The sequence below is a fragment of the Myotis daubentonii genome, chromosome 2 (assembly GCF_963259705.1).
Source record: "Myotis daubentonii chromosome 2, mMyoDau2.1, whole genome shotgun sequence".
Taxonomy (NCBI): domain Eukaryota; kingdom Metazoa; phylum Chordata; class Mammalia; order Chiroptera; family Vespertilionidae; genus Myotis; species Myotis daubentonii.
The window spans coordinates 196,440,398-196,728,755 of NC_081841.1; the positions used below are offsets into that span (position 1 = coordinate 196,440,398).

Sequence of the window (288,358 nt, forward strand, 5' to 3'; positions counted from 1 at the left end):
CCGGGCCCTGCCCGTGCACCAGGCCTCTATTCTATATAGTAAAAGGGTAATATGCAAACTGACCCTAACAGCAGAAAGACTGGGAATGACTGGTCACTGTGACACACACTGACCACCAGGGGGTAGATGCTCAATGCAGGAGCTGCCCTCTGGTGGTCAGGGCGCTCTCATAGGGGGAGCTCTGCTCAGCCACAAGCCAGGCTGATGGCTGCCAGTACAGCGGTGGTGGTGGGAGCCTCTCCTGCCTCCTCAGCAGCGCTAAGGATGTCTGACTGCAGCTTAGGTCTGCTTCCCGCTTGCAAGTGGACATCCCCCAATGGCTGCCGGGCTGCCAGAGGGATGTCTGATTGCCAGCTTAGGCCCAATCCCCTGGGGAGCAGTCCTCAGCCAGCAGATGGTCATCCTCCGAGGGGTCCCAGACTGTGAGAGGGCACAGGCCGGGCTGAGGGACCTCCCCCCCACCTCCTGAGTGCACAAATTTTTGTGCACCAGGCCTCTAGTATATATATAAAAGGCTAATATGCAAATTGTCACCTTGGGAGTTCAACCAGGAGACCAGGAGTTTGATTGCTTGCTATGATGTGGACTGACCCTCAGGGAGCAGCGTAGAATGAAGGAAGGCCCCGACCGGTAGCCGGCAGCCAGGTAATGGAGACCCCGGCCAGCAGCCAGAAGGTCCTGATCGGCCCTGATCGCCAGCCAGGCCTAGGGACCCTACCCATGCACGAATTTCATGCACAATTACTTTCAGACACTAATATACTAATACACATATACACATTATATGGTATAATATATATGATGTACTCAAACTTATTCATAACAGAATGGAGAATACTCATAACCATCAAATACATGTTTTTGCAGCTGTTCACCTTTTCATAGCTGGTATGTATAGCTAACATCTTCCATTTCCCATTTCATATTCCCTTTGTCCTTATCAAGCACCTCAGCAGTTTGAGGTTCTTTGCCTAGTTGGGGGTTCTGAAGGGTCTGGGTCATTAGTCATACTGCCTGGATTGCTTTTTTTTTTTTTGTAGTTTTCCACTGACACTAATCACAGGGCATGGTGATATTAAGAAAGATGCTAAAGAATTTCCTGAGTTCCAGACATTGTCTTCCTAACCTCCATTGCAGAGTAGCAGAAGGAAGCCTGAGTCCAAGTAACATCAAGGCTATATATAAAGACTGTGCCTGCTTTGGATGTAAAGATGAATAAAACTCAGGGGGGGGAAAACATCTGGGAAAAACAATTAAGTCTTTCCCCACACCCACCCATACCTTTCTTTGCATTGAACCCAATTAGACAGTTCTAGCAGAGGCTGCCCAACAAGCAGCCCAAAGCATCGCAGGCATGAGGCAGGCTGTGCTGTCCTGCTTTGGGTGTGTGGGAATAGACCGCATGATCTCTACACAGAAGACCACGGCTGAAGATACCCAAGGGCTAAAAATTAAACTTACACTAATGCTACCCATTCACACATTTTTGGTGTGAGCTTCACCTCCTTAGTCATTCTCAGGAATGCTTTCTCTAAAGAGTATAATAATGATAATATTAAATAATGATAATATCAGAAATATTAAACTTAACAAGGAAGAAAAAAATTGCTAAGAACCTAATTTAAATACCCAGCCAAACTATCTGTCAAAGAGAGAGATAAAGACCTTTTCAGGCATACAGACAGTCTCAAAGTAACCTCCCACAGGCCTTCAGTAAAAGAACCAGTAAAGAATGTACATCAGGAAGAAGAAATGTAAGCCTAGAAAAATATAACATAAATAATGAGGAAAAGAAGAAAATTAGTGTAACTAAATTAGTATTACTCTTAATGAAAGACATTAAAACACATTCTAACTAAAATTTCAGATGATTACCACATGGGAGAATAGAGGAGAGAAGATTCAATTTAAAAATAACTCATTTTTAGGGAAGATATAAATACTATAGATACTCTATTATTGTTTAATTACTCTCAGGAAGTGATAAAGATGTCACACAAATTTAGTAATGATAAAGAGGATTTGATAATACAACATGCTTGATCAGGTAAATACACAAATAATTCCCAATAAGCAGTAGCTCATTGTTAGATCAACGATGCTGAAAACAGTCTCTCTTGATATTCTAATCTCCCAAATGGCATGTCAATCTTCATGAACTAAATTGAAAAACATATAAATCTAAAAAATGAAGGAAAGTCTGGTATTTCATTATATGCAACTCTCTAAGTTAATGTGCAACAAAGGACAGAAAAAATACAGACCTAGAAGAAGATATCCTATTTTAGAACATAAATATAAAAGCTCTTTAATAAAATACTATTTTGGAATCTACTGGAATATTACACAAAAAGGACAATCCATTCTGACTGGTAGGTTTTACTCTGTGACTGTGAGGGCAAAACACTAAATAATCCCATGACTTTGATAACTCTCTGTTGACGTTAAAATGCAAGTAAATAACACACATAGCAAAGGAAAATGAGAGTACAACATGAAAAGGAAAGATCTTTCTCTCTCCACCTGAAACCAAATCTCTCACCTCAAAAAGATTACTGTCTATATATCCTTGTGTCACATGAAGAAGTTTAATACAGAAACGCATTGGTATATTTTAAAGTTTTAAAAGCTCAAAGCAAGAAAACATTAGGGACACTGCAAAGAGACATTAACAACGTGTTGTTCTCCATTTCACCTGCACCGTCTTCTCTTTTTTTTCCTAGTGTTTTTCAGGATGTTCTTCTTGGTCCCTCACTTTCTCTGTCTCACTAGCGAGTCTGTCTGCAATTAACGCTCTCGCCAGTCTCTCTCTTGCCATCTTCATTTTCCTTTCCTGTTTCTTGATATCTTTCTCAGTTACCAGGAATTGTTTGCAGGGGAGTTGTGGGGTGCTCAGACCAGCTCCTGGAATCATCTCTGCCCCATGTGAGGACCTGGCAGGGTTGGACATGGAGCTGCCGTGAGGACCCCCTGTGAGAACACCAGGCAGGGACTCGCCTGTGCAACTAGGCACAAGTGTTTGCAGGGCTTTGGTAAGATCAAAAGGACTTAAGAGTTGTCCTGTGCTGCTGCAGGCTTGGAGTCCTTGAAGTCTCTTCTGCCAGCACACCTGTTGGGGCTTGTCCAAGGTTTCCTCCCACTGGTGATATCTGACCTCATTGCCTGGGTGGGATGTGATTCTCGTAACTGGACTCTTGAATATGTTACTGGACATCCTCAATGGGATGGAGATGCTTAAGTCAGGCTTTGGTTTGGATTGGTTCACCCAATCATGACACTTCCTCTGTGAAGTCTTGACCATCGTATCTCTTTTCCATTTATTCTATAAAAATAAATTGTGAAATTGGATCTACATGATAAATGAAGCTTGCCTTCTTAGGACAATTACTTTAGCTGTCTTATACTTCCACCCTCCCTCTGGGGATAGATCTCACCTGCATCATGGGAAATTATCAAGCAGATTTGTTAAGAACAGAAAGCTCAAGGTCAAAACCCAGAACCTAGTCCAGATCATTTATCCTCCAACATCTTATAAGACCCTCTTCTTTATGAGTATGATTTTATTCTCTTTTTGTCATTGTCACTTTCACTACACCTGATTTAGTCTTGGTATTCTCTCATGATACACAGTACCCAATCTTTTTCTAAGTCCAAATTCCTACCATTCTTTTTTTTTTTTTTTTTTTTAAAGAATGGCTTTTCTTTCTTTTTTTTCTTTTTTTATATTTTATTGATTTTTTACAGAGAGGAAGGGAGAGAGATAGATAGTTAGAAACATCGATGAGAGAGAAACATCGATCAGCCGCCTCCTGCACATCTCCTGCTGGGGATGTGCCCGCAACCCAGGTACATGCCCTTGACCGGAATCGAACCTGGGACCTTCCAGTCCGCAGGCCGACGCTCTATCCACTGAGCCAAACCGGTTTCGGCTATTCTTTTGTATTATGTGAGTATTCATTTGGTTAACCCATTGACCACTTGGATTTCAGAGCTAAAATCATTAGCGATATCACCAACCAACCCACTTTTAGTGACTCACTCCCATATCCCAGAAGTTTGGTCATGTTCAAAAATAAATTATTCAGAAAACATATTCACCTACTACAAATGTCTGATTTCTAATATTTTTAAACACTCATACAATAGATACCCATTCTTCTAGATTGCAAGTTATGCCAGATCACCAGATTCTTATCTTAATTTCCCCACTTTGTATTAATTAGAAGGCATGGTTCTTTGGAAAAGACAATAATCCTGGGAAAAATAGAAGGCAGCAGGGAAAGAGGAAGAATAAATAGGAGACGGACTGACTCCATAACAGAAGCCATAGGCATGAATCTACAGGAGCTGGACAGGGCTGTTGAGGACAGAACAGGGCTGTTGGACCTAACTCATTCATAGGGTTGCTGGGAGTCGGAGCTGACTCAATGGCACATAACACACACACATTCCTATTAATCCTGGATTCCATGGACTATGATCTCAATAATTCCCTGGAATAATCCAAAATTCTTTACCACTCATCATGTCTACCTTGTAAAACTTCAAATTTAAAGATCTGATTATCTGTCATGCTATAGCTACTGCTGGTCTTACGATAATTGCACGATATTTGGGTACCACTGTTAATACAACAAAATCACCTACATCTATCCTGAAGCACCCAGAATGCCTGAAAATTTTACTTTCTTTTTATGTGTTGACATATTTACTCCTCAATTTTTCCTAAAGCCTGTTTCAAAATTTCTCCACTTTTTTTCTTTCATATATATTTGATATCCCTTAATTGGTCTGCTATTTCACAGAAAACTTGTGAAAATACTACTAGATTGAAATTTTACCGACGTAGTTGCCAAATCTGCAAGTATCTCTGATAAGCTTCCATTGCTTCCCAATTTGCTCTAATAATACTTAAAGAAATTTCTTTTATCCTCCAGTGGTGATCTGGATCTCATCTCTTCTTCCTTCTTATTAAGTTCTTCCCACCAACATTTCCGTATTTCCCCTATACTTATTTTTGTTGTTTGTTAATCCTCACCCGAAGATATTTTTCCATTGACTTTTTTTTTTTTTTTACAGAGAATGGAAGAGATGGGGGAGAGAAACATCAACTGGGTGCCTCCCACATGCACCCTGACCAGGGCTGGGGATCGAGCCTGCAAACAAAGGTAGGTGCCCTTGACCAGAATCAAACCCGGGACCCTTCAGTCTAAGGGCGTTGCTCTATCCACTGAGCCAAACGACTAGGGCATCCCTATACTTTTAATCTCTCTTTATGAACTGAATCCTTCCCTCAGCATTACATAGCTGCAAGTCTTTCCTAACTACATGGAAATTTCTCACCTGGTCTCCCTGGACCCTTCTTCAACCACTGCTCTTTCTACTCCCACCCCTTAGTTGTGAACCATTGAGAAAGGTCATCTGCAGCATGTGTCTCTGTGGCCTCACCTCACCCACCTCCTCCGACCAGCCTCAGCCGCACTGCCACCTGCCCTTACCATTCTAGGCTAAGGTCACAATGACTCCTTTGTTACTAGACCCAACAGGAACTTTTCATTGTTCATCTGACATGATCTTTAAGTGGGGGACTTTTAAATATATTTGGATAACTTATTTATGTGAATATTATTTTATGGCTGTGAATCCTATGAAATCTAAAGCGAGAGTATGTTATAAATGGAATGTACAAACTGGACTTCTGGACTCAGCACAAAAAAATGTAAATGAACTTAATGTGTACACTGATGACATTTAGAAATCATAATAGCTTGGCTCTAATGGGTGAAAATATACAACTAAAATTACTTTCACCTGTTTTGACTTTATTTAATGTGGCTACTAAAAATTATATTTCATAATATGTAGATTGCTTAATCCTACTATTGGACAGAGCTGGTCAAGTCCTGAGGAAAAATAAAGCCTGCAGAAAGTGGTCAGGGAAAATTTTCCCAAGGTAAGAAGTATACCCTGGCCCCCACTGCAAGATGCACACACACACACACACACACACACACACACACACTCTCTCTCTCTCTCTCTCTCTCTCTCTCTCTCTCTCTCTCTCTCCCACACACATACATTAACAAAACCAAGCCAGTGCTGTCCCAGAGTGCCATCACTACTCAAATGCCATGAGATTGCATTCCTACATAGTCCTAACTGGACTAATCTCAAGTGAGAAGTCAGAAGTCAGTTAGGAAGAGCCAAAACCAGAGACTAAGGGTCAAGATTTGTATTAATTCCCCTCTCTCTGGCTTCTATTAAACATTCAATATGTTTGGAAAACTTTTTCAGGGAGTGTTGTTTTAAAAATCCCTTTACCGTTACTAGTGTAAATATCCAAGATATGTAAAGAGTAATTACTCTAGTCAATAAATGAGATGATAGAATATGAATATCATTATTACTAAATCACTATTGGATTAGTGAGCCAGTCAGGGGACAGGTGACACTGGGTTAATTTGGGCCTCAGTAAGCTGATTCTGATTAGAGTACTGTCATCTTGATTGCTCTATGCTGGGACCTTTGAAACGTGCCAGCCCCACCTACTGTTTAACTACCAAAGCCCACCAGGCAGGCAAGGCCTTACTGACAAATCCCCTGCTCCACTCCCCTGACAACACCTAGAGGGGTTTCCAAGACCCCACTTCGTTATGACACTCTTCTATCTGCCACAGGCCAGGAAAACATTTTCTGTGGTGCCCATTTCTGGGGGTGACACTTCTCCTGTGGGCAAAGGAAAGATCAGGGTGCAGACCTAGTGAATTGCAGGAATTAGCACAAAAACTGGGGTTTGCTGACAGAGAGAAGAGAACCTGTAGTGTGCACAGCTACCAGGGTCCACAAAGCCCCACGGGTCCCTAGGTAGCTAGCATTGAGGAGGAAGGTGCAGGACAGAGCAGGTACTTTTGGGTGTGATTGTGCTTGGTGATGCCTGTAGAATGACATATGTGATACTCGTAATGCATTCAACAATGTTGGTCAGCGACTTATTCATCTTCTGTTATGGAGTGCTTTCAACATACATTCAGGTGCTAGTACCTGCCCTTCAGAGTTTGTAGAGTTGGAAAATGTCTTACATTTTATTTATAATATGCAGATAAAGCACATTTGGAAGTAGTCAGCCAACAGACAGGAAGGAGATTTTCTTTGTTGGCTAGCATGTAAACAAATTTTCTTTAAAAAGGAAGTGTTTTCTCCACTTGAAGTATTCAAGTCTCCTATGATGATTGTTATTCTCAAATTCATATATTCTCTAACAGTTTATGCTTTATATTAGTGTAACACTGTTTTATTTGGTATGTGAAGGCTGACTACTATTATATTTTCTTGGTGATTTTTTCTTATATCAATAGATGGTAAACCTCTTTATCCTACTTAATCTTTTCGCCTTGAAGTCTATACTGATAATTCTAGTTACACTCCTATTTTGCTTTGTTGAGATCAGTCTGTTATAGTTGTGTTTATTTCTCTATTATCTACTTTTCTGTTATTTTACGTGTGCAGTTATTTTGGGGGGAACAGAATTTTTCTAGATTTCTCTCGTTCTTGGGACTTTCAATTAGTTCTAGGTTTTCAATTGACCTACATTGTGTAAAAGTTTGTTTTTCTCTATTTGCATTGGCTAAGGCCAAGCATCTAGCTCCGCGTGACCCTGGCACCACCGTCAAAGCGAACGTAGACTGAAAGAGTGATTTCTTCAGTCAATTATTTTGACCTTTTATCAGGATTGTGTGCATCTGTCCCACACACCTAAACCTGCCAAGTCTGTTAAACACACAGGTGCATGCACGCTTATGCAAACGTCTCAAAGATTCTAGAAGCTTTTCACCCACAAAGAGATCTTGAGTCAGAACATGTTCAACCAAAGTGAGAACTGGAAAAGATCTCCCACAAACTAAGCAGCCTTACCACTTAACACAGTTGGAAACTGGGCAGTTGGGCAGGCATTGCGTGTGTCCGTGCCATCTGAAGGGTTCAAGGCCAGAACATTTTTCTGCTTGACAAGCTGTGTGGGGTCAGGGAAAGAGAACCGATTTTCTGAGTTAGAAGTGGTAAGTTCCAGTCTTGGCCAAATCACTTCCTGGTGATCATGGGAAAGCTATGCTTCACCTGCCAATGGGAAAGTGGTACCTCTCTACATCAATGTATAGCAGACAAAGAGAATAATGAATTAACTATTTACATATGCAAAATATTTTCAAATTCTCTAAATCCTTTCAGACCTCATCTCACTTTTCCCTGGCAACAACCCTGTTACATTGGTATTATTATTATCCCTATTTTACAGAGAAGAAAGTAATTTCTCCAAGGTGTCCCAAGTTAATAAAAATGCAGATTCAGGACTCGAGCCTAGTTTTCTGATTCTAAATCCGGGGACCATTTCATTGTACCCTTCCCCTAGTCAAAACATTTGGAAAACAAAAAGCACATCGCAAATGTAAGGAACTGGTGTTAATTTTCTGAAAGAGACACATGTGAGACTTCTTGTCAACCTGCAAAAGACTGCTGGGCTGCAGGCAGATCAAAAACTGGAAGAAAATGCAAGAGATTTTCTGGTCCTGCCCTTTACATATGTTAGGCAAGCAAGTATTTAAACCTTTGCAAGACAGAAAAACATCTGTTACTTTTTTGGCATTTCTAAGACCTTAGCTTCCACAATCTTCTTTGATAGACCATTCCAGGGTTTTGTAATCTGAATGACAAAAAACAAAACAAAACAAAAAACCCCCCGCCTTTTCTTCATGATACAATATAGGTCTCTTTCCTCTTCATAAAAAGTTCTAGGTTTGGCCTTCTTCGTCACTTGTCACTTTTCTCTTTTGTTCTCCCTTCGTGTTCCCGAGTGTGCCAATTTCTGCTTTAGAAAAGCGGCTTGATTTTTATGAGACTCCCCGTTTCTTTTCCATTGCTTTCCTCCTACTAGTCATAATATTAGAAAAAATTTTGGTCTTTTAACATTCATTAAAAACAATACTTGTTTTAATTCCTTCCTTCTTCCTTTCAATTAAATAATTTCCTAACCATTTCTTCCTGAATTTTTTTTTTATCCCACAAGACTAATTTGTCTTTTGAAAACCAAGATCAAACTGGGTCATCAGATCTAGTCTGCCTCTAATTACCACATACAAACTGATGGATCATCATGTCCAGACCCCTGCCTGTTAGAGCTAATTCACTAAAATTAAGCAGTTTCATCTCAAAGGTCACTGAAGTCTAAGGCATCTTGGATGACTGTGAATGACAAGCGGTAAGGGATGCTCAGCTTCCCATCTGACAGAGGGTGTAGCTCCGCTACACCTTTCCCAGAGTCTCCCAGGGATGGAAATTCCACGGATCTCGACTGCTGTATTAGTTTGGGCCACTCTAACAAAATACCATAGATTGGGTGACTTGAAAAACAGACATTTGTTTTTCACGGTTCTGAAGACTGGATGTGTGAGATCTTGGTGCCAGCGCAGAGGGGTTCTGGTGAGAGCTCTCTTCCTGGTTGCAGATGGCTGCCTTCTTGCTTTTCACATGGTGGAAAGATGAGATGGCTTCGGTCGATTCCTCTTCATATGTAAGGGCACTAATCCCATTATTGAGGTCTCACCCTCATGGCCTCATCTCCAAAGACCCTGCCTCCAAATACCATCACATTTGGGGTTGGGGATACAAACATTTAGTCCATAACAACTACCTCATTCATTATTTTGGCTTCTAGGTAGTCCAGAGGCTTGCCTCATGTTCAGAGTACATTTCTTTGGACATAATTTTATTCTTGCTAGGTCTTTTTAAAAAATGAACTGCTGTTTAGCATTATTCTAAAAATTCTTTACTCTTAAGAGCATATTTTATTTTTCCTGTGCTCCCCTATTTAAGCTAAAGAATTCCGTCCTTTCCTCATTAGGCCTGTTTTCCATACATTTTATCATTTTGCTCAATCATTTAACTGTAACATCAAAAAGGAAGCATATACAACATTTTATTGGTGATTATTTTAGAATGGTGAGATTTTAATTTTTTTCCCTCAGCTTTTCTTTTCTTTCCAAACTATTTACAATGACATATATTTTAGCAATTTAAAACAAGTTAAAACTAAAAGATATTGTAATGAAAACAGTGTGGTTTTAGAACAAGAAAAAATTAATAGACTAATGAGGGAAAGAATGGACTATTCAATAAATGATACTGGGCCAAGTGGGCCACCCATATTGGAAAAAAATTATATTTCTACATTATACCATATCCCCAAATTAATTTTAGGTGAAAAACAAAAACTTTAAAGTTTTCAAAGAAAATACTGGAAAATATATTGATGTTGTTGGGATGAGGAAAGGTTCCTAAAGAATTACATAAGAAGCACAAACCATAAAGAAAATTGAGTATGTATTCAATTGACTACTTGTCATGATAAAGGACACAATAAGAAAAGCCAAAAGCACAGCACAGACTAGCAGAATGTATCTGCAAAGTACATAACCAACAGAGGATTAGCATGCACAATAGAGAAGGTACCACTACAACCCTACTTACCTTACAGATATCCCTACACACAATTAAATGACACAAACACAAGGCTATTCAATGCAACAGTGTTTGTAGTAGCAAAAATTTCAACTGTAAATGTGGTATGAAAATATCTCCTTTCTGTTGGTAAAAGAAAGTCACAAGTAGTTCTGCTAATATTACTGTGGCTTGTGGCCTAGATTCATAACAAAAGGAAAGTCTAAGCTTCATTTAGAGCAGCAGTTCTCAACCTGTGGGTCGCGACCCCTTTGGGGGTCGAACGACCCTTTCACAGGGGTCACCTAAGACCGTTGGAAAACACATATATAATTACATATTGTTTTTGTAATTAATCACTATGCTTTAATTATGTTCAATTTGTAACAATGAAAATACATCCTGCATATCAGATATTTACATTATGATTCATAACGGTAGCAAAATTACAGTTATGAAGTAGCAACGAAAATAATTTTATGGTTGGGGGTCACCACAACATGAGGAACTGTATTAAAGGGTCGCAGCATTAGGAAGGTTGAGAACCACTGGTTTAGAGGCTAGTGAAAAGGAAGATGTAATTTTTTTCTTAACCAGGTTCACAGACCCCTTGAATTGAACAGGCCGTGAACCCGAGATTTAGGATCAAAATGTATTTGGCTGTTGGAAATGTTGCTCAGTCTCTTGGCTACCACTTGGCTTGGGCAAATTCTGGACTTATCACCTCTTGGTCTGTCTTCTCCTAGATCTTGGTGCAGTAGTTCCTCACTTGCTCATCAGTTCTTTTATGTCTTTAGGAAAACGCTTTTTATATTTCATCCTATTTTTAAATTGTCTCCAGTATAAGAGTTGACCCACTTGCCTAGTCCACCATTACAGGAAACAGAGGTGCCTGCATTCGAGCTATCTCCACCTTTATGTACGCAAGGCCTTATGTCTTCTCACTTGGACTGCCAGCACAGCCATGGGTTTCTAACACTCCAGTATGGCCTCCATTCTCCAGTCACCAGAGAAATTTTTCTAGATGCAAATAAGATTTCTAAAATGTAAATCTGATCATATTAGGTCTTAGTTTAAAGTCATTCTGAGGCTCCCAAATATTTTTGTGTAAAATACAAATTCTTTAGTAAACCAAACTCCTGTTAAAACTTCTAAATTGTATAAGTCTCCTGTAAGACTTATATAAGGGGGAAATGGGGACATCTATAATAGCGTCAACAGTAAAAATACCAAAAGAGCCGGGCCCATGTGGCTCAGTTGGTTGAGTGTCATCCCATGTACCAACAGGTCACCGGTTAGATTCCTGGTCAGTGCACATGCCCAAGTTGTGGGTTCCATTCCCAGTAAGAGATGTGCAGGAGGCAGCCTATCGATGTTTCTCTGTCATCAGTTTCTATCTCTCTTTTTCCCTTCCTCTCTCTCAAATCAATAAAAACGTATGAAAAAATAAAGACGTATAAAAGACTCCTAACAGACAGGAAGTGGCTCTCTTCTCACACCCCAACTCTCATCCTATGCTCTTGCCAGGCCCAACTCCTTTGAGTACCCAGAATGCTATATGTGCCCGATAGCTTCTGCACCTTTACCCATGGTATGTCTGCCCCAGACAGCCATCCCCTCTTCCCTCGGACTGGCTAACTCCTCTAGTGTTTTAAGTCTCGGCTCAGGCACCACTCCTACTGGAAAGTTTTTGTGATTTGTCTTTGGAGTCCTTCCTAGGTTCTTTCACAATACTCAGGTCCATTCCTACTTTTATTAAAAGCATATTATTCTGTGATGTGTGTTCTTGTTGGTCTCCCTCATTAAACAATACACTGCTTCAAGTCAGGGGCTTTCTTCCTCTAAATGCGTGCGCAGCACACACCACAATGTCTGACCCTCCACGTTCATTTACCAGATTAAATGGAGAAATACTTGGCATACTATCTTTTGTAGTGGTTTACTTGAACTATTCACTCTTTTTTTTTTTTTAAATATATTTTATTGATTTTTTACAGAGAGGAAGGGAGAGAGATAGAGAGTTAGAAACATCGATGAGAGAGAAACATCGATCAGCTGCCTCCTGCACATCTCCCACTGGGGATATGCCCGCAACCCAGGTACATGCCCTTGACCGGAATCGAACCTGGGACCTTTCAGTCCGCAGGCCGACGCTCTATCCACTGAGCCAAACCGGTTTCGGCCACTCTTTTTTTTTTTTTTTTTAAATATATTTTATTGATTTTTCACAGAGAGGAAGGGAGAGAGATGGAAAGAGTTAGAAACATCGATGAGAAACATCGATCAGCTGCCTCTTGCACATCCCCCACCGGGGATGTGCCCGCAACCCAGGTACATGCCCTTGACCGGAATCGAACCCGGGACCTCTCAGTCCGCAGGCTGACGCTCTATCCACTGAGCCAAACCGGTTTCGGCACACTCTTTTTTTTTTTTAAGTGCTAGGGTGATAAGACACTATAACCCTTGCCTTCATCACCAGTTTTGTCTATGTGCCAGTTTTGTATGCTGTGAAATGGCTCATTCTTTTCTTTCCAAACTATTTACAATGACATATATTTTAGCAATTTAAAACATGTTTTAAAAACTGGGAACTCTAGGTTACATATGTCCACGTTAAAACTATGTACTTATTTACCCTTTACTGACTTATTCCCCAAATTTAGGTTAGCTTTTTAAAATTAAGACAAAGTAAAATGGTAAAAATTGTAGATATAAACAGGAGATCAGAGATTATTTAAGGAAAGATCCAGGGCAATGTTACAAGAAGCTGGGGTGAGAAAGTGAGCATAGTCATTGGCTCTGAGCTCTCTAGTAGGAGCTAAAAAGGGGAAGCAATAGGATTCATCTGATAAGAGGAGTCATAGAAGTTTGACTAAACTTTTACTTGCACTAAATTCTGAGAAAAGTTTATTACATAGATCCTCATAAAGAAACGTAGAGATGTTATTCACATGGCTGTTGTTTTTACTAAAAGCAAGGAACTAATATATGTCCAGGTATACTGCTCTCTGGGATCAAGTTTGATACAGAAATAAAACTTGGGGGAACAAGAGAAATGGACTGATGACACGCTCTTGTTTCATTTATTAAGCTGCTGACATGCTGTGGTTAGAAGCCTATTCATGATTGAGTTGACTACAGTGTAGACACGTAGTGTTATTGGTTGGAGACTAGAAAGCTTTAGATACAAGATGGCAAAGTCAATGATCTATTATACAAATGAAGGAGGAGATCTACAGTTTGAATTGTCTGGAGATTGAGGGTAGCCCCAAACCTTCAAATAGCTGAGTGAGCAGCATGCATGCTGTGTTTGTTAACAAATGAAGTTCAATAAGGCATATGGCATTTTAAATTGTTATTTTCATGATCTATCTTGGAAGTTAGATTGCAGTTATGCCCAAATCATCTAGTTTGCTCATGTTACAAATATGAAATTACTTAATTCCCCAAAGATTCTGGTGGGATTCTAGTAAAGAGAAAATACGAAAATTAAGTATAAAAAGGAGATGAGAACCCATTTAGGAAATGAGAAAGGCCTAAGTGGTGTGACTAGTGCTTAACTTACAGGGTTGTTGTGAGGACTAAACAAGGTAGTCTGCAGAGAGCAAGTTGCTCATTGTCCAGGACACAGATTCTCAATACTAATCTCCTTTCCCCCACTTCCTTTTCTGTAGGCAATGGGTAGGCACTAGAGATTTTTAAGAGGCAATTAAATGGTCAGAATTATACTTGAAGGAAATTATAGGTTCAGAGATAACAGGAACTGCAATTTGAAGTTTTAAAAAATTTACATTTGAGCTGGACAACTTTGGACCCCAAGGAGTACTCCATTTAAGAGGCTTAAAACATTCATATACAACCCAAGAAAATCATTTCCTTTCAACCTTAGTCCTGCTAAAAAAGCAATTTTTTTCCCCCTGAGCCAAACAATATCCTATTTTTAGATTTACACTTAGGGCGTCTTCTTAGGATTCATTGTAAATTCTTTGGGGACAGAAGTAGTTTTACTTTTGTTCTTCTCACAAAACCTAATAGCACTGGACAGGAAGGTAAACTTAAGTAATTGTGTGCAGAATTTATTTTTATTTTTTTGTCTTAACAAGTTAGGTGGCATTTGTAAGCACTGTGGTATATAGAACATGATCTGCTTAAAGCAGAAAAAACTGCAAGAAAATTGCCACTTGCTCTAAAGTAATGTGAATGGTAGTAGTTACTTCCTCTAGGAGTTTTTTTTTTAAAAGACTTAACCCTACTCCAGTGAAGCTATCATTGCACAAAACATGTTTGGGTCTTCTTTCCTTCTGTGGTATTTACTTGCAAAATACCACAAGGTAGTCAAGGAGATGAACTCTGGGATTTGCATCCCATCTCCTCTACCTAGTATCTATGTGGCCTTCAGTACCGTAGTCTGTTTCTCATCTATAAAACAAGGACACCAACATTACCTATGCTATAAATATATAAAGATTAAAATCTATGTGAACACTTACATGGTAGGAACTGTTGACTCTCATGCAGATATAAAATGAACATGTGCCAAAGATTTTATTGAACTTGCTCTTTAATGAGAGAACCAGGAAAATGCTAAAAGTGGTTTAAATGAGGATTTGATTTTATTATTCTTTACAGGACAAAATCACTTGCATTCCCTTGGACAGGAATCCTTTACATAGCACCAGTTAGGAAATATTCTCATTATTATCAGTTGTATATAAATTAACTTCTACCTCTATCGAAGTGTCAAATAGCCTATTCAAAGGCATGATCAAGCATCCCAATGAGAGGATAATCGAGTAATCCTTTTTACTCATTCCAACCCGTTAGTTTTTCCTTGCACAGGGTTGTTGTGAAGATTTACAAGTTTACCTAACAGTCTGATTCATAATAAATAGTTGGTAAGCCTTATTCATTATTATTATTGTCTTCAGAATGTACAGCACATTCCTTTGGATATCTGTGATAGTTGTTTTTCAGCCATGGAAGGAATATTCAATTTTTTTGGAAACAGCTAAGTTATTTGAAATGAAGTCTGTTAAATAAGTAAAAAATACTGATTTTTCTTTTTAAAAAAGTATTTTTCTTTTTTTACAAGATGAGACTATTTCCATTAGATACGCTAAATCAATTTTTAGAGGATTGTGGGAAGATGGTAGAGTAGGAAGCACCAGGAATCTCTTTCTCCACCTAGACAAGTGCACTGGCAGAATCTGTCTGATATAACTATTTTGGGACTCTGGAGTCTGTTGAAGGTTCCCAAATTCCAGGGAAGATCTGAACGGTAAACTGCAGCTAATTTTGGTCAGTTTCAGCTCTTAGCACAGTAGTAGCTACCCATCCTCCACCCCTGGCCAAAGACACAGGTGACAAAAGAACAAGTTGACAAACCAAACATTATGAAAATTTTAAATATTTTATACATAAAAAAAATACTATTCATGGAGTAAAAAGGCAACCCACAGAATGGGAGAAAATGTTTGCAAATCCTTTATCCGATATGGGATTAATACCTAGAATATATAGAGAACTCGTAAAACTCAAGAACAAAAAGGGACTTGAATAGACATTTCTTCAAAGATATAGGAATAACCAATAATCACGCGAAGAGATGCTCAACATCACTAAGCATTAGAAATGTATATCAAAACTACAATGACATAACACTGCACGCACAATAGGATGGCTACTATAAAAAGTAATAGGAGCCCTGACCGGTTTGGCTCAGTGGATGGAGCGTCGGCCTGCAGACTGAAGGGTCCCAGGTTCGATTCTGGTCAAGGGCATGTACCTTGGTTGCGAGCACATCCCTGGTGGGGAGTGTGCAGGAGGCAGCTGATCGATGTTTCTTACTCATCGATGTTTCTAACTCTCTATCCCTCTCCCTTCCTCTCTGTAAAAAAATCAATAAAATATATTTTAAAAAAAAAGTAATAGAAAACCAGTGTAGGTAAGGAATTTGAAAAACTGGAACCCATGTGTACTGTGGTGGGAATGTAAAATGGTATAGTTGTTGTGAAAAACAGTATGGTGGTTCCTCAAAGAATTAAAACTAGAATTACCATATGATCTAGCAATCCCACTTCCGGGCTTGCATGAAAAAGAATTGAAAACAGTTTGAAAAGACATTTGTATACCCATGTTTATAGCAGCACTATTCACACTAGACAAAGGGTGGAATCAATACACTGCCATTGACAGATGACTGGATACACAAAATGTGGTACATATAGACCATGATATATATCATTCAGCCTTAAAAAGGAAGAAAAGTCTGATGCATGTTACAACAGGGATGGGCCTTGAGGACTTTATGCTAGGGGAAATAAACCAGTCACAAAAAGAGAAATACAACATGATTCTACTTATATAAGGCATTTGGAGTAGTCAAGATTATAAAGACAGAAAGTAGAAGGGTGGTGTCCAGGGGCTGTGGGGAGAGGGGCCTGGGAAGTTATTGTTTAGTGGGTATAAAGTTTAAGATTTACAAGGTGAAAAGAGTTATGGAGATGGATGGTGGTGATGGTTGCATGAGGTAAATGTATTTAATAACACTGACCTGTACATTTAAAAATGGTTAAGGTGGCAATTGTTATGTTACGTGTATTTTACAACACACACCCACAAAAGGAAAAATCAATTCTTAAAGAATTCCAAATGTTTGGGATGTTCAGCCTCCCATGATAAATTACTTTAAAAAATTACATTTAGAATTGAAAAATAATGTGCTTGCTTAACAATTCACTCCAAAAGCTTTCTGGTTGACCTGGTGTACATCACAGACGGAAGTTCACTGCATAGGAGGATGGTGCTGAACTTGGTACCTGCTGGGACCGGGGCACAGAGCACACAGCACACGCAGCTGGGGTCCTGTGGGAAGGTCACAGCTGACGCATGGTTGCTGCGGCTGGGAAAACCCAGGCATGAACCTGCAAGCACTTCTTGCTGGTGACAAGCTCATGATAATGAAGTATGATGCAATTATTCGGAGAAAATGTTCCGTCATGCTTCCTGTGATGAGTTTTTAACAATAAAGCAAAACACCACAAACTGAAAAAGTTAAAGTCAATGACTGTCACATTAAGCCACATCATTTCCCTTTCGACTTGGTTTTGAAATTCAACTTCCCATTTATTTTAAAGCCAGTCTTCCTGTGAAGAGGTGACTAGGAAATGGAACAACTTACTATGTGGCTTCAGTAGAGACCTTAAACGCTTCCGTGCAGCCGGGCATGAATAAGACAGGAGCTGGAGACATGAAAATGTAGGGTCCTGCCACTCAAAATGTGGTCCCTGGGTCAGCAGCAACTGCACAGCCTAGGATGTCCTCTGAACCCTGGGCCCCACCCCAGAACTCCTGTATCAGAATCTAACATCTGAACAAGATCTCCAGGCCCTGTGTATATTAAAGCTTAGTAAGTACTTATCCTATCTAATAAAAGAGAAACATGGTAATTAGCGTACGACCGCTACCCTTCCCATTGGCTAATCAGGGCGATATGCAAATTAACTGCCAGCCAAGATGGCGGCCAGCAGCCAGGCAGCTTGAAACTAACATGAGGCTTGCTTGCTTCAGTGACGGAGGAAACCAACGTTCCCCGCCTGCCTTGCCGGCCTCTGAGCCTGCAGTTTGAAACATTGTAACAAATATAGAAGCTAAACAAACCCCCAGAAACCTGCTTTCAGCCAGCCGGGATCTCAGAGCTGGAGTTATACATTGTTTCGATTATAGAACCCAAACAAACCAGATACCTGCTTTCAGCAGCAGAGGCCTCAGAGCTGGAGCCAGAGCTAAAGCTGGCCCAGAATAAAAAAAAGAAAAAGAAAAAAAAGGAGCAGTTGGGAGCTTCAATCCTCAGCCCCTCACCCAGACTGGCCAGGCACCCCAGTGGGGACCCCCACCCTGATCCAGGACACCCTTCAGGGCAAACCAGCCAGCCCCACCCATGCACCAGGCCTCTATCCTACATAGTAAAAGGGTAATATGCCTCCCAGCACCAGGATCAGCGGAGCTGAGAGGCCTCCCAGCACCGGGATCAGCGTGACAGGGGGCAGCGCCCAAACCCCCTGATCGCCCTGCGGCTCTGTGTGTGACAGGGTGCGGCACCCCAACCCCCTGATCAGCCCTGCTCTGTGACAGGGTGTGGCGCCCCAATGCCCCCCCTCCCCCCCCCCACGGGCCCTGCTCTGTGTGTGACAGGGTAGAGCCATAACCTCCCCATCGGCCCTGCCCTGAGTATGAGAGTGGCGTCACCCCAACCCCCTGGTCGGCCCTGGTCTGTGGGTGATAGAGGGCGGCGCCCCAACCCCCTGATCCGCCCTGCTCTGTGTGTGACAGGGGGCGGTGCCCCAACTCCCCTATCGGCCCTACTCTGTGAGTGACAGGGGGGAGCTCCCCAACCCCCTGATGGGCCCTGCTCTGTGCGTGACAGGGGGGAGCTCCCCAACCCCCTGATCGACCCTGCTCTGTGCGTGACAGGGTAAAGAGCCCCAACTCCCCTGATGGGCCCTGCTCTGTGCATGACAGGGGGCGGCGCCCCAACTCCCCAATCAGCCCTGCTCTGAGCCCGACCAGGGGCTGCACCTAGGGATTGGGCCTGCCCTCTGCCACCCGGGAGCAGGCCTAAGCCAGCAGGGCGTTATCTCCTGAGGGGTCCCAGACTGCGAGAGGGCACAGGCCAGGCTGAGGGATGCCCCCCCTCCCCCCCGAGTGCACGAATTTTTGTGCACCGGGCCTCTAGTTCTACCTAATAAAAGGCTAATATGCAAATCAACTGAACAGCAGGGAGACACTCAGCACAGGAGCTGTCCCCTGGTGGTCAGTGTGCTCCCACAGGGTGAGCGCCACTCAGCCAGAAGCCGGACATCCCCAGAGGGGTCCCGGACTGCGAGAGGGCACAGGCTGGGCTGAGGAACCCCTCCCCTTCCTCCCCCCCACCGTCCCCTGCATGAATGTCATGTACTGGGCCTCTAGTAACAGCATAATAGTCCACGTTCCTCTCCTGGCTGCTTAGCACGATGGAGGCCATGGTGAGTGAGTGTGCATACTTGTGACTAGGAAGAAGGACCCTTAGGTTCTAGTCTCATGTTTATCACTGAACATCCCACTTTCCCACCTATTACACTCTACCAGCCCTGCCTACCTCACAGGACTGCTGGGAGGACCAAATGGGATCTCTGCTAACAAACCCATTAGTGATTTGGGCCCAGCCTGCCTCTTGGGTCTTATCCTGCACAATTTCACACATTGTGTTCTAGCCACACTGACTGCAAGCAGAGTCCATTTCTGCTTCAAGGCCTTGTCCAAGCTGCCTTCTCTGCCTGGCTCCTCCTTAGTGATTCAGATCTCAGCCTATTACAGTGAGATTCACTGAACTCAGTGAGAACCTCTCAGACCACCCAATTTAGTCACTCTCCCTGAGGCACCTTTTCTAATTCTCTGTAAGGCATTTACCACCATGTGAGCAGGGACAGTTCCTATCTTATTCTGGGTTGGAGCCTCAGTGCCTTGAACTGTGCCTGTCACACTAAATGCTCAATACACATTTGTTAAGATGACTAGAGAAGGTAAAAACATTCTGGAAAAAATAAGCTACTACATAAAATATAAAATGCTTTATTTGAGGATATGTTTTCATTGATTTTTAGAGAGGGAAAGAGACAGAAACATTGACTGGTTGCCTCCCATATGCACCTTGACCATAGATCGAACCCACAACCTAGCGAGGTATGCTCCTTGACCAGGAATCAAACCCACAATCTTTTGGTGTACGGAATGATACTCCAACTGAGCTGGGCTCAGGGCTACAAGGCTTTTATTAATGAAACCGTCCTGCTTTCATTTGGCAATTTCTCTTGGAAATCATAGCAATATTACATTGATTACTCTAACAGCCTATACGACGTAAATAAAAACCGCCTGCCTTTTCATTAAGCAAGAAAAGACTGGAATGCAGACTGCTTTTTATGTTTCGAGGGAAGACAATTCATTCACTGTTCACATCCCTTCTTCAGGCATCAGGGTGATAATCTCCATTCGCATCAATTTAATGTCATCTGTTTCCCCTGATAAAGTAAAGCTTAAAAAAGAAAATCTGCTACTGCAGTCACAATACAGGGTATTAATGCCATTCTGCTAACAGCGCCTTGGCCAAGGATGACCAGATGGCCTCGAGGCTGGCTTGGCGAAGCTGCCTGAGGTTCCGGGAAGGCTGCAGGTCAGCAGCAGGGAGAACATACTGTGTTAAACTACAAGCCGAGAACTGTCCCCAGGCTCCTTCTGCCACAAAACTGAAACTTAATGATTTATTGGTTTAGTTGTGACTCCCAGTTAAGCAAGACAGAAATTGGTTTGATGACCAATGTTAGAGGTTCCAAAGGTTTATACAATTTAGAGACATATCAGAGAAGAAGGTCACAGCTGTTTTCTTTCATCTATTTACACTCTTTCCACTAGGAAGGTTAAATGAATTCTCCTGCCACCACCAGGAGTCCCCATATCACAGGCAGTGATGCCTCTTTATGAACTACCTTTGCCTCACTTTCCTTAGTTCAAAAAATATCACAAAAGGCCTAGCTGGCAATGGCTCAGTGGTTGAGCGTCAACCTATAAACCAGAGGTTACGGTTCAGTTCCTGGTCAGGGCCCATGCCCTGGTTGTGGGCTTGATGCCCAGTCTGAGGTGTACAGGAGGCAGCCAATCAATGATTCTCTCTCATCATTGATATTTCTATCTCTCTCTCCCTCTCCCTTCCTCTCTTGAGATCAACAAAAATATATTTAAAGAAAAAAAAACACAACCCTCACATTTCTACAGTAAAAATATTTTTTAAAAAATGACCCAAAGGGAAAAGGTGCACAAAGTGAGTCAGTCATGTACTTGCCCAGTATAGACTGAACAGAGCGATGGCCCCACCTGCTGATTCTACATAAACCGGCAGGAAGTTAGGGCATGTGCAAGTTAGGAACCCTGCCTGAGTGCCTTCTCAATGCCCAAGTGACTCACAGCACTGCTGAGAAAAGCCTGTTGTCCTTAGACACAGAGTGATAAGTGAGGTTTCTAAATATTTTCTCTAAGGTTCCATGTCTTCATTCTTGTTTATTTATTTTTGGTTTTAAATTAGTTGTACAGCTCCAGAAGCAACCAGAGGTGCAATGGTTTTATATCGGATCAAGTGCTGCGAGCCTTCCTCCAAGTCAATCACATAGTCCCTAAAAAAGAAGGGAAAAAATATATGTGCAGAGCTCAGCTGGTGGTCTATCGGGAGAAATATTTCCCACCGTCAAAATCACACACATCACTCACCTCTGCTCATCTGTTTCTGGTTCTACCAGGATGTTTTCTTGTCTTTCTTTCACTCTCAGAAACACATATGAATCTAGATCTGGTTTGGGAACTGCCAAAAAAACAATAATGCAATCAGAAAATCCTCAGCAAACACAACCAATATGGGAAAAGTTGCTGGGATTAATTGTACTGAGCACTTAAGGACCCGTGATGTAAAAGCATTTCGGGGGCAGGATGGTTTGAGGAGAGATCCGGCTTCTAGAAACAGCACACTTCCCACCCAGGTTCCACAGAGCAACCATTCATTCAACAAATGATGAGGACTTCAGGCGTGCAGAAAATTCTCTACGCCTTGTGGAGGACACAGGCAGGCGGAACACATGGTCTCTGGACAAGGTGGTGATAGCAGCATTGGATGAAGCCGCACACGAGTGGCACACTTCCCCAGTGATGTGGGGAGGGAGAAGTTGATGTGCGCTTTAAAGGAAAGAGCAGGATTTAAAGAGGAAGCATGACCCTGGCAGGCAATGGCAAAGGCCACGGCAGAAATATGCATGACCTCCTGGGGGGACAGAGTGTGCAAATCTGGTTAGAAAATATTTCTAATATAAAGGAGTAGGAGGAGAGAGTACAGCAAGTCCCCACTTAATGTTGTTGATAGGTTCTGCGACTAAGTGAAATAATGTGTAACAAAACCAATTTTACCGTAGGCCAGTGGTCGGCAAACTCATTAGTCAACAGAGCCAAATATCAACAGTACAATGATTGAAATTTCTTTTGAGAGCCAAATTTTTTAAACTTAAACTATGTAGGTAAGTACACTGTTATTAACTTAATTAGGGTACTCCTAAGCTGGCCTTTGCTAAAAACTTCCTCAATCTGATTGAGGTATGTTCGCTGAGGTCGACCCCTTCCAACTCTCCCATCCACACTCGTCTTGTACACTTGTTTCGTATATCTCCTTTCCGAAAACTGAATTCTGCGCATGGGCCATGAAGTTTTAATCGCACTGTATGTGCGCGCCCGCACGTGGTATTTTGTGGAAGAGCCACACTCAAGGGGCCAAAGAGCTGCATGTGGCTCGTGAGCCGCGGTTTGCCGACCACTGCCATAGGCTAATGGATATAAACAAGAATTAAGTTCCTATGGCATTTCATCAATGTTATAATGAAGGGACATTGACTGAAATGTTATTCGGGGTCCTGCTATCTTAGAAACACTGGGATATAAAGTGATAGTCTTGAATGATAGCCTAAGTGGTCCCTCACTGGTTGATTATGGATAAAGAAGCTCATTTACAGGAGGGGGTTCAAGATAACTGGCTCCAAAGGTCTACGGAGGGCGCCTGACTGCTCCAGGGTTCTGGGCCTGCCAAAGAGACTCCAACTTCAGAGTGAATTAACCCCACTAGGAATCTACTGATTCCAGGAAACTCAGCTTAGATTTCAACATGCCTTCCCCCACCGTGCCATCGGGGTCTGCAGTGTTCCAGAGGCCTGAGGGGGACTCACAGTATCTGGGCTAACAAAGCAAGACTCCAGTTTCACCAGGACAGGCTGTCCCCCAGCTTCCAATTCCAAGACTGGCTCTAGTCCCTGTAAGGAATCCAGGACAGTGACATGTGTTTTAGGAGGTGTCCACCAGCATCAAGTAGAAGCTCTGGGACAACAGCGTAGGTCCAGGTCCAGGAGTTCAGATGCATCCCCATCAGTAGTCCTATGGCTGCTTTAATCAACTGGTCGCCATAGCAATGGGTAATGATTAGGGATGTGGTCCTTGCTGCATTCCTGCTCTTCTAAGGTGCAGACAAAAGTAGCTGAACTGGACATGGATTGGGCCTTCTGTTTCCCTCAGGCAGGTTCACCAAATGACCAATTCAGAGTTCTACAATGTGGTATGGGTTTGGCTTGTTCCTGGTGTGCACTGTGCCCCCCACCAAGTACATGTGCTGAAGCCTAACCCCTAGTACTTGAGAATGGAAATGTTTAGTATGGGGCCTTTAAAGAGGCATTTAAGTTGAAATGAGGCTATTAGGGTGGGGTCTAATCTAATCTGACTGGTGTCCTTATAAGAAGGGGAAGAGACACTCGGGGGTGGTGGGAGGTGCAATGGGGGGGGGGGGGGGGGACAGCCATGTGAAGAGGCTGGAAGTGGCCATCTGCAAGCCAAGGACTGAGGCCTCGGAGGAAACCAACCCTGCCAGCACCTTGATCATGGACTTCTGGCCTCCAGATGTGTAAGAAAATAAATGTCTGCTGTTTGAGACCCCCAGTCTGTGGTACATTGTCATCGTAGCCTGAGCTGACTAAGAAATCTGGGGAACACGTCTCCATGCATCCTGTCCAAGCTCTTCCACCTGCCACAGGGGTCAGTGTGGCCCAGCACAGGTTGGTAGGCGATAAACTGCCAGGGCTCAGTTGTACTTGAACTTGTGGCTTCAGCACACTAAGCTTAGTTTGTGAACAAGGTGGATTCCTGTCTCTGGAGCACTGTTGGATTTGGTTTGGCAATTTTGTCTGACAAGGTCCTGCTCAGATACGGTGAGCTGTGAAAGACAGATACGGACTTTAACCTATACGCTAGGGGTCTCCGGTTAGCTGATCCAAGGCTAGGAGTTACTACCATATGTCCCTCCCCTCAGCAGAATTTTAAGGGGATTCTGAAAAGAGGGCAAGAGGTGGCGGTGTTGGCCATGCTTCACGTCCTCCAGCGCCTCTTTCCCTACCACACTCAGTCCCGTTCCCCACCTTTTCCATAATCAGAGAAACTCTTCACAACGAAAAGATTAGGATCCTCTACTATGGCTAAGAAGGAATCACTGACGGTTTCCTTAGCCTCCCGTTTAAATCCTCCTTGGAAGCTGGACAGTCCCTGCAGTCTGGCATCTGTGAGGAAGACACTGCCAGCTCTTTGAGAGCAGAGACCCTGTATCATCAGTGCCCCGAAGGGCCAGCACAGTGCAGATGCCCACTAGACCACTGGATGACCGCCGAAGGAACAAGTGACTGAATGTGAGCGAGTCTACATCTATAATGGCAGCCAGAAGAATTTCATCCTAACCTTGAAGAACACCTGGCTACTCTTATACCTGCTTTAAACGATTTTCTGTTCTGAACTCAAGACCCTTCTTCTCCTTTCTTTCCAGCTTATCTACATACTTATTTTCATGTTTGAGAGAAAAAGAGTAAAAGTAAAGATCTTATTCTCAAGCACCTGAAGATACCTGGCATGTAAATGATGGCCCCTCCGGATGACTGAAAAGAGAATGTTCTTACCTGACCTTAAGAGGTCCACTTTCTGTAAATTAGGTGGCATATGCTTTAAGGCTACATTCTTTAGATAGGTCTCTATGTTCGCCATGTACCTGAAATACATAAATTAAAATCGCCATTACAACCCAACTGGTAGGAGCCACCAGGACTATCAGACAGACAATGGCTCTGAGATCAGTTTTGTGGACACAACCACCAAAACTCATGCTCACAGGCGAGGGAAAGAAAGGCAGTGCCCACAATCACTGCTCACTCACTCTTTGGCAAAGGCAAACTCTTCTGGAGAAAGGCTGGAAGGCTCCTCCTCATGGCGTGTTTTCTCCTTTTCAAGGACATGAGGAAAAAACTTCTCTATCTGTGGGATAAATGAAAATCATCATGAAAACACCTGTCAAAACTCAAGTGTCAAACATACTAGTTTTCTTTTTAAAAAAATCTATATTTTTATTGATTTCAGAGAGGAAGGGAGAGGGAAGGGGAGGGAGAGAAACATCAATGATGAGAGAGAATCATTGATTGGCTGCCTCCTGCACGCCCCACACTGGGGATCGAGCCCACAACCTGGGCATGTGCCCTGAATGGGAAATGAACCATGATCTCCTGGTTCAGAAGTTAACACTCAACCACTGAGCCACACCGGCCAGGCATTAGTTTCCTGAAATAGGTTGAAGTTAATACAAAAATTGACTTCAACAATGGGAAAATCTTCCTGTCAAGACTGTTTTTAAAAGTAAGACCTATATTCTAGACTGCAAGAAGGTAGGTTTCAAAGAATTCAGAGGAAACATAAGGGCTCTAAAACTAATTCGATGCTTTCTGTGAGAAGCCACATCCTGTGCGGCTTAGCGTTCGGTATCTGGAGAAGGACCGCGGGCAAATGATGAGATGAGATAATAATAATTTGAAAATTGGGGGCCAGGCGGAGAGTCCAACGCTAGGGTAAGGACTTCGCTGGTGCCCAGGCCCTAACAACCTTTATTCAATTTTGGATACACATATTGCCCTTAGTCAGGCAGGCAATTCCAGTAATAGACAGACTATCTTAAAGGTCAGTAAATATTAGTAAAGATTTACTTTGAGACTATTTTGCCAGGAAATCGCTTGAGCCACAATTGTCTCAACTAAACAATTGGTGCATAGCTTTGGCCCTTGCCAGAGCTCAAGGTTCACCAGCATTCCAGGATCCTTGTTTACACTTTTCTGATAGTGAAGACAATGGGTAGCTTCCAACAGCTTTTGTAAAAGATAATCTGAAAATACAATTGTAAATGATATTTAAGAGGAAGAAAAGGGTATATTATTTAACATCTTATGTAATTGTACAGGGTGTTCTATGAGATGAAACATATACAAAACCTAGAAAGATGCATACAGAATACAGAAGTAGATGGAACAGTGACACTTAATTATAAAAATGTAAACAGCAAGCATAAAGCCTACATTGAGGTAAGGCTTGGAAAAAAATAAGAACTACTAGGGGAAAAAATAGCTAAAAGCTACAAAAAGACATGAACCTGGAAGGTCAAAGACATGACCTGTTGTCTGAAGTCAGTGATGTAAGCAGGGCAAGGAGGAACTGAAGCCCAAGCTAAAGGAGCAGTTATTTATTTATTCTTTTAAAATATATACATATATTTGTATTGATTTCAGAGAGGAAGGGGGAGGGAGGGAGGGAGGGACGGAGAGAGAGAGAGAAAAAAACATCAATGATGAGAGAATCATTGATTTTCTGCCTCCTGCACAACTAGCACTGGGGATCGAGCCCACAACCCAGGCATCTACACTGACTGGGAATCGAACTGTGCACTCCTGGTTCATAATTCGATGCTGAACCACTAAGCCATGTCAGCTAGGCAAGCAGTTATTTATTTAAAGGAGTAGTAAGTCATTTGGCTTGGATCAATTATGTTCTAGGATAAATTATTTTAACATTTATATGGGGCTTAAGTGCACAAAGAACTTTCTCCTGTTATATGTAAATTGCTACTACTACTGTATCACTTAGTATACTAAAAATTTATGTAGTTTCCTAATCTCAGAAGAATTAGTTCTTTTGAAAATTTCCCAAATACAGAAGGTAGGGAATCTACACATACAGATTAGTGTCCTTAACCCTGCTATATGGCATTATATTAGAATAGATAATTTAAAAGATGGTTTATGAATTCAAAGAAAAGTAAGTAGTTAACACCAAGAGGGTTTATCCAAAAAACCACAGAAAAGGGAGTGGCCTGGTAGTTGAGGGTGTCTCAATATTTTCAAAACATGATAATGTCTTTATGACACCTTTGGGAACAAACTGTAAACCTGGGGCTGGGTGACAGTATAGAGTGGGAGACTCAAAAACAGTTGAACAAAAAATACTGATTCAACGGAGAGATGCCAGTGGGTAGGGAAAACCTCTGGTGGAATATCCTATCATTGGCCCAGACCTATTTAAGGAGTCAGGTAAGACGTTGGATGACATACTTGTCAAACTTTCGATAACATAAAGTGTTAAGAGAGAGTAATACATTAGGTGACAAGATCAGGATCTAGAGACCATGGAAATGGCCCAATTTAATAAGTTAAGCTTAAGAGGGATAAGTATCAAACCCTACATTCAGGAGTCAAAAATCCAGCCATACAAATACCAGACGGTGACAGGATAAGGTAACAATAACTTAAAAACATCAGATACAGTTAAAGTTAACAATGAGTGCATGTGAGCTCAGTGTGAGGAGTCTCATGCATACTAATGTAATACCAGGCAGTATTATTACCATTTTAATATCCAAAATAAGGGAAGTGACCATCCTGCATTTCACAAACATGACCAAACTACAACTGAAATATTGTATTCAGTTCAGGTGGTATAATTAAAGAAGGATACTGACCAACTAGAACTTTGTGGGGAAGAGACCAGGAGAGTAAATGGAAATAAATGGTTGAAACATTTAACTGAGAGGGTTTCAATGAGACTCGTGAACTGTTTTCAGATGTCTAAAGAATTCTTATGTAGGAGCATGTATTCATTCAGTGATAACTAAGGGGATAGGCAGAGCCAAAGAGAAGAAACTTCAAGAAGAACTTTCTAGAGTTAAAACAGATACCATACAAAATAGGAATGTTCTGCATTTTTACAAGTTAGATGGCTGCAGAGCTCTGGTTGACTGTCAAGGCAGCACTGCCAGGCTGTAAACTCCAGGGGACACAATTCACACAGCCAACAAGTTGGCTAAAAATGTGTTCCCAGAGGTGTGCAGCACATGTTCCCTCTATGCTCCAGAACCATCTCTTGTCCTCTTACTCTTTAGCTACCCTGATACTGGGCCTCAGCAGCATCTTCAGGGCCTGGACCCTCCCAGGCCCCAGCCCAAGTTTTCCCCAAGATGTTCTGTTTATATTATAGACTGCATTGCCTTAATGCCTACAGATATCTCCCCGTCAAACCTTCATGAGCCGACACCGCAAGTAGCTGCTAAGGACATAACGGATCCTCTCTATCTCCATTCGATGGATACTGATCTTCAGGTCCCCCTTCTTTGCTCTCCTGAGATTTTCTTCCTATTAAAAGGGAAAATGAAGTTTATAAAAAACATGATATTCAAAGACTAAGAACCTTCTTTGTTTAATCTACACAGAGCCCACAAGGACCATCATCATTGCCAATGTTGAGAGCTCGAACACTACATTTAGGTCAAAGGAGGACAAAATACTCCCAAGAGTTCTATTTCCTTTTAATTCCTTAATTACACAAATAATATATGACTTCAGTCTTATCACATAAAGTTCAAACAATACTCATTGACATACCTCAGATATATTGTGGGTTTTGTTCCAGACCACCCCAATAAAGCGAGACATAATCTTTTTGCTGGTGGGGGGTGGGAGGGTCTTGCCTTCAATTTGTAAAAAACTCAACATATGTGAAGTGCAATAAAACTAGATGTACCTGGCCTGGATTGTGTGGCTCAGTGGTTGAGCACTGGCCTATGAATCAAGAGGTCATGGCTGGATTCCTGGTTAGGGTACATGCCCAGGGAGAGGGCTCGATCCCCAGTGGGGGGCATGCAGGAGGCAGCCAATTGATATTTCTCTCTCACCGATTTTCTATCTCTATATCCTCTCCCTTGCTCCCTCTAAACTCAATAAAAATATATTAAAACACACATATAAACTAGGTGTACCTGTACGTTTAGAACAGTTAAATCGAATCTGAATATGATTGGTCAGAGGGCCTACAAGAACTCCCACCCAATTGTAAAGGAGATAATACAGCAGATAGAAGAAATGTCTAAAGTCTAAAAAGTAGTTAAAACATCAATTGAGAAACCATAAAATATCAATGTTTTAAAGCTACTCTGAGGTTGATAATGACTTAAGCCAAGCTCATCTAAGACAAGGGCCATAAACTCACATGTCTACTAGGAACAGGCAGGTAAGATATAGGAGAAAGGTGAGCAGTTAGGGACTATGGGGCACTGAGACTTCACTGAAAGGAGGAGGCCCTTACCTTGCCTTGGTCAGCTGTTTTCGTATAAAAACATGGGGCTGGTGATGATAGGTTTTTAGACTTCTCATGGGAAGCTGATATTCAGATATTCACAGGTACTTTCATGCTTTGTAAATGTAGATAACTAATTTAATACTTAAAAAACAAACTAGACTGGGCCAAACAAAACAGATTTGCTATCAGACCTCTCACTATACTGACAAACCCTTTTAATATTCTCCTCCTTTATAACCCTGGGATAAGCAGTTCTTACCATGTGGTCTAGCTGTTCCATGACACATTCCACAATTTCAGGCTTGCTTTCCAGAAGGTCAGGGGCAAACTTTTCATTCATCCAAGCCTAAAAAACAACACCCAAAAAAATTATACACACATACACACACACACTACTCAAAATGGAGCAAAACAACCCTGTAAGTCAGTACATACCCCAAGAAAATCACAGCTGCCTCAGGTAAAGAAAACTGCCTACCAGTTGGAAATACTGGAAATGTGTTGAAGGCAAGCTGTTTAATAACAGTTTTTCCATTTCTTTTAGTAGGAAATTGGGTTTGCAACCTTATATTTAACCAACATTACAAAAAAATCACTGTTCACTTCAAAAATGTTCTCAGAAAACCTGTTGCTGAGAGTAACACCACCTGGTGTTCAAACAGTACCTTTCACCAAGTAGCATCAACACATTCCCTTCACCTGCAGTTTCCACCAGGGGGCACTAGCACCTATCTATTTGGGGAGATGCAGTAACACTAATAAATCTATACATCTCTTCATTCTTGAAGCTCAAAGCACTTTGCAAATAGTTTTTGTTCATCATAATATCTGAGAGGAAAAAAATATAGTTAACCTCATCTTACTGATGAGAAAACACAGATTAAGTTATTTACTAATGTCCAAGAATATAAAGAATGGCAACAGAAGTGGATATTCATCTATTAAAAGCTTTGGAACAAGAGTTTAACTCCCTAATTTATGACTCAGGCACAGATGCTTATGGCATTTCAGAAATTACTATGAAAATGCCCACAGGTGACTGAGGAAATGTTTACTTATCTTTCAGATACAGAAATTTTAGTTTTAGCACAGCTCAGAATTACATGCCAATTAGGCTCAATTTATTTCTTTGACATCATTGAGTCTCTGCTTCTCCAATTATCACCATCAAGACACATTCTTAAGTACTGGGTATTGATACTATCATAAATTTTTTCTGGTGCTCAAGCTTCTGTACTAGTGTTGCAGAAGTTACCCAGAAAGAGCAAACTGTCATGGAAAACTTAGAAAGAAGTTTTTCTTTTTAACTGACTTTATTAAATATTAATAGTTACAAAATACTTATAAAATACATATGAACATGAAGAATAGTAATATAAATATCTGTGTACATTTAACTTCATTATCAAACATTGTCATTATTTTAAGTTTCTGTGTCCTTCCCTTCTCAGAGGTAATCATTAGCCTGAATTTGGTGTTTAATATTTTGTACAGTTTCCCTACATTTGTTTTTAACTCTTAGTAGTGCTTTCCAACCTTTACATGACAGCGCATGAAAAAAAACAGTTGTCATTAAAAAAAAAATGATAGTGCTGGTACCGTACACTGAGGTAAAATTGATTAGATTTGGGGATGAGATTTCTCATTTACATTATGAAATTATGATAAAATATAAAACAGGGGGAAAATATTAGTATAAAACTTTAAAATAAAATCTTTTCAAAATTTCATTAAGAAACTTCTGTTTAAATCCATGGTCATTTTTTAAAACTAATTAGGTTCTATATTTAAAATGGCAACATCTGGTTCTCTCTCTTTTTTTTTAATCCTCACCCGAGAATATTTTTCCATTGATTTTTAGAGAGCAGAAGGGAGGGGGAGAGACAGAGAAACACTGATGTGAAAGGGAGACATTGATTGGTTGCCTCCCACATGCGCCCCTAAATAGGGCTGAGGATTGAGCCTGCAACTGAGGTACGAGCCCTTGACCAGAATCGAACCTAGGACCTTTCAGTCCGCGGGCCAACGCTCTATCCACTGAGGAAAACTGGCTAGGGCTACATCTTGTTCTTGATCAAAATTTTTAATGATAATCTGTTCATGTTGTGGGCTAAAGTGTGTCTCCTACCCCTCATTCATAGGTCGAAGTCTTAACTCCTTGTACCTTAGAATGTGACTGTATTTGGAGACTGGGTCTTTAAGTTAAAATGAGGTCATTTACGTGGACCCTGATCCGATATGACTGGAGTCCTTTGAAGAGGGATACACTTGAACACAGACACACAGAGGGAAGCCATGTGAAGACACAGGGAGAAGACGACCATCTACAAGCCTCGGAGATAGGCCTCAAAAGAAATCAACCTGTTGACTGTATCAATCTATATGCTCACTGCAGTATACAGTGTGTACTTCCCAATCAGCAGCTCCTTGATTTTAGACTTCTTGCCTCAGTTGAGAAAATAAATTTCTGTTCTTTAAGCCACCGTCTGTGGTACTTTGACATGCAGTCTTAGCAAACTGATACAATCATTAAAATGAAAAACTATGCACTGTAGGTAATAACTTTTATGTCAGTTTTTACAGACATTCAGGAATACCCCATATATCAATGGTTCTCAACCTTCCTAATGCTGCGACCCTTTAATGCAGTTCCTCATGTTGTGACCCCCAACCATAACATTATTTTCGTTGCTACTTCATGACTGTAATTTTGCTACTGCTATGAATCGTAATGTAAATATCTGATATGCAGGATGTATTTTCATTGTTACAAATTGAACATAATTAAAGCATAGTGATTAATCACAAAAACAGTATGTAATTATATATGTGTTTTCCGATGGTCTTAGGCGACCCTGTGAAAGGGTCGTTCGACCCCCAAAGAGTCGCAACCCACAGGTTGAGAACCGCTGCCATATGTACTCCTGGAGCTGTGTTTATCAGTGGCCCTTGTCAGGGTGCTTCTTAGGCTATGCAGCCTCAGTCTGTGTCCAGCTGCAACAGCTGTCCAGGTGGTGGACCAGCTCCCTGGCTGCACTCAGGGCACTGCAGGAGAGCATCAGGCCAGAGGAACAAGCCATGCTCGCCCACTGCCAAGCTGAGGCTGTGCTGGCAGACGCCACTATCCTCAGGCTGCCTTCCAGGAGCCCTGATGACACCCAGCCTGGTGGCTCTGGCTGCCCGGGAGTGAAGGGTCAACATCACTGCGGCACCTGCAGCACACCAGTGTGTGCCCCATCACCCAAGCCGACAAGCTCTTCCTTCAATAATCGTTTTGAAGTATTTGAATTTAATCGTTTCTTCAGCAACGTATTTTTTGTTGTTCTATGTTTTGTTCCTGGGTGTTATCCATGCTGTAGCACGAGCTATCTTTTATTCGCTTTATTGTTGTTTGTTTTCTCACTGTGTGTATATGCCATAAATTTTTTATCCATTCTACTGTTCTATCCAATTCATTCTATTGTAGGATATTGGGGTGTTTACAGTATTATTGCAAGCAATGCTATGAACAGTTTGTGCATGCCTCCTGGAGTACACATGAAAGTTTTCTCAAGTTCAGCGGTTCTCAACCTGTGGGTCGCGACCGCTTTGGCGGTAAAACGACCCTTTCACAGGGGTCGCCTAACACCATCCTGCGTATCAGATATTTACATTATGATTCATAACAGTAGCAACATTACAGTTATGAAGTAGCAACGAAAATAATTTTATGGTTGGGTCACAACATGAGGAACTGTATGTATTTAAAGGGCCAGAAGGTTGAGAACCACTGCTCTAGGGTATATACCAGGGAGTAGAATGATTGGGCCACAACATACGTGGGCCTTCAACTTGACAATAACAAATTCTTTTCCAAAATGACGGTATCAATTTATATGCTCCCTGCAGTATACAAGTGCACTTCCCAGTATTTCATATTGTTCATTTTTTTTCATTTCTGCCAATCTGATGGGTCTGAAGTGATATTTCATTGGGATTTAAATTTTAATTTTCCTGACATTTGCACAGTTGGACTAAATAAAAAGGCCAAGATGGGAGCAAGGGGATTCTACTTGGGGTGCTCACCTGCTCCAGCCGTTCAATGAGCTCTGCGGGAGTTAGGACCACCTCCTCACTACCGCCATCAGAGTCCTGTCCCGGGAGACCCAGTTCCTCTGTCATCTTCCCCGGTACCTACTGAGAAGAAAAGAACCAATACTCTCCTAAGCGTTTTCCATTTATTTGCAAGAACAGGCAACTATGTATCTACAACTGGGCGTGTAGAGGCTCACTGGCAGTAGCTAGAGAATGCACTGGCTTTGCCTTTTCCATTCTTTGCCCCTTCCTTCACACCTTAGATCGGGTATCAGTTCCCCGAAGTGCTCCCACATACACCTGGAGCTGAGCGCCCAGCACACCATGCCATAGTTACTGTCTTCCCGGGACGCCCTCTCCGCAGGGGCTGTGCTCCGTTCGAATATGAATGACCCGACCGCTAGGTGCCTGGCGCCTCTGAGTCCCGAGGACACGGTGACCTGTGTCGTCCCTGAGCTTAAGGCGGGGCTTCACTCAGCAGGCGCTTCAAACTGTTGGGAGAACGAATCCGGGTCTGGTTTCCTGCTGTCGCAAGGCCCAGCCGTATCAGACCAGTGATTAAAGGCTCAGGAAGGAGAGTGGTGAGGCCGAGAGGACGCCCCAGGAGCCTCAGGGAAACTGAGGGCATATTCCCCTCACTCCTCTCCTCTCCGAGCACACACACACACACACACACACACACACACACACACACCCAGAGGTCCCCTCGGATGCTCACCTGGGCCCTTGGCAGGCAGCCGGCCAGGACGGGAAGCCCCTGGGGAAGCACCCCCGTGGGGCAGCACCCCGGCTTTCCCCAGGAGCACCTGGCAGCGGAGCAACCTTTCCTACGTCTTCCCGAGACCTTCCGGACCCTGCACGTCTCCGTTCCCGCGCTCCTCTTAGAAACGTTCCGCCCGGGCAAACGTCACCGCGCACGGGCGGCGCTGACCAATCACGGCCCGGCGTCCCGGTGGCCACGCCCACGGGGTGAGGATGTGCGTCTGGGGCGTGTCCCAACCTCACGTGGACGCGGCAGGCTGGTCCGGCTTAGCCCCGCCCACCTCGGCCGGCCGCACTTTTGTGCAGTCCCGGGTGGCACCACCTGGTGGTGGTCGGCAGGGGGCGCTCACCACCGCGGCTGAGGAGACACGGTGGTGCCTGCCTTCCACGCCCGCTCACCCCCTCACCGCTGGTGGCGGTTTGAACAGGGAACTGGGGCCTGTTAAAATCAGGCCACTGCACCTCTTGGGTCATCCTCTCCACCCACTGCTCTTGGGTCCCTTTGGTTCCTTCGTCTGCCGGGGCTTCAGCTACGGCCGCTGCTTCCAGAACTAAAAGCCTTTGGTTTTTAAAGCGCAGTACCAGCCCGCCAGCAAGAGAGAGCATTGGGAACCCACCGTGAGGAGTGCAGATTCTCAGGCTTCGCCCAGACCTGAGAAGGGTGGGCACCAGTTTGCTAAGATAGAGAGCGATGTCCAAGGAGCCCAGCAGCCCTAGCTGTTCTGTCCCCCAGGTGTCTGAATTCAAGGAGCCTTTAGACCAGCGGTTCTCAACCTGTGGGTCGCGACCCCTTTGGGGGTCGAACGACCCTTTCACAGGAGTCGCCTAAGACCATCGGAAAACACATATAATTACATATTGTTTTTGTGATTAATCACTATGCTTTAATTATGTTCAATTTGTAACAATGAAAATACATCCCGCATATCAGATATTTACATTACGATTCATAACAGTAGCAAAATGACAGTTATGAAGTAGCCACGAAAATAATTTTATGGTTGGGGGTCACCACAACATGAGGAACTGTATTAAAGGGTCCCGGCATTAGGAAGGTTGAGAACCACTGCTTTAGACGATTCTAACTCAGGTTCTGAGTTATCCCAGCTAACTTGGAGGAAGTAGAGCTGTCCCTGCAGAATTCTACCCAGACTGCAGATCTGTGAGCAAAATATTGTGTGAAGCCCCTAAGTTTCGGGATGCTTTGTTCTGCAGCATTAGGTGGCTGGAACATTAGACCCTTGGGCTATGTTTGAGCACAGTCCCGTTCTCCCATAGTTCTCACTACCTAGCTTTCCAATGATCTTTATTAGTATTCCTTAAGGATTTTAGATTTGAGTCCAAGTACCAATAATTTCTCCACACCATTACCAATTACCCAGTTTATTTACTCAGAGACTTCCCTTGCTAACTGCCTTCTCCAGCCTCCCACTGCAACTCTCTCGGGGAGGTGGAGCCCAGCTGCCGCTTGCTTACTTCACGAGGTGTGACCTCAAAAAGTCACTTCTCGGGGCTTCCGTTGCACTGCCTGGTAAGTGAGAACATGTGTCTTCCTGAAGGCAAGGGGATAGATCAAAAATTGGGGGGAAGAGAGCTTTCGCTTCTAAGATCTTTGATTTCAACTAACACTCATCGGACACAACCACTTCAGAGTAAAATGAGTTTGCAGAGAAAGAGTTCTGCTTTGTAAAGAAGGAGGCCTTCAGGAGACATCCAGAAAGAATACGTCGAGCTACCTGGGGAAGCCGCACAAACTTGTAGTGAAACTGTTGGGCAAGTGGCACTATAAAGTTCAGAAAGGTGCGGGGGGGGGGGGGGGGGGGGAACCAGGTTGTAAGTTACATTATGTAGAATGAAGAGAAAAATCAGGGACACCTGACGGATGTGCACCCACCCTCAAGACGTTTTAAAAGTAATTACACAACCATACAAGTGGAATGACATTCATTAAAATAGTCCCATAAAAAAGAGAAGTACATACATCATGAGAGCAGGATGATGAAGTTCGATGGTGATAAATGAAACTGCAGGACAGCATTTGCAGGCAAGTTGTGATGATTAAAAGTACAAAATGAACATGCTAACATGGATTCAGACAAGTAAAATGTGAAGCTACAAACATAGTGAAAGGAAAGTTACTGCTCCAAGTTGAAGAGGACATAGAAAGTAGGACCCTATGCATTTGAAGAAAGTGAAAAGTCAGTGCAATCCTATCTAATAAAAGAGTAATATGCGAATTAACTGTCACTTCGCAATAAAGATGGTGGCACCCACAGCCAATAAGGAGGGAATATGCCAATTGACGTGACAAAGATGGAGGCGCCTGCCAGAGCCATGGAGCTGGCCAGAAAGGCTTGGCTTCCTGGGTCTCTGGGGCCAAGCCAAACCTGGCCAGAGAGCAGGAGAGCGAGCAGGAAGGCTTGGCATCCTGGGTTGCCCCAGCGACCCAGGAATGGGGCTAGGGGTGATCAGGCCAGGAGGGGAGGGCAATTCGCAGTGGTCAGGCTGGCGGTGGGGGAAGTTGGGGGTGAGCAGGCAAGCAAGGGGGGGCAGTTGGGGGTGAGAAGGCTGTTGGGGGGGCAGTTGGGGGCAAGCAGGCTGGCAGGCAGGTGAGCTGTTAGGAGCCAGCGGTCCGAGATTGTGAGGGATGTCCGACTGCCGATTTAGGCCCGATCCCTGTAGGATTGGGCCTAAACCGGCAGTCGGACATCCCCCAAGGGGTCCCAGATTGGAGAGGGTGCAGGCTGGGCTGAAGGACACCCTTCCCCCCCCCCCCCCCCCGCACAAATTTTGTGCACTGGGCCACTAGTTTCCAGATATTGCTCAATGAAGAAATTAATTGCAGTTAAAGACACAGCAAATAGAAACAGCCAAAATATTTGTGGATAGCTATGGAAATATACATTAATAAGAATGAACCTAATTATTTTCCATCACCAAGGAGGAAAGATAAACTATACATAACCGTACAAAATTGCGAGCCTTTTTGCAGAAAGATGCTTTTGAAATACAAGGTAATATCATCATTATTGCTTTCATATCATCACTGCCCTTGCTCATTTGGTCAACAGCTGTTTCTCACTGTTCCCTTCCTTTGAATTTCATCATTTTTTTGGTCTCACTATCCTGAAACCAAAGCATTAAGTTTTAGGGAGTATACACTTAAACAAAGTTTAACCCCCAGTTGTTCTGAATAAATGAAAATTTGGACTAAAGACTGGAAAGTAAGAGGGCAGTTTGGATTTTTATAGAAGGCAAAAAAGTACTCTTAGAACATTTCCTTTTAGCCTCATAAGGAAAACTATTGCCTAATGAATTTGCAAGTATTTTTCTGGCCAGTGGTAAAACCTCATACTTGCTTGTATGGCCGGATGCTGAAAAACTCAGCAGGCTAGGGACAGACTTGGATCTCTCTGACAAATGTAAGATCTGGGCAATTCATGATATTCCTAATTCCTTTTCCCTTCAAACTTTAGCTCCTCATCCTTTTCTCAAACCCCATCTTGAGTTCAAGCACATTAAATTAACCCACACATGTCCCCAATGCAGATGTAAACTTCTCAGATCTAAGTTTTGCTATCACAGTTCCAGGTTTTAACAGGTAAAAGTGAATCGTGTGCATTCGTAATATTGTTTAACTTTAAAAAGCATGTCCAAAGCTTTAATGTTATGTTCTCTGTTTTTTCTACTCACTTTCTTGAAGGAGCATGGATGACTCCCCTTCCCTTAGTTTGGTCTTAATGTGCTTCTAGTTTCTGGCACAGACACGGAAACCCTACCTCCACCTCTGTACTGTGTCTCATCTGCTCATGGTTAATAGACGGTTAATAGGAGGATGCTTGTTTCTCTCGTTATCATGACTACAGAATCCGTATTGGAAATAACTAAAAAGAGTCAGCCTGCTATGATGGGGTACTTACATCTTCTGAAAAGAAAACTGACCCAGACAGCTGGCTTCAAATTCAGTTCTAAGAAAGGCTTCCCAAGCCTGGGCAAAGACCTGGAGATGCCATCTCTCCTCGTGGCCTTAACTTTGCCAATAAGGTTGCAGGGGCATTGGTACCTGTCAAAGGCTGCCACCTCCTTAAGCAAAGATGGTACCTTCTCATTCCAGCACGGCTGTTATATACTCTGGCATTTTCCTTGGCAGACCGCACACAGAACCCCTGGAGGCTGGCACCTCGTCGCCCTCTGGCTTGGACAGCTGCAATGAAGGGAAGGAGGATGGGGTAGATTCCCTTGAGAGAAGTACTAGTAGGGTGGGCATTAGGTGCTGGTGTGATTTTAGGGACTGAAACAGCGCTGCTGATTTTCTTGTAGTACAGGGTTTCCTCCCTTACACGCTGCTCCAGTCGTGTCCAACTACTTAAGGACGTGAGGTATTTTGTCTCCTTTCTTTGCACACGCTGTTCCTCTTTTCAGGCTTCTCTCTTTCCCTTTAACCGCCCGATGAACTCCCATGCATCCTTTAAGACTCAGCGAAGTAACTCTTCCTCTGGGAAACTGTCCCTAACATGCTACCCATTATTTAGGTCACCAGTATACCCTATACTATTCTGATGTAACGTTTATCATGCTATATGGCAGTTTTAACATGTCTGTTTCTCCTATTAGGTTGTGAGTTTCCCAAAGTGTCCCCCAAATCTATCAGAGTGCCTATCACTCATGCACACATTGATTTCTTTCTTTTTTTTCCTTTAAGAATATGTATTGAGTATGTTTTCTGAGCTAAATCCTGTGTTAGGTTCTAGAAATAGACATGAATAGACATAGTTCCTATCTCAAGAACTTACAGTGCAGTGAGGGAGAGACAAGCAAAAATACTAATAATCACACATTGATTTCTTCATTCAACAAATACTTCTTGAGCACCTAGTGATATTTGAGTATCTAGCGCCAGACCCTGTGGAGGTGCTAAAGATAAAGCAGTGAATAGGACACACAGACCTTGTGATGGGAGATGGACAATAAACAAATACCAATTATTTGTCAGGTGGTGATAAAATAAGGCTGGATAACAGATAGAGAGTGTTGAGGTGAGAGGGCATTTAAATGGCTGGGGTAGGCATCTGTCTTAGTCCCTTTGTGCTGCTATAACCAAGTACCATAGATTAGGTGACTTATAAACAACAGAAAAAATTTTTTTCAAATATATTTTTTATTGATTTCAGAGCAAAAGGGAGAGGGAGAGATAGAAACATCAATGATGAGAGAGAATCATTGCTTGCCTACCTCCTGCACGCCCACCACGGGTATCAAGGCCACTTCCTGGACATGTGCCCTGCCTGGGAATAGAACTGTGACCTCCTGGTTCATAGGTCCACACCCAATCACTGAGCCACTCCGGCCAGGCTAAACAACAGAAATTCATTCCTCTTTGTTCTAGAGGCTGGGATGTCCAAGGTCATGGAGCTGACGGAGTCAGTGTCCGGTGTGGGCCCATGTCCCAGATGGCCATCTTTCCACTTTAACATCACATGATGGGAGGGACAAGGGAGTTTTCTGGGCCACTTTTATAAGGGCAATAATCCTATTTATTTATTTATTTATTTATTTATTTATTTATTTATTTATTTATTTATTTTTAAATATTTTTATTGATTTCAGAGAGGAAGGAAGAGGGAGAGAGAGATAGAAACATCCATGATGAGAGAGAATCATGGATCGGCTGCCTCCTGCAAGACCCCCACTGGGGATCGAGCCCATAACCCGGGCATGTGCCCTTGACTGGAATCAAACCTGGGACCTTTCAGTTCACAGGCTAACGCTCTATCCACTGTGCCAAACTGGCTAGGGCAATAATCCCATTTATGAAGGCAGCCCTACCCTCATGAATGCCATCAACTTGGGAGGAGGTTAGGACTTTAATACTATATGAAATTGAGGGGAACAAAAATATTCATTCTATAGGGGCCTCCGTGAGGAAGTGACATGCGACATCACTTGTAAGAATAATGAGTAAGTTCCAGGAGAGGTGGATAAGAAACACAGAGGAGACACAAAAATTGTACTCTCATTTGCGCCTTGCAGAATATGTGACCAGGAATTTTGCTTTTTAAAAAATTAAATTTAGGGGGGTAGGGGAGGCTAGGGGACTGTCAAGGGCGGGGGGAAAAAAGGACACATATGTAATACCCTTTGTAATACTTTAAGCAATAAAAAAAAAATTAAATTTATCTTCTGAAAACCTACGGCCAATACAGCATTTAGCACATTAAGTAAAACAATTTTTTACATGATTTTTCTGGATAACAGTCAAAGAGAAATGTGACCTTTCCATCAAGATTCTTGTGCCTTTATTGCATGGGCATCTGATGAAAAGCGCACGTCTAAGTTCTGGGCAGGTTTTCATGTTTATTAGGGTCCATGTAATTTGCTCTGGGGAGCCGTCTTTAGGTCCAAGAGAAACCCAGGCCAAACTAAGTATTTCTACATGCTTTTGTTTTAAAATATAAGCTATAGGAAAAGGTTTGATTATAGTCACAGGAAACAAATAAAGGTCAGCCTTGCCCAAGAGTGTATATCAAAATTCTACTCATTGCTTTCATTTTAATGCCTTACCTGTCTTTGTATTAATAGATCATAAATATGGACACGTTTTGAGAATGTAACATAACTACTAAAATGAGTCATTCCACTTCAGACTAAAGTTTGTTGAAGTAATTTTTCTGCGTTGGGACAACCCTCAGATTACAATGGAGATTCACCTGTATATAGGTCATGGTTCCCTTGAGCTGATATACAATACAGTAAGATTTATTTAAAGATTTTAAGTTCCACCCGGCAGTATAGCTCAGTGTTTGAGCATCGACCTATGAACCAGGAGGTCAGGGTTCGATTCCCAGTCAGGGCACATGCCCGGGTTGTGGGCTCGATCCCCAGTGTGGGTCATACAGGAGACAGCCAAGAAAAGATTCTCTCTCATCATTGATGTTTTTATTTCTCTCTCCGTCTTCCTTCCTCTCTGAAATCAATAAAAATATATTTAAAAAATAAAATGTTCAGTTCAAAACTCCCTAGAGTACAGAGATGAAACTATAATTGTTACCATTTTATTTTCATTTCTACATGAAGCATCTATAAATTATACAACTCTTGAGGTATCAATATTTGATAACAAGAGACCCGGATTAATATAAAAATGTGAAATTTAAAACTTTTTGACATTTTAAGAACTTCTGGCATTACGTATGTCTAGATATCTTCATTCAAACACCTCTTACAGGTTTCTCACTGGTAAAACCAAACATATTAATTGACATTAATATTCACCCTCTAGCAGAAGGCTAAAGAATGGGATGATTAATTATATTCCATGTCACATGACATTACCTGGTTATTTTACTATTTATAATAATTCCATCTTTAGAGGATCCCAAAGTGTTAGAAACTACTAGGTTTATCAGTTTATGTTCTTTTCAGTTATAGAAATATTTCAGCTGAAATACTGAAAACTGGTCACAAAATTGGGTTGTCGGTATTTTTTGGACCAAGAACCAGATGCCTCGGGTCATTTTGTCTATCATAGCTGATCTTGCTGTGAGCAGCTGTCATTCTGAGCTGCTAACTCGTTGGAAATCAGTAAGAGTTGGATGTGACCCATGGAGCTCTGTGAAGGCTGAAATTACTTTGGACTTTCCCCTGCTTGTGGGGAAATGAGGTCATAAGTTTCCCACCCATCCTTGCTTTGTTTCATCTTAGACATGTTTACTCTAAGTGAAAAATTCAGCTTGACCCTGAACTTTACCCTTGGTTATGGGCTGCTTCTAGGCTGGAAGTTTATTCATTTACTAGAGGCCCGGTGCATGAAATTTGTGCACTTGGGGGGGGGGTGCCCTCAGCCCGGATTGCGAGAAGGCACAGGCCAGGCTGAGGGACCCCACGGGTGCATGAACAGGGCCAGGGAGGGCCGCAGGTTTGCCAGCTGGGGAGGGACCGCAGGAGGGCTCCAGGGCATGTCCAGCCCATCTTGCTCAGTCCTGATCGGCCAAACCCCAGCAGCAAGCTAACCTATGGGTCAGAGCATCGGCCCCCTGGTGGACAGTTCATGTCATAGAGACTAGTCAACCAGTCAACTGTCTGGCCCCTGGTGGTCAGTGCACATCATAGCGAGTGGTTGAATGGCTTTAGCATATCATTAGCATATTACACTTTGATTGGTTGAATGGCTGACCGGACGACCACACACTTAGCATATTAAGCTTTTATTATATAGGATTTTAAAGGTCTACTCACATACCTGTAAGCAGGAAAAGCCATTTGTCCACATTTTTCACTCCCCCCACCCTTTTTTGTATAATGAGAACAATCAATGAGACCAACTAGATGAATAGGCCTGAAGGCTTAGAGGAAATTGGAAATAGAGAGCCTTGTGAGATCCCAGGGTGTGGTGGGAATTGTGTCCAAATTATCAATGCTTGTCATGATACCAGAGATATTAAGTGATGTGCATCATATTTAGATATGGTTATTTTTATTGACAAACACATGTGGTTGTTTTTTAAATAAAATTTGGGGGACATTTCAATTATAATACTAAGCCACCTATTCACTCTAGCTCTGTTGCCTTGCACCTCCTTCTGACTCCATTCCTTTCCCCCTTTACAGGTAACCACCACTTGGTGTTTATTGTTCCCAGGCATGTTTATGTATCTTACCACATATGTATGTCAATAATATATGAATTGTGTATATATGTGCGTATATCATCAACTCGGCTAACTCATGGAATGCAATCATAAAGTAACTTTATTTTGTCCATTTTTACATGTACTTACTGAGTATAATTCTTCCCCTGTACTGGAATGACAACTGAGGAAGGCCCACGATTACTCTTGTCATTCTTTGGTTGGAAAAAAAACTTCTATGTTCTCTTTAAGTCACAAAACACAATCCCAATTCAGTAATTAAAATGCCCAGTTTTGTTATAATCAAAACCCCCCTCTGGAGAATGGTACCATATTGGTTGTCAATATGGTTGCTGTTGAGAATTCTGATTACTTATAACATGTAACCAGACTACTTCTATCCTGAAGTAGTCCCTCCATATCATTAGATATTAAGCACAGATCTCTGTCTGCAATATTAAAAATGCCCCAAACACGCTACTGGGCCTTTCCTTTCCCAATTGTTTAACTGAAGCACACTTCGTTTTAACATTAGGCAGTAACAGCTACACTAATGTTGCTTTTCAAGCACATAAACCTTCCAACATCTAAATGAGAAAATGGACTAAACAAAACATTTGTACTTTGTAGGAGATGTACAAAGATGTGCAAAAGTTGTGCACGCCCGGTTCTTTAATTGGTGAGAAAACGCTACATTGCATCTACATTTGAGCCCTGGTGTAATCACAGGACCCGACCTGCTGGTTATGTTGTTTGGCACTTAGTTGTTCCCAGAAGACTAATTGCTGAAACATTTTGAATACAAACTATTATGTTCATTTCCTGGCAATAAGCTGGTCTGTGAAAATGAGGTAGGAGAATAGATACATGAACAGGAACATCAGGATCAACAACAGATCCGGAGCCCTGGCGGGGTGGCTCAGTTGGTTGGAGCAAAAGGGGCTGTGTTTGATTCCTATCAGGGCGCATACCTAGGTTGCGGGTTTGGTCCCTGGTCAGGGCGCATACCAGAAGCAACAGATCAATGTTTGTTTCTCTTTCTCTCTCAAATCAATAAACATATCCTCCAGTGAAGATTAAAAAAAACAAACAAACATCTGGCAACCAATAGGTCAATCCTTAGCTTCCCTTCCACTTTTTTTTTTTTTTAAGAACTCTTAAGTGAAACAAAAAGAAAAAATTTAAAAGACAAGGTGATTTGTTAATGTGAAGATGAAAGATTTCACTACCAAGGTAGAAAGTGACAGCACAAAGTTAAATAAGTTCTGACAAGGTCAATACTTATATTGTTCAGATATTGTTTTTAAAAATCGGAAAATTCTGCTGGCATAAAGTTGTTTTAACTTGACAATGACACTTAACCAAAAATCTTTGGTTGTGCCTGATTTATAAAATTATTTCTCTACGCAAAATGGAGGCTTGAAAAAAGTTTTAAGGCTTTTTTAAAAAATTGAATTTATTGGGGTAGCATTTTAATAAAACCATAAAGTTTTCAAGTGTACAACTCAGTAACACATCATCCACGTCCTGCATCATGCACTTTTAGTGTAGATATTAAGCTCGTACAGGGCTTCCTACTTTTAAGCAGAATTTCACAGAACTTCACATTTGCACCATTTGAGGTGTATGGAAAGAACTTAGGGTACAATACAGCAAGCAACCTTTGTTGTACAATACAACCTTTATGTTGGTCTTGTAATTGTGTTTACTCATTCTGGAGCAAAATACACGTATCACTTCATTCCTAAAATGCCCTAGAACTTAGGTGGTCCTGAACCTACATTTTGGCATTCACAATTCATGGCAAATAAGACATTAATCAGACATTTTCTATCTTCTCCACATTTCCAAGTTTTGAGGGCTGTGGAGTAGTATTATTAAACCATGTACTCCAGGTCTTGTGGAAGAATGAAACACTCCAGTTTACACGTTTGCAGATTAAAGTTGGTCACTGTGTAATGGGCATATCTAACCAACCAAGCCCAGTGAGGATGGGGGTCACTTGGCTTATTTAAATTATCTGTACTACAAAATAGTCTCTGGTGATTAGATCACAAGACGAGTTCATTTTAGCTGCTAAATGAGTGACAAGTACGTTTTTCATAATTTCTTATAAATTTGTACATAGAGAAATCTAGTAGTAAGGGCTTAAATGAATACAAAGTATCATTCACATTTTATTAGGTCCTAGAGAAGTTTGAAAAGTGAAACTTTCTAAAAGTAAACTTTTATCTGAAGATTTAAAGAGTTAAGGAGCAATATACTTTAAAATGTTTCCTAGCTTTAATCATAGTTATATTTAACATCACTCACTGGCAATGTCAAGGATACACAGAATAATAAAAGGGCTAAGTATGAGTAGAAGGCTTATTTGTTATTTATATTACCTCTTTTCCTTTCCCTGGGATTTTCTCATCTAAAGAAAGGTCATTCGAATCCTCAACAGTAGTTATCTCTAGGCAAAAATCCACTCCACTGGAGTTTGAGCCACAGCTTTAGAACAAGACTTTAAAAGGGAAGTACACAGCCCTGGCTGGCGGCTCAGTGGATAGAGCGTCAGCCTGTGGACTGAGGGGTCCCGGGTTCGATTCCGGCTAAGGGCACATGCCTGGGTTGTGGGCTCTATCCCCAGTGGGGGTGTGCAGGAGGCAGCCAATCAATGATTCTCTCTTCATTGATGTTTCTCTCTCTCTCCTTCTCCCTTCCTCTCTGAAATCAATATATTTTTTTAAAAAAAGTTAAAAGAAAAGGGAAGTACACAAGTGACTCTTATCAAGTCAAACACCTTACTAACCAAGATGTAATAAAGTAATAGTTATTGACCTGTCAACTTAGGTCTCACCCATTTATTCCCTTTACAAATTTGTGAGTGCTAAGTGTATGTAGCACCATGTATGGTCACACTTGGTTAGGGATGGACGCAAGGATAAGTAGAAACAATCTCCGCTCTTATGGAATTTACAATCTCCATTGTTGGGATGGGGAGAGAAGCATGGCAAGGGGAAGGGGAGATAAATATATAAATCAAACACAGCACTAATACTCTGACCTTTCTTTTATATGAAATCAAAACAAATAAAACAAGAAACGAAGCATATTACACTTGAGAAACTATAACTAGCTTACGCTAGGAGCCAGGGCCAAGTGGAATATGGAAGGAACTTAATTTGCATCTAATGCTCTCTTATTTGACTACTGGTTACAGATGAGTATTATTTACTATTAATTTATTTGAGTAGGAAAAGAGAAGCTGAAAAATCTTACAAAGAAAAACATCTCACAAAAGAAAAATTGGATTATAGATAAAACCCTATTTTTTAAATTGTTAATCTCTACAAATGCAAGTGATCAGATTATTCAAAAAAGTAACAATAACTCTGATACTTTTTTCCTAATGAAACATTCCAATCTCTTATTTTTCAGTTGAATGCATTTTTTACTGTTAGGTACTATTTCTTGTTTTTTATCTATTTAGCTAACACATCTGCTCTTATGAGATAAAGCATGTCAAAAACTGAGAAGTGTGACAAACTATATAAATGTTAAGATGTCTTTTTAAAAATACAAAGCTATACTGTACTATCTGCCAAATTTAATGCCACATCATTTATCACATTACCAAATCACACCAAGCATGACACAGAGACAATTTGTTTAAGAAAAGTTTTACTAATGTGTTAATATTTCAGCAAAGTTATTGCATTGCAACGGGTTTAAAAGGCAGACAAACATTAATATAGCCTATAAAGTAACAAAGGTGTTTTATATAATTAAAATATAACACAGACCTGTGGGATTTATTCAGAAACTAACAGACCCATAAAAGAAATTAAATCTGAAAGAGTAAATCCAGTATTAGCACCTACAATATCTCTGAAACTAACTGTTGCTATGTCATTCTCTCCTAATACATTTAACTCTCTCCCAACTATGGTGCTCTCAAACCTCAAAGGTGGATGAAAGCCATGAGAAGCCCAATGCTAAAAACATACAGCCAAAAGAACTGGAAATATTGACTCAGACTTGAGAGTTTTAGTTGGAAATCACTTAACTTACTGTATCCTAAGATTTCTGTGCAATGAATACTGTATATAAGGAAAGTCTATGAATCATTAGATTTGCCAGTAGGGATAGTTAAAAATTAGTAATATACAGTATTATTCCTATCAAATTTTTTTTCTCATAAGTTATATTTATAACAAAACTATAATTAAAATATTTATTACACTTGCTTATTACACTTCCAGGAGCATTTATGTGTTTGATGGTTTAGCATCCACTGTATTGTGCTTACTTATTTATATAAGGAACAAGCAACACATCTTCCCAACATTCAATGTAATGTAACGATAACAAAATTCTTCAAAGAAAAATACTGGAAACTGTATTAAATACTGCTTTATTAGAAATAATTGCTATAATAAAACAAAGAACACATTATTTTTCCAATGAACTTCAGTTTGAGAAACTTAACAACAGAAATAGATCTTTAAGATTTGAGTCATGGCAAAACTGATAGTTCTTTGAAATCTGGGAGATGCATTAGCAACACCACAGACACAGCCTACCCTATACTAAAATCCTGAAGAAAAGCATTTTATTAATTTGGGGGAATGAGACTGAACACTGGCTAAGACATGACTTTGAGGTCTATAGCCACCTGGGAAGCTGGCCCAAGGGATGAAGAGAACCATTAGTACTGGTGGCAGATAAGAAATAAACTTAGCGTTGGGCTGACCACCTGCATATTTCATTAATGGCTCTGAATAAAAAAAGTGAAATGCTTCATTGTGTTTTCTCAGAAACTAATGAAAAGATTACAGAGTCCTACAGAATTTGGAGACAAAAAGTGGATGCTGAGCGACTAGCGGTCACTCCAGGTGTGGAATTTTAGAAAGTTAGTCCTTGGAGTAAATGGCACCGTGGCTCTGGCAGCAGATATAAAGGAATGACGCTCTGTAGAGGAGGTAGGGGACGCTCTGCGATCAGCCAGTGGAGAGATGAGGTTCCCAGCTGGAGCTGGGATCTATAATCAGAGGGAAAAAGTAAAGATTTTTAGAAAAGGATGCTAAACATAACCTCTAAAACATCTCTCTACACCAATTGATATGAATCCCTAATATGTGGGCTATCTAATACTTGAATCTGTACTATGTACTATGTTCAGAGCTCAACAGTATAGAAAGCCAAGCCCTGATTATTTTGAACTCTGACCAATCATGTCACGAGAGTAGAATAGCACAGGGTTAAGTGGCAAATCTGGGGCCAGGCTGCCTCGATCACTACCTACTAGTTTTTAACCTTGGACAACTAATTTAAGCTCTTTGTGCCCGAGTTTCCTCATCTGAAAAATTGGGATAACAGTATCTGGGTTGTGATGATTAAAATTAAGCATTTACAAATAGTGCAGGCGCATAATAAGTGCCAACAAATATTAGCTATGTTTATTATGAATTTACTGTGACAGAATTATTTGTCCTATTTTTTAAAATAAAGACAATCTTAATCCAAAGAGAGAAAACACCATTAATATATTTAACTAGAGTCCCGGTGCATGAAATTCATGCATTGGGGGTGGGGGGTGGGGGAGAGGTGAGGGTCCCTCAGCCCGACCTGCACCCTCTCGCAGTCCCGGACATCCCTCTCCCAGTCCGGGACTCCTCAGGGGATGTAGCAGTGTGCCAAGTGGCAGGTGGCCAGGGGGGAGCCCGAATCAGGGCTGAGAGCCACTTGTGCTCATCCTGGCCTGCTGTGCCTGCTGCTGCGGAATCAGGAGAGGCTGTCGCTGTGGCAGCTGTGCTCACCAACCATGAGCCTGGCTTCTGGCTGAGCGTCACTCCCCCCGTGGGAGCGCACTGACCACCAGGGGACAGCTCCTGCATCGAGCATTTGCCACCTGGTGGACAGTGCGCATCATAGCGACCAGTCGTTCTGGTCATTCCACAGCAATAGTCGCTTAGGCTTTTATTATATAGACTAGAGGCCCGATGCATGAAATTCATGCATGGCTGGGGTCCCTATGCCTGGCCGGCAATTGGGCTGATCTGCAGGGTGACCAGCAGGGTGATGAGGGCCCCCCCTACCTGCCAATCACCTCCCTCTGTGGGGCGATTGCCGCCCCCCTCCCCCCCCAGCTGGCACCCGCCTTGGCTGGCCTGGGGCCTGGGGGCAGCTCCTGCGTTAAGCATCTGCCCCCTGGTGGTCAGTGCATGTTATAGCGACCGGTCTTTCCACAGTTCAGTCAATTTGCGTATTAGGCTTTTATTATATAGGATAATAAAGATATTTTAAAAATTCAACTTAAAAATAACAAAATATTTTGGTTAAAGATCTATTTGTGTACTTCTTGTCAAGTCATTAATTCTCATATAATGCTTCAACCTGCAGACACCTTGTAGACTTAAGAAAAATAGCAGAATAGAATTATTCTTATAGTTTTTCCCCTCCTCCAAAGCTTTAGCCTACACTGGTTCCTGTGCTTGAGGAACACATAGCTCTAAAAACTAAATTGTGCTGAACAAAAATATTTGCATTCATGAAACTATCCAGAAGTTCCTAATGTAAATCTTACCCATTGCAAAATTTTACAGTTGTTTGAATATTGATAGATTAGTCTCTGGTGTGTAATTGCTCAAAACCCCACACCACTTCAGAAAAACATTATATTTAGCAATAATAGCTGCAAAATGAGTCATGACAAATGCATTGTGCCAAGTCAACGCAGCTGCAATTGATAAAACAAACTTATTTCAATGGCATGTAACAAAAACCACACATAAGGTTCCTGACTGCTCGTTTGAGAAGTATCAGTTTGGAAATTGTTCATGAGAAAGAGTAAGAACAAACACCACTAAGCGTTCCAAGGCAAAGCCATTTTAAAGAAATATAAGGTATGACAGATGATAACATCATTTAGGCCTTTGACTTTCAAGAATTCAGGTGACACATTCCCTAGTGCTAAAGGAAGGCAGTTTTGGAATGTTGGTTGGTGTGTAGGATTCTGTAAGTGGTATAAGAGCAGACAAAATGTATTTTTAAAAAGTACTGAAAAAGAAAAGGGGATACACACTTCGAATAATCTAATCAACTTTTTTTTCTCCGTATTCTTGCTACTGCAAGTACGAAGTATGGTATAAAAAAAACAGGTTTATGGCCAATCAGTGCGACTTTGAGAACATCATTTAATCTATTTGTACCTTGGTTTGTGCATCTGTATAATAGGGAAATTTGGCAGAATTCTTGTGAGATTTAGAAATACCATTTGTTTAATATCTGGCACATATGAGGTACCTCAGGATGGTAGCTATTATTATTGTTGTCCTGGGAAGGAGTATGTTTGCTTTGGTAGATTCTATTTCTATGCTGCCTGTTAGTTGGTGATAGATGCCGGTAAACAACGTTAATTAGGAAAACGCAGCAGCAGAACACTATCTGTAGGAAGAGTAAAAACTGAAATTGGCACAAACAGTGTAGTACAATTTTCTGTCACTTAGAAGACTGTGCTAATGTACTATGGCTTCTACATGATTTTGCCCATAGATTTCTATTAATACCACCTAATCTGTTTCTCACTTATTCAAGGTCATTTTATGGATATGTAAGGACATAAACATCTGAAACAAAAGAATTAAATTTATGGTTCTACCCACTGGTAGATAAAATACTCATCTGTGGGGCTATGAAATACTCATACTCTCCCCACTCCACTCTGAAATGTTTCTTTGGTTTTTAAAAGCCATTCATCATACAAGCAGGGGAACCTCTGACCTGATTCTTATATGCAAAACCTAACTACTTAAATGCCTAGAATAGTTTAAAATATTAAAATGAAACATGATTACCTTCCACCCCCAAAATCCCCAAAACCAAAGAAACAAAAACACTAGTCTGAGCCCTGACCGGTTTGGCTCAGTGGATAGAGCATCGGCCTGTGGACTGAAGGGTCCCGGGTTTGATTCTGGTCTAGGGCATGTACCTTGGTTGTGGGCACATCCCCAGTAGGGGCTGTGCAGGAGGCAGCTGATCGATGTTTCTCTCTCATCAATGTTTCTAACTCTCTATCCCTCTCCCTTCCTCTCTGTAAAAAAATCAATAAAATATATTTTAAAAAAGAAAAAGAAAAAAAAACTATTCTGAAAACAATACTGGGGGCAAAGGGGGGGGGGTAGAGATCAGTATTAAATTCTGTATCACCAAACAGACTTTGGGTTAAGTTCACATCTTAAATATGAAGTAATACAGAAAACATGCCACCATATAACAATTTACCATGCAGGTAAGAAAATTAATATATCCTACAAAATTACAAAAACCACATATACATTATATAATTTCGTATTTACCTTTAATTCCATGGTTTATCTTCCACTGCTCATCCCTCTGTCTTCATAAATGGTAATTTCGATCTAAACAGCATGGCTGTTAAGAAAACACACTATAGAATATAACATATAAAAGGGGGCTATAGCAAGATGATATGTATGGTCTGTACAGACTTTAATTTGCTTTGCTTACTTTTAAATTATGAAAACTTTCTTCTACTTAAATTAAATATGATGCTTTCTCCACCTCGTTGAAAAATTGAAGAAATATAATTGCTTGTAGTATTCTACATATAGTTCCTCCCCAAACACTGATTATTTATTGAGAGAAAAAAAACAGAAAAAGAATGCTTTATTGTAGAATAGGGTTTTTTTTTAACTGAGAATCCACAGAGGTAATGAATTCAGGGGTTCAAAATACCCTGAAATTATATGAAAACTTTTTCTTGGGTGAGGGTTCATGACCTCTAAAAATTTAAGAATCACTGCTGTAGACTATAATAAAACTACTGAACTTATTATCAGCAGGAAGGCCTGGGATTATCTGACCTAGGTTTTTTAAAGAAATTATTTTACCCATTACTCCAGTTATCAAGCTGTATTAGTTTTTTTTGCAATTTTATTTCCCAAATTCACTTAGTGATTTTCAAAGCTTACTGCCTCTAAAAATATGCAGAGTATGTCAAAGGTAATGAAATTATACATTTGGCAGCTGCAACTGATTTCAACTAGTCAGATGAACCCATGGAACTGCAATTCATTTGGATGACAAGTCTCACCACATTTATGAGTTTATGCATTTCAAAGGAGCTTTAGGTTCAGAGTTTCTGCAGATGAAATGCGTTACTCATACCACCCCCATTATTAGTACAAGATGCCCTCAGAACCACCAAAAAAGACAGTAACCAGAATACTAAACAATCCAGAGACCTGAACAACGCAAAGGAAGGAGAGGCATGCTTTAAGAAAAAATGCCGGAGATAGAGGGCTTATGGTAGGTATGCAATTCACAAAGACAATTCAGGAGTTAAATTCTCTTTGGCGAATGCCAAATAGTACCACTGACATTTTCTTTTTATAGACATTTAGATCTGGACTAAAAAGATACAACTCGAAGTCCTCTCTCAATGGGATCTGTCAGGAGGAGGCCTTGGGGAGCATATATCTTCTCATTCTGCTCCTGAATGTATTTGGAGACTTTCCTCAGAACCTGACAGAAAGAAATAGCAGTTTTTTACAAATTTCATCGGATTTCCCTTTAAGTATCAGCTGAATCTCAAAATTTTCAGGCAGTGGAATTAGTTTTCAAAGCAAGTCATGGATATTCCTATGGAAGGATACAGCTCTGATTACTTGGCTCACACCAGTTACATACAACATATAGCACAGCATGACGGACTCTTCAAGTCACAAATATCTTCAATGCAGTGTAAGTAGAAATGCACACAAAAGCATGAGACCCAATCCCCCTCCTCCTTACCTCCTAGTCACCTCAATCCTGGATTTAGAGAAACAGATGATTACATACACAATGGTTAGTTATGCTTTTCTCTCTCCCTACTCATAAAGTGTCGTTAATGTGACATATTCTAATATCAAGGGCACTTCTTGGCTTTCTCCTTTAACACTTAAGAATTGCTTCTTCTTTGTACATTTTCATCAACTTTGAGTAATGATACAAAGTTGGCCAATAATAAGAGGTAGCCCAGCTAGTTTAAACTGAACATTTTATTTCCTTTGTAAGGCATGTGGGCGTTAGCTGCCAGGGAGTTTCTGATGACTACAAGTGTCTTATATCATTTCCATGACCGCATGTAGTGCTACTCTGTAGTTGCTCCTGTGTCCTAGACGGGAACCTCAGTTTATAAGTTTAGTATTAAGGTTGTAAAAGTCAAAGCAAATGTAGACAAAAACCAGATAGGATACAAAGGAACTTCTGGAAATTGCCAAATCTCCAGCTTTCATAAGGGCAATTCCGAGACAGATAAGCTAAAAGAAAATAAATCTTAATAGCTATATACAAAATCAAAGAGTTACATGTTTTATTTCAGATTCAAAGCCATCAGAACCCTCTTCTGGCTCTCATGTTCAAAGGGACTTTGATCTAGTTCTTTAATTACTATATATTTTCTTAAATTCACACTATCAGTATATGATAAAGTCACAGATAAATCTGATCACAAAGGGAGAAAAAGAACTGTATGAAAATAAAGCTGGAAATTAAGAAATGACTGAAGAGTGGGGTCTATAATGTATCAGGCCAAACCAACAGTTTAGGATGCTACAATTTAGGTTTCAGTATACAATGATTTAGAATTTAAAACTCTATGTGGTTTGTATAACTAATTTTCTTATTGCAGGAAAATAATTTAAATGGTTTATTCAGGTTACATTTTTGGAAATAATATAAACTGTTTTATGCTTTTTAAAAAGAGCATGATTATACTAAAAGAGCAACCTTATGTGCTGTAAATTAAGAAATACTATTTCTAAAGAAAAGATTTTTTTTCACCTACTAGTAATTACCTGAAGTAATACACATATCATTCTCCTATTTTCAACTCTCAAAGAATTTGAGCAGTGCTCAGTCTTTATGGACAAAAAAAAAAAAAAAAAAAAAAAAAAGCCTTAGGCACTGTCTGTATATCAGTTTGTCAATCATGCTAAACAATGAATAGAAGGAAGTAGCCCCTAAAGGTACCCAACTCAGTACTCTCAATCTTCTCTCCGATTTCCCTCTCAGCCCACCTGACAGATTGGAAATTGGAGAGTCAGTCTCCCCTCTCTGAGGTCCATCAATACTAAGAGGGCACTCAGAAGAATGCTTGCATGGCTGGTTTCAAAGAAAGGATTCCTTCAGAACAGCTTTCCTCCCTCTCTCCTTGGGCACAGGTTGGTAGCAAGGAAATGGCATTCCTTTATTTGATTCAAGCACAACTCTGTTGTGCAGGTTTTTGTCTAAACTTTAATAACATTTATGAACACTTGGGTATCAGTTTAGAAAGAAAACAGTTTTTTTGGTATAAGCTCCAAATCCTCTTATACTATTTTGGTGAAGGCAGCACAGGATGCTTTTAAACTCTTAAGTCTCTTTAGCAATAGGAAAGCATTAATATGAGTAAACTCATACTGCATCCCATACTGAACAAAGCACCATTCTCACCTCTAAGAATCTTATGTTGACATTTATTCATATTTTATATCTGTTAACTTCAAACCCTCAACAAACCCCAATTTGCATAATATTTACAAAGCTAAACACAATCAAACCTCAGGAAAGACTGTTATGCTCCTGGAGAATAATAAATGGGAGAAAGCCTCCTAAACCCTTGAGAAAAAATATCTTAAGGGAGGCTAAGAGAGAACACCAAGATCACAGCTATTTTCAGAAAATATCTAAGTTCCTTCTAACTGTGTTCCTTTTACAGATTATAGCACATAGGCAGAAGGGATGTTTTATAGTTGATGAATAAGACAGACAGCTACTGAGGGAGCCTTTACAATCCCATTTGTTCCCTAATTATCATGGGCAGCAACAATAGAGAAATAACACTGAAGTCTTTATTTTCATTTTAAAGCAATAAAGAGCACATTATAGGAAAAACGCATGATTGTCCTAGTGAGTTTTCAAAGGCCTATTTATAATTTCAAAAATTTAACCCACACGACAAAGTGTAAGCACTATTATATTTGGCTTACTGTTTGTAAATTAGAAATTTTAGTGTTTAAAACAATAAAGACTAAATGATTCAATCCTGTCCTTTCATAAAGTAGAAAATAATACCACTAACATTCCTAAGAGATAAACTAGAGAGGGAAAGGATAGTTATTTTCATACTTTTATCATTTTATAAAAAATAAAAATATACATATGAAAAGTTTTCTTTTAAAAGTATTGGTACATTATATCTTAACTAGAGGCCCGGTGCACAGATTCGTGCACCGGTGGGGTCCCTTGGCCCGGCCTGCGGGGATCAGTGGACCACTGCTGCAGCCCAGCCTTACCCACCAGCTCGTTGGGCTCCAGCCCGCTGTCTGTGTCGATCCCGCACAGCACAAAGTAGTGTGGGAAGCGACAGATGGTAGGGGAGAAGCCCGAGCTGGTCTGGGCGCCAGTCCCGTTCATCCTGGCCCCGTTGGGCCTGCCGCCAGGGCCCCGCTCAGGCACGCAGGGTGAGTATCCACAGGAGAGGGTCGTGCTTCCATAGCAGCACTCGCCAGCTGTGAGCCCGGCGTCTGGCGCCCATTCGTCAGCTGAGCAGTGCTCCTGCTATGGGAGCACACTGACCACAAGGGGGCAGCTCCTAAGTTGAGCATCTGCCCACTGGTGGTCAATGAGCGTCATAGCTACCGGTTGGCCATCCGGTCGCTTAGGCTTTTATATATATATAGAGAGAGAGTATGACTGTTCTAGTTATTAACTTTCCATGATCTAGTTATTCTTGTCCAGTTTCTAAAATAAAATCACCTGTTTATATTGATTGATTGATTTTAGAGAGGGAGGTAGGAAGGGGGAGAGAGTGAGAGAAACATTGATGTGAGAGAGATACATCAATTGGTTGCCTCCCACACCCGCCCTGACTTAGGACTGAACCCACAACCTAGGTATGTGCCCTGACCAGATATCAATCCCATGACTTTCTGGTACACAGGAGGATGCTCCAACCAACTGAGCTACATCAGCTAGGGTTAAAATCCCCTATTTAAAAATGTGGCCATGCCTTAAACTTTTGGTTTCTTGACTAATTTTATTTGTCTATACTTGCTTTATAATAGTTACTTTGTAAAGGACCTTGATTAGACTTATAAAGTAGTACCTTATATATTGCCTATGAAACCAAATTAAAACATAATTAGGATCAATCAATTTCTACTATATTTTTGATACTGAGAACTGCCTCCCAAGATTAATAATCAAAATAATTTTAATTAAGAGCTGAAAAAAGATTATTTGTTCTTGAAATTTAAAAAATCATGTCACTTCACTAATATCTGATTAAAACATACATATATACTAACTTAAGTCTTAAATTTATCTTAAGAAAACACTTTCTAAGCATTTACCATATATGAGGGAATTTATTAATGCTAACACCCATTTTACAGAATGCGCTCTTAAAGAATAACCTCTCTTGTCTATAATCCCATAATTAGTAAATGACTTGGCTGTCACCCAATTACCAATTTCTTTTTACAACTGACTTCAGAAGGAGCTACCTGTATCTATTTCAGCCAATGCACATGGGTAAATAAGTTTAATTAAAATCTTAAATTTAAAAGCTGGAGTGAAATGACAACTCAAGCATCTAATATTCCACTAAGCATGAATAAAATAATCTGGAGGATGTATTTCTAATTTAAATTGGCAGTATTCTATACTTCTTTAAAAGACCATCCTGGATGACCAAGTTTTTATCCATGTGAATTCAGTCTTACCCTCCCGTTCTACATTCAGCTCTTCATCAAGTCTTGGTTCTATCACCAACATATCCCTTGAGTCTGCTTACCCACTTCCATCTCTATTGCTCTGTTCCTTGTCCAAGCTACCATCATCTTTTGTCTGGACTTCTAGAGCATCCTAACTGGTTTCCCTACTTTCACAACTTTTTTTCACAGAGCAGAGAGATTTCTTTACAATGAAAATCTGATCATATCCCTCTCCTGCTTAAAACCTTTGAGTAGCTTCCCCCTGCACTGATCTCTCTGTTTAAATGTCTCCAGGCTTTCATCCTTCATGTAGCAGTATAAATGTTACCTCCTCAGAGGCCTTTTCTGACCACAAAATTTAAATTAGGTCTCTCCTATTATTTTCTATCATAGGAGAGTTCGTTTTCTTCAAGGGACTTATCACATTTTACAATTTTGCTGGTTTTGTTTCCTTAGTATCAGCTGTTACCACTAAATTATAAACTCCACAAGGTTAGCAACCTCATTTGCCCTATTCAGTTATATCCCCTGCATACCGGTTAGCATATAGTAGGCTTTCAATAAATATTTATCGGATTTATACCCTTCACTCAGAAAATGTATTATTAAAGAGAAGCTGCTATGACAAAACAGATTGAAATTCTAAATGTTAACCAGGAATGAAAGTAAGCTGCTTCTCTATATGATACTAGAGGCCTGGTGCATGAAATTCATGCACTGGGGGGAGGTCCCCGCTCAGCCCAGCCTTCACCCTCTCCAATCCGGGACCCTTTGGGGGACATCCCTCTCATAATCCTGGACTGCTGGCTCCTAATCGCTCACCTGCCTACCTGCCTGGTTGTCCCTAACTGCGCTCCCCCTGCCGTCCTGATCACCCCTCACTGCCTCTGAGTGCCAGCCTGATCGCCCCCAACTGCCCCCTCCCAGCCGGTCTGGTCACTCCTAACTGCCCCCCCCCCCTGCTGGTCTGGTAACTCCCAACTGTCCCCCCCCTCCCCCCCGGCTTGGTTGCCCCTCACGTGCCCCCTGCTGGCCTGGTCACCACTCACTGCCCCCCTCTGCCGGCCTGGTCGTCCCATGCAGCCTGCAGCTCAGTCGTTTGGTCATCCCTCACTAACCCCCCTGCTGGCCTGGTCGCTCCATGCAGCCTGCTGTTCAGTCGTTTGGTCATCCCTCACTAACCCCCCTGATGGCCTGGTTGTAGGCAGCCATCTTGTGAGGGCATGAGGGTTAATTTGCATATTATCTCTTTATTATATAGGAGGATGGAGAAGAACATAAACTATGAAGTTATTATTTAAATACTAGAGGCCCAATGCACAAAATTTGTGCAAGAGTAGGCCTTCCTTCCCCCAGCTGCTGGCTCCAGCTTCCCTCTGGCACCCAGGCCTCGGGCTTCCCTCCAGCCGCCAGCACCTAGGACCTGGGCTTCCCTCGCAGCCCCAGCTTCATCCGGAAGGTTGTCCGGAAGGACGTCTGGTCTAATCAGCATATTAGTCTTTTATTATTATAGATACCCTTTTTGTAACACTAGCTCAAAATATTTTTTGCTACAATTGTATCTGCTCTCTACTGCATGGGGTACAAGACAATCACAGGGACATTTCTATAAGTGGGATATAAATATAGATATCAGAATTTAATAATAGGGGCTTACTGTGATTAACTTAAATACATTCATTTAACACACGTTCATGGAGTGTCTAATATACCCAAGGCATGGTGTCAGGCATGAAGAGGGATATATACTGGTTAAGGCACTGTCTTTGACCTCAAGAAAAATACATACTTGATGGGCAAATAAGAATGTAAACTTGCATTCCAAAGTAGAGTGTTAAGTGCCAAGAAACAGATACAAATAAAATATTGTGGGGATACCAAGGAGAGAAAGACTATGATTAGAAGAGTAAGGAAAATTTAGATGAAAGTGGGACCTAAGGGACTGGTGAGATTTGAACATGGGAAGAGTAGCATTCTAGGGTAGAGGAAAGCCTCTCTCTCCCACCTCCCCTCCCTCTTTTCCTTCCTCCTACTCTGTCGGAAAAGCAATGGGAAAAATAGCCTCAGGTGAGGATTAACAAAAAACAACAAATACACAAACAAAAGACTAAGGTGGGAGGACAGAACTTAAGACAGAAATTTGGGGAAATAGAGTAAAGGTAGCCTTACCTTCTCATAATGAGTTTCCATGCATAAGAAGATGGTGTATGCTGTTAAACAAGCCAAACAACCTTCAAGATATGACTGACCCCCAAGCTTCTCTGCTTCTGCATAAAGGTTATTTAGAGTTCGAACTGTTTCTTCAAACTGCTGCCTATCAATCTGTACAGGAAAGAATTTAAAAATAAGTTTTGGAAAAAAAGATTAGCTACTCACTAATGCTTTCTATCACTAACTTATTTTGCTTTTTTGTCAACATTCCTATCTAATAATCGGCATACAATTTTTAGGTGATTAAATCTGGACCTAAGTTACTAAAACTGCTTAGTATATTTGTTTAATTTTATCACTATTATGAACATTAGATATCTTCAATTCTCAATATAGTGTTTTTTTATTCTCTATACTGAATTTCAAGTTAATTAAATTATACAATTCTTTGATCTTTCAATTCAGTTATATTCACTTTTACTGAGCACCTACCATTACATATTATGACAGGCCTTAGAGAAAGATTAATAAGACAGACTCAATCTTCAAGGAGTTTATAGTAAAATGAGCAGCACAAACATGTAAATATAAAAATGCAATAAATTGACAGAGTACTATAACAGAGGCATAAAGTATGGTGGAAGAGACCTTCCCTGATCTGGAAAGAGCAGATAATCTTAAATTCAATAGCTAAACTGGCAGGGAAGGACATTATAAGCAGAAGAATCAAAGGGTGCAAAGTTCTGTTTTTTGTTTACTCAATATTTCATCAATATTAAAGTAACTATTTAGTATTAAAAGCTCATCATGAACAAGGCAAAATCTCAAACTACTGCACAACTCACACCAAGTCATTCCTATCACCTCCTTCTATTCAGTGACACTATCATTTTACATTTATACCAATACTATTGTCATTCACTTTTCACTCTATTCATCTGCTTTTACTTTCTTCTTCCAGTATCATTTTATTTTCTAACAGTGCTTTCTACATTTTAAAATCTTAATACTGTACTCTAGGACTTTCAAGGCCCATTAGTAGAGTATTTCATCTGATACTATCATTCTTGGTAACAAAAGTACAACTAATCTGTCCTTACTCTAGGCCTTCTTTATTCCTAAAACTAATACCTACACATGAATTCTTTTATGAAGTCTATATAAAAATAGAAGTCAAAGAACCTCAATATCACAGTTTGAGATAAATTATTCCCAAGAACATAATTTTTTAAAGTATAAAACTATGATCATCATCTTTAAGCTATTAAAACTTTAGGTTGCAGTGGTTCTCAACCTTGGCTGCACATTAGAATCACCTGGGAATCTTTTTAAAATCCTGATTTCTGGGCCTCATCCTCCGGAAATTCTGTTTCTTTGTAATGGGGTGAGGCCACAACATTAGTAACAAAGAAACAGAATTTCCGGAGGATGAGGCCCAGAAATCAGGATTTTAAAAAGATTCCCAGGTGATTCTAATGTGCAGCCAAGGTTGAGAACCACTGGGTTAGAGGCAGTTGTAATCATTGTTTTGTCCTGTGGGGAAACAATGAGCCAATAGCATGAAAAAGTTTAATATAAACTTTAAAATGGTGGTGGCTCTACCTGTTTTTCAAAAGGAGCTACTTTTACTTTCCAAGAATATTAGAGTTTCTGACAAGGTTTGGGTGGGTGGCAATGGTACTGAGCGCCAGGGCAGCAATCCTTCACTGAGTCAAACTATTTGAAGACATGGTTTGTCAAGAATGGTCATCTGCAGAATCTGTCAGAGTTCTCATTCCCTGAAAACAGACTTAGGAGAACAGCTCAGTGAACAAATATTAAAGGTAAACTGTTCACCTAATTATATCTAAGTTAATGCCTCCAGTTTGTCCATCAGTAAATCTGCAAAAGTCTAAACAATTTCAAACAATCATCTATGCTTTACCTACAATTCAATGATTGGATAAAAAAGTTCTTTGAATTATTTACATTTCTTTGGACATAATATGTTTCAAAACCATGGGATCTAAACCAGAAATGTTTTTCAGATCAGAATTACTAATCGCATCAGCAACACTAACTCTTAAAAGTGATTCCAAGATTGCAATGCTTTTGCAGGATGGAAGCAAATCATAGATCATTTTATTTTTATTTATTTATTTATTTATTTATTTATTTATTTATTTAATTGATTCTTTGCAGAGAGGAAGGGAGAGGGATAGAGAGTTAGAAACATCGATAAGCTGCCTCCTGCACACTCCCCACTGGGTATGTGCCTATAACCAAGGTACATGCCCTTGACCGGAATTGAACCTGGGACCCCCGAGTCCGCAGGCCGATGCTCTATCCAATGAGCCAAACCGGTTAGGGCAAATCATAGATCATTTTAAAAAAATTAAGTGAAGCCCTGACTGGTTTGGCTCAGTGGATAGAGCGTCAGCCTGCGGACCGAAAGGTCCCAGGTTCGATTCCGGTCAAGGGCATGTACCTTGGTCGTGGGCACATCCCCAGTAGGAGGTGTGCAGGAGGCAGTTGATTGATGTTTCTCTCTCATCGATGTTTCTAACTCTCTATCCCTCTCCCTTCCTCCATGTAAAAAATCAATAAAATATATTTTTAAAAAAATTAAGTGAAGGATTAAAAAAAAGGTTAAGAAAAAAGAAATAAAGATAAAAAAACAGTCAAGAATTTCTTTGGAAGGTTATTTTTTAAAGGGGGAAAGAAGTAAAAACCATGTAGCAGCAGTAAAGGCAAAGGACACACTTAACACGCAAGGCCTCAAATGTGGGCATTCCCCCTCTCTTTAGGCACTATGAAAAGCTGCCCGTGGTCTCCCCTAGTTACTTGGACACGGATAGAGAAGCTATATCAAAATCTGGAGATATGTGAAGTTGGAACCAAATACAAATTTGGATCAGTAAACACTGAAAGTCATAACGGAAACAGGAATCAGGCTCATCATTTGCCCAGAATTTTTGTTTCTTGAAGTATGTGGTAGACAGAAAGCACGGGACTGAAGCTTAAAACAATCACAAGTCACAGGTAATTTCTACTGATCAAATGTAGAGACATATTTTTAAAGGCATATAGGGGAACAAATGCTTCAATTATAGTTCACTCATTTCTCTTCTACCCAGACTAAAGATGTCTGTATTTTGGGTAAAGTGAGAATAAAGCCTCCTTTAAAGAACTGTCCTGGCAACAAAGCATTTAGGCATCAAAGTATTACATTCGAACAGGCAATGGATAAAGTAAACTTTTTAACAGACAGAATTTGTCCTCACTCCCAAATTAAAGAGCACAAATGTGTGTGTTTTTAATGCTCTAAAGTAACACAAAACCCTTGTGCATTAGTTTCTTCCTCTATTAAGTTGCCAAGTATGATGTTCTCACAAAAGGAAAATCGGCCTCAGTGGCAGAGCAACCAGCACAATTTCTAGGGTTAGTTGAGAAACAAAGAGAGAAACCTTTCAATTTTCCATCAAACAAGCAAGGAAAATTTAAGCCTGTAATTTAAATTTAATCTCAACACAGGAAAAAATAAAATCAAAGCTTTCCCAAGCAGTTTAAAAAGTATAAGCTAGTGTTCTAACCCAAACATTTAAAAAGAAAAAAAAAAAAAAGCACAATTGTACAGCACCATATAACATTCCATATACTGTAGTACTCAGAATCATAAGCAGTTCTGGGCTGTATGCAGTCCAAGAAATAAATGGACTCCAGAATTCAGAAACACCAACTTCCTGTAAGAAACAGTGCAATACTGTGACTATATTATGATTCTGTATTCCAACTATAAAGTACAGGCTCTACCACACACAGTGGAAGGCTAATGTCTGATTATGGTATATTGGACTCAACTCTGAGTTCCAAGTTTGACAAAGGAATCTTGTAACATCTAAAGTGTGGTGAAAAAAAAATAGTTTACATTCTGATTTGAAAGTACATAAATAGTATAAGTCAGAGTTTCCAAAACAGGCTTAAAAATAAAACGTTTGATCCATTTCACATTAAGTCCTAACATGTAAAACATGCGAACTGCAATGTTAAATTATTTTCAGAACAATATTCAGTAGTTTTAGCCAGTAGGCAACTGGCTCAATTTCCACTTTTTCAAACGACTAGTGTCAGGGTGAGTTAGCTCAGAACATCGTGACAAGAAAATGCAGCGTTCATATGGCATTTCACAAACAAGCTAACCTCATAATCTTTACGAGACATGTCTGATCTTTAATTTGTATTTAAAGAAACACATTTGGGCCACTAACCTGCCCAAGGTTATAAATCAAACTCAAGGACACTACACTTGACTATCGTTGATTTTCCAACCTTGGCAATCAGGTAAAACCACCTACCTTGCTCCAAGCTGGTTTTAAGTGACTGCTACACATTTCTCTACTGCAGACTCACCTACACCCACTGACTTCATGACCAGCATTTCTTAGCCCCACACCCACAGCATGTCTCATCACCTACCAGTCCCTGGCCCTTCTTGTCGAAGAGGAAAGCCACGAAACTTGCTCCCATCTAACCAGAACTTGACTTCAGAACTGAAAACTGATGTAACATGGCTCAAGACTCAAAGAGTTTGTTTCTCTCTGGGTGCGTGAACACATGTGGGCACAAGAAAACACACACATTCAGGTGGCTTCCCTCATTCTATCTTTAAAATAAGATACCATGACTTAAAAGTGTATTTTTGCTAATCCTGAAGAAAAGGGAAACACCCCCTTCTTGCCTTTCTGTATGCAGGGTTGCCCAAAGGACCGAGGTCCTCATGACAATTTTGACACGCAAGCCAGCCTCACACAGGTGGCTCCCAGTGGTAACGGGGAGCGGCGAGTTTAGGGCCTTGTTCTTGACAGTTCCCTGTCCAGCCCCTCTAGCGCTCTATGTTCTCCAGGTTCCAAGAAGGCCGGTCCGCACTGCCTGGCACAGCACTTCAAAATCCTTTCTGCCGAGCAGTTCGGCCAGCACCGTGGCCACAAACGCCCGTCACGAGGAGGAGGATGAAGATTCCTCCTGCGTGACGAGGGAGGACTACCTAGCTCACAACATGCTGAGTGAGGCGGCCTGGAGCCCGAGGAATGAGTTCCTCATCTCTGTGGTCAATAACCCGGGGCGGGGTGGTTGGCCCCGGGGAAGAAGACGGCTGGTACCGACTCCCGGCACCGGGCAGGGCAGCGCAGAGTTCTACAAGGTCATCACCCCCGGGGGCTTGGCCCGACTCCTCCTGCTCCGAACACCAGGTCCTGCCCCGGGACCCTCTTGGTACACCTGTGGCCAACGCCCCTTCTTTGACCGCCCCTACCCAGAGCCCCGGGGCACTCGGCCGCGGGGTTTCAGCCCAGACCCCCTTCCCTTCCTTTCCCTCCCCTTCCCCGGGCAGCCTCCCTCCCTGGCCTCAGCGTGGGTGCGGGGAGCCAGGCTGCATACCCGGTTTTCCAGCTCCGCGGGGAACTTGGTCTGGAACTGACAGCGTGTGCCACTGCTGTAGTCTCGCTGAATGAATACCTTCCCGAACACCGGCGCCTGCTGCGGCCTCATGGCGAGCACAAGACGGGCCGCGCTGTGGGTTCCGGGGACAGCAACCACGGGTCAGATCCCCGGCCTGGACCCAAGACGCCAGCCCGCCAGCCCCTCAGACCCACCCACCGCCCACAGCAGCCCGAGGCCTCCCCCGCCCCGCTCCCCTTCACCCATGCTGTCACTGCAGGCCTTCAGCTACGGCCCCGGCTCAGGCCCCGCGACCCCCACAGCCCGGTTCGGCCCGGGAAACACCAACCCGCCTCCTCCGCCCTCCAGCTGCTGTCGCGCCGCCTGGACCGTCACTTACGACCTGTCGCAAAAAGCATCTTTCCCCGCCCCTCGGCTCGGCCTCCTTCCGCAAGTCTGGGACCCACCCTCTTGTCCGGCCGTAAAGCGACTCTGCCGAGGCTGCGCGTGGCGGTGCCAGGACACACACCGTGGGCGGGGCCCCTGCGGACTCCGCCCCCCTCCCCGCCCCGCCCCGCCCCGAGGAGCCCAACCGGAAGAAAAGGAGGGGCGGGGGCGGAGGGCGGGGGCGGGCCGGGCCGGGCCGGGCCGGTAACCATTGTAGAGACTGGAGTCGGCCGTACAGTACTTTGCAGGAGTTTGAGGTCGGGATTTCCAGGGTGCGTCATTTCCGTGCTGGCCGCGGCGAGGTAATTTCTTACAATTACTGATCCGAAGGGTTTACTTTCACTGTGGATTGAGTGTCGCAGCTTGCACGTGGAACACCACCCGACTCTCTCTGTACATAACGAAGTGCTCACCTTTAGAAATAGCCGGCTACTGGGGATCCGTTTGACAAGGGGCGGGAAGGAGGACGAAGCACCTGCCAGGGCTTCGCAGTCAGGCCTCTCCAGCTTGTCTGAGGTGTTCTCCCGCCCCAGAGAGTGTCCTTCAGCACCCCCAGCCCACCGGAGAGGGCAAGCGGGTCTCCCCTCTGCCGGCCACTGCAGGCTCATCTACCGCAGCCTACACTAGCTTACCTTTATCTGATGAGGTCTGGTGATACACCTTGTTAGCACCTCTGTCTGATCCTGCCCTTTAGGTACTTTTAACATGTTCATTTATTGCATTTTAAAAACAGCTTTATGGAGGTATAAACAGCACACAGTAAACTGAACATATTTAAATTGGAAAAATGGATACGTTCTGACAGGTATACAACCATGAAACCATTTCAATCAAGATAGTGAACATTTACCACTTTCAAAAGGCTCCTCCTGCTCCTTTGTAATGTCTCCTTCCTGACCCTCCCCAGCCCCTTTCCTCAGGCACTGATCTGTTTTCTGTCATCATACATTAGTTTGCATTTCCGGGAATTTTATTAAAAAAAAAAAAAAGGAATCATACGGGATGTACTTTGGGGGGGGGGCGGTCTGGTGTCTTTCACATAGACTATTTTTGAGATTCATCTGTGGTTATCAAGAATTCATTCCTTTTTGCTGCTGGATAATATTTCTTTATATGAGTATTCCACAGTTTGCTTATCCATTCACTTGTTGATGGGCATTTGAGTTGCTTTGGGTTTGGGGCTATCTCTCTATATAAAAGACTAACATGCAAAGTGTCCCACTGTCTGGGTCATGACTTCACGTAGCAACGCCTGTCTTCCTCTCCCTAGCAACGACTAGCCTCCTTGCAGTTTCTTGAGCTCAGGAACACGACTTGCTTTATAGCCAGGTGCAAACATTTCACACTTTAACCAAAAGTCTGTGAAGCGTTTTCCCGTGCCTCATCTCATTTGATCCTCACAGAAGTCCTGGAGTAGGTAGAGAGGAGACTCAGTGGAATCCTATTTTCTTTTCATTAGCTGGAAAAATGGAAATTTGGAAAGCTTAGAAACTTGACCCGACTGAAAAGAAGTAAGAAATGGTGGACCTTGAAAATGACTTCAGGTTTTCTCACTGTGCAGAATATAATCAAACACTGCTGCAGTTAAATATTTTACCCTTTGTTCTCCCTGTGTGATCTACATTAATAATCTGCTTTGTGTTGACATTTACTGCTGTGTTGCTGACAATTACCTGAAAGAGAATTTTGGGTGCTTCACTGGGTTGGAAAAAGTTTAGCTAAATCAGAAAGCAGGTCTAATTAAGCAAGTTTATTCTGTATGTATAAAAGGCTAAGTTGACTCATTCATGTGTGATACATATAAAGCTCTCGCTGGCACCAGTTGCATGCATGTGTTTCGATCTGTCATTGTCAATCGTGAATTTGGTTGACACTTCTATTATAGAGAAAGGGTGAATAGTGATATTAAAATATTTCTTCTAATTAATTCCCTTTCAATGTGCACGAATTCATGCACCGGGCTACTAGTGACAAATAAAGCTGCTATTGGGCATTCATTGACAAGTCTTTGTATGGACATATGTTTTTATTTCTCTTGGGTAAATACCTAGGGATAGAATGGGTCATAGGATAAGTACATGTTTAACGTTTTTTTGTTTTTTTTTTAAATATATTTTTTATTGATTTTTTTTTTTTTTTTTACAGAGAGGAAGGGAGAGGGATAGTGAGTTAGAAACATCGATGATGAGAGAGAATCATCGATCAGCTGCCTCCTGCACATCTCCTACTGGGGATGTGCCCACAACCCAGATACATGCCCTTGACTGGAATCGAACCGGGACCTTTCAGTCTGCAGGCCGACGCTCTATCCACTGAGCCAAACCGGTTTCGGCCATGTTTAACGTTTTGGGAAACTGCCAAACTTTTCCACAGTGATTGGCAGTTTTACATTCCCATCAGCAGTGTATGAGAGTTCCAGTTGCTCCACATTTTTGTCATCCCTGTGGTTTTACCTTTCATATTTCTATGACTAATGATTTTGAACATCTTTTCATGAACTTATTTGTCATCCATACATCTTTGGTGAGGTGTCCAAACCTTTTGCCAATCTTTTGTTTGTGTCTGTTTTCCTGTTACTGAGTTTTAAGAGTTCTTTATATATTCTAGAGAAAAGTCCTGTATCAGGCATATATGATTTGCAAACATTTTTTTCCTAGTCGGTAACTTGTCTTTTTACTCGCTCTTTTTAAAGAATGTTTTTATTTGTTTGTTTGAATCTGGTTCCAAATAAGGTTCCAGACATTATAATAGTCTATTTTAAGTTGATAGCAACTTAACTTTGATCATATACAACACTCTACCCTGTTACTTCTCCCCCCATTGATGTCATAATTTTCATCCCTCTATTTTGTGTAGCCATTAACAAATTACTGTATCCATAGTTATTTTTAATACTTTAGTCCATTAATCTTTATACTCAAGTCAAGTGATTTATATACCATATTACAGTGTAAGAGTATTCTGAATTCGATTATATAGGTTACCAGTGTGTTTTCTATTTTAATATGATTTCAGGTTACTAATTAGCATCCTTTTCTTTTGGTTTGAAGAGCTCTTTTCAGCATTTCTTGTAAAGCAGGTATAGAAGTGCTGAACTCCCTTAGCTTTTGTTTGGCAAAGTCTTTGCTTGTCCTTCACTTCTGAAGGATAGCTTTGCAGTGAAGAACACCAAAAACAAATTTATAAAAATGTGGGATAAGTACTACAAGCAGAGCTGTAACCGGTTTGGCTCACTGGGTAGAGCGTCGGTCTGCGGACTGAAGGGTCCCGGGTTCGATTCCGGTCAAGGGCATGTACCTTGGTTGCGGGCACATCCCCAGTAGGGGGTGTTCAGGAGGCAGCTGATCGATGTTTTTCTCTCATTGATGTTTCTAACTCTCTATCCCTCTTCCTTACTCTCTGTAAAAAATCAATAAAATATATATTTTTTTAAAAAAGTACTACAAGCAGAAAAATCCTTTGTAACCAAACTCTACTTTATCAAGACCTTCCTTCTTTTGAATTCCCCTGAGACTTCTGAATACCACCTATGCTACGTAGTCAGGCACTCTCTTTCATGTCCCTTTGGGATTACTTTCTTTTTTCTTTTTTTCTGAATGATTATAGCAATTCATAATTGCTCAGCCTAGGAACAACTAAGATGTAAATGGATAAACAAATTGTGGTATATCTAACCTATATGATCCTATTAACCAATGTCACCCCAATAATTTAATTAAAAAATTGTGGTACATCCATACAATGGAATATGACTCAGCAATATAAAAGAACTAGCTACCGGCACACACACCACAACATGGAAGAATCTCAAAAGCATTATGTTAAGTGGAAAAAGCCAGCCTCAAAAGGTCACAGGATGTGTGGTTCTATTTGTATAATATCCTGGAAAAGGCACAACTATAGGGACAGAAATCAGATCAGTGATTTCTAGGGCCTGGGTTGGGGAGAAGACTGGCTGCGTAAAAGGCACTGTTACCAAATTCAAGGGGTTCACCGCTTGGGATGCTCCATTTAAGAACTAGTTGTGGTTGTCGTTAGGTATTTCTTTTTAAATATATTTATTTCTTAAGTGTGGGATGAGCACAGTTATAGAAATAATGAAATTCTAGAGCAGGAAAGGAAATGTTAGATGTTACTTGACCACCTCCCACTACGTGGAGAAATTTCTTCTACCACCTCTGTCTGAACACTAATTTTAGAGCCGGATGGACTACAACTTTATGACCTGAATCCCTTTACTTTGTTAGATCGATAACCATTTGCTGGCTGGAAATCTGCTTCCCGGTAACTTTTGTAATGGTATGTTAGAATGAAACTCCATCTTTCTCAGAATTCCGTAATAGCTGAAGCTGGGTGCTTGACTACCTGTGAGGACATAATAAAGAGATTGTAAAACCTGTCCTATCTGCATTAGCACATCACCCATCTCCCTCTGCAAGCCTTGAGAACCTTCCTTCTTTAAAAGATGATTGGAGTGCTGTGGCATTTCCTCTGAAACCAAATTAGAAGGGATTCAAGGAGACCTTTCTGAGAGCTTTCAGCGTGTCCCCTGGAGTTTGAGGAACTCAGGCTGAAATGTGTCAAGTATGGAGTCTGTGCCTACGGCTGCCTCCTCCTGGTAACCTAGTGAAGAGGCTGCACTGGAAGGGAGCTGTGCTTTCTCTAATGTTGCGGCACAGGTACGTGTTTTCCAGGAACCCAGTGATCACGCAGAAGGGCGCTGGTCTTGGTCTTCTTAAAAAGGATCCTATGAAAGAGGGTTTCTTAGAGGGGCAAGGGGACCCCAATAGACTAGTGGGTGGCCAGGGGAAAGCTGTTAAGCGGCAAACGGGAGAAAAGGCACTGCCTCAGTCAGGGGAGCCTGGAGGAAGCCCCATTGTCTTTCTGCCCCCAAGAGGGCACTACCACCTCATACAACCATTTCCGTGTCTTTGCTCTTTTATTCTAGTCTCCTCTCCCCTTGGGTTTGACCTTGAAAGAATCAAACATGATGACTGCCAATCTGGGGAAGGAGGTGGAGTAAGGAAGAGGCCCTAAGCCAGAGGTCCTCAAACTACAGCCCGCGGGCCACATGCAAATACAAATATTGTATTTGTTCCCGTTTTGTTTTTTTACTTCAAAATAAGATATGTGCAGTGTGCATAGGAATTTGTTCATAGTTTTTTTTTAAACTATAGTCCGGCCCTCCAACGGTCTGAGGGACAGTGAACTGGCCCCCTGTTTAAAAAGTTTGAGGACCCCTGCCCTAAGCCAACCATGCCTCCTCCCCAAACTTTCCCTGTATTGGTTGTCAAGCTGGAAGAAGAGAGAGGCCTTAAGTTTAAATGAGTTTGGAGAGTTGATGTTTCACTGGAGGCATATTTTAATTACTGAAATGAAACTGTTGATTAAAAGGCTCAGAACATTCTGGGAGGTGCTGGAGATTTCATTATGGGATAGGAAAGAACAAGTCCAGAGAGCAGGCTTAGAGGGGCAGTGGGAGAAAGATTAAAAGTATTTTTTCTTCCACCTAGTAAAGCTGTAACACTTCCAATCACTGATCCCTCTCTTCTCCCCAAAGTATCATAGAATCAGTCTACTTTCTCATCAACATTTTGGCAAATCTTTAGGTATTTTAAGAGCTCATAGACTCGTGCCCCTCCCCACCCCGGTCAGATTAAATATGCTTACTTTTTCATATAATAGGATTTTTGTGTAACGTTGTTATACTTCAGCTCATCAACATCCCTCTAATCATACCACATGCAGCAGCACTGTTGCTTCCTGGGGCTTTGGCACCAGACCCTCATTTATGCAGCATCCCATGATTGATTCTTACTCAGTTTCATTTCTTTAAAACCCCTCTTAATTTTTTACATGAGCTGCTTTTAAGTTAAGCCTCCCTGTTTTTCATTTGTATATTTTTAAAAACTCAGATGCAGGACTTTATATATTTTTTTTCCTGTGAAGTTTTATTTTACAGATCAATGGATTTTGGGTCATGCCTGTTGAGAGTATTCTGAATCTCAATTCTGTCGTCTGTGGTAATTAGTCATCCTTTCTGGCTTAATGTCATTGGCCAATCTTATAAGCAATCTTTCTGTGACTTTGTGGAAGTGATTGAGAGCAGGATCTTGTGGTGATCATGAGAATGGACTCTGGAGCCACATTCCTTAGCCCTTTGCGTGCCAACCAATATCCTAGGAACTATGCTAAAATTGCCAAGGCATTTTGAGTTAAGGTTTAAAAAATTTTTTTCCCACATAAAGAGTGAACTACTAGCATCTAATAGTGACACTGCAGGAGGAGCGCGATTGCGCTCCCGGCACGATCGCGCTCCCCAGCACTCTAGGGGTTAAGTTGAAGTCCTGGCCCTGACATTTCATAGTTATATAATATTGGCATATTACTAAACCTCTCTGTGTCTCAGTTTCTTCAGGTGTGAAATGAGAAACTAATAATACTATACTATTATTATTGTACCTACCTGTGTCCTTTAGCTAACAAACCACCTTGAAACTTAGTGGCTTAAGACAACCATCATTTATTTAGTTTATAATTCGTTGGTTAGCAATTTGAGTTATGCTCTACTGGTCAGTTTTTCTGGCCTGAGGTAGTCTCCTTCATTTGTCTGCTCAGCTGTGGGTGAAATAGGCAGCCCTGTTTCTGGGGGTAGGCTAGCCATCCGCTGAAAGGCATCAGCTCATTCTCCCGCAGGCCAGCTGGGCTTGTTTGATGGCCTGGAGAGGAAAAGCATGCAGGGCCTCTTGAGGCGGAGGCTCTCATTTGGTACAGTCACTTCCACTGCTCTACTGGCCAAAGAAAGTCAGAGGACCAGCTCAGATTCCAGGGGTGAGAAAGATGCTCCATCACTTCTTCATGGGCGGAGCTGCAAAGTCACATGGGGAGAGGTGAAGAATTGGGACCATTTTTGTAATGGATCTTCACATTGCCTCATATGGGGTTATTTGAGAAATGAAGGTGTTAAATACCTAATGTGCTTAAATCCTGCCTGGCATAGAGTAGGTGCTATATAAACATTAGCTGTTATTGATAATATTGATTAATAGGCAAACGGGTCTGGATAGGCCACATTCTCACCTTTATAAAAATGAATGAATGAATGATGAGTGAAAATCATTAGAGAACTCTTCAGGTTGACATCAATATATTGATTAGCATTCATGGATGGCAAAAGATAAGCCAGCTGTAAGTCTGTGTACTCGTTTACATGTTGAGAGCAGGGGCTTTGGAGTCAGACAGATCTGAGCTGGTATCTGTAATTTATTAGCTGTGTGTCCTTGCACAAGATGTGTCACCTCTCTACATCTCAGTTTCCTCTTTGTAAATAAATATAATACTGACTGTATTAGTTTCCTAGGGTTAGCATAAGAAATGTCCACAAAATGAGTGGCTTAAAACAACAAAAATTTATTCTTTTATAGTTCTGGATGTTAGAAGTCCAAAATCAAAGTGTGGGCAGGGCCATGCTGCCTTTGAAGGCCCTAGGGAAGAATCCTTCCTTGCCTCTTCCACAGTCTGATAATCGCCAACAATCCTTGTCATTCCATCTTCACATGGACTTCTTCCCTGTGTCTCCTCCACGCCTTCTAATCTCACTCTTCTTATAGACACCAGTTATTGGATTTAGGCATACCTTAATCCAGTATGACCTCATTTTACCTTGATTATATCTGCAAAGACCCTATTTACAAATAAAGACACAGTCTGAAGTTCCTGTGGACATGAATATTTAGGGACTCTATTTAATCCAGAACACTTACCTTATGGGGCTTCAATGTAATATTGTATGCTAAGCACTTAAGATGTGTTTGGCATATAATAAATACTCAATAAATGGTAGTAATTGTTTTTTGTTACTACTGTTATATCATCAGAGATAGTTGAATGTTCTGCTAAAGTTAACATAATAATACCAGTAGCTATAATTATTGAACTATTAGAGTCAGAGCTAGGCTAAGTGGTGTATATGTATTATCTCATATAATCCCTACTATGGCTATTAATCCAGTAACCCTGGTTAAACAATAGTGATAGTATGAATCAAACACAGTCTATGATCCATGAAACTATGCTAGCTCCAACAGATCATCTTATTCTTTTACGTGTTTTCAAAAAATCCTTTAATATTTTAAAGGGCTTAAGTGAAGCTACTTCCTGGGGCTGACCAGCAGCTCCTGAATGTCAGATAAACAAATTGCTCTGACACACTGTGAAAAGAGAGGACTAAGGGACTGCCTGGCCAAAGGGAACAGACAGCCTCGATTGCCTGCCTCATTAGCCTTTTATTGTAACAGCAGTTTGAGATAAAGTTTATCTTTTAGATACAATCAGTAAGGTAAATAATATTGGGATGTTTGTAGCATCCTTTAAGAAAGGACAGCCGGTGGGGCCGGAGCACCCAGGCTGCGCCTGCGCGAGAAGCAAAGGCCGGTGTCAGAGCGGGGCGTCCCCACGGACTGGCGTGGGGGCCCTCCGCGGGAGCAGGGCGGAGGCTCACACAGCTGCCAACTCCTGTCCTGGGCCAGTGCGGGGATCTGGGGGCCCGGGCTGGTGCCCCCATTCTCATCCATCACGGGCCTCCCGCGGGACGACCCCTCCTATCCCTGCCCTACCTTCCCGGTGGACCCGGCAGGTTTTCTATCAGATGTTCCACCGTAAGAATGCTGGAGTTAAGAAGTCTCTGTTCCTTTGCTCCAAACCAGAAGACTTCGTTGCATGCATATAGAGTAGGAGTAATGTTGGTTAGAAACGGGCTGGTGTTGGAAACTGAAGGTTGTCATGACTATTTAACTCTATGCTGAAGTACGATTAATTGTCTTGGAAATACTTAGTTGGGGTACCCTAAATCTGTTTTGGAACCATGAAAATTTTGCTGGTTTTTGACTTTGACAATACAATCATAGATGACAATAGTGACACCTGGATTGTACAATGTACCCCAGAGAAAAAGCTTCCTAATGAACTACAGGATTCTTACAAAAAAGGATTTTGGACAGAATTTATGGGCAGAGTCTTTAAGTATTTGGGAGAGGAAGGTGTAAGAGAAGATGAAATGAAAAGAACAATGACATCAATGCCATTCACTCCAGGGATGGTGGAGCTTTTAAACTTTATAAGAAAGAACAAGGACAAATTTGATTGCATCATTATTTCAGATTCAAATTCTGTCTTCATTGACTGGGTTTTAGAAGCTACCAATTTTCATGACATGTTTGATAAAGTGTTTACAAATCCAGCAGCTTTTGATGGCAGTGGTCATCTCACTGTGGAAAATTATCACGCTCATTCTTGCAATAGGTGCCCCAAAAACTTTGCAAAAATGTAGTTTTGGTAGAATTTGTAGATAAACAGTTACAACAAGGAGTGAATTATACACAGATAGTTTATATAGGTGATGGTGGGAATGATCTTTGCCCAATAACCTTTTTAAAGAAAAATGATGTTGCCATGCCACGGAAAGGATATACTTTACAGAAAACTCTTTCCAGAATGTCTCAAAATCTTGAGCCTATGGAATCTTGTGTTGTAGTTTGGTCTTCGGGTGTTGAAATAATTTCTCATTTGCAAATTCTAATAAAGGAGTAATATGCCAAAAAAAAAAAGAAAGGACACCCAAAGATTTAAGCATAAGGAGTCCAATAAGCACCTGGGGGTCAGCTTGTGCACAGACTTGATTGGAAAGGTCAAGGAATAATTAGGGTCACCACCTTCGGCACTTCCCTAAGTTAGAATTCCAATAAACGGGACAGGCGGCCTTCCACACACTTCCCTTTTATCAGAATGTCCTCCTTACAAACTTTCCAACCAAATCTCCTGTGCTCCCCAACAGTTACTGATCTATAGTCTTAAAAATTTATTCTTTCCTCCTTTTTGAAAATAGAGTCAAGTTTCTTTGAACCCTACATATTATCAATTATATTACTCTGTCTATGATAACTGTCTTAAGAAGTACTTTTAAAATGAATTAATTCAACAACATTTATTGAACCCTTAATCAAAAGAGGCATGGGTTAAGTCCTACCAAAGTTCACGTCCTTATGGGGGCTACGATGGTGGAAGGAGAGAGGTTATAGCCGATAAGTAAGCTTCAAACAGAAGAGGGATTTTAGCAGATGGAGAGATAATTGGATGTTTCAGCCTGTAGCCAGGGAATGATGAGTATACCTGGTGTGATGATTAATTTTGTGTCACCTTGACTGGGCCAATGGATTCCTAAAAACCAGTTAGACATTATTTCTGTTTATGCCTCAGAGGGTGTGTCTAGAGGAGATTAACATTATTTGGTAGACTGAATAAAGCAGATTTCCATCTGCAATGTGAGTGGGCAATACCCAACTCACTGAGAGCCTGAATAGGACAAAAACTTGGAAGAAGGTGGTATTTTTCTCTCTGCTTAACTGGTTGAGCTGGGACATTGATCTTGATCTCTTCTCAGTACTCCTGTTTTGCAGGCTTCAGATTCAGAATGGAATGGACATCATCTGCTCCCTGGCTCTTAGGCTTTCAAACTATATCACCAGCTTTCTTAGTTTGCAGACAGCAGATCCTGGAACTTCTCAACCTCCATAATTGTATGAGTCAATACCTTATGTTTGTACGGAAAATAATACAACAATTAATAGGTAATAATACAAGAATAAACTCTGTGTTTCATGTACTCACAACTGTAAGCCTACCTGTGTATGGAAGCTTACGTGTGTGTGTGTGTGTGTGTGTGTGTGTGTGTGTGTAGTATATGTGTATGTCTATGTCTGTGTCTGTGTCTGTGTCTGTGTCTGTGTCTGTGTCTGTGTCTGTGTCTATGTCTGTCTGCTTTGTTTCTCTGGAGAACTCTGATAAATATACATGGACTGACCAGAGTTTGGTATCTGTTTGGGTGGGGTTGTGAGTAAAACACTTTTAATAGAAAAGAGAGATAGTGATAAAAATCTTACACCTTTCCACACACACCCCTTTATTATTTCTTCTTCAAGGTAAATGAACCGCTTCCTTTTGTCTTGTATGGCAGGATCGTTTTTCCAAAGCTTCAGTCTTTTTGTGTGGCTCTTGGAACCCTATGATGTTTAAAACTAGGTACAGAACTCCAATAAGAACATTAATCTGTGCTGAATATTATCAGAGACTGGACTTTAGTCCTTTCATTTTAAACTCATTTTAATCAGAGCAAACTGAGCTTTTAAATACAGGGTCTTCTTCTGTATCACTGTATCATTTTCAACTTTTGACCCAGGGATCATTTTTTGCCCCATTACAAACAGGCTGCATTTTATTTCTTCTCTTCAGCTACTGCCCCTCCTGAGTTTTGTCCTATTTGTGTCCAATTACTTCCTCCCATGTCCTTCATAAGGATTTGAACTGAATTGAAAGATGTACTTATATTAAAGACATTTTATTTTATTTATTTAAAAAATATTTTTATTGATTTCAGAGAGGAAGGGAGAGGGGGAGAGAGATAGAAACATCAATAATGAGAGAGCATCATTAATCAGCTGCCTCCTGCACACCCCACACTGAGGATTGAGACCACAACCCAGGTATGTGCCCTGATGAGGATTCGAACCGTGACCTCCTGGTTCACAGGTCGCCTCTCAACTACTGAGCTATGCCTGCTGGGCATATTAAAGACATTTTAAACGGTCTTCTTGGCCATGCTTATGTTGCTCACCAAGCCCTATTTCATCTGACATTGCTTTTGGTTGTTGTCTCCTTCTAAAGCAGGGGTAGATGGGCAGATCAGATCCATTTTCTTAGTTTCTACTTCTTGTTTCTTGGGTGCACTCGAACAATGGACAGAACTCCAAGAGTCACTGTCTCTTTGTTTTCATGCATTTGTTGGTAATTTAAAGAGAACTTCTATTTCAGGAGCTTGTACGTCTTTATTGCATTTTGAGATAGCATTATTAACTTACCTGAGTTGACAGCATCTGTTCCTTCCCACTTAAAGCCCCGCCATCCAAGGCAACATGTGTCCCAGTTTTAGGAAACAGGCTGAACAGATGCCTAACAGTTGTACTAAACACTTTCTTCATGAAAGAGTTGTTCTTGACTGCATTTTAAAAAGTTTTCTTTTTTGTGAATCCTCACCAGAGGATATTTTTCCCATTACTTTTCACAAAGAGTGGAAGGGAGAATAGGAGGGAAGGAGAGAGGGAGAGGAAGAGGGAGAGGGAAGGGGAGGGGTAGGGGTAGGGGGAGGGAGATATGTAAGAGAGGCAGGGAGCAAACCTGCAACCCAGGTATGTGCCCTTGACCTGGGATGGAATCCGCGACCCTCTGGTGTGCAGGCCAACACTCTAACCATTGAGAGAGACACATTTACTGCCTTGCCTGCATTTTTGTTTCTTTCATGGTGGACATAAATAGTGGATTGAACAATGTCATTAATAGGGGTCCTTTGCCTTTATTGTTTGGGCTAGTATTGCAGACCTTTTATATCTGAAGTGGCTAGTGGTAGCAGAGGGTTTGGAGATTTCGGATTCTCTCTTCACCAGCAAGTGCACAATCATAGAGCTGGCAGCAAGGCTGACTTTGTGGGCCTGAGGCCTATGCAATTGCACTTACAAGGACCCCATGCTTGGCTTAATGCTCTGCTGTTGTCATCTTGAAATGCTTAAGTTTTGAACGTGGGAATCCACATTTTCATTTTGCACTCACATGTTATGTAACTGGTCATGGCTCGGAAGAATAAGAAGGCATCTGGTGGGGACACACCATCCCTCCACCACTATCTGGGATAGATGATTAAGCGTCCATATCTCTGTGGAGCCTGATTCAATGTGAGTTTTGACAAGTCAAGAAGAAAAATAATTTTCCTTAAAATTGTATGCATCTTTCTGGATTTGGAAGGGCCTGGCAAGTATCTGTTCCAAATGTCCTTCTTAGTGTAGTGCACTATTTAAACGATCTTTGTGACTTCTAGAGATAAAGATTTCACAACTCTCCCAGGAGATCCTTTCAAATCCATTCCAGGTCATGCCTGGTTTTCCTATAAAACACAAATATTGGCCAATCACACAGGATTAATCACTACGGTATCTTATAGTAATCTGCATTCAGGGCATTGGCAAAATGGGAATTAGGGCTGTCTGTATATAATTTAAGACTTTTCTTTCCTCTGGAAACTAGCATTGTTGAAGGAATGATGCAGACTAGATCTTTGCTTTCTGGGGAGTAAAATTACTCTCTTGACATTTGGCCATGGAGACTTATTTATAGAGAAGGGAGGAGTTGGACATCTCAGGGCTAGAAGAAAATCAAGAGGAATGAATGAAGTGAAGAAGAAGCTCCGGAAACATAAAAGAGAAGATGGAAGGATGCTTTTTTGAGGTTCCTTTAGTGGCCACAGACTCAGAACTCTGCTGACTATTTTAGAACTCTCTCCACTTTCTAAAATCCATCTACACACATTGTTGAACCCTGCTTCGTATAAAGCACTGCATGCTCAACTCGCCCTCAGAACCCCTCATATCTTCCCTGCTGGGTGATGCTGAATCATGTGATCTCCATATTGTTTGTGGTATGTTTTTTAGTTTTTTAATGTCAGACTTGCATAGTGTCCCTATTAAGCTCTGTCTTATCCTTGAAAATGTGACTCCCTTCATTTACCCAGCAGGGTTTCTACTCTCTCATTTAAGGAAGGGTCATTGAGTAATAGTGATAAAAAAAAAAATCACTATGTAATTGAAGAAATAACCCAAGGCTCTCTTACCAAAAATACATCTCCACTATTAGATTTGCTTCTTTGATCTCAGACTTCTTAACCAGGAAGCCACATTGATGAGATGCAAATTTCTTCTCCGGAGTCATATTTATATTTATGAACGTGTTAGCCTAGACTGAATCTCTCTTTTTCTTAGAAGCCTGGAGGGCCTTGGAGGTTACTACAGGATATGGATGAGTTTTCTTTCTATGGAGAACTCTGGAAGGAAATAGTTGGGGCACAGGGAATAACCCAAGAGGGCTCCCCGAGGGTTTCATTAGGGTCCCCAGGCTGCCCAGAGTTCCTAGGAAAGGGCAGGAATAGGTAGAAGTGGATGCTTATCTGGGGTGTCATCAGACATGCATATTTTTGCTAAGAACTTGTCCAGGACAAGACTTTGGCCCTATATTATGCAGCAACTGCAGAGAAGTTACATTCCTCCACTGTCCCGTAGTAGCTGTCAGATTAGTCAGTCACCAGGCAGGGTCAGGAAGAACAGGACAAAGGCCAGGTGAGCCTGGACTAGGCAGAGGAAGAAGGGAGAGGTCTGAAGGAGCGGGCTTTGGTGTGATGACCTCCAATAGGTAGATAGGGGGAGGACCGGGGAAGGGAAAATAGCAGGTGGGAGCCCTTAAGACAGATATTTCTTACTTTTATTGGCATGGTGCAGCTACAACTGATAGCATGTCTTTCAAAAGTGAGCAAACTGTCAGAACCACTGCTTCAGAATTTCATGGAATTGAAGAGGGCGGACAGGTTTGCAGGTGTTAAAAACCAAGTACAGTGGGGCCTTGACTTAAGAGTTTAATTTGTTCCGTGATGGAGCTCGTAACTCAAATTACTCGTATGTCAAATCTTAAAGTGAACAAGTGAGACACGTGATGCCGGGCTAATGTTTTGGCGTTCACTGTGACGTTCGCTGCGCCAACTAGCTGTGGGGTATCTGAAGCTGGCTCATTACCCGAATTTTAGCTCTCAACTCAAAGCAAAAAGTCGGCGGAGAGACGGCTCATATCTCAAAAAACTCGTTAGTCGGGACACTCGTAAGTCAAGGCCCCACTGTATTCTCTGATATGCCATACGGCCTGCCAGGTGAGATGTGTCCCTGAGGAAACTGGGCCCTTCATCCCACACTCCTGGCTTCTGTGGATGAGGAGAGTGCTTCCTGTAGTGTAAGCTCTACCTATCTTCTGAGATTTGTCTTTCTTTTTTTTTCTTTCCTATCTATCCAGCATGTTTCAATAAGCAAAAACTCTATACCCTTAATTTCCTTGTATGAAATCAGTGACAATTAAATTGCTGGCTTCACAGGTTGTAATGATATGAAATGAGATAACTCAGTAATTCACTACATGTTACTGTACTTCCCCTTCTAATGTTAGTCTTTATTTATTCATTCACTAGAGGCCCAGTGCACAAAATTCTGCACAGGTAGGGTCCCTAGGCCTGGCCAGCAATCAGGGCAGATCAGATTCCCTGCCTCCCTGTCTCCCTTCCTCATCTTTCCCTCACCCTCGAAGCACCCCGCTGCCGCTGCTGCCACCACCATCACCACCACTACCACCACTGCTGCCGTTTGTTGCCCGCCATGTTCCACGCTGCCCCCTGGTGGTCAGTGCATGTCATAGTGAGCAGTCGAACTCCCCAACTCCCCAAGGGGCACTGCATATTAGCCTTTTACATATATAGATAAATATTTGTGGAGTAGCTACTGCTTGTCAGGCACTGTTCTGAATTTCTTTAAATAATTATTGCCTTAAAAAAAAAACTAAAGTACTAGATTGCCTGTGAATATTACATGTCAATATTAATAATACAACCAATTAATAATACAATTATTAATCATGTTAATTAATAGTATTAATTAATAGTATGAGCAATAATTATACTGTGATTCTGTAAAATGGTAGCCTTTGAGAAAGCTAGGTGAAACATATATAAGACTTTTATTTATTATTATTATTATTTTTTATCCTCACCTGAGGATATTTTTCCATTGATTTTTAGAGAGAGTGGAAGAGAGAGGGAAGGACAGAGAGAAACATCAGTGTGAGAAAGACACATCAATTGGTTGCCTCCTGCATATGCCCTGACCAGGGCTTGGGCTGGGGAGGAGCCTGCAACCTTAGTACGTGGGCTTAACTGGAATCGGACCTGGGACCCTTTGGTCCGCAGGCTGATGCTCTATCCACTGAGCCAAACTGGCTATGGCACACATATAAGACTTTTAAAACAACTTTTTATATAACTATTTCAAGATAAAAAGTTAAAAAACTTCTAAAATACTAGGGTCTCTTTATTAAGTAGCAACTCATGTGTATTTATTGCTTTGTCTTTAGGTGTTGCTGCATGAGGGCATTGTAAATTCTCCTGCATTTCATTGACTGGCTTGAGATCTAGAGAGACAGATACTGGGGTGAAAGATACCTCAAACCCTGCAAGCTGAATATTCAGCTAATTTTTTTCTTCTTTTACCTGCTCCCCTTTCTGCAATTCTCTGAATTAGTAACAGGAATCCCCTCTTCAATTAGTCACCATCAGTTACTCATTGTGTCTTTGCCTTTCTATGTCCAAAATCCCTCTGAAATTATTCTTCATTTCCACCACTATTGCCTTTGTTTAGGGCTCATTACCTCTCTCCCCAGGACCTACTTCAGCTTCCTTCCATAATCTTGAATGCCTCTATTTCATCTTTCACACCTTTCCCAACTCCCCAAAATGCAAATTTGATTGTGTCACATTCTTTTTAAAGGGCCTATCTCCCTACAGGATAAATTTCAAAATCCCTAAATGGGTGTTATGGGTAGAATTGCGTCCTGTTTCTCCAAAAAGATATTTTGGAATTCTAACCCCCAGTACCTCAGAATGGGACATTATTTGGAGATGAGGTCTTTACAAAGGTAATTAAGTTAAAATGAGGTCATTAGGTTAGCTCTAATCCAATCAGACTGGTGCCCTTATAAAAGGGGGCATTGGGCACACACACACAATGCCAAGTGAGGACTGGAATTATGTTGCTACAAGCCAAGGAACTATTAGAAGCTAGGAGAGTCTTGGAACAAATTCTTCCCTAGCATCTTTAATGGGAGCATGGCCTGGAGAACCAAGATGGTGGCATAGGTAAACACCGGAGTTTGCTGCCGCGCACAACCACTTCAAAAATACAACTAAAAGATGAAACGGACATCACCCAGAACCACAGGAAGGCTGGCTGAGGGGAAATTCTTCAACTAGAAGGAAAGAGAACAGCATACTGAGACTCAGACGAGGCGCAGTGTGGAAAATACAAAGGTGCAGAGGTGCGCGTGAAGTGGGCTGGCGGTTGAGGGCGTGGTTGTCTGTTTCAATCAGGAGGGAGCCTCAGGCTCTGAGCTCCAGTTCTGGGCGAGTCTCTAGGGACCCAGACTCAAACGGGAGAAGCAGGACTGTCTGGCATTGGTCGGAACTCGAGGGCAGCTTTCTCTCCGAGGTTTGCTGCGGTTGCTGGGACTCTGAGAGGCAAAGCCTCTGGGGACGGGATTGAGAGCAGCCATAACTGCTTGCTCCGCCCACCCTGTTGATCCTGTGCAACCCGCCCCGCCCCGCCCAAGCCCTGCACAGAGGCATTTGCCGGATAGCCTCAGGCAAAGGCTAGATTAGCACCTCCCCAGAGGACAGAAGTTCTCTCACTGCAGACACAGCTGATTCTCACAGCCAGTTGGCCTGGAGGCCAAATCCCCCCCAGTAATACCTACAACAATCAAGGCTTAACTACAACAAGACTGCGCACAAAGACCACTAGGGGGTGCACCAAGAAAGCATAAAAAATGCCGAGACAAAGAAACAGGACAGAAATGACAGAAATGGAGGATATAGAGCTCAAAACCACACTTTTAAGGTCTCTCAAGAACTGTCTAGAAGCCGCTGATAAACTTAATGAGATCTACAAGAAATCTAATGAGACCCTCGATGTTGTGATAAAGAACAAACTAGAAATTAAGCATACACTGACTGAAATAAAGAATATTATACAGACTCCCAGCAGCAGACCAGAAGAGCGCAAGAATCAAGTCAAAGATTTGAAATGCGAAGAAGAAAAAAACACCCAACCGGAAAAGCAAAATGAAAAAAGAATCCGAAAATACGAAGATAGTGTAAGGAGCCTCTGTGACAGCTTCAAGCGTACCAACATCAGAATTATAGGGGTGCCAGAAGGTGAGAGAGAGCAAGATATTGAAAACCTATTTGAAGAAATAATGACAGAAAACTTCCCCCACCTGGTGAAAGAAATAGACTTAGAGGTCCAGGAAGCGCAGAGAACCCCAAACAAAAGGAATCCAAAGAGGACCACACCAAGACACATCATAATTAAAATGCCAAGAGCAAAATACAAAGAGAGAATCTTAATGGGAGCATGGGCCTGCTGACACCTTGATCTCAGACTTCTAGCTTCCAGAACTGTCAGACAATAAATTTCTGTTGTGTAAGCCTCCCAGTTTGTGGTACTTTGCTCTGGCAACCATAGCAGACTAATACCATGAATCTTTGTCTCATTTTTCAGTACTTACTTAGTTTATTCATGCAACAAATATTTGTTGAGAGTTTATAATATTCCAGGTACTGTACTAGATTTTGGAATGTAGCTGAAAATAAAACAGGTGGTTCCTATCTCATGGAACCTATGCTCTGTTGAGGGCTATGACAAGTGGCTAGGCCAGCGGTTCTCAACCTGTGGGTCGCGACCCCTTTGGCGGTCGAACAACGCTTTCACAGGGGTCGCCTAAGACCATCCTGCATATCAGATATTTACATTACGATTCATAACAGAAGCGACATTACAGTTATGAAGTAGCAACGAAAATAATTTTATGGTTGGGTCACAACATGAGGAACTGTATTTAAAGGGCCAGAAGGTTGAGAACCACTGGTCTAGGCCATCAGAATAAAGTGTGAGAAGTCTCTGATTAGCATAGTACAGAGTTCACAAAAACAGGGCATCAAATCAGTGCTTGGAAGGCTAGCTAAAGCTCCTGAAAGAAGCAACATTTAAACTTGGTGTCATAAGGACTCCTCCTTTCCTCCTGCAAAACTGTTTTAGATGAATTATGAAAAGAACAAGAAGAGGAGAGGAATGCAAATGGCACCAGTCATTACCAGCCACCCATCTGAAACTTCTGTATACTCTGTAAAATGAGTGTTCCTACATGGTGTGAGAAAGCTCTTTTAGTACTTTTACCCACACCTTGGGTATATATACTAGAACATTTATTCTGAGACAGGACTGTACTATACATTACTCTTCCCTCCTCCCCCTATTGGCCACCCTTCCATTGTGCTCCTTTCAGGGGGTATGGTTTGTGATTTATTTTCCTCTTCAAAGTTCCCCTCGTTCATTTTAACCAGATGTTGACTATTTTTAAAACATGGTCAAGAGAATGAGAAGACAGATTGGGAGAAAATATTTGCGAATAACACATCTGATAAAGGACTGTTACCCAAAATATACAAAGAACTCTTAAAACTCGACAGTAAGAAAACGGGCAAAAGATCTGAATAGATTAAGTCTCTAAAGAAGACATACAGATGGCAAGTGAGCATATGAAAAGATCTTCAGCATCATATATCATTAGGGAATTGTGAATTAAAACAAAATACCACTATATCCCAAAGAATGGCCCAAATCCAAAACACTGACAACACCAAATGCTGGTGAGGATGTGGAGCAACAGGATTCTCATTCGTTGCTGGTGGGAATGCAAACTGATATGGCCACCTTTGAAGACAGTTTAGAAGTTTCCTACCAAACTAAACACACTCTTACCATATGATCCAGCAGTCACACTTCTTGTTATTTACCCAAGTGAACTGAAAAACTTACGTTTATACAAAAACCTGCACATGGATATTTATAGCAGCTTTTTTCATAATTGCCCAAATTTGGAAGCAACTAGGATGTCCTTCAGTAGGCCAGTGGATAAGTAAACTGTGCTACATCCAGACAATGGAATAATATTCAGAGTTAAAATGAAATGAGTTATCAAGCCATGAAAAGACACTGAGGAAACTTAAATGCCCATTACTAAGTGAAAAAAAGAGCCCTTATGAAAAGGCTGCATACTATATGATTCCAAGTATGTGACATTTTGGAAAAGTTAAGCTATGGAAACAGTAAAAAGATCGGTGGTTGCCTGGGGTGAGTGGGAAGTTAGGGATGAACAGTCAGAGCAGAGAGGATTTTTAGGACATCCATTGTACAACACCAGGAATGCAAACTAATGTCATCTATATGAAGTGTCAATATAGGTTCATTATTTGTAACAAATTCACCATTCTGGTACAGATGTTGATAGGAGGTTGTGCTTGTGTGGGAACAGAGGACCGGTAGGAACTCTATTTTCTGTTCACCTTTGCTATGAACCTAAAACTACTCTAAAATAAGAAAGTTTATTGATTTAAAAAACAAAAATAAAAACACACACAAAATCCATGGGTAATTGTGAGTTGTGGGTAGAAACTGTCATTTGCTTCAGGGTTTGTGCCTCTTCCTTCCACTCCACATCCCCGTGGGTGACATTCCCAGCCATTTCTCCTACTTCACCTCTGGCTTCTGTTTTCTTATTTTTCTTACTTTCTTTTACTATGTTAGAGACCATGGAATATCAATTTCCTATAATGATGTGTTTTTGCTATATTTCCATTGAATATACTCTCTTACTGTTTTGATGCCCAGTGAACTTTAACTCCCTCCCCAAATCTCTGACAGCATAGGCTTCCCGGTTCTCACCCATCACTGGTTTAATTCTATATAATTGGGTCTGTCCTTTATATATTGCCATATGGCTTCAATATGTATGTTCTCAGTGTCTCCTAATATGTTATCTCCTAGACCCAGAGCATTTATAAAGATGTCTCGAATGGAATTTAATTAAAAACAGATGGATCCTCTTTGAACTGCTTCCTTATCAATTAACAATACCAGCTGTCTCACTAATGCAATCCCAGAGAAGGGAGAAGCCATCTAATCTAACTCCCTCCTTTTGTAGATGAAGACACTGGGCCCGGAGGTGCTTCTGTGACTTTGCAAAGGTCACACAGCTAGATAGTGACAACACCGTGATTTGAGTTGGAAGACCCGAGTTCTGGTCCCAGTTCAGCTTAGAATGCTCTCCTCTTGTGGTTAATGTGTGTCTGCAGGGACCCCATTGTCCAATGCTCCCCTCCTAGGGTGCTCCAGCCACTGAATGCTTGCATAAAGGAAAGTTCATTCATTTCCTGCTGGGTTCCTCCTCCCTCTTCCTCCTCCTTCATCTCTTCATTCTTCTTATGTCAGATAAGACTTGAATACATTTTCAAGAACTCATATCCTTTCCTTTAAAAAAACACAAATCATTGGGAAGACTTAAGAGGTCATTGAGTCTCACTCTGTGGTTTTGTAAATGGGAAAACAGGCCCAGAGAGCTGAATGAACTTATCCCAAATCACAGAGAAGGAGGTAAATCTGAAATTACAACTCATCTTTGCGGACTCCCAGTGGACTGGATCCTCACAGTGTCCTAGCACAGCCCAATCTTGCAGAACCCCTTTATTTAGCAAGCTGTGGTGGGAGTAGGATTGGGAGCATCAAGGAGGGGACACAGGGAAGATTTGAAAATACACCATTAATTAATTTTGTGTGAAGAGGATCCAATGCTTCTAAAAACATGTCCCTGGGTCAGAGATAGCACTGTTGCCCTTGACTGCTCAGAAGATGAAAAGCAGAAGTTTATATTGGCACAGTCATCTTCAGCCCACAAAAGAAGGAAAAATGTCTCTTTTTTTTGGTGTGCAAAGACTATACAGATTGTCAATTTCATTGTGTTTTCCTAGGAATTTGAGACAGTGAGAATAGATTGGCCTCTACTCACACATTATTTCTCAGTTTATTTTGCTGATAAATATATTATCATGTTCAGGCTAATTAACCTTTGACCTCCAGAATCCTGCCTTCACCAGACACAAGCAAGGTCAAAGGTTATTTTGTTCAATGAAAAATTAAGCTGGTTGTTATTCCATCAACTCAGCTGCTTTAAAATGTGGTGTTTTATTCCTTTTCCTGTGTCTATTTTTAGAAGTTTTCTTTTTTAAATCAAAACTCATCAGATTTTTATAAAGACAGGCAATGTTAATTATTTGTGAATTATAGCATTCTTTGATAATGAATTTTGACACAGATTAAGCCTTTGGGTTTAAAAATAGCATTTCTTAGAAACTTCATTGCATTTAAAACACGGGATATTTTGGACCTTAAAAGGCATTAAAAATAATTACTATTAAACTTGAAGGCTTAGATTTTATTTCCTAATTACCTTGATTTTAGTCTAAATCAAGTAGCAACTCAGTGCCTTGGAGTGGACTGAATTATGTCTCTCCCCCAAATTCATATGTTGAAATCCTAATCCCCACTGCCTTAGATGAGACTTGGAAATTGGGTCTTTAAAGTAGTAATTAAGTTAAATTAAGTTAAAATGAGGTCCAATATTACTGGTGGGTGTTCTTCCACGAAGAGGAGAATAGGACACAGCCACACACAGAGGAGGATACAGCAAGAAGTGGCCATTTACAAGCCAAGCAGAGCGGTCTCATTGGAAACTGGCATTGCCAACTCCTTGATCTTCTAGCCTGCAGGACTATGAGAGAATAAATTTCTTTGTTTAAGCTGTCCAGTTTGTGGCACTTTGTCTACTCTAGCAAACTAACATGAAGAGGTTGCTTCAAGGGTACAAAAGGCCCTTCTTTCTCTCCCATGAAGAGTAGGACATGCAATTTCTCACTCACCTGGTAGGACTGTAAGAGGACCCAGTGTGATAATGTGTGTGACTTGGATTAGAAAGCTATACATCACTGTCTAGCTGTGCGACCCTGGGCAAGTCTCTATTGTCTCTGGGAATCTGGTGTCCTGTCCTGGAAGATCCCTTGATACCCTCTGACAGTGGCCCCAAGCTGCTCTTAGTGCATCCCCTCCAGCTGCGGTCCAAGGAAACTAGCCAAAAATAGATTTTCAGGCTCACTTGCAATACTGCTGAACCAAAATCTCTCTAAGTGGTGTGCAGGAATTTTTATTTTTATTTTATTTTTTTAATTAATTTATTTTTTTTAAAATATATTTTATTGATTTTTTACAGAGAGGAAGGGAGAGAGATAGAGAGTTAGAAACATCGATGGGAGAGAAACATCAATCAGCCGCCTCCTGCACATCTCCTACTGGGGATGTGCCCGCAACCCAGGTACATGCCCTTGACCGGAATCGAACCTGGGACCTTTCAGTCCGCAGGCCGACGCTCTATCCACTGAGCCAAACTGGTTTCGGCAGGAATTTTTATTTTTAACAAACTTTTCAGCAGATTCCAATGGGAAGCCAGGTTTGGGAACCACTAGATTAGATAATCTCCAAGTTTTCTGCTTGATCTAGCATTCTGTGCTTCCACGCAAAAGGTTTTGATCCCCGTCCTTCAACAAGGAGGCTGGAGCTTAGAAGAAAATGAGCAATAGAATCTTGTCATCTCCATCACACACTGATGTTGGCTCCATTTTATTTATTTATTATTTATTTTTTGCCTGCACATGCCCTCACCTGTCTCTGGAAGTTTTAAAGCTTCCCAGGACAGACTGGGTCGTGAGGGGAGCTGGTGGCAGGCTGTTGATGGTGCACAGAGTGGGCTTGGCTTGGGGGTTAGGTACAGATCAGGCCCACATGTGATGAAGGCAGGAAGGCACACTGAGGCTCAGGGTCATGGTGGCACATAGCCCAATGGACTGAATTCTGTTCACAGCGTTGTAATGTTCTAGTTATGTGGCCTTGGCCAGGATAGGCTGAGCTTCCGTTTATGTACTTGCAAAATTCATTTATTTTTCTGCTCTGCCTATTGGGACAATCAACTGAGATGATGATGATAAAAATGTCTTGAAAAAATTAAAATCCTTTATACTAGTTTCTGGTTCTATAGTTGGTATATAGTAATAGTAATGTACTAGGGCTGGACAGGGCTGAAGTCAGGAGTTGCCTGAGGCAAACACGGGTCTTTAGAAAGCTAGAAAGATGAACTGGTTAATTGTAACCACATTTTCTGGTATATATATTTCATTAAACTATGCAGCTTTGGTTAATGCCCAGCCAAGACTTGTGATAAAACGAAACGACTTTGAATCTGACACAGGGAAAATGGGTTACTATTCCAGATACTGGTTCGAAGGCTCCAGGCCATAACTGTGGCAGAGTTAGAATGTCCATCCAGATCTTCTGATTCTGTAATTCGAGACTCCTTCCCACATCACGTGGCCTGTCTTTGAGACTAAATATTGTGCCCCTGGCAGGGGTCTCCCTCCCCAGTCATACCCTCCGAAGGGCAAGTTCCAAAGAGAACTTCACAAGAGCCACCGCTCGAATTAGGTCCTTTGAACACCCACTGCTTGATGTGTGGAAGACCCATCCTGGTTTCTCTGCATACCTCAGGCATGTGTGGATTTGCACATATGATTTTCATAATGCTTCTCAGCCTCACAGTATTTACAGATGCCAACTGGTGAAGCCTCAGAGCTCTGCAGTGAGGCTGGCGATTCTAATTTCAATTTTATGAAAAGGGCAGTTGAGAAATGATGGGACTTCCTCCAAGCTTCTGTTAAAAGGGAGACCCAATTCTGGAATAATGATTATGTTAGCTCAGACTACACCAACTTGTCACTCTCTGGCATATCATCTAATCCCTTCGTCACCTCTCAGGTGCCTTTGGATTGGTCAGAGAGATCAGTCGAAGTAGTCAGTTTATGCATTTTATATTATTTTTTCTTTCTGTGTGTATGTGTGTGTACATGTGTGTATGTCGATATACAGGGTGGGGCAAATAGGTTTACAGTTGTGATTACTCAAAACACAGAGTTTATTCTTGTATTATTATTTACTAACTAGAGGCCCAGTGCACGAAATTCATGCACTGGGGGCGGGGAGGTTCCTCAGCCCAGCCTGAGCCCTCTCACAATTTGGGACCCCTCGGGGGATGTCTGCCAGCTGGCTTAGGTGGATCCCCCAAAACTGGCTCTCCAACAACTCCTGAGGGGTCCCAGATTGCGAGAAGGTGCAGGCCAGGCCAAGGGACCCCACTGGTGCATGATCGGGTTAGAGGAGAGATGCAGGAGGTTGGCCAGCTGGGGAGGGACTGCAGGAGGGCTCCAGGGCTAGACCCCAGCAGCAAGCTAACCTACTGGTTGGAGGGTCTGTCCCCTGGTGGTCAGTGCACGTCATAGTGACTTGTCGACTGGTCAACTCTCTGCCCCCTGGTGGTCAGTGCACATCATTGCAAGCAGTTGAGCAGCCTTAGCATATCATTAGCATATTACGCTTTGATTGGTTGAACGGCTGACCGGTCAACTGGACACTTAGCATATTAGACTTTTATTATATAGGATTATTGTATTATTTTCTTTTTTTTTTAAGAAGGATTTAATTGATTTCTTCAGAGTATTTCTTTTTTCTTTCTTTCTTTATTAAGGTTTTACACATGTGTCCTTATCCTTTGCCTCCCCACCCCCCTCCCCCACTCATGCCCTCACCCCCTTGGTGTCTGTGTCCATTGGTTATGCTTATATGCATGCATACAAGTCCTTTGGTTGATCTCTCCCTCTTACCCCCAACCACTCCTACCTTCCCTCTGAGGTTTGACCATCTGATCGATGCTTCTCTGTCTCTGGATCTGTTTTTGTTCATCAGTTTATGTTGTTCATTATATTCCACAAATGAGTGAGATCATGTGATATTTATCTTTCTCTGACTGACTTACTTTGCTTAGCATAATGCTCTCCAGGTCCATTCATGCTGTTGCAAATGGTAAGAGTTCCTTCCTTTTTATAGCAGCATAGTATTCCATTGTGTAGATGTACCACAGTTTTTTAATCCATTCATCTGCTGATGGGCACTTACACTGTCTCCCAAATCTTAGCTATGGTGAATTGTGCTGCTATGAACATAGGGGTGCATATATCCTTTCTGATCAGTGTTTCTAGTTGTATTATTTTCTATACAGATAACTTTAAACTTATTTTTGCCCCACCCAGTATATATACACATACACACATCATATATATAAATAAAAATTTTATACAAACATATTTCCCCCCGACTATCCCAATGACATCTTTGGGTGATTATTTTTAAACCAGCATTTAATTGAGGTTAACAGATTACTTTTGCTTTTTTATGTCTCTTTAGTTACATCTAGAATCTGGTTAATCTAGAATAGACCCGCCTGGCCAGGTGGCTCAGTTGGTTGAGCATTGTCTCTATGCCAAAAAGGTTTTGAGTTCAATGCCTAGTCAGGTCATGGGTTTGGGAGGCAACTGATCAATGTGAACATTGATACTTTTTTCCTCTCTCTCTCTCTCTCTCTCTTCCTCTCTCTAAAATCAATAAAAACATTCTTGGGTGAGGATTAAAAATTTTTTTAAGAAAAAAATCGCTCTTTTTTCATGACATGACATTTTCAGGAATCCAGTTCAAGTATTTTATAGAATATGGTACATTTTAGATTTGTCTATCTTTTCATGGAGTTTTAAACCTGTTCCTCTATTCCCTGCACTTCCTGTAAAATGGGAATTAGGAACAAGGCTTGATTGGGTTTGGGTTAAACATTTTTGTAAGAATAAATCATGGGTGATGCTGTACTCATTTTGCACCACACCAAGCGACACACAGTAGCAGGTTGTCCCCTAGTAGTGATATTGTGCATGATCACTTGGTTAAAGGTGGTGCCTGAAAGATCTTGCAGTTGTGAGGTACATTGCCACCCTTGCAGTCTGAGGGGTGATACTTTGGCATCCTGTGCATTTCCTGCTCCCAACAGCATTTTACCGAATGGCTTTAACATCTTTTGATGAGTCTTGCCTGACTCACTGATTACTTGGGATGTTGCAGAGTGGTGATTTTCTAAATATATTTCTTCATTATTATCTGGCCTTCTATAAAGAAGAGTTTTCCTCTGAGGCCACCCTACCCCCTCTTCTCTCTCTTTCTTCAGGGATCACTGTGATCACATGCATTTTATTTATTTAACATGTTACAATAAATTACAGTAGCTATTGATGCTTAAACTTATCCAAATTTAGACAGTGGGAGTGCCTCTAGGTTGGCTCCTGGGCCCTGATCTGACCTGAATGGTCTTGGAGTGCTTTCATTGCTTTCTGGCACACCTCGATATCTCCCTTATTCTTTTCTTGCCCCGGACCTGAAACCAGCCATTTCTCAGAGAGCCCTGATTTCTTTTAATGCAGAATGGTATTAAAAATCAAGATCTGACATAACACTACTGGACTCTACACCTAAAAATGGTTAGAATGGTAAATGTCATGCTATGTGTATTTTACCACAGTTAAAATAAAAACCAACCAATATTCAGGTGCTAGGTAGGTATGTTCATCATTACTGTTGGAGTTTCTAGGGCCTTTCAGTGGACAGAGCTAGGAAAACTATTTCTAAGTATGAGTTTATGTTGATATTGCCTAATCTGATCTAACTGTAGATTTTCGACATGGAGAAAAAAATATACAGTTTTTTTCCTTCACTTCTTTTTTGTAGGTATCTCTGCTCTTATTCGGAAAAACCTTGGTTTATAGAATAACTTATTTTCTTTATCTTATAATACACATAAAATAGCTTCATGTCTCTTTAGTCTAATGTTTCATGATTATAATCACAATATTGCCATCACTTTTTCAAATGAAATTTACTATTTTCTTGTAGGACTTTTTATTCTCAGAATATAGTTGTACAGAGAAGATAGAGCCATTGAAGATGTGCAGAGTAAGATATTCAAAGTTACTCAAAATAATAAAGTCTCTTATAAGACTGTGATGTTAATTTAGTAACTAGTTAGATAATTTTGTTTTTGTTCCATTTAATGTTGTAGGCCTTTTTCCCCTTTTTGATTTAATTTTAGCTTTTGAATATGTAAAATACTTCTAAAGTTTAAAGGTCAAAATAATATAAAATTTATACTTGGAAAATCCTTAATCCCATCTCTACATCCCCATTCCACATTGTACCCCCTACCCTCCGAGAGGTAGTCATTTTCATTTGTTTTGGTTTATATTTACTTTGCTTCTTTTTGAAACAACAAAAATGCGTATATGTCCCCTTTCACAAAAAGAGGTATACTTTACTCTACTTTCCCCCACTTTTTTCTTTCAGAAAAGGAAGTATACTTTATGTACTAAGTATACCGTTCACATTATTCTTGATTTTTTTTCTTAATAATGACCTTGGAAATCATTCCATATCCATTCATTAGAGATATTCATTTCTTCAAGGTTGCATAAAACTACACTGGGTAGATGTACCATAGTTTAACCAATCTCCTTTAAAATTATATATATATATTTCAGAGAGGAAGGGAGAGGGAGAAAGAGAGAGAAGCATCAACGATGAGAGAGAATCATTGATTGGCTGCCTCCTGCATGCCCCCCACTGGGGACCAAGTCTGCAACCCTGAGCATGTGCCCCTGACCGAAATCAAACCTGGGACCCTTCAGTCCGCAGGCTGATGCCCTATCCACTGAGCCAAACCAGCCAGGGCTAACCAATCTCCTTTTGATGGATATTTGGGTTGTTTCCAACCTTTTGCTATTACAGATAATTTCATAGAGAATAAATATATATATTTGTTGAGCTGTATTTTCAGGGTAGATACTAGGAGCCCCAACTTCCTTCTCAAAGTCTTTTTTAAAAAATGGTTTTATGGATTTTTTAGAGAGAGAGGAAGTGGGAGGGAGGGAGATAGAAACATCAATAATTGAGACACATCCATCAGCTGCCTCCTGTACACCCCCTACCAGGGATCAAGACTGCAACCTAGGTATATGCCCTGACCAGGAATCAAACACTGACCTCCTGGTTCATAGGTCAAAACTCAACCACCTAGCCACACTGGCCAGGCTCTTCTCAAAGCCTTTTGCCACCCTTTAGCTAATATCTATTTGTTTCCTCCTTCAAGTGCTTAGTGTCTCAAAATCAAAGCACAGAGTAATGTGGGATATAATAAGTAAGAGGGTTTTGGATAATTGTCAGTGAACATAGTAACTGAACAAAGAATTTTTAATGTTAAACCTGCACAGAAAAATCACACTATCCAACACTATCATTTGTAGGCTTCATAAGTTAGGACTTATGATTTAAGTGATCTTAGACTACACAGGAATTACAGTCCACTGCTGTTTTAATTCATATCTTTTATTGTTGTGTTCTCTCCAAAAGCTTAGATCTTTACTATTCTGTGTTCCTGAATTCTGAACATATCCTAGACACTGGACTTTTGTGGTTATACTTCATGCAAGCACAGTTCTGCTGAATGGAGTATGAGTTTTTACTATTTGAGCAACTCCCTTATTGTCCAGGGTCACTGCTCAGGCTTTCAATCATCTACTCATGCTAACTCCCTGACCTCTTGGTAATTAAAATCCCTCTACTTAGATATGAGTTGATAGTGTATACAGTTGACTATTGAACAACATGGAGGTTCACTGACCCCTGTGCAGTTGAAAATCTACATATAACTTTTGATGTCCCCAAACTTAACTACAGTCAGCCCTTGGTGTCCCAGGGGCATTGGTTCCAGAACCCCAAGAGGGTACCAAAATCTGCAGATGCTAAAGTCCCTTATATATAAAATGGCACAGAACAATGCATATAGTTGGCCCTCCACATCTGTGGATTCTCAACTGCGGAGAAAATACTATTTTCAGCCCAGGGTTGGTTGAATTCACAGATGTGAAATACACAGATATGGAGGCGGACTGTATTTATTGAAAAAAATCTGCATATAAATAGACCCCTGCAGTTCAAATCCATGTTGTTCAAGTCAACTATAATTTCTTTACTCACATATATCAAGAATATTCGCCAAAACCGGTTTGGCTCAGTGGATAGAGCATCGGTCTGCAGACTGAGAGGTCCCAGGTTCGATTCCGGTCAGGGGCATGTACCTTGGTTGCAGGCATATCCCCAGTGGGAGATGTGCAGGAGGCAGCTGATCGATGTTTCTCTCTCATCGATGTTTCTAACTCTCTATCTCTCTCCCTTCCTCTCTGTAAAAAATCAATAAAATATATTTAAAAAAAAGAATATTCATGCCCTAACCCAGTAGCTCAATTGGGTAGAACATCATTCTAATATGCCATTTTGTGGGTTTGATCTCTGGTCAGGGCACATATAAAAATCAAACAATGAGTGCATAAGTAAATAGAACAACAAATAGATGTCTCTCTATCCCTCTCCCTCTCTCTAAAATCATCCTAACCAAGACCAAGGTTAGAAACCATTGAACTCTTACATTCTGAAATAAACTTGAACTCTGTGCCATATTACTGATCCAATCAATCTCTGAATCATGTAATTCTTCTATAATTTTTTATCTCCCATTTCCCTTCCCTTCCCTCTATGAACATTTGGTTTAGGGAAGAATGTGATTGATTCATCCATGGGGATCAAGTGAGTTGCTATTTCCTTTGTGCTTCCAAAGTGTTTTGTACTCATGATTTATAGCTCTTTTATAGCACTTAGACATGTGCACACAAAATGATGGCAGTGCACTATGAGATTTCCCCACTAGACTGTGAGCTCTTCAAGTGTACCTTGAGAGTAAAGTCTGCATCTTTATACTGTCACAGTTTGGGGCATAAATAAATGAGCAGTAATAACTTAAACTTATTCCTCCTGGGCCATTCATACTCATCCACTGAGGCAAACGGTAACATTTCAGGATCATTCCCACAGAGAAGAGGACGATCAGCAAGAATCCAATATACATATCTGTGAGGAAGTCGACTTTGGGGGAAAGAGCAAACTGTCATTTTGATAAATATGAGCTAAAGAAAGCAGTCTAATTCAAATCATTAAGGGGATGCTATGGAACCACAAGAAATGCAAAATGAAAGCTAGCTATCTCTATCCATTTTCTATCTTTATAGTCTAGCTCACAAGGGACCACAAATGAATTTTGCTTAGGTCATCCCAGATGTCCCCAGTTATTCTAGCTTTTCAAGGTCATCTTTTCCTTAACTACTCATTGAAATGATGTGGCCAACAAGAAATTCTTTGGCTCCTACAGGAACCAAGTATACTAATTAAGCAAATGCCTTCAGTGAAGCTATCTGGGCCATCTTTCCTTTTGAAGTTATGCAGAGATGGCGTGTCCATTCCAGGAGCCAGATGTCCTCCGTCTGGTTTGGAGACACAGAGCTGGCGGTGGTGGAGCCTCATCTCTCACCTCGTAGGCAGGAGAGATTTAGATTGTGTGTACGCTCGCATTTGGGATGCCCAGACCCCACCCTTTGGGGAGGTTCTAGATAGCTCTGGGATATGCAGATAGATACTGAAGTTTCCTTGCAGACCAAGATGCAAACTTTACCAAGAGAGCAATAGTGGAGAGAATAAGAAAATTACTGGCCTGACATGTGGGGGCCTGGGAATTACCATTTGGGCTGAGACTTTGGAATCATACAGATCTGGGAGAGGCAGAAATGAGAAGGTGACGGAGGTGCAGAGTGGGTCATATCCAAGAGATCTGTTGCTCTTGCCCTTTTCCCAATGCTTGGAGATTTGGAGAAACAAACTGGCCAATTATAGGGGAGATGACTATATAATAAGGTAATCCCAATATAAAGCAGAGAGTTTTGCAAGAGAAAGCTGTATTCCATTAGCTGGGTTGGGAGGAGGGTCAGGAATGCTATCTCAGCAAAACTGGCCTTGAACTAGGTTTTGTGGAAAGCAACACTTAGAGAAGCAGAGGACTGGCCAGGTGCAGATTAGAAACCAGGAGGCATGTAGCACATTCAGGGAGCATGAAGGGAAGGCTTGTGTGGGTGGCACGTGGGAGATGAGTTTGGAGAGATAGGTTGAGGCTGGGTTGCAGTGTGTTTTGACTATCCAGCTAAGGCAAGGAGAGATGCAAGTTTTGTTTTTTTTTTGAATCTTATATATTTGGGAGTCTCACTCTAAGACTAGAATATAAAATTATGAAAACAAAATTGCCAGGGCTCCTTGCAGGGACCTATGCAAATGACAGGGTAAAAAGCACTAATTTCTCCAGAAACAGGGAGCCCTTGAATGTTTTTGAGCAGTGGGTGTTCTCTGGGCTGCCATGCTTGTCAGGAACTGTTTGGTTCAGGGCTGGATGCAGACAGGTTTTTGGAGTGCCCATGTTGCGACTAGATGAGCTGGTAAGCTCGAGTGTATGAGTTTCCTAAGGCTGCTGGAAGGAATCACCACAAACTGAGCTGCTTAAAATGACAGAGCTTCATTCTCTCACAGTTCAGAATTCTGAAATCAAGGTGTCCCAGGGATGGTTCCTGCTGGAGGCGCTGAGGGAGAAACAGACCCATGCCTCTCTTCCAGTTTCTGGTGGTTGCTGGCAATCCTTGGTGTTCTTTGGCTTATAAACATTTTACTCCAGTCTCTGCCTCCACCTTCTCATTGCCTTCTTCTCTGTGTGTTCTTGTCTCATAAGGATGTTCATCTTTTGATTTAGGGCCCACTTTAAATCTAGGATCATTTCGAGATCTGCTAAGACCTGATTTCCAATTAAGGTCATGTACCAGCAGGTTAGGACTTGGACATATCTTTTTATGGGGACATTATTCAGCCCACTACAGACACTAACAAAAAATATTGCACAATTTAGTGGTTGTGCAATGGACCTCAGATCTACCATGGACCTCAGCTCTCCTGCTGTCATGCAATCAAACCCACTCTGAGTCTTGTCTGTGAGACCTTGGGTGAGTCACTTACCTCCCCAGGCTTTAGTTTGTTCAGCAGAAAGAGGTGATTGGCTGAGATGATCACATTTTGCTTTACATTAGAATTTTAAAATCTTGTTGCTCAGGCCACATCTTATTATCAATGAAACCATAATCTCTTGGAGTAGGGGGTTAGACATTGAAATTACAAAATATAAAACACTATTTAGGTGATGCCAATGCACTATGAATTTAAGACCAGTGATTCTCAGCTGTAAATGTGCTTATGGATCACCAGGGGGGGTTTATGAAAATTTGGATTCTGACTCAGCAGGTCCAGGGGGAGCCTGAGACTCTGCGTTTCTAATGAGTTCCCAGTGATATCCATGCTGCTGGTCTGAAGACCACACTGGATGTGAGGGGCCTGCATGCCACCACAGCACCTTCCCAGGCTCTCCCATGATCCTACCCACTCTGCTGCTGTGGGATGTTTCCAGTCTGTTTTGGAGTGAGGTGGAAACAACAACTGTAACAGGAAATAGCTTTTGCTGAGAGATGGTTCAGTTCGGAGATGGTTTATATATCAGGAAAATCCATATGCTACAGATAAATGGACTATGAATCTAATGACATTATTAAGAAACAGTTTCAATGAAAGTGAGCAGCCAGCTGTGTGTGTGCTTGCTCTGGACCCTGAAATGCTTCTGTTTAGCATAACAAGTGTCAATATAGCCTCCTTAAGACCTGAAAAGGGACAGTGCCCTTTTAGCAAAGTGGAATGCCAGAAAAACAGCAGGAGGCTGTTTCCAAATGGTGAATTGTGCTGCTATGAGCATAGGGGTGCATATATCCTTTCTAATTGGTGTTTCTAGTTTCTTGGGATATATTCCCAGAAGTGGGATCACTGGGTCAAATGGGAGTTCCATTATTAGTTTTTTGAGGAAACTCCATACTGTTCTCCATAGTGGCTGCACCAGTCTGCATTCCCACCAGCAGTGAAGGAGGGTTCCTTTTTCTCCACATCCTCACCAGCACTTGTCGTTTGTTGATTTGTTGATGATAGCCATTCTGACAGGTGTGAGATGGTACCTTATTGTCGTTTTGATTTGCATCTCTCGGATGATTAGTGACTTTGAGCATGTTTTCATATGTCTCTTGACCTTTCTTCTGTCTTCTTTCAAAAAATATCTATTTAGGTCTGTTGCCCATTTTTTGATTGGGTTGTTTATCTTCCTTTTGTTAAGTTGTATGAGTTCCCCGTAAATGTTGAAGATTAAACCCTTATTACATAAACTGATAAACAAAAACAGATCCAGAGACAGAGAAGCATCGATCAGACTGTCAAACCTCAGAGGGAAGGTAGGGGAGGATGGGGGTAAGGGGGAGAGATCAACCCAAGGACTTATATGCATATAAGCCTAACCAATGGACACAGACAACAAGGGGGTCAGGGGATCAGAGGGGGGGTATGGGGGGTAATGTGGGGATAAGGACACATATGTAATAACTTAATCAGTAAAGTAATTTAAAAAAAACACACAGCAGAAGGATGTAAATAGTCTCCAACTTCAGATTTTACTCTGCCAGATGTTGGTATTGTTAAAGCAAACCTCTCCTCCGCCTGGCCCTAGGGCCTGAGCTGCGTCACATTGGTCACTACACATCTACACATGTCACATAGGGTGAGTGAGGAAGGAAGAAGAGGTGCCCTCAAGGTTCAGGTTTTCTGCTCTGCACTGAGTCCACTTGACCAGACTAGAGAGATGATCATCTGCTCTGGGACTGATCCTGGATTGTCAACAGTGATTTTCACCTGTGGCATCTCAGACTCACCCAGAGAAATTCAGCTGGTACCTGTGCCCAGGTACACTCCAGGCCAGATTTTCTGGGTTGAGGCTTGGGCAAGGTTATGTTTTAAATCTCTTCCAAGGATTTCAGTGTATATCAGGGATGCTTCATATGTTCTCTGGATACCTAGCTTGTTCTAGTCTGTACAATTTATTCAGCACATATTTATTAGCTTCCTACCTATGTGTGAGGCACTGTGCTCAGTGCAGAGGCTATGGCAGAGAGCAAGATGGCTTCTACTCTAGCTGGGAGGGCAGATGGGAGACAAATTATGAAATTAATAAATAATAATTATGATCAAGAGCTATCAAGGTGAAGTACAAGATTCTACAAGAGCATATTATGGGAATCAACCCATATTGAGAAGGAGTCCTTGAAGAAGTGGCATTTGAACAGAGTTCTGGAAGACATGCCATAATTATCTAGGAAAAGAGATGGGGGTGGTGGTGGAAAGGATGTTCCAGATCAAGAAAGCAAAGTGTGCCCAAAGTCTGGGAAACGAAGGAGCATGGTGGGTGAGGAGTAGGGAGGAGGCCTGGGAAATGGGGGAGCATGGTGGGTGAGAGGAGCAGAGGGGAGGCCTGGGAAATGGGGGAGCATGGTGGGTGAGAGGAGCAGGGAGGAGGCCTGGGAGGGTGTGATGCAGGAGGAGGGAGAGGGCTGAGCCAGGTGAGCATGGCGGGGTCTGGGGCCTTGGAGGCTACATTGAGCATTCATTGTTTACTAGTTTGTAAATGCATACATGACTTTCAAGGTTTTAATGTTCACTCTTTGCCAAGAAAATCCCAGGTCAGAGCGTATGTGCTTTCTAATTTTTTTTAACTTGTTTTTTTTCTCCACCATCTCCCATCACCTTTAATTTGCACTATGACAAAGTTTACAAAATAGCTCTGACCTACGTATTAGTCATTAAATTTTTACAAGGAATAGGATTAAATAGTTGTTTATCGAAGTGGTAGATTAGATTTGGAAAAGATATGCTACTTGTTCAAGGTTACAGGGTGAGTGGGGATTCTTTTCCTTTTTTCTCTCTGTCCCTCTGGGTCCCTCCTTCCCTTTCTTCCTCCTTCTCTGTCTCTCTTCCTTTTTTCTTTTTCTTTTTTTTTTTTTTTTTAACAAAATGGAATCTGAGTATATATACTATTTTATAACCTGCCTTATTCTTGTAACACAATCTCTCAGTATTGTATTTGTTTTCTCTGATTTTTCTAAATGTTCATTGTTCTCTGCAATGAAGATCCTTATACACAAATCTTTAAGGCCATATTTGATCACTTAAGAAAAAATTTATAGATAGAATTGCTGGGTCAAAGGTAATGTAAAAGTTAAAAATTTCTTGTACGTATTGCTAAAGTGCCTTCCAGAACAATTGAGCAGATTTGAATTCTCAGCAGCAGTGGATGAGATTGCCCAGGGGAAACATTTCACTTACACAAGGCCAATTGATCTGTAGCACTTCGGTTGCTAAGAATATTTCAATCAAACCGAAACAAGCAAAGCCAAGTATTTCACAATGGAGCTCTTCATAACCTGGGCCCGTCAATTTCCCCTTTGTCGATGCTCATTTCTTCACCACATCTACCTTGGTTGGATCTTGAGGGTCCACGGTGGATTTGCTCATGTTTTTCTGGGTCTACTTTCTCCCTTGTCCTTTCCTTCCTCAATCCTTCTTATTTTTCTAGATGAGCTTGGGTCTTACTTTTATATACTTGTAAGACACATGAACAGAAGCTCACCATTGTCCCTCAAAAATTAGATTTGTTACTGTAAACCTTTTTCCAGTTTCAGGGATCCCAGGTTTATAGTCATAGAAATCAGGCTTTTCAGTGTTGAAAGGGTCCTTAGAGCTCATCTGTTTCATCACTCCATCCACAGGAACCAACTGGTAATGGTCAGATCAATAGGTGTCCATCAACTGATAAGGTGGTTGGTGCCACTTTTGGTCCTTCAAGTGGTATATTGAGAGCAAGTCGACTTCCACTAGAGATTTTTAAAATTGTGAAATATTCAAACATACAAAAATTCAAAAAATAATGTGATATTCATGTTCCTATTACATGTATTTAACAAATGTTAATAGCCTGTTATTATTAGTTCTAGAAATCTCTTTTAAAAAAAAGTTATAAATACAGCCAATACAGTTGCTCTTCTTCAAGATTATTATGACTATAGTAGGCCCTCTCACTTCCATACAAATTATAGAATAAAATTGTCCTCTAATTTTTAAAGCAAATCCCCATTTTTGGACATTTCCCTCAGAATTTCACTTTTGTGAACCATGCTTTGATAAATATTTTGTACACAAATATTTAGGCACATTCTTAATTTCTTAGTATAAACTTATAGGAATTGGCTTGTGTCAATAAAACTCAAGCATATTTAAAAGCTTTTCATACAGATTGTCAAACTTCCCATCTGAAATTTATGAGATGTTGCATTCTCGATAAAACTGGGTATTATCTTTAAATATTTTTTAACAATAGGATAGCTATAAAATACTATTTTTTATAGTTTTAATTTGTATTCTATTGAGTGTTACACTGAAAGTTTAAACTTATGTTTATTGACCCTTGAAAATGTTTTGTGAATAGCCAGCTAATATTCTTTGTTCACTTTTGTATGGGAATGTTAATATTTTGCTTTTGGTTTCTAAGTGCTCTTTATTGTTACGCACATTGCAAATATTATTTGCACTTAGTTGTTTACATTTCAATTTTATTTCTTCTTGTTTTAAAAGCAGAAGTGTGCCCTGGCTGGGTGGATCGATTGGTTAGAGCACTGTCATGTACACCAAAGGTTGTGGATTCGATTTCCAGTCAGGGCACATATGTAGGTTGGGTGCATGCCATGTTTCTCTCTCTCTCCCTTCTTCTCTCTAAAATCAATAAAAACATATCCTCGGGTGAGGATTAAAAACAACCCAGAAGTGTAAACATTTCTTAGTCAAATCTATTGGTCTTCCCCTTTGTGCTTTTGCTTTTGGTTTAAGCTTACAAAAACATTTTATCTTAAGATCACATAATCTATTACATAATATTAACATTATTTTATAATAGATTATGTAAATCTATTTATTCCCAGTCAGTTTTTTCTTCCAGTCATATTACATTTAACTTTTTAATATATTTGGAATTTTGGGTAAGTTATAAGGCAGAAATCTAACTTTCCTTTTTTCTGCCCTCATGCTTTACTCAGCCATCCTGATAATAGTATTGGTCATTTATTTTCCCAGATGACACCTGTATCTTATACCAAATGCTTACATATATTTTGATTTGTTTTGAGACTCACGGTCAGTAACACTGATCTGTTCATTTATAGCATATCATATTAATGAGCTAATTATTATAATGTTCTTATTATTTTAACTTTGTTATATATTTTAATAACTAATATGCCAATAATGTTTTAATTTTTAAAATTCTTATTGTATATTTTAAGTAGCTTTTTTTCTAGAAACCAATACATAAATATTTCATAATAAAAAAATAAAAGTAATTACATGTTCATGGCCATTAGTTTCAGTAACAAAGAAGAGTGTAAGATGAAAAGTAAAAGCTCAGAATTAAAATACATATATATATTCCTCTCCTGATTGAGAACCACTAATCCAGCTCTTTTCTGGGACCAAAGGAATTGGTCACTAAGGTAGCCATTGATTAATTGATTGCTAACATTTTTATTGTGTGTACTCATTATTTTGCACTGCGTGTGCTTTCAAAAAATTTTTTTGATAACTTTTTGGTTGTGAGCTTTGGCTTTTCTTTCTAGTTTGCATCAGAAAAATGGAGACCCCTCCCAAAATAAATCCCCATTCTTTATTCCCCTTTCTGTCTTGGGGCAGTCTGAAATGCTGGCAGATACCTCCCTTTGGCAGCTGAGAATCTGGGAGCCACTTAGGGCCCATTAGTGCACTGGCAGAAGAAAGTGGTCTAGCACGCTGGCCACAGCCGCATCTGTTTAATTGCATAGGTATCAGAGGGATCGTGCCCCCTCTGGTAATTGCTGTGGAAGGGGTCAGCAGGGCAGAGGCTCCATTCCCCTTGGGCCCCCTCCCCCACCAAATTCCCTTTTGGTGAAGGCAAGTTGGCTAATCCCATGACACCCCATCTGTCTGACTCATCCTTCCCTCCCTGCTCCCACACTGCTGCCCCATCCTGAGGGCATGGGCCCAATCAATCTCTCCTGACACCAGGGCCAGGCAGAGAGATGGAAATCAGACAGAGGGACTAATGGCTTAGCTCCCCACGCACCTGGTCTGCCTCCAGGGCTCTGGACACATTCCATGGTGGAGCTGTCCATCTCTTTCCCGGGTGCTTTTGCTAACCCAAATGTCGGAGCAAGATTCCTCTTACCTTACTCCAAAAGACACAGACTAGCTGGAGCACTCTTTCCACAGTGCCGCTTGGTAAAAGTTAACTAGGAGCTAATCACCAAGGGAAGACGTGGGTGCATAGGCTGCCGCAGAGAGGGAGTGAAGGAGTCTAATATTCTTGGAAATCTACTCTGTGTTGTCTGACACCCTGGCGAATCAATCAACGCACTTAGAGAAAGCCTACTTTAGCCTCAGAACTGTCCCCCCAACCCCAGATGTCCAATGTTTGCACCAAGCTCATTAAGTAGATACAACAAAGATACCATACTTTGGAGATAGAGGGAGGATGTTGGGAGGAATAGAGAGAGGCAGGTGGAACTTGGCCAATGGGATATAAGAGGAAGTATTATATATTACTTCTCCAAAGTGTTCTTAAAGGAAGGGAGGCAAGCCCTTTTTATGCCCTTCCTCTTTTATGCTGTTGGAATACAGACAAGATGGCTGGAGCCCAAGCAGCCACATGAGACTATGAATTAGAAGTCACCTATGGCAGATAGCAAAGCAACAAAAAGGACGCCTGGATTCCTGAAGGCTATGGAGCAATCATTCATTCCCGAACTGTTTACCTCTGGACTTTCTTGATATAAGAGAGAATAAACATCTCGCTTAAACAGTTGTCGTTTTGAGTTTCCTTTTATTTGGCAGGCTAACTATCGGAGAGCTATTAGGGAAGAGAACCACTGGACTTGTGAGATGAGACCCTGGGAGTTGAACCTTGCCACTGTACAGGAAGGGTTGCCTGAATGCTGCCGACGTATCAGGAAGCAGGGTCAGAGTCTAGAGCGCCTCAGTCCTGCTGATGTTGTTTAGATGTTGTATTTGGCTATACTAGAAGTGCATAGCCTTAGCTTTTTCTTTATTTTTTCCTAAATCTTTGTGTGTGTGTGTGTGTGTGTAAATTGGGGTTTCTGAGTTTTGCCATTAAAAGTGTCCTATCTGATACAAGCAGCAAAACCACTTCTTTAAACAAATCTTACTCAGAACCTCAGTCCTAGTTAATAGATGCAAGTGGAGCTACTTCAGCTAAAGCAAGTCCCGAGATCTCTCTGGAATTCCGTGTCCTCACAGCACAGTTTGGAAACCACTCAACTAGATGATGTGGAAGAACATGGCTAATTCTAGAACAAGTATCAGCCCCTTTTCCAGAATCACTGCAAAGCCAGTGATTGTATCACTGCTGCTTTTCAATACTTTCTCCATTGGTAGTAATGTTAATTCACAAGTGGACACTTTAGTGGAGACAAACAAGCTCAGTCCTCCCTCAGCTATTCCAGCACATTCAGTGTCCTAGTCTTGTGAGATCATTCGTGGTTTTTTTTTAAATATATATGTGTATATATATATGTGTGTGTGTATATATATGTGTGTGTGTATATATGTGTGTGTGTGTATATATATATATATATATATATATATATATATATATATATATATATTGATTTCAGAGAGGAAAGGAGAGAGAGAGAGAGAGAGAGAAACATCAATGATGAGAGAGAACCACTGATCAGCTGTGTCCTGCAGGCCCCGCACTGGGGATTGAGACCACAACCGGGCATGTGCCCTGATCAGGAATCGATCCTTGACCTCCTGGTTCATGGATTGACGTTCAACCACTGAGCCACGCTGGCCAGGCTTGTGAGCTCATTCTTAATCAAGATTTGGCGGTCAGGTCTGTTAGCCTGGAATCATTCATATATATTTTCACTTGAGGGTCTTGGGCTTATTAGGATTAATTAAACCCACAGGGACATTGGCCTCTCTCTAGTTGATTCTGCCATTATTCAGATCGTTGGCATTTGGGATTGGTCCAGTTGAGTGCCCTTTGGAACCGAGTTTAATTTGTGCTTGGTGAGATCTTGGAGGGAGGTCAGATGCCAAACTTAGATTCCACGTTTTCGTTGGAGAGACTCAGAATATGGAACCCAGACCTGCTGCCTCCTCTGAGGACCCCTATAGGAGAGAAGGCACTGTCTGCCTCAGCTTCCGTTCCCCATTCAGCCTCTTTGGAACAGCCATCCCTACTACCCACATTGGCTCTCTGGCTGGTCGGGGAAGGGAAGTTATGCTCGCTCTCTGCCCAGCGAAGGGCGCCTCAGACCACCATTGATCTATTGGAATGTTGAGCGGAACAGCCATTTTCCTCTTGATGTGAGCATTGTTGACATTTTCATCAGCAGCCCAGGCTCTGAAAGCCACATCTTGGCAAGAGAAGAGGTGAAATCTTTCTCAAGCCTTTGCTCCAGGCGATCACTCTGGGATTCAGGGTTGAGTCTTTTCATCAGAGGCATAGAAGCACATATATTCTTTCCAGGAATAAAGGCACATAATTCTTTCCAGCTTCAGGGAAATGGTTTTCTTCCTTTTCCCAGAGTTTATGTATGCCCTAGCTGCTGACCCAGGGAAATTTTAGAATTAGACTCTGGTATCAGGTCAGAGGCTCGGTCGAGTTTCCAGGTCTTCCAGTGAGAAAAGTGGCATCCGTGGAACCATCTTAAAAGCTGCCTTGGAGTGACCTTACCTGGTCACACTGCTGTTACTTTTGCAGGGGTTGATGTTACACAAAGATGGTGAGTGCCTCAGCCAAAACTGGCCAGTTTTAAAGGGGACGGAGTTACCAGTAGACCAGCACGAACGCTCCTCTACCCAAAGGGCAGAAAGATCAAGTTTGCTTGAGCTGGCAGGCGTAGGTACCCCTTTTATTGCTTGTAAGGTTCTTTAATCAGTAACCATTCACATCTTAATTGAGCACCTGTTTTGTGCCATAACCATGCATGGTACTAAGCAAGTGTGGAGAAAGATGTAGGGTGTGATCTCTGCCATCAGAGAGCCCATGGAATGGAATGCCTTTGCTATCTAAAATGGAGACACTGAGCTCTTGTGAGCCCCAGGCCACCATGGACATGGGAAAGAAGGCAGAGCATCTGGTTGGTTGAGGGGACAAGCAGTAAAGTGAGATTCACAGTATCTCAAAGTTTTTGTTGTTGTTGTTGTTGTTTTTAAAAATATATTTTATTGATTTTTTACGGAGAGTAAGGGAGAGAGATAGAGAGCTAGAAACATCAATGAGAGAGAAACATCGATCAGCCGCCTCCTGAACATCTCCTACCGGGGATGTGCCTGCAACCCAGGCACATGCCCTTGACCGGAATCTAACCTGGGACCCTTCAGTCCGCAGGCCGACCCTCTATCCATTGAGCCAAACCGGTTTCAGCTCAAAGTTTTATTCTAAATAGGCACACCCTAGATATCATCCCATCTCTGAATGAAAGCTTGCCAGACTTGCCAGCAGGAATTATGATTTTAGGAGAACAGGATCTTTATTGGGCTTGGGTACAGTTTTGTGTCCTGTGAAATGCCTGAGGAGCAAATGAAAATGAAAAAATTCCAAGAGACTGAGATGGACACTGGTACACACTCCCATGGACTGTCTTTGCATTTGTTTCTGAACAAGTTTTGGGGAGAGGATGACCTTTTTCTGCCATGTCTCTAGGAACTGGGTGTGGGCTCCAGGGATGAGTAAAACGTGTCACAGCATCTGGGAATGTATTGCCAGATACCCTTCTCTCAGATGCTCATCAGAGGGGCCTCCTGAGAGCTTTCCAGAAAACTTATTAGACAATCCAGCGTCCGCTTATCTCTGGGAGGCATACACATTCCCCTTTGCTGTCTGTAATGGCTATTATCTGAAAACTGTCTAGACTTTAGATTCTAAAAGGGTTAAGGAGAATGAAATATTTCTTCACTTGGGGGTGGGGATGGACACAGTGAAATATTCCCATTCCTGACCTCCGGGGCGGACTCCCTAGACGTTAGCTAGAGGCCCCACAACTTGGGGAATGGGATTTGTCAGTGTCTACGTGATGTCCCATCACAAGGGGACTATATGTTGCTTGGCTTGCACTAAGAGTTTTTGCAATAAACTTTTCCATTTGGGTGGAAAGGGAGCAGGAAAAACCTTTAATCTTGGCATTTACATGGTATCTGCGATGGGGTTAGGGTGATTGCTCCCAACTGCTTAGAGAGTATTTTAGTGGGATGGTGGGAGGTGGATTCCAGCCCCCTTTTGGATTCATGTCTAACTTTCTTTTTTTTAAAAATCCCCCTTTATCCCAAAGCTCATCATGCTAGCATCTAGGCAGAAGTACTTTTTTTTTTTTTTCAGTTTCTTAAACATGTTGATTTTAAATCTTATATTAAAATCTGCTTCCTTTCTGTAGGGGACATGGTAAAACCAGAAAAGTTGCCTTGTAATTTTTCCACTTTGATTCTGCTGTTTGCAGAGGGCGCCTCCAGTTCTCCAGTGCAGTGAGGAGCTGCTGTCCTGAGGAGGAAGGGAGTTAACTCCAGATTTGCTGCCCCCTCCTGAGAGTGGGGGTAGCCCTGGCTTTACCGCCTGAGTGATCCCGGCCCTCCTCGCCCTCAGCTTTGATGTGGCATCAGCAGAGTGAGTGAGGGGAGCACGTCTCTGGGAAAATGTAGTAAAATCTAACTTTTCTTTAATCGATTCCACAATCAAATAGAAACTACTACTATATGCTATTATAGATTCGAAGGGGATATCCCCTCTCTTTGAGGTCTCCCAGCCTTCGGTGATATCTCCTTGGGTTTCTTGGAGCATTTGTCTGATAGCAATGGATACTTCAAGGTCAGAAGGGACTTAATAATACCCTTCTGAGCCTGGACATTTTCCAACTCGCTTGCTCCTAAGACAGCCTGCCCCATTGCAGGCCTCCCTAATTGTTAAGATGTTCCTTCTTAAGTTGAGTTGAAGTTGGTCCTGCTCCCATGCACCGGGCTTTGCCCTGACAGCTGTGAATCCTGTTTAATCGAGATCAGTCTTCCATGAGGAAGAGTGGGGACAATGGCCTGGGACTTTAGGACGGGAGCTGTGAGCTCAAATGCTCTCGAGGACCTGGGTGGAGTAAGCTGGGTGGATGGTTAGTGACCAGACTTGGAGCTGGGGAGACACAAGAATGATACGTTCCATTTCCAAAATGGACATTCACCCCCTGACTCTGGCAACCACCAGTCTGTTCTCTGTATCTATGAGTTTGATTTTTCTTATTTTAGATTCCACATATAAGTAAGACAATACAGTATTTGTCTTTTTCTCTCTGGCTTATTTCACTTAGCATAATGCCCTCAAGGTCCATCCATATTATTGCAACTGGCAGGATTTCCTTCTTTTTAGGTTGTTTCCCATATAATTTTTTTAAAATATATTTTTTATAGATTTCAGAGAAGAAGGGAGAGGGGGAGAGAGAGAGAGAGAGAGAGAGAGAGAGAGAGAGAGAGAGAGAGAGAGAAAGAGAGAAAGAAACATTAATGATGAGAGAGAATCATTGATTGGCTGCCTCCTGCATGCTCCCCACTTAGGATGGAGCCTGCAACCCTGGCACGTGCCCTGACTGGGAATTGAACCGTGACCTCCTGGTTCATAGGTCAATGCTCAACCGCTGGTCGGGTCCATATAATTTTTTTATATGCTCATAAAAACCTTCATAAAATTGACCAAAATAAAAAACAGTGGGAGTTTATAGGACATAGACTCTACTCATGATCAACAAAATTAGAAATAAATAATAAAAGGGTACTAACAAATAATGACTATTTGGAAATAAAAAACAGTTCTAGGTAACACTAAAATTTAAAAGGAAATATAAAAGAATTTTCTATCTAGAAACAAAAAGAGAATTACTAAAATAAAAAACCAACCATAATAACAAAAAAGCAGAATAGCAAATAAACTCATAAGTAATTTAAAAGAGAAAAATCATCTCAACACAACAGTAAATGCCAAAAAGGCACTGAATTAAATTTTTCATTCTTAATATATGTAGGAATAGAAAAAAGGAAAGTTGAAATAAAAACCACCAAAAAAACAAGAGGAAATATTATCCTAAAGTGAAAGATGGTGCTAAAACAATGTCAGTTACAATAATAATAATAATAAAAAACTAGAGAGAAGGATGCCTACAATTACCATTATCATTTAATGTTATTTTAGAGTTTTTAGCAAATGTAATAAGGCAACAAAATTAAATAGCAGGCATAAATATTGCAAAAGAATAGGTAAAACCATCTCTTCTTGCTATTAATAACATTGTATATGTGAAATCCAAGGAATCTGGAAGAAAAAACCCTACTGAATTTAATAAATGAACTGGGATGCAAGATAATTATGTGAATATATTTTCACTGTTCTAACCGTAAGCATCTAGTAATGGAAATGGAAGTGTTATATCATTAAAAATATTGACAAAATAATTTAAAGTGAAGACCCATAATCTATATAAAAATACCTTACTACAAGACATAAGATCTAAATAAATAGACACATTATATTCTTAGATGGGAGGATAATATAATAAAAGTGACAATCATCCCAAATTGATATATAAATCTTTGCAGTTTAAAACTTTGATGGGTTTTCCTTAAAACTAGATGAAAATATTTTCAATTCATATAGAATATTCAAGAATATGAATATTTTGAGAGCTCTGGCCTGGTGGCTCAGTTAGTTGGAATGTTGTCTGGAATACCAAAAGGTTCCGGGTTCAATCCCTGGTCAGGGTGTGTATGGGAGGCAACCGATTGATATTTCTCTCCTCTCTCTCTCTCTCTCTCTCTCTCTCTCTCTCTCTCTCTCTCTCCCCCTCCCTCTCCCTCTCCCTCTCTCTCTTTCTCTCTCTCCCTCCCTCCCTCTCTCCCTCCCTCCCTCCCTCAAAATCATCAATAAAAACATATCCTCAAGAAAGTATTAAAAAAACCCCACAAAGAATATTATGAGAAAGGAGAACAATAAGGGATTACTTGTCTCATATGCAATATGTACTATAAAACCTCTATAATAAATCCAATATGGTATTTATGTAAGAATAGACAAGTAGGTCATTGGAACAGAATTAACAATTCAGAATTAAATGTCAGGATAAATGAGAATTTAATATAAGACAAGTGCGGTGGTTTAATTCAGAGGGAAAATAATGGACTCTTTAGTAAATGGTGCTAGCATAACTGGATATCCATCTGGAAGAAAAAAATGGACCCCATTCTTATATCAAATACAAAAATAAATTCCAGGTGGATTAAAGACAAATGTAAGACAAATGTAAAAAGAAAAACATTAAAATGGTGTAATAAAATATAGGGAGATCTTACCAATCAAGATTTGAAACACAGAAATAATAAAAGAAAAGTTAGTCTTATTTGGCTACATAAAATTTTTAAGTTTTTGTATAGGAAACATTTCTATATACAAAGTCTATAGATTAATAATAGATCTTGGAAAGTATTTGTAATGCAGATAAATATTTATAATGTCAAAGAATCAATTTCTTTAATATATAAAGAGCTCTAACAAATTGATAAAATACATACCAAGCAATAGAAAACTAGGCAGTGTGTTTGCATAGACAATTTCTAGAACAAATAGTAAAAGACTAAATGAAAAGATGCTTGAATTCATTAGTAATCAGGGAACTGCAAAGTAAAGCAACAATAAAGTATTAGTTTATACCTATAAGATTAGCAAAACTATGAAGAACTCAAACTCATTGTTAGGGGTACATGTATAAAACATTTATGCTTATGAAAATGAGAAATGTTATATCCTTTCTGGAAAGCAACTGGGAACATCTATTAAAATTTAAAATGTCATATACACTTTGAGAAACAGCATTATACTTCCAGGAATTTATTACATAAAAACAAATGTATACAATTTCATAAGGGCATATATGTTTATTGCAGCATTGTTTGTAGTGCCCCAGCACCGGAAAAAAATGAATTTCTTGTCAATGGGAAATGGCTGAATAAATAATAATACATTCACACCATGAAATATTGTGCAACCATTAAAAAAAACCCAGATTTAGAGCCATACCAGATGACTTGGAGTGATTTCCCTGAGGAAATGTCTGAGTGAGTAATGCAAGATGCAGAAAAGTGTGTATAAAACAAAGGATACCAGAAAAAAAGGTGTGTGTGTGTGTGTGTGTGTGTGTGTGTGTGTGTAGGTAGGATTATCTAATTATGGAAAAAATTGACCCTCTGACTTAATGAAACTCCCATTTAGGAGGTCTTTCTTATGAGATCTCTTCTTTTCCTTCATGACCTTTATCGCAGTCTGTTACTTCATTTAAAATGTTTACATATTATACTATGCATTATGTATTGTGTAATTTATAGATCTGTTTGTGGGATTATTTGTTTATATATGTCTCTTGTACTGAAGAAGATCTGGGCCATGCTTGTTTTTATCTTCCTTTCTGTGGGCTCTGCAGCCCAGCACCTGGTACCACCCCTGGCCCACAATAGGTCCTCAATGAATATTTGTTACACAAATGAGCATGACTCACCTGGGCCGGTGTGGCTCAGTGGTTGAGCATTGACCTATGAACCTGGAGGTCACGGCTCGACTCCTGGTCGGGGCACAGGCCCGGGTTGCGGGAGTCAGCCGATCAGTAATTCTCTCTCATCATTGATGTTAGTCTCTCCCTCTCCTTTCCTCTCTGAAATCAGTAAAAATACGTTTTAAACAATGAGCATGACTCTAAATTCTGACGTGCATGTAGGGAAGGGAAACAAATTTGACAGCTTCCTGGGTATCTTAAGTAGACACTGCAGTGTCTTTTCTTCTAGCTCAGGACTAATGGTGCAGCTGAAAGCCTCTGTCCTCATCACCAGATGTGATCACCTTGATGGCCTTTTTGTCATCTTCATATTTCTTCCCAGCGGCATATTACTCAGCCCAGAAATGAATAATAGATACCGGGTCATACTGATGTAAATGCTGTTCCGTTAGTTGTCAGAATTCACAGTTATCAAAGCATGGAAGAAATGGGTGTGGTTGCTGGGCTGATAGGCCAGCCCTGTTTGTCAAAGCCAAGTCAGAGTTACTTGACCAAAGGTGAAATGTGGATGAGCCAGGAGAGTGCTGATGCCCTTATAGTAGAAGGGTCAAGAGTCAACGAGAAAGACTGTTGAGAGGTGATGGAATGAGAATAGATGTTTATATTATTTAAAGATACAAAGGAAATAAATGAGGAATAAAAATCATAGCATAAATATCAAACATTGGGAGGAGATGATCAGGAGAGGATGAGAATAAGTGAGTTAAAGCTTCCTTGTTTAGATGGCTCCAAGTGGTGGTCAGTAGACTATAGTTAGCAGTTAATACATTAAAACATAGTGGTTGGATTTTTTTTTTTTTGGCATTATAAGGTAACCACCAGAAGGAAAAAACAGATACTTTTAAAGAAATTGTTTCCCAGGAGTGGCACCATGGGTAGTACAGGGTAGAAAGGGACAGTGTGACTTTTTATCATAAGCTTTTTTTTTTTAATTAAATCTTTATTGTTCAGATTATTACATTTGTTCCTCTTTTTTCCCCCCATAACTCCCCTCCTCCCAGTTCCTGCCCCACCCTCCGCCCTCACTCCCCACCCACTGTCCTCATCCATAGGTGCACGATTTTTGTCCAGTCTCTTCCCACATCTCCCACACCCCTATCCCCCCCAAGAATAGTCAGTCCATTCCCTTTCTATGTCCCTGATTCTATTATAATCAACAGTTCATTCTGTTCATCAGATTATTTATTCACTTGATTCTTAGATTCACTTGTTGATAGATGCATATTTGTTGTTCATAATTTGTATCTTTACCTTTTTCTTCCTCTTCCTCTTCTTAAAGGGTACCTTTCAGCATTTCATATAATCCTGGTTTGGTGGTGATGAACTCCTTTAGCTTTTCCTTATCTGTGAAGCTCTTTATCTGACCTTCAATTCTGAATGATAGCTTTGCTGGATAAAGTAATCTTGGTTGTAGGTTCTTGGTATTCATCACTTTGAATATTTCTTGCCACTCCCTTCTGGCCTGCAAAGTTTCTGTTGAGAAATCAGCTGACAGTCGTATGGGTATTCCCTTGTAGGTAACTGAGTTTCTTTCTCTTGCTGTTTTTAAGATTCTCTCTTTATCTTTTGCTCTTGGCATTTTAATTATGATGTGTCTTGGTGTGGTCCTCTTTGAATTCCTTTTGTTTGGGGTTGTCCGCGCTTCTTGGACCTGTAAGTCCATTTCTTTCACCAGGTGGGGGAAGTTTTCTGTCATTATTTCTTCAAATAGGTTTTCAATATCTTGCTCTCTCTCATCTTCTGGCACCCCTATAATTCTGATGTTGGTACCCTTGAAGCTGTCCCAGAGGCTCCTTACACTATCCTCGCATTTTTGGATTCTTTTTTCATTTTGCTTTTCTGGTTGGATGTTTTTTGCTTCCTCGCATTTCAAATCATTGACTTGATTCTTGCGCTCCTCTGGTCTGCTGTCGGGCGTCTGTATAATATTCGTTATTTCAGTCCGTGTGTGCTTAATTTCTAGTTGGTTCCCCAATATAAGATCGAGGGTCTTATTAGTTTTCGTGTAGATCTCATTAAGTTTATCGGCAGCTTCTAAACAGTTCTTGAGAGACCTTAAAAGTGTGGTTCTGAACTCTATATCTTCCATTGACAATTTTGTCCTGTTTCTTTGTCTCCGCATTTTGTTATGCTTCCTTGGTGCACCCCCTAGTGGTCTTTGTTCGCAGTCTTATAGTTAAATCTTGATTGTTGTAGCTAATTCCAGGGAGGGTTTGACCTCCAGGCCAAGTGGCTATGAGAATCAGCTGTGTCAGCAGTGAGAGAACTTCTGTCCTCTAGGGAGGTGCTAATCTAGCCTTTGCCTGAGGCTATCCGGCAAAGGCCTCTGTGCAGGGCTTGGGCGGGGCGGGTCGCACAGGATCAACAGGGTGGGCCGGAGAGAGCAGTTATGGCGGCTCTCAGTCCTGTCCCCAGGGGCTCTGCCTCTCTGAGTCCCAGCACCCGCTGCAAAGCTCGGAGAGAAAGCTGCACTCGCTCTGACCGAAGCCAGACAGTCCCGCTTCTCCCGTTTGAGTCTGGGTCCCTAAAGACTCGCCCGGATCTGGAGCTCAGAGTCTGCGACTCCCTCCCGATTGAAAACGCCAACCGCGCCCTCCGCCGCCAGCCCGCTCCAGGCACTCCGCACCTCAGAACTTGACCTCAGCACCGCGCCTCCTCTGAGTGTCTGTGTGCGTTTCTCTTTCCTCCTAGTTGTAGGACTTCCACTCAGCCAGCGTTCCTGTGGTTCTGGGTGATGTCCCTTCCGTTTTTTGGTTTCACTTTTGAAGTAGTTGTTCAAAGCAGCAAACTCCGGCGTTAACCTATGCCGCCATCTTGGTTCTCCCTATCATAAGCTTTTTTATCCTATTGATTATGTTAGCCATGTGCACATATTTTGATAAGAAAAAAAATTCCAACTCTGTTTTATTATAGTAAACCTCCAACTCTGCAGTCAATCCCACAGGGGAGTAGCCAGTGTTTTTGACTCTCCTCTCAGTGTCAGCTTCTCTCAGGGACCAAGAGTCATAGCATCGTCTCACAAGATCTCCTTTTTGTTTAATCTACCAGCTCTCATCCCCTCCTCAGAAAGAGTAACTGAACCCTTGTCCCACACCTCACATTCTCCATATCTGTTCTCAGGCTCTGGCAGAATGGCTCCAATGGGATCAAGTGGGAATATGGAAAGAAGGTCTTTCCTTCGTGAGTATCAGCCATCACCACCCATTGCTGTGGAACAGTTTGTCTAGCCGTTCCCAAATCCCTCCAAACACTGAGCAGTGGGCAATGGGAGGTGAAGGCCCTAGGGGACTGCTGAAGGTCAAATTCAGAATGCTCAGTCCTGCCAATCAGAGCCACAATTTTACAGAGCCTGTGAGATTTCGAACAGGCAAAGTGGAGTGTGTTGGAAAGAGCATCCCTTTAGGAGCAAGAGCATAAGGAGTTCCAGCTTGTTATTGGTGTTCACTTAATCAATTCAGTCCCCAATTGTAAAATGTACACATTATACCTGTCCAGTCACCTCATTATGAAGGTGGAAGGATGATAAGAGGCATGTGGAAGTGTTTTATAGATAAAACAAAATCTCTGCAAGTTAATATTATTCACTATGTAACCTGAGCTTCATAGTCATCATCTCTTATGCTTGTAGCAACTCTGATTCTCAGAGATATCAAATGACCATTCATTAATTCCTTCCTTCATCAAAAATTCATACAGCACTTTTCCTATGTGACATGCCTTCTTCTAGGTATTTAGTTTATTATTTAGTTTATTATTAACTCATACCTATGTTGTGATGAACTGTACTGGAACCTATGCTAAAAGGAAAAAAATCAGTAAAATTATCTTATTTTGTTCATCATAGATCTCTTTGCATTAATTTTTTAAAATAGTGCATTAAAATGTTATTTATCTTGATTTTTTAATTTTTCAGCATCTCTTTAAATTGTGTGCCTTAGGCAAATGCCTCACTTATCACATTCTGGTCTTAGCTCTGGTTATAATCCTATGAGGTAGGTATTCTCCTAATCATATTACAGAAAAAGAAATTTCCATTCAGAGATCTTAGCTAACTTGCCCAAACCAGTAAGTAGTAGAACAATAATATATATCTAAGGCTGTGTGACTTTATGTCATTGTATCATGCTATCTTTTAATTGAGGGAATATACAGAAAAATTCCTTTAAGATCTAGAAAGTGCTATTTAGTATTGCCATTTTTAAAATGCATTTTATTTTTCAATCTATTATTACCATTTTAAAGCTTCTTTTGTTTTGTTTTGGATTAAAAGGTTTTATAATTTAGAGACTCATTTTCTTTGTATGACACAGCATTATGTCCAGATAGGAGTTTGACTAGTAACAATCACATGAATTCATACATAGTGTGCTTTCACTTTTTATCTGTTTTTGCTTTACAAACCCAGGAAATAGAATAGATGGATAACTGCCTCCATTTCTTAGATGAGGAAACTGAAGTTTACAGAGAGGAAATGACTTTGAGGTGGTATAGTCTCCTCATGCTCTTTGTCTTTTATTTTTGATGCTAATAATGGTAGGAGTGTCCATAGTTTCCAGAGGGAAAAACATAGCACACTAAATCAACAATGAGATGAGCACTCTGGAATGGAGTGGGGGCAGGGACTTGAGATCCATGTCAACCTCTTATTCACAGACTAGAGGCCCAGTGCATGGATTCATGCACCGGTGGGGTCCCTCAGCCTGACCTGTGCCCTCTCACAATCCGAGACCCCTCGGGGGATGTTGGAGAGCCGGTTTCAGCCTGATCCCCGCAGGCCAGGCCAAGGGACCTCACTAGTGCATGAATCCGCGCACCCGGCCTCTAGTATGCATATAAGATCTTTGGTTAATCTCTTCCTGCCCTCCCCTCTCCCCCTTTCCTCTGAGAGTCATCAGTCTGTTCCAAGTCTCCATCCCTGTGCATTGAGCTTCTGGCCCCCTGGTGGTCAGTGTGTGTCATAGCTACCAGTCGAATGGTTGAACGGTCACTTAGGCTTTTATATAGAGAGAGACAATCACAGAAAACACTAAGGATCTTCCTGTGGAAACTTCTCGGAGGCATCTTGCAACTGGGAAATGGTGTGTTTATTCTCAGTTTGTATAGGATTATCATTGTTTACCCTTTTTCAAGAATCCCCCCACCAGAGAAGAGGAAAATTAATGTGTCTGCCTTCTTTTTCCCCACTTCTTTCAAGTTGTGTGGCGTGTGAATATCCCGACCAGTAGAGGGCGCTCTGGCTAGTTGGCAAGTCATTTAGTGGTTGATCTGCCCTGTGAATCAAAGAGAAGTTAGTTACCTTCTGAACACCAGTCCAATTCATGAAGATCAGCAATGTGACAGGGCCTTTGGATACAGATATCACTGGGGTTTGAGGAGAGAAATTACTACAACAACCTTCTCACTAGACTTTCTGTCTCTGTCTTGCTCTTCTCAAACCTAACCAAAGCTACAGTAATCTTAGGTTCCTTCAGTGATTTCCCTTTCCCTTATATAAAATCCAAAACCAGAATAGCTCTTAAAAATTTTTTTTAAAATTGATTTCAGAGAGGAAGGGAGAGGGAGAGAGATAGAAACATCAATGATGAGAGAGAATAATGGATTGGCTGCGTCCTGCACACCCCCTACTGGGAATCATGCCTGCAACCCAGGCATGTGCTCTGACTGGGAATCGAGTTGCGATCTTCTGGTTCATAGGGCTACGCTCAACTACTGAGCTACACCGGTCAGGCAGGAGAGCTCTTTACAAATATTTCCAGCCCCATTTCTCACAACCCCCATCCTCACATGTTATGGTCAATTCTGAGCCATTTAAAAATATATATATTTTATTGATTTTTAGAGAAAGGGAGAGAGCGAGAGAGAGAAACATCACTTGGCTGCCTCCTGCACAACCCCCACAACCTGGGCATGTGCCCTGACCAGGAATCGAACTGGTGACCTTTTGGTGTATGGGATGATGCTCAACCAACTGAGCCACACCAGCCAGGCCTTCTAAGCCATACCTTCTAAATTCACTGGCTGGTCTCTCACTTCTGTAGCTATGCATAAGTTGTATTTTCTGTCTAGGTTCTCTTTCCCCTTGGTGCTTCTTGCATGGCTAACTTTTTTTTTTTTTTTTTAACCTCCCAGTTTATTTTTTTTACTTTTTAAAGGATATTTTATTGATTTTTTACAGAGAGGAAGGGAGAGAGATAGAGAGCTAGAAACATCGATGAGAGAGATACATCGATCAGCTGCCTCCTGCACACCTCCTACTAGGGATGTGCCCGCAACCAAGGTACATGCCCTTGACCGGAATCGAACCTGGGACCCTTCAGTCCACAGGCCAACACTCTATCCATTGAGCCAAACCAGTTACGGGTACCTCCCAGTTTAGATGTTATGTTTCCTAGGGCCTTTGTTATGATGCAAATCCCTGTGCATACTCTCAGAGAGATTCTAGAGGTGGGGTGAGGCCTACCAGATTTCTGTGTGATTCTTATCATATTGAAAAAAACTAGGAGCTACTTGCTCTGTTTATCAATAATGGGAAAATACTTTTTATGTTTGTGTTGCCATGGACGCAGTCGAATGCCTGGTCCAATCATCTCTCAGGCTATGGATCTCCTTCCTTGGAGGGCGAATGGGACCCGGTGGCCTTCCCATGAGAGTTTCTCCACACTGTTTGATCCTCCCCGCCTGAGACCTCCCCTCTTCAGGCAGAAATCCTCTCTGCACTTGTTGTCAGTGCAGAGAAATAGCTTTGATTCTTCTAGGGCTGTGGCCTCCCTGGATGGGGGAGCCAACTTCTCACCCAACAGTCTCAACCCGACTCTCCGACTCTCTGTCTCCAGGTTATTTCTCCCTGTGTGTGCCAAGCACTTCGTAAATGTGATAATGAGGGGTCCAATTTGCTGTGCTAACAGATAAAACAGAGGAGCTGAGCGGCAGGGCTCCCCTGGAAAGCAAATGTCAGCTGTTGCCGGGATTGTTTCCTCATTTCCCCTGCCTCTGCTGACCCCCTCACTCAGCTCGAACTAATTAGGTGGCTCACACCTCATAATGAAGGCTAATAATCACCTCATGGGTAGCTCTGAGCAAACACGCTGGAAGGGCTGGAGCAAACCCGGTCTCCCTGTCCCCAGGCCCTTGGGAATTTGGCCAGACAGGTGAAATGACTCTCAGGGGCCTCAGGGGCCAGAATCTGGGCCGTGCGGACCACTCCACCATCCCCTTCTTTGCCCAGCCTGTTAGGAGATTTTCCATTATGTAGCCAAGGCTCCTGGATTGGCCAGGCTTTATTTTGGAGAGAGAGTCAGAAAGCAGCTGCCCCCAGTGGGACCTCCTCCTCCACACCCCCCCCTTGTCACCTGATAACAGGAGTTGGGAGAGGGCAGTGTCAAACCCCCCTGAGGCGCTCTTTTATGCTCTCAGAATAATCGAGTTTCAAAGAAGAGAACAGATGGATTTCATTTTCCTAACTTTTAGCTGGTTCCAATGTGCAAACAGTTAAGATCATAATGTTAACATTTTCTCAATGTTTTATGTGCATATAAAATATTTGTGAAGAATGTGCTTTTGAATGCAAAGTTTGATCCAATTACAATTTTATAGAGTTTATAAAAACATAAAAAGTATGTTTTCTGGGTGTCTGAGACCCTTTTGGCCTTTACAGTAAACTTGGAAGCTCGCAGGGAAACATAATTGCCACCATGTCAGAGAGGACCCTATGGAACTTAAAATGATGAGCCCATTATGTAAATATGGAAACATCCCATAGTCTCTTGGGGTGAAGGAGATACTGATGAATGGAATTAAAAACAATTCTGTGGGCTTGGATCAGATTGGAAATGGTTGTTACTTTCTGTCTTTGAAGAACCATAAGAAAAAAAAAGTAAGGGAAAGAATCTTGCAAACTTAACTTCTGTGGTTTAGAAAACATAAGGTGGCTCCATGCAAAATCAGGCAGCTTTATTAGTGGGGCAGAAGCAACAGCTCCATAGAAAAAGATGCCTTTTCAGCGTGAACTCTACAGTCAGCAGAACATGTGGGAAGCTTATATTTGAGGATGAAGTGGAATTTCCCAGGGGTGGAGAGGATTGGGTGGAGAATCTCTCTTCTAGCTCTTAAATGCCATAATAACCTACCATCCCTCCTGCCGTAAGCGAGTTTCAAGCTGTTGGAATACATGAGACAACCATCGGTAGCACGTCTAGAAGAGGTGCCATTCAATTAATTTGTCCAAAACCGAGTCCTCAATCAGAGGGCGTGGTTCTTGGAAAATATCGTGCATAAAAAGCCTGTTTCTGAGTCGATTGGCTTGCAGATTGCTGTATTTTCTGGTTCCATGTGTAAGTAGTTCATAACATTACCAGCCCATTCCCATTTGGGGATGTTGATTAGGAATAGCTCTTGATACCATAGTGAGAGTGTGCACAGGATTGTAAAGAATAGTTCTATTAAGCAAATGTGGACCGGATTTCTTTCCAGGGACTGGTCCAGCTCCAGCAGCTCCCCTGTGGCGTTCAGGTGCCTTACGAGGTGAGCATTTTTCCATTGCTCACATCTGGGGCAGGTCCCTTAGCTCTGGAGAAACCCAAGATGGTCTAATGAGAATTGCTCTCAGTGCAGCGATTTGAGTGTGTATCATTGACTAGGAGAATCCGGAGCTCTCAGAACTAGAGGAAATGTAGAGATTATCTTGTCTTAAACATAAGGAAACTGTGTGAAGCTCAGAAAGGTTAAGAGACTTGGGCAAAGTCACACAGTCTCACAGGGCAGGGCTCCTGCCATTTTGACATGATCCTGTTGCCATCTTCCATATCCACATGGAGAGTTTGAGGAAACCCATATGGCTGGAAGCGAATGAGGGAGGGAGAGTGTGAGTTTCTCAGGGCTGCCATAACAAACTGCCATAAACTTGGTGACTTAAAACAATGGAAATGTATTCTCTCACAGTTCTGGAGGCTAGAAGAATCAAGGTATCAGTGGGGCTACACTTCCTCTGAAGGCTTTACATTAAGAAGCCTTCCTTGCTTCTTCCTTCAGCAAGCGTGCCCCCAAGCATTCCTTGGTTTGTGACAATGTAATCCAACCGCTGCCCACCTCCATTTTTACCTGACTTTCTTCTCTGTGGATCTCTGTGGATCTACTTTTCTCAGAAGGACACTGGTCATTGGATTTAGGGACCACCCTAATCCAGTACGATCCCATCTCAATCCATAACTAATATATCTGCCTCCTATATTTTCAAAGAAGGTTACATTCTGAGGTTCTGAATAGGTGGGAATTTTGAGGAACACGACTCAACCCTATAATAGGTGGGTGGTAGGAGAGGACGTCAGAGAGCAGAGGAGGTGCTGTCTGTTCCTGAAACATGCTAGGCACATTCTCTCCTCATTGCTTTTTTTTTCTTTTAAATCCTCACCTGAGGATATGTTTTTTTGTTTTTGTTTGTTTTGTTTTTATTGATTTGAGGGGGGAGGGAGAGAAAGAGAGACAAACATCAGTTTGAGAGAGAAACATTGATAGGTTAGTTACCTCCAATACATGCTCCATCTGGGATTGAACCCTAGGTATGTGCCCCTACCAGGAATTGAACCCACAACCTTTGGTATACAGGATGATGCTCCAACCAACTGATCCACCTGGCCAAAGCCTCACTGTTTTTGCTCTGGATCAGGGGAGGGGAATGTCTGGCCTGTGGGCCGTATACAGCTCAAGAAATCATTTAGTCTGGCCCTGCCAAGGCATTAGGGGTGCGTTTATTAAATGTTTGACCAAATATAGCAGGCTAATTTTTAAGTTGATAATTTTGTATGGCTCATGAATGATGTTATAAATATCCAAATGGCCCTTGGCAAAGAAAAGTTTCCCCACCCCTGTCCTCGATGTTTTCCCCAGATATTTGTGTGGCATGCTCCCTCACTTCCTTCATGTGACCCCCTTCCTTGCTTCTTTAAGCCTTCTTGATTCTGTGGGGTCTTACGGGCCATTTGTAACAATTTTGGCTTTTATTCTATGTGAGAAGAAGCCATTGGAAGATTTTGAGTAAAAGAGCCATGTGATCTGACTTACGTTTTATAAGACTTATTCTTATAAAAGAGTTGCTGTAGGGAAATTGGCTGTAGGTGGTAAGGGTAAATAAAAGGAGAGAGTGGTGTGACTTTTGTGGTGTATTAGAGGAAAGACACTCAGAGTTGGAAGTGGTGCAAATGTAGATGTGATCAGATTCTGAATAGATTTGGAAGGTATAGCTGGAGTTTGCTCATTAAATCTTGAATGCCTATTAGACTCCCAAATGGAGATGTTGATTAAGCCGTCGGATTTATAAGTCTGGAATTAAGGGGAGAGGAACATGTTAGAGATAAATATTTGGGAGTCACAGCAATAAGATGGTATTTAAAGCCATATTACCTTACAGGTGAGCTCATCTGAGTAATAGAATGAAGAAAAAGGAAAGAGAGGTCTAGAGACTATGCCCTGGGACTCTGTATCATTTAGGGGATGGAAAGATAAGGAGGATCCAACAGAGGAAACTGAGATGAAATGGCCAATGAAAGAGGAAGAGAACAAGAGAGAGTGGTGACCTAGAAGGCAGGTGGAGAAAGGTTTCAAAGTGGAGGGACTGATCAACTGTGTCAAGATTGGCTGGTAGGTAAAAAAACAATGAGGCCTTAGGACAGTGGGGTTCCCTGGTGACCTTGATGAGAAATTGTGATGAAGATAAAGCATGATTAAATGACTTCCCTGTTAGAACTCTGTGGAAAAGAATTGTGATGGGACCACATAACCCAATGCTGGGCAATGAGACCAGAGGGGAGGTTGGCTGAAGGATTAGGAGAAAATGTATCCTTGTGCCCAGAAAGGAAAAGCTGGAAGAGATATGCTCTTCTTCTTTCTGTTGTCTCTGGAGATGACACATCGATGATCCAAATGCAGCTGAGCATAGGGAGGTCTACCATGTTCTGTCCTTTCACCTCCCAGGCTACTCTGAGGAAGGAGGCAAAGTGAAGTGGGTGACCCAGGCCTGATAATCTAATCTCTCAGGTTTGGGGCATCTCTGCATGACAACCTTCTCAAAATTGCAGCTTTCCTTCTGGCCCCTGTCCTCCAAGTGTCCTCTAGTCTCAGACACCACCCTCATCTCCTGTCCTAGTTCCTTTGCTTTCTGCCACTGTTTGGGTTACACCTCACAACCTCTTCACAGTTTAAAAACGTGGGGCTCCTGGAGTTACAAACATCTGTCTGGCCAAAACATTGAGAGTAGAATGGAAGATTCTTAGGTCTCAGGGTGGCCCCAGGAGACTCATTTCAGAGTGGAGGGGTTCACCCAGGGGCCTCACAAACAGAACATTGAGAGAGAGCCAGTCTTCATTTTCTTCAGGCCTTTCCTCTCCCAGGCAGACTCCCCAGGGGCTCTTTAGAGCAAAGCACTTCCCAGGAAGCTAGAAAAGGAGTCCTTGGAAACATACAGAGGCCAACTACGTGGGGGTGAGCAAGAGGTAAAGATTTTTGTTCCAAAGGAAGGAAGCATAATGAAGGATGCTTTCATTTAGCCTGTGATGACAAGATAAGGAATTAATAGGTTTAAGCTGCATTGAGGAATGCTGAGATAACAGCGGGTGATAAACCTCCCAACCAGATGGTGCTCTAGACAACATGGGAGGACCCCTGGGCTCCAGCCCAGCCTCCCTCAGAGTTCCAGGGATTTTAGGGTGTTGGCAAGGCCAGGCCTCTCCCTCTCGACCTCGAGAGTGAGTGGAAGTGGACAAAGCAACTTGTAGAGACCTGGAAAAGGAACACCTGTGGAGAAGTAGGTCTGTTCCAGCCTGGGGAAGGGCAGGAGTCAGCCCGGACTGGCCCTGTGCAGATTTGTTTATTCGCTGCAGAAGACAGAAACATCCCCAGGTTCCATCTCAGGAATCCTGGATTTCCCAAAGTGAATCTCCAAGGAAGTGACACATCCTATATAATAAAAGTGCAATATGCAAATACCACCGGGGGCAGGTGCTCAATGTAGGAGCTGCCCCCTAGTAGTCAGTGCACTCCCACAGGGGGAGCAGCGCTCAGCCAGAAGCCAGGCTCATGGCTGGCAAGCCCAATGGCGGTGGCAGGAGCCTCTCCCACCTCCAAGGCAGTACTAAGAAGCAGTGAGCCAGGCTCATGGCTGGCGAGTGCAGCAGTGGTGGTGGGAGCCTCTCGCTTCTGCTGCAGGCAGGCGGTAAGGAGTGCAGAATCCTGGACTATGAGAGCCCCAGACTGTGAGAGGGATGTCTGACTGCCAGCAGGCGGACATCCTCTGCGGGTCCTGGACTATGAGAGGGCATAGGCCGGGCTGAGGGACATCGCCCTCCCTCCCCCCGCCAGTGCATGAATCTCATGCACCGGGCCTCTAGTTCACTAGAAGTGTATGGAATTATGCTACCTACCTGATCTTGAGAGTTATGGGGCCAGTGGGAAAAAGGAAAGTGGAGAGAGTTACTCTTTCTGAAGTTGGACATGTGCAGCCTGCAGTTCAGCTGTCCTGTGAGCAGAACTTGTGAAAATGTGCATCTGCTCTCTCTAGCAAGGACATGGAGTCCATGTTTTTTTGGTAATTGTAGGAAATGAGTTCTGGCTACTTGTGGCACTCAATCTTTGATTTGTTTCTCCTACCTAGAATGGATCGTTTTGGCTAAAATCCTGTCTCTCTTTGCATCCCACCAAGAATGGGAAAGAAAAAGAAAAGAAAGAAAAAGCCAAACAAGTGAAGTCAGGGGATTTACAGGATGCATTTGGCAGCAGCCAGCATCTCAAGAAGCTGTCAAGGCAATGGCCTCATGGAGCAGTGCACACCCAGCTGGGCCAGAGCAACTCACCAGGGTTCTTTACCCCCAGAAGTTCGGGAGCGGGAAGCTCCCGACTCTGGCTGCTCTTTCTTAGTCTTTTGATCAGAGTCAGGCCCCATTCCCCTAACCATCACCCCCACCTGGGCTTCCTTCTTCATTGCTGCTCCTCCCTCCTCCCCGTGCATCACCCTGCATTTGCTGGGGAAAGCCGTGAGAAGGTTACCAGAGTCATCTTCTCCTCGGTCACACCATCCGGTAACTTTCTGAAGCACACCCCAAAGCCTCCCACGCTGAGCTCTGGAACCTTAGGGTAACTTGAACGCGCATCTGTGGATAACTTCGTCTGTGTTTACAGATAGAAGACAAGCTGCAAGAAACAGGACTGGATTTGTTTTTTGTAAGTCAAACCAGCTGCGATCTCCTGTCTATGGCTGCTTCCTTTGCAAGTGCCAAATGTCACTCGTGGTTGGAGACACTTTTCTTCTCTGAGAGTTGTTTTCCCTCACACAGCCAGCTCTCCTCCTGTGCTTCCTCCGCCACCAGCTGCTCCCCTGCAATGTGTCATTGTGCTGGGTCAGCCTGTGCACCGCCCTGGCCTGCCCCCTGAGAGAGTGCTCCCTCTCAGGAGTCACTGACCTCTGGGAAGGCTGCTTAGCTGGGATGGGCTGGGCTACCAGCCTAGACTAGCCAGCCCCTCCCCCGAGTCTTCCTTTTCCTGCATCTTTTAGATATCACCTCGAAGTTCATCTCCATGAGGGTCTAAGCCAGCCGTGGGCAAACTACGGCCCGCGGGCCGGATCCGGCCCGTTTGAAATGAATAAAACTAAGAAAAAAAAGACCGTACCCTTTTATGTAATGATGTTTACTTTGAATTTATATTAGTTCACACAAACACTCCATCCATGCTTTTGTTCCGGCCCTCTGGTCCAGTTTAAGAACCCATTGTGGCCCTTGAGTCAAAAAGTTTGCCCACCCCTGGTCTAAGCCAAGAATCACTTTGGGAAGAAAAAAAAGAGACACATGGCCTAATTATTACTCATTGGAGGGAGCATCAGGGTGACTATATGTATTTAGGGACAACTGCATTTCCGATTGGTAATATTTAAATTGTCATACAGCCTGGCCAGCATGCTCAGTGGTTGAGCATCAACGTATGAACCAGGAAGTCACAGGTTTGATTCCTGGTAAGGGCACATGCCCGGTTGCAGGTTCAATCCCCAGTAGGGTGTGTGCAGGAGGCAGCCAAGCAGTGATTCTCTCTCATCATTGATGTTTCTATTTTTCACTCCCTCTCCCTTCCTCTCTGAAATCAATATATATATACTAGGGGCCCGGTGCACGAAATTCGTGCACTGGGTGTGTGTGTGGGGGGGGGGGGGGTGGGAGTGTCCCTCAGCCCAGCCTGCCCCCTCTCACATACTGGGAGCCCTCAGGCGTTGACCCCCATCACCCTCCAATCGCAGGATCGGCCCCTTGCCCAGGCCTGACGCCTCTGACAGAGGCGTCAGGCCTGGGCAGGGGACCCTCATTTCCCCCCAACACTGGTTCTGCCCCCAGCCCAGGCCTGATGCCTCGGCCAGAGGAGTACACCCACGTCACCCTCCGATCGCCTGATCGGCCCCTTGCCCAGGCCTGACGCCTCCGCCAGAGGTGTCAGGCTTGGACAGGGGACCCCCATCTCCCCCCGATCACTGGCTCTGGCCCCTGCCCAGGCCTGAGGCCTCTGGCCCAGGAATCATGCCTGAGCAGGGGACCCCCATCTCCCTCTGATCGCTTGCTCCACCCCCTGCCCAAGCCTGACGCCTCTGACCCAGGCTTCAGGCCTAGGCAAGGGGACCATCATATCCCCCCAATCCCCGGCTCTGCCCCCCACCCAGGCCTGATGCCTCGGCCAGAGGAGTTGACCCTCATCACCCTCCGATCACCAATCACCGGATCGGCCCCTTGACCAGGCCTGAGGCCTCTGGCAGAGGTATCAGGCCTGGGCAGGGGACCCCCAGCTTCCCGTGGTTGCAGGCTCCACCCCTGCCCAGGCCTAACGCCACTGGCCTAGGCGTCCGGCCCGGGCAGCGGGGACCCGCAGCTGCAGCGGCCCCGCGATCGTGGGCTCCGCTTTAGGCCCAGGCAAGGGACCCCTAGCTCCCGGGACTGCCAGCTTCGACTGTGCCCAGCTCCCATCGCTGGCTCCACCCCTACTTCCTGCTATCACTGGCCAGGTCGGCAAAGGCACCTGATTCTCTGATCATGGCTGGGGGGAAGGGCAAAGGCGGCCCCAGGGCCGCCTTTGCCCTGCCCCCCAGCTCTTAGCTCCCCCCTGGGTTTCTGATCACTGTCAGTGGCAGGGGGCTTCTTCCTGCTTTCCCTTTCTCCTCCCTGCATTGTGCCTACATATGCAAATTAACCGCCATCTTGTTGGCAGTTAACTGCCAATCTTAGTTGGCAGTTAATTTGCATATAGCCCTGATTAGCCAATGAAAAGGGTATCGTTGTACGCCAATTACCATTTTTCTCTTTTATTAGATTATATATATATATATATATATATATATATATATATATATATATATAAAATAAATTGTCTTACGAAAAGGAATCTCTGTATTTAAGTAGGTCAGTATCCGTCTTCTCCTTTTTTCGATGAAAGTTCCTTGGGAACTGGGACATGGTCATGTTATGTAGGAAGTTCTATATGCAAATTTCCATTCAGCAAGTATTTGTTCAACACCTACTGTATACCAGATCTCAGCTTTCTATTGCGTTGCTATTGGTTGGTTGGGGAGTACCCTGTCAAAAAAGGAGAAAACTCACACGCTCACCCAGCACAGTTCTGTCTTTCAGGGATAAACTCCCCAAATTTCCACTGATCTGCCATCTCTAAATTCTTTCCTCTGACACTTTGAGTTAGCAAGAGTCATTAAAAAAAAATCCCCATAGTCATGAGAGTTGGGGAGTGCTTTGAGGCAAAACGAAAACAAAAGTAAAAACCCAAATCAAAACCATAAACTTGCAGTTCGTACCTGATACAGTTGTTACCAATTGCTTCAAATAGTTGATTATTTTTTAAAAAAAATTGGTTCCCATATTTTTATTATTGTCTAGGAAAGGTTTCACCAACTACTTTGAGCCATCATTACTGGAGGTTGGTTTTTTTTTTTTTTAAATTAAATCTTTATTGTTCAGATTATTACATTTGTTCCTCTTTCCCCCCCCCCCCCATAACTCCCCTCCTCCCAGTTCCCGCCCCACCCTCCGCCCTCACTCCCACCCACTGTCCTCATCCATAGGTGCACGATTTTTGTCCAGTCTCTTCCCACATCTCCCACACCCCTTTCCCCCCCAAGAATAGTCAGTCCATTCCCTTTCTATGTCCCTGATTCTATTATAATCAACAGTTCATTCTGTTCATCAGATTATTTATTCACTTGATTCTTAGATTCACTTGTTGATAGATGCATATTTGTTGTTCATAATTTGTATCTTTACCTTTTTCTTCCTCTTCCTCTTCTTAAAGGGTACCTTTCAGCATTTCATATAATCCTGGTTTGGTGGTGATGAACTCCTTTAGCTTTTCCTTATCTGTGAAGCTCTTTATCTGACCTTCAATTCTGAATGATAGCTTTGCTGGATAAAGTAATCTTGGTTGTAGGTTCTTGGTATTCATCACTTTGAATATTTCTTGCCACTCCCTTCTGGCCTGCAAAGTTTCTGTTGAGAAATCAGCTGACAGTCGTATGGGTACTCCCTTGTAGGTAACTGAGTTTCTTTCTCTTGCTGTTTTTAAGATTCTCTCTTTATCTTTTGCTCTTGGCATTTTAATTATGATGTGTCTTGGTGTGGTCCTCTTTGGATTCCTTTTGTTTGGGGTTGTCCGCGCTTCTTGGACCTGTAAGTCCATTTCTTTCACCAGGTGGGGGAAGTTTTCTGTCATTATTTCTTCAAATAGGTTTTCAATATCTTGCTCTCTCTCATCTTCTGGCACCCCTATAATTCTGATGTTGAAGCTGTCCCAGAGGCTCCTTACACTATCCTCGCATTTTTGGATTCTTTTTTCATTTTGCTTTTCTGGTTGGATGTTTTTTGCTTCCTCGCATTTCAAATCATTGACTTGATTCTTGCGCTCCTCTGGTCTGCTGTCGGGCGTCTGTATAATATTCGTTATTTCAGTCCGTGTGTGCTTAATTTCTAGTTGGTTCCCCAATATAAGATCGAGGGTCTTATTAGTTTTCGTGTAGATCTCATTAAGTTTATCGGCAGCTTCTAAACAGTTCTTGAGAGACCTTAAAAGTGTGGTTCTGAACTCTATTTCTTCCATTGACAATTTTGTCCTGTTTCTTTGTCTCCGCATTTTGTTATGCTTCCTTGGTGCACCCCCTAGTGGTCTTTGTTCGCAGTCTTATAGATAAATCTTGATTGTTGTAGCTAATTCCAGGGAGGGTTTGACCTCCAGGCCAAGTGGCTATGAGAATCAGCTGTGTCAGCAGTGAGAGAACTTCTGTCCTCTAGGGAGGTGCTAATCTAGCCTTTGCCTGAGGCTATCCGGCAAAGGCCTCTGTGCAGGGCTTGGGCGGGGCGGGTCGCACAGGATCAGCAGGGTGGGCCGGAGAGAGCAGTTATGGTGGCTCTCAGTCCTGTCCCCAGGGGCTCTGCCTCTCTGAGTCCCAGCACCCGCTGCAAAGCTCGGAGAGAAAGCTGCACTCGCTCTGACCGAAGCCAGACAGTCCCGCTTCTCCCGTTTGAGTCTGGGTCCCTAAAGACTCGCCCGGATCTGGAGCTCAGAGTCTGCGACTCCCTCCCGATTGAAAACGCCAACCGCGCCCTCCGCCGCCAGCCCGCTCCGCGCACTCCGCACCTCAGAATTTGACTTCACCACTGCGCCTCCTCTGAGTGTCCGTGTGGGTTTCTCTTTCCTCCTAGTTGTAGGACTTCCACTCAGCCAGCGTTCCTGTGGTTCTGGGTGATGTCCCTTCCGTTTTTTGGTTTCACTTTTGAAGTAGTTGTTCAAAGCAGCAAACTCCGGCGTTAACCTATGCCGCCATCTTGGTTCTCCATATATTACTCTTACCCTGGAGGTTGGTTTTTATGGTAGTACTGTGTTGGGGGCCAGATGTAAGCTGGCAAGGTCCTTGCACCTGATCTGGCCCCCAACAGTACTGCAACCTCTGTGACAATTTTCCTGTCAGCTCCGTGACTTTAAAAGTCTTTTGTGGTCTAAAAGGACTCTCCAGATCATATTCTTTAATCTTCCTCTGATCCCCTCCTCTTTCTCTCCTTCAGTCTCTGCTGGGTACTCACAGAACTCAGTGACTTGGTTTTTCATTGGCAAATATGTTTTCCCACACAGTGGGTTTTCTCTTTGTTTTGTTGATGGTTTCTTTTGCTGTGCAGAAGCTTTTTATTTTGATGTAGTCCCATTTGTTCATTTTCTCTTTAATTTCAAGTGCCCTAGGAGCTGTATCAGTGAAGAAATTGCTTCGGCATATGTCTGAGATTTTGTTGCCTTTGGATTCTTCTAGAATTTTTATTGTTTCCTGTCGTACATTTAAGTCCTTTATCCATTTTGAGTTTATTTTTGTGTATGATGTAAGTTGGTGGTCTAGTTTCATTTTCTTGCATATATCTGTCCAATTTTCCCAACACCATTTATTGAAGAGACTATCTTGGCTCCATTGTATGTTCTTGCCTCCTTTGTCAAATATTAATTGAGCATATTGGTTCGGGCTGATTTCTGGGCTCTCTATTCTATTCCATTGATCTATATGCCTATTCTTGTGCCAGTACCAGGCAGTTTTGAGAACAGTGGCTTTGTAATACATCTTGATATCTGGTATTGAGATCCCACCTACTTTGTTCTTTTTCAGGATTGCTGCAGCTATTCGGGGTCTTTTTTTATTCCAGATGAATTTTTGGAGAGTTCGTTCTAGATCTATGAAGTATGCCGTTGGTATTTTAATGGGAAGTGCGTTGAATTTATAGATTGCTCTGGGTAGTATGGACATTTTAATGATGTTGATTCTACCAATCCATGAACACGGTATGTTCTTCCATCTGTTTATGTCTTCCTCTATATCTGTTTCAAACGTCCTGTAGTTTTCTGAGTAGAGGTCTTTTACCTCTTTAGTTAAGTTTATTCCTAGGTAGCTTAATTTTTTTTTTTAAATATATTTTATTGATTTTTTACAGAGAGGAAGGGAGAGAGATAGAGAGTTGGAAACATCGATCAGCTGCCTCCTGCACATCTCCTACTGGGGATGTGCCCGCAACCCAGGTACATGCCCTTGACCGGAATCGAACCCGGGACCTTTCAGTCCGCAGGCCGACGCTCTATCCACTGAGCCAAACCAGTTTTGGCTAGTTTAATTTTTTTGGTGCAATGGTAAACGGGATTGTTTTTATAATCTCTCTTTCTGAAAGTTCACTATTGGTGTATAGAAATGCCTCAGATTTCTTGGGGTTAATTTTGTATCCTGCTACATTGCCAAATTCATGTATTAAGTCTAGTAGCTTTTTGATGGAGTCTCTAGGGTTTTGTATGTATAATATCATGTCGTCTGCAAATAAGGACAGTTTTACTTCCTCTTTTCCAATTTGGATGCCTTTTATTTCTTCTTCTTGCCTAATTGCAATGGCTAACACTTCCAGTACTATGTTGAACAGGAGTGGTGAGAGGGGGCATCCCTGTCTTGTTCCTGTTCTTAGGGGAAATGGTGTTAGTTTTTGTCCATTGAGTATGATGTTGGCTGTGGGCCTGTCATATATGGCTTTTATTATGTTGAGGTATGATCCTTCTACTCCCGCCTTACTGAGAGTTTTTATCAAAAATGGGTGTTGGATTTTGTCAAATGCTTTTTCTGCATCAATTGATATGACCATGTGGTTTTTTTCTTTCAATTTGTTTATGTGATGTATCACGTTTATTGATTTGCGGATATTGTACCATCCTTGCATTCCTGGGATAAATCCTACTTGGTCATGGTGTATGATCTTTCTGATGTACTGCTGGATCCGATTTGCTAAGATTTTGTTGAGGATTTTGGCATCTATGTTCATGAGGGATATTGGCCTGTAATTCTCTTTCATTGTGTTGTCTTTACCTGGTTTTGGTATTAGGGTGATGCTGGCTTCATAGAATGAGCTTGGAAGTGTTCCTTCCTCTTGAATTTTTTGTAGTAGTCTGAGGAGGATAGGTTTTAGTTCTTCCTTGAATGTTTGGTAAAACTCCCCTGTGAAGCCGTCTGGTCCGGGGCTTTTGTTTGATGGAAGCTTTTTGATGACTGCTTCAATTTCTTCCATAGTTATTGGCCTGTTGAGATTTTTAGATTCTTCCTGATTGAGTTTTGGAATGTTGTATTTTTCTAGGAATTTGTCCATTTCCTCCAGGTTGTCTAGTTTGTTGGAGTAGAGCTGTCCATAGTATTTTTTAACAATCGTTTGTATTTCTGTGGGGTCTGTTGTTATTTCGCCTCTATCGTTTCTGATTTTGTTTATTTGGGTCCTCTCTCTTTGCTTCTTGGTGAGTCTGGCTAGAGGTTTGTCAATCTTGTTTATCCTTTCAAAGAACCAGCTCTTGGTTTCATTGATTTTCTGTATTGTTTTTTTGGTCTCTATGTCATTTATTTCTGCTCTAATCTTTATTATCTCCTTCCTTCTGCTCACTCTGGGGCTTTCTTGTTGCTGTCTTTCTAATTCTTTGAGTTGTAGAGTTAGATGATTTACTACCATTTTTTCTTGTTTTTTTGAGATAGGCCTGTAGAGCTATAAACTTCCCTCTCAGGACTGCTTTCATTGTGTCCCATAGGTTTTGCATTGTTGTGTTTTCATTGTCATTAGTTTCCAGGATGTTTTTAATTTCTTCTTTGATCTCATTGGTAACCCAATCAATATTTAATAGCATGCTATTCAGCTTCCAGGTGTTTGAGTATTTTGGGTTGTTTTTATTGTAGTTTATTTCTAATATTATGCCATCGCGGTCTGCGAAGATGTTTTCTATGATTTTAATCTTCTTGAATTTGGGGATACTTTGCTTGTGACCCAATATATGGTCTATTTTTGAATATGTCTTATGAGCACGTGAGTAGAATGTATATTCCCTGGCTTTGGGGTGAAGTGTTCTGAAGATGTCAATTAAGTCCATCTGATCTAGTGAGTCATTTAGGATTGCTGTATCTTTGCTGATTGTTTGTCTAGAGGACTTATCCAGTGCTGTCAGTGGTGTATTAAAGTCCCCTACTATGATTGTATTGTTGTCGATCTCTCCTTTGATATCTTCCAGGAGTTTTTTTATGAATTTGGGTGCTCCTGCATTGGGTGCATATATGTTTACCGGGGTTATATCTTCTTGTTGTATTGATCCCTTTAGTATTATGAAGTGGCCTTCCTTATCTCTTGTTATGGCCTTCACTTTGAGGTCTATTTTGTCTGATATAAGTATTGCTACCCCAGCTTTCTTTTCCTTTCCATTTGCCTGAAAGATATTTTTCCATCCTTTCACTTTCAGTCTGTGTGAGTCCCTCCTAATGAGGTGGGTTTCTTGTAGACAGCAGATGTATGGGTCAAGTTTTTTTATCCATTCAGCCACTTGATGTCTTTTGGTTGGAGCATTTAGTCCGTTTACGTTTAAAGTTATTATTGAAACGTACTTGTTTGTAGCCATTTCTTTTTTTGTGTGGCTGTTTTCTTTCTGAGCTTTTTATTTCTTCTTTTTATACCAGTCCCTTTAGCATTCCTTGCATTGCTGGCTTGGTGGTGATAAACTCCCTTAGCCTTTTTTTGTCTGTGAAGCTTCTTATTTCCCCTTCAAGTTTGAATGATAGCCTTGCCGGATAGAGTATTCTTGGATTCAGTCCTTAGCTTTGCATCACTTTGTAAATTTCCGTCCATTCTTTTCTGGCCTGATGTGTTTCTGTTGAGAAATCATTTGATAATCTAATGGGAGATCCCTTGTATGTAACTTTCCGTCTCTCTCTTGCAGCCTGTAAGATTCTCTCTTTGTCCTGAACACTTGCCATGGTAATTATGATGTGTCTTGGTGTGGGTCTTTTTGGGTTCACCTTGTTTGGGACTCTCTGGGCTTGTGTGACTTTTTTCTTCCCCACCTCAGGGAAGTTTTCTGATATTATTTCTTCGAATAGTTTTTCTAATCCTTGTTCATCTTTCTGTTGTTCTGGCACCCCTATTATTCGTATGTTGTTTTGTTTCATGTTGTCCCAAAGCTCCCTTAGGCTCTCCTCCTGTCTTTTAATTTTTTTCTCCAATTGCAGTACATTTTGGGTGTGTTTTGCTTCCTTGTCTTCTAATTCACTAATTCGGTCCTCCGCTTCTCCTAGTCTACTGTTGATACTTTCAATGGTGTTTTTTACTGCAGCTATATCACTCTTCATTTCTTCTTGGGTCTTACTTAAGTTGTTGATTTTTTCATCTGTTTCTTCTAGCTTCTTCCATATGTTATTGATTTTTTCATCTGTTTCTTCTTGCTTCTTGCATAGGTAGTTGACTTTTTCATCTGTTTCTTCTTGCTTCTTGTAGAAGTTGTTGATTTTTTCCTCCATCCGGTTTATGCACTCTAGGACCCTTATTCTGAATTCTTTTTCTGTCATGTTGCATGCCTCTGTATTACTTAGCTGCTTTTCTGGAGAGTCCTCCTTCTCTTTCCTTTGGGGGTTTCTTTGTCTACCCATGTTTGATCTCACTGACATATCTAGACGTTGAGTCGTTCAGTGGCTGCTCCCTGGGTTGCAGTGACTCCTTGGTCTGTGGTTGTTCTTTGGGCGGTTGCTGTAGCAGTTGCTCCTCAGTTTGCAGCAGCTCCTCTGGTGGGTGCTGTTCACAGCTGTGGTGGCTCTTCTGGCTGGTGGGGGGAGGCTTCACGTACAGCTGCTGTTCCTCAGCAGAGGGTGTGGTGCTCAGGAGGCTGCTGTTGCTTGGATCTGCTGCGTTGATTTAAAGGCACACAATACAACACAACAAGGCACCACGTACCAGGCACTAAACACAAATATATTCACGATATTAATAACCCCAAATAAAGGTGACCACCCGAATTAAGAGAATTAGGGGATAAGGTAGTAGGAAGAGAAAAAGATAAAAGAGAAAAAAGAAAAGAAAAGTAGGGACCAAAAAAAGGAGTGCAAAAATGAAATTGGGAAAAAGGAGGGGGGAAAATAAAAGTGAGAAAAGAAAAGAAAAAAAAAAGAGCAAAAAGAGAGAATGAAGTGGAAGAGGGGAAGAGACTTTTTATATGAGGAGAATACTCCTATAGAACCGCCACTAATCCCAACAAATTCCAGCAACAGCTCCCTGGAGATGGATGCAAACTAGAAACAACTAATAATATAACGATGAAAATAGAATGGAGGACACTAATCCCAAAATAAAATAAAGAAAAAATAAAATGGCACTTTAAAAAATGGTAAAATGGTAACAGTAATAATACTGGTTAAAAATAAGAAGGTAGTAATTAAAAGGATAAAATCAGGTGATAGAAAAAGAAGGAAAAAAAAAAGAAAAAAAATTGGTTTCTTAGTTAAAAGGTGAAAAAAGAAAAAAAAAATTTGCAGTAGTGAAGGTCCTTCGGTTCGTCTATTCTTCAGTCTGGCTCGCCTTTAGTCCTGCCAGGTATTCAGGAGAGTGTTGAGTTTCCCTGCGATACACTGTTCCTCTGTGTTGTAAACCACAGTCCTTATTTTAAAGCAGGTCGTATTTGTTTCCCAGACTGCCTTATTTTGTGTTTAGCAAAGAGTCACTTTGTGGCTCAGCCTCTGGGTGGCAGTGTTCTGGGGTTGGCCTCTGAGGCTATACGGCTTCTCTATCGCATTTAAAACTGATTTGGAGAGGTCAACTATCCAGAGCTGGTTCCTTAATAGTTACCCACTCTGTGTTGTTTCTGGGTTTGAAAATCCCTCTATAGGCCAGACCCTGTTAACTCCCAGGGACCGATCAGATTATTTTAATCCTTGATCTCGTTCAGGGTGGAATCTGGGTGTGGCTGTGCTCCTTGCCTGGGGCGTGGGGGGAGGAGTCTCACTCTCCGGAGAGAATGGCTGCCCCAGTCCTGGGCTCAGGGGTGTCTCAGCGCTCAATTCGCTGCCACCTCTCCCGGCCCCCCTTCTCTCCTCAGTCTCTCCCCGGATTCCACTCCTCCGCATCCAATCCCTCTCTTCAGCACAGGTGAGTGTCTGTATCCGAAATATCTTATGAACAGGATTCAGTGAAAACAAACAAACAAACGCCGTCCGCGGAAATGGGGAAGGCTTGTTTTCTGTAAGCTTCTTCTCTTACCGGCACTGCATGGTCTGGTCAGCTCTTCAGGCTGCCCCCTTTAGGCTCAGTCCTCCGTGATCACAGAACCCAGCTCTCAAATCCCCCGGCGGCGCCAGGAATCCTGCAGATCTCCTTTCCCCAGTCAGGGGCTGTGCCTGTCCCAAGGGACGTGGCTGTCTGCCATGCGGTCTCCCTCCGACCCTCTGGGCTCAGAGGTCTGGCAAACTTTCCTGTCCAAATCCCTGTGTTTTTTTTTACCTTTCCAGGGGAGTTCTGCCCTTCCCGGCTGCAAACCGTCTCACCAGCTGAGCAATTTCGCCAATTTGGGGTGGGTGTTATTACTTTTAGCTGCTCACTCCATTTGCTCCGGGACACGACCTGGGTCGCGTCTGCCTATATCGCCGCCATCTTCAGAATCTCAGTTTTTAATAGTCACTAAAAGACAGGGACCCTGAGTCCATACCCTTTGGAAGAGACTGAACTTTTCTGAGGTTAAGATATGCTATTACTTCATATTCTACTGTCTTATATCAAGTCTGAAGCCTCCCACTCAGTTTGCTTCACATGTTTAGGTCCAATACATTTACTTCCTACCCCATTCCACTTTGAGTTCTTTTCAGATCCATGCTGTAAGCCAGGCCACACTTTGATAGCTGTTTAATGACACCCTGTCAAAGTCAGAATACACTTTCTGTTTGTTTTGAAATCCCAGGACTGAAGTCTTCCTCACGGAGGTAAAGAATATGTATATATAAAAGGCTAATATGCAAAGTGTCCCCTCGGGAGTTCTACTGGGAGAATGGGAGTTCACTTGCTTGCTATGATGTGCGCTCACCACCAGGGGGTGGCGCGGAACATGGCGGGCGACCATCGGTGGCAGTGGGGCACTGAGGGAGTGAGGGAAGGAGGAGGCAGGGAGACAGGGAACCTGATCGGCCCTGATTGCTGGCCAGGCCTAGGGACCCTACCCATGCACCAATTTCGTGCACTGGGCCGCTAGTCTATATATATATATATATATAATAGAGAAATATGCTAATTAACTGGGACGCTGTAACGGGTTAACCGGACAGGAGGTTGCGTGTGTGCAGCGTTGGGAGCAGGGCAGCAGGGGCCTCCGTGCACCTGTGCTGTGGGAGGTCCTGATCAGCAGTGGCTGCAGCTGCAACAAGGGCTGGAGAGGGAGGCAGGGCCAGACCAGAGGGTGGGCGGCACTGCACGATTTCAAATCGCATGCTGGGCTCCTAGTATTATATAAGCATCCATTGCTTCTCATCCAGCTTCATCAAATCTTAACATTTTGTTATCTTTGCTTCAGGTTTTCTAAAAGACTTCTGATGCAGTCAAAGCCTCCAATGACTTCATTTTCTTCCTCCCCAGAGGAACACTCTCCTAAATTTTATGTTTGTGAAACACAACATTTCCAAGTATCTTTTTATTCTATTATAACATGAGGGTGCTAAGAAACTGTATTGTTTTGCATGTTCTCAAATTTTACTTAGTAAATACTATTTCAAAACGTTATGTTTTTAAAAAGTAACTGAAAAACATAGTAGTGCAGTAAGTGGGAAACACAATAAAAGAACAGAACAAATACCTGTTTTAAGATTCAGTAGTTTATTTTGAGATCCAGGAATAAATGAATACTTGTTATAATAATTAGTTGGAAACACTTTAACATCATATAATAATTCAAACCAAAAATAAAATAATAAAAAAGCATTATGGTTTTGAGAATTACTAATGTTGATACATGTAGCTGCAGTTAATTTAACTGCTGTATACCAGGAATTATGAATAAATATATTTTTTTCTATTTATTTGGTGAATGGAATTTCCCCCCATTTTTTGCTATTACAAACATTGATGTAATTTATATTTTTGTATGTTTCTGTGTACACATATGTGTGTGATAGTTTTCTTCGACTACATATCTATAAACATAGGTTGAGTCCTACATTTTTTTTAAAATACATTTTATTGATTTTTACAGAGAGGAAGGGAGAGAGATAGTTAGAAGCATTGATGAGAGAGAAACATCGATCAGCTGCCTCCTGCACACCTCCTACTGGGGATGTGCCTGCAACCCAGGTACATGCCCCTGACCGGAATCGAACCCGGGACTCTTCAGTCCGCAGGCCGATGCTCTATCCACTGAGCCAAACCAGTTTTGGCGAGTCCTACATTTTTAACTTAATTATTTTCAAATTGCTATGTAATAGTTTATGAGAGTTCCCATTGCTCCCTTACTCTTGCCAACACTTGTTTGCAAACTTTTGCAATCTGATGAATGGGAATAATTTTTTTGCTGTTGTTTTAGTTTATAATTCCCTGGTTACTGGTGAGATTGAGCATTTTTCTTTCATCTGTTAACTTTCTTTTCTCTATATTGCCTGTTCAGATGTTTTACCCATTTTGCTACAGTCATTTTCCCCTCTTAATTGATTTATAAGCTCTTTATAAATACTGATTTAATCCTTTGTTATTTTTGTACATAAAAATACTAAGTTTTAATTTTTATCGGGGTCAAATTTATCAGTTATTTTATGATTTGTGTTTTTTTGTGAAGTCATAATGATTTCCTAAAATTGTTTTACATTAAAAAAATTTTAAATTTAAAGTTTAAAAATTTTCTTTTCACAGTTAGGCTTTAATGTATTTGGAATTGGTTATTTTGTGTGAGGGAATAAAGTAGTACCTAGTTTCCAAATGGGCATCACCCATTATTAAATGATTAATCTTTATTCATATGTCATGCCACCTCTGTCATATCAGGTTTCTATGTATGTTTGGGTCTTTTTGTGTGTGTGATTGTATAATCCCTCAAGTAGTATTACTCTATTTTAATTACTATAACTTTATATTTTTGTGACCTTTGCTAGTCATATAAATTTTAGATCTGTTTATGAAGTTCACAAAAATATGTTAAGGTTTTGGTTGGAGTTGTATTGCATTTACAGATTTACCTGGATAGAATTAGGATCTTAATTATATTGAGTCTTTTTATTCATAAGCTTGCTACTGATTCTAGTCTTTTATTCACTACATCCTTTATTAATGTTTTATAATTTTTTCAATAAATGTGTCATACATTTTTGCATATATGATTATATAACTGTATATTATAGCTATATTGATATAAACTATAAACATATTCTTTATAGTTTTCATTGCTGTTGTAAGTGGGATCTATTTTTAATTATAATCTCAAATTCATAATTACCAGTAGAGATGTAAATTATTAATTTTAAAATGTTATTAATGTAACTATTTTGAGTTACAATAGTTTGTAAAATCCTTAGGTTGATTCTCCATATAGAAAATCATCATCCAGGGAGAAAGACAATTTCAAATTTTCTTTTTCAATTATTGTTTGTCTTATTCTTCTGTCTTGCATTGGCCAGGACCTCCTGTATAATGTTGAATATAACCAGTGAGTCTAACTCTTGACTTTATTGTTAACTGAGGCCCGGTGCACAAACATTTGTGCACTTGGAGGGGTCCCTCAGCCCGGCCTGTGCCCTCTCACAGTCTGGGACCCCTCAGGGGATGTCCACCTGCTGGCTTAGGCCCACTCCCTGGGGGATTGGGCCTAAGCTGGCAGTCAGATATCCCTCTGGCAGCCCGGGTGCCCTCGGGGGATGTCCACTTGCCAGTGGGGAGCAGACCTAAGCTGCAGTCGGACATCCTTAGCGCTGCTGAGGAGGCAGGAGTGGCTCCCACCATCACCGCTGTGCTGGCAGCCATCAGCCTGGCTTGTGGCTGAGCAGAGCTCCCCCTGTGGGAGCAAACTGACCACCAGAGGGCAGCTCCTGCATTGAGCATCTGCCCCCTGGTGGTCAGTGTGTGTCATAGTGACGAGTCATTCCCAGTCTTTCTGCTGTTAGGGTCAGCTTGCATATTGCCCTTTTATTGTATAGGATAGAGGCCTGGTGCACGGGTGGGGGCCGGCTGGTTTGCCCTGAAGGGTATCCCAGATCAGGGTGGGGGTCCTGCTGGGGTGCCTGGCCAGCCTGGGTGAGGGCCTGAGAACTGTTTTCAGGCTGGTCACACCCCCTTCAGGGTGGGGGTGTCTGCAGGGGTGCCTGGCCAGCCTGGGTGAGGGGCTGATGGCTGTTTGCAGGCTTGTCAAGCCCCCCAGTGGGAACCCTCACCCCATGGGGGTGTGGCCAGCCTGGGAGAGGGGCTCAGGGCTGTTTTCAGGCTGGCCACACCCCCTTCAGGGTGGGGGTCTCTACTGGGGTGCCTAACCAGCCTGGGTGAGGGGCTGAGGGCCATTTTCAGGCTGGCCACATCCCGCGGTGACCCAAGCTTTCTGCCTCTCCTTTTTTTCTTTTTTTTTTGGGGGGGGGGGGGATTTATTTAACTTCTATAATTGAAACTTTGTAGCCTTGAGTGGAGCCGGGGGCAGCCAGGGCAGGCAGGAAGCTTGGCTTCCTCCATTGCCGGGAGCAACCCAAGCCTCCTGCTCGCTCCAGCTCTGTGGCCGTGGCCATCTTAGTTGGGTTAATTGCATACTCACTCCTGATTGGCTGGTGGGCATGGCTGGTGGGCAGGGCTTGAGTGTAGCAGAGGAACGGTTAATTTTCATGTTTCTCTTTTATTATATAGGATGCTTTTGAAATTGTATCATTAATTATGATGTTCAATAGTTTTTTTGTATCATGTTTAATAATATAGCTGATGAAATTAAGAAGTCATCTACTATTAGTAATTTTATAAGAATTTATTTTAGAACGATTGGGTATTGACTTTTGTCAAATATCTTTTCAGCATCTTTTGAATTGATCATATGTATTTTCTATTTTAATCTAATAAATCCTTTAATTGATAAATTAATTAAGATTAGTAATCTTCTGATGTCAAGTCATACTTTCATTCCACTTGGCATTATGGGTATTCTACACCAGAGTAAAAATACATTCGTTTTCTTTTCCTGTTGCTTTTTTTTTTTAACCTTGTTAAAGAGTGCCTTGAATGTTTTTGGAAAATCACCCATAAACACTCTGGCCTTGTGCTTCTTGTAGGGCAAAGCTGTTGATTATCAATTCAGTTTCTTTAAACGTTTTGTTTGTTTAATGAGGCTTTCTTTTTTTTTTTTTAAAAAAAATACATTTTATTGATTTTTTACAGAGAAGAAGGGAGAGAGATATAGAGTTAGAAACATCGATGAGAGAGAAACATCGATCAGCTGCCTACCGCACATCTCCTACTGGGGATGTGCTCGCAACCCTGGTACATGTCCCCGACCGGAATCGAACCTGGGACCTTTCAGTCCGCAGGCCGACCCTCCATCCACTGAGCCAAACTGGTTTCGGCGAGGCTTTCTTTTTAAATTTTTAAAATTGATTTTAGGGAGAGAGAGGAAGAGAGAGAGAAAGAGAGGGAGGTTGAGAGAGAAAGAGAGAGAGGTTGAGAGAGAGAGAAACATTGATGTGAGAGAGAAATATCAATTGGCTGCCTCCTGCATAGGCCCTGATAGGGGATTTAACTGGAAACCTGCGCATGTGCCCTTACTGGAAATTGAACTTGCCACCTTTTGGTGCATGGGACAATGGCCAGGGCTCTGTTTCTTTTTAAGCCAATTATTTAACTAACTAGAGGCCTGGTGCATGAATTCATGCACGGGTGGGGTCCCTTGGCCTGGCAGGCAATTGAGGCCAATCGGGGCCATCTTGCCCAGTCCTGATTGGGTCCAGCTGGCTGGGGATAGGGACCATGGGAGGTTTGCTGTGGGAGCACACTGACCACCAGGGGGCAGCTCCTGTGGTGAGTGTCTGCCCCCTGGTGGTCAGTGTGCATCATAGTTACCGGCCGGTCGGTCATGCAGTCGGTCATTTCATATATATAGATTAAGGTAACTAATTATTTTTTTAGAAATTGATCCAATTTATCTACATTTTCAAATCTATTAGCATTTAATTCATACTATTATCTTATGATTTAAAAAAAATTCTACTCTTCTGAGATGTTTTTATTTTAATATTGTTTATGTATGCCCTTTCCCTTTTTTCTTGATCAGCCTTACAGCAGATTTGTTCTATTGATGTTTATAAAGCCAATTTTTCAGTATTATTGACACTATGATTTCATCTCTATTTAATTAACTTTGGCTCTTAACTTTATTCTTTTTCCCCTTCCAATTTCTTTAATATATGATGTCCTGTCTTGCTTTGTGAGTTGAGTTTCTAATTATCTTTTTATCTTTTAAACATATTTTGCTGAGTTGCTTTAAAGTTATAATTTCAATATAACTGCATTCAACTAGTTTTCATATGTATTCCTTTTATTGTTATTCAGTTCTACTATTTGACATTTCTGTCTTTATTGCATGAGTTCATATTTAGGTGTTAATTATACAATTGACAAACATATATTTCTTCAAAACAATTTTGTTACTGTTTTCTAGTTTAATTGAACCAAGATCAGAGAACATGGTTTGTGTCACATTGATTTTTTAAAATCACTTCAAATTTTCTTTGAAATCTAAGGTATGTTAAAATTCTGTATGTTCAAGTGTAATTAAAAAATTATGTTCTCCCAGAGAGCCAGAGGGAAAGGAGCAAAGAGGGTTGAAATGGGGACAGAAGGAGACTTTGCTTGGGGCAATGGGTGCACGATACAGGTGCAGATGATGTTTTATTGTGCAAATAAAGAAAGGGTTCAAAAAAAGTCAAATTAAGTAAAGATTACAAATTTTATAATTACTGAAAATTGGGCTTATTTCTGCCATCTTAATTTTTCTTTTTATCATTTTTTTTGCTTGCATTTTTGCAACCTACATTTCCTTCATTTGATATATCAATAAAGGTTTCTAAATCCCCCTTCCTTTTTTTCCCAGATGATTTGGAAGCATTGGTGTGATATTTCTATTCTTTTGAAACACTCATACTTAAGTATATTTTTTTATAACAAAGTCTATAGTTTTTCACTTTATCAACCTTCTTGACAAAAAACTTATCAAATGTTGAGAACTCATTGGAATAACCCACTCTCTCCAGTCTTGCCACTCCATGATCTTGATTTATAACTTAGACCAGTATACTGAGTGCCACATTTTAAATTTTGTAGTAAACAATTTAAAAATTAAAAACAGTAAAAATAATTTTAATAATATATTTTCTTTAACTCATATCTAAAATATTATTACTTCAATTTGTAGTCAATACAAAAATCAATGGGATATTTTACATTCTTTTTTCATACTAAGGTTTTGAAATTCAGTGTGCATTTAAACTTCATCATATCCCAATTCAGATTAGCTACATTTCAAGTGCCCAGTGGTCACATTTAGCTAGTGCCTACCATATTGGACAGCTCAGGTCTAGAGTTTTCATTTTTACCTTATTTCAAGCATGAAAATTACCTATAATACATATAATTTCATATAGGTAATTATTACCTATAATATAGGTAATTTACATAAAAATTATCTATAATATAGGTTTATATAGTTAGTATATGTGTGTATGTATTATATAGTGTTTGTTATATATATCTTGCCTAATAATAGACAAACATGTAAATTGACCATACCTTCACTATGCTAACCAGCCAATCAGGAGAGTATGCAAATTAACCCAACAAAGATGGTGGTTAATTTGGATACATAGGCTCCAAGTGGCGAAGCGAAACCTGATGGCCCCAGGGCCAGAGCAGCGAAGCCTGATGGCTCCTGGGCCGGCTCCGGCCGTCCAGAGCGTAGGCCTGGGTCCCAGGTGCCAGAGGCAAACCGGTGCCCACAGCCAAGGGAAGGGAAGGCCCATATATATATACAGTATAGTTATATATTATATAGCTAGTGTTAATTTACCAACAAATCTATCCATTTTGGTGCTCCCTATTGTTTCTCTAAATTCCATGTCTTCCCTCTGGATTTGTTTTTCTTTTTGTTGAATTACATTATTTATACCAGTAGTTCTTTAGTTGCGGGACTGTTAAGTATAATTTAAAAATTTTGGGTAGGTCTGAAATGTTCTACTTTGCCCTCACTCTTGAATAAAGATTTAGCTGGTTACAATCCAATATTGACAATCATTTTCCCTTAGGGTTTTAAAGATATTACTCTGTTGTCTTTTGCCTTCATGCAGTGAGTCTGGCTTCTGTCCCTTCTTGGATAGAGCACTTTTAGTACTCTTTATTTATAAGGAGCTGAATTCTGTAGTATTACTTGTGCCTAGATGAAAGCCCAGCAGGTCATAGCTTCAACCTTATTCACCCTTTTGTATTTCTCCTCAGTTTCTGATCTTAGATAATGCTTATCTTAGTTTTGAATTAGCTATAACTGTCTAGTATTCTATTTTACACTAGAGGCCCAGTGCATGGAATTTGTGCACAGGTGTGGTCCCTAGGCCTGGCCAGAGATCAGGGCCGATCAGGTTCCCTGCCTTTCTGCCTCCTCCTTCCCTTGCTGCCTGAGTCAACTGCCACCCACCTCTGGGGCCTGGCCAGGAGGAGGGGCCAACCGCCACCGTGGTGGGCAGGTGGTGGGTTGATCGGGGCCTGTCAGGTGGGGAAGGGGGGGGACCCAGAAGATTGTCCACTGGCCCTGAGGAGGGAGCCAGCCCCCCACCCCCCGGGGGAAGGAGCCGTGTCTGCTGCCACCCACCCCCGGTTTCCCGTCCCAGCCCAGGGGCCTGGCCCTGATTGGGTGATTGGGACCTGCTGGCCGGGGGGAGGGACCAGTAGGTTGGCCGGCAGGCCTTATCGGCGATGGAGCCTGTGGACTGGGGCAGCTCCTGTGTTGAGCTCCTGCTCCCTGGTGGTCACTGTGTGTCATAGTGACCAAGTGTTCTGTTGTAATGGTCGCTTAGGCTTTTATATATATATTTTATCTTTTTAAAAAAATATATTTTATTGATTTTTTTACAGAGAGGAAGGGAGAGGGATAGAGAATTGGAAACATTGATGAGAGAAAAACATCGATCAGCTGCCTCCTGCACACCCCCTACTGGGGATGTGCCTGCAACCAAGGTACATGCCCTTGTCCAGAATTGAACCTGGGACCCTTCAGTCTGCAGGCTGATGCTCTATCCATTGAGCCAAACCGGTTAGGGCGATTTTATCTATTATTAACAAGGTATGTATCAAAGCATGAACTGATAGAACCATCTTGTCTAGAAATCAACAACTTTGTTACAGTCTTGGGTAATTTATTTATTGTTTTGGTGCATCTATATTATCTTTTCCTATATCATTTCTATCCTTTCCTTCATGGTATATAGGAAACATATTGACTTATATACACATATTTGTAATTACACACCTTCCTTTCTAATAATTCTCCTTACTTTTAAAGTTTATTTTGTAGGTAATAGGTAAAATGATTTGCAGATAATTTATTTTATCTTCCTCTGTGTAGATATGATTTATATAATTTTCTTTTTTTATTTTATTGCATAGGTTAGAATTTTCATGTTAACAGTGATAGCTAATATCCATATCTTGTCTCTAACTTTAAAGAAGATTTATCTATTGTCTCATCATGAAATATGATAGTGGAATCTGATCCAAAATAAATATTCTTTTTATTTTATTTATTATTTTTAAAAATCTTTATTGTGGAAAGTATTACATATGTCCCTTTTTTTCTCCCATCAACCCCCTCCAGCCCACCCCATCCCCCACCCCAGGTCCTCACCACTCCACTGCCTGTATCCATGGGTTATGCATATATGCATACAAGGTCTTTGGATGATTACCTCCCATCCACCCACCATCCTCCACCTTCCCTCTGCACTCTGTTCCATGCTTCCATGTCTTTGGATCCACTTGGTTCATCAGTTTACAAAATAAATATTCTTAATTAGGTTAAGGAAGTATCCTTTCATTTCTAGTTTATTGTTGTTAAAAGAAATTAGAAATAACTGTAAAGTCATTTTAATATCTTTTAGTTTCCCTCAAGTTATTCATATGCTTGGACTTATTGTGTTAATGTATATCTATAGATATAAAAGCCTAAGCGGCTGTTACAACAAGTCGACTGGTTGCTATGATGTGCACTGACCACCATGGGGCAGACGCTCAATGCAGGAGCTGCCCTCTAATGGTCAGTGTGCTCCCACAGCCAATCTCCCGTGGTCCCTCCCCTCAGCTGGCCAGCCCCGATCAGCCTGGATCACCAGGCTGGGGGACTCCACTTGTGCATGAATTCGTGCACTGGGCCTCTAGTTGATTTAATAAGATTGAATCATCCTTCATTTCTGGAATAAACTTTATTTGGTCATCAAATATTACTTTTAATATGCTGTTGGATTCCATTGCTAATACTTTAGATTTTTAGATTAAAATAACAAGTGAGATTAGCATTTAGTTTTCCTTTTTGGTTTCTTAGGTTTGATTTTAGAGTTATGCAGACTTTGTAAAATTAACTGGGAAGTTTTCCATTTTTTCATATGCTTTGAAAAGGTTTAAATAGCAGATAAAAGAGTTTTATCTGTTCATTGAAAGTTTGAAAGAATTCATTTGTGAAACCATCACATTATTGTTTCTAAATTGTTATTTTTACATTATGCATCTTCTGTTTTAGAAGTAATTTTAAAAACATTTGCAATTAGTTATTTAATCAGGCTTGCAACAGCTATTCATACTGAACCCTTTGTTTGTCTGCTGCAATCGCTCACTGTCACTTAATACCACAACTCCTCCAGCTCTCATTTAGTTCAGTGTTATTTTAAGACTCTTTAAGAAAAATTATATATATTCATATGTTTTGCTTATATGATCATATCTTTCCTTCATAATGGAGATACATTTCCTGGGAGTAATTCTTGGGCCACAACCTCTTCTTATCAAAACTGTGTAGACTTTTCATCTGACATTTAGTACTGCAGCATAGAATTTTAAAGCAGTCTAGTGTTTATTCCTTTGAAGATAATCTTTATATATATATATATATATATATATATATACATATATATATATATATATATATATAATTTTTGGATCTTAGAGAATTTTTATCTGCATCTGATAATTTAAATATCCTAAATTATATTTTAGGTTTGGGTCATTGTTTATTGATTTTTGCCTAAAATGTACTTTACTCCTTCAAAACCCCTTCTCCCATTTTTATTTGTCTTTTTAATATATTTTAGTTACATATATTTTATATACATATAAAGCTGTTGCTTCAGTTCCAGTTCTCATGAGAAATAATCCTTAGATTTGATTATTTATTTGTATTACAGATATTTGAGGGCTTACTCTGCAATGGACTCTGATCTAGACATATGTACATAACATACTTTTTCTCATAAATCTTTCAGATTTTCCCTCTATATTTTGGTTTAATTGATATATTTGAGTTTATTTGCAATTCTTATCTCAAGCACATTTATTTTCACCTCATATTGTTATCCTTTCATCTTTTCTTATTTTATTCTTAAGATGACTGCCTCTGCCTTTGTATTTTTTTTTGAGAATACCAAAATGTTTTATGAATTAATTTCCTGAATCTTGCATTAAATAATTTTAAGAAGTATGTTCTGTCCCTGAATTTTTGAAATGAGTTTCCTGTCATTCTGCTGTATATTTTTCATAGACGTCATTTTGTGTGTGTGTGTGTGTGTGTGTGTTTCCCCCTCTGGAATCTCTATGAATAATAGCTGTGTTGACTCAGAGCTTGCCAAAGGATTTTGAGATTTGCTTCTAGCATTCTCCCCATTCCCTCCTCAGGTCTGCTGTTCTGTTCTCAGTCTGTGGGCTATTGTTTTTCTTCTCACTGCCCCACTTCTTTTAGGAACTTCTCACCACTCTTCTGGGAGCTAACACTCCCCCACTCCACCAAAGTACCAGGTTCAGACCACATTCCCCCCTTCAGGCCACTGTTAGGGAACCTGGCAGAGACTAGGCCATTCACTCTTTCATAGGCATTTTGAAATTAGACAAGGAGAAATCTGTTTCTCTCTAGTTCACTGAATCTGTAATACACAGTTTAGGAACTGTTCACAGCCATGCTTTCTATCATGTGGATTGAAGAAGTAGAGAAAGCTGATCTAGAGAGAGAAAAAAAAGATGAATAAAGCAGACACACAGGGAGAAACAGAGACCAAAAGGGACTTACAGTATGGAAAGGGCGGAGGGGTGGCAAATAAAGAAGCCTGAGGTGTTGGATTGGAGTTTGGAAATATCAACATGACCTCGTGAACATAGTTTTGAATGTCCCTCAACTAGGATTTGTCTGATGTTTTCCTCATGGTTAGACAGAGGTTACTAGTATATGTTTTGGGGAGAAGGCCACAGAAGTAAATTTTCCTTCTCATCATATCATCTCCAGCATACATACTACTTATCAACATGACTTTGCACTGTTGATGTTAACCTTGATCACCTGAGATAGTGCTGGAGAGGTTTCTCCAAAGTAATGTTACTCTGATTACCTCCCCTTTCATAGTCTTTCTTCCTTGAAAGGAAGTTCCTATGTATATCCATCATGTTCCATCTTCTCAAGGGAATTCTCTACATGGATCCCTTTGTCTTTTTGGCCTATTTTGGAGGAAAAGTATCCAAGTTTGTATTTCAATTCTTACATTGAGTTTTTCATTTCTGGTATCATATTTTAAATTTCCAATATCTTCCTTTTTGTCCTTTCAATGTTGCTTTTTAAGATTACCTGTTCTGCCCAGCTGGTGTGGCTCAGTGTTTGAGCATCAACCTACGAACAGGTGGTCATGATTGGGTTACCAGTCAGGGCACATGCCCAGTTTATGGACTCGATCCCTAGTAGGGGGCATACAGGAGGCAGCCAACCAATGATTCTCTCTCATCATTGATGTTTCTATCTTTCTCTCCCTCTCCCTTCCTCTCTAAAATAAATAAAAATATATTTTAAAAAAGATTACCTGTTCTTATTTCATGGATGAAATATTTTCTTATTTCTTGTTCAGTTTTTGCCCTACAACTCTTTTGTTCAAGTTGCTTTCATCTGTTTGTTTTGGCACCTGCCTTTTATATTATAGGTCTTCCTCAGAGATCTCTTCATATTTGGCTGTCGCTTCATACTTGAGAATGGGTCATGGAAAGGCTACTGGAAGCCCTGGGTGAGAGGGAAGAGTTTATTTGCTGTGGGTTTTACTCTAAGGTGTTTTGGCTGTGTCGCTTCACTATGGAGCTTCCCAAATCAGTATGCTTAGGTCTTATCTCATGCTCTGAGTGGATTTCCCAGAGAAGGTTTTATCAATTTCCTTCCTGAAGAGTCATATGTCTGCTTGTCTGTGATCTCAATGCCAAAAGGGAGAATAAGGGTAAGGGCCTCAACACCGAGAACCTAAATTTTCATGTAACTCCCCGTTTTCATTATGGTACTTCCTCTTTCTCCCAATATGCAGTGATGTTCTATGCTGGGGTCCAGCCCCAACGGGCCCAGGGGTTCCCCAAAGGTGTGGACGGAGTCAGCGAAGAAGGAATGACACGGAGACAGCGTTCAGTTGATCAGCAGCCTAGCCAGGATCTCTAGCCAGGATCTCCAGCCAGGTTCTGTGTCCATGTTCTCTTGCTAGGTTCTCCAGCCAGGTTCTATAGCCATGTTCCCTCGCTAGGTTCTCCAGCCAGGTTCTGTCCAGGTTCTCCAGCCAGGTTCAGTCACCAGGTTCTAGTCAGGTTTTCTTGCCATGTTCTATCCAGGTTCTGTAGCCAGGTTCTGTCTCTAGGATCTTCAGCCAGGTTCTCTCGCTAGGTTTTGTTTCTAGGTTCTGTGGCCAGTTTCTGTCCAGGATCTTTTGCCATGTTCTCTCCCTAGGTTTTGTCTCTAGGTTCTGTGGCCAGTTCCTGTCCAGGATCTTTTGCCATGTTCTCTCCAGCGAAGTTCTTCTGTGTCTAGGTTCTGTGTAGGTTCTGTGTCTAGGTTCTGTCTTCTAAGTTCTGTGTCTAGGTTCTGTGTTCTGTTGTCTTGTTACATCTGTATTTATACCAGTTGATTCCAATCCTATCAATCTCTATTCCAAAGGTTAGGGGGTTTCTTATCTCCATTCCAGGGAGTAAAGATTATGTAGCTTAAGCATGATTGTTCATAGTTAAAGTGATTAATTACCCGCCTGGCACTTAGTTAAGGGGTTTTATTCCCTCCCTAACTTCAGGGGAAAATCCCTACCTGGGGATTCAACCTTTCTCAGAGAGGTGACCTTGGTTAAAACACATAGTGCCAAGAAGGTGAGCAAACATATTAAGGACAGTATGCCATATATGCCAGGTCCCTTGAAACAGCAAGGATGGACCGGCTCCCGGCAGTTCTATGGTCCTAAGAGCCTAACTTTTACCTTCTTTGGTTAACAAATCTCCAGTTTTCTGCCAGGGTAAAGGAAGGAGCAGTCATCAGTGGCATCTAGAGATCTCGAAATCTCTTAGACTTCTCTCCTGATTTTAGCTCCACCTTTACTTTCCCTCCCTGCCCCATTTCCAGAGGTATCTGGTGCTAACTGTTGGGTGTTTCATGATGTAAACTGGATTGTTCCTCTTATTTCTCCAGTTTTCTCTTAGTATTCATTATCTGCAGACTGCTTAGTCAGTGACACATTCATCCACCTGCTCTCCAGCTTCCAATGTTTTGTTGTGTCATTCCTTTCCAGAATATTTGTCTTATGGAATAGGAAGAAGAGAATAATATATATGTTCAGTCCTCCATATTTAACCAGACATCATTAAGATCTGTATTCTCACCCAGCTGGTGTGGCTCAGTGATTCAGTTCGACCTATAAACGAGGAGGTCACAGTTGGATTTCCCATCCTGGCACATGCCCAGGTTGTGGGCTCAGTCCCCAGTAGGGGGTGTGCAGGAGGCAGCAGATCAATGATTCTCTCTCATCACTGATGTTTCTATCTCTCTCTCTCCTTCCTCTCTGAAATCAAATACACACACACACACACACACACACACACACACACACACACACTAGTGGCCCGGTGCATGAAATTCGTGCACAGGGGGAGGGATTCCCTCAGCCCAGCCTGCACCCTCTCCAGTCGCGGACCCCTTGGGGGATGTCCGACTGCCGGTTTAGGCCCGATCCCTGGGGGGGCTTAAAGTGGCAGTTGGACATCCCTCTTGCAATCTGGGACCACTGGCTCCTAACCGCTCAGCTGCCTGCCAGCCTGATCTCCCTAACTGCTCTCTCCTGCTAGCCTGATCATCTTAACTGATCTCCCCTGCCAGCCTGATCCCCCTAACTGCTTTCCCCTGCCGGCCTGATTGCCCTTAACTGCCTCTGCCTCGGCCGCACCACCATGGCTTTGTCCAAAAGGACATCCGGAAAGTCATCCGGAAGTTGTTCGATCTAATTAGCATATTACCCTTTTATTAGTATAGATTGATTTCAGAGAGAGAGGGAAATAGAAACATTAATGATGAGAGAGAATCACTGATTGGCTGCACGCCCAACACTGGGGATCAAGCCCACAACCCAGGCATGTGCCCTGACTGGGAATTGAACTCTGGGCCCTTCAGTCCTCAGGTGGAGCCTCTATCCACTGAGCAACAACGGCTAGGGCTACACTTTCCCTTTCTGCTGGGACGTGTTCTGTCTGCTGGAGCTGAAACATTGAGGCTGTCTCACTGGGGCAGAGTGGGGTGCACTGGGCAGCTCAGGGCAGAGTGGGGTGCACTGGGTTGGAGCAGCCGGAGCCCCCTGAAAGCTGGAGAGGGGCCTCGTTTAACACCCGCACTGTTTCATGGCTGTGCTGCCTTGCAGTTGAGCGGCCACACTGTTGGGCTGTGCCACAGTCAGCAGGAGTTTACACAACTGAACTGTCTGCATGGATATCTTCCTCCTCACCACACCCCCAAGCTAGGGGTTCCTCTTATGGTTGAAGTGACACTGACCATCCTTGGTTGGTAGCCCAATCGGCCACCTTGGAAAGAGAAGTGGGGAATCCTGATTTTACGTGAATGCTCCAATTTCTTAAGTTGGCAACTAATGCGAACTTCAGATATTTGGGCCAAACCAGAGAGGTAGTCAGACCTGGTGTTCAGGCCACTGGGTGGCACTTGGCTCAGCCCAGCTGTAAAGGGATCCTAGGCGCCTGGGCAGGTGAAGGGGTTTGGGGCGTGCTTGGGTAATTCTGACATCACCACACTTGTTTTTTGTTTTTTTTCCACTGATCACAATCCTATCTAATAATAGACAAACATGGTAATTAACCATACCTCTGCTATGCTTCCCATTGGCTAATCAGGGTGATATGCAAATTAACTGCCAACCAAGATGGCGGCCGGCAGCCACGCAGCTGAAGCAAACAGGAGGCTTGGTTGCTCCAGTGATGGAGGAAGCCAAGGTTCCCCACCTGCCGCGGCCCAGCTCTGAGCTCTGGATGCAACAATGTTGCAATTATAGAAGCTAAACAAACCCAGATACCTGCTTTCAGCCAGCTGGCCTCAGAGCTGGAGCTGCAACAAAGTTTCAATTACAGAAGGTAAATAAATCCCAGAATTAAAACAAAACAAAACAAAACAAAACCAAAAAAAAACAGAAAAAAAGGAGAGACTGGGAGCTTCAGTTGCAGGCTTGGCCTGCCTGAAAACAGCCCTCAGCCCCTCATCCAGGCTGGCCAGGCACCCCAGTGGGACCCCCACCCTGAAGGGGGTGCAGGCAGCCTGAAAACAGCCATCAGCCCCTGATCCAGGCTGGTCAGGCACCCCGCAGGACCCCCACCCTGATCTGGGACACCATTCAGGGCAAACCAGCTGGCCCTCACCCGTGCACCAGGCCTCTATCCTATACAATAAAAGGGCAATATGCAAGCTGACCCTAACAGCAGAAAGACTGGGAATGACTGGTCACTGTGACACACACTGACCACCAGGGGGCAGATGCTCAATGCAGGAGCTGCCCTCTGGTGGTCAGTGCGCTCTCACAGCGGGGAGCTCTGCTCAGCCACAAGCCAGGCTGATGGCTGGCAGTACAGCGGTGGTGGTGGGAGCCTCTCCTGCCTCCTCAGCAGCGTTAAGGATGTCCGACTGCAGCTTAGGTCTGCTCCCCGCTGGCAAGTGGACATCCCCGAGGGCTGCCGGGCTGCCAGAGGAATGTCTGATTGCCAGCTTAGGCCCAATCTGCTGGGGAGCAGGCCTCAGCCAGCAGATGGTCATCCCCCAAGAGGTCCCAGTCTGCGAGAGGGCACAGGCTGGGCTGAGGGACCCCCCCCCACCAAGTGCACAAATTTTTGTGCACCGGGCCTCTAGTTTATTATAATCTGTTGGCAGCATAGATAGATATTAGTTACCAGAGCTATGTCTTCATAGAAATGGACAGTATGTAGCCATTCTATGAGGAACTGTGTGCACTTAATCATCAGCATGATCTTCCAGTTTCTTTCTTTTTTTGTTTTGTTAATGAAAATAAGCTTTATTACATCAAGTGATAAATACATACAAAGATGCAAACAGTATTAGTCACTTTCTTCCAGATGTTTGGATCCACTGATGGGAAAGGCAGAACTGAAATCTACATACATCCTTAGGAGAAATTTCAGGGGTCCTTGTCAGGCGAGGTTCAATAAGTTGCTCTTTCTTCTCTATTTATAACTTGTGCATTTTAAAGATTGACTTCAAATTACTTATGAGATGCAGTAGAGCACTTCCTAGGTTCTCAGACTCTTGCATTCCAGGCCTTGATGTCCCTCTGAATGGATATAGAACGTTTGGGAAGGAGGGTCAGAGTGGAGGGAAACAAGATCCAACCAAGTAATATAGACCACACTTGGAAGCTGGAGGATTGACTGTTTTATTTCTGGGTGGTAGTGAACAGGAGGAAGACAATGAAGGCCGAGATGAGGTTTTCCAACCTCTTCTTCAGGAGGCCCTTATTTTATAAAGCAAGTCTAGGATAGGGTTGTCAGAGGTCCTTGCAAAAAATACAGACCTTATCTCTCTGTGTGAAATACAGTTTCAGTCAAAATATTTATTGAAATGTTTCAAATGATTTCTTACTTTTAGAAAGAATTATGTCACTGCATGTGAACCTTATAGAAAAAAAGTTGAAAAATTATTTAGTTCATTTTACACAGATCCAACTCACATTCTGCTTTTCTCATCCACACATTATTATTTTTATTGAAAATTCTTTTTACACCTTCATTTGAGACAGGAACCTATACACAACACTGAAACAATTTCAACAAATGTCAACACAAAAGTCAAGAAGAAATACACCAGGTGTATTTTCTGAATCAATAAAAATGTTATTAATAATAAAAAAGACATTTGCAGTTTTTAAATTTTCATTTTGCTGGGCAGGAAGCCAACATTCTGGATAATCAGTTTAATATCAGACACTCAGAATCTGAGTTGAGAAGGAAGGTTTTCTTCATTCTTTGTCCTTGAACTTAAGGTTAGTGGCTATTCCTTCAGACTGTGATGGGGGCCTTCCTTGCACTCCTTTAGTGAGGTTTCTCAGGACTGAGCCTGTGAAGGGACTGGGGCATTAGCCCAGCTCTTTGCTGTCCCCTCAGAGACCAGGCTAAGAAAAGGTTCAGGAATTAGGGACTCTAACCTGTGGCTGAGTGTCAATGCAACCTTAAACTACAGCTCTCAGCTATTTATTCAGCTCAGGTGAATTTTAGAGGTTAAAAGGCCTTCCTACTTTTTTCAGGTTGTCAGATTCAGTTGTTTGAATATAGTATTTTTTTTTAAAGCATTTCATCAGTGAGACCAAATAATAGTTTTCTGCCTCTATGATTAATTGTTGAATCCTCGACCCAATTAACTAAGGCAAACTTCAAATTTGCATTATTACTGCCCTTTCAGAATCCAATGGCGCTTTTAAAAAAGCGCTCAATGGCTCATTTCAGCTCTACCTAAAAGTCCTTACAGTGCAAATGTTATTTTTGGCTGAGGGCATATGCTTTCGTCTATGTCCCCAAAGCTCCCCACTCCCCCCCCCCGCCCCCCGCCCCCCCAGCCCAGCCTGTGGAAATGCAGCTTTGCTGAGTCTATTCAGGCCCCTTCACATTTGCATGTCTATCAGCGGGCTTTCACAGCCCAGTGGCCCCAACAAGTACTTTCCAATGGCCGTATTGTTCTTCAGAACCTCCCCAGATCAGAACTTCAGCTTCCTTCTCCCTAGCTGTTTCAAATGTGGTTGAAACACCTGTTAGTTTTCTTGGAGTCCTTTGCTTCCTACGTATAGGAATTGTCCCCCTCCCCCCCCCCCGCCCCCCCACTTGCTGAGATGTCTGTTTGTGAGGAAATGCTTGAATTTGCTACTTGGCAAAGTCCTTAGAGTTTTATATGACACTCTTTGATCCTCCTTATTGCTTCTTTCCATTTCATTAAAAAAAGGCTGGACTGCCACATGGATGGGAGAATGAAAAATACTTGTTTGCTCCCCTCTCTCTATAAACTTAAAATTTCTCCAGAGTTAGAGTCTACATGAATGTAAAGTGATTATATCGATAATATTGTGAAGCAACATTTCAGATTAGACTATCACCATGTTCAGGGAGATGAAGTAAAGTCTACCACAAATTCTACATTTTGACAGGTCAGCCCAATGAGCCTTACAAAAGAGTTGGGCAAGACGCTGTCTGAGTAGATGTTTGTTCTGACTTGTGTGGTTATGAATGGGTGATATATGTGTCTCTGTGTGTGTATAAATATGCCCATATATATGCATACATTACACATATGTATTTATTATAAGTATGTGTATGTATTTAAGCATATACAAATTCATGAATACTTATGCATTGAAGACAAAAATAAAATCTTTCATGTGTTTTGTTCTTAAAATCTATACTTTTTTAAAATATATATTTTATTGATTTTTTTACAGAGAGGAAGGGAGAAGGATAGAGACTTAGAAACATCAATGAGAGAGAAACATCGATCAGCCGCCTCCTGCACACCTCCTACTGGGGATGTGCCCGAAACCAAGGTACATGCCCTTGACCGGAATCGAACCTGGGACCTTTCAGTCCGCAGGTCGACGCTCTATCCCCTGAGCCAAACCGGTTAGGACTTAAGATCTATACTTAAAGTCTGCACACGTGGTCAGCTCATCTGTAAATCTATGAAATGCTTTTGCATACATTAATCTGGTACATCAGACCTGAGAGTAAGACAGCCCACTATTTTTATTTTCATGCTATGAATTGATTATTATCTTTATCATTAATAACTACATTATCATTCAAATACTTGGAAGCAGACCCAGGCTTTGTGACTTCTGGCCTTTATGGCCCTTTCCTCCTTGTTCCCAGGTTGGTGACTACCTCCCCCCAAACTGCAATTACGTTATGTGATCGTCAATCACTTTCATTGAGTTAGAATTTTAATATAAGAAGCAAGTTATTAAATGAAGTTAGTGCAGGCAGTGCTTACTATCTTATGTGTAAAATAGCTTTAAGTGGTTTATACTCATTGCGTGCAGTGAAGTATTCTGTGTTTTAAAATTTTGCATCGCTGCTTTTTCAGCAATTTTGCTTCACAACCCAGAAAGCTTTACTCACTGTTTCTCAGAAGGGGGCAAATTGGTGTTTAGGCTGCTTTCAGTAAATCATCTTTGGGTTTCTGATTAAATTGTATATAAAATATGTATCCTGTGAAGTCACCCAAGAGAAATGCCATTTTTGGGCATTTTGTGATCATAACCAGAAAAAGCTAAAGGAGTAGAGTCTAAGGAAGCACGTAAAAGCCTTACCTGTCCAAATGAATGCCCCTGGTGTTTATTTAGGTATTCAGGCCGAGGTCCCCAGGTCCCCCCGCATCCCTGAGCCACTCGGATGACCCGAGGGACAGCAGTGCACGAATTCAAAGCGTGGCCTGGTTTCCTCTGGGGGCCCCTTTCCTTTCCTTCTGGATGGAAAGATTTTCTCCACGGATGGGCTCTAGTCCCTGAATTCACCGCCGTAGGCAGTTCTCATTCCTCCAAATAGATATTTTTCTTTCCTAGGTTTAGAGGGAGGTTGGCTGTGGGAAAGAAAAGTTGGGACTATCTAAAGGCAGGATGAGAGGATCAAAAAGTCTGCTGGAAAAATGATATTCCTAAGAGTCAGAGAATCGGCCACACTGCCAATGGCTTCGCTCCTTGGGAAACGCTTCTCAACTGTGCAGGGCCGGAGATGGGATTAGACACAGCCCCCGCCTGTGGCCGCACAGAATGCTCATTCAGCTCGGGGCTCTTTCTGCCCCTTTTCTCTGGGGAGTGACCAGGAGAGAGGGCAACCGTGTCACCGCGTTTCCCAAGGAGCAAACAGTGGAGGTTGCCAGGGGTCAAAGGTTAAACACTGGTGTCAATAAAGTGAAGGGGATTTTGGGGGGGGGGGAGGAGGAGTAGGTCAGTAGGGAGGTTGGGGAAAAGGTGGGGGAGGTGAGAGCCCTGCCTGTCCCTGAGTTGAGAGAAAACAGACTGGCCACTCCTCCCTCCCCCCTCACTTCGACCCTGCATTTGTGCATTGGTGGTTGTGAGCTGATCTTTCCCCTCCCTCACTTCCTTCAGCCTTGTGGTTTGGCATTTGCTCAGTGCTATATACCATTATACACAGGATGTTCACAGGAGATGCTTGTTAAATCGTCCTGATCCTGTCGAGACTTTGGCTCTTCTAGAAATTCTCTGCTTTGAGTATTGGGACATGGTTTTTTTTTTTATTGCCCCAACGGTTGCTAGTTTTTCTATACTAAATGTAGGACTGATATTTGGAAGAATCTCTAAATCCATCAGAATACTCTGAGAAAAGTAAAGAATGAAGTTAGGGCTTATTGAAAAATGAACTTTCTTGAAAACATGGGGTTTCTAGAAAATAATGCATATATATATATATATATATATATATATATATATATATATATATTTCCAGCCTGAAAACATTCCAAAATAATTTTGCTACATTTGGGATGAGTGGCTTTTCAAAGTCATTTTGTAGGACCCAGTTTACTTACAGAGAATCTGTTTAGAAAGAAAGGCTGTTTTCTTCCCTGTCCTCATGTCAGCCTTGATGGACCCTCCTCTGGAGCTGAAAAGAGGCTCCACTCAAGGCATAGGAGAAAAAGGACTCAGTTACCTCTTGAATCGCCTTCAGGGTTGTTGCCAGGATCGTTCTTAGAGGAATCTGCCACCTCCGTCAAGTGGAGAAAAGTACACTGTGTGTGTGTTCTGGTGGAGGGATGGAGGAGGGATCCCCATTAGGGTACCTGGCTGGGATTGGGTCTACCTGGAGGCGATATTGATTTATTTATTTGGCAGCTTCACCTCTGAGTTCCTGACTAAATTTAAGACCTTCCTACTTGGGCTTATATTTTCTTACCTACGATGTAGGAAAAGAAGAAGAAGAAGAAAAAAGGGTGATTTATCTCTGTGTACTACCCAGAGCTATGGGGATGGCTATGAAATTCTTAGGGTTCAGAGAGGAAAAAGAGAGAAGGAAACAGAACATCCTAAGGATAAGAGGAGAAAGCAATACAGAGAAAGGACTGGCAGGGAAAAAGTAGGATAGGAAATTCTTGGGCAAAGAGAGAATGAAAGAGAGGAGGAAAGTGAGAAGGAGGGATGAAGAAAGACAGAGCAAAGGAAAGAATGATTCCCATCAGACAAGTCAGGATAAGCCTGAAGATCTCACCTTGGGGAGACAGGGTGAGCTGTGGCTTAAAAATCTTCAGGGATCTATTTTCTTAGATGTCCTGGAGACAGAATTCCAATGCCTGGAACACACCAATATATGCTCTTTTTGTTGTGCAGGGTCCTAGGCCTGGAAGGAGTGAAAGTAATAGGTTTCAGCAACAGGCTTGTTATAGGAACACAACCCATGGGGCTGGGTGCGGAGAGGATAGATTCTCAGGTTGGGGAAAATCTGTGTCTGAAGTGGGACAAAACTTCAATGTATTTGAAATCTTACATTTTAAAACACATTATACTATTACTAGAGGTCCAGCTCGCTTCGGCTTGCCTCAGCTGGCCACCCCACCCATCGCCTCTGGTAGCTCTCTGCCCTGCCCTCCACTGCTCATAGCTCTCTGCCACTAGTAGCTCGCTGCCCAGCACCGCCCACCGTGAGAGCCGCTGCTCGTTTGGTCGTGATGGCGTTTTGGCATGACAGCCACGGGCCTTTTATATAAGAGATTTGCTATCAGACAATGTATGTAAAAAATCACTATAAAAACAATCCAGATAGAAGTCTCAACCTAACACTACCATGAATGAACTCATGTGTGACCACTCCCAGCTCCCACCTTAAAAACATGTTAGCCAATACTGTGTGTGTGTGTGTGTGTGTACGTGTGTGTGCGTCTTCGAGAGCCCTGAACAGTCCTTGGGCTTTGTTACTGGCACACCGTGTTATAATAATGTTATATTCCCTGCCCAAAATGGAGCTTCATACACAGTCTAACCCTGGGATGGATTATTTCAAATTAGACTATTCTGGGAAACCATGGAATCACGTAGGCCTCAGTGATTCAGCCACAGACCAAGTGCTCCCTCCAGGTCCCCGTACAGTGAAGGAAAAAGAGAGCAGGGAACAGAGAGGAAAAAGAGAGAAGGAGCTACTGATCTCAGGTCTAGGGATTTCCTTCTTCAAGTGAGAGTCTGAAGAACCCCAAGGGCTCTTCCCCCAAGGGGTTTCCTCTGTGTCTGCACAAGAGCCAAGGAAGGGAAAGGGGAAGTAGGGAGGGAAGCCCACTGGCTGGGAAGCCCTAACAAAATGCAAGCACCTTCCTGCCCCACCCCCTTTCTACCCCCCACCCCCACCCCATCCCCTCTCGCTACCCCCATCCTGATGCTAACGCAGGGTGTAATCTCACTTCTAAACACAGAATTACAGAAAACCAGGGGGGAAAAGCCCCGAGAGGAATAATTAATTTCTGCTTCCTCATGCAAATCCTTTGGCCAGTCATTTAAGGTTCAGAGCAGGACCAATTCAGCTCCTTGTGCAAATTCCAAACTGAAGGCATTTAGAAAAGAAGAGAGAGCGAGAGAAGAGAAATTGAATGGATTTACTTTTCTAAGAACCAGAATTAACAAAGGTTCCATTTTCCATGGTTATGGGTTTGGCTAGACAGCCCTTACTGACAAGCTCTCCAAACACATGTGCTGGCCTGTTGAAAAGGCCTCCGTGTTGACTGACAGATAATTGAAGTGACAAATTGTTTCATTGTATTTGGCAGGGAGAGTGCTGTATTAGATAATTATGGGGAACAGAGGAGCTCTGGGGTCTCAGGTCACAAGACATGCCTGACCCTATTTTCTGAAAACTCTGAATGGAGTTCTTGGTCCCAGAGGACCTGAGTGTGAGGCTCTCTCTTTTTTGTTGTTGTTGGTGTTGATTTTTTTTTTCTTCCCCTTTACCTCCCCCTCTGCCTTCATTCCCCTCCCCGCCCCCTTTTCTGATCTAATGATTAAGAGCTAAAGAATGCAGAGGTCCCCAGATCTGAGAGTACAGGCCTTACTCTCACCCCAACCCCAACCCCCATTCCGTGTCTTTTAGAAAAAGAGCATGTGGATTTTATCTCCGGTAGCAAGTTTGCAAACTCTTCTTACCAGCTGCCCACCAGGGCCTGAAATGGGGCTGGGACAAGTAAGCCAATTCAAATGGTGGCTGCTGGCTTGGGGTGCATCCTGCTTCTCTGTGCAGCCTAGTGACGTGGCATTTTCTGTGTCATCAATTCTTTCTGACCTTAGTTTTCCTGAGGGAAAATCTGGGGACAGAAGAGCCCTAAGAATTGTTTGGTAGTAGAACCATCTCATTTTCCAGCGGAGCCTGGAGAGTGGACCACACAGTTTGTTGGTAGAGAAATAGCATAAAGTAGATCTCAGGTTGTGTCCCCCACCCCCAATCCAGTGCATTTTCCCCCAAACCTTCTGGGAGAGAATGGAAAACATATATATGAGGGTAAAATACAAATAACCATGTCTGCCTCTGTTGTCTAGCCCCCCTTACTGCCACATGAGCCTACAAGAAACTGGAAGTGGCTTCACACAATATTTAACCGCATGTATGGATGGGGACCCAGGGAGTCATTCTTGGGGGTGGGGGACACCCTCAGAATAGAGCTAACCCTCAGAATAGAGACGTCCTTAGAAGGTTCAGCTGGGAGCCCAGAGCAGATCACACTTACTTTTTTTTTTTTTTTAATCCTCACTCAAGAATAAGTTTTCATTGATTTTTTTTTTCAGAACTAGAAAGAAAGGGAGAGGGAGAAAAACATCAATAATCAGTGACTTCATCCCAACTAAACCTGCAACCTGGGAACTTTTCGGTGTCCAGCATGATGCTTCAACCAACTGAGCCACACCAGTCAAGGTGAGCCTCCCATTCTCACAGGGGAAAGCGAACGGGTTAGTATCTCTGCTTCTGGCAGCCTTCCTTCCACCTGCAGCCTGCTTGTGGAAGGATAGGGGACATTAGTGAGATTGGGGTGTGAAGATTTTCAGTCACTGGTTCTCTATAGAGTCTTCATGCCTCGGAAGATTCCCTTTCCTTTCAAAGGGAAAGGTTTTAGAATTACACAAACTCTCAAGAATCATTATTTTCAGTTGAATTTTAACTTTTCCACAGAGTCTTTTTCCCCTTTCTTTTGATTTTCCACTCTTAAATATAAGTCCAAAGAACCTCAGAAGGTGGTTTGTTGTTTGGTTTCTAAACAAAGAAACAAAGAAACAAACAAACAAACCAAGTAAAGTATGGTGGGAACATCTGAAAATTTCTGTAGAGACCCATGGACTTTTTCTGATTATTTTTTTAAAAACCCAATAACTTAATAGCTTCCTAGTGGTTTTAAGGAAGCTATTCTCTGAATCAAAAGCCACTGTACTGAATTTAGGAGTGGCTTTACAAAGAAAGCTGTCAAACCCCTTTCAGTGACTTATAGGAGATAGGTTCCCAACAGAAAGCATTAATTGGGGGATCGTGAGTTTAAGGGGAAAGGGATAGAGGCAGCCTAGTGTCAGAAGTGAATAAAGTGGTTTTAGACTCTTGGAGTAAGAGAAGGCTATGGCACAGCTCTGTGGTCGAGTTTGCAAGCATGGCTGCAATCAAGCTCCTCCCTCTCCGTGCTTGCATACTTCTCATCCCTTCAAGAGGTGGAATAGAATTCCCCTCCTCTTGATTCTAGGCTTACCTTCATTCCTTGCCCGATCAATATAGGATGTGGTGGAAGTGACTTTCAGGGGCTTAGGCTACGTCATAAGCACCTTTACAGCTTCAATCTGCATCTCTTGGAATGGTAGCTTCTTGGGACACTTCTTCCCGGACCAGCCATCATACTGTGTGAAGCCATATGGAGAAGCCACATGAGGTGCTCTGGTCAACAACCACAGCTGACCTCCAGCTGACTATCAATTCTCAGCCATGTGAGTAAACCATATGAGATGTCCAGTCTAGCCAAGACTTTAGATGACGTTAGCCCTGGTCCCCTTCTATCAGATCACAATCCCATGGAGGATCCTAATGAGAACTGCCCAGCTGACCCAGGCAACAGATGCATGGGAGATAATAATACATTGTTGTTTTAAACCACTAAGTTTTAGAGTGGTTTGTTAAGTAACAGGTTAACCAGAATAAACAATGAGGCATTTGCCCCTAAATCCCTGTGTCTAGGAAGGTGCTAAAGAGAGAAAAAGGTCAAGTGATGTAGGACATGCAGCTGGCCCCAAATGCTTGGAAGTCCAAGGGGAAAGCCTACATTTCTCTCTCCTCATGAAATAGATCTGAAGGATTCACCCTGGTAGGAAGCCCTAACCCACCCCTCCCAGCACACACACATTACCTATGGGAATGAGTATTAACAGGCTTGAAGGGAAGGGAGGATAATTAATGGCCAGAGACTTGTAAGTGAAGGCTTGCATCCAGAAGCTGGGGAGGCTTGCAAAAATCCAAGGTCATCAGATAAACAAGCTGGGAACCCTGTCAGCTCTGTCCCTGGGCTTTTCAGTGTACCTGGCCCAACACAGAACTGGATGCAGGAGCAAGTATAAGCTAGTGACATCAAAGGCCCTCATTATGGCTTTTCAATCTCTCTTGCCCAATGGATTTATTATTTCCTGTTCTCTTTTCTGTTACTCCATCCTTTTGCATCCTCTAAAATTGACACTTCCTCATCATTTAATGACCTCTTTGGGGACTGATGATCTCAGCTCTTTTTCTCATACTAAACTTCACTTTTGGAGCTGGGATCTCATTTGTACCCACATGCAAATCTGGCTAATACTGTGGTCGGCAAACCACGGCTCGCGAGCCACATGCGGCTCTTTGGCCCCTTCAGTGTGGCCATGAAGTTTCAATCGCACTGTATGTGCGCGCCTGCACGTGGTATTTTGTGGAAGAGCCTATACTCAAGGGGCCGCAGTTTGCCGACCACTGGGCTAATAGATACGTGCCTTCATGGGGCCTCAGCCCTGGTCTCTATGTCTTAGGAAGGAGACTGTTTACAACCTACCTGCAGAGAATTGTCTTTTCTGAAAGGACAAAGAAGAGATGAATATTCCTTCAGAAAGCTCAATATGACAAAATTTATATTTGCTATTAGGTAAATTGGAGAGTTGTTCATATTGCAGGGGGTGTGTTTTTAAATGTCCACTAGTGCATTTAAATATAATTTGATTTAAAAAAATAAGCAAGATAACATTTCTTCAGGCCATATTTAGTATGTAAGTGAGAGGGACAGATGTTTATAGGAAGGGGATCTAGCAGAATGTGCCTCAGACTTAAACAAAGGCAGCCCTTGATTGATTTCTCACAGGGGGGGTGGGTATTTTTCTACCTTCTGAAGTTAAAAACAAACAGCCAAAGAGTTGAACAAGTCCGGCTTTCTGCAGTCAATTCACTTCACCAAGTACTTTTTCAAGAACCTATGTGTGCCCAGTGAAATACGCCAAATAAAGAGTTTCAAATTAGTAGAGCAGGCTCCGAAAAAAGCCATCTTCAAACTATAATAAGGCAATACAGATTTTACTATTTTAAAAGGTGTAAGATAAGGCAGTACTCTTTAATTCTTTATTCTACACCATTTATAGAATAGTAGGCTGATAGTCTTAGGTCTCAGGAATGGAAAATGAATTTTGCCAAATAACCTAGAGAGAAATGTAAAGATATGGAAAAACCTATATATTATACTTTAAACTTCTGCCTCAGGCAAATTCATTCTCAGGGTAAATCGAAATCAAACTCAAACAACTAGATAAATAAACTAACCAGAAAAAAAAATCTTGCTCGCACCCTCCCCCCGCCCCCCCCAAAAAAAACCCACACAAAAATCCAACAACACTAAAAGAAAATTGAAAACATAAAAGGCTTTGTGGAAGGAAGCTACAGTTAGAATGGAGGGGAAATGGGAACCCAATTTGATTTGAGTCAATTCCATTCAACACAACCCAATCCAGTCCAATCCAATCTATTCCAATCTAACCCAATTCAATAAATACTGAGTGCCTACTATGTGCCTGGCAGAGTGTTAGATTCTGTGGACTCAGTTGAGTGAGACACAGTCTCTGCTTCCAAGAAGCTACATGTGCAGCTTCTACATGAGGATCAGATGTGCATTCAAATGTTAGCAAAGGGCCCTGGCTAGCCCATTGCTTCCTGGCTGTCTGGGAAAGTCCTTGCCCTTATGACCCCACCTCTGTGCTGCCAGGTTCAGCATGATGCCCTCTCCTCTGCAAGGAGTAGATGCCACTGATCTGTGTGCGTGGTTGTGGGGGTACATGAGCAGTGGTGGCTGGTCAGGTATACCCCATCTTTCCCAGCACATCTGTTAGAACTTGAATTTCATTAAGATCCCCCCCCACTTTTTTTCTCTTCCTACTGTCAGAGTAGCACAAATAATAATTATTAAAGTCCCCTGCCCACTATTGAAATAAAATACAGCCAGAGAGCTAAAGCACAGCCAGTCCATTGAGAGGCGACTGAAGCTGGGTAAGACCAGTAATTCAAAACAGATGAACGGTACGGCAAGTACTATGGGCTCAATATCCCAGGCTGACCCGACCTTTGAAACTTGCTGAAAGTTATCCTTGAAACTCCCCAGAACTCCTTGAATAACTTCTGTAAAAGGCTTATTTATCACAAAGTCATAAATAATATTTGCTAGATATTTGCTCCATCTATCTAGAAAATGAATTAGGCTGGAAGACATGAGCTCAGTGGCTGAGCTGGGCTGGGGGGTGGGGTGGCCAGGGTGGTGGGGTGGCTGTTAACAATTCCAGTAGGAACAACAGAGAAGCTGCAGCTTTCCATCTTCCATAAGTGGGGGTGGGGTGGAGGGCTGGGGAGTAGGGTAAAGATAGGGCTGCTCAAGGAATTTGATTCAATACAGTAGATTTTAATTTCATTGCTTCTACACAGGTGGTTGTAGATGGCTGTCAAGAGACATAGCTCTGGCCCTAACCGGTTTGGCTCAGTGGATAGAGCATCGGCCTGCGGACTGAAAGGACCCAGGTTTGATTCCGGCCAAGGGCATGTATCTTGGTTGTGGGCACATCCCCAGTAGGAGGTGTGCAAGAGGCAGCTGATGGATGTTTCTAACTCTCTATCCCTCTCCCTTCCTCTCTGTAAAAAATCAATAATAATAATAATAATAATAATAATAATAATAATAATAAAAGAGACATAGCTCTGGTAAATAATTGAACTGATAACTTTTTACAATCACCAAATTGTTTTGAGGCAAGAATCCTAAAGACCCTGCCCAAGAAGCTATTGATGCTCTGTGACTGTCTTCTGTGAAAGCTGGGGGGTTCATTCATTCATTCACTCATTCGTTTATTCAATGGAAAAATCTATTCAAAGGCATCATCCTAGTTCTGTAGGAGATATAAAGATAGAAATGACTTAGTTACATCTTTCAAGGAATCTTTGTGTGAAGGGAGACAGGAAAATATATGAACACCTGGGACACAATGTAGAAAGTGATAGTATGTTAGGACAGGCACAGAGACAGAGCTATAGGAATTGAGAGGATATTGAGATGACTTCCGACTCATGGAGGGTGGGAGGGTAAGAGGGGGCAGGATAGTAGATGAAAGGATTTCTAGAGTAGGTCCCACTGAGCAGACTCTTGAAGGCTGGGTAGAATTTGGCAGGACAGAGGTGAATCCAGGCTTAAAGGAGTGTGAGAAGATCAAATATAGACATGTACAAGGATGGTCCCAAATAGGCTATAAATTAAAAAAGGTGGTGGTAGGGGGAGGTGGAGAAACTAGGGCCAGAAGACTCGACAATAGTCCTTGTAAGAGCTAAGGAAGATGATGTTCATAGGAATGAAGAGAAAGGTATGATCCTCAACTATTAGAAAGGGTAACAAATAGAAGTTGGCAACTAATGTGTGTGTGTATTCGGAATTAGAAGGAAGATGGAGGAATCCACAAGCAATAATGTTTAGGTCATTTCCTATTTTGAGCTATTAAAGACAAACCTCACTGTTTGAGCCTGCAAGCTGGGAATTGGGGAGGAGTAGGGAGGTTAGGAAGATAGTCTGCTTGGGAGAGAGTATCACTAAGGATCATCAATAGTATCTTATGATGCTGACAAATGGGGACCAGGAAAGGTGCTGGAATGTTTGCAGGTGAAGGGAAGGAGCTAGTGGGGAGAAAGGCTGAAGAGAAAGAATGGGGTTGACACACAGAGTTAGGGTGTAAGAAAAGAAGGGATATGAAAGCCTGCAGGAAGAAGAGATGAGAAATGATGAGTGGGTATCCAGAAAGATTTAGAGGGGACAGGGGAGTTGAGAGAATTCCTGTCCTCATCCTGATCAAGTCAGTAGGAAGAAAGGGCTCCTGTGAGATCTTGGGAGGTGACAGGTACAAGACACAGCTTGGCAGGGAGTGGAGTCAAGCTTTCTGCATGTTTGTCTCTGTTTTCATTCTGTATCTGAGGCCAAAAGGCTCCAATGGGGGCTTGTACCTCTGCCATTTGTTCCTTGGAGGATGGAGCTCTGCTCTTGACTTGTGATTGAGTTGTTTGTCTTTACTGGGGAAGCTGGGCTTTGTGATAGGATGATGGTTGAATAGATTGGCCAAGGAGCTCTCTCTTGGGGATGCTCTGAAGATCCTGTCTTGCTTTTCTGTTTTTCTTAGTAGCTTTCCTGTGTTGACTGGCAGTGGACATCTGCTTTCTGCATGGCATAGGATCATTTGGTTGTGATAAATGATATCACTCAGGTGCTTGTCATGGTTTCCATTCTTATCTTAGAGCATTCCAGGTGCAAAATCACTTGGAGGTCATATGGCCCAGGAGCTCCCAACCTGTCAATCCAGAAACCCAGATCTGGGCCTAGTCTCCCAGCAGCTTCCAGTCTGAGAAGCCCTCCAGGTTTAGGGAGGGAGCTGGTGGACTCCGGTGCAGACGGTGATGCTGTGACAGAGGAGCAGGGAATGTGCCTCAAAGCAGGTCTGGGAACCACGAATTTAGAACAACCTCCAACTGGCAACATAATGAGTATAGGGCCTAGTCCTGGCATAGAGTAGCAGATAATAAATATATGCTGAAATAAAAAAGTGAATAAACAAATTAATTACATTAGGATTATAGTTCAGTTTCCTGTCTTGCACCCATAAGACTTTTCTCTCCAAACATCATGTTCTTTAGGGATTTTTTACCTTAAGGAGTTGCTTCTTTCTTACACTTCTCATTATCCCATAATCTTCCCCCAGACCTGAGGATCTCAATATTCTTTAGGCACTTTGAGTTTTAGACCTATATTCACTCATTCTCTAAACTCACTCCGTATTCACTCACCCCTCGTTTTCTTTATTTCATTGTTTATTTATTTGCTTACACATCTGTTAAAATATTTATTGACCATCCTATATAATAAAAGCTTAATATGCAAATTGACCAAATGGTGGAATGACCAGTGAGTGGGGGTGGGGCCAGGTAGTGGGTAGGCAGCGCCAGGCCAGCCAAGGTGGGTCCCAGCGGGCAGAGGTAGGGGACAGCAATTGGGGGGGGGCAGCAGTGGGTGACTGGTGGCAGTAGAGGGGCGATTGGGGGGGCAGGGTCAGCCTGCCAGTCGCCTCCCGCAGAGGGAGGCCTAAGCTGTCAGTCGGACATCCCTCAAGGGCTCCCGGACTGCAAGAGGGCACAGGCCAGGCTAAGAGACTGCCACCCCCTCACCAGTGCATGAATTTTTGTGCACCAGGCCTCTAGTCTATTATAATGAGGCAAAAAAAGAGATATTTTAGATGATTTTGTAAGAGAAATGTATTAGTAAGAGACAGCCTGCCTGGTGGTTTATTTAACCCTTGTGGTAGATTGCAGAAATGGTCACACTCTCACCCCCTTCTTGGATTCACACCCTCTTATGCTCTAATTCTGACTGCCCTGCCACTCAGAGACTGGGCTTTGTCACATGACTTGCTTTGGCTGCTGTGAAATGAGCAGAGGCTGACCAGCACTCTGCAGTGGGATTTGTCCTCTCTTGCTATTTTTGGAACCCTGTGACTGCCAGCATTTGAAGAAGCCTGGGCTAGCTTCTGGTGATGAGAGACACATGGCCCAGTTGCCCCTGTCATCATGGCCAACAGCCTGCTAATGACCAGACATGTGAGTGACCCCATTATGTTTTGGAGTTGTTTGTTTTGGGGTAGTAACTACCTGATACAACACTCCTTCTCATTGTCCTTGAAGGGGTTGTGATAAAGGAGGATTCCATATCTTTCCATCCAAAAATTTATGACATGCCTCATGACATGCCCATATCTACAGCCCCAAATAATTCTGCTATAGATTTTTAAAATCATGTTCACACTTTCCTGAAAGCCACTTGCTCTCTTACAACCTCTGGGCATGAAATCAACAATAAATATTGATTGGATTCCCAGTCAGAGATAGGACAAGACTGCAAGGTGTGAGTAGTTACCACCAGATTCCGAGGTCTGATGGGAGTGGATACACCAGAGGCAGAAGTGAGCATTTGAGGGGGGCACCTACCGAGGCTCCCTCACAGGACACAGGAGACCTGTTGCTTCAACCAGGCAGCTTTGCAGACTTGAGTCCATTCTGGCCAGTTCAGAGCGCCACAGCCACCCCGACCCAGGAGGATCCTGTGTCTTTAAAGGGCCAGAGGTGGTTATCCTGCTGCAGGCCCCCAGGGGGCAATACCTCTGCTTGCCCATTTAAGAGTCCCTACTAGGCGAGGCAGGGTCTCAGTTTCCAGGGCATGAGTGTCCAGCTGAGGAGTCTGTGCTTTGTTACACTGAGGGGACAGTCCCAGACGGTCGGGCTGGAGCCTGCTTCTGGAGTGCTCTGTGACTCAGTGGTCCCTGCATCAGTGAAGGGAGAATTTTAGGGGTAGGATACGTGCTTGGTCCTTCAAAGAAGGCAAAGAGGATGAATAAGTGAAGCTGATAAGTAAATAAATGATATTGATAATGACTGTAGTAATACCATGATAATAGTAGCCACAGCTGGGATCAGGGCATGGCAAGCTCTGTGAGTGGAAGTGAGGGAACACAGCACTTTGAAGCTGGGTTTTTGCACGCCTGCCTTGGGCCAAGAAAATGCAGAATTTATATTTGGCATCTCTCTCTCTGACTCTCCCCCCTCCATCCATCAGGCTTCCCTCACCCCGCTCACCCTGACATTGAACACCCAACATCCCTCTCCCCAAATTAAAGTGTCCCCATCCTGTCTTAATCCTTTTGGGGTCTGTTCTCTACCAACAACAGTTAAGCCCAGATAACGGCAGCCCCACTAATCTGTCGGTTACCGCGAGTGTTCCCGTCCCAGATAACAGAACTCATTACTGCAGACACTTGGCAGGGCTTTCAGGAAGGCTCTGTAGCAGCAGGCCTGGGGCTGGAATTTAGTTTGTACCCGAAGGTCACGGAGCAGTGCTCAGACAGATGGGGTCTCATAACCTCTCAAACCAACCGGCTTGGAGGTGGCAGTTCAGCTTCCTCTGTGTGTCTGACGCTGACCTCTGGGGGCACACAGTCTGATCCGCTGCAGTGGAAAAGCCACAGGCTGTGGGGCCAAGTGAATCTGACTTGGCCTCTTCTAAGCTCTGTGACTTAACAGCTTGACTTGATGTCTCTGGACCTCAGTGTTTCTCATCTGCAAAATGGAAAAAATGATACTCACCTTGCAGGCTCACTGTGAGAATTAGAAAGAGTATATGGAAAATGTTTGCCCACTGTGGTCTCCCACGGCGGTGCTATGGGGGCTCCTCTTGGCTGCAGCCATGGGTGTGAGGATGCAGAGGGCCCCGAGGTGCAGGCCTGCGGGTCTTGGGTCTGGAGCCAGATCCTGTGGGGCTCAAATGCTGGTTCCACCCCTTATTAGATGTGTAACTTTGAGAAAGTTGCTTTTCTGGGCCCCACTTTCTTTATCTGTGGGAGACAGTAATAGTCCCTATATCACTGGGTTGTTATAAGGATTAAGTGAGGTATGTGATAGAGCTGGCACTGTGCCTAGGTGGCAGGAAGGTCAGATAGGACAGGCTAGGGAAGGACTTTGCAGGCTGACTGCTGTGGGCAGAGTGCTAAGGGCTGCAGGGGCCCGAGTTGCTGGGGGAGAGCAGGTGCCTGCCCCGCACTCCTTAGCTCCAGAGGGTCACGCAAGCTGGTCACAGGGTCTGAAGGCTCCAACCAGATTGCTGTAGGAGCCAGAGCACTGTGGCCTGCAGGGCTGCAAGAGAGCTCCCAGGAGTGATTGCCAGGGGTGGCAAGAGAGGTTTAGAATGAGAAGGAAGGAAAGGAAACTCAGCATTTGTTTGGCTCCTACTGTGTGTGGAGAGGGAACTAGACACTTTGATATACATTATCCCGTTTATCCTCAGGGCCACCCACCGGGTATATTATAATGAATGTCCCCTCTTTACAGATGAGGAACTTGGCTTGCAGAGGCCACAGGGAGAGTGGGTGATGGGACAGGCCTGTGCTGGACGCCAAAGCTCGCGCTCTGTCCGCCGCAGCAGAAAGAGCCCTTTCCTGGGCACCGTGGCTGAGTCATGGCCTCTGAGTGGCTTTAGTCACAGCACTGTTTATGGATCTTGCAGTTAGGAGGCACAGGAAAATAAGACTCATAAGACAGGTTACTGGGACCCTTTGAGGTAAACTTGTGAACTGGGTTCATCAATAACAGACACAGGTGGGGCCGCACCACCTGGCGTGGGCAGCCAGGCCGCTGCCCGTACTGACATGGCCACTGAAACCACAGATGCTAAGGCATCTCCCTCCTTTCCCCAGAGACTCTCCCTGACCACAATTCTGATCTCAGTTTGTTTTCTTACATGTTTCACTTTTTCCCCCAGAAAGGGTACAAAAATCTAAAAACAAAACAAAACCCCCAAACCTCAAAATAAAATAAACAACCAGGAACCTCAGTGAGATGGGAACTGCAGCACATGGCATTGTGGTTAACGGCAGCGTCATTGTTGAATGTGGCTTTTCTTGTCGCTCGGCATTGGCTTTTGTGTGCCTGTGCGGCATGGAGAATTTGTCACCGAGAGTGACAACCAGTGACTCGCTGGCTGAGGGGATCGTGTGTGTCTCCTGCTGTGTGTGGTCACAGTTAGCTTCCGGGGTGTCGGGGCCGTGGGATAAAGGGGCCCAGCAGGTTGGTCTGCCCCTCAGTGATTTCCTGTGGGGGCAGTGGCCCTTGAAGAAGAGGATTTCACGGGGCAGGGCCACCCCTGCTCTGTCTTTGCAAATTTCTTCCTCAATGAGCCCAGGCCTGTGTGATGAATGCAGCTCAAGGGAGGCCCCAGGCGGGGGTGGGGGGTGGGGGTAGGAGGGGGGCAGGAGGAAGCCATTCAGAGGAGGCCTCCACTTTTCCCATCCCATCTCCACTGAGCCAGGCCCTTCAGCGCTAACTAGGATGCTGGTAGATCCCCAGGGCAAAGAGCCTTTTGTTTACTCACTCATTTACATTTCTTCCTTCCTTCTTCCCACCTTCCTGCCCTCTCCTCCCTCCCTCTCTTCCTCCTCCATCCATCCATCCATCCATCATCCATCCATCCATCCATCATCCATCCATCCATCCATCATCCATCCATCCATCCATCCATCCATCCATCATCCATCCATCCATCCATCCATCATCCATCCATCCATCCATCCATCCATCCATCCATCCATGCATCCATCATCCATCCATCCATCATCCATCCATCCATCCATCCATCCATCATCCATCCATCCATCATCCATCCATCCATCCATCCATCATCCATCCATCCATCCATCCATCCATCATCCATCCATCCATCCATCCATCCATCCATCCATCCATGCATCCATGCATCCATCCATCCATCCATCCATCCATCCATCCATCATCCATCCATCCATCCATCATCCATCCATACATCCATCCATCCATCATCCATCCATCCATCCATCCATCATCCATCCATCCATCCATCCATCCATCATCCATCCATCCATCATCCATCCATCCATGCATCCATCCATCATCCATCCATCCATCATCCATCCATCCATCATCCATCCATCCATCCATCCATCCATCATCCATCCATACATCCATCCATCCATGCATCCATGCATCCATCCATCATCCATCCATCCATGCATCCATCCATCATCCATCCATCCATCCATCCATCCATCCATCATCCATCCATCCATGCATCCATCCATCATCCATCCATCCATCCATCATCCATCCATCCATCCATCCATGCATCCATCCATCCATCATCCATCCATCCATCCATCCATCCATCCATCCATCCATCCATGCATCCATGCATCCATCCATCCATCCATGCATCCATGCATCCATCCATCCATCCATCCATCCATCCATGCATCCATCCATCCATCCATCCATCATCCATCCATCCATCCATCCATGCATCCATCCATCCATCCATCCATCATCCATCCATCCATCCATCCATCCATCCATCCATCCATGTATGAAATTGTACACGAGTTGGGGGGGAATATACAAGACTAGGTCCCTGCCCTTTAGGAGCCTTCCATCTAGGAACACGGACGAGACCAATACACACATAAAGCAGGGCATGTAGCAGAGTATAAATTGCCACGAGCATTCAGAGACCAGATCTTGCCAATGTGGGTCAGGAAGGGAGGGACAGGTGAGGGGCTTTGAAATAATGAAGGAAACAGGGTGAGCCATTCGAGATACAGAAACAGCAGGGTAAAAGGTGGAAGGCGGAAGCCTGTGGCTGTTCAGGGCCAGGTGGGCTGTTTGGTTTGGCCACGGAGTGGGAGAGAGTGGGAGTGAGTGGGAGGGAAGGCTGGAGGGATGGCCCTGGAGTTAAGCTTTGCTGCAGGAGGAGTCAGGATCCACCCCAGGCTTCTGGGTAGGCGTGTGGCATGTCCAGAGCTGTGCTTTGGGATGACAAAGCTGGCAGAGACAATGGCATCGCGAGGGCGTCTTCATGGCTCTTCTCAGATGCCCCGTGGGTGAGTCCACACCCACTCTCACTCCTTGAGCCTTGAGGGGTCCTTGCTGGAGCCCTTGTGGCCAGGCTAGGCCAGCCAGCCATTCCCCTGCCAGCTGGCATCCTGCTCTTCCTGTCCCATATCTCTTGGCAGTGGCCAATCCATGCCACACACATTAAGGTGGAAAACCAGCGAGAAAGTACTGCCCGGTGTGGCCATAGGACTAAGGGATGGGTAAACCTTTATAGGAGAAAAACATTGGCCAGGAGAACTTCTCAAAGTCTCTGGGAAGCAAAGTTTGAGGCAATTAAACTTTGTCAGTGATAATGAGAGGGACCACTTGGTGGGTATAAATGTCCCAGTCAGGACTGTCCTTTAAAAAAAAAAATTTTTTTTTTATTGATTTTAGAGAGGAAGGGAGACGGGGGAGAGAGCTAGAAACATCAATGATGAGAGAGAATCATTGATTGGCTCCTCCTGCAAGCCCCCTATTGGGGATCAAGCCCACAACTCGGGCATGTGCCCTTGACCATAACCAAACCCAGGACCCTTCAGTCTGATGCTAGTGGGGAGGCTGATGCTCTATCCACTGAGCCAGACTGGCTAGGGCAGGACTGTCGTTTTTAATGAAAGGTCAGCTTACTTCTTAGGTACTATAATGAGCGTTGAAAGGAATTTTGTCCACAATAATTATCCCTCCCCCTTCGGTGCCTTAAGTGGGCACCATTAAGCATTCTTTTGGTTTAAGGAATATAAACTCCCAGCATGTAAATCCCGTCTCTAGGAAGAGTAACACATTGAGAACTGTTGAGTCCCTAACACCTCAGTTCAAATAGACTCCTTAGGTTAGCAAATTCTGAGGCTACTAGCTTCTGAGAGATCAGCGCCCAGCACTAGATGGATACAGAGCATTTTTTAACAGTTAGCAAGCATCTATTGTGTGCAAAGGTCTAAGCTGGAGCTGGAGCTGGGGGAATAAAGATGAATACATCCTAGTCACTGTGCTGTAGGCACTGAAAGGGTCCTGCCACCCAGCAAAGAAGAAAAAGCATTGCTACCATTTTGCAGGTGATGAGGGCCGAGTATTACTTGGCAGACATTGGTATGCTTTTAAATGCATTATGCCATTTAAAGGCATTAATACACCCTTATAAGATAGCTACTAGGATTATCACTACTTTAGGCTGAGGAAACATGCTCAGAAACATATGTAAATAGTGTTAAAAATCAAAAGAGGGGGTCTAGGGGGACACACGGGGGTTGGAGAGGGGCCGAGTGCAGTGTTTATATCGTAACTATGCAGTTAGGAAGTGGAAAGGCCATTCTAAACTGCTTCCTTGGTAGTGAGATCAGTAGGAGAAAAGCCAATCAGACTCTGAGGCAGTAGAGCCAAGCAGATGGGAATCAGGGCAGACCTGAGGGGGTCCTGGCAGGGTGGCTAGCCAGGGGAGGGGCTGTGCATTGTTCACCCCCGAAGCCCCACGCCAGCGTAGTGCTTGGCCATGGGAGGCACTGAGCCAGTGCTCACTGGGTTTGCTCTTCTTTTCTCATGAGTGGATTCGGAGAGCAGGACCCAAAGCAGCAGTTGTGGAGGCCTGTTAAATCTGTGGGGTTAACTCACACTGAGCCCAGGTCGCGTCCCAGATGGGGCCTGCCAGCCCTCACATATAAGAGAGGATCGACCTCATTCTTTCTCTCGGATGCCATGCTACGTTGTGAAGCAGCCCTAAAACCAGGTTGAGAATAAAAGCCTCCTCTGGTGGATCCTGGGAGGATGTGTATGCACATGTGTCTGTATGTGTGTGCAGGTGTGCATGTGTGCATGCAGCCAAGCTCTCTTGGTCCCATGCAAACATGGGGGCTTTCTTTCCTTGGAGGGCCGGTGACAGCCCGGCCTCCCATTCCCAGGTTGGAGAAAGAGCATTAATCTTCTTGACCTGGCACTGGTGGGGGAGGGGGACTGGGGACTGGGACCTCTCAAACCAGGTTGTCCCTGTGAGCAGAGATCCTTGTGTTCTTTGGCTGTTTGAATAAGCTTTAGCTCACAAGCCCAGGGCATAAAAATGTCAGGGAAGACTTGGAAGAAGGGTTACTTGAAGAAAATCAAGTAGTACTATAAAAAAGCAAATCTCATCTCTCCTTTTCCTTCTTGCTTTCTCTGCAGGGTGGCGGGGGAGGGACTCTGAGCCCGTGGAGGAACCTTGAAGTATTTTCTGAGAACAAACACCCATGTTCTTACTAGGAGGGTGCGAGGGTGGGGGTGGGGCGCTCCTGCAGCAGAGAGGGCAGGCCTAGTGAAGTCTAAACTTGCAAGCAATGGCTTAAAGAAACTTTTGGCAAGCTGGTGGGGCCTCCACTGCTCTCTATGGAGTCCTCCTTGATCTTGATGGTCTTACTTAGGTTATTCCTCTCCTTTAACCCGGCCTCTGCAGCCACAGTGTGGGGCTAGCCAAAAAGAGCTCAGATCCAGAGACCAGGCAGGCCCACAGGGGTCCTTCCTCCCGGACGAGGCCCCATTCACCTGGAATCAGAAAGGCAGGATTGGAGTGAGGAGAGGGGTCGGTGGTCAAGAAACCAGACACATTAGGTAGAGAGACTAGGGCAAAGAGGCAGTGGCTTCCATTGCCCTGGAGTTTTATCGGTGAAGATATTGCTATGACATATGTCTGAGATTTTGCTGCTTGTGGATTCCTCTAAGATTTTTATGGTTTCCCATCTTACATTTAAGTCCTTTATCTATTTGAGTTTATTTTTGTATATGGTATAATTTGGTGGTCTACTTTCATTTTTTTGCATGTATCTGTCCAATTTTCCCAACACCATTTATTGAAGAGACTGTCTTGACTCCATTGTATGCTCTTGGCTCCTTTGTCAAATATTAATTGACCATAGTGGCTTGGGTCGATTTCTGGGTTCTCTATCCTATTCCATTGGTCTATATGTCTGCTCTTGTGCCAGTACCAGGCAATTTTGAGAACAGTGGCTTTGTAATATAGGTTGATATCTGGTCTTGAGATCCCTCCTACTTTGTTCTTCTTTCTCAGGATTGCTGCAGCTACTCAGGGTCCTTTTTTTATTTTAGATGAATTTTTGGAGAGTTTGTTCTAGGTCTGTGAAATATGTCGTTGGTATTTTAATGGGGAGTGCATTGAATCTATAGATTGCTTTGGGTAGTATGGACATTTTAATGATGTTGATTTTACCAATCCATGAACACAGTATGTTCTTCCATCTGTTTATGTCTTCCTCTATCTCTTTTTTCAGTGTCCTATAGTTTTCTGAGCTAGGGCAATGGAAATTAAAGAGAAAATAAAGAAATGAGTCTACATCAAAATAAAAAGCTTCTGCACAGCAAAAGAAACCATCAACAAAACAAGAAAGCCCACTGCATGGAAGAACATATTTATCAATGTTATCTCTGCTAAGTGTTTAATCTCCAACATTTACAGGGAGCTCATACAACTTAACAAAAGGAAGATAAACAACCCTATCAAAAATGGGCAATGGACCTAAATAGATACTTTTCGAAAGAGGACATACAGAAGGCCAAGAGACATATGAAAACATGCTCAAAGTCACTAATCATCCGAGAGATGCAAATCAAAACACCAATGAGGTACCATCTCATACCTGTCAGAATGGCTACCTTTAACAAATTAACAAATGACAAGTGCTGGTGAGGATGCAGAGAAAAAGGAACCTTTGTGCACTGCTGGTAGGAATGCAGACTGGTGCAGCCACTGTGAACAGTATGGAGTTTTCTCAAAAAAACTAAAAATGGAACTTCCATTTGACCCATTGATCCCACTTCTAGGAATATATTCCAAGAAACTAAAACACCAATCAGAAAGGATATATGCACCCCTATGTTCATAGCAGCACAATTTACCATAGCTAAGATTTGGAAACTGCCTAAGTGCCCATCAGCAGATGAATGGATTAGAAAACTGTGTTACATCTACACAATGGAACACTACGCTGCTGTAAAAAGGAAGGAACTCCTACCATTTGCAACAACATGGATGGACCTAGAGAGCATTATGCTAAACAAAATCAGTCAGAGAAAGATAAATATCACATGATCCCATTCATTTGTGGAATATAATGAACAACATAAACTGATGAACAAAAATAGATCCAGAGACAGAGAAGCATCAATCAGATGGTCAAACCTCAGAGGGAAGGCAGGGGAGGGTGGGGGGAAGGAAGAGTGATCAACCAAAGGACTTGTATGCATGCATATACTAGTAAGCATAAACAATGGACACAGACACTAGGGGGGTGAGGGCACGAGTGGGGAGTGTGGGAGGCAATGGGAGGATAAGGACACATATGTAATACCTTAATCAATAAAGAAAAAAAAAGAGGCAGTGATTTCACACACCCTAGCTGCTCCCCTCACTGGTTCAAGAGCAGGCCACATCCTTTCTGCTCCTTGCCCCAGCTCTAGCTTTCCCCAACCTGGAGTACCAGGCAGCCTCTTCTCCAGCTAACCCAGATGTCACCCTACTTGGGCTCTCCCTTCTTCCTGAAACCTCCAGCTAAGTGTTCCTTAATTGTTTCTCTGATGGTCTTCCTGGCCCCTGAGTGCCTTGCCCTCTTGGGAGTTGCCACTGTCCTACACAATTCAGGTCTCAAGGGAAATGCCACTTCTTCACAGTCCTTCCCTGATCTAAGCCCTCAGATAGAAGCGTTCTGTTTGATTTTTGTCTGTAGCACTTCCTACTTTACTAACACCTGTTTGTTTTTTCTTATCTCTCTCCATTAGAAAGTAAGGCAAGAAGGGAACATGCCTGCCTGTTCCCTATGGTGGCTCCGAGCCTGGAACAGTGCCTGGCACATTGTAGACCCTCAAAAAATGTGTCGAATAAACTGATGAATGAATGAATCCTCCTTCCCCATAGCATAGTAACTAATGCATATTTGCTGGTGGGTTAGAAAAAGCGAATGGCAGCACTGTGAGGAGAGAAAAGGATGGAGCAGTGCAGAGAGGGCTGGGGCCGGCCCAGGATTAGGGTTTGGGTTCCTAACTCCACCTGGTGGGTGACTCCGGGCAGGTGGGCCAGTCTCCCTGTGGCTGTATAACACTCCAGGCCCTTCCTCCTAGGATTCTAGAGCTCTGGAGATGGGAGCATTTGGGACTCCCTGGCTTGGCCAATGGACCTGCCTTGGCAGCCGGTGCCCTGTGTGCAGGGGAGGTGTTCCAGCATGCCCTGGGGGCTGCAAGCCTCTTTATGGAGCCAGTGGAACAGGCATCGTTAGGAGAGGAAAGGGGAACAAAGAGCAACCTTCCCAATTATTAATAAGGCAGCAGCCCCATCCATCTTAATGAGACAAGGCGGAAAAAAACCAGCCGCCAGGCAGCCACACACAATAGGATACAATAGAGACCTTGCTTGCTTTTTCAAAAGGAGGAAAGAAAGAGAGACACACAGAAAAGAAAAAGCCACACAGATTGGAAAGTGGTTCCAAACCGTCCATCTCTGCCCCTTGAGGAAGGTGTCACCCTGCTCTGCAAACCACAGCTGTTTGAGAAATGCCGAGGGTGCATGGTCCTCTGCTGGGCCCCACAGTGGGGTGGGGGTGGGGGGGCGGGAGCCTTGGGGCAACTTTTATGGCAAGTGGTGGGGGAAGTGGCACCCATCCTAGCAAGAGATTGAGTCCTGGGTGCAGTGTGGCTCAGTGCGAACATGAAGATCTCTACAGCTTAGTTTAATTCTAGCTTAGTTAAATGGGGGCTCAAAATGATTTGTTAACTTTTCAATTAAAGCTCCTCTCCTCCACCCCCACCCCCACCCCACCTTCATGTTATGTTAAAATTTGTCTGAGCCCTGGATCTGGGTTCTTCTATTTGTTAGCTGTGAGCAAATCCCTTAATGAGTTACCCTCAGTTTCTTCAGAACAAACTTACCTTCTAGAGTCGATGATAAGTGATCACTGGCAGGAATCCTTGCTCTAATTGGGATCCAGGCTTGGCCCATTAAGATGGATGGGGCATGCTGGAACACCTAATCATGGATAAACAATCATCAAAGTGTCTGACACAGGAAGGCGTTCCGTAGTAAATCTTAGTTGAATCAGAGTCTGGACCTTATTTCAGCTGGACAGGCGATGAGGTGATCTCCAGGAGGCGGGGTATCTTGACTCTCTGATGTTCACCTTGATCCCCCTGGTCCAGCACAGGGCCCAGCGCAGAGTAGCTGAACGAATGACTAAGAGGCCAGATGCTGATACAGTGGTGGAGGACAAGGCTCAACACTCACAAGCTGATGCCCTCCGGGGGCCAAGCCTGGATCCCAATTAGAGCAAGGATTCCTGCCAGTGATCACTGCACTCTGCCAGGATCCTCATCAGTTTGGCGGGAAATCCTTGCAAGCTCTGCTGGATCCTGCACATGCCCAGACACACTCCCGGATGTCTGAACCACTAAGCTCTCTCAGGGATGACACAGCTTGTCCAGCATTTCCTCAGAGCCAACATCCCCAGGCCTGTGCAGGAACTCAGGTGCTCTCTGTGGCACTCAAGCAAGCATTTGCACCATCTCTCCAGTCCTGGGACAGGGTCCAGTCCATAGAGGAAAGGTGTGTTTTGTGTGGCAAGTTATTACAGGATGAATTCCTGCAGCCCTGAAAGAGCGGCTGCCGAGAACTCCCCTGGTACGACAGGTACATGACCTTCCAAATTTCCCCTCTTGGCATGGCCACCTTATGGATGGATTACCTCAGGAGGCATTTCTTCTGTGCCCAATGTGGCCAGGAGGGTGGAGGGGTCAGAGGTCAGTGTGCTTTCAGGGTGTTAGGGGCCTGGTGTGCACCAATGACCTACAGTAGGACCTGGAGCAGGCTGTTCAACTTCTCTGAATCTGTTTCAAACCCTTCTCTGCTCCTTGGTGGAAACAGCTCAGAATCTCTTCTCTTCGGGGGATGCATGATGTAATGTACTGAATAGATGCTTAGACTGGGCCTGTAATTCCCTGGAGAGGGCAGGAGGCCCAAACAAAGCACAGTGGGGTGGTGAGAGGTAACAGGGAGCGGCTGAGGAGGGCGTGTGTGTGAGGGAGAGCGAGGACACCCATCCTGTACAAAACCTTGCACGTAGTAGGAGCTCATTAAGTATTTGTTGACTGATTGCTGGCCTAAGAGCTCTCTCTCCATATTTCACTTCTGTGTGGTCTGGAAGGAAGATGTAGAACATGACTCCATAGGCAGCGTGACCTGGACAATGGGGGCAATTATCCAGAAAATGTGAGCCATCGCTCACCCCCCCTCCCACACTAAATCTTTTGCAATAATTACCTGACATTTCAAATGAAGCAGGATTTTTAAGAACCTAGGTAATTGAGGCGAATATTAGAGACTCACCCTGTTCCTTCTGCCTGAGAAAAACATTTATGCTGTTCCATTTGCCCATCTTCTTTCTTTAAAAATTAATAGTTATACTTTTATTTTTTTTTTAAAAAAGTGCTATATGGCCATTGTAAAAAATTTAGAAAATGAAGACGATACTAACAACCAGAGATACTTAACATCTCAGTGTACTTATTTGCAGATAATTTTTTAACCTTTTTCCTTCTTTCTTTCCTTCTCTCTCTCCTTCCTCCTTCTCTTTTTCTCTGAAAGTTGAATCACATTGTATATGTTTGTATTCTGTTTTCTCCATATGCCACTCATTTGTTCATTCACTTATTCATTCAGCAAGCCTTTATTTATTGAGTGTTTGACAGGTACCCGGGCACTGTACTTTGAGGTATAGTTGTGAATAAAACTGATACAAATCTCTGCCTTTGGGAAGCTTAGTACATTTTGGTTGTGTTGGTGATAGGGTGACAGAAAGTAAAATAAACGAACAAATATGTAGTGGGTTAGGAGATCATAAGAAGTAGGTAGGAAAATAATGTAGACAGGGATAGCAAGTGGTGGAGAGGTCTGGGTACAGTTTTAACTAGGAAAGATCTCACCAACTAGGTCAGTGGTTCTCAACCTTCTGGCCCTTTAAATACAGTTCCTCATGTTGTGACCCAACCATGAAATTATTTTCGTTGCTACTTCATAACTGTAATGTTGCTGCTGTTATGAATCGTAATGTAAATATCTGATATGCAGGATGGTCTTAGGCGATCCCTGTGAAAGGGTCGTTAGACCGCCAAAGGGGTCGCGACCCACAGGTTGAGAAACGCTGGTCTAGAGTCTATCTGGTCCAACTTCCTCACAGTTAAGGACTGAGGCTCAGAGAGGTAAAGAGATTGCGAATGCCACTCAGTTAGCTCAGCTTGGAAAACTAGACTCTAAGTCTAGTGCTCCATGCACAACAGCGGTGTCTCACACAGGTTGTAATTACAGCATCATTCACTTCCAGCACCCAACCTGGTTTTTCCCACATAAAATTCCAAACAATAAAAATTGTTCTGCAGTCAATTACTGGCACCAGATTTCTCAAATTAGTGACGACACCTGTCTTGCCTGTTTTCAGAGCAGTTACGTCTTCACCTGCCTCAGGATCTGTGTGGGCTCTGTCTAGGGATGGGCAGGTGGTTGGTGTCAGCCTCTTGGCGCTGCCATTCTTTGAGTGTGAGTTCCAGGAAGTAGCGTGGTGTTGGTACCTCTGTGCCCATTAGCCAGCCCCTCCTGAAGCTCTGAATATGGACTTTGTCTCAGGGGCTCCACTCTGCTCCGAGTGGACTAAAAGCAGTCATTTGGCAAAAATCAGCTCAGTTGCCACCATTGTTCTTAAAGAGGCAGAGCTGAATGGGCCTTGGGACTAATGTATTCTATTATGCCCCTCAGGCTGGCTTCTGAGTGTTGGGGAGAGGGCTGCATTCCACAGGCCTCCCTCCCCCATACTCCACTCTAGAGCCCTGCCCACTCTGGGCCCCAGAAAGGAGCTGTCCAGCCAGCCCAGGGGCCAATGGGTGTCTCACCTCCCAGGAAGAGCCCTTGCAAATGAGCCGTGGGGAAGGCACCCCATCTGGAACCCTTGGGTGGGAAGATGGTGTTGAGAGTGGCTGAGGGTCCAGTGAGGGAGCCAGGAATGGACATGGAGAGGCAGCCTTGGCTACCAGGAGGGGCAGGAATCTACGGGGATAGTCTGTGGACTTTGCTCATGCCCTGCCCTGCCCTGCCCCTCACATCTCCACTCTGCAGGGCGCGTTCACCAATCATGCCACGTGTGTCTGCCGCCCCTTCTCCTCTGTGAGCTGTTTCCCACCAGGAACATGCCTCCTCCAGAGGACAAGAAGGGTCACGGGATGTGATTTGAGCAGCCTGCAGACCTCTGGCTGCAGGGTCAGCGGTGCCGGCACCAAGAGAAATATGATGTGTGAAAGATAAGGGGAGAGGGGTTTGGAGACAGAGCGCCTGGTCGCACACATTTATCAGACATGCCCTTTCAAGCACAAAGAAGGGGTTTGTGTGAGTCTTGGGTCACTACCTCTGATTCTGGTGTTTGACAAGCTAGACCTCCATGCAAAACTTCCCCTTATCTTGGAGCACCTAAGGGAAGCTCAGCCAGGGCAGGGAGGAGAGGAGGCAGTGTGGCCCGGGGGGCTTAGCTGTCTTCCCTAGCTAGACAGAGGTTTGGAAATGGGACTTCCCGGCCCCAGGGCTCGGTGAGCTCATACTGCAGAGGTTTCTCTCCCTTTTGGATGTTATTAGTCCCTGTTGATTTTTTCTCCCCACCACCCCCTTTTATTGGTTAAAGTATACTTACTTTCTTTGACAGCTACACAACCTTTGGGAGAGATATCAGAAGGCTGAGAGCCTACTGCCTAGGATAGTTTGGGCGAGCCAGGGGTGGGCAAAGTGATAGAGAAACGGAGAGAGAGCTGTCCCTCAATCTGACAGAATTGTTTGACCTGAGGAAGATGGGGATGTCTGTGTGCCTGATGGCATGATGGGAGCAAGGTGGGTTTTGTGGGCTTGTTCTGGGGCGGTGTGCCTAGCACGTCTGGTGGTTTCTCAGAGTTGCTGGGCAGCCGGGGGGAAGGGGCGGGGGCGGCAGATGAATGCTTGAAGATGAATCACCGTGTCCTGACTAACTGTGACATCTCAGCCCAAGCCCTTCCCACATCCACTCTCCCCAACCCTCCCCTCTGTGCACGCTGCCCCTCGGACACCTTTGGTGTGCATCCTTCTTCTCCACCACTGGGATTTCAGGATTTTGGGAATCCGTCTTAGATATCCTCTCTTTCCCACATGACCCAGCCCAGACAAAGGTTATGTCAGGAGAAAAGAGAGGATAAAAGGAGACATGTAATACTCTTTGTAATACTTTAAGCAATAAAACAAAGTTTTTTTTTTTTTTAAAAAAAGAGAGGATAGAATGAAATTCCAATCTGAAATCCCCCCCTAATTGTGAGGAGGCCTTGTCCTTGGGGTGGGGATGGAAATAAAACAAAAAATTGGGGAACTTGGATGAGTTGAAATCATGCAGGATGTAGAGCATTTTATCCTCCAGAAAGAATATTTTCTTCTTCTGTCAAGGCGCCAAGGGTAATGGTAATAAAAGAAGATGTAAGTGATGGCGGTAAGGATTATATGGCCATTTAGGAAGCAGCCGCTTACATATTTATGGACCGAGATGGCTGCAAACCCCTTCACACGAGGAGTTAATGCAGAACTTGGAAAGCGCTCTCAGGCCGAGTGGCTGTACTCGGAAAGCTGTTATTTATGGAGCTTTCTACTGTGTACTAAGCAATTTGGTGGTCTAGACTCCAGTTAAAAATAAAGAAAGAACAAAAGGCTTTGATAGACAAATTATGCTTTCATTGGGGTGGGGGAGGCTTGTAACACTCTAAGTGTTAGAAGGATTTGAGAAAAGGCAATGTTTGTACGATGGCAGATATTAACTATGATAGAGTGTGAAACTGCTGGAAGATTACAGAAGCCTCCAGATCTACATACAGTTGCTTAGGTTACAGCCCGTGTGGAAGAAAGCGGGGTCTGTGGGCTCCCGGCTGCACAGTCAGCCTCCAGGGGCCAGGGGGCGGGGCTCCTTTGCTGCCTACCCTTCGGCTGTGTGACACTGCCCATTCCTTGTAACACTCCCCAGCATTGCTTCCTTAAGAGTTGCCTGTCCGCCCTTTCTGCCTGAGACCTTGATTTCATTGCTAAAGGATTGTCTGAATGCCCTGAACATGGGATACCCGAGGAACCTCTGACTGAGTTTCCTCTTCTGAAAAGTGGGGGTTCATAAGACCCTTCCAGTGGGATGCTCAGTCGGGTGATACGGAGCAATGCAGGTGCATGTGTGTGACAAATCCACTGACACTTAGAAATAGGGTGTTTCACAGCCATAGGACTCGAAACCGAAGGCAGACAGACACACGTCTAGGCCCGTGGAAGAGCTTCTTAGAATGTTGCTTCTTGGTCCGCAATATGCAAAGGATTTGCCTTGGAATCTGGTTAACATGCAAATTGATCTGGGGTGGGACCTGGGATTGTGCATTCTGACAAGTTCCCGGGAGACACTGATGCTGCCGCCTGGGGATCGCGCTTTACACAGCGCCAGGAGATGGTCACAATCAGAACTTTCAACCTTTGAGTTTCTTTTCCGCCGCGAGAGTCCCTACACTATAGACCCGCATCAGTTAGGTTTGTTTCTAGCTGCTGGAAAGAGAAAACTCAAATCACTTTGGATGTAAGCAAACGAGGGAGAGAGACGGTAGTTCTCACCTAACAAGAATTCCAGGGTAGGCCGCTCAGCTCATTCCTCAAGACCCAAGGTTCTTTCTATTTCTCTGTTCCTCCACCCTCGTTCACGGGCATTTACCCTCATGCTGTGGTCTCATAGTTGCAAGAAAGTGCCTCTTGGTATCACGTCTGAATTCCAGACAGGAAGAAGAGGGGAGGGACCTTTAAGGATGTCTGTGCCCCACTTACCAACCTGTACTTACTTCTCACTGCTCAGAGCTGGGTCATAGGACAATCTTATTCACTGACCCCAGGTATGTGTACCTACTATGTGGCAGGCACTGGGCTAAGCACTAGAGATACAAGGACCAAAATAGTTTTGGTCCTCAAGAAGCTTCTAGAAGAGCTCTAGACATACAAAGAAGCGAATAGTGAGGAGAGGTGCTCAGATAGCTGTGGTGCGTGGGGCAGACAGAAGACTGACTGTGCTGGCCACTTCCAGCTAGGAGACACGGGGGAGTGGCCAGCCTGGAGGAGGTGGAGGGCTGAGTCTTGGAAAAGGGCTGGGAGGACAGCCGGGCCTGTGGGGCAGCATGAGCTCAGCACAGAGGCGGGAGGCAGCCTGGTGCCTCCTGGGAACTGCATATCCACTCACAACTCTGTTGGCACTGCCCTAAGGCTGGGATCCAGCACTCACACCCCTGTAGATCAGCACAGGTGCTTTTCCTCTGTCATATAATCTGATTGGTCGTGCTGTACAGGTCTTAAATATTTTTAATATCACTCCTCAAAAGACCATGGAAGTCTCAACATGTCCAGATCCTAGAGAGGATCGTGACTAGCCCTCCTGCCTTACACCCTGGACCAATTCTTGTACCGTCCTCTCGCTCCCTCTCTCCTGGGTGTGGAGTGAGCCCTCCCTCTTTGCGTGGCTCTCAATGTTTTCTCCCTAGAAGGTTTCTTCTGGGCATCCATGTGATGGCAGCTCAGCGACACATGGTTTTTTGGCAGTTGCCAGCACAGAGTACTGTGGTCACCTCTGCAACCCAGGCCTGGCACCCCTCAGGTACTCCCGACTTCCTGCTACTCTTGTTCCCTCCCAGGACCCCACAGGAAGACCCCTCATGCACCGCCAGGACCTTCAGACCTCTCTCTCCATCCTCTTCCTCTTTCAGAACTGTCTCCTCCTTCTAGCTGACCTGTGGGAAGAGCGATAAATGAATTCACCATAGAAGTTAATGACAGCCAAAGCCTCTCTGGGTTTCTCTCCCGGGGCCTAGCATTTAACAAAGACAGCTAGGCCTAGTGCAGAGTGCACAGGACTGGAATCCAAAGCTCGGTGTTCTTGGCTGAGTGTGTCCCACCCCAGAGCACTGTTATGGCTGGACTGTGTCCCACCACTCCGAGCCTCTGTGTCTTCTCCTGTGAAATGGGAATAACAAACGTTGCTGCCAGCTCCGAGATGGTGAGGCCCCGGTGTGGTAATGCACATGGCGTGCAAACTGCAAAAGGCTGCGGGAAGGTGGCTTGCCCTTCCCCGGGGGCATTGTGCCTCAGCCCCGCTGAGCAGGGCCTTTCAGATGGGGACTGTGTTATGCGGGCGGAGGGAGACTGGGCCCAGATGGAGACCAGGGGGTGAGCGCTTTCACAGCCCAGGGTGAGGTCACCAGACCCAGAAGGGGAAGGAAAGGCTCTCCTGAAGGGCCTAGGAGTGTGATGATGGCCCTCTCGCACTCCTCCCCACAACACCTCATTTATATCCAAGTTGTTCTCAGCTCCAACCCTTGAGGAAGGCGGCGGAGCCGTCTGGCGCGCCTGCCATGAAGGGTTAGGTAAATAAGCACATGGCTCCTGGGGGAATGTGTCTGCTGCCACCGACCCCCACCCCCCTTCCCGCACAGCAATCTCAGCAGATTTACGGGCCTCCTGTCACCGAAGCATGTGCAACTTCACCTTCACTCCCCGATCACCGGGGCGAGGTCTCCTGCCCTGTGGCATCCCAGCGAAGCCTCAAGCTCTGAAACGAGGACATGGCACCAGGTATTACAGCCTTGTAGCTTCTCCGGCCCCCACTTCAATCCCAGGTGCTGTCAGAGGCTCCCAGAACCCCCAGCTTCTAGGCCCCAGCCCCTGTTTTTTACATAGGATTGCATCAGAGTCTGGGGTCAGTGTCATGTACGATTTATAGGGAGTTAAGTTCTCCTTTTGGAATTGGCCACTACATTCCCCAACCCATTCTTCACTGAGCAGTCTACTGGTGCCAGCCCTGGGGAGACAGGGAGTTGGATGTGGCATCTGCCCACAGGTGGCTCTGGGATGGGAGGAGAGCCAATACAAAAGTCTCAGACGCCGTCTTTGTAACAGGCTCCAATCATCCGCTCTCCTAGGAGTCAGATCTAGGTGGGGTTTTCCTTCCCTGCAGACAAAGAGAACTGTGTGAGTGCTTCATGCTTACTTATGGCCTTGCTTCTCAGGAAACTAGTGCAAAATCAATGCTCAAGTGGTGTCTCTCTTGGCCCGGATATTTCACACATCTCCTCCCTCTACTGCATGTTTATGCATTTTTGGGGGGAGGGGGTGGAGGGCCCTATTGAGCACCCACTGTATGCCTAGCGCCATGCTAGATGCTGGGATGCAGGGATAAACGAGATAAGACAAGATGCTGGCTCTCCAGGAGCTCACAGTCATGTAGTAGATGCCCCAAAGCAAGCAGTTTTAAAAGGTCGAGGCAAGTGCTGTAATGAAGGTGCTCTGGGTGCCAAATCAACTTTGAATTTTTATGAATCGTCCTAGACATTCCCAAACCCCAGACAGCAGGTCAGGACAGTTCTTGAGTCAGGGGAGGTCGGGATCAGTAAGGCGGGCATGATATTTGCACCTCCACAGAGGCTGCATGGAAAGAAGCTAGTCCAAGCAGGTGCATTCGTGTGCTTCATGATGTCATATATGGAATTTCACTTTAAACATTTCACAGTTTACTAACAGCCTATGTGCCTCACCGACACTAGCTATTGATAATTCACGTATTTTATTGCATGAGGTGGCAGGGCAGGCATTACACCGCTTATTTACAGATGAGAACTTGAAGGCCAGAGGGATGAAGTGCGAGTCACCTAGCCTGTAAGCAGAGCCGAGGCCACACTTCCTATTTGCTGACCTGGGCCAGGATGCTTTTATTTGCATTGCACCAAAGCCTCCACCACCCAGCCACAGGCAGGAGACCTCTCTGTACAACTCCTGATGGAGCGGATTCTGAGTATATCTGTGGAGAGTGCCATAAAATCAGTGATGATGTGATAATGGAACAGACTAAGAAGAACAGGGTGGAAAGGCTCCTCCTTCCCCCCAAGTTTTTCTAGGAGACGGCAGGAAGGAGCTCTGTGGGTGGGAAGAGGCCACCAGGTAGGCACCTGGGAGGCCCTTCAGTGACCCTGCCTGGCCTGATAGTCAGCTTTGGGTGCAGGGAGAATGAGGAATGCCTCCTTGAGCTGATGCTATGAAGCAACAGGCAACACACATATACGGGCATCTGGCCGTGTGGGAAAATCAGAACCTTTTTGCAATGAAAAACACAAGTTGAAAGTTGTATTTTGCCCCTGTTCTCATATTCAAGCACCCTGGTTCCTAGGCGCTCTGTCACATCAATAGCATGTTTAAAGAACCGTTGCCCTAGAATTTTCTCCTCTATACACACATATTTTTGCCATTAGAAAAAAGGAGACTGAGCTTTGATGTGCAAAGTTTTGACAATATGAAAAAGGACCCCCCCAAAAAAACAACAACAACAAAACACCACCACCAACAACAAAACACACAAAACTCTATGCAGTGCTAAAATACAAAATCTTCACCCGGCCGACGTGGCTCAGTGGTTGAGCGTTGACCTATGACCCAGGAGGTCACAGTTTGATTCCCAGTCAGGGCATATGCCCAGGTTGCAGGCTCAATTCCAAGTGTGAGGTGTGCAGGAGGCAGCTGATCAATGATTCTCTCTCATCATTGATGTTTCTATCTCTCTCTCCTCCCTTCCTCTCTGAAATCAATCAAAATATATTTTTAAAAAATACAAAATTTTCAGGCCCTTCTGCCTGGTGCCTTTGCACAGTATGTGAACTGACTGGTAATCATCCTCCAAAAGTCCAGGTGTGCGATAAAGTCTGCCAGTGGGACTGAGACCAAATCCTTCCTTTCCAGCTGGGCCTTGGAAGGAACCAGAAACTGGGTTTAGGGTTCTGGGGTCTTATTTACACCCACAGCCCCTGTTTGTCCTTGAGACAGTTGTGTCACCAGCATGGCCTACCAGGCTTCTAAGGCAGTAAGACCATGTGGGCGTGGGGTGGGGAGTTGGGGATTGTGGGTGATCATGTTATAATGTACCCCACGAATCACAGAAGGACGCCTCAAGAAGTCGAATTAAAGAGTCACATTTATTGCAATCCGGGACTCCGAGGGGGCATTTTGCTCTCCCAAATCTCGAAGTGATAACATGGCCGCAAAACCAGATTTATATAGGCAAAGATCACAAAGGTATTGATTACATCCCAGGGTTTGGAATGAGGAACCTGGTTCGCAACAAAGCAGTTTACAAAAGCAGAATTAAGCATGTTAATTATAGTTTTGGGTCTCCAGATCACTGAGTTGACAGAAGCACATTATCTAGAGCCCTCGGGTCTTGGGACCACTGAGTTACCAGGAACACATTATCTAGAGCCATCGAGGCAATTTAGAGTAATTGCGCTGTCCTGGTTCCCAGGTACAGAAGAATGTGCTTCGATAACCAGTAAGATCACAATCAATGGGCTATTCACATTACAGTCAATGAGGCATTCAATTGAATGGGATGCTTTATATAATTCAGAAAATCAAAATAACTTTTCTATTGTTAAGCCAAACAGCAGGGTTAGAGTTAAACTACAGTTTCTACCTGAGATGATTGCTACCATACTTTAATCAAAGTCAGTGGGGGTCAACCAGACATAGGGCCTCCCATTGGTGGGTTTGTGAGATTTACTCCTGACCTGAGACTCCAGGGCTGGTGGAGGTGCAGTCGCCTGGATGGATTTCAGAATTGTAATGGTGGACAGACTCAAGTCCTCACACCATCTGGGGAAACTGCAAACATGAGAGGTCAGCCAAGCCTGGATGCAGAGGTGAGAGGATGTTATTTACACACACAACTCTTTCCAAGGAGGGAGTAAACAGACACATTTGGCGTGGGACTGAGGGCCTGGCTGGAGGAGAGGGAAGGACCCCCTACCCAACAGCATTTTTCTCTAAATGCCCCTTGAGTTGAAACACAGTTGCCTGGTCTCCTGCAGTCTGTTCTCTGTGAGGAATGTCTTCCCCAGCTTCTCCGCTGAGCTCTACCAATTGTTTTAGGGATTAACCCTTTGCCATCCAAACTATTGCTTTATCTCTCTCCATCTCTGTCCCTCCATCTGCAACTCTGGGCTTTGGTGCACCTTTCATTAGCCTAGAAATGATGAGAGAAGTGGAATCTGCAGACGCGTTTTGCATGCACAGTGGAATCACAACCTCCGTATGGGCACGAGTGCTTTAAGAAAAGAGTCTCGCTTCTTCACAAACTCAAGTAGCTTTACTTGGAATCTGTCCATCAAAAATTTGGTCTGCAGAGTCCAACGCCAGCTTCCCTGGAGCCTTACAAACAAGCTGGCTGGCAAGGCAGCGCCTCCTACAGTGTCTGCCTTAAGCAATAGGATCTGTGGCCCATTTGCCCCTCAGATGCAGGGTTTTCAGCATCCGTTGCCTCCTTTCACCCACACATCAGGGCACACGCAGTTCAGACCCACGAACTTCCTAAACTGCTTGCTGATGTCTCCTGTCCCTGGGGTCAGTCATAGTCACACTCCCAACTCTCCCAATGTTTGAAACATACAAAGAATTCCCAGGAACTCTGAGGTGGAGGGTGGCAAGGAAACTTCTGTTCCTGGGGGGCCAGGTGAGCAGGCCCAGCTGTGTTTCTGCTAATACGCTCCCCTTGCTTTCTGCTGTAATGGGGACTCTTGGTTTTGACTTGAAGTTCGTTCCTGGGCCAACTCTGAATGTAGCATGTGTGCCTGAGTGATGGATTTGATATTTACACACGCCACCCTGATAAGTGCACATGTGTTTTTAATGTTTTGGCTTTCTACACCACAAACATGTCAATGTGGATATGCCTGCACACACAGACATGCTGTCTGGCTGGGGCTTGAGTAGTTTTTTTTCTCTCTTTTTTTCTTTTCCTTTTTTTTTTTTTTTTTTTAACTGCCCTCCCAAAGCTAACACCTTTGCAAACAATATTTCCCACCACGCTGAACAACATTTACTTAATGCCTCCGGTGTTGTTGGAGGGCCAACCTCCGGTTATCCTGCCCGGAAAAGTCCTGCATTTTAAAACCAGCAAACAGCCCCCACCACGCACCTTTCTCTGGTCTTTGCGGGAGCCCAGCTGGGCCCGCTGGGGATTTAAAAGCAGACCTCCGTGGCTTCTGCCTTCCTGAGCCCCGGTTTGTCCGGGAAACGACATGTCTTTGAATCGCAGCTACAGAGAACGAAACCGAAGAGGTGAGCTGCTTGTCTGGTAGGCTGTTGTTTGAAATGAGGAAAAGGTGTAAAAAAAAAAAAAGTCTTCATTATCTCATGGATTTGCAAGTACAGTTAAATTCCTCGCTTCTCTCCGACCCGACGCAAGTTAACTACAGCGTTAAACATTCTCTTCATGCACCCTACACTTCTATTGCCCCGTCCTATTTTTTTCCCTTTTTCCTCTCTTTGTTTCCCTTCTTTTATTTACTTATTTCTTATTTTGTGTCTTAAGGGGTGTTGACCTGTGTTTAGTTCTAGCAAACCGAACCCTGTTGCAAGTGAAGCGATTGGCTAATTGCGCGGGTGACTGACGTGCTAAATGAGTGCGGCTCGCCGCAGCCCCGAGCTGATTGGCTGCGCGGGAGGCTCAGAGGGCTTTGCAACGGGAGCACCGGACACTCGAGTCCTGCAGCCTCGGGAGTAGGTGCCGCGCTCCCGGGAGCCCGGGCAGCACTCAGGCCGCGCGCTCCCCTCCCCGCAGCAGGCCGAGGGCCGCCACCCGCCAGGGACTGGGCAGGAGCGCGCCGCGGAGCCCGGTCGGGGCGGGGACGGCGCCCTTTGTCGCCGGAGACTCCTGGAAGTTTGCGGCGGGACGCGCGCGGGGAGGCGGCCGAGGCAGCCCCGACGTCGCGGGAGCGAGTGCGCGGAGCCGGCATGGGCAGCGGGCGCGGCGCGGGGGGCCGGCGCGGGGCCGCCGGGGGCGTGCTGCTGGCGCTGGCGGCCGGGCTGCTGGCCGCGGGTTCGGCCAGCGAGTACGACTACGTGAGCTTCCAGTCGGACATCGGCTCGTACCAGAACGGGCGCTTCTACACCAAGGCGCCGCAGTGCGTGGACATCCCGGCGGACCTGCGGCTGTGCCACAACGTGGGCTACAAGAAGATGGTGCTGCCCAACCTGCTGGAGCACGAGACCATGGCCGAGGTGAAACAGCAGGCCAGCAGCTGGGTGCCCCTGCTCAACAAGAACTGCCACATCGGCACCCAAGTCTTCCTCTGCTCGCTCTTCGCGCCCGTCTGCCTGGACCGGCCCATCTTCCCGTGCCGCTGGCTCTGCGAGGCCGTGCGGGACTCCTGCGAGCCGGTCATGCAGTTCTTCGGCTTCTACTGGCCCGAGATGCTCAAGTGTGACAAGTTCCCCGAGGGGGACGTCTGCATCGCCATGACCCCACCCAATGCCACCGAAGCCTCCAAACCTCAAGGTAAGCCCTCCCCGCTCCGATGCCCGGGGCGGCTTGGGACCTCGGGATTCGCCCGGCTGCAGCGGAGGCTGCGGGGAAGCCCCTGCCACGGCCGACCCGCGGCTGCCGCTCCACCCCGGAGCTCGGACGTGCTCCCCAGAGATTGCTCTTCAGCTGTGCAGAATGATTTTTCACAGCTTGCAGTCCGCCCCAGGTGTTGCCTAGCGCCCCTCCCGATCCAGGTGCAAGGACCTCGGGGCTCGCCCGGCAGCGACGGCTGAGCCTCCCCCTTCCTTAAACGGGGTCCCGCTTCTGCAGCCGCTCTTCCTGGGGTCCGGTCTCTCCTTTCCACACCTGCAACAAAGCCTAAAGCTCCAAATAAAAGGGGAGCCCGTCTCTCCTCTGGGAGAGAACCGAGTCCCCATCGCAGCGCTTAACACCCCGGACAGGATGCGCCAGGAGGGAAAACCCAATACCGGCCGGGAACATGCTAAGGAGCAGCTGTATTTTCAGAGGTTCCACGAGGGTTTAAACAAACAAACAAACAAACAAACAAACAAACAAACAAACAAACAGCTTTTCCCTTAACTAGTCATTCAGCCCAGGAGGGCAAGCTGCAGTTCTGGCTGAGGAAGAAAGTTTAGAAACCGGGGATTTCTGTTTCTCCACCCCTTTCAGGTGACAGTTTGGGGAGGGTTGGGGGATGGAAAGTCTCTTCTTTCTCATTCTTGCATACCCGCTGCCTCTCTCATTTACACAAATCCCCAGGTAATTAGAAAGATAAAAATGTAATTAGTTCATTGTTCGTCTCTCCTTGGGGAGTGGGATTTCTGATACTTTCTTAACTGTCTCAGGGACCACCCGAGGTTCCTCGAAGTCCCTGCCGCTTTAAAGGGCAGTTCTTGAGTGGGGGGCGAGGGGGGAAATCTCAGAGAGGCAACCAAACCAAACCAGCAAAACCCCCAACTTGATGGCCTGACTTTTATAGGAGTGAATTCAACCCTGAATTCTTTGGAAGCAGAGCTGAGATTTAAGGATGTGGAGATAGTCTGAGATGTGGAGATAGTCTGAGATGGGGAGCCATACCCAGTGCGCTTAGCACAGGGGCGGGTGTCGGGAGGGCTTTTCGGGTGTGGGGCTGGCTGCTTGCTGACTTCACCCATCCTCTTGTCATGCCAAAAAGGCATGTTCCCTCAGAGTGAGGGTGGGGGTAGGTATGGGGCAAGGGGCACCCTGAACTTTGAATGCACTTATTCTAGGAAGGGAGAAGATCAGTCTGATGGAATTGATGTTGGGTGGCGTGGGTCCCGGCCGGTTGGAAAGGCAGCAGCCTGCCTGCAGTGGCAAAGTCTGGGCACCTCTGCTCTCCGCTTCCTGGGTGTCTGCACAGGGTTAACCTTTGGGAAGTGCAACCCTGAGAGCTGAGCAATCACCTGGAGCAAACAAAGCACTTTGTGTTCTGTGTGGAGCCATCCCCTGCAGCCCACAGCATTTTCCTCCTTCCCTTCCCCCGCCGAGGGCCACTGGGGGATTAGCCCAGCCCAACCCTGCTCCGCGAGGCTGTGGCCAGCTCTTTCTGGGACAGCTAGTTGGTGGACATGGAGATCTTTGGGGGAATACTTTCTGGGGGAAGATGGGAAGACTGGCTGGGGAGCCTACTGAGGAAGAGGAAAGAATCCTCCCAGCTGAACTCCAAAGTCTGGGTGTCTTCGTGAAGCCGTTCACGCTTTGGCTGCTGTTCCACTTGTCTGCTTCCCCTTGCCTGGGCCTTTTTGTACATCCTCCTCCCTCCTTCCTCCGTCCAAGCAGTCACCTTCCCAAGACCAGCTGCTGAACAGAGAGAGGCTGTGAGAGGTCCAGCCAGGTGTGGGACCAGGGAACTGGTTCTCCCTCGGCGTTTTTGGTGAGAGGCTCTGCTTTGAGAAGGAATCTGTTCCTCCCCAGCACTACAGCCACTCAGTGGGAGCCCCACAGGACTTCCTCTGAGGCAGGATGGCCACTGGAGGTGGAAAGGCTGTGTGTGTGTGTGTGTGTGTGTGTGTGTGTGTGTGTGTGTTGGGACAGGCTGAGATGGCTGCACTACTGGTCATTAAAACCTTATGGCTGGTAGCTCCCGAATAAGAACTGGTACTTTTGGATGGCAATAAGTACACATGCACTATTTTTATTGTTTTATTCTTAAAAATTAAAAGTTTTCAAAGCAGCATCAGATCTCTGCATGATTTAGCTGATTTCTGTTTACATACTTGGGGGTATTGGGCCTCCCTTTGTGGCCATGTGTTATTAAAGATAAACTTAGTTATGAGAAATGAGGCAAAAGACACCCCCTCCCCGCCCCAAAGAAAAGGGCCATGGCCTGAGCTGCATCAAGCATCTGTTATGGGAGAGGCGATGGTTCTTTCCCCAGGAAAGTTATTTCTAAGTCTTGCACTTACATTAGACCTGTGCACTCTGATAAGTTGTTCCTCCTCCCTGCCAGGTTTTACTGATTGAAGTTGTTTGAACAAGCAAATACTTTTAGTTTAGTTTTGTTGTTGTTTACGCATGTTGTGCATTAAATCAGCCTGGCTGTTGTAGTCACAGATCGCAGAGGCCGCATGTGATCATTATGACCAAGAGCCTTTCACAGAGCCCCTTCTCCATGTATCCAGGAGATGGCTGGGGAAGACCTGCTGTGTGTGCCTGTGTGTGCGCGCGTGTGCGTGTGCATGTGCGTGTGTGTGCATGTGTGCGTGTGTGTGTGTGAGAGAGAGAGAGAGAGGGAGAGGAAGAGGGAGAGAGAGGGGGGATGTGCTGTGTTTGAGAGGGGCGCAGAGAATGTGCGAGGTACATGTGTGTGTGCATTGATTTTAAAAAATTCACTTAATCCTGATTCCACTATGGGACTTTCTCTTCTACTTCCCTTTAAATATTAATAAAACACAAAAACGTTTTAGGTTTTGGTTCCCTTGCTTTAAACATTATTTTAAATACACTTTCAAAGGGGTTTTGTTCCACCTCTCAGACAGATGACTGGGTGGATTTCTCCTGCTGAGGCAGCCTGTGGGGCCCCAAGGACAATCGGAGGGGCACAGATTAATATTGCATTACACATTCCTCCCTTCTCTGGATCAAGCTGCTGCTGCTCCAGAGTCGGCTATAAGGAAAGCAAGATGGGGGGAAGCCACGCTGAGCTCACCTCAGCAAGATCCTGCAGCCCTGAGAGGCACTGACGGCCAAAGGTCACGGGTGGCACTGCGGGAAGTGCCCCTGTGGGGAACTCTGTGTCCACACCACACGATGTGAGTGTGTGGAGCCGATGGAGACCTGGTGTTTACATGCTGATGGCCCTGGTCCTGCTACTTGTTTAGTCAAGGTTGTATTCATAGAACCTTGCAATATGATAGCTTCCACTTTTTAAAAAAATAAGGAAACAAGGAAAATCCCACAGCAAAGTTGATGCTCCCTCTATCAGTAACAATGTCCTTCCCATATTGCGGGACTTCCTTTCCCTGCTTTTCTCCCCAGGGAAGCAGGAACCATATGTAAAACTCTGGCTAAGTTTTTCCCTTTGTTAGAAACACTACCAATTTCAAATTTGATTTTGTGTGAAAAGCAAATTTCCAACATCTGGGCCAAAAGACAGTCAGACAGTCTTCTGCTTGGAGTGTGGCTATGGTTCCTGCTGCACTGAGAATCTGGACGGTGTTTGGCTCTGGGTACAAAGACTAAGGCATGTGGTCTCTGCTAGGCCATGTAGGGACCCTGCTGGGAAGTGGGGGGTGGGTGGCCAGCCCTGGGCCAGTTATGTCCTGGGAACAGCATTGATCTGGGAGGGCTGTGCAGCTCCCTACCTAACCCCCATCTCCGGAGGCTTTGCTCATTTCACTGAGCCATAGGGGAGCTCGCTGAGGAGGACCGCTCTCCCAGAAGCCATGGAGAGGGAAGGGAGGGAGCAGGATGAAGAGCCTTATATTTGAGCAAAGGTCACTCAGTACACATCCTTCCTTGGGGTGACTTTCCTTTGCTCCTTAGCTCCAGCCTGGCATGGCCTCTAATGCTGTGCCAAGGATGGAGTACCCTTGGAACATGCTAATGCTTTCTTCCTAGATCATGGATAAAACTGCAGGTGGTTTGAGAGATGGTGATAGTGATGATGGTGGTGATGGTGGTGGTGGTGATGGTGGTGGTGAGGATGGTGGTGGTGAGAATGGTGATGGTGATGATAAGCCACTACGCCCTTCTGGGGATTCCACTGTACCACTTTCTCCCTGCCCTTCCACAGAGACAGTTTATCTCCCCAGGATCCCTCTAGCACCAGCAGCATTTTATCTTAGAGGAGGCCTCTAGCCCTGGCCTCAGATGCCTCTTCCCCTGGAGCTTAGCCACCTATCAGTGGCCCTCAGGTCAGCCATGCACACGTCTCTTCAAAGCACTTCACAGCGCTGTGAAAATGCCTCCAGAGACTCTCCCACCCAGCTCTCTCCTCCCATTTGGCAGCTCTTGCTAGCAATTGCCCTTTCAGAGAGGGGTGTTCTGGGCCTGGGGTTAGAGTTCATGAGTTGGCTGAGTTTTTATTTATTGGCTCCTGAAGAGCTGGTCAGATTGACCTGCTGTCTTGTTGGGAGTTTGGGAATGGGAAGGGGATGGGAATTGGATGGGGAATATTTAAAAGAGAGGGGGGAAAGAACAGGAAACCAACAACTGGAATAGATGTGTTTGGTTTATAAGTCAACTTTCCCCTGAGACCCACCATACCCCACAAAGCCACAAGTTACAGGACTGCTTCCACCCAGCCCGATATTGTTGCTTTAAATAGGTGTGCCATATTCAACAGCTCTAGCCCCGAAATTTTCAAGAAGCCGTATGTCTGCTTATAGCTTTAGGGTGTGGGCTTTAGGAGTCTTCTTTTTGATTTTCAGGTTGCCCTTCAGAAATTCCAGAAGACCTTTAACTACTTTCTTTCTGGTCATGGGTTGATGTCTTTCCCAGGGAAGGCTTCTCTCTGCACCTATTAACCCCATAACTCACAGCTCCTTTTTCTCCTCCTCTCCCTTCCTAGGCACAACTGTGTGTCCTCCATGTGACAACGAGTTGAAATCTGAAGCGATAATTGAGCATCTCTGTGCGAGCGAGTTTGGTAAGAAAGCGTCCCTGGCTGCCTTGGGGAGGTTTGGCATTCCCTGGTTCCTCCTGGCCCATATCCCTGCTGAACAGAGCCTGTTGATGCGTCTTTTTGGGGCGCTATGTTCTCTACTTCCAGCCTCCCTTGTGGCTACTTTTCTCAGGCAGATGGAAGACTAAGCAGGGTGGGGATCCGGGCGGTTGTTATTAAAGTCAAACTTTGCTTTTGTCCTTCTGTGTGGGAGGTCCCTGGAAAGGATTTTGGCGACCTTCTCTAGGAGTGAGGGAGGTAGACTTGGGGACAGGTGGACAGGAACTAGGGGGAAACACCACTCCTTGGAAACTACCAGGAGACACAGCGTGCAGCTAGGGCTGGTCTTCTCTCCGCACTGGCTCTTTCTCCATCCACCCCTAGGTGTCAGCACCACTCTACCCAGGATCTAAAATGGCTGGAGGCTGGGTGCCTTCCTAGGGAGGTGAGTCTCCTGTTAGGACACTCAGCGAAGGGGCCTCTATCAGGTCCTTCCAGGCAAAGAAAATTGACACCCCCACAGGATTGGGATTTAGCTTCCTTTTCCCCAAATCACTGTGGGTTAAAGGGGAATTTCGAATCAGCACTTAGAGCCCAGGAGAAGGGCTTGATGTGTCCCGGGGAGCTGATCTCAGGTGGCCTTTCAGGGATGGTCCCTGGTGGGGATGTGGTGGAAGACCCGTGCTCCAGACACCGTGGGCGTCTCTCCTCTGGGAGAAATAAACGTTCACCGCATCCATTTGAACAGCTGACTCCCTCGTGCCTGCCTCTGTTTTATGGTCTGGGCCAGGCCTGCTTTGCTGAAGGACAGTTTCAGCCTGACGCGAACAGGGGGTTTCTCATGATGCCTGCACCGTGTTCCCGAGGCTGGATTTTGTACAGAATTCTTACCAGGAAAAGCAGAACGGTAGGTAATGTGAGTGTGCCCTTTCAGAACCACCACCACACATCACCCAGTACACGAAAGGGCCTCGTACTGGCAAAGTGCCACGTCTGAATGAGCTGCACGCGTATGTGTGCGCACACGCAAGTTAAAGGACATTGTACATAGGACGGATGTGCTCTCAGGGTATTTGCCATTGTGACTGAAGACACGTTGGGGAATTGAGACCCTTTGCCATGGAGGGCCTCTTGAGGAGGGATGTGTTTTGTGTGCTTCATTTCTTTCTCTTTTTTAAAAAATATATTTTTATTGATTTCAGAGAGGAAGGGAGAGGGAGAGAGAGCTAGAAACATTAATGATGAGAGAGAATCATCGATTGGCTGCCTCCTGTACGCCCCACACTGGGGATTGAGCCCGCAACCTGGGCATGTGCCCTTGACCAGGATCGAACCTGGTATCCTTCAGTCCATAGGCCAATGCTTTATCCACTGAGCCAGACTGGCCAAGGCTGCATGCTTCATTTCTACACTAGGTGTCTCCGTCTGCCTCCTTCATCCTTGGGGAAGACAGCAGTACCTCAAGGATTTGGTCTGTTCTGCATTTTGCTGCTTGTGTTTGTCACACACTTTTCCTTGTTGTCATCTTAAATGAACTCAAATGAAATTGTTATAGAGGGCTCTGATTACCCTGCCATCTGGCCGTAGTGGCGTTTGCTTCTTGATGGTCACACTCTTGCTTCGTCAGAAGGTGTTCAATGCCAGGCTGAACCTGGTGGGTCTCCTGTGAGTAAGCCTGTGAGTGTGCAGCCCCTCACTGCCTTAGCAACAAGCTTTTCATCCACACATGGGTTTGGGATTTTTTCCCCAAAGAAATGGAGAAAAAGAACATAAAATCTCTCAGAAATCCTGATGGGAAGCCTTTTGCTGCGGGGCTGGGGCAGGAAGAATCTGCTCACGTATGGCTGTGTTCCTGAAGGATCCTTAGGAGGGATGACTTAGGGGCCACTCTTGTAGATTTCATTGATCCTCTTCCGCTATTGTAAATCACCACACTTACTTTCAGAAATTGGCCCCCTGGCAGTTCATCAAATCCAGGGAATTATATTAAACTCTGAAAGGTAATACGTTAGCTGATGTGAATGCTCATGTGACTTCTATCAGGCTCAGCTCCTGAGGGAAGAGTGATGGGAAACCCCTGGAACTGAGTGTGGAGGTGACTAGCAGGGGGTGTCTTCCTGGTATGGAGCTCAAATCCAGTGCATCTGCTTATTCATTGATTCACGTGTCTATTCATTGAATGTTTCTTGAGTGCAAAGCCCTGTGCTAGAGGCCATATAAAAAAATACTTACCTAGGATAAATTGAAATTTAACTTTAAGAAATTTAAAATCCTGACCAAACACTAATCAATGATTTTCTAGACACTATGGAGTCATTTTATAACTCACCAGCTGAAGAGAGGGGCTGTGGGGACTCAAGGCCAAAGTTAATTAATGCCAAGGAGGTGTGAGAAGAGAATCCATGCTTACACCCCGATTATAGTCTGGAACATACCAACCTGAACTTGTCATCAGGTCTCCTCTAATATCCCCCAATTACCTACCAAAATTCTGGTAACTAGGGGCTTTGTGGCAACTAGTGACACTGGAGACATTCCCTAGAGGGGAGCTGAGGAGTCAAGCCTTGGGAAATAATTTGAATGTGAAAGGCTGACCTTTTGGTGCAGGGTAAGAGTCTGGTGCTCAGGTAACTCACCTGGGGGTGGACATCTTTTCCCTAATATAGTAGGTGCCTACTACGTGAGCAAGCACCTGCTCACGGCTTCCAGGAGAGAGGGCTCTATCTTATTTTAATAACCAATCAGGTCTTGGTGAATCTGCGTGACTGTTTGGGACTGTTCTTTTAGCTCTGAGATTATTTTCTTCTTGGGTTCATAGAACTTTTGACTTCCTCCCGGAACGTACAGGTCATCTTATCAAGTTCACTTATTTCATAAATAAGGAAACTGACTTTCCCAACTGGAGTTCTTTGACTCTCTGTCACGTGCCTTCCTCTTTAAGAGGAGACGAAGGGCCATCGGACTTTGCCGCAGAGACGTTTATCTCTCCAGCATGGGTGTGGTATATGCGAGAACACTTTGATTTGGATGCAGAGAGACTTTTAGTTTTTTTATTTGTAATGTTCTTCTAAGACAATAAGTAGGGCTCCTCCCCTCCTCTCTGCAGGGGCTGAGCCTAGCTCTGCCCTTCTGAGCACCCTGAAGAATGCAGCCTTGTGGGGAACTTGTTCTGAGCTGAGTTCATTTCAAGTAAGTGAGGCAGTTAGCTTACACTGATGGGATTCAATTAGGAAACAAAGGCATTCGGCAATGTAAGATGACACACGACAGAAAAGGAAAAGAACATTTTACTCCCTACTCCAGGGATCAAACTTTGCAGTAAGTGGCCCTGACATCCCGGATGGGAAGACATCAGGTTGTTGGAAGGCTCTCTGTGAGCTTCAGGAACAAGGGGTGCATTCCTTCTGGGTCAGCACGCACACTTGCCCTCCTGCCAACTCCTCCTCGGACTCCCGCATGGCCTACCATCCCTCCTCCTCGGGCAGTGCACGCTTAGCTCTGCCTGGTGTGCTTGGCCACCAGTCTCTCCACCCCTGCGCCGGACCCCCTCGGTTCAGAACACATTTTTTCCTCCAACAGGGAAAAGCATCAGTAGAAACACCTGTGTGCTGATGCTCAGGCATGCAGTTGGATCAGGCTGGATCAAGCACCAGATGGGGTAGCCAGAAGTTAGGTGGTGCAGTTTCTGAATTCAAGTTGGTGGCCAGCCTGCGTGCAGTGCTCAATTTAGGACGTGCCGATCTGTGTTTTGTCCTCTCTGGTTCTCCTGCTACGTGACAACAGGCTGCTGCTCTCATCTCTTATGCAGGCCAGTGTAGCATTGCAAGTGGCCACACTGATGATCCTGCTGTTAGTAACCCAGTGCCCATGGCCGTCTTCAGGTCAGCTTGTCCCAGGGATGTGAGGGTCTGATTTATAATTGCTGCCAGGTTAGAACCCCACCTCTGGCCACTCACTCTAGCTTCTCCAGTATCTGCAAACACCCTTAAGCATTTCTGCTGGAAATGTGCATGTTGATGAGATAGTTCAGAGCTTTCTTTTACCGGCTTCCACAGTTTTCTTGAGCTTGAGAGTTCAGTTGACAACTGCTTTAGCCCGGTATTTTCTCACTGTGGAAGAAGATTTCTTTGCTCCCAGAAATTTTCCTTGCTTTCTGGAAGGATTTCCTCCCCCCACTCCACCCCCCATTTATATGTTTCCTCATAAAGAGTAAAAATATACTTTTGCAACACTAAAAATGAGTCAAATAGGAAAGCAAAAAATCAGCTCTCACAGTTAAGTGTTTGGGAGTATTTCCTACAAGAAGGATGCTTGAAGATTCCTGCACCTTCGCAAATCTGTTCTCACTCCTTTTCCAAGGTGTCTTGGCTGTGCTGCTGTTCGGAGACACAGTGTTTTACGCTGAAGGGCTGTTTGATCTCTTGCAAAGAGTAGGTCCAGCCTTTCCGAACTAAGCCCCGAGTTTCCTCTCACAGAGGAGGAACACTGGCTGCCAGCAAAATAATTGCAACATCTGTAAGCTGCTTGAGAGCAGGGTCTGTATCTTGTACCGTATTTTACTTAATATAAGATGCCCATTAATTGTGAGATGCACTATTGGTTTGGTACCACTAACAAAGAAAACATAGTTTGTGTTCAAATGTAACGCTAATCTGTGTCTTAGAATGAACAGAACAAGGTCTGCTTGTACTTAGAGCCTCTGGCAGGGTGTCTTAGACATGGAGGCACAATTAAATGTTTGTCAGATGAGAATATAAGTGACACAGGATGGCAGGGATTTGGGAACTGGACTTCCTTTTTTAATAAAAGGACGGAGGCTCCTTTCCAAGTGAATATGTGCCACTTGTTTATTAAGTCCAAGGAAAACCACATGCCCTGGTTGGGGTGACTGAGTGTATACGTAAAAGAAAAAGAAGCCCTAGCATTCAGAAATCTAGTTCAGTCAAAGTAAAATTAAATAGACATGAGAGAAGGGAAACAAAGGCTTAAGGGTGTTTGCAGATACTGGAGAAGCCAGAGGGAGAGGCTGGAAGCGGGGAGAAGGGTAATAGACAATCTCTAAAATACATAACCCATCCCCAGCTCTGTCTATAGTCAGAAGGAGTTGTGGCATCTCATGTGAGAGAAGAGGCAGGGTTGAGCACTTTAAGTGCCCTGGAAGTGTAATGCCCAGCTCACGGCCAGAGACCAGTCTATTCTTCCCAGGCACAAGGCGGGTTGGACAGTGCACAGACCTCACTGAACCAGAAGCCTTCCAGGCCTTGGAGTTGGCCGGGTGAGTTGTGATGTCATTCCTGGCTCACCCACCGTCTCAGATAGGAGAGTTCCTGAATAGATGCCAGACCTGGGGTCCTGGCCAGACGAAGCAGGTCTGGAGCAGTTTGGATTGAGGTCAGATCGGGAGCACCTTGCACTCGGAAGTCACGTTGAGGAACGGAGGAAAAGCTGGGGAAAGAGCCCTAGTTCCCCCACCGGTGAGGGTGGTGCATCCCATCTCCTCTCAGTCCTTCCTGTCTATACCTGTCGTGAGAGGACAGTTAGATAAAGCAAATTTCAATGAGAAGCACTTCTCTTTAGCATCTTTGAACCTGTGAAAGCGTATTTAAGTGTGAGAAAGTACACAGAAACCCAGGATCCATGGGTGGGCATGGCGTTCTCTGGGACTGAGTTCAGCCCTCCCTCTACCACTATATGGATACTCTGCAACACTGGGCAAATCTCTCAACCCCTCCAGCCCTCAGTTTCCCTCTAAGAAATGACAACTGATGGCCAGGTATGGGTTTTGGCAAGGAGCAGATGAGCTGGTGGGTAAGGAACCCAGTCCTGGGCCCCGCAAACAGGCTGGACTCACTGAACATTCGCTTTGGGGCTCTCCGCAGGAACAGCAGTAGCCCAGCGACTGTCCCTGGCACTGGAGGCCTCCCTCTGTGACTCTCACCAGAGAAGTGAACTCTGCTCTCGCCTTATTTGTCGGAATCTTTCCTGAACTGAATTCTGGTTTCAGCTCTCCCGCCTCCTTGCACCTTGCTGGAATGGTGGCTTTTCTTTGTACTAAGACATAGCTAGGTATGGACTTGGTTGGTTCAGGATTGGCTGACACGTGACTTTTCCCTCTTTGTGGTGAAGTCCAGGTCTGACCTGGGGATGGTCAGTTGCCAAACGGTGATGTACTCTCCAACCTGTGGTTCTATAATTCTCTGGGTGTGAGTCGCCCTGCCCAATTGCCTAGCCCTCATCTTTAAAAAAATTTAATGTGGTAAAATGTACATAATATAAAGTTTACCATTTTTAAGTATACAGTTTAGTGGCATGGAGTACATTCCCATTGTCAGTCATCACCCCCATTCGTCTTTGGTTATTTTTCATCATCCCAAATGGAAACTCTACCCAAACACTAACTCCCCATTCTTCTCTCCCCTCACTCCCTGAAACCACCATTCTACTTTCTGTCTCTATGACTTTGACTATTCTAGGTACCGAATATAAGTGGAATCCTACAGTATTTATCCTTTTGTGTCTGGCTTATTTCACTTAACAAATGTCCTCTTTATCATCTGATGTATACACAAACTATCCTGGAGAAGCGGGGAAGGAGGATTTGCCCTCCAATTCACCCCTGCTATCTGAAGCCTCTCTGAGACTGGCTGGAGGAAGAGCGGTAAAGGATGAGCTTGGATAGAGGGGCTGTTCGTAACCCACACAAGTGGCCCATTTCTTTGAGCATTGTCTTGCTCATCTGTACCCCGTTGTCATTAGATCTGCTGAGCATGATGGGGCCTCAAGATCAGCCAGTCCAGGGCTTTTATCCTAAAGGCTGAGGAAAGAAGGCTCAGATAGAGGAGTTAGCCAGTTGATTGCCCAAGGCCACTCCGCCTGGCATCCCTTACAGGTTTTGTTCCCACCAGCACGTACCTGGGTAGCCAGTCCAGATTCCATACCCTTCCGCCTTCATGTTCTCTCACGCCCATCACCTTTCCGTCCTGCCAGGAACGGTAGAGGAAGCTCCCTGGGAAGGGGGCACAGGGTGTTCCTTCACTCCTTCAGAGTTTGTGGGATATAAATGGGCTGATGTCTGTGCCTAACACCTAGAAAGGGCTCAGCAGTCGTTGATTTCTTTCTTTGTGGAGAGAAGCAGGTAGTATAGTAGGATATAAAGAACATATGCCTCTGGCCAGACGGGCTTGGATTAAATCCCAACCCGATAAGCTGAGCAACCTTGAGGAAGTCTCTCAACCTCCCCGAGCCTATCTCCTCACTTGTAAAATGTGGATGGTGATTCCTGTGTCACTGTGGGGAGCACTGAATGAATCAAGTGTGTATAGTTCTTGGAATATGGTGGCTGCTCCATCCCTCGCCATGTTCTCTTCTTATTCAAAAAGATTGTGTCCGGATGGAAATCAGCCCAGGTAAGAAGAGCCTGGCACTAATGAAATCTGGTTTGCCAAAAAAAAATAAAAAATAAAAAAAAATAAAAAAAATGTTAGGACATGGAATGGAATGTCCCGATTAATTCTCTGGTTAAAAGAGGATTATGCTGAAGAAGCCTTTTAAAAAGCCCAGAAACTCCAGTCTGTATTTGGAAAAGCTTTAAAAGTTTTATGCAACTTCAAGGTGCTGTAGTTAAAAAACCAAACCCAAACCCAAACCAAACCAAAGCAGACAAAATCAAACACACAAACCCTACCTACTAGCAGTTTTAGTTAGACACCCCCCTTACGTCATCGTAAGGCTGGATGTCATCAGACAGCCAAGCCTGCAGAACACAGAGAGCTCGGGCTGAGTGTAGACCAAGTCTAGGACATGCTGACCCACGCTTTTTCTTTGTGTTTTTGTGTGTTACTTAGAAATCATATTCCTTATATCAGCTTTTCTGCTCATAATTCATTGGGCCTGTTTAAGAGGGACTTAGACCTTGTATGTTGAACTTCCCTCCATCCTCCCCTTTTCTCAAGCAGTATCTGCAGGGCAGTTTTTAATTCCTTTTCCAACAACTGCCTTGTTGATGTTTGATAGGTGCTCCTTTGGACCGAAACACAGGCTGTTGAGAAGCAACTGAACATTTAAATATTGGTAAATTTTGTCCAATTTTGCAGAAATGAGCCAGGAACTCCAGTCTGTATTTTTTTTTTTTTTTTTTTTTAAGGAGAACAAATGGCCACAGAAATGTCAGGCCCTTGCCCTGCTCAGCCTGCTTAGAGCGGCCAATTAAACATGCATTAGCTTTGAAAGGCTTCTCAAAGGCCTATAGATTGCACTCGAAATCTTTGTTTAGTCTTTCAGGAACACTGTCACATGGATGATTTATCAAAGAAAGTTGTTTATCTGGCAGTAAAATAAACTCTGGGCCTGTTCAGGCTAAGGTTTCCCGTGAATTTCTACCAAGGTAAACACTGCTAACTGGCAGGTTGCAGATTCCGTGTGAAAGCCAGACACATACAATAAATATTTGAGCTACAGCTTTGCCGTGTAAGAGGACGGGCCTGTCACTAGCGCTGTCACTCTCTCTGTGCTGGGAGGACCTGGCGCTGCAGCCTGGCCGCTGGGCCGCTAGGAGCGAGAACTGGCAGCGCCTGTGTGTGCAGAGGCCGCCCCTACTGCGTGGGCCTCCCTGGGCTTGAGTGCCACTTAATGCTGGCACTGGGGACTTCCTGACTCAGAGGGGGACCGGCCTCAGACGGCTTCCCTCAGCATCGCATACACAGCCGGTGATGAGTTATGAGGGACGTGAACCAGAAGCGGCCGGCTTAGGTTTCTTTGAAAATAGACGTTTGTTGAACCAAATTGGCAGGGCGCTGGGGCGTGTTGAGTGATTTGGGAGCTGGGGCCAGGGCGCAGTGGGAGGGGAGAGCATTGTGAATTCTGCTGAGCTGGAATTCTAGTGCCAGAAGGGCCGAGGTGCTTCCCCGGGGTCCCCAGCTTTGCTCACTGGTGGTGGTCGCGAGAGATCACCTTGGGAGTAAAGAGGGCGCGTCCTGCTCTGTGGGTGCTGCAGCGAGTACCCAGGACCATCTGAGTGATGAGTGAATGAACAAACAAAAGGGGATGATGGAGAAGAGAGGCAATAAGCCTTCTCCATCTTGAATGGAAGCTGTGGTGGTCATTGTTCATCGTGGCTTTCTTGGGAGTGACTGCTGAGTTATAAACCGCTGCTTCTCAGTCCCAGAGGCTGGAGCTTCCAGACCACCGTGCTTGGTCAGGACTGAGTTTCACTTAGAGCAGGACCGAGTTTCATGGTGTCTGCGGGTACCTCCCATAACTTAGGCGCCACCCTGGGCCCCTGCCATGCCGACCTCCGTGCTGGGTCAGGGAGAGGAACCAGGACGCTGGAGAACAGGTGATGCCTGTGTCTGTTTGTGAGGACTTTTCAGGTTGGGCTCGTGTGCGGGGCATCTGTGCTCAGGGTGGAGTCCCAGAATAAACGGCCTTTCCAGGTTGAGGTTGCAAGGCCAGGCTGCCTGGCAGCTTAGAGATCGATGTGCAGGTGACAGATGCTTCCTGGCTTGCAGATATTTAGGGGGATAAAGGAGTGCTTTCTGCAGGGCAGGCATAGGGAAATCATTTACAAGTTCTGAAAGGCTGGCTGTGAGTTGTTCAGAGATGCCCACAATGTGCTTTGGCAGTGGGAGGCACTTGGGGACAGCTCCTGAGCGGTGTTCTGGCTCCGTCTGGCAGGATTCTGAGCAGGGTTTTGCCTTCCTTGTTTTTTCTAGCCCTTCCATCAGCGTCTACCCAGGACACTTCCTCTACCTCCAATGTGTTCTCCTCTGTGTGAGCCCTTTGAAACTGAGTTCACACTGGTGTGTCTTCCACAACAGATCCATTCAGCTCCTGGGGATGGCTTTGGGGCTGCAGGTGACCCCGAACTCTGGGTCTGGCAGCAGAGCTAGGAACGGGGGCCTGGAAGAAGCACTTTAGACCCTCAGAACAGCTGGCACCCGGGAGAGTCCTCTCACGCGCACTCCACGTGGGGCAGCGGTGCCAGCTGCCATGAACTCGTGGGCCTTGGATGCAGGCTCTTGAGTCTGTGGCTGAGGTGGCCCCACTTCCAGGCTTCCTGAGTTCTCATCTCTGAGCGGAGGGACCTGTCCTCCAAGAATTTAAGAATCCGGTGGATGAGGCCTTCCTTGGCAGTGCTTGTTTGTCTCTGTTCCTGGTGATTTCAGATGCTCTAGTGCAGTGGTCGCCAACCGGTGGTCCGTGAAAGGTTGGCGACTGCTGCTTTAGTGCATGGTCCCAGCTCCCCGGCTTTTGAAGAAGGAAGGGTTTTTTCCTTTTGGGGTGGAGGCTGGAGAAATTCAGACAAGTTTCCTCGAGGAGAAAAGTAACCTAACTCAGGCTCAAGATTAATGGAGAAAGTAAAGAAGGCATTCCTGGTGTCAGGAGACGGGGGCTAGAAAAGGGCGTGAAGATTCAAAACAGATAATAATTCTTAAAGTGACCAAACTTAACGCAGCTAAATGAATGCAGGCAAAGAGAGTCACATGTCCTTTCTGACTACCAACTCAGCATCCTGTGTAAGGGCTAGTCCCAGCCAGAAATGTGGGGTCTCGAAGGCTGACTGGAGGTGTGAAGAAGAAAAGTGGGCCCTCTGACCCACACCATTGCCTGTGTACCCTGCTGGCAGGGAGGCAGGGCCCCAGTGGCACCGGGACCACTTCCTATGAATGGGCAGCAGTTGGAATGAGCAGGTGTGGTTACCCATTTACTGTGACCATGGGCCTGAGTCAGAGACACCACCTGGCGGGGCAGGGCTACAGGAGGGAAGGAGGTCCATCGGTAAGAATTGTCTGCTTTGGGGAAGGTGCTGGGAAGTGGAAGGGCGACACTGGGCCAATGAGGGCAGCCTCTAACCTCCAGAGAACCCGCAGACCCCTCCACCCACAGGGATCAGGGCTAACTGGAGAGTTACAGTCTTTGTTCTGAGATTCAGAGGTGCAAGGTGCCAAATGCCAGCCACCCAGCCTCTCGGGTTACAGCTTCTTCACTCTAAGCACGTATTCATTTATAAACAGGTGTATGATGTGTGTGTGTGTGTGTGTGTGTGTGTGTGTGTGTGCGCACATGCATTTTCTGTTGCAAATCTATCTGCAGGAGGTGCTCATTTTTGCACAGATTTAATTCAACAGATGATTGTGGGGCTTCTACTGGGTACATGGCCCTGCTTATACTTTATACTTCATAGGCTGACTTGGCGATCAACACCCAAAGAGCTGTCAGTTGTGTGGGCGGGAATGTTTGTATCCTGCTCCCCAGGGCCTAGGAAGAGGGCCATCCCTAGTCAAAGCCAGAGAGCCGCCGCCTCCTCCCTCTAGGTGGTGCTCTGAACCCTGAGTTGAGCCCTTGGCAAGGAAGGTAAGACCTTAGTTGGCCAGAAGATGGGTCTTATCTGTATACAATTATCCTCACCCTCACCCTCAACCAAACATCTCTCCTGTTCCAAACATCTCACCCTGAAGCCTGAGGTTTTGCTGTTAGCACGTCCTTGCGGGATGAATGAGGACCTTCTCTTTCAGGTGTCCTCCTGCTCCCCACCCAAGGGCTTCTTTTAAGAGGCTGTGGCTACAGTATAGGACAAGGGGGAAAGAGGAGGCCCTCAAGTCACATCCCTGAAGGGCTCAGGGCAGCGCTGGTCACCCACTTGAAGGAGCTCCTGAAAGCGGGCCTGATGAGGTCAGCACACGGCCAGGGAAGGGGCCCATCTGCTGCGGTCGGGGCCCCCGAGAAACCTTTGTTCTGGGCGCGTGGAGCAGGAGCCAGAGCTTGTAATCAGCTCCGAGTTGGGTCACCGCAGAGCTGGTCATTACCAAGAGCAGTCGTCATTAGGGGCCGTCATAAACGGCCCTGACTTTTCTCCCCAGACCTTGTTAGTGGGGCAGGCAGGCAGCAAGCACAGCGCTTCTGGAGCCAGCCCTGTGATCGCTGGCCTGGTAATGGCATTAGTCAGGGCCCGAGGGGCTGGATCAGCTCAGGTGTCCGGGGTGTTCTGGAGGAGGGAGCCACGAGGCTGTGGCTACAATACAGGACGAGGGGAGAGGCCTCAGTGGTTTGTGTGTGTGTTTATGTCTGTGTAATGGGGAGGTCTGAGCTGTGGGTGTAGCCGGGTGATTATCTGTGTGCTCACAGCACATCCGCCTGGTAAGCACAACCATGGCAGCCAGCTGCTTGCACAGCGAATGGGAGAGCGCCTCTTACAGCTGGCCTGGCCTCGCAGGTGCTAAGTCTCCACGGGTGAGGTCAGAGGCTTGCTCCTTCCCCCATCGTTTCAGAGAGAGGCCCTCAGAACACGGCCCCGATTTCCCCGGGCTCAGGAAGGCTTAGAGAAGCCCATAAATATTTCTCTGCAGCACGGCTTTATGTAAAACCATCTCGTAAGTCTGGGGACACTGCTACAGCCTTGGTGCCTTGTTTGTTACTCCAAATACCAGCGTGGCCTAAATTTGTTTGGTGTTTGCAGCCAGTCCATTTAGAACTGCTGGTTCTCTGGGCAGGAGTCACTTCCTTAGCAGATTCCAGTGGTCGCAGGGATTGTCATAAAGGGCATGCTGTAATCCCATGGATTTGTAAAGTAGAGTGGAAAGAACAGGCATGGCTCAGGAGTCACATGGACCTAAAGTCAAGGCCTGGTTCGACCATGTGCTGTGTCAGCTCAGGCAAGCCACTTAACCTCTCCATGACTCAGTTACCCACCTGTCACAAAACAAAGGTAAAATCTTCTGTGCAAGGAGATGTGATGGACAATAACACAGATTCTGGAGTCCCGGGATCCGATTTCAGCACTGCCACTAAACGGCTTTGTGACTAGGGCCAGTGTTAACGTCTCTGAGCCTGTTTCCTTAAGCACATTGAAGGGGTCACCCGAGGGCAGCGGTTCTCAACCTGTGGGTCGCGACCCCTTTGGCGGTCGAACGACCCTTTCACAGGGGTCTCCTAAGACCATCCTGCATATCAGATATTTACATTACGATTCATAACAGTAGCAACATGACAGTTATGAAATAGCAACGAAAATAATTTTATGGTTGGGTCACAACATGAGGAACTGTATTTAAAGGGCCAGAAGGTTGAGAACCACTGCCCTAGGGGGACTCTAAAGCTCCTTCCAGCCCTGAAGTATATGGTTTTGTTCTGCAAAAACTCTGTGACGTGGTTTCTTGGTAGGATATCTTCGTGGGCCCCTCCCTGCTTCCCGGAAGTGTTCACTGGGAACGTCTGGCCTTTGTCGCAGGCACCTGTGGAGAAGTCAGTGTCTCAGAGTGGGTAGCAGAGGGCAGGGGAGTTTGGTGGAGTTGGGGTGCATTGTTACAATGCGATTGTAGATGAGCATTCGCCTACAGTGCCTGGGGGGCTGGACATCCTGGACAACCATCGTTCCTAGAACTCAGCTCCTTGGACTGGTCCCACATTTGGGGTCCCTCTCCTGACCTTGTCTCAGGTTCCAGCTCTTCCTGCGTTTACTGAGAAACCCACGGCTGGAGGGCATAGGCCCTTCTTTGCCTGCATGGGGAAGGCATGGCCTGATGGGAAAGCAGTTTGGAAGCATGGAGCAAGTGACTTCTGAGGAGCACTCTCTGAACCTCACAGTCACGTTTTAATTCCAGCTCCACAATTTGCCAACCATGAGAGTTTGGCCAAGTTCAGTTCTCTGAGCCTCAGTTTTCTCACCTGCCAAATAGGGATCATTGTGCATACTTCCCAGAACTGGGGTGTAGACTCCACGAGATCCTATCGAAGTGTTCTGGAAATGACAAAGTGCAAATGCACATCTAACAAGTCACCCTGTGGCAGCCAGTCACAGGTGCCACCTTCCAGCTTTGCTTGGCATTTCCAGGAATGGCTTTCTGTGCAAGCAGAGGCTGCCAGCATGCCCAGCAGGGCCACATCCCCCTAACGCATTTATAGCATAAGCACACACTTATATTTCCTTAAAAAGGAAAAATAAAAGTTTTACAGATATACTAAATCTGAACCAGGGTAGTAAGAGTGATGCTTCTCTCAGAGGAGCTCACAAAGAGTTTCATAGAGGGGATAAATGGTGATGGGAAAAATAAAATAAAGAAAAAAGTTTTAAAGGTTATTCAAATATAGGCTGATCTAACCCCTAAGCATCTCCAGGCTCACAGGGAGCACATATTACCTGAAGACTGAGGTCCAAAACCATGGGGCAGGAGAGGCCTGCATCTTTGTGCCAGCCTGGTCCCCAAAGAAGGGACAGTGGCCATGGCAGGCCCAGGTACAGGCGTGTCACATCTGGGAGTGACCTGGTGCTTCCGCTGCCACTGGTACCAGTGGTAAATGAGTGCTCAGCCTCCCTTTGGTGGCCGATGGCAGGTATTTTGTGTACAGGAGCTGTGAGGTGTCAGAAACTGAGCTGCCAACCATCGTTCCTAGACCTACACGTTGCACAGTCGGGTTGAATGTTTCCCACTTTCCAAGGGGCCTGGCGATTCTCCCGTGTCTTCCCTCAAATGGATAATGTGTGTCCGAAGCTGTCTGCCTCCCAGGACTACACGTGTTGGGAGGACAGTAGTCGAGAGAGCTGAGACTGTCTAGTCCAGCAAAGGGAAGACTTGTTCTGCTTGGCGCTGGTAGAACCTGGCTTGATGAGGAAATGAAACCTTGAGCTTGAGCAACAAAGTAGTAGGGTCCCTACCACAGGAGCTATTCAAAGGCTGGATGGGCTCTTGCCTGCCATACCTGAAAGGCCTAGAAATCACGGGCCCGTGGTCCTTTCCAACCCTGCAGATTCCATGGTGCAGTGATTTATGGAGCACCTGCCGTCTGCTTTCCACCGGGGAGGTGGCTGTGTTAGTGGGTGAACCTTCCTTCTCACGAGGATATCGGAGTATTTTCCCGAGGAAGGTCGAGGAATAATCTGGGGCCCCCAGCTCACTAGATCACCCGGCAGCATGGAATGCCACCTCTGAAATGTGTTTCTATTCACTTCCAATCTCACGTGTAGACCCACTCTTCAGCAAGGCAAGGGCCAGCTCCTGGGTGTGCAACAACAGAACCTCGAACGCATTCCTAATTGCATGTCTTCGCGATGCAGACCACATGGCTCGGAGCATTCTGGCGGGCATGACTCTTGGGGAATGGCCCTCCAGTTGCCAGAGAGGAGGTCCCACGGGCATGGAATGAGGTGCGGGCCGCAGGCTGGGCCTCCTCTCCTGCTTCCCTGTCCTGCCTTTTCCTTCACACAAGCAAGAGCATCTGGCCTACCCCCCACTCCCTGGTATCAGTTTTCTTGGTGACTTAAAAAAACCCTTTTTGCCTTCACGGTTGTATAACTGTGTGCGATGGGGGAGGGCGGTGAGAATGTTGACTATGAAGCTGCTCCTTCACTGGAAAAGGAGAAGAAGCAATAGATTGTGCTGATTTTTCTACGTGACTGACAGCTCTTCGCCTGCAGCCTTCTTTTCTTACAGACTTAATGTGTCTCCTGGCAGGTTTCCTTGTTTGAATGATTCCTCAAGTGAGGAACAGTCACGCCCAGCAAAGAGCTCAGCACTTGTCCTTTCTTTCGCGCATCGTCCCATCAGGTCCCCTGTCCTGGTGCTCTTCGGGAGCTGGTCTGTGAGCTGAATCTGGTCCGAGCCAGCGGAAAACTCTCTGTGCCCCTGCCTTGCCTTCTGGGTTCCTGAGAAAGAAAACCAGGTTGGAGTTGGGGAGCTGCTTGTTCTTTTCATGGAGCCCTCAGCAAGGGGGCTTCTGGGGGATCCACACCCCAAGACACTCCAGCAGAGGACACAACAGAGAGTCCTTCTGAAGTGGCCTGGGGCGATCATGGTCACTCCCCAGGTCCGATCGTCTGGTGGTGTGAGGTCTGAGAGCCCATTTCTCAGGCTGCTCTCTAACGAGTGAGCTCATGGGAGCACATCCATCTGTCCTAGTTCCTGCCTCACCCCAAATGCTCCTCAGAGGAAGGTAGGTCGGGGACTCACCTGCACAGGCCCCAGACTGCTCAGTAAGTTTCCTGAATCAGGGGGATTGAGCGTGGGGCTGCAGCCCGCTGTTTTATTTGTTCTGTGGTTCTGGGCTGGAGCCAGGGACCAGGGCCGGGCAGCACCTCCCAGGTTCTCTGTGAAGGGGATGGGGGCTGGCAGAGGGACCTCTGGTCCCAGGGACTTATGGGATAGTGAGCTGGGGTTGTACTTCTTCAGCCTGGATGGAGCTTAGTTTCCTCATTTTTGGTATTTTGTCCTGGTGTTGGAACAGGGAGGGAGTTGCCTGCATTGGAGAAGGAAGAAGGGAGCACATGGGGCTGGAGCCTTGGAGGCTGGGTGTCAGCTCTCTGAGTGTGTATGTGTGAAGTACAAAAACACGAGGGAACACTGGCCATGGGGACTCGGGGTCCTGGATCAGCTGCTGACAGCTCAAACCGTGGTCCTCATTTTCTCTGAAATGAGACTTTGGCTAGACGGTCTCTTAAACCACATTCCACTCTAAGAATCTGTGCTGCTGTGTCCTAACTTACTGATCTGTAAACACACACCGGCAATGAAGCAGAACCTTTCTTCAAAGAAAATTTTACCCCGAACTCCATTATAGGAAACTGGGGTTGGAAGAAGCGGGGACCTGGAGCTGGGTTGGCCTGGGGTACATCAGCCATCTTGTAAATTCCAGGGTATGTGACCTCAGGCAAGATGGGCTGGATTATCCATCCTTTCTGAATGGAACATTGGGGCCTTTGCCAAATGTCCCATGGCCTGGCCACCTGTGGGTACAAACGATGCCATTTCCATCCAAACTGTGTTAGCCAAGTAGCCCGCCTTTGTTGGAGTTCTTCCCTGCCTACCCCAGGCTTGGTGGCAGTCACTGCAGAAGGCTACTTGGGCTGGGCTCCCAGTGCTCAGAGGCCCACAGGAGTGCCCTGGGGGAGGGCCCTACACAAGGGTACCTGGGTCTTGAAGCATTACAGCCTCCAGTGAAGCAGCGGACTCTTTTCTGGAGAGAGGTATGGGGCTGATTCTCCCTCAGCCTCCAGGAGGAACAAGGAGAGAGGTATGGGACTGATTCTTCCAATTAAATATATTTTTATTGATTTCAGAGAGGAAGGGAAAGGGAGGGAGAGATAGTAACATCAATGATCAGAGAGAATCATGGATTGGCTGCCTCCTGCACGCCCACTACTGGGGATTGAGCTAGCAACCTAGGCATGAGCCCTGACCAGGAATGGAACTGTGACCTCCTGGTTCACAGGTCGATGCTCAACCACTGAGCCACAGTGGCCAGGCTGACATAGCTATTGAATGTCTTTCCACAGCACATGTTCTCTCCAGCATGGCTGGTCCGTGCAGTAGCCACTGTGTTGCACCTGGAGCCATGGTTCCCTCCTTCCCTCGGGTCCTGCTTCTGAGTCTGGGCTGATGAGCTCTCATTCCTCCTGGTGTCTCCCTGGCTTCATGTCCTCTCAGTGATGTGGCTCTCAGCAATTCCTCCAGGTGTTCCTGCATATGCATGGATCCCACTCACTGTAACCTTAGGGTTCTAGCTTTTCCAGAGAGTTCCTCCATGCTCATGCTAACAGGTAATCCTGGTGGTGTTGGAGGTCAGGTGGGTGCTGCTACCAGTTGTGATGTGGCCCGACTAGGACACCTGTGTCCAGGGATAGGCAGGGCAGAGCAGTCAATCTGAGCAAAAGAACAAATGCTCATCCACTCTATAAACTATTTGAACCAATCAATAGATAGAAAATTGGAGTAATGATTTCTTTTCCTTTCTAGAAAGATAGTGTTGACCTGGGAGGTTTTTACAAGCTCAGCTGCTGATTTTGGTCTGACCTTCTGATCCCTCCATTGGATTGCCTTTGAGTAAATCTTGAGAACAGCCGAGAAAGCCACCTGGTGCCTGCTCGCTGTCCTTCCAAGGACGATTTCACTGGGTTTCCTTTCCACCACCACGTCTGTCTGACATGGGGGACTTGCTATATTTCTAGGAAAAAGGCCATTCCATTCTCATTTTACTGGGAGAACCCACAAAAGTTGACGGGGGCCAGGAAGAGGAGATACAGGCAATTGCCACCCAGTAGTCTAATTCTAACACATGTCTGGGAAACATACTTTTTGTTAGAGCAAAGGAAAGAAGCAAAGATGTGGCTGTGTCCTGAAGCTCAAGAAATAAAGGTATTGAAATCTAAATGCAGAAAGAGAGGGAGAAGTGGCAGGGAGCACGGAGTTAAAGGTCACATAATGCAAAGCAAGGGTTGAAATTCAGCAGTGCTCTTCACTGTGAAATAGTGGGCACCTTCACTCTTTAGGGAGTAGGATGAAGAATAATGAGATCGTACATAGGTAGTCACGGAGAGTTTCTGGAAAGACCATGGGGAAATGAACCAACGTTCTAAAGCTAGAGTTATTTGGCCTAAACACAGTAGGAAACTATTTGTACTTTTCTACTTCTCCTGAAGGCAGAGGGGTCCATGAAAATCAGGCAGAAGTTTAGGTGAATAAAATAAATGAGTCCATGAATAAAGAGTAAATAAGAACACAAATCTGTACATATATGTTTACTTAATTTAGTTTTGAATATGTAATTTAGTTTTGAAAAGGCAGTATATTCACATGGTGTAAAATTTTAAAAAGTACTAAACAGTAGAGATTTAAAAGTAAGAGTAAGTTTGCCATTTGCAAAATGCTTTTCCATACATGAGTTTATTTTTATACTGAGCCTACCAATGACCCTGTGAGGTGTGGAAAGTATTATTACCCTCCTTTTTAGGTTGAGGAAAGTGAAGCTCAGAGAGGACAAGCGACTTGCCCAAGGTCACACAGCAGAGCTGGGAGTCGGACCCAGGGCAGCGTAGGCAGGCCTCCAGAATCAGGCATTCCAGCCAACCCTTCATCTTCCTCGTAGTTGACTGGCTACATCTGTGGAGAGACAATAACACAGTGGGGTTGAGTTTGGCGTGTGTTAGTTTCCTAGGGCCGCCATAACAAGTGACCGCACACCAGTTGGCTTATACAACAGAAGTTTAGTGTCTGACAGTTCAGGAGGGCCAGGAGTGCAAAACTTTGTTCCTCCTGGAGGCTCCGAGGGAGAATCAGTCCCAAACCTCTTTCCAGAAAAGAGTCCGCTCCCCTCAAAGCGATTCTGGATCCTGAGGCTGCCTCTATCCTGAAGGGACACATACATGAAATGCTTCAGACCGGAGATGCACCAGTTTCCTCCGAACATTGCACACAGCCCCGCAGGCTACCCGTTGCAATAAGCCACGATGTGCATGCTGTACTAGGGGTGGTTTCCCAGCAAACCCTCCATTTATGACAAATCGGCACCATGGCTGTTCTTCATCTGGTGCCTCTCTATGAACATCTGTCTACGAAAGACCTGAACTGGTACCAGTGCTTGTACAACACGTGCCCGTTGACAAGATGCCTCCCCGCTTACCAGCTTTTCTGAAACCCTCAGATGGTAGCCATGAGCTCAAGCATTTGGTGTTCTGAAGTGACTGTGCTGCTGCTCTAGCTATGGTCAAGGTGACATTCATCTTCCACCGTCCTCTGTATGTGGCTGTCACATCAACCCTCCTAGGCTGAGACAGTGAGGGATGCTGGGACTCCATGTCTTTAGCAAACCCAGGAAGGACCTGCCCAGCCCCTGGGACTTCTCCAGGTTGGTACGAGGGTGAAGCTTGCTGGTGAGGCTTATGTGGGGGTGTGTGATGAGTGCCCTCTGGCAATACCTGAGGTGTTGGAGGTGGGCTGCAGGAGGAGGGACACCCCTCGCTCCCTGAGTGGGGCAGAAACCCATGCACAAGGTGTAGGAGCCCTTGGCAGGTGGCACTGGGGAAAGGAACTGGGGAGTTGTGAGAAATGGACACACCCGCTGGGGAGCTGGGCACTGACAGGACGGTCCCATTGGAGCTCCATTGCCCGGGATTGTGATTCCAGGGATTGTGACTGTCTTTAGTAGGAATGGGGCTCCAAGGAGACCTGCCAGCTCTGGAGTCAGGAGCTGGGGAAACACACAGAAAGCATTTGTCACCGGAATGGTAGGAGTTGGGGGCAGGACCCCAGCATGTGGCTTGGATACCTGCTTTCTGCTAAGGTCTGTCTTGGTGGTGCCCCAAGTCTTGTTCATCCATCAGGCTTGATGTGACTCCCCTCTGGGCCTGGGGCTGTTTGTTCCTCCTCTGGGCCACCATGGCCTCCAGAGCCATGGGGAAGTTGGTTTGTTCATTGACTGATGTTTGTTTTTGTCTCTTCTTAATAAGTGACTTTCCTGAGAAGGAGGAGCACAGAGTGGGAGCGTATGTGTTCCCATTGCCTTCATTTCCCTTGCACCCACTGTCCCCTTAGGTCCCAGGACCTCTGCCTGTTACTTGTGTGTGAGGCTCCAAATGGGTGGAGAGAAAGACAAGGTCAGTGAAGGTCAGAGGACCTAGAGGCAGGAGTCGGGAAATCCAGCCCTAGGCTGATGCTGCCCAGCACCCCGAGCGGCCACCCTGGGCATGTGCCTGCTGAGCTCGGCAGAGGTGCAAACCCCAAGAAATCGAGAGGAGCCAGCTCAGAGTTAGGACTGGGGGCTGACTTCCATTCACTGTTTAGATTTTTGGCTTCAACCAAACCTACCTCAGGCCAAGACAGATGTCACCGTCGGGAGACCAGCCTCCCCTCCACCCTGTTTGGTGTCTGTTGTAATCCAACCGGATGCAGATCTGTTCCAGCAGGGCTTGGCGGGTGGGAGATAGGAGAACCGGATGTGCTCTGTCGTCCCTTCCTTGGGACTTTGTAATCAAGCCGGGCAGTGCCCCATGTCCTGGAGGCAGCGGGTGTTTGTTGTGGCCCAGGCTCGCACTGGACCGCAGTACCTGCCAAGCGCCAGAGACGGGCAGGCTGCCAGGGCGACTGGGTCTTCTGAGTCTCCCTGCTGTTTACACAAAGCCTAGAAAGGCTGAAAAATGAAATAGAAAATGAAAGTGCAGAAAAGTAGATAGATATGTAGGGTCGGAAACATGGATCAGTAGGAAGAACCTTAATGTCAGGGGTGGGGTGGGCCAAGGCCTATGGTGAAACCTGTTTCTGCTGCAGAGAGAATCCTGCCATGGGTGGAATGAAGGATTTGGGACATAGGCTTCTTTATTGTGTCCTTAGCTTGGTACTTTCCAGGAGTCCGTGATGACTCAGAGAGGCGAGACCCTCTCTGAATCCTGTTATACCAGAATGCCCTTTTCCCTGGCCATCGCGGGACTGGGCAGGGGAGGTTCCAAGGAGAAAGAAGATGGTCTGTGGCTTGGCTGGAAGGGTGGGTAGGAAAAGTATAAATTTAGTCGGAATGTACCTTCTGCCTTCAGACATACAAAAGGGAGAAGAGCCATGGCCAGTGATGTCCCACTCTAGCCAAGGGGTCAGGGCTCACCCCAGGCCTCTTCTCCCATCTGTCCATTGGGAACACACCTGACACTCCATCGTGCTTGGAGTGTGTCACATGCTTTTCAGGGCCTGTCTTTGAGTTTAGACAGCTTCACAGCCAGGACTGGACTCCTGTACCATTGTGTTCACTCTAGTCCTGGGCTGTGCTCCACGTAAGCAAGGTTCCCGGGCGGTGTGAGAAGACCGGGGTAGCTACCACCTGGGGTGGGGGGTGCTTTCACTTGAGTGAATTTCAAGACAGAAAGGAAATATGAAGATTTAGAAAGGTTGCCAGTGCTGGGATGGAAATTGAGATTAAGTGGTCCAAATGGCTACCCAGAGACTCAGGGAAGTAAAACGATTTACCCTGGTTTGCACAAAAAGCCCCAATTCTGCTGACTCTGGACTTAGGGTCCTTTCCTCTGAAATGTGCATCTCTTTGCTGCCAAAGCTTTTGTTTTCCCAACTTTGCGAATCCACCACTGAGGTTTAGGGGTCCACAGACCTGCAATTCTGAAAACACTGCTAGGCGGCTCCCTCGAAGTCCGCTGGGCCTTGGACATGCCCATGTTGGCCTTGCCCAACTCAAACTGAGTTTCTGTGAGGTTGGAGGGCTGTCCTGGCCGCCAGCATGCTCAAACACCACCCAACAGAGTCCTCACACTGGACCACTGTGAATAGCCACGGTGACAGATCAGAAAGCCCACCTTATCCCCACCCCTCAAACTCCGAACCAGTGGTGCTCAAGTGTGGTCCCCAGATCAACTGCATCAATATCACTTGGGGACTTGGTAGAAATGCTAATTCTTAGGCCCCCTCCCATTGCTTCCAATCAGAGCTCTGGGGGTGGCTCGTCCTGTAACAAGTGTCACCGGCAACAAGTCCTCCGGGTGGTTCTGATGACACTGAAGTCTGAGGACCCCTCCCAACAGTGAGCATCTCTCAGAGCCAGGGGGTAGCTCATGCTTTTCCTGTTCATTGGTTGCAAAGCCCCCTCCCCACGTTTTTCCTTCCAAGAGGCCATCATTCCACACTCCAGCTTGCCATTTGTGTGAACAGTAGGGGGTGGAATGGAGAGGAATGGAGAACAGTGACCCTGCGGCAGGAAAAGCTGTTTGCCTTGGCAGGTTGGCCCACGCTTGGAGCCAAGATTCAATCAATCCTAGTGATTGACTTTATTTAAGCGATTCTCCCATTCTCCTCTGCCTCCTGCTTGGGAGGGGCGGGGGGAGGGGGAGAGGGATACAGAGCTTACGGGCAAGAGGGGTCCAAAGCTCTTCTTTGTCCCACTCCGAGGCCCAGGCCCCTGCTGCCAGAGCTGCCAATGCACACGTCTTCCCAAATAAAACCACTCCGGGAGCTCTTTGCTCTTAAAGTGGGGTTTTCGTTTTGCACCATTAGCTTAAACCAGTGGGGACTTAACACAGTCCCTGAAATCATGCAGTGAGGCAGCGGCATCCTGGCTGGCTGACCTCAGTGCCGCTGTGTTGAGTGTGTGTGTGTTGGGGAGGAGCCTGTAAAGTTGCAAATTCCACTTTCCTGCCCCCCCCCCCAACACCTCCCCAAGATGTTGGGGGTCCAGAAAACAGAACAACATCAATTAATTTGCCCCAAGTAAGTACCCAAGGAGCCTTTTTTACATCTGCTGTTTTTGTCGGTGAGAGAAAAAGTAAGCTGCTTTCAGTCTTTTGGGGGTGGGGTGGGGTTTGTTTTTGCTTTCTTTTCTTTTCTTTTTTTTTTTTTGGTAACGCATGTCCTGCAGTCAGTAAATGCATGTAAGTATGCAGCGTGCGGTTTGTGGTCAGGGGAGAGGCTGAGTTATTGTGACCAAGTGCGAGCTCCTTTCTTTGCTAAAGGAGTTAATGGTGCCAAACACTGGCTCCTGCTGGGCAGAGAGGTCTGTTAAGCCTCCCTTGCGGGGCCTTTGTCAGTAAGACTCATTTGGCCCTAATGCCTCAAAGCCAGCGCGCCACTGTGCCCAGACCCTCTGCTGAGAGTTGGAAGGAGGCTGAGCTTTCTCACAGCCCAGCCCTTCCCCAGCGCTGTTACCCAATCTCATATGCTCAGTTGGGTTTGGGGTCGATGGTGCTTTCTGCCTCGGGGACGCCCACCCAGGAGATTTGTGAAAATGGGCCAGGAAGCAGAAAATCAGGCCCTCTCTGTTTTTAAGGCTCAGCAAGGTCTTGTTATCTGAACAGGCTTTTTCATCTGGAGGCTCTGTGGGATGAGGGGCGCGGGCCAAGGCCCCAGAGCTGATGCCCGTGTGCCCATCTGTGGGCTTCTCCTGGTCCAAGCGGCCGGTAACAGGCCACTCTGAACAGAGTTTGCCCGTCTCACCCGCCTGCTTCTCAAATCGTCTATTTGGGAACGGCAGCCCTCTCTGCGAGAGAAAGCAATTGAGGAAAAAAGCAAGTCACCAGGAATCCGGGTGTGTGCGGTTATCTGCTGTGGGATGGCTTTTCATGAGCAGCCAGTGGAGAAAATGGATCCACCTGCCTGTCCAGGTGTCCCCTGGATCTTCCTGGACTCATTCATCCGCTCTCGCTTTTCTGCTTGGAGGAACTATGGAATAAAGGGATGAGCTCTGCTGGAGAGGCCGGGGAGCAGGTTCTCACAGAGCTGTGGGAACCTCTCTCTGTATGATCTTGGGAAAGTTACTTTGAGCATCAGTTGAACTAGGTTTCACATCCCTCCCAGTTCAAAGGAAATAATTCAGATTCTAACATAATAGTTTTTTAAAAATATTTTTTATTGATTTCAGAGAGGAAGGGAGAGGGAGCGTTAGAAACATCAATGATGAGAGAGAACCACTGATTGGCTTCTCCTGCACGCTCCCCCCCCACCCCCCCAACATGGGGATGGAGCCCGCAACTCGGGCATATGCCCTTGACTGGAATCGAACCTGGGACCCTTAGTCCGCAGGCTGACACTCTATCCACTGAGCCAAACCAGCTAGGGCCGTAATTGTTTTTATTTTTTTATCTGAAAAATGATGGGGTTGGTTAGATTGATTAGGGCCAACCCCTTTGCCCCAAAAGCAATAGAAAAAGCAGAATTCTCACTCAAACATAAGCCTTAAAGAAGCCCTAGCTACTGCCAAGCTTCTCTAGTTGAAGGGACGGTGGAGGACCTGGAAATGTAATCTTTGTGTTTCTTTTAAGATCTCACATTTTATGATTCATGTATATTTTAAGTTATTTAGAGACTATACACTTTTTTTTACAATTTTAAGTTTTTTGCTTTACAATAAATACAGTTAAAAAAAAATCAAATAGTAATAAAAAAACCCCTGCAGAACCTTGCCCCAGGCCCTTCCTACCACTAATTCCCACAACCTACAGGTAAAACTTTAGTAATTTTTTTGTGATATTTAACATGGTTTTTCTTAATTTGATTTCTTAATTTTAATTTTTAGACATTATTTATTTCCTGGTATTGAAGATAAACATGTATCTGTTTTATAGTGTCTCCCCACTTCTCCTGAATATAGTTATATTATATTGTTGGTTAAGTTCATATTCAATGTTTAATTCATTCTAATTATGTGAATATTACCGGCAGCTGAGCCATGTAGCATACTGCATTTATATGTCCTGCACACCTTTGTGTTTTCCCTTGAGTTGCTAACTGCCTCATTTCATTTTCCCAGTTCTAACGTTTGTATTATGAATCTAGCTTCACACTTTTCTGCAGATAATCTGCAGGTCTCTTTCCTCCTGTTTCAGTCTGGACTGGCTGAGCTTTAGGCCTGCCACACAGCTGGTCTGGAAAAACCATTCTGACTTCCATTGCTTTTATTTTAAGTTATATCTTTGGTTTTTTGAATTCTGTGTCTTCTTGTTCTGCATTTTCTATAGACTACATCAGGGAGTGGTTTCCTGAGAGAAGACATGTGGGAGATAATTTTTCTTTAATCATTGAATGTCTGAAGATGTCTTTATTCTACTCTTACATGCTGATTGATAGGCTCCATATCTAATGTGGGGATTTTAAAGACATTGATCCATTATCTTCTAGCTTCTAGTGTTGCTATTGATAAATCCAATGCCATTCTGATGCCTGCTCCTTTGTATTCGAGGTACACTGTCTTTTTCTCTAGAGGATTTTAAAAATTCTTTTTATCCCTGGTGTTCCCAGATGTTGTGATTCATTGAGCTGGGGACTGTTTAATCTGAGAGCTCATGTTCCTCATTTCTGGGAAATTTTCTTGTATTATTTATTTTTTCTTTTTTAAAATTTCTTTATTGATTAAGTTATTACATATGTGTCCTTATTCCCACATTACCTCCCATCCCCCCCCCACTCATGCCCTCACCCCCCTGTTGTCTGTGTTCATTGGTTAGGCCTATATGCTTGCATGTAAGTCCTTTGGTTGATCTCTCCCCCTTACCCCCACCCTCCCCTACCTTCCCTCTGAGGTTTGACGGTCTGATTGATGCTTCTCTGTCTCTGGATCTGTTTTTGTTCATCAGTTTATGTTGTTCACTATATTCCATAAATGAGTGAGGTCATGTGATATTTATCTTTCTCTGTCTGGCTTATTGCACTTAGCATAATGCTCTCCAGTTCCATCCATGCTGTTGCAAATGGTAAGAATTCCTTCTTTTTTTACCACAACATAGTATTCCATTGTGTAGATGTACCACAGTTTTTTAATCCCCTCATCTACTGATGGGCACTTAGGCTGTTTCCAAATCTTAGCTATGGTGAATTGTGCTACTACGAACATAGGGATACATATCCTTTCTAATTGGTGTTTCTAGTTTCTTGGGATATATTCCTAGGAGTGGGATCAATGGGTTAAATGGAAGTTACATTTTTAATTTTTTGAGGAAACTCCATACTGTTCTCCACAGTGGCTGCACCAGTCTGCATTCCCACCAGCAGTGCACGAGGGTTCCTTTTTCTCCACATCCTTGCCAGCACTTGTCATTTGTTGATTTGTTGAAGATAGCCATTCTGACAGGTGTGAGATGGTACCACATTGTCATTTTGATTTGCATCTCTGGGATGATTAGAGACTTTGAGCATGTTTTCATATGTCTTTTGGCGTTTATTTTGTCTTCTTTCGAAAAGTATCTAGGTCCATTGCCCATTTTTTGATTGGGTTGTTTATCTTCTTTTTGTTAAGTTGTATGAGTTCCCTGTAAATGTTGGAGATTAAACCCTTATCGGAGATAACATTTGCAAATATGTGCAGTGGGCTTTTGTTGTTTTGTTGATGGTTTCCTTTGCTGTGCAGAAGCTTTTTATTTTGACATAGTCCCATTTGTTTATTATATTATTTCTTTGATATTTTTCCCATTCATTATCTTGGTTCTCTCTATAATGCCTTCTATTCAGATGTTAACTCCTGGATTGACCTTCTATCTTATCTTTCTTCTTTTGTTTCCCATCTCTGTGTCATTTTCTTTAGCTTTCTAGGGAATTTTTTCAGCCTTACCTTAAAGCACTTGTATTGCATTCTTTACTCTGCCCTTAGATTTTAAATTTCCAAGTGCTCTTTCTGTTCTCTAAACATGTCTTTTAATAGCTTTCTGTTTTGGTTTTATGACTACACTATCTTATCTAATATTATCTTTGTACAAGTTTTTTATTTTATTTTATGCTCCCTACATTGTCTCTGTTATCTCTGATTTATTTATTTTTCCTGATTTGTTTTGTATGTTTTGGTCTCCGTAGTTCACATTGAGAGGCTTCCTTCAATGTCCGCGGATCCTTGGCTGGCCATTTGAATTTAAGAGTGAAGTGCTAAGTTGGAAGCTCTTTGTGTAAATGCCTGTGATTTGTGGGGCCTCATTTTAGTTTCCCGTGGGAGCTCTAGGTCTTTCCTTGTGGGCTTCTAGCTTCTTTAGATGGGAACCCTTCAGGTCCCTGACTGGGGGATATAAACGCAGTGTTCTAAGATCTAAGGGTCTCACGACTCCTCATGCAGCACCTCACTACCCTGTCCTCCTCTCTGGTGTCTCCATGCCCACTGTCTTCTGGTTCAAACTTTCTGGAGAGAATCAAGCTCTTGGCTGCTGCCGGTGAAGGCCAGTCACCTGGCTTTATGGCCCAGGCCAATAGATCTGAGTGTCCTTACACAGACTTTTTACCAGTTCCTGTTCAATACAGCCTCTGTAATGGGGTGCAGAAGCACCCAGTGGCCCCGGTTCCTAAGCGTTTCTGGTTCCTGCAGTGAGGATCGACTTGTTTCTGACTGGCAGCTAGGTTTCAGCTTTCCCTCTCCCTGTCAAGCCAGGTTCCACCATGCATTTGCTTTCTATTACGCTGAATGTTGATATGTTCTTGCTTCCTTTACCGTTTTCCTCCATGTGTTTATAACTTTTTTCCCTATACTTTTAAACTGACTTCGGAAAGGAGTGGAAATGATTGCGTGTGCTTGGTCTGATATGTTTGGCTAGAAGTGGCCAGTGGTAAATCCACACAAACATTCCAGAAGCTTGGTGGTTGTCAGTGTGGCATACCTTTCCTTTCCACTTCCCACTGCTGCTTAGCTGTCTGGAATTCACTCTCGCCCTTTGGGATCCTGGCCTCCCACAGGTCTTCAGGGACCGCCTGATTGCCAAGGCGAGGCATCAAGTCTCACACTCGCTCTTAAACTCTGCAGCCTTTGGGTCAAGGAGCATTTTCTCCCTTCAAAACACCTTCCCCTGGTGCTTTCTGAGACACCGGGCTGCCTGGTTTTCCATCTGCCGGCGGTGACTTTTGTAATAACCCTTCTTTCTCTCCCCCTGTGAAGATGCTCCCAGGGGTCCCCCGTTCTCTCCTCTGTCCTTTACTCTTCATTGTAACTACTGTCTGTAACCAGATGAGTCACAAATCTGATTCCTAACTCAGCCCCATCCCCACCTTTCCCATCAGATTTTTCTTATATTCCGGCAGCAATTCCACGTCAGTGGTTGTGTAAACGACTAGCCCTTGGCTAAAAGTTGCCCTATATCCAAGTGCCCTGTCTAGGTAGTTGGAAGAATGGCGGCACCATTAGTATAAGCAGGTCAGGAGGAAGAGATGGTTTTGAAGATGGGTTTGCCTAGAGTGTAATGAGTTTGCTATTCTCATTTCAGCCTCAGAAATATGGCTAAGCCTCATGGGAAGTATTCCAAGGAAGTGTAATTTGGGAGAAAAAAAAATATGGCTTGGGTGACTGAAGTGGAATGAAGCTTTAAGAGCCTACCTGAATATAAAGGATTATTTGTTTTAAAATTTCTGAGAAAGCCCCTAATTGTAGCCTTAAATTTGGGGTTTTCTCAGTTTCTAGGTCTCTGGATTCTTGCTCGCAGTGACTGGTGAGCTGAAAGGTGGAGTCATATTCTACTCTTGAAGGATGCTAAGTTTTTGCTACAAATAAACAACAAAACCCCCAGAGAAGTGTTTTGTTTTGTTTTAGTTCAGAGTCCAGCTGATACAGGTAGCTGAGGTCATGGGCCTGAGGCCCTTATAGCATTCTCCCCCAGGTGAGTGGGCTCACCAGGAGGGCAGAGAAGAAAGAGCAGTGTGGGGATGCTGGAGATGATCTTTGCTGGCTCCCCCCACCCCCTGCCGCCTTCCTCCCGTCCCTCCAGTATGCCCAGCATGGTGCCTCTGGATGGTAGTGCTGCTAGGCCTGCAGACTTCACTCTACGCTTTGTAGATGGAGAACAGACCCTCAGAAAGCCCAAAACCAGATTTTTGTGGTCACACAGTTAGAACCCAGGACCCAAGACTCCATCACACCAGCTGCTGCCTCCTGGGCGTCTCCTCCCTGCCCACCACCACCAGGTGCATTGCAAACTGAGAACACAGTCCAGGGGCGTAGCCCCTGCGGGCCAGGCACTGTCAGCATTGGGGGCCTGGGAGGGGAGGAAGACGGGATCAGTCCCAGACTGCTCCTGGGCCAGCATCCACCCTTGTCCCAGCAGTCCCTGGATGGGGCATGGTGGGGGGTTGCCCACGTAACCACAGGCACAGGGAAATCAACCGCGGACGGCTAATCGCCTATCCAAACATTGCTGGTAATCTGCATCCCTAAAATAAACCCTTGAAAGATGGAAAGATGTTAGTAATTTCTGGCCAGATGTGCCTCCTCCTTCCCTACTTTCCCCACCTCAAAAAAAGAAAGTGAGCCAAATGGCAAGGAATAAAGAGCCTAATGCAGAACACATTTCCATCATTTGATTTCCCCTCTCCCCGTGCCGTCCCCCCACTTATGTAAACTAAATTCCTTTACACGGTCATGGCAAAGGACCATTAATTTTTGATTTGAGTTGTGATTAAAGGCAATACAGTCAAAAGAGTGAGATAATTTCCACTGAAGCAATGCCATTTGAAACCCAGTCATGGTAGAGTAGGAAAGAGCGGGGGTCTTTGGGGTTAGGCTGGATTCTACTTCTGATTCTCTCTCTTACAAATGGAGGCCACGTGTTTTATTACTTAACCCGAGTCCTCTCCCCGATTGTAAAAAATAATAATGCAGATTCTACGCATGGATGCTGTGAGCACTGTCAGGAGCCACACTGACAGCAGCTGTCCTGTGCTCCCAGGGCAGCATGTGGTGAGAACTTAAGAAAGGATGGCGCCCTAACTGGTTTGGCTCAGTGGATAGAGCGTCAGCCTGCAGACTGAAAGAAAGGATGGCTCACGTCTGTGTAGCAGAGAGGGCATGCATTGTCAGCGGGGCATGCATTCATCTCTCCTGGTGATGGAATTGATCACTCACTCCGATGGCAACGCTTGGTTCCCAGCCTTCGACATTGGGAAGTAGCTTGAGACTCCTCTAACGCATGGGGCCACCTTTTGAAGGAGAATAGTTCCGACTGCCTTGCCTCCCTGCAATATTCTTGGCTGCCTTTCTGTGTGGTTTCTCCTAGTCCCATTTACTCACTTTGACTTAGCCTGGGCCTGAGTAGTGTGTCTCCTCTGGCTGGTTCCTCACTCAACCCCTCTGAGAACCTTTCTGATTTAGCCAGCCACAGACTAGAACAGTCGAGGTCTTTTCTCAAGTGAGCCCCAGGTACAGGGGCTGTAAGTCTACAAGAGAAGCTTAGCCAGGTGTGGGCCTGTTCGGGCCTGTCTGGGGTGAGGTCCTGGAGGGAGGGTTTCTGCTGCTTTCTGTTCTGCACTCCCCCCTGCTGGTCCCACTACACTGTCCATGGTGCGGGTGGGCGTCACACATAATCGGTGGCCCTGGGCAATGGCTGGTTCAGGCTGAGGGGAGAGCTAAAGGAAGGAACTCCCTCCCATGTGTGTGGGGAAGCCTGGACCAGTCTGTGAGGTCGATGCTAATCCTCAGGGAGAGAGCATTCTGCTGCCGGGTGCCCAGTTCCTGAACCTTCTGCCACCCTTGGGAGTGAGGCATTTCATAAGCGACACCGGGTCTAGGGTATTGTATGGGGTTGAGTAGGCTGCAAGGTCTGGAACCCTTTTGTAAGAAAAAGAAAGCAGTGGGGCCATGTGTAATTTACTGACTTTGACTCATTCATATTAAAGATTGTTCCTAGGACAATTTCTTCTCTCCTCCTTATTCTTGGGTTAGGCCAAGGGTGTGCTTTCTAATCAACTAAATATTAACTTATAAAGCTGCCACGAATGCAGTGTTTCCTTTGCCACAACAGTCTCTTTCAACTGGGAGGAACCCTTACCATTTCTTAAGTAGGTTATTTTGAAATGTGGGTGAAACTGGAAAAGGAGTCTGAGTTGCTCCCCCTTATTTTCTTGGCCCATTTAATCAGTATCTAAGTTTTGGGTTCATTATGAAGAATTTTGCAACCATAGAGCCAGCATGGGCAGCACAGTGATTCAAAGTGCACATTCAGACATGGATTAAAATCTAGGATTAGTGACTGTGGGCAAGGTAACGCCTTATGCCTCATTTTTTCTCATCTGTTAGTTGGGGGAAATAATGGCACCTTCCTCATGGAGTTGTTAGGTTTAATTGAGGAAATGCATGGAAATGCTCAGCACACTCGTAGGCATGCCATATGCTTTCATAATTGTTAGCTATTGTTATTTAGTTCAGATTCTAGTCATTCCTCATGGCTTGTGGGTGGGAGCTTTGTGTTATTAAAAGGAGGGGGCTGAGTAATTTTGAACTCAGAAGAATTCAGAGGATGTACAAATTGTCTGGTGACTAGCATCTAGAAAATGATTTCCAGCTCCTTTGGGAATACCGGGGCTGGCTGGCCTCCGAGGGGAGTGGACTATAACAGCCATGCTGTGTTAACGCACTGACCGCTTAGAGCAGTGATGGCGAACCTTTTGAGCTCGGCGTGTCAGCATTTTGAAAAACCCTAACTTAACTCTGGTGCCATGTCACATATACAAATTTTTTGATATTTGCAACCATAGTTAAACAAAGACTTATATTTTTGATATTTATTTTATATATTTAAATGCCATTTAACAAAGAAAAATCAACCAAAAAAATGAGTTCGCGTGTCACCTCTGACACGCGTGTCATAGGTTCGCCATCACTGGCTTAGAGAATGCCGTCACACTGATTTGTCTTCATCCAGAGACCCTGTGCAGCCATCACTAAAGTATCTGGTCCACACGTTAGCATTAACATAGTGTTAACTCAGGGTCTATAATGACAAAGAAGAGAGAAGGCCAAGGTGATGGACTCTCCCTTTCTGCAGGGGGATGTGCTGAGAACAGAAGCAGCCCATGTAGCAGATTAGACTTGAGAGTATCATTACTTTGACTTATCTATGGGGACTCCACCAGGACTTGCTCTGCTCTACCAGGAGTTTGGTTCTGTGTGGGTCTACTCAATGGATAGATGCTGGAAGCTGATTAGTGGTTGACAAAACCTCAGCGGTACCTGCTGTCAAAACTTCTTCTTTTTTTTTTTTTTTTTAAATATTTTATTGATTTTTTACAGAGAGGAAGGGAGAGAGATAGAGAGAGCTAGAAACATCGATGAGAGAGAAACATCGATCAGCTGCCTCCCGCACATCTCCCACTGGAGATGTGCCCGCAACCCAGGTACATGCCCCCGACCGGAATCGAACCCAGGACCCCTCAGTCCGCAGGCCGACGCTCTATCCACTGAGCCAAACCGGCTTTGGCAGTCAAAACTTCTTAAAAGGCACGCTGGTGGTGGCCCTGATCTCCCCAGTGCTGAAGTTGGACATTGATGTTGAATGCACTTGAGCATGACAGGTTGAAGCACTTTTCCTTGTTGGGTGTGCACACATAGATTCTATCTGTCTTATTCAGAGGACACAACTTTTGAGGAATTTTATGACCCATGGATGTTTAAAAAAAACTAAATCAATAGCATAAAAACAACAACACAACCTCAGGGTTTCTCTTTAACTCCAGAGTCTAAAGCATTAGATTATATGGATTATATTGGATTACGTGATCCCCCCTCTTTCTCAAAGCTTTGTGTGATATTCTGAGTCACCGAGTTTTAAAAAAGAGAAATGTGTTTTGGTTTTGAAAATGTATTTGAGATTCATAACACCTTGCAGCAACTGGTAGGCACCACAAAACTAGGGGGACAGAATCAGTTCACTGAGCCGTTGGTACTTACTTATAAAACTGTCTCCTTCTGCCTGCTATTTGCCTTTCATTCCACCCTCCTCTTCAGCCATAGGTTTGGGTTATTGTTGTACATGAAAAGCTGTGTTCTAAAATTCTCTCTCCCCTTCTCTCCTCCCCCCTCCCTGCCCTCACCCACTCTAGCACTGAGGATGAAAATAAAAGAAGTAAAGAAAGAAAATGGCGACAAAAAAATCATCCCCAAGAAGAAGAAGCCCCTGAAGTTGGGGCCCATCAAGAAGAAGGAGCTGAAGAAGCTTGTCCTGTACCTGAAGAACGGGGCCGACTGCCCCTGCCACCAGCTGGACAACCTGAGCCACCACTTCCTCATCATGGGCCGCAAGGTGAAGAGCCAGTACCTGCTGACGGCCATCCACAAGTGGGACAAGAAAAACAAGGAGTTCAAAAACTTCATGAAGAAAATGAAAAATCACGAGTGTCCCACTTTCCAGTCGGTCTTTAAGTGAAGCTCACGGGCAGGGCGGGTTGGGGCGGGAGCCCTGGGTTGGGTGAGGGATGGGGCTGAGCAGGCAACGCTGAAACTCACTGCTTCTGTGGGTAGAGAACGTTGTAATCCCGTTGGCTTTCCTCTTGCAGCATCCCTACTCTTCCCTCCACACCCCCCTCCAGCCCCAGTATAGCCAGTATTTAAAGCCGCACGCCCAGGTAGGGAAACCCTGTTAGATTAGGAAGTCTTGTCTGATCTCCAGTCTGGAGCTGCATGTCACTGAGTATAAGGAGGTGCAAAACCATTCAACTAGAGACACAGTCCACCAGAGACACACTCACTAAAAAATGAAAAATTTCCACACCACAAAAGAGATTAGGCAAAACCTAAGAGACAGCAGCAAGCACTAAGCCCCACGACTTTCTTTGTGTCATCACAAATCACTTGTGAGTCAATCAGCTAATCGATTCCTTTGGAACTAGGAAATTCTAACTATTGGGAAGACATGTTGCTTTCTGTTCCAGGGGAATTTCTCTTGCTGTCTGGTTTAGGCAGACACAGACACCCACCACACGTACAACTTCAGATCAGTTCCAGGGAGCAGGAGGTGCAGGGAAGAGAAGCACAGCACAGTATGTAACAGTGAAAACAAAGGGAGGCCATGCCTGCCCTGCTTCCCCAAGGATTGCCTTTCGCTACGAATCAACCAGTCTCAGATGCCATGAGAGTGACAGCTGACATCCGCCTCAGTCAGGATCGAACCCTCACGCATGGGGAGGGCAGCACATGCCGGCCTTTGTGTGAGGAAGGGAAACACCGTGGCAGCAGGGATGATGATTTTCAGACCCCAGAGGCCTTGGTTAGTGGTTTTTAAAAAGCATACTTAGGAAGAGAAAAATTTAGAACAGTCCAGCAAATTGTAGTCCCGGTGACTGTAATTGGGTGAAGAGGTTAGTATTCTAATGTCATCTATTTGTTCATTTCACATTTTCTTAAAGAAGAACAACTAGAAAAACCCCACTTTTCAAGGATTATTTTTTTTTTTTTAAGTCTACACTGAGCATTTGAAAGGTATGCTAAGACCAGGGTCTCTTGTGGCTACTTTCCTGAGGCTGCTTTCCGGGGAAGCGGTGCTATGGCTCGGCATTTTGGGTGGGAGGTGGACGTAGCTGGTGCATAGCCGTGGGTCCTCCCTCCCAAGGAGTCCTGGATCGCTCTGGCCCCAACACAACGCAATTCAAAACTCACAGTGCTTCCCATTCCTTTCTTGCCTGTGAAGAAATGGATTCCTTTTAACAGGTCAAAGACACTCAGAACAGCCAGGCTGCCTGTGCTCCTGCATTAACAAATTTTTATTTTTATTTCTGCAGAGGGAGAGTTAGGCCACACGTGTCTCCCCACTCAAGGAGAGAGTTTCAAAGGCAACATACCTCTGCAGTTTTTTCTGACTCCCCTCGGTATTTCTCAGAGCCTTCTGTTTAATAAGTGATGTACATAAACCTGTTCACTTAAGCAACTTCATTCCCCTTGTTCAGTGTATAGGAAGCAATTCTAAACAATCAACGCTAATTTCTTCCCCAAGCCCGATTCCTAATTCTCTGTAACACCTCGGCGACTTTAGCAATTGTCCCTCTGGGCGAGTGGTTGCACCCAACGTGGGTGCTGAAGAGAGGCCGGCAAGTGTGGCCCTCGCCACACAGGAACAGTGGAACATGCTCTTAACGTCCGAAGACTCCAGACTGAAAAATCTGCCTGCCACCTTCGCTACCTACCTGAGGGTTGTCCTGATGTAATTAACCTCTCACAATTAGGGATCCCGTCATTTTGATACCTTTTTTTGGTTGTCTCCAAACTTTAATCGTCAAGTGTTGGGGGGGCATCTTAAATGATTTGCTTGTAATTGTGGATAGTTTTTAAAAATGTGTGTATATATATTAGTTAATTAGAAATATTCTACTTTCCTATTGTCAACTGAAATTCGGAGCAATTTCATGAGTGCATGGATCTGGGTCTTAGATTTGGTTGATTAGCTCAAGAGTTCATTGAACGTATGTATCTGACGTATCTGCTCGTTCTGACAGAGCATCATGCAACAGGCCCCTCATTCCGAGGCAGCGGCCTTGGGAGAGGGGTCTGTGTGGGGTATTAGCAGTTACAGCAGAGAGATTATGGAAGAATAATAGATGGCCGTTCTGTGCAACCCTCTAAATGGGAATTCTCAGGTAGAAGGTGATATTTTTAGAAAAAGTTCAAAGTAAATTGGAAATATGAATTGCAGCTGGATTTACCCCAACCACAGTGTCCTAGGACTTTGAGGTTTACTGTGGATTTGAGACACCCAGCAGCTCTGTGTACAACAGCGATTTCAGGACGCAAAGGGAGGCTGTGGGCCCAAGTCTGCATTGTTATCCCAAACCTTTGATTTGCTCAACAAAGGCCATAACAAAACCAATGTGCAGACTCATTGGCTTGGTCATCGGTTCCCAAAAGAGGAGGTGTGTGTGTGATTTGGTAATTATTGCTAATGCAAAGGTCCTGTTTTGTGAAGGTTTCAGATAATCATTCTGGGTAGAATCCTGTGAGGTCATTGGCAGAACTCAGCTCAATCTTTGAAAAATATTAGTAATTATCTTAGAGGATAGGAAGGGAGGTGAGAATTCCAGGAACATTTTGCTTTTAGAATATCGGGTAGGACACTTGGCTCTCAGTGCCACTGAATTAGCACCAAGGTGGAGTCCAATTAGAGCTCCGGTTTTCATTTCCATCTGTAAATTACAGAAGCACCTTTTCCCAAACCTAGAGGCCGCGCTTCTCCTCAGACTGCAGGTAACTGGTTGCCCTATTGTAACTGTCCAGGTGTGGTGGGCTCAGACGATCTGTTTAGAAGCACACCTTCGGAAACTCCCATGGAATAACGTACTGGCCGCCCCGACCTGTCACCTGCAGATACATAGGACACACAAAATTTGTTTCCTCTAGTTCCTTCCTGTAGCACTCCTCTTTTAGAGTCTAAATCTTTTACAAAAGCTTTGAATACTGTGAAAATGTTTTACATTCCATTTCATTTGTGTTGTGTTTTTTTTAAACTGCATTTTTACCAGATGTTTTGATGTTATCACTTATGTTAATAGTAATTCCCGTATGTGTTCATTTTATTTTCATGCTTTTCCTGCCATGTATCAATATTCACTTGACTAAAATCACTCAATTATCAGTGATCATGTGGGTTGTGACTTTTTCCCCCCAATAGTACACCACTCACCGTCTTCCACTGCACACTTACCACTCCTGATTTTTTCAGTGATGTTTTCTGGCCTCAGTGTAATGACTTGCAAGGAGTAGCTGGGAGTGGGTGGGCTGGAGAAGCTCCTGGGGGCACCGCGGGCCGCCCTCACCCCTGTTCCCCGTTTACCATCTGCTCCCATGAATAACTTCCAGGAGTGTTTCTCCTGGTTGTGTGTGTTTCAGATCAGAAAGAAGGTCAAATACTTGCTCTACTACAAGAATGTATTTTTCAGCCCTGCCTGAGTTTCTTTTTCTGGTTTCAGATGCTCTTGCCCCTCAGACCAATTCCCAATGTTAAAATTACCAACTAAAATTTGAAAACTCTGGTTATCTGGAATCTTGACCTTAGAGCAGTGGTTCTCAACTTTCTGGCCCTTTAAATACAGTTCCTCATGTTGTGACCCAACCATAAAATTATTTTCGTTGCTACTTCATAACTGTAATGTTGCTACTGTTATGAATCGTAATGTAAATATCTGATATGCAGGATGGTCTTAGGCGACCCCTGTGAAAGGGTCGTTTGACCGCCAAAGGGGTCGCGACCCACAGGTTGAGAACCGCTGCCTTAGAGGGACGATTTTAATGTATAGATGGAGAAGCTAAGATGAGACATGGCTAGGATTCCCTAAGAGTTTGGGCGTTGCTAGAATTAGAATCCAGGGCTCCCAAGTCCTAGTCCTGTGGGAACAACACTTGACTCACCACTGAACTTCCCTTTGGACCCACAGTATGGCCCTGGCCTGGCCCATGCTGTTTCATATTAGGTTATATGCTTCTTGCGTAAGGAGTTGTTCAGTGCAACTTCTTATTCTGTAAGCAATTACAATGACAGCTTCAGTTGATGTCATCCCCTGATTAACAAGACACTTCCAAACCTCAGACAGCTGGCAATTTTACCTACAAGTGAGCAAATACTCCACACAAAACCACACCTAAACACAGAGACACCATTTTCTGGGCATGGTATGGGGGCTTGTAAAAATTCCACTAAAGTTAAGCTCCAGTATGGAAAGATTTTATCATCTAGTGTACCTGACTGGTGAACTAGTGATACGCTAGCCCAGCCAAGGCAAATACTGGCATTTCCTTTCAGTTCCCCTGTGGTTAATAAGGAAAATGTCTTTTGGGCTGGGTGTGTATGGCCCATGGTTTCCCATTGCTGCTTGCATTTTTTTTTTGTAAAACAAATCAGCAAAAGAGTGAAGTTGCCCAGGAGTTTGGGGTGTCCAAGAGGTGCTGGAACCTTGTGTCTAAGATGCTGGACCCACCTAAACAGCAGCCTTACCCTCAATCTCTATAGCACCTACATCTCTTCAAGGAATCACACCGGTGCTCTCCTACTTAGGGGCAGAAAGAGGTGAAGGGCCAGTCACTATATTATCCAACTTAGGCTGGTCTCACTTCTAAAGCCATCTCCCCACCATGAATCCAGAGGTGCCAACATTTCACGTTTGTTCCTGAGAAAGGGAGATCCGTACCTATCATCCAATAGTAATCAAAGGACGTAGGGAGAATCATTCTTAAATCTTAGTATGTATCATCGAGGGGAACTTGCTAACATGCAATTTCTGGCTCCCACCCTCCAGATGTTCGGGTTTGAGGTTTGCCATGGGGCCCTGGACTCTGCACTTAGAACTAGCACTCTAGGTTATCCACGTGCCTGAAGTCCACTGGGTCTTACTTTGTAAAACATGCCAGTAGGACATAAGTGGCTGGGGATGAAAGATTTTTGGGGGGCATTTCCCTTTTCTTTATCTGCACACTTCATATTACTGCAGCCCATTCTGAAGTTTTCTGAGCTACTCTTACTAAGTATTAGTTAATAGAAATCAGATAGACAAGGGAGAGATTGAGCCTAAATCCTTTATCGCTGGGTATATCTGGCTCGCCAACGAGTGCTTCGCAAACTTTAATATGCATGTGAGTCCTCTGGAGACCTGGTTACAATGCAGGTTCCCCTCCATAGGTCTGAGGTGGGGCTGGAGTTCTGCATTTCTTTCTTTTTTTTAAAAAAAATATTTTTAATTGATTTCAGAGAGGAAGGGAGAGAGAGAGTAAGAGAGAGATAGAAACATCAATGATGAGAAAAAAAATCATTGATCAGCTGCCTCCTGCATGCCCCCTACTGGGGATTGAGCCCACAACCCTATCATGTGCCCTGATCGAGAATCGAACCATGACCTCAAACCGTGACATGCTCAGACACTGAGCCATGCCAGCCAGGCTGGAGTTCTGCATTTCAGATGGGCTCCTGCTGTGGGGAGAGGCTGACCCCACCAGGTTCATTCGAAGAGCACACTTTGAGTAGCAGTCTCTAAGGGACAAGCAAGAAGGGCTGCCAAGGCTCAGTAGTGTTCTTGCTCCCTGTTGTAATAAAGCCATTTCCAGAGTGCCCACATAGGGCCCATCTCCTAGGGAGTCAAAATATTCACCATGTTTTGGGTTGGAAAGAAGATCAAACTGTGGAAGAGTTACTGGAGAGATAAGCCCTCGGTTCTTGTCTTCTTGAAGGAAATATTTCAATCAAGAGACAAAGTGCAGGAAAGCAAGCAAGAACTTATTGGCCAACAAACATAGGAGAGTAAAACAAGGATGGGCTTAGCATAGAGGAAGCAACAGGTGAGCCTAGGCTGGGCAGCATTGGCTCACGAGGAAGTCAGAGAAAAGAGGGCCTTGGAAACAGGGTTAGTAGGTTAGCCTGGGACGAGCTGCCACTGCCCATTGCTCCCCTGGTTTCAAATCTCTTTGGGACCCTTCGATGGAAAAAGTGTGGAGAGGAAATGGCCCAGTGTGCTCCCCGGCAAGGAGAGCGTGCACTGGATCCTTTGCTTTGAGGGTATTTCTCTCTCTCTCTTGCAGGCGGGACTTTTAGGGGTTGTTCTCAATAGAATATTCATCAGCTCTCCAGGTGCGTTCTTTCAGGGTCGTGGTCTCACTGATTGGTTAGAGTCAGGGCACGGGATTATTAGTCAACGCAGCTGGTCCGGAGGCAGCCACGGCGTCATTTGTCTGGTTTTGTTGCTTTTCTGGGCCTGGGGCTGCAATACAACTGAGGCCTAGATGTTATCTTTAGGGAGGAAAAGGTCAGGAAGTCCAAACTGCATGACCAGCGATATGAAAGGTAAGGAAATCAAAACCGCATAACCAGCGTTATGCTAGGGGAGGAAATGTTACCCTGGGAGCAACATCCTTATTTTTCCAGTTTTGCCCCTTGCTTGGTGCCCGGGGCTTTTGGCCTTGGTGAGCTTCTGCGTTGGTCGTTGCTCTGCTCATGTGTCTCTAACTGCCCATTACAGAAGAGTCCTGGTTAGAGACCCAAAGCTGGGGTTCATCTTCTCAACCCACCCATTAGCTTTCACTTTTGTCCACGGCCAGGAGGGTTGGTTCTTTTTCCTCCGTTTATGTTGGAAACTCACAGATCCCTTCCATTTAGAATCAGGCCTGTGCCCTTTACCGAACTCTCCCAGCCCCCTGTCCTGGACCACCAGGGGTCTTTGGTGTTAACCAACTGGTGGTTTTTACCTCGACCGTTAAAGTAATATCAGACTTTGACAAGAGAATTGGGACTTTTCATGTTCCATTTGTTCACATCTGGGCAGTTTCAAGCTCAGGTTATGGGAGAGGCCGAGACAAGGGGGGTGGGGAACTGAAGTATTTGGAGGGGAAATCCCACCTCTTTGATAAATTGAGGACAGCCTGCCAAGCAAGGCTGATTTACCGGGGGAACAGGCGTCAGGAATTTCTGTCAGCGAAGGTGGGGAAGGCTGCCTTTTGGAGGCTTGGAGAAGATGGGTACCAGAACCGGCTCCAACGAGGAGCAGAAAGCTCCTGTGTCTTTATACATCTGTGGACTATTTAGATAAGCAGGGGCTGTACTTAATCATGGAGGGAGTTGTTTGCTTAAATGAAGGGAGGGAAAGTTGCATGTGTGTGCTTAAGAGGAGAGAAAGAGGAGGCGGGAGGAAGGAGAAAGGACCCAGCCATTTTCCACAGCTGAAACCCCACTGCGTGGTTTTAATTAGGGTGACTTTCCCATCACCTGGATACCAGAATTCGTGGGTGGGAGGCTGGGGGGAAGGATTTGGAATTCTCACGGTTCTGTCTGTGGGGCTCAGCTTGGCTCTGCTGTGGGCATCCGTGAGCTCCAAGGAAAGGGTCCTACTGGTTCTTACTTCCCTTCCCTGGCGTGCCTGCGTCCTGGGCTCTTGGACCACGCGCATGCGGGCGGCCTGTTCCTTGGCTAGCCAGGTGGGGGTCCTGGGCCAGTGCTTCTCTGAGATCCCATAGATGTTCAGACTTGAAGAGAAAGCAGTCGAAACCCAGAACTTCACATTAGATTTCCTTTAAAAAGATAAAACAGGACAAGGATTCCCTGCTGAAATGTGTGGGACATGATCCCATCTCTGTGGCACTGTTCACTAATTTTTCACCAGAATCACCTGTCACTGTTTGGACCTGCGGATGGATTGGTGGTGGGAGGTGGTTTAAGGGCCTCAGTTTCCACTTTCGCTGTCTAGTTCTCTGGAAAGTTCACGCAGAGCATGGCAATTTTGACTCTTTGCCTAGAAGACGAAGCCCATAATCGGAAGGAATAAAGGCGTAACAGGCCGAAACCCAAGTGCCTATTTCACAATGTGGCCCCGGGACAGCCAGGGTGGGTTCCGCAGAATTAACTGGATTCCTCTGGGGTCAGCATTGCCTCCCAAGGCTGGCAGCTCGGGCCACCTGGAACCTGAATTTGGCTGCTGGTCTTGGCCAGTGAAGCAGTGACTTTCAGCAGCAGTATGTCCCTCCAGCATGGCCAAGCCGGTCCTGACCAGGGCCAGGCCTGGGCAAGGCCCCCGTGCCCCTGCAGAGGAGAGGGAGGAGAGGGAGAGGAAGTGGAGGAGGGAAGGAGGGGGAGGAGGCAGCTTGTGGTTGGCTAGAGGAAAAATGAGCACCAGCCTGTAAACTGCAATTAATGTCAGCACGAATCCTTCCTAGCTCTGCCCCCGACTTGCCAACCAGCTCGTGTAAGCTCTGCGTCCTCTCACAGTTCTCTCCAGTTGTCTCCTCACTGCAGTGCCAGGACTGCCAGCTCCTGTGACATGGAGACTGGACTGGTGATGCAGGCATCCCAGGGTGGAGTCAAGGGAGGCACTGCTTAGATGTGCACCAGAACCCAGACTAGCATTAATTTTTATCCACGAGCTGGCAAGAAAGAGTCACCTTTAAAACCCTCGGAACTGGCTTGACCACGCCGTGCATCTTGACGATGGGAAAGGACAGCTGGTGTGTCCCGTTCAGCGTGGCTCCTAGCAAACGTCGCATCCGAGACCCTCCTCATTTCCATGCAAGCTCTCGCGCTGAGCTGGAGAGCACAGCAGCCCGCTGGGGACTGTTCTCCGTTCTCTGTGGGTCTGGACATTTCCCAGCAAGCTTCACACCGGGCCTTCAGCAGGCCTTGAGAAAATCCTCTCCTCTCTTCTGACTCACTGTTTCCTCCCCGCCTAGTGGATGGAAATGTGTTTGTTCAGGAGAAGTGGTTTCAACTGCAGGGGAAAGGGATCCAGCTTTCAATCAAGTCAAATGAAATTCATGTGTTTCATAAGGCACAGACACGCGTGTGCATGCGTACACACAAGGTCACATTCGTGCCCAGGCAGGGTCACGGCTCCGCCCCAGGAGGACTCTTTTGAGCAGACTACTCGCTCGGGGTCGGCACTGGTTGCTCTCGTCTTCACAATCACTGTTCTGTGTTCGGATGATTGTGAATGGCGTGGGGCATGTTTGTTCTCATGTAATTGCTTGTTTCCTACTGAAATTTCCATGTCAGACCCTCTCATTGTTCTCATTATCGCTTGCCTCATATCCCGCCTGCCAGGGAAGGCCCATCACAGCGCCTCTGGCACGGTTGGTATCGATTAGGGGGCCCAGGGCGGGTTCCCCTCGCAGGCGGGCCCTCGGGAGGCTGGGCTGTCAGGAGCCCGCCACAGGGATACGGGGCTGTGAGCTGCAGCTCCCTCTTGACCAGCTGGGGTTCCTGGTTGCTGGGCCAAATATCAGGACAAGGGAGACTTGACAAGGGCCTGGCCTGCCTCCTGATTCGGGATTAGGCTAAACGCGGACTGCATTTTGCATCCCCATTCCAAGTATTTCAGAGGAAATGTGACCCTTGTGTTTCTGATTCATGTGCACTCAGCTCACTAAAATGTTGATTTACAAAGGGCGAGTGATGTCCAAACAATCCTCCAGGGCCTCTATTCCGAGCCAGCCTTTCTTCTTCTTCTTTCTTATGGCTTGTTTGTGAGTAGGGTAGGTGGGAAGAAGAAGTCAATGATTTTGCCTTTGAACTGGGGAGTTGCATTCCGTCAGGAATAAAACTTGGACAGAGAGGACAGGAGCACAGACCTTTGGAATCAATTGGGTTCTATATTGGACAAGTCATGTGCTTCTAGACCTAATCAGAACCACCTGGACTTCCTCACGGCCCAGTCACTTTCCAGGCAGCACAAAGCATTTGAACTTGACCTGAGCTGAAAATGAGCCAGAGTACATAAAAAGAAAGACCATCGTCTGTTTACAGGAATAAACGTGTGTCTACACAGAGCTCTTGGAATTCTGGGATAAACACCCCATGTTGCCTTGTCGCTTCTTCACCGGAAATTCCAGTGACTGCCTCCCATGGACACTGTTACTCTTTCAAAAACTCAACCTTTCCAGGAACTTGGGGTGCATGCATTTTCTTATGGGCTGCACATAAAACCTGTTTGGAATCGGGCAAAAGGATGATGACATACTATAAATTAAGTCATAAGTGCCTTCATGGGCCACCAAACATTTTTAGGAAGCCCTGGTCTTTTGCCCATTTCTTATTTATTTCAGGAGAGAGACAAAAAAAATTGTATCCCTGGACTTGAGTGCCAGGACCACATCTTTTTCCAGGGTGTAGGTGTATGTCAGGGTCAGCGTGTGTAGGTGTTGGCATTGGGGTGTGTGTGTTTGAGTTTGTGTCAGTATCTGTGTGTGTAATCCGGCTCCAAAATTAGGCCCCTCTGCTGCAAGCACCCGCCATATGTGATGTACAGTGGGATGTTAAAATGTTAAATCATGTGGTGCCAAGTCTGTCTTGTATGGATCACTCTTTTTTCTGGGATGCTTTAATCACTTCAGCCTGTTTGTAGACACTATGAGATACATTATACATGAGAATACCTTATGCTAGTCCTGGCTGGTTTGACTCAGTGGATAGAGCATCGGCCTGTGGACTGAAGGATCGCAGGTTCAATCGGTGAAGGGTATATGCCCAGGTTGTGCGCTTGATCCCCGGTGGGGGGCATGCAGGAGGCAGCCAGTCAATGGATTCTCTCTCATCATTGATGTTTCCATCTCTTTCTTCCTCTCCCTTCCTCTCTCTGAAATCAATACAAAGATCTCTATATATAAAGAGTCAGGGGCCGTCACATCCGAAACAACCAAACGGATGACCTAACAGGCTGAGTGGGGTGACAAGGCCGGCAGGGGGGTTAGTGAGGGACAACCAAACAACTGAACACCAGGATGCATAGGGCGACCAGACTGGCAGGGGGGTTAGTGAGGGATGACCAAACGACTGAGCAGCAGGCTGCGTGGGGCGACCAGGCCAGCAGGGGGGGCTGTGAGGGGCAACCAAGCCGGCAGGGGGGGCAGTTGGGGGCGACCAGGCCAGCAGGGGGGGCAGTTGGGGGTGACCAGGCCAGCAGGCAGAGACAGGGGTGATCAGGCTGGCATGGGGGCCAGTTACGGGTGATCAGGCAGTCAGGCAGATGAGCAGTTAGGAGCCAGTGGTCCTGGATTGTGAGAGGGATGTCCCAGATTGGAGAGGGTGCAGGCTGGGCTGAGGGGACCCCCCCCCTCCCCCTGTGCACGAATTTCATGCACCGGGCCTCTAGTATTTAAATAAGCGGTTCTCAACCTGTGGGTTGCGATCCCTTTGGTGGTCGAACGACCCTTTCACAGGGGTCACCTAAGACCATCCTGCATATCAGATATTTACATTACGATTCATAACAGTAGCAACATTACAGTTATGAAGTAGCAACGAAAGTAATTTTATGGTTGGGTCACAACATGAGGAACTGTATTTAAAGGGCCAGAAGGTTGAGAACCACTGATTTAAATAAAAGAATAGGAACATTAAAAAATAGAATACTTCATGCTAATGTTATACCTGTGTACTGCTAGTTCTGTGTGTCACCCTGTCACCACTGCGATTGCCCTCAGCATTCTGCCTTGCAAGGGGCTTGTACTTGAGTAACTTGTGTTAGGAAAGGGATGGGTGGGAACAACTAGACTTCAAAGTCTTGCCTATCGGAGCCTCTGTAAGGCCCTCCAGGAGAAAGGAAAGTTACTCTGAAGGGTGAAGAGGTTGGGCAGCATTCCTGTAGCTTTGCTGTCCCTGCCGGGTGCCCCTTCCTCACCTCCTATTGGTACTGTCGGGTTGAAGGTGTCGTCAATGAAACAACCTTTGTTTTTTCCATTATAAGGGGAAAATGGTGAATTCATGCCAGTAGATTCGAATGTGTTAAAGGTTGGTCTGACTTCACAGACGGTGTCCATCAGCTGCTGACATACCAGGGAAATTAGGGAAAAGCTGGTTTTCCAGTATTTCTTTGGCAGAGGACCCAGCAACTGACAGTGGATCGGAACGAGGGCTCATAAAGCCCAGGGCCAGGACCCGGACGATGAGCTCTTTCTCATCAGACGCTTTCAACTCTTATCTTTCTGAACAGTTAAATGTCTGCATTTGGCTCACTCCCCTCAGCACCATTTATTGACTTTTTAGAATGATCCCTTCTGGTACAAGTAGTAAAGATCTGAGCTGGCCAGAAAATCTGGGACATTTTCCCCTGAATAAGTGGTTCATTTTGGTTCTTTTATGTGGTTCTTAACTCTTCAAGATTCCTTGTGTAGGACTTGAAAAAACATATTCAGAAGGCAGGAAAAAAACACTACCAGCATCAAAACAAAACCCAACCAGCACCAACAAAACAGTGAAGCTAAAAATAAAATTCTGCCCTGGCTGGTGTCACTCAGTGTTAGAGCATCAGCCCGTGCACCGAAGGGTCACAGGTTCAATTACCGGTCCAGGGCACGTACCTGGGTTGCAGGTTCCATCTCCCATCCTGGTCAAGGAGTGTGCGGGAGACAACCAGTCAATGTGTGCTTCTCACATTGATGTTTCTCTCTCTTCCCTTCCCTCCCTGCCTTTCACTCTCCCTAAAAACCAATGGAAAAAAATATTCTCGGGCGAGGATTAACAACAACAAAAAATCCTAAATTTAACTTGGCCTGCAAAGAGAGGATTTCTGATAACCTCCTACATAAACTCAGACACAGAAAGTAACAGAAAAAAAGGGTTCATTTAAGCTGGCCATGCCTGTTCCCAGTGCTGGTCTGAGAGACTGGGATGCACATTGTATTAATTGGTGTGGAGTTTTAACTATCACTTAATGGCCATCTGGAGAAGAGCCATAGTATTGACATTGGCTTAAAATACTGTTTCTTTCAGGAACCATTTAAAAAAGATAAATTAGACATCATCAAAATGAAAAACTTATGCATCAAATAATGCAATTAACAGACCTGAAAGGCAACCCATGAAATAGAATTTACAAATCATGTATGTGATAAAGGATTCATATCCGGAATGTATAAAGAATCCCTACAACTGAAAAAACCCCACCCAGAAACCAACAACCCTATTAAAAAGTGGGCAAAGGATTTGAGTAGACATTTATCCAAAGAAGATACAGAAATGGCCATGAAGCACATGAAATGACGCTCAGCATCAGTCATCATTAGGGAAATACAAATCAAAACTACAGTGAGATACCACCTCACACCCCTAGGATGGCTCCTATAAAAATACTCCCTGAAACAAAGCAACACCCCCAAAAGACCCCCAGAAAACAGTAATAGCTGGCAGAGATGTGGAGAAATTGGAAGCCCTGTGCACTATTGGTGGGAATGTTAAATAGTATAGCTGGTATGGAAAATAATATGATAGTTCCTCAAAAATTAAGAATAGAATTACCACCTGACCCAGGAATTCCACTTCTGGGTATATACTAAAAAGAATTGAGGGCAAGATCTTGAAGAGCTATTTGCACACCCATGTTCCTAGCAGCATTTTTCACAATAAACAAAAGCTAGATGAGTGGATAAACAAAGCATAGTCTATTCATAAAATAGAATGTTATTCAGCCTTAAAAAAGAGGGAAATCCTGACACATGTTACAACATGCATGAAAGCTGAGGACATTATACGAAGTGAAATAAGCCAGTCACCAAAAGACAAACACAGTATGATTATAGGAGGTACGTAGAGTAGTCAAATTTATAGAGACATAAAGTAGAGTGGTGGCTGCCAGGAGCTTGGGCAGGGGGAGTGGAGAATTGCTTAATGGTTATAGTTTCAAGGTTGGAAGATGAAAAGAGAACGAGAGATCGGTTGCACAGCTGTGCACTTAAAAATGGTTAAGATGGTAAATTTTGTTTTGTCTATTTACCACGATTATAAATATTGTCCCTTTTATCCTGGGCATTTCTGGGACAGAAGAGGTTTTCCAAAGTTCAGGAAGATGTGAGTTGGAAGCTCTGTGTGCAGCAGACCCTCATTTCTGAATTACTTCTGCAGCTTAGGCCTTCTAAATGGAAAAAACCCTCACGGAGTGCTTTTTCCACCCCCTTCAGCTCACCACACTGGGGAGCATGAGGGGAAAACAGCTACACCGAATCCACAGCCCAATCCACAGTGATCAGAACTCTTGCAGTGGCAAGATTTTCCAACCCCAGCAGGCAAGCTTCTCATCCCTCCCTCAACTAACTCTCTCTCTCTCTCTCTCTCTCTCTCTCTCTCTCTCTCTCTCTCTCTCTCTCTCTCTCTCTCTCTCTCTCTCATCACTGGGCAGTACGAGAGTTGAAAGGAACTGTCCTGCCTGACAGGAACAGGGACCATTTAGCAACCAACCATTTTTCCTTCGTGCTGTTGGGATTTCCCTGGTCCATCAGGACCTTTACCGTCCTGGCCCCTGAGGTAGGAAGAGCAGGTAAATAGCTGTTTACCTCTGCCCAGCCTGCTCCATACAGACTCAGGGGGTGGGTTCTGCTGCTTGTGAGCATTGGGAAAAGTTAGCTTTACTGGGCAGCCATGTGCCAGCTGTGATGAAGGCGGCAAAGAGCAAGTGGAAATAAATCCACCCCTAAGTCCTTTAGAATCTCACAGGGAAGGTAACACGGGCATCAGTGACCACAGCGCTGGGCAGGGAGTGACGTGTGCTGGAGAAGTACGATGACTCCCGAGAGGTCCTGGGAAGATTGCAGGTGGGAAACCTCCTGGGAATCACCGTACTTTCATCCAGGAGGATCAAACAGTGGGGCAGGTGGCACTGCAGTTGGGAGAATAGTTAGGCCTGGGTATGCCAAGGCACGGAGAGGGCATCCCCGGCTGAGGGAACGGCAGGAGCACTGAGGGAGTTCAGAGCTGGTGCTGGGTGCCCACTGAAGGTTGATGTTCAGGAGACCAACCAAATCAGAACTTGCTTCCAGGAGACTGGAGAGCCAGCAGGGACCACAGCCTGGGTCTTAAATGCCTGTGGGTTTTAATCACCGGCTACTTCGAAAGTGCAGCGGCTGCCGCTAATTGACCCCAGCTCATACTCCTCAGAGCATGATCCACAGCCCGGCTGCCACTGATACACAATGAAATAAGTACAGAAATTGCAATTTAATGGAATAACTTTGTCAAATCTAATAATACAAGTTTTGAGCTTGTTGCATGTTTTGCTTTTATTCAATATTTTCTAATAATTTGCTTTCATTGTATTTTATAAAATGCAGTAGTTTTGTGACAGATTGGAAAGAAAAAACAAAAAAACCCCCACACAGCTACAGTAGTTTTTCATGTCAGAGAGGTTGTCCCTGCTGTTCTTCCTGGGACAGGCTCCATGTCCCTCAGTGACACGTGTTTGAACCTCACAGGGTTTGCTGAGGTCCATGTGGGGTCTGGCGCCTCATCTGTTCCCTGTCCGCAGGGACCACAGCTAGCATGTGCCATGTCTGCACAGCTGTGTGGGAGTTCCACAAGGAAGGGCAGGGGTGCAGCTCTACGGTGTCTGTGGAAGCAGCGCTGACATTTCGGACCTCTCCCCCGTGGTGGGCGCTCATGGGTGGTGAGGCAGATCTGGACCGAAGACCTGCCATTAGCCTGCAGGAAAGGCCACCAGTGTGGACCCAGGGGAGGCCAGCAGCAGCCTGTTCTTTGTCTGAACCTCAGGAGTCCCATCTCTTTCCCATAAACTATCTCATAAGCTATCTTCATGTGATTATATATATATATATATATATATATATATATATATATATATATATATATATATTCAGAGAGAGAGAGAGAGAGAGAGAGAGAGAGAGAGAGAGAGAGAGAGAAACATCAATGATGAGAGAGAATCATTGGCTGTCTCATACACATCCCACACTGGGGATTTACTGTAGCCCATAACCCAGGCATGTGCCCTTGACCAGAATCAAACCCAGGACCCTTCCGTCCGCAGGCCGATGCTCTATCTACTGAGCCAAACTGGCCAGGGCTCATGTTTACTATTTGTAACTGGTTTAGTGAATGAACTGGACTTGGCCTGCAATACTAGAATAATGTTCTGTTTTCCACCATTGCCTTTCCCACCTGCTCCATTGAATCCCTATCCTAGGAACTCATCTAGATTCCTTAGCTTCCTGGTCCCTTGCAGATACTAAGGAATGGTATTATTTTCATGTACCAAATAGTCCAGACTAAGCTAAAAAATTTTAAGTTCTTGTTTTGTTGTTGCTAATCCTCACCCAAGGATATTTTTCCATTGATTTTTAGGGAGAGTAGAAGAGAGAGGGAAAGACAGAGAGAAACATTGATGTGAGAGAAACACATTGATTGGTTGCCTCTTGCACGAGCCCTGACTAGGGCCCGGGCCAGGGAGGAGCTTGGGACCAAGGTGTTTAACCTAACAGGAGTTGAACCTGGGACCCTTTGGCCTGCAGCCCAATGCTCTATCCACTGAGCCAAACTGACTAGGGCAAAACTTTTAAGTTCTTATTCAAGTTAACCTCCCCCTCCTCAAGCCACAGAAACCTACAGTGGGAAAAGGACAGGTGGTCTTTTCCTCTCCTGTTCTGCCTCCTCCCCTTGGTTCTCTTGGTTGTTGGAGAGTGGAGGGAGGTGGGGCAGAGAAGCCCCAAACGGGTGAGGTTCTTATCTTTGGCTAATGGGGAGTAGTCTGGAGTAGATGTCCTCTAATTTGGCTGATGCCCAAAGCGGGGCTCTTGCCCTCATGGGGACTTTTATGAATTATTGGAAACCCTCTCCTTTTCCCATGGAGACCTCTCATTGTCCAGCTGACAAGATCCCCCCATTTTTGGAGGTATGTCCCATAGCTGCCTGTCAGGGTCACTTCATCCTAGAGGGAAGTCTCATGAGGCTAGCCCTTTGGAGGGTGCAGCCCGGCCACCATTTCTGGCTCAGGAAAACCAATCTCTCACTATGACCCTGCCAGGCAGGTCCTGGAAGGCCACTCCCAGAGCAGCCTTCTTGTCATGCTGCTTTTCCTAATAACTACCCACCCTCCACCCTCAGCGGTCTCCTGCTGAGACCCAGCACCTGCCCTGGCACCTCCTAACTCCAGGGGACACTGTTTATGTTCCCCTAGGACTTTCCTACTGACCTCTGCTCCAGTCCTAGGGCGCTCTGCTGGAGGCAGGGAGGGAGGAGCACATCTGTATCTACTGGACCCACCACCAACCCTCTTCCAAGAAATGCATTCTCACCAGCCCTCTCCTTCTGTCTCTTTTCCTTACCCTTTTAAACTGAAGGAAGGTGATTACTCCTGGCAAGAGACAGAAAACACATTATTTTAATAGAGGGGATATAATATAAATAATTCTCAACAATACAATTCTATAATTGTATTGGAGAACTGAAAAGGCAGAACCAACTGCTAAGGTATTATTGAAGTTGTAACTTAGGGAAGAAATAGGAATTATGAAAATTTTGAAGCATTCCCCACGACACATGGTAAAAGGGCCTATCATAGCTAGAAAACTGGATGAAACGGGGGAAATGGCTATTGTCAGACACTGGGTAGCAGGGCTGTGATCTCTGAGAGAAGCAGAATGAAAGAGATAAGCTCTACAACAGCCCTGGCTCTCTGCTGGGGGTTAATTTTGGAGCCATGGTAGCGGGAGAGGGAACCCAAACAGAACCCAGAGTCCTGTAGAGTTCAGGAGACAGAGATTGGGGTTTAGGGAGGATGAGGTAGCTGGAATTTGTGAAGTAGAAAACCAGAAAGAGTTAGAAACTCCGGAAATGTGCTTGGGGATCCCCATTGTGTCTTTGGCTGAGCAGGATGACAATCCAAAAGACTGGGAGAGGAACAATGACTAAGGAAAGAAGAATTACTGGGGAGCTGTTGGCTGAAATATTCCCAGAGCTCACAGAGGACTAGGAGCATTCAGTTATACCAGACAAGGTGGAGAAACCTTGTTCAATACCACAGAAGGGATGTACCTTAATAATAGGATTTAGTTAATCTAGAATAAAGGTTTCTCTAGACCTGCCTGAAAAAAAGGTGTCATAAAAGCCCAAAAGATGAAAATGATATGCAAATAATTTATCTGACAGCCAGATTAAAGTCCAACACTCTCTTTAAAGAAATGTAACAAAATCCAGCATTCAGGAAGGTGAAATTCACAAAATCACTAGATTTGCACAGAAGCAGGGAAATGTAACCCATAACTAGGACACACACACAAAATTATCCAAAAGAAACAAACCCAGAAATAGACATGATGGAAATATCAAAAAATACTTAAATGTTCCCTGCCTCACCCCCATGAGTGTGGCTGAACTTAGTAACTCACTTCCAAAGAATAGAGTATGGACTAGGAAAAACAGTAATTTTATAGCAAGAGACCTGGCATATATTACCTTTATCAAGTCATCAAGGTTCATATCACCAGTGATATGTTAATATCTTTGACCTCCTGATATGATATCACGAACAGGGCACTTCATCTCTTCCAAAAAAAAAAAAAAAAACACCTCCATATAACCCCAGTCTAAACATAAGAAACACGAATGGAGGTACATTCTATAAAATATTTGACCAATACTCTTTAAAACTGTCCCAATCGTGACAGTGAAGAAAGAGTGAGAAATAGTCACAGCCCAGAGGAACTGAGGAGTGGTGGTGACTAAATGCAGTGTGATATCCTGCATTAGATTCTGGAATAGAAAAGGACATTAGTGGAAAAACTGGCAAAATCCAAGTAAAGTCTGGAGTTTAGTTCATAGTAATGTATCAATGTTAATCTTTAAGTTTTAACAAATGTGCCATAGTTATGTAAAATGTTAGTATTAGGGTAAACGGGGGTTAGGTATACAGGAACTTTTACGATCTTTTCAACTTTTCTATAAATGTAAACTTGTTCCAAAATTAAAAGTTAATTTAAATAAAACAGCTATTATAAATATGCTCAATATGCTCAAAGGTCTAGTAGAAGATAATGAGGAGAATAGAAAACATAGAAAAGAGCTAAATAGAACTAGAGTAGAAAAGTACAATATTTGAAATGACAAATTCACTGAAGGGTAGGGCAGCAGATTATATACTGCAGAAGAAAAGACCAGTGAACTCAAAGACACAGCAGTAGAAACAATCTCACTGTAGCACAAAGAGAAAAACGGGTGAGAAAATTGAACAGAATTTCAATGCTGTGTAGAACAATGAATATCAATTGGTCAACATACATGTAATTGGAGCCCCGGGAAGGGAGGAAGACCTTATTTGGAATTATACTGTTCATTGCCAGTATAATTAGTTAAGATGAGGTCCTACGGGCGTAGAATGGGCCTGTAATCCAATATGACTGGTGACCTATAAAAAGAATATCATGGGAACACACACGCACACATAGTTGAGACCTGAACATGAAGGCAGAGATGGAGGTGATGCAGCTACAAGCCAGGGAGGCTCAAAGATTCCCAGAAAACCACCAGAAGCCAGGAGGAAGGCCTAGAGCAGATTCTTCCTCACAGCCTTCAGAAGAAACCAAGCCTGCCCACACCTTGGTCTTGGACTTTCAGCCTCCAGAGCTGCAAGACAGTTTCTGTTGTTCTAAGCCACTCAGTCCATGGTACTTTGTTATATCAGCCCAAGCAAACCAGTAATACAATGGTGGTAGCTGGAGTGGTCCCAAGAGACCTAAGCATGTTCATGCCAATGAGGAAACTGGAGCCCAGAGAGGTTAAGTGGTTGTACAAGGTCACCCAGCTAGTTAATGGGAGAGCTGAGACTGAAACCCAGGTCTCTGACTTGCTGACAGATTCTGTTCACCAGACTGATGCTCAGTCCACTAAGCAGTCAGCAGCCTTGGGTGCACCTTTCAAACAGCCCTTCCCAGAGTCCTCCCAGAACCAGAAATTTATCTTCCTTGAGTGGATGTTTTGAATTTGAAAAGTTATGGCTGTGGCCTGCCGTTTCTGGGGGCTGAGCCAACAAGGGGCCAGAACGTTGGGAATTAACAGTGTTTAAGGAGGAGGGGTGTAGGCACTTGAGTTGAGTGAGAGGCAAGAGCACGTCGTAACTCTCACATCCATTCTTGTCCAGAGCTGGGGCGCCTATTATCTCTGCACAAAGCCCCTCAAACCATAGCCTTAAGGGGCTGTAGACCAAGTTCCTGCTGCGTTGCTAGGATGACAAGCTCCCTAGTGCCGATTTTGCACACTTATTCAGCGTGTATTTGCTGAACAAACTGCTGAGTGGATGGTTGTCACAACAAATTTGTGAGCTAACGAGAGGGAAGGGACCATGCTGTCCTTGGCAAGGCTCGGCTCTGCTGCAGAGCTCGGCCTAGAGTGGGAGCCCATTCTTTCTTGTCCTGTGTTCCCTGTTTCTATCAGGACACCACATCCTTCGTGTTGCCCAGATGCAAAACCCCATATTTATACTCGATGCAGTGCCTCTCCCAGGATTGTGCACATTTAACCAGCCTATGTGTTCTACCTGGGCGACCACCTCTTTACTCTCTCTCCACACCTTAAATCCGATGTTTATCATTCTCATACTATTTTACACACACACACGCTCATTAGCTGGCATCTGGACTACTAGGAAACAGGATCATCTTCCTCTTGTTGCCTAGAAAGCAACACAAATGCAAGTGACAGCAGGGGATTTTGTCTGGTCACTGATATGTCCAAAGCACCTGTAACAGTGCTTGACACATAACCGTCACTCAATAAATATGAAGTGAATGAACCTTCCCCCCATTACTGCTGTAAGATTATCTCTTAAACTGATGCTCTGATCAAGTAACTCATGTTTGAAAACTTTCAATTATTTTCTACAAATACAGTGTATTTATCTATAGAGTTTGACCTCCCACTAGGTGACCTCTATCTTGAATTTGGTGTTTATTATTCTCACATTATTTTATATACACACATACACAGATACACACACATGGACTGTTTCTACATAGTATGGATTCACACCATAATAATGATAATGGCATAATTTTGCAATTTTTAAAATAAATGGCATTATATATATATAATCTTCACAAAAAACCGAGGAAACAAGGCACTGAGAACTGAAGTAACTTGCCCAAGTTTCCACAGAAAATGGGAGAGCTAGAATTTAAACTTGACCTCCTAATGCCTGGATCTGTGAGGGAAAGTGTGGTCCAATGGCTTAGGGCATGGTTTTTCCAGTCAGATTGCAAACTCAAGCTTTAAAACATGTGCCTATCCAATGACGCAGCAATTCCATTCCCAAGTGAAATGAAATCCTATGTTTAAACAAATACTTTTACGAGAATATTCATATCAGCGATTCCAGCCCTGACTGGAAACAACCCAAATGCTCAGAAATAAGAGAATGGATAAACACACTACAGTATATTCATACAGTGAAATACTATTTAGAAATAAAAAGCATGAACTACTTATAGACCAATAACATAGTTGAATCTCAAACATTTTATACTTAGTTATGAAGGGAGTCATGAAAAACAAATACTCATTCTATGATTCCACTTTTATAAAATCCCAATATAATCAAATACAGTCTGTAGTAAAGCTATCAAATAGGAAATGTTCTGTATCTTGGATTTTGGATGGTGGTTACAAGAGTATATACAAGATCAAAACTTATCAAATTGAATACTTAAGATCTGTGGATTTTATTGTATGCTAATTATACTTTAATAAAAAATAAAATCTTGGCTACTTACTGGCTGTGTCATCTGGTTTTTGAGCTGCTTTATGTCTTAAACTTGTGTTTTCTCATTTATAAAGTAAAAAACACTGATAGCTTTTCTTTTTTAAAAATTTTCTCTATGTTTTTTAAAAAATATAGTTTTATTGATTTCAGAGAGGGAGAGAGAGATAGAAACATCAATGTTGAGAGAGAATCATTGATACGTTACCTACTGCATGCCCTCTACTGGGGATTGATTGAGCCTGCAACCGGGCATGTGCCCTTGACTGGAATTGAACCTGGGACCCTTCAGTATGCAGGCCAATGCTCTATCCACTGAGCCAAACCAGGTAGGGCAAGCTTTTCTAATTGTTATATGTTTTTACTTTATACATCTTCTTAATTATCTAAAAAAAAATACAAGAGAATATTGAACTGATCTTGGGATGGGCAGAGCTATCTATAATAATAAAAGGGTAATATGCTAATTAGACCGGACATCATTCCGGATGTCCTTCCAGATGAAGCCAGGGCTGGAGCAAAGCCCAGGTCCTGTGTGCCTGCCAACGGCCGGAGGAGGAAAACCTGGGTCCTGGGTGTCAGAGGGAAGCCAGTGCCGGCAGCTGGGGGAAGGAAGGACTAGTCTTGCACAAATTTTCATGTATCGGGCCTCTAGTATAAGTATAAAGTCCTAAGATGAATCACAAAGAAAATTGTTGTTAGACTTAACTACATAGACCCCCCCCCCCAAATTATCTATATTGAAAAAGAATCCCTCTATATAAAATTAAAAATAAAATTTAAAAATGGCAAAAATATTTGCAATGAATATGGCAAAGTATAAACAGCTTTAATTATATCAAGTCAATAAAAAGATACTAACACCCTGATTTAAAAATGACCAAAGAAAATGAACAAGCAACTCATAGAAGAAATCCAAATGGCCAACAAACCTAAGAATTGGTCAATAGAGCCGGCCGGTGTGGCTCAGTTGGTTAAGTATCATCCTCTGTACTGACAGGTTGCTGGTTTGATTCCTGGTTAGGGCACACACCTGGGTTGTGGGCTTGATTCCCTCAGGGCATGTATGGTACAGAAGGCAACTGATCAACGTTTCTCTCTCACATGGATGTTTCTCTCTCTCTTTCTCTCTCCTCCCCCCTTCCTTTTTTCCAAGCATGCCCTCGGGTAAGGATTATAAAATAAATAAATAAAAGTGAAAAAAGAATTGCTCAATCGAACCATTAATTAAAGAAATATGAATCAAAATAATGAGATACCATTTCCTCCCATTAGTCTGAAAAACATTGAGAAATACTGACTTGTTTTTGCAGTGCTTTTGTGCTGACATTGCTGATAGGATTATAAATTAGTACCTTTCTGGAAACATTTTGGCAGTAAGAATTTTCTTAAAAATGTTTTTGTCATTTGTCGGTTATCCCACTTTTAAGTATCTCCTAAGAAAAATAATCAGATATGTGATAAAAGACTTATGTATAAGGTTGCTCATCATAGTCCTATATATAATAGTAAACAATTATAAACAACCTGAATGTCTAAAAAATATTATTTTGCTATAAATATGGTGTTTTGAAAGAGTACTTAATGCCATAAAATAGAAAACATTAAGAGAACAAAGCAGAGTAATAAAACACACCATGAGATTCACTTCATTAAAAAATAGTTTATATTTATTATCCACAGAGAAAAACTTAAAAAGAAATGTTAGCATAGTTATCTTGGGGAGGAGAAGCGAGACCTTGGTGACAATTATTTTCTTCTTAAATTTCTCAGTATGTTTATGTCTCCCAATTTTCTATAATAAACATGTTACTCTTCTATTTATTTATTTTTAATGAAGGAGTATTATTATTATTTTTATAATTAGAGAACAAAACTTTTTTTTCCTTTGCCAGATTTGGAGGCACAGGCATGGCCAGGAGTGCCTCTGAGGGCATGGGGCAGTAAGGGGTGGCAGCCTGGTGCTTCCCTGGTGAGCAAGACTGGTTGCAGTTGGACGTACTGTTAACATCTCCAGTCATCAAGCCAGGTGAGTCCTTGGGGGAGCATCACCCTGATCCTGGGCCTGGAGGTTCCGCAGGCTGGCTATTGTGAGCAGAAGCTTGTGGCTTCCTTACACCCATGACTTGGGCCATTCTATTTGTAGCTGAGTTACATTCCCCTAATAATATCCTCTAACTTAAATACTGAGATATAAGGTTAACTACTATTAACACAGCTTAAATGGTAAAGAATTGGAAGAAGAGTATAAGAAAGAAAAAGATTGGTTGCTGTGTTACAGAAATGTATTCTTATCAAAATAAGAAAAATATTCATAACTATTACAGTCCTCATTCTTTAATTGTTCACATGGTTGTAGCTATGATTTATAAATATGTTCTTGCATTCCTCAATCCATATTTATTCCTTTTGTTGTTAGCAAGCAACTTGGCTGGTCATATTTTCCTCCCTGGTAGGGTAACCCACATCTTCATTCCTGAAGTGTCTGGGCCATTAATAGAACTGTCTGTAGTTTTCCATTACTTTATTCTCTTATAATTATAAGTCCATTATAATTAATTCTATTAATTTAATCACATGCCCCTGGAGTACTAAAGGTACTCTGTTATTGGTTGAATTGTGTCTTCCAAAAAAGATATGTAGAATTTCTAACCTTCAGTCCTCATGGATGTGACTTTATTTGGAAATAGGATCTTTCCAGATGTCATCAAGTCAAGATGAAGTCACTAGGTTGGGCCTTAATCCAATGTGACTGGTGGCCTTAGAGGGAGAGGGAATTTTGGACTCAGACATGTGCAAACAGAATACCATGTGAGACAAGACTCAGAAGGAAGATAGCAATGTGATGTGGAGATAAAGACTGGAATTATGCTATCACCATAGCATAGCTAAGGAGTGCCCGGGGCTACGGAAATTGGAAGAGGTAAGGAAGGCTCCTTCCTTGAAGGATTCAGAGTGAGCATCTTGGTTTTAGACTTCTGGCCTCCAGAACTGAGAGAAAACAAGTTCCAGTTGTTTCAAGCCACTCAGTTTGTGGTACTTTGATACAGCAGCCCTGGAAACCTAATACACACCCCCAGGGAACCTCCTGCATTCCGTTATAATCTTGCTTGCCCCCATTGTACAGTAATAATCTGATTTCCCACTAGTCATCAGGATCAGTCACCCCAGCCAGCAGAGTTACTCCTGCTTGGCCTGCTGATTTCCTGGCACAAGGAACTCAAAGTGTCCAAACAGCAGTATCAACTTCCATGTTAATGGAACCATTGCTTTGTCCCCTGTTGAAAGCAATTCCTCTCACAGGGACTAAGACTTCTAGACAAGCAGAGCCCAAAGTTGCAGGGTCAGAAAGCAAAACACTTCACTAGTGACTCAGTAGGAATAATAGAGGGAGGATCTATTTTCATGTCACTCCTTGGTTTCTGGACCTGTGAATCCTGATGATGCGAGAATCAGCATCATCTATTTAGAGCCTATCTTACACCGAGGAGGACATTATGCCCATCCTGCAAGGTGTTGCCCTCCAGCCGGTGCTGTAACTGAGCCTTTGAAGGCTGTTTCACCTTTATATCAGGCCAGCTGCTTCAGGGTGGTGGGAACATAGTAAGACCAGTGAATTTCATTAGCCCATTTGCTAGAAGACAAATTCGTCGGTAAAAAGTACAATGCAGTATTGTGTACCATGGCAGTGAATAAAGCAAAGTCTTCTTTTATTTTGGACTCCACTTAAAGCTGCAGCTTTTTGGGTTCCTCGGTAAATATTTAATAGTACCCAAATGAGGTATATGTTGCCTTAAAATCCAAAGACTCCACTAAGCACAGTGCCTCTTTCTTGGTGGTAGAGGGGGCTGGATTCAGCAACTTGTCCTTCAATTCGGAAGGGATATTTCAACATGCTCCAGACCACTGGAATCCAAGAAGTTTCACCAAGGTGGAAGGCCTCTGAATTTTTGTGGGGAATTTGTTTTCTATACTCTGGCATTCATGTGTCTTATCAATATGTCTAGTGCCATTGCTACTTGCTGTTCACCAGGCCCAATTAGCATAATGTCATCAATGTAATGGATCCACATGATATCTTATAGAATGGAGAGACTAATCAAAGTCCCTATGGCATAGTGATGATGACATAGGGCTGCAGGGTTGATTAGTGCTGAGATAGGACAGTGAAGGTGAATCGCTGGTCCTGCAAGCTGAAAGCAAACTGCTTCTGGTGGTCCTTAGTAACAGGTATTGCATTGCCCTGGGTTGAGTATTCCCTTCATACCTCCTACCAAATTCATGTCTACCACAATCTCAGACTGTGACCTGTTTTTGGAAATAGGGTCTTTGTGATATATTAAGGTGAGTTGGACCTTAAATTTAATAAGACTGGTATCTTTATAAGAAGAGAAGAGGAAACACAGGGGGTAATACCATGTGAAGGTGGAGGTAGAGATTGGAGTGATGCATCTACAAGTCAAGGAACCTCAAGAATGGCCAGCAACCACCAGAAGCTACTTCAGATATCTAGCTTCCAGATTGTGAAAGAATAAATTTCTGTTGTTTTCAGCTGCCCAATTTGTGGTACTCTGTTACCACCCAATTTGTAGTATTTTGTTATAGCAGCCCTAGGAAACAAATACAGGGTATACCAAAAAAAAAAAATTTACTATGTTAATAGCTGCATACAGATCCAACTGGATTTATTGATTTCCGCCATCGATTAAAAAGCCTCAGGTTTTTCAACAGCAGCTGAATTGGAATTGCCATCTAATTAGGTTTATGGTAATCCTCTGTCATTTCCATCTTTACTCCACATAGGTCAAATAACTGAGTTAAAAGGGATATCCTTACACCTTTCAAGGTAGTAGGTGTGGTATTATAATCTCTTTGGTCCCTCTAGAAATTGGTATTGTTTCTGGTTTAATATTTTAGTAGATAAAGGCAGTTGTGGTGACTTCTACTTGACTTTTTCTATCATAATAGCTCTCACTCTGTGGGTCTGGGAGGAATTCTGCCAGTTGCTAGAATAGGGAATTAACCTCAGAATGGGTTTGGGGTTTGAGGACCCATTGTGCGGTGGACATGAGCCAAAACTCCTTTGATTTTCCAACCACCATAAGCTTCTACACGGACTAGTAGACCCTTGTGGTGTTTTGGGTGTCTAGGAATTAGTGTTAGCTCAAAGTCACTGTCAAGTAATGTCCTCAAATTCTGATTATTTCCCTTTTCCTGAAGCCCAGTCACTCGGGCAAAGGGTGCCTTTGGAGGAGACTAAGAGGAAGATACACAATGCAGCTTTTTGGTTGTGTGGCAGGTCCCTCCTCAAGAACAGCTGGCGCGCTTCTCATTCAAGGGTCTCTGGGACTGTGAACTGACTTCAATAGGGAATGAACTCAGTGGCCATGACTGTCTACTGTGACTAAGTCAGACCTACAACTTTTAGCTTATAGAGATCAAGGAAGACTCTAGTAGGTTGCTCATCTTTTTTTTTTTTTAATATTTTTTATTGATTAAGATATTACATATGTGTACCCTCTACCCCCCCCCCCCCCCCGCTCATCCCCTCACCCCCCCGTTGTCCGTGTCCATTGGTTAGGCCTATATGCTTGCATATAAGTCCTTTGGTTGATCTTTCCCCCTTGCCCCCACCCTCCCCTACCTTCCCTCCAAGGCCCGACAGTCCAATCAATGCCTCTCCGTCTCTGGATCAGTCCTTGTTCATCAGTTTATGTTGTTCATTATATTCCACAAATGAGTGAGATCCTGTGGTATTTATCAGCTCTCCAGTTCCATCCATGCTGTGGCAAATGGTAAGAGTTCCTTTTTCTTCTTCCTCTTCTTAAAGAATACCTTTCAGCATTTCATATAATGCTGGTTTGGTGATGATGAACTCCTTTAGCTTTTTCTTATCCGTGAAGCTCTTTATCTGACCTTCCATTCTGAATGATAGCTTTGCTGGATAAAGTAATCTTGGTTGCAGGTTCTTGCTATTCATCTCTTTGAATATTTCTTGCCACTCTCTTCTGGCCTGCATGGTTTCTGTTGAGAAATCAGCTGACAGTCGAATGGGTACTCCCTTGTAGGTAACTGACTGTCTTTCTCTTGCTGCTTTTAAGATTCTCTCTTTATCTTTTGCTCTTGGCATTTTAATTATGATGTGTCTTGGTGTGGTCCTCTTTGGATTCCTTTTGTTTGGGGTTCTCTGCGCTTCCTGGACTTGTAAGTCCATTTCTTTCACCAGGTAGGGGAAGTTTTCTGTCATTATTTCTTCAAAAAGGTTTTCAATATCTTGCCCTCTCTCTCCTTCTGGTACCCCTATAATTCTGATGTTGGTACGCTTGAAGTTGTCCCAGAGGTTCCTTACACTATCTTCATATTTTTTGAATCTCTTTTCTTTTTTCTTTTTCGGTTGGGTATTTTTTGTTTCTTTGTATTTCAAATCTTTGACTTGATTCTTGGGATCCTCTTGTCTGCTGTTGGATCTCTGTAAATTATTCTTTATTTCAGACAGTGTATGCTTAATTTCTAGTTGGTCCTTTTTCATGTCCTCCATGGTCTCACTATACTCCTTGAGGGATTCATTAAATTTATCGGCGGTTTCCATAAAATTCTTGAACAACCTTATAAACGTGGCCTTGAACTCTATATCCAGTCGTTTGCTTTCCTCCGTTTCTGCCATTTGTGACCTTTTTCTTTGTCTCCGCATTTTGGCTGCTTCCCTGTGTTGATAGAGTGGCCCTGCGCGCCAGGTGTCCTGTAGGGCCCAGTGGCTCAGCCTCCCCAGTTACCTGGGGTAGACACTCTTGGTGCACTCTTGGTGCCTTGGTTGTTGTAGGATCACTGGGAGGAATTGACCTCCAGGCCAATTGGCTGTGGGAATCAGCTGTGTCTGAAGTGGGAGAATGGTCCCCCTCTGACCACTGGGTACAGTGGCTCCTGGATCTAAGGAGGTGCTAATTCAGCCCCTGCCTGAGGCCACACAGCAGGAGCCACGAAGAGGCTCAGCTGTGAAGCAATGCAAGCCGCTGCGGGGCCTTGGGCCTTCTCTTGGAAGTTCCGGGTCTGCCTGGCTGGGCTGCAGTTAGGTACATTCACATGCAAAAGCCTCTGCCGCAGCCTGGGTGGGGCGGGGTCTCAGGGAGTTGAAGGGCAGTGAAAGCAGCTATGGTGATTCTCCGCGCCCGGAGCCGCGCGTCTCAGTGTCCCGGTAACGGCTGCAAGCACCTCTGAGGGAAAGCCGCCCTCAAGTTCGCCTGCTGCCGCCTGACAGACCAGCCTCTCCCCGTATGAGCCCTGGGTCCCCAGAGACCCGCTGGAACCGGAGTTCAGAGCAGTCAGGAGCTTGTGATTCAAAAAGACAGCCGGGTCCTCAGGCGCCACCCCCTTCCCGCGCGCACGCGAGCCGCCGCTGTACCTCTGCACTTCACCTCCGCAGCTCCGCTGGCTCTCAGCGTGCCCCTGTTTTCTTCTAGTTGTAGAAATTACACTCAGCCAGCCTTCCTGTTGTTCTGGACGATGTTTGCTCTGACCCTTGCGGCATTCTTCAATTGTTGTGTGAGGCAACAATTTCCCGGTGTTTATCTATGCCGCCATCTTAGTTTCTCCCGGTTGCTCATCTTCATCACTTCTAGAGGCTCCAGGAGCTCTGGGGTTCCTAACAGCAACTGGGTCAGTTACCGTTCTCTACACTCTGCCAAGGAAATTTTGGCATTTTACCCACATTTATGTGGTCCACCTTTTGATCCAGGTTTCTGCCAACCAACCAAGTAAATTGTTAGAGTCACTACCAGCCCATTGAATCTGAAATCTCTGCTTAATGGCTCATATCAATAAGTTTGGCTTGATCCAACTTTATTTTTATTTTTTAAAATATATTTTATTGATTTTTAGAGAGAGGAAGAGAGAGGGAAAGAGAGATAGAAACATTGATTAGAGAGAAGTATTGCTTGGCTGTCTCCTGCATGCTCCCTAGTGGGGATCAAGCAACTCGGGCATGTGCCCTCCTTGTTCATGGCCCAACGCTCAATAACTGAGCCACACCGGCCAGGCGATCCAACTCTATTTTCCTTCCAGTTTGATCCCACACCATTAGGAGCCATTCCACACATGTTTCCCAGGCTTTTGTCCACATAAATTGGCAAAAGTATGCAATTCTTTTGGTGTACATCATACTTCCTCATGGATCGTACTTTGTACTTTATCCTCTGGGGCCTGTGGACGTGTGTCTGGCTATAAATCTAGAAGCATTGAGAGATGGTGAAAGGCAGCCGCTTCAGGTGAAGTCATTGTAGATTCTTTGGCCAAGGGAAGACTAACCTCCTCATTGATGGGTGGAAATACTAGCAAGGAGGTGCGGCCCAACTGAGGGGTTAGAACCTACCCGTATGTCTCTGCCCCAATTTTCAGGGTCTCACTCCTTCAAAATCAATGCCCTAACTAATGTAAGAAACTCTCTGAGGTTGATAATGCAATCTGTGGTGCAATTTAACTCCCCGCAGAGCTAGGCTTTGGGATTAGTTTTGGTGTTAGAAATCCCAACCTGGTGGCTCCAGGAGGTAGATAGATTTATTTTAGGGCCATAATTGAAGCTTTCAAATCCCTTTTATGAACATTGAGCTGGACATTGAAAACCTCGATCTCATCATTTTTTTCTCATGACTTCTCCAATGCATTTAGAAACAATTATCCAGTTCTACTGTATTTCTTAGTTTCACTAATTTTTTTAAAAAAATATATTTTATTGATTTTTTACAGAGAGGAAGGGAGAGGGGTAGAGAGTTAGAAACATCGATGAGAGAGAAACATCGATCAGCTGCCTCCTGAACACCCCCCACTGGGGATGTGCCCGCAACCAAGGTACATGCCCTTGACCGGAATCAAACCCAGGACCCCTCAGTCCGCAGGCTGATGCTCTATCCACAGCCAAACCAGTCAGGCTCACTAAAATTTGTACTGGCTGCCAATTCTTGGTTACTAAAAACCTTGCCTTCTATAGGCACTTGATTATAAGTATCTGCAAGTGACAATTTAGGTAACTATTTTGCCACTGAATACCATACACTACCAGTGTTCCTTTACCCCTAGAAATAGGATCACTAATACTTTAAATCTAAGTCAGATCAGAAAGTCAATTCCAGAAAAGCCAGACCCAATTCAGAGAACCCATTAAAAAAGTTTTATTTATTTTTAGCAAGAGAGAGAAAGAGAGGGATAGAGAGATAGAAACATCAATGATGAGAGAGAATCATTGATCAACTGCCTCCTGCACACCCCCTACTGGGGATCAAGCTCACAACCTGGGCATGTGCCCTGACCGGAATCCAACCGTGACCTCCTAGTTTATGAGTCTACACTCAACCACTGAGCCACGCCGGCTGGGCCAGAGAACCCATTTTTAAGGTCTGTTACTCTGGATCCTTCTGATCCCACATCTTGTCTCAGGCAAGGTTCTATCAGAGAAGAAGAACCATCCATGGATATTCACAAGGGATTTAGTATGGGAATTTGGCCTCAGGCTATTGTGGATGCTCCAGGAGAGGTGGCTGCTTCGGAAACTCATAGTGGATCCTGAAGCCAGCAGGGCAGGCTGTCTGGAAAGATGGTGGTGAATTGGGGGAATCAAGGATAAACTGGAACTTAGATCGACTAGAACCCACACTGGTCTCTCACCAGCCGAGCCTGTAACTTTGGTGACAGGTGTTCTGCAGGAGGAACTGGTGCCCTTGGTCACATAGCTAAAACACACCTGGCCAAACTGTGGAAGATGCTGGGGGAGGAGATCTGGCAGGATTTGAGTTGCCGAGGGCCTGGCTGCTTCCCCAAGTCGACAAGGTGAGCTGCAGGCAAGTGAGGATGTACACAAGCTGACAGGCAGCACTTGGTATGCTGTCCTGACCTCCTGCGTGTCAAAGGAATCTGACTTCTGCTTTACATCCAGTTTCATCAAGTCAAATCCACCGCCGTGGTGAAGCTTGGGAAAGTGCTCTTCCCGAGGCTCCACTGTTCTTTTAAACACTGACACCTTGAGAGGGAACTTCCTGGCCGTGTTTCGGAGACTGAAAACACGCTGCTTTGCTCTGGGCTGATGCTGGCATCCAGGAATCCAGCAGGAAAACTGCCCCCCGCCCCTGCTCTACTGTGTGAGGGGTGCTCTAGGTTCAGAGTCCAAAATAGTCAGGCCTGTTCTCCCTCTGTCTTCCCACACTGAGGTCTTTATAGCACTTTGTGGAGGGTTCTGGGCACCCAGACAAAAATCCCTAATATTCGCTCTAACTTTGAAAAGTGCTTTCACACATACATATTTTCTCCTTAGCTTCTCACAGAAACTGAAGTCAAAAGAGGTTGACTTGTCTCAGTCATCTGCAAAAGAGGCACGGTGACATGGGAGGCCTGCCTTACAGATTCAGGATCATTTTTACCTTCAGAGAATCTTCTTGTTCAGGGCGAAGAGCCATTATGCTGTTATTGATGATCTCCTGGGCAACGTGGACAGAAAATTTGCAGAACTGAGAACCAATCTTGTTAATTACTTACCACTTCAGCTGCTAGGAAAACAATCATGCTTTGACACAAATGCCGCGGGCCCTCCACAGGTGGCTGGGTCTCCTGAGGAGCTATTTGAAAATGCACATGCTGGGGAGAGGGGCTATCATCTTTTCAGAGGCCTGCTTGAGGTGGGAAGGTGTAGCATGCTCTGTGGGTTCCTGATACCCACTTCTCCAGTTGAGATCTACTCTTCTGTTCTTGACACTCAGCATAATGCCTGGAGATGATTATTCTAATTTATGTTGCCCAGCAAATGGGCCTATCTACTTACAACGATATGCAATTATTAGTTGAAGACCTTAGAAAATAGACTTAATTCTGAAGTTGACACTAATTCAGGAGATGGTATATCTAGGCGCTTACATAGGTCCTTTTGGACTCTGTACAACGAGACTAGGTCCATATTCAATCAGATGACTCAGAAAGAGTACTGCATTGTTGATCTTGTTATAGTAAATTCCCCTCAAAGAACAACTTGGGTCTTCTCCAAGAAAAAGTCATTTTGTATAATGGAAATACTGACGATGTGCTTGCACTGTGGTGTGCAAGAAGAGAGAGGTGAAGTGGCCAAGTCTTTTGGACTTCTCCCTGGTCTGCCATTACCTCTCTCTATTCCATTCTTTTGCATTGCTAACATGCCAAGAAACTAAATCAATGTCTCAAATTAAAAGCTAAGATCAAATGGCCTCTGAATTCCAAATCTTGGAGAAGAAATTTATTTATATAAATCATCCATGTCCTCTTTTGAATTCAGAAAACTTTTCCCCCCTGGTTAATTCATTTTCCAGCAAATGGACTCAGCTCTTTTCCATGGCCAACCCCTGCCAAATAGGTCAGCAGGGTGCAGAATGTCTTCAGCTGGACAATATTGTTTTATAACCAGTCCAATATGCATGCTGGTTTCCTAAAGGCAGCAACCTCTTCCTCTTGACATCGCCTATGATTAATATAGTGTCTAGCACATAGTAATTGCTCAATAAGTAGTTGTAGCTTAGGGTGATGAGGGATGTTACCCCAATCAGATAGGAGGCTTCCAATTCAATCATGGAATAGTATGGTATTCTTAGTTATTGGAACCTGCTGTAATATTAAAATAATTAATTTCTGAAAACAGAAAAATTTTTAAGGGTTAATACTGGTGTCTTGCCCCCCCCTACCCCTTTCTCCCACCCTACTCCCTGAAATGCAGTTTTCATCTTCTGTTGAAATCTATAATATTATGGAAAGGAGAATAGGTGAAAAATAAATTAATAGCAAGTTTTTTTTGAATACTTACTATTATCTTGAGTATCACACTTGAGCTCATGTCAGTAGTGAAAATAAGGCATGATCTATGCTCTCAAGGGACTTGTGGCCCATTTGGGGAGAGATTAACCTATAGAACCAATGGTTCTATAGAGTAAATGGCATGGTTCAAGTATATGGTGACTAAGGAGGTTAGCGTAGGCAGGGAAGGTATCTAGGGGAGCTGATTCCTGGACCAGGTCTTTGAATAATGGGTAGGATTTACATGAGGGCCACAGAGAGAGACTGAGAGTGAAGCAGGGTTCCCTGAGCTGGCATATCACTACTTCATAACTTTTAGGAGAGAACTGTGATGGTTGTGTCTGTGGAGTCCTTCTCATTTCTGGATTTTCCCTAAACAACAGGCCAACTTCAGTCCAGTGCCAGTATTAACCACAGTGGGCACATCTCATGACCCATCTCTGGTCCTTTCCAGCAAGTGGTCTTTCTGTCCTTAAGCCAGGGGTACTTCTGTGCTCAGTAGGTTTCTTCTCTCCCATCCTGTGTGCTCGGCCAATGTGTATGACTAGATTGTTGTGTTAATTCTGCAATATGTGGTCTCACTCACATGCTAAACATCCAAACACGCAGTCAAGTTCTTTCCTGGGAGCCAGATTGTGTTGCCTATAATCCCAGCAGCCTGCTGTAAACCAGAGGGACCACCAGATAACACACTGCAACTATTCACCTGCCCCCTTGCACACCACTTCCTGGGACTTAACTGAAGGGCCATGCCCCACTCCTGGCTCTTTAGGATCCATCTTTGTACAGCTCAAGTTTACCATGACTCAGTGGGTCCTAGATTATTATGCACATGGGACTAAAATTGTGCACCTGTGATTTTGCTGTGTTTTTAACCCCCAAAACACAGAGAGGCATAAATTATTTCCCCCTTATAGTGGGTTGAATTGTGTCTCCAAAAAGGTATGTTCAAATCCTAACTCCCTGTCAAAGTAGCCTTATTTGGAAATAGGGTGTTTGTTGATATAATCAAAGTAAGATGAAATCCTGCTGAGTTAGGGTGGGCTCTAGACCCAGTGCTGGTGTCTTTATATGAGAAAGGAGAGGGAGATTCAGATACAGAGACACAGGCATGAGAAAAAGGCCCTGTGATGATGGGAGCTCAGGTTACAGCGATGCAGCCACAAGCCAAGGATTGCCAGTGGTAACCAGAAACTAGGACTCCCCCCTAGAGCCTGCGAGTGAGAATGGCCCTGATGACACCTTGATTTTGGACTTCCAGCCTCCAGAACACATTTCTGTTGTTTGAAGTCACCCAGTTTGTGGTATTTTGTTATGGAAGCTCCTAGGAAACAGTGTGTGTGTGTGTGTGTGTGTGTGTGTGTGTGTGTTTACAGGTATGAAAACACTGAGAGAGTCAGTAATGTGCCCAAGTGCACACAGATGCAAGTGGCAGGACTAGATTTTGAGCCCACAGGCTCTCTCCTGCAGACCTTAGCCCAGGAGCTGCAGCCTCCCATTCACACACAGCGGGCCTCACTGCTAACCGGCTGCTCTCCCAACTCCCCTCTCCCAGTGATTTGTGGAGCTCAGTTCCTAACCTGGGAACTTCTTCAGTATTGTGGAAAACATGCATATGGAGAGGGCCTCACACATGAAATGTGTCATTGGATTAAAACAAAAAGAGTTAGAGATCCCAGCCCAGGGAAGCAAACGCACATGTTCTGGCTTCAGCGAGGCCCTGCCAGCAGTTGTAATCACACAAATGGTGTGTTCTTTGAGTCCCACTATACTACAAAAATAGCTTAGATTTGGAGAAGCTCAACCCTTGTTTGTGGAAGTTGGTAACTGATTCAATATGTCATGGCGAATGCTGTTTTAAAGTTCTTTTCCTTTTCTCGGTGTCACTGGGTTTAGTTCAACACAACAAAAATGAGGTCCAAGTTTGATTTCGGAGGTAAAAGTGGAAGCTGTTCCCCATCTGGACAGGCGCCGGGGTTTGGTGAAAGCTCCTGCCCCCCTGGGGCATGTTTGCTTAGTCTTTGGAAGGGGCCATCCAGCGAGAGCCAAGCCGAGCTGCCCGCACGGTGGCAGTGATCACCGCCTGCCTGGCTTAATCACGAAAGGACAGATGTTCCTTTCCTGACCAACGCACATGCTCTCGTGCGCCAGGTGGCAAAGAAACAGCAGCTGTGGTCTCTGGTTCCAAGGCTTTAGGATCTTAACGAAGAGTCAAGACTGATTTCCTCAGCACGGAGGGAGGCAGCCAACCTCCTGGCTTGAAAAGGCCAGAGAGATTCAGGGGGAGGTGTCCCTGTGGCCAACAGTGGGCAAGGGAGTCTTCATGAAGAGCAAGGTGGAGAGGGCCTTGAGGGAGGGCAGCAATGTGGGAAACCGGCGGAGGAGGAAGGGAAGTCTCCATGAGGTGAGCCAGAGCTGGGATGCTGCAAAAACTTGGAGCAGGGTGACAAGGGTGAGAGAGGGCAAAGAACAAGATGCTGGCTGACTTGTAAAGGCAGATGGAGGGGCAGCTTGGGCACTGGCAGCTACTTCTTTCCAACTACTGAATGGGGAGCCTCAGGGCAGCTTTGGAGATGGAGGTGGTAGGGGAGCTGGGGGCATGGGATGAGTCTATTAATCCAGAGAATGGCCTAGTCTGTCATTGAGGCACCGAGAAGGACGCTGCTAGATGCATCTGGTCTGTTGATGTTTCTCTTGCATTTATTGAATTATTATTCATTAACTTGCCTGACTTAGCTTTGCTATGTTAAGTTCTTAAGTACTCCAGTTACTAGATCTAGAAGGTACAGTTGAAGGCCCCTTGGTGGGAGGTGGGCCTGTGTGGTCTCTGGTGTTCAGCCATCCTAGCTGTTCATGGAGGGGTTAGTGTGTGTGTGTGTGTGTGTGTATGTGAGTGTTAGACACACTCACTAACCTTATGCCTATGTTTTCTGTTTGTGGGAAATAAGGAAATCTAAAAAGCAAGGAGAGTATTAGCCAACTTGAGCCCCCATGGCAGAAACAAGGGAAGACTTCCAAGTTCTCTGCTGATGGTGAGGTTACCAGAACTCACCCCTGCACCTGGTGGGCTGGCTACCCTTCCTCTGACTCAGCTTGCTCTCCACTGCCCTTTCCCTGGGTTGATTGAAGCCATGTGAGAAATTAATCCCCCGCAAATTAGCCACTGAGAACTCTCAGAGAGGCAAAGAGGACCAGCAGACACTGTTTGCCTGAAGCTGTCAAGGTCTGTGATATCTGCCATCAGAGTCCTCTTCACTCTAGTGATTGCTCCTGTCACTTTGGGCTTGGCTTTCCAATGCTCCTTCTCTCACAGTCTTCATTCTCCCTTGAGTTACCTTTGAGAGGGGCTGGTGTGAGCCTCTCATGGTACTTCATGGAAATGTAGAGTGGTGGTGTGGAAAGAGTGGGCTCTGAAGAAGCATGGATTGGGGTTTCAACTCTGGCTCTGCCACTCACTATGTGACTTTCATCTCTTTCAGCCTCAGTTTCCCCCTTTGTAAAAAGACTTAGGTCATAGGGATTGTTTTGAAGCTTAAATAAGGTGTTTGGCACTCAGTGGGGCCCATTGGGTCCAAATGCTGGTTTCTTTGTTGCTTATTCCAGTTGAGGTGTCTTGGCGGGTGAGGCCCTTAGGTGTGGTCCTGGGACCATTTCAGACCTAGGTGCTGCTTAGCATTGTAGGGCATGAATATCAGATTCAAACCTTTTGAGACAAAGAGAAATGATTCCTTTCCTTTGCATGCTTGATGACTGGTACTCCATCTTACAAAGGATAATTTAATTTTAAGCATCAGATAGCTTTACTCAGGCCACTCCTAGCACCCTCATAGCCTTATGATCAGATGAGGATGGAAGAAAGAGAAAGCCTTCCCCGCCCACAGAAAGTGTTTATACTTTCCTTTCCACTTTATATCCTGCCCTCTCAGTCATCCTAAATGTTTATTTAACGATGCTCAAAGACCTTTTAGGCTTCCTTGGTTTAATGTTTGCTAAACACCCTGTCACTTCCACTTCTACTGATAATTTCCTGCTTGCTGCAAAATGGCCCATGCTTACGCACTGTCTGGAAACTCTTAATAGGATGACTAAAGGCTTGGTCCCTCGGCAATGGGCTCCACAAGTGTGTGGGCAGCCCATGAGGTCAGGATGTTCTCTGGGCAGAGAAAATGAAGAGGGGCTGTGAAGTTGGGAACTCACTTGAAATTCAGGTGTTTCTAATATTTTTGGTTACATTTTCAAATAGATGGTGGCAATGATCAGAATCTGAGGCAAAAGCAATCTGGTTCATCTTAGGTGGCCCCTAGGTCCTTGGTTTGGCCTAAAGCCTTGCCCAGAGTTTCTTCATCATGAGGAGGGAGTGAAGGGTAGGACCAGATGGCAGGCGGTGGTTCAATGTGATTCCTGGCACATGGACCATGGATGAAGTGCCGAGGAGCAGAAACTGGCTCTTTCTCAGGCCCCAGGCTGAATGTTCAACCCAACTCAGAGTTCATCTCATCTTCTGCGTGACCTCCCTTTCTTTGCTAGTGGCCATAACTGGACAGCTCTAAAAAGATGGGCCTTTGGTCACCATGGCAACAGGAAGTTGCACAGTATAGCCAAATGTGGTTGTGTGGGTTCTGCACTGAGCAACTCTAGGGGGCTAAGTCCCATTGTGGTCTAAGTGACTGGCACTCTCTAGAGCGGTGCAGTGACACAGATGAGCTATAGACCCGAAGCAACCTGGGCAGTTCTGTGTCAGGGAACTGGCACAAGGCTGAAAGTGATATGTACAAGGCCAGAGCAAGGGCTCTTAAGCAGAAACCTCTTCACCATGCCAGCTCCAACTGCATCCTACCCCAGAGCAGCAGTTCCAGATTGTGAAGCTGCTCAGAGGTTGGTAATTAAGTCTAGAGTCCATTCATTTATAAAAATGATATTTTGAAAAGTGCAAAGGGTTTCTTTCTCCCCTTCAAAGCTTATAGTCCAGGGGTGGGCAACCCCTGGCACACGTTCCAAACATGGCACGCCAGTAACTTTTGCTGGCACGTGAAACCCTCTCTTATAATCTTCCATTTACAATTTTTTTCTTAATATAGACTTTTTTATTTTTCATATAAATTCAGTGTAGGTGCATCTTAGATAAATAATTTTACATAACTATACATTAAAAAATAAATGTATTTCTCATCATCATATACTGTGTTTTTGTCGCTCGAATGAATTTTATTATTTCTTCAAGGTTCTTCACATACGTACACCTTAAGAGATACCAAGTAGGCGTAACATGTTCTCAAAAAATTAGGGTTGGCACGCAGAAGAATTTTGAGTCGGAGATTTTGCTGGTTTTGGCACGCATTCACGAAAAGGTTGCCCACCCCTGTTATAGTCTAATGGAAGTCATAAAACTGTCAAACACAGGCTACATCAGGACTTCAGGTTCCTCCAATAGGGGTACCAAACAGCAAGGACTAGAGTACTTCAGAGCAGAGGTAGATTAGTGTCAGCTGGATGGTTAGGGAACACTTCTTGGGAGAGCTGGGTCTTATGTGGCTTGCAGGATGGGTTGGTTTGGATGGGGGTGGAGGCCAAGGAGGAGAGTTCACATGTGCAGTGAGTGGGGGTGAGGGCAAGAAGGATGGGAGCCTGTGAACATCGGCCTGGACTGAGGTATGAGCAGGGGTGAGGAAGCATGCTAGCTGAGATCACTTTTGTGCCCAATGCTGGCAGACATGTTGGGATGGTCAGGTAGGGCCAGATTTGAGAGGCTTTAATCCAGGGAGCAGTTGGAATACATTCTGTTAGGGAGCCATAGAGGGCTTCTGAGTGAAACATGCTTATGAAGTGAGAAGGGTGCTTATAGGAACTCCCCCTCCACCTTCTCCACCCAAGCCTCTTCCAGCATAGGGAGAGCTCTGGAGACACTAAAGGGAGACCCTAATGGGAGACTTAACCGTATTCAGCTCAGGCCTCCCAGCCAAGTTTCTGTTTCTCTGGCCCTTGATAGAGACATCCATGGGGACAGTGGGTGGCTGCCTTTCCTGGACGCACAGTCAGTCTCTAACAATGACTAGGGCACCATGGGGAAGCGGGGCCAGATTCCCTCTTGCTATCTCTCATTGTTCATGGCTGGCTGCTTCTCAATGACTGGGAAATCCTGGCATTTTGGGAGCTCTGCAAAGGCCTTTCCTGACCACTATGGGGGTAGGAAACCCATGTAGGAAGAATCTTAGTGAACCCCAGGGGAAGAGATCAGCTAATCAGAGGCTGCTGCCATACTGTCATCCCTCTCAGGGTATCAATATCCAATTGCACATCCATAAGTTGTCACTTGGGTGACAGTCACAAGAAAAAATATGTATTTGAGATGTAGCCGTACGAGAAGGCTGCAGGCAGTGTGATTACTTCAGTCCCAAAGATCTCAGCTAGTTTTAGGAGCAGGTCCTCTACATCAGTTAGCTTTGCTCTCAAGAACTCCTCTCCAGTCTGAGCCTTTGGAGAGCTTGCATCCCTCTGGCTGAGGCTGAGGCTGAGGCTGAGGCTGAGGCTGAGGCTGAGGCTGAGGCCCCCCTGAGAATTGACTCACCCCTGGGCTTCTTTCTGCTTTGTACCTCCCTGACAAGCTCCTATTCTCCATCTGAGAGCTAATTGATGATGCACAAGAGCAGTGGGAACGTCCTGCTTCTATTTAGCCTGTCAGTGAGCGAAGTCATCTGTTCCCAATTACAGCTTGGAGGTTGAGCAATGGATTGACAGGGTTGACTTCTAAGCTGATAGAAAAACCCCATCGATCTGTAACTTCCTCAGAAAAGCATCACTCATCTCCTTATCAGCCTGGGGGAGCTAGCTGTTTGGTGCCCACTGATCTTTGATGGTGGCTGTCATCTGGTAGATCCAGGCCCTACAAAGAGAGAACAGAAAAAAGTGTTTCCATTCCAGCAGCCCTCAATTCTGACTCATGAGGCCTGTTTTAAAACCGAGGAGGATTTGCTGTTCAAAACAATGGGAAAGCAGGCCAGCAGTGCCAATCCATTGTTTCTGTGACTTCAGCATGTGACAGGGGTCCTCGTGAAGACAACATGTAGTCCCATTTCAGATCGAAGAAAGGCACTCCAAGATGTCAGAGCCTTGCCAGGCTGTCTGGGTGACTGAGATGGTAGTACTGTGGAAGGTCCTAGAAGATAAAGCCTTTCTTGACTCCTTGAGTTAGGAGGCCTCTACTCTTTTCTGTTCCTTGGAGAACGGTATTTAAATTTCTCCCCTAGTGGCCTTATACCAGATCACGAGGCAGTGAGCAATTCTCTTTCCCTTCCATTTGAGAGGCCTGAGTCACTGTTGTATCAGTCATAGACTTTCAGAGTTGGGGTGAATCTTACAGAGCTTTGTGTATACCCTCTGGACTTCTACCTGAAGAAACCAAAGCCCAGGAGGTGGAGGGATGTAGCTAGTGAAGGAGGACCTGGACTTTGGAACCTGATCTCACTTCCAGCCCAATGTTCTTTCCACCCCACCACACTGCCTTCCACTGTTGGAATGTTTATCTCTCCACCAGTGCCAGGAAAGAGGTGAGGATTCCATCTTTTGGGCTCTGACAAAGGCATCTTAAATCCATCATCCTCCACATGGCTTTATTAGGAAGGGAATGCGCATGTAGGTCGTGTGTGTGTGTGTGTGTGTGTGTGTGTGTGTGTGTGTGTGTGTGTTTTGGCAAAGCACTTTCTTAGGCAGCCCTGGCGCTCTCATTCACTTTTGTCGACCTTTTAGTGGTGATTAGCGTCAATGTAAGAAATGTCCAAACTTGTAGAGAATTTTTATGTTTATTTGGGCCAAACTGATGACAATTGATGGGAAGCAAAACCTCAATGGATTGAGAAAATACTCTGGAGACTGGCAGTTTTGCAGCTTATTTTATACATTAGCACAAAAGAAGTAAGTATAAGGAGTGTTACATGAAATCCACTGGTGGTAGATTAAGGGGGCTGGAGCCAGCAAAGGGGAGCAGGGAATCTCTGGGATTGGGTAGAAACCAAAATGGAGAGACACATACCTATTTTACATTGGTGGTACACGATAGTTAATAATGAACACGTACAGCACATGGAGATGGTATTTGGGGAACAAGATAACAATGAGGAGTTCTGTGGGTTTGTGCTCTGGTGTAGTAGGTGTGACTCAAGGGGTCTGGAAAATGAGATTACTCTGACATTCCAAAGGTATGTTATCCTAGATGCAAAAAGACAATCTATAGGCTCAGTTTCGGTAAAGAATGACCTTTGTGAAAGAAGCTACAAGCCTAGGACTCAAGTACCTGTGATGTGGTTGCCTACAGTCTCTGAGTTTGTAAGACACATCATGTTGCCTTCCCCTGAGCTTGTCAGGTTTTAATGTGGCCTCTTTTTCATCCACATTAGTATTTTCAAGTGATCATCTCATCTTTGGAAATGAATTGCTCTGTAGAACAAGAAGATTATTATGGCCCCAAATCTCTCCATCTCTCCATGCAAGGTCTGGGGCAGAGAAGATGCGAAGGTAGTGAGTTCTCCTAAAGATGACTCACTGACGTGGAAAGGATTCAGCCTGAAAGAATGCAACTCCCCTGGGTGGTGAGGCTTGGAGGGGATGTTGGCAGAATTTCCTCACTTTTTACAAAAGTTGAGTTCAGAAATGTGGAAGAACTTTTAGGAAATGATACACCTCTTGGCCTCAGGGCAGTGGAAGGAGAGCTGACACACACTTTGAGGACAGAGAAATGGAAGCCAAGTTCCAGAAAATCCTGTGTCTAAGTCAGGATGCAAGAGGGAGACTGTGACCTGGAGAAAACAACTACTTTTCTTTATAAGAATTATAAAGAAATTCTGATTTTTCACATTGGAAAGATCATTGCTGCCTGAACAAATGACCCCCATGCATCTGGTTAGCATAGTTTCTTTCTGAAAGGCCCACACTCCCCTCCAGAGCCTGGGGGATCCCTTGTCAGCAGGTCTGGGCTCTTCAGTGGGTGTGTCTGTGTACTGTCACCCATCTCTGTCCTGTTCTTAGTGAGTGCCTTCTCCCTGGTGGACACAGGGGCTCTTCCTAAGGACACAGGGAGTGTCCTCGCTTCCTGTTTGGGAGCTGCCCTGCAGAGTACTGCTCCCGTCACAGCCATAATCAAATCAGCCCTGACTTTTGGATAATCCCTTCATAGTGTACAAAGTGCTTACCCTGGGCCATCTCATTCAAGCATCTCACAGCAGCCTTGAGCAAAGGGCATGCGTTCATCACGCAGAGTCCACAGACATGAATGGACAGACGGCTGGGCCCTGCCAGTTTGCTCCTGAGCGTGTTCCCAGCTCCGAGCATAGGGTCTGGCCTACAGTGGATACTCAATGAATGGGCGCATAGATGAAAGCTGCTAGTTAAGCATTATGTTCTCTCTGCGCAGAAGGAGTGAGGGGCAGAGAAGTGGCCTGAGGACCAGACTGGCCTGGCTTGTCTCAGGGCACCCAGCTCAGGCAGGGGGGATGCAGGCCTTTGTGCCTCCACACCCCCTCCCTTGCCTCTCTACAGGCCTCCTGTCAACAGCCTGGGGTAGTGTGGCTGCAGAGGCTCCACTCTCTCCCCGTGAGCAGCTCCAAGGAAGCAGGCCTGAGGCACCAGTGTACTTCCAGAGCACCCTGGGTACTCAGGGGAGCCAAAACAGAGAGTACCCAGGATGCTCCAGGAACTCTGAGCCTCTTCCCAGAACACCTCCATCTGAGACAATGCACCTCCCCGCTGGATCCACCTGCCTGGGGGATGCAGCTGGCTGGTAGGCCCAGAGCTTTCTGGGTAAGCTCTCTCCTCAGACAGCAGCTGCCCACCCTTCGCGGTGCCCAGACCTTGGGGCACTCGAAGAGCAGGGAGGGTGTGTCTTGGGTGATGGCACCTTCAGGAAATGAAGCTTCCTCCTGCAGACAGCTTCCTGGGGAGGCTGCTGGTGCAGCGGTTGGCTGCAGAGTGGCCTGGCCCAGCAGCCTGTTAGTGAGAAGCTCTGCAGAGCAGTCCTGAGGGAAGAGAATGTGGTGACTAAGGGAGACATGTCCCAGCAAATGGGCAGGTAGGCCTGGCACAGGCTGGGCTCCCTGCTCACACAACACAGGCTCACAGCTTGGGCTGGCTGTGGCCACTGAGAGGACAGGGGTGCAGGCTCCCTGTGGGCGGGCACTCAGAAGGGGCACCACCTAGTTGGGGACTGATCAGACAGGCACCTACTCCTTCCTGCTGCAATGGTTGGAGAGGAGGCAAGGCACAGAGCAGAGTGAAGGAAGTGCTGAGCTGGTGGGACAAAAAGCCTGAAGGGTCTGCACTAGTGCTGTCCCTGGCATGGCAGAGGACACTGATGCAGTGGGAGTGCCCCAGTCTATAAACTGGGATGGGGGGTAAAATCCTCCATGTCACCGCTGGGCTGTTTGACATGAAGTAAGTTTCTGCATCGTTCTGAGTTGCAGATTATATTATATTATATTATATTATATTATATTATATTATATTATATTGTATTGTATTATATTATATCATTATATTAATTATATTATATTATACTAGTGGCCTGGTGCACAAAATTCGTGCACATTAAAAGGGAATTAATTAGAAGAAATATTTTACTATTGCTATTTGCCCTTTCTCTATAATAGAAGTGTCAGAGATGAAATAAAATTAGTAAAATGTATATTAAAATCTCATTCCTGTCAGAGTCTGAGTTGCACCGTGGGACTCAGAGTCAAGTCCCCGCCCACCCGGGCATGCCTCGTAATCGTGAGACCCAGATCCGGCTGGCCCCACCCCTGTCAAGCTCCGCAGGGCAAGAGGCACAGCCTCAGGTCCCTCATCAAGCTCCGCCAGGTTGGGGGTGCAGCCTCAGGTCCCTGGCCTACCCGGCACTGGCCCAGTGCTGAGGTGGGGGGCGCAGCCTCAGGTCCTCCGGCCCGGTGCTGGGGTTGGGGGTGTGGCCTCAGGTCCCCCGTTAAGCCTCGCCAGGCAAGGGGCACAGCCTCATGTCCCCCAGAGCAGCCTCAGGTCCCCTGGTGTGGCCTCAGGTCCCCCCACCCTGGTGTGGTGGGAGGGTGTGAGGGCATGATGACCATTTGCATATTAGCTCTTTATTTTATAGGATTATATTATATTAATTATGTTATGTTATATGATACTACATTACATTATATAACATCCTTATATTATAAATTAATTATATTCTATAATATATAATTGTATATTTACCATCAAGGGTATAATATGCTTGATTGGCTCCTTATATCTCAGGGTTGCTGTGAAGATCAAATGAGGTCATGCACATACAAATAACTCAGCGGATTGAGAGATGTCTTGTGGCCATCGGGGTTTTGTGTTTCTGCCCACGGGCCGGTAGCAGGCAGGGTGCAGGACAGAGGTATTGCTCACTGAATATTGTCAAGCTTAGTGCCGGCTCAGGCTTAGAATATGTCTTATGTCCTCTCAAGAGTTTTTCCCGGTGACTATTCCCCTTGTCCCTCCAACATATCATGCCTGGCACCCCCATCTTTGTGGCTGTACCTGTCCCCAGCCCCATGCCATCCAGAACTTGGGAGACGGTCCACTTGCCCCATCAGTTCCTGTTGTGTGACTTCAAACAGGACACTGACTTCTGCAGAAACTCAACTTACACTTCCCACAATCCAGGGCTTTAATATGCTGTGTGCTTTAGAGGGTTTAAGTGAGATGCTGTACAAGAAAGTGCTGGAAAGTTGTACAAATACACTTTTTTCTCATTGCCATTGACAATCACTCTTCCTCAAACCAGTGTGCCGTTGGCAGCAGGACCGCTTCTGCGAGCCGCACTCCTATGTGTGGAGGGTGCTTTTTTCTCCCTCCTTCTTCCCGTCCCTTGTCCCTGGGTGAGTCCAGGAGCACAGCACAGTGACTTTGTTGTTTTATAATTCAGAACTGGGGGATAAGGGAGGGGGTCCCCCCTGCTTTCATGGCCTTCCCAGCTCCCCCAGATTATCTTGTAATGCAGCCTCCATGAATACAGACAGGAGCCCCCAGCACTCATCTGGGCGCAGGCAGGCAGACTCCAAAGGAGGCCAGGATGACAGACACTTCCCAACGAAAATAAGCCAAACCAGCGGTGCCCTTCTCCTATGACCTGCAGCCCCCGGGGGCAGGCTTTCCTGAGCTATTTCCTCTGTTCACTGACCTGCCATCTAAAGGTTTCTGAGATGCTGGCCACCCTGATACTGAGAAAAAAACTCTCAATAGGGAGAGTGGGGTGTGGGGGAGGAGAAAAAAACGAGGAAGATTTCTGTATGAGAAAGTCAGGGGTCTAGGATTAAGAAGCACAAACTGCCGGTTACTAAATTAGTCACGGAGATGTAAAGTACGCATAGGGAATAAAGTCAATAATATTGTAATAGCTATGTGTGGAGCCAGAAGAGCACTAGACTTATTGTGAGGGTCCATTCGCATAAGGCATATACATGTCGAATCACTCTGCTGTACACCTGAAACTAATATAATATTGTGTGTCAACTATAATTTTTTTTTAAAAAAGAATCTGTTTCTTAGAAACAGCATGCACCGCTTGCAGGAGATTTTAGGAGATGGTGAGATGTGCAGTGCTGTAAAACCAGGCATCAGCTGTCTCGTCTGTGGGTGAAGATGGGAAGGTCTGCGTGTGAGGTAGTGAAGCACACTGAGTGCTTGTACTGGAATGAGGGCTGTACGACGACACCGCCATTCACAAGTGGAATGGGAGGTACTCGATTTTATAGTGATGATTGTGCCTTTCTCTTTTGTCTTGCTGACATTGTGGCAGGATAGTAAGAAGTTAGGGAAATTTCTTGGCAAGTGGAATAAGGGAAACTGCGACAAAATAATTAAAGAAGGCCAAACAATTTGAGCAATTTAAAGCCAGCTAATGAATCACAAGGTTTTATCTTCCCTAACCAAGGATACTTAGGAGCAAATGGTTTATACATTCCAGACCATCCCGGGAGAAAATGGCCTCGGTCCAGGTCCCTCTTCAATGACATTTTTGATGATGTTCTATAAAAATGAAACTAACCAGAAATTAACCCCCGACCCCTCTATACACACATTTTAATGAATCGACATATTGAAGGACACATCTGAAAAGCTAATGAATATTCTGTTAAGACTCTCCCTTAAGAGCTTCCCTAGGATTCCTGTTGGCCAAAGAGATAAAAAGCCTCAAGACAAAGGAGTCACAGTGTGCTCTTGCTAGGGCACACCCACACCTTGTATCTCTGCTGTTTTTCTCCTAAACTCTAAGGGACCCCACGAGACTTGCAACCAGGGGAGCAATGGGAGCGGCAGCCCGTCCCAGGCTAACCCTCCTCAACCTGTCTCCAAGGCCCCCATTTTTTCCTGTCTTTCTCTCTCCTGTTTCTTCTACCATAAGCCCTTCCTTCGTTTCACTGTCCACTGCTTTAATAATCATACTCTAAAAATCACGAAGTCAAGAACCCACACACTAGTTGGCCCAAGAAAGATCTGCTCCATGCCCCTTTCCGGTCACGATATGAATCCTTGACTCAAGTTCTGCGCTGTCCAATATAGTAGTCACTGGCCCCAGGTGGCTATTTAAGTGTAAATTAATTAAAATGAAATAAATTAAAAAGTCAGTTTCTCAGGCCCCCTAGCCACATTTCAAGTGTTCCGTAGCCACATCTGGCCAGTAGCTTCTGTTTTGCAGAGCACAGATGTGGAGTGTTTTCATCATTGCACAATGTTCTTTTGGACCGCCCGTCTCTAATCTGCCCAAACATTCTCCTGTTTGGGGATGGGAGGCCACAGAGGAAATGAGAAAAGCTGTTGAAGGAATGCGAAGAGGAAGAACAACTTTATATTCAGCTGTTGACATTCAGAATCTGATCCTTTAACAATAAAATCGCTGTGCAAGTCGGACCATTGTCTTGGAAAACAAATAGTCACACCTCTTTACCTCCCCCCCCCCCATTTAAAAATTAAAAAAAAAAGATTTTAGAGAGGGGAAGGGAGAGGGAGAGAAACATTAGTGAGAGAGAAACATCGATTAGCTACCTCCTGCAAACCTCCTATTGGGGATCAAGCCTGCCACCTGGGCATGTGCCCTGACTGGGAATCGAACTGGCAACCTCATGGTGCATGGGGTGATGCTCAACCACTGAGCCACACTGGCCAGGGCAGCATCCTTCTTTTTTTTTTTTGAAGATGCAACTGAGCTTGGACAACTTGCTTGGACGTTTCCCCACAGCAGAGAGGAGAGCCAGGCTTAGCTGGAGTTGGTGGAGAGGGAGTGATCAGGGAGAAGCAAACTACAAATCAGAGCATGTCTTTTCTGAAGTACAGGCAGAGTATGTGTTCTGCTTGAAAAATGTAGACAGGAGAAGAAAAGGAGTGAGGACAGGCACACAGCTGAGCCTATGTTGGCTGGACTGTGTTTTCCAGGCTTACACTTGGGTGGGGGGTCAGGCAGGATGAGTACCACATTGAAAACAGAGTTTGCCACAGACCAGCCTAGGACACAGCCATGTTAAAGTCAACCTGTGGCACAGGTGGCCTTAGGAGGCTCTGTAGGCTTGCTTTCTCAAGTTACCTTTGGTCATCAGGTGTGGACACTGAGCTGGCAGCCAGGGGCCTGCCATGGCATCCACTATGGCAAATGGAGATGGTCACCCATTGTAGAGACTAGCATTGGATTTTCAGGGCACTGAACTAGATGGTGGGTGGGCAAAGGTGCAGTACCTGTCACTAGTGGTAGCCAAGGTGATGCCAGGGCAATCTGAGGTGGATGCTAATTCTGACCAAGATAAACAAGACCTGGGAGAGATCTGCTCTGTAGATTTCTCCTGGGTAGAAAAAGGATAGTATCCAGACACTGGAGGGGGTTGAGAATGCCAAAACCAAGGCCTCTGATATATTTACTTCGACATACAGGTGAGCAAGCTCCCTTCCTCTCATGCATCCAGAGATCATCTTATGGAGAGAAGCAGGAGAAGGGGAAGTGCTGTGTTAGCAACTGAGAATTTTTGTTAAATGAGTTTGTGTATTCCTAAAGAAACTGTATGGTTGATTGGATCAGAGTAAGTTTAAACTGGGTTTAGTTAATTTTTCTTGCTAACCGTTGGGTGGAAACTCCAGAGGGGAAAGATCAGATTAGCTGTTGGCAAACTAGACACATTACATTTTCTCTGTCTACCTGGGTTGTGGTGAGAGTTGAATCTAGAAGTCCCAATATGTAAGCAAAGACTGAGTAATGATCAAGAACAAACACCCCACAGAAGATGAGACCAAGTAGAATAAGAGCAATGTGAGACCCAGAGAAAGGGACCCAAATGGATGTTCAGGGGGATGTTGGCCACACTAGCTCAGAATCATCTTCTTTGTCCTAGTGAGGAATGGAGCCTGATGTCAGAACCTACTGGGTAAGTCCTCATACTTGTCGTAGATGGTTGGTTGTGTCATGCCATATCAGTTGAGATACTGCAAATGACACAAAACCTAACTCAAATGAGTGAAAAAGGGAGCTTATTCTGTCCCAGCTTCAGCTATGCTTAGATGCAGGGCCCAAATGATGCCATCAACTCTTATTCTACACTCTTTCCTCAACTCTTCTGTTCTTCATCTTGGCTTCATTGTGAAGTAATTCCATGGTGGCAATGTGGAAGCTAGCAGCTCCACACACCCAACAGGAATAGCTCAGGCCTTCTCCTCCAAGCCCCATGAACTGTCACAATGCTTTCCATTGGCCCTGAATGTGTCTGACATCCATCTTTTACCCAATTTCTGTTGCTTGAAGAATTCAGCGCATTCATTGGCCAGGCTCAGTTCTCATGTCTGCCTGGAGGCAGGGGTGGAGTTAACTCCCCTGCCACTCATAAGCTACTGGAGGAGGAGGGATGCTAAGCAGCCCAAAAAGCTTGTGAAGTAAACTGTGTCTGGTAGTTTTTATACAGGGTGTTGGATTTAATTATTTTAAAAAAATTATTTTGTTGCCATTAGACTTTAGTAATTGTTGGACGATTGTAGATAGAGGTCTACTTGTACCGACTTGACTTATGTCAGTATCATGGTCAAGATTCTGATGGCTGAAGTAGACTAAAGGGTGTGTTCTCTTACAGAGCGAGTCAGAACACACTGTGTGCTATGATGGGAAACTGTGCAGTGCCTGTGTTCCTGAGTCTGTGGGAAATATTGTGGCCAAAGGGGTCATTAATGTCTAACCTCCTGTTTTATTTTTGTGGTAATTCTAAAGCCCAGACTATTGGTGTTCCCTGGAATTTACCCTTGGGTCATGGCAAACTTTAAGATATTATTGAGAAAGTGCATATCTGCATAAACGTTCAAGGTGAAATATTTTTAGTGTTTTTCTTGTGCCTGCCATTTGATCTTCTTTTCCTTAACTACCATTAATTCAAAACCCTTAAATCTGGAGAGGACGAAAGAAAACCTAAACCTGGGGGGAATGCAGTAATGGAGACTGTGAGAGAAATCCAGAGCTCTGGTCAAAGCGTCCCCAATATTATGCCCCCCAGACTTCATTTATAGGGGAGGTAGTGGATTGAATATTGTTTCCCTAAAATTCATGTCCACCTGGAAACTTAAAATGTGACTTTATTTGGATATAGAGTTTTTGCAGACATAATTAGTTAAGATGAGGTCCTACTGGACTAGGGTGGGCCCTACACTTAATGACTGCTGTCCTTATGAAGAGAGGAGAGGTCATACAGAGACACATGCAGGGAGGAAGGCCATGAAGATGAGGCAGAGATTGAAACTACAAGCAATCTTGGCAGCTACAAGCCAGGGAATGCCAAGGAATGCTGGGAGCCACCAGAAGCTGGAGAGAAAAGGAAGGATTCTTCCCTGGAGCCTTCAGAGGGAACATGGCCCTGTTGACCATTGATTTCAGACGTCTGGCCTCCAGAGCTGCGAGATAACATTTCTGTTGTTTTAAGCCACCCAGTTTGTGGTACTTTGTTACAATAGCCCTAGGAAACAAAATACAGAAGCTTTTAAAAAACCTAAGGCCTGGAGCAAAACGCAAGTCAGAGACCAGAAATGCTGACATAGAGGTCCCCTTGGTGGCCCCTTGACAGGGCCTATGTGAAGGATTAATTTCTGCTTTGAGACAAAGTCGGCCTGCCCCTACTGCATTCTTCTATAAGGCCAGCAAGTTCGCTTCTGCAGGTTGCATAGCCCAGGGGGTGAGAAGGGACTGTAATCCTGTCTGTGCTCTGTCAGCAGAGCCTGGCTGCTGAGGCAAAGCTACACTCCCCTGGGAGAGGTTTTCTTTTCTTCTCTGCTGTGTCTGTTCCCCAGGCTGTGTGCTGTGGGGCTGAGGTTGCCCAGAGGGGGCGCCACATGAAAGCAGCTTATAGACTAGCAGTGGCCCTGATCCAGCTGCACACAGGCCCAACATGGCTCAAACTCAGAGTTCCGAGTTCTTTCCATAAAGTGCGCGCGCGCGCGCGCACACACACACACACACACACACGCGCGCGCGCACACACACACACACACACTCTTTCAGTATTTGGTTGATCCTTGTTATGTGCAGATTCTGTGTTTGTGAATCTATATACTCGCTAAAATGTATTTGTCAACCAAAATCAATACTCGCTGTGGACATAGGTGGATACTAGCAGACATTTATGGACATGCCGCAGTGAAATACTTTGATTGTCTGTTGTTCCCCGCTGAGGTCAAGCAAGGTGACCTCTGCCTTCTGGTTTGATACTGTAAACAGATATCCTTTCTGTGATCTTTTTAGTGCCACATTTTTCTGCATTTCTGTTGGCGACTTTGCTGTTTAAAGTGGCCCCCAAGTGTGGAGCTGGAGAGCTGTCTGTTGTTCCCAAGCACAGGAAAGCTGTGATGTACCTTTCGGAGAAGAGACGAGTTAGATAAGCCTCATTTGGGGTGAGTTACCATGCTTTTGACCATGAGTTATACTAATCAATTAACTGTCAGTATTTAAAAAGGTGCTTTTACACTGAACCAAATATAAAATGAGGTCATATATGAATTGGTTGATGAAAATGTTGTGACCAGAGGCTTTCAGGAATCCACCCCAGAATTTCCCCTCGGAACAGTGGTTCCGTACTCACTGGTTCAGTGTTTGCAGTGACTTTATAGAACATAACTACCATGAATAGCAAGAATCCACTATATAGTTTCCAGCTGGGCCTTGCAAAGGGAATGACAACAAATGAATCAGCATCCTTGCCTCCAAGTGCTTCTTTTTGTATTACAAAATGAAGAAAGCTCTAGCACTGAGCTGTAGAAAATCCTAGGTTCACAAGTGTGATTATGTCTCTCACTTGGCAAACATCTTCAGAACACCCAGGACCTGGGCGCGGAGCGATGCCAGTGTGGGGGAGGGGTTCACCCTTTAGAGTTGAGCACGTTCTCTACAGTAGTGATTTACTTAGCAACCCTCCCTGGCCCCAAACAAAGCAAGGCAAACTAAAACAAAATAAAACAAATACATTTAAAAAATCTACTTAAAATAGGAAACAGAAAATGTAAATACTAAAAGCAAACCGTTACCTAACAATAGGCATTGCATAGGAAGCAATTATTTACTACTGGACCAGGTCAGTTATATCACCCCAGTTTAAAGTGGCCCCTCAGTGTGGAGAAATTTCAGGAAAGAAGTAATAAAGAAATTCATTCACTTGTCTGTTAAAGGTATATTGGAGTCACTTTAAGTCTTTTGATCCTCATTAAAAAACAAAACAGCAAAAACCAAAACCAAAAAAAAAAGGTGGGGGGAAGATAAAATGTCTCCCTGTTTATCATACTAACTAGAGGCCCGATGCACGAAATTCATTCAAGAGTTGGCCCTTTTTCACCTGCCTGTCGGCACTGGCTTCCCTCTGGCTTCCCGCTGGCACCTGGGACCAGGGTTTTTCTTGCAGCCCCAGCTTCGTCTGGAAGGTTGTCCAGTCTAATTAGTATATTATGCTCTTATTATTATAGATTAGTCTAAGGGCTTCAGAGCAGCTGTAAAAATTATAAGACTGGAAACACTGGCATAGGTGAGCTGGCTTAAAGGAATAGATAGAATTCACCTACCAGTAATTCTCAATTTGAATATTTAGAGGATCAAGGCTGAAGTTTAACCTGAAACTCACCTGAAGTAATTTAACCTTAAGAAATGACTCATAATGCAAATTAATTTTGGAAAATTATTTACTTAAGGGGAATGTTAAAACTATGAAGGAGAACAAACTTAAAGTTAGCCTCAGGCAATTGGGGGCCAACGAACATATATTTGTGGTATTTTTAGTGCTTTTGCATGCAAAGTACTCTGTAGTTTCCCAACTTACAACCAACTTTTGCCCCTGAGTAACCTTGGGGGAGTTACTTCAAACTACCTTTGAGGCCTAGGTTCTTTACATGAAAATTTCTAAGTTGTTGGGTCCTTGTGAAGGTCAGATGACAATTCACAGGAAAGAGCTACAGAAATTATAAAGGTCCATGCAAATGGTAGTCATTATCATTATTGGAGCCACCTGAGTGTCAGCACAGGCTCATTTCCCACCTCACTCTTCACTGGCTCTGTGTTCCAGTCGAGCCGACCACCAGATGTTCCAGATGTTTCTTTCTGGCTTGGCCCAGGCATTTCTCTTCCTTCTTTGGGTATGCAAATGCTACCATTTTCTCAAGACCCACTTCATATTTTATTGCAGCTACGGGAACTTCTTTTGATCCCTCCAGCTAGATGAAACCTCTCTCTCCTGTGAACTTTCATAGCATGTTGTGTGCACATAGCTTATGCCATGGGCCATGTGATGCCTTATATGGCAGCCATGGTGTGTAAAAGTGTTGTAGTCTTCATTGTCCTGCAGGCTCCTTGAGAACTAGGACTGTACCTTATGTATGCCTCTCTCCCACTTCAGCCCAGCAACTTCCACATAGCATGTTGAATGCATTACACATTTTCCAGGCTAATCAACCCAGCCAACCTTCTTTGCATGGGCTCTAACTTTCAAGGGTTCTTTGAAAAGTATGATTGTTTCAGGACACTCAATTCTACAGATGTGATCCACCTGAGTGTTTTAGGAAGGACTCTACAGCATCAGAGTGTAGGGTGGAGCCAAGATGGGCTGAAGGCAAGTGCAGAACAGTAGCTCTCATGAATTTGGGCTAATAAGGGTCAGAATCAGAGTAGTGGAAAATATCAAGGAAGAGCTTAAGGTGACAGTTCTTGCAAGTAATAAATTGTCCAAAATTGTGTTTTTTTAAGTGTTGAAGATATCAAAAATTGTTTGTAGGTTGTACTGGTAGGTGTTATAGATCACATTTGTTCTCTACCAGCCTCTACCACTCACATTTGTTTTGCTCTTGAGGGAGGAATTTATGGCAGAAGAAGAAACCCCTCTACCATCTAACCCTCCACTCTGAAAAAAAGTGGAGGGTGGATGGGTGTCAGGGAATCTGTTTCCTGTCAGCCCTGTGGAGTCAGTTGGATCTTTACAGACTGGCCGTTAGGACTAGTTGCTGATAGAAATATTTGAGAGATTATGAGACTCTGAGCTGCTTTAGGATCAGGGAGACAAATGCATCATGGAGCAGGGTTGCTGGCTCTTCTGCCTTGCCAGGGACCAGGCCTCCAGGGAAAGGAGATGTTGGGAGAAACAGACAATGGCAGGGTTGAGGTAAGCCTACTCCAAGAGGCCTTCTTGGAGGGAGCCTGGGCGGGTGGGAGGATGAGTGGGAGCAAAAGCATGGATGCAGACTGGTTTGAAAGGCACCTCTAGAGCTTTCAGAAATGACGGGACACCTGGGGGCACTGAGTCCCTGCAACTGCTTGGGGGGTGACTGTGGAGCTGGCAGAAATTTGGGTGCCATCTTACTTCCACAGGGATTTGGTGAGGCTGCAGAGCACAATACAAGTGCCACTTATTATCAACAATTGGGGCACTTGATTAAAATGTTTTATTTATTTTGATGATCAAAATTCAAATGGTACAAAATGGCACACAGTGAAAAGTCTGCATCTAATCCCCCTTTCCCAGACATCCAGTTTGCTTCACTAGAAACAATCAAGGTTAAATTTCTTGTGTATCCTTGGGGATATTTTTTTCTTTATTGATTAAGGTATTACATATGTGACCTTATCCCCCCATTGGCCCTCCACCCGCCTCACTCATGCCCTCACCCCCCTGGTGTCTGTGTCTGTTGGTTAGGCTTATATGCATGCATACAAGTCCTTTGGTTGATCTCTCTCCCTTTCCCCCACCCTCTCCTACCTTCCCTCTGAGGTTTGACGGTCTGATCAATGCCTCTCTGTCTTTGGATCTGTTTTTGTTCATCAGTTTATGTTGTTCATTATATTCCACAAATGAGTGGGATCATGTGATATTTATCTTTTTCTGACTAGTTTATTTCGCTTAGCATAATGCTCTCCAGGTCCATCCATGCTGTTGCAAATGGTAAGAATTTCTTCTTTTTTACTGCAGTGTAGTATTCTATTGTGTAGATGCACCACTGTTTTTTAATCCACTCATCTGCTGATGGGCACTTAGGCTGTTTCCAAATCTTAGCTATGGTAAATTGTGCTGCTATGAACAGAGGGGTGCATATGTCCTTTCTGATTGGTGTTTCTAGTTTCTTGGGATATATTCCTAGAAGTGAGATCACTGGGTCAAATGGGAGTTACATTTTTAGGTTTTTGAGGAAACTCTATACTGTTTTCCACAGTGGCTGCAGCAGTCTGCATTTCCTTGGAGATATTTTATGCATATAAAAGTACTTATATATATATCCCTGCTTTGGGGTGCAGATGACAACAATATATGTTATATATTGTCCTGCACTTTGCTCTTTTTCACTTAACATGATAGCCTTAATAGTTCATAAAAAGTTTCCCTAAGAGTTAGTCTCTCTTTTTTATAGCAACATTATATTCCACTAGAGGCCTGGTGCATGAAATTCGTGCCCTGGGTGAGGGGAGGTTCCTCAGCCCAGCCTGCACCCTCTTGCAGTCCGGGAGCCCTTGGGGGATGTCTGACTGATGGCTTAGGTGGGGAGCTGGCCTAAGCCATCAGTTGGACATCCTTAGCGCTGCTGCAGAGGTGGGAGGCTCCCACCACTGCCACTGTGCTTGCCATGGCTTCTGGCTGAGCAGTGCTCCCCCTGTGGGAGTGTACTGACCACCAGGGGGCAGCTCCTGAGTTGAGCATCTGTCCCCCGGTGGTCAGTGTGCATCATAGCAATCGGTTGTTCTGCCGTTTGGTCAATTTGCATATTAGCCTTTTATTATATAGGAGGATTATATGGATATACCATAATTTACTTAAGCAATGTTCCCTATTTAGGTTCTTTTTCCAATTCCCTGCTATTATAAACAGTGATACAATGAATAATCTTGTCCTATATTATCTCACGTGTATGTGAGAATACATGTGTTTGGCAATTTCTTGCAAGTGGAGTTGCTAGGTCAAAGGTATTTATAGTTGAAATTTTTATGAATATAGTCAACTTACATATTAGAGAGGTTGTACCAATTCATATCCCAGCAACTTATGAGCTTGCATTTTCCCACACCCTTGTCCACAAAGTTGCCAACAAGGTATGTTGATCAAATTTTTTTATCTGCGCCTATCAGGCAAAAAACTGTAGATGGCATCATTTTAAGTTGCTTTTCGCTTATTATGAATGAGGTTGAGTCCACTTTCTTATATTTAAGATCCATTTTTATTTCTTTTTCTGTGACCTCTCTATTCCTACCCTTTGCACATTTTTCTGTTGTGGTTTGATCTCTTAATTTTGCAATGCTTTTTGTATATTAGGAAAATCTGAATTGCAAATTTTCCCATAAATTCATTAGTTGTTATATATCATTCTCAATAACTTAGTAAAACATAGAATTGACCTAGTTTAGCTATTTATTTACTTGAAAGTATCTAATTACATTTCTGAACAAGAATATGCACAAATTAAACACTCATGATTGTGGAGACTTCCCTTTCCAGAGGCAGAGCACCCTAATAAATACTGATTGAAATAGTCAAGAAACACAGAGCACCTGTGCTTGGCACTCTGGGAGTCACAAACAAGTAGATTTAAGAGTCCGTGATTAAGTCAGAAGTGAACGACCAGTAAAATGGTGGGAACTGGGGAAAGAGGTGTGGGCAGAGTGAGTTTGAGCAGAGTGGGGACTGGGATGAGAGTTCTTTTTTCTTCCTGGATGAGAACACTGCATGGAGCCGGTGAGAATTCAGGGGTCCTTGAGAGGACAGGAGCAGTGCAGTGATCTGGGGGCTGTGCCAGCCACAAGGCAAGGCCTTAGAGAGGCCAAGTCAGCACCCGATGTACCCAGTGCTAACAAAGGCATTAAGGCCCCATGTCTGGAAGAATTGGTTTTCTCAACAGCAAACTTCCTTTGTCTCATCTGTGGCTGGAGCCATCAATAAATTTGTGATCTTTTTTCTTGCTGTTCCCAATCCAAACCATTGCCTGGAGCTCCCAGACTAAGTTTCTAGAAGCCCCAAACCAGTACCAAAAATGTAGGTCTTGCCCTAACCAGTTTGGCTCAGTGGATAGAGCGTCGGCCTGAGGACTGAAGGGTCCCAGGTTCGATTCCGGTCAAGGGCATGTACCTTGGTTGCGGGCACATCCCCAGTGGGGGGCGTGCAGGAGGCAGCTGATCGATGTTTCTCTCTCATCGATGTTTCTAACTCTCTATCCCTCTCCCTTCCTCTCTGTAAAAAATCAATAAAATATATTTAAAAAAGAAAATGTAGGTCTAAGCCAGCCTGGAGGTAGGTGGTACAGCTTCAGGCTGCCCCACTGCCCTCCTCAGTTCCTGCCTTGGGTCGCATTCCTCTGTTACAAATACTAAGAGAAAGGAAAGAAGAAACAAATGAAGTTGTTTGTCTCTAAAGAATAAGACTAACTGGCAGAACTCAGGCTTGCTAGGCTTGGTGGGGTAAGACACCAACAGAGCTTACAGGGCCAATGCCAA

At 44.3% G+C, this 288,358-nt stretch overlaps 5 protein-coding genes and 2 long non-coding RNA genes across 13 annotated transcripts; 3 read left to right on the plus strand and 4 right to left on the minus strand.

The window, feature by feature from the left end:
• Positions 1-1,862: 1,862 nt before the first annotated feature.
• On the minus strand, positions 1,863-8,383 carry MBD3L1 (methyl-CpG binding domain protein 3 like 1). Its single transcript, XM_059681096.1, has 2 exons — positions 7,912-8,383; positions 1,863-3,322 (listed from the first exon to the last, which is right to left on the minus strand). Exon 2 carries the CDS (start codon positions 3,299-3,301, stop codon positions 2,720-2,722), a length of 582 nt encoding a protein of 193 aa, XP_059537079.1. The 5' UTR covers positions 3,302-3,322; positions 7,912-8,383; the 3' UTR covers positions 1,863-2,719.
• Positions 8,384-12,919: 4,536 nt separating this feature from the next.
• Positions 12,920-19,812, minus strand: LOC132228615 (uncharacterized). The gene is made up of 3 exons (XR_009451388.1): positions 19,229-19,812; positions 16,425-17,913; positions 12,920-16,192 (listed from the first exon to the last, which is right to left on the minus strand). It is a non-coding gene; the product is annotated as an uncharacterized LOC132228615 (long non-coding RNA).
• Positions 19,813-20,081: 269 nt separating this feature from the next.
• Positions 20,082-34,507, minus strand: GINS4 (GINS complex subunit 4). 2 transcript variants are annotated; one of them, XM_059685330.1, is made up of 8 exons: positions 34,322-34,507; positions 33,595-33,705; positions 29,789-29,875; positions 28,473-28,586; positions 25,298-25,395; positions 25,044-25,132; positions 21,787-21,877; positions 20,082-21,692 (listed from the first exon to the last, which is right to left on the minus strand). In XM_059685330.1, the coding sequence occupies exons 2-8, from the start codon at positions 33,688-33,690 to the stop codon at positions 21,596-21,598; spliced, it is 672 nt and encodes a 223-aa protein (XP_059541313.1). In that variant the 5' UTR covers positions 33,691-33,705; positions 34,322-34,507; the 3' UTR covers positions 20,082-21,595. The 2 variants fall into 2 exon arrangements, with proteins under 2 accessions (XP_059541313.1, XP_059541314.1); XM_059685331.1 differs by lacking the exons at positions 20,082-21,692; positions 21,787-21,877 and adding an exon at positions 21,955-22,245.
• A 12,134-nt stretch (positions 34,508-46,641) lies between these two features.
• Positions 46,642-64,784, minus strand: GOLGA7 (golgin A7). Of its 6 annotated transcripts, none has more exons than XM_059685333.1 (6): positions 64,656-64,784; positions 64,307-64,439; positions 58,910-59,062; positions 52,422-52,523; positions 51,335-51,397; positions 46,642-48,018 (listed from the first exon to the last, which is right to left on the minus strand). In XM_059685333.1, exons 2-5 carry the CDS (start codon positions 64,415-64,417, stop codon positions 51,350-51,352), a joined length of 414 nt encoding a protein of 137 aa, XP_059541316.1. In that variant the 5' UTR covers positions 64,418-64,439; positions 64,656-64,784; the 3' UTR covers positions 46,642-48,018; positions 51,335-51,349. The 6 variants fall into 6 exon arrangements, 5 of the variants coding, with proteins under 5 accessions (XP_059541316.1, XP_059541317.1, XP_059541318.1 ...); XM_059685334.1 differs by having other exon boundaries at positions 64,570-64,691; XM_059685335.1 differs by having other exon boundaries at positions 64,652-64,685.
• Positions 64,785-64,949: 165 nt separating this feature from the next.
• On the plus strand, positions 64,950-165,343 carry LOC132226437 (uncharacterized). The gene is made up of 4 exons (XR_009451055.1): positions 64,950-65,055; positions 160,984-161,110; positions 162,037-162,159; positions 165,149-165,343. It is a non-coding gene; the product is annotated as an uncharacterized LOC132226437 (long non-coding RNA).
• Positions 73,146-74,351, plus strand: LOC132228617 (pyridoxal phosphate phosphatase PHOSPHO2-like). Its single transcript, XM_059685338.1, is given in 2 exon segments — positions 73,146-74,064; positions 74,067-74,351. Coding segments are annotated over 2 exon segments (723 nt in total). The 5' UTR covers positions 73,146-73,616; the 3' UTR covers positions 74,342-74,351.
• Positions 165,344-191,779: 26,436 nt separating the features above from the next.
• Positions 191,780-234,248, plus strand: SFRP1 (secreted frizzled related protein 1). The gene is made up of 3 exons (XM_059685339.1): positions 191,780-192,594; positions 197,615-197,692; positions 230,731-234,248. Exons 1-3 carry the CDS (start codon positions 192,051-192,053, stop codon positions 231,051-231,053), a joined length of 945 nt encoding a protein of 314 aa, XP_059541322.1. The 5' UTR covers positions 191,780-192,050; the 3' UTR covers positions 231,054-234,248.
• The last annotated feature ends 54,110 nt before the right edge of the window (positions 234,249-288,358 follow it).

What these genes read in the sequence shown, in the direction of transcription:
- MBD3L1 (XM_059681096.1), bottom strand. Translation starts at nt 3,301, where the DNA reads ATGGTCAAGACTTCACAGAGGAAGTGTCATGATTGGGTGAACCAATCC.
- GINS4 (XM_059685330.1), bottom strand. Translation starts at nt 33,690, where the DNA reads ATGACAGAGGAACTGGGTCTCCCGGGACAGGACTCTGATGGCGGTAGT. An exon ending in TGCGGTGTCGGCTCATGAAG is followed by an intron (nt 25,396 to 28,472) that starts GTTTGACGGGGA and finishes TTTATCCCACAG; the next exon opens with ATAGAGAAGTTTTTTCCTCA. An exon ending in GAGTTTGCCTTTGCCAAAGA is followed by an intron (nt 25,133 to 25,297) that starts GTGAGTGAGCAG and finishes TATGTATTTCAG; the next exon opens with GTACATGGCGAACATAGAGA.
- GOLGA7 (XM_059685333.1), bottom strand. Translation starts at nt 64,417, where the DNA reads ATGAGGCCGCAGCAGGCGCCGGTGTTCGGGAAGGTATTCATTCAGCGA. An exon ending in TGGAAACTCATTATGAGAAG is followed by an intron (nt 52,524 to 58,909) that starts GTAAGGCTACCT and finishes TCTTTCTGTCAG; the next exon opens with GTTCTGAGGAAAGTCTCCAA. An exon ending in TTGAGAGAGGACTTCGAGTT is followed by an intron (nt 51,398 to 52,421) that starts GTATCTTTTTAG and finishes CATGCTGTTTAG; the next exon opens with ATCGAAATTACCATTTATGA.
- SFRP1 (XM_059685339.1), top strand. Translation starts at nt 192,051, where the DNA reads ATGGGCAGCGGGCGCGGCGCGGGGGGCCGGCGCGGGGCCGCCGGGGGC. An exon ending in CGAAGCCTCCAAACCTCAAG is followed by an intron (nt 192,595 to 197,614) that starts GTAAGCCCTCCC and finishes CTCCCTTCCTAG; the next exon opens with GCACAACTGTGTGTCCTCCA. An exon ending in TCTCTGTGCGAGCGAGTTTG is followed by an intron (nt 197,693 to 230,730) that starts GTAAGAAAGCGT and finishes CACCCACTCTAG; the next exon opens with CACTGAGGATGAAAATAAAA.